Source organism: Cloeon dipterum, chromosome 1 (assembly GCF_949628265.1).
Source record: "Cloeon dipterum chromosome 1, ieCloDipt1.1, whole genome shotgun sequence".
Taxonomy (NCBI): Eukaryota; Metazoa; Arthropoda; class Insecta; order Ephemeroptera; family Baetidae; genus Cloeon; species Cloeon dipterum.
In genome coordinates this window covers 7,196,017-7,425,423 of record NC_088786.1, presented here as the reverse complement: position 1 = coordinate 7,425,423, position 229,407 = coordinate 7,196,017, and the positions used below count along the sequence as shown (strand labels likewise).

The window sequence follows — 229,407 nt, the reverse complement described above, 5'->3', positions numbered from 1 at the left end:
ACAGGCTGCGCTTAATTCCCGCAAATTAACAACGAGACTTGCTGCTCTCGCCGCCGCCGCCGCCGCCGCCGAAACGTCTAAATTGGCAATTAAAAGTGCGCGGCGGCGGCGGCTGAACGAGAAGCTCTTCGGATGTTACAAGGCAGACATTCCGCCGGTCACATATGTCGCGCGGGTTGCCTACTCCACCGCCGCCGTGATGCCGGAGAGGATAATTACTCACGCCGCCGGAAATTTCATTTCGGGGCCGGCAAGAAATTAATTAAGGTGCTGACTGCCGGCTTGGAGGCTTGAAGGCTTGAAGGCTTGAAAGAACCAACTGGTTTGAATTCTGCCTGTGAAATTTGACACCTGCTTTCTCACAGCATATATGTAGGACGGCGAAAAATGCTTGAGTGCGTGGAGAGAGTGAGAGTGGAGAACCAGAGCAGCACAGATGCGACGGAGAATCTGAAGAGTGGACGGCAAAAGGATTTTTGAGGCGGATATAAAAATAACGCTGTGGGATATTTTTACAGAAATTTTGTTAATTAATAATTTAGAATAAAGTCTTGTTTGTTTCAATACCTTAATTTATTTCATAAATACCTTAACTCATAAAAATCTACAATGAAAATTTTTATATTTTGATACTAAATATACGAGTAAAATATTTAAAATCTTTAAATTCAATTTAAGAAACGTTTTTGTAATTTTGGTGTATTGCTTGTTGGCAGTTGCAAAATTACCTAAAATAAAAGAGGCATTTTATAAAGCTGAAAATATATTTAAAAACAACATAAGAGCATTAGTTTAGTGTCACATTTAAAAGAAACAAATTTTTACTAGTCGATAGATGTAATTTTAATTAATACTGTTTAGGATTGAAATGCAAAATTAAAGTGAAAACTAAATCACTTTCCAAATTTAATTATGGCAATGAAATATAGAGAGTCAAAAGTTTCTTGCTAAAAATCTTCTAATAATTTTAAAACATAATGATAAACAGTCCAAACTACAATAATAAAAATCATCTTCAACTGTCTAAACCTTTCTCTACAATCAAAAATAATCATGAATGAAAAATGACATTTATATAAAGGAAAATATTATAATTGTTTAGGTAGAATACACCTAAAATGATTTGTAAGCAGATCCAGACGAGAATTAATGCAAATTTTAGACAATGGGCCATTTTTCCAAGCTTCCAACCATCAGTGGACCTTTAAACGATTCAAATTACCCTTTATTTTTTAATTTTCTTCCGAAAAATTAATCTGCACCAAATTTTGGAGAGTTGGTTGTTCAACACTAAAAATTAATAATATACCCTAAGGCATGACATGTGTGTCAGAAAAATGCTTGAAATTTCGGAAAAAAAACCCTTGGTGTTTGCAATACTCTGTTTATGTATTTAAAAAATGTTTTTTGTGAACCTTATTTTGATTATGAAGCTAAAAGTTCGACTAAAAATTTTCTGCTTTTGACTTCAAAATGAATATAAATGATCATCACCACCAGAAAATGCCTCTAATGCACTATTTTTTGCCTGTTAATGAATGCCCACGACTCCAGGACAGATTCCGAGTCTCTTCTGGTCCGTTGGGATTATCAATATCACGCTGTGCAGCAGCCAATCTCTTCTTATCTGACGCGTGCCGCCGAAACAAAAAGCACAGGGGCTGCTGCTGCTGTGCTGTGGATCTTTTGAGCTCGGTATCAGGCGATATATGTTTGTCAGGCGGTGCATTATTAAAACGCCGACTATGATGGACGAGCGGAGCCAGGATGGATTCGGTCTGGTCTAACTCTCGCTCCCTTCTGTCTCGTGCTCGCTGGGGAATTGCCCAGTCTGACCGTGCGGCGGCTCGCTGACGCTGCCAGAGTCAGAGAGAGAGAAAGCGAAAGTTACACTTGGCACTTCGTAATTTGGCAGGAAATACGATTTGGGAAGCGGCAATCGCGCTGCTCTATTTTGGGTTTTGGAAATCTTTCTTTACGCGTGACGCAAGCAATCCCGAGAGGAGCAACCCGTGCCTGTTTGATTTGGGTGGGCCTTTCGAAGATTAATTTTGTAATGAGTTTCTATTTTTGCTCTGGACGAGAACGTAATCGGATTTTCAGTCGTCGTCCCCTGTTATAACAGCGTCGGTAAATTTATACGAATGACGCGATCGTTTAAAAAAAGAATAACTCTGGGAAAATTATAGTTGTTATCGTTGCCTTTGAGGATTGGATTAATTGGTAGATCTCTAAATTTGGCACAATAAATAACATTTTGCATTTTAGGCTCTGAATGTGGTCCATTGTGTCAGTTTTTTTAGTAGAATTTGGCAGTTTTTTTCTAACATTTTACTCTGATTTTACTTCAGATTTTTTGCTAGAGTTAATTATAATTGATGTAATTATATCTTAAAAAGTTTTGAATCTCTCTAAAACCTACTCAATGAACGACTATGTTTGTTTAATAAACTGATATTAAGTCGTTTTTGCTCAAAAATATTATTCCACAAACATTTTAAATAATTTTAAACATTTAAATGTGTTCTGAAGGAAGGCTCCTCATGGGAATTAAGAGATTTAGGTGGTTAAAGGCAGCACTCAAAGTGTCTTAAAAGCATGTTATTCGTAGAAATATCCAAAGAATATTGGACGAAGAAAGCAAAACTTTTCCATTTCCATGTTTACTGATATATTTTTTCTGACATGTTTTTGCAAAAAACAACCTTTATTTTATGCTACGCATCTTCCATTACCGCGGAAAATATGGGATTTGAGTTTTCCGCTCGTCAAAGTGATCCATTTTACTCTCTGAACTGCCAAGTTTGGAATGCGATTATTTATTCCAAGTGGTGCGGTGGCTGAATAAACCGGCTGGAATGCAATTTAATGCCGTTCCGTCGGCGCACAAATCAGCAAGAAAAGTTGCCAGATTTAATGAAGACGTCAACTAGGCAGCGGAGGAGGCAACAAAATAAGCACAACTTATTTTTCTCGCCCTCTTTTCGGCGGCGCAAGGGTGCATCGATCTCGAGGCCGCTATTTCCTCGCCTATTTATCAGCAGCACCGAGGGCTCTGATTTCCTCGGGGAGCTTTCGCTTTGTGCTCCAGAGCAGGCTTCGTTTCCTTTCGTTCGCCTGTTCGCCCGCCCGCTGGCTGGCTGGCTGGCTGGCTCGGCCCCATGTAAATAGGCCTCCAGACATAATCCGCGCGCGCAACGAACGCTAAGTGCCTGCCGCGCGATTATTCGCCGCGTCTCGCAGCTTTTTTCGGCGCGAAAGCAACAAGTAAGTCCTGATTTGATTTGATGTGCCGGCTCGATAAAAAGACACATCTGCGCGCACGCGGCGGCGGCGGCACCACTGCCAGCGCCGTTTGTTTATTATTCACGACGCATCCATGCGCCTCTCGTCATTTTCATAAACGCCGATATTGGATTCCGATCTTACATTTTCATCACCGCGCACGAGATGAGAAAACTTCTCGGCGCGGCCGCGATTCGCAATTTGCCCCGATTAGAAAATCGAGCCGACGATTGCGTGCGTCAATTTCGGCGCTAAACTGTTGCGCGTTTCGCTTTTGAAACTTTCATGAGGCGAGAATCGCTGCTTCTGCTGCTGCAAAGCGTTAATGATCAACAAGGGTAATCGCGGTATTTGAAGCGCAGTCTTGTTTCTGCTCGACGAGGTGCGAAAATTAACCGCACAATGGAAAACACCGCATGCATGCAGCGGATCAAAAATAAATCCTTGCTGGTATTACATGTATATGTGAAAAAGATATTTTAATCTCCTCTTCCGCAAAAAAGAGAAAATTTTCATACGTTGAGATTAACAAACGGATACAGCAGGGCAACAGTGAAAATGTTCTGAATTGTGGCTGCAAAAAGCAGTAAGCCCAAATAATTAAAAGTTGCAAAATTAAAAAACACCCTATGTTTTAAACAAGAAATCCGGTATACTGTATTGTAATTCCATACTTTTAAAGCTTTCCGGAAAGAAATAATACCACAATAATACCAAAATTTCCTTAGCAGATATTTCAAAAATTTCAGATAATTTTACACAAAATTTAATCAAGAAGTATAGTTAGGGTATTGTCCGTGAGATTAACTAGAATTATTGCATTCAGTCCGTCAGAAATCACGGGAATGGCCGTCTTCGAAGTCAAAAAATTGAAAAAATGCCACAACCTGGTTACTAAATTATTTATGATTTCTTTTTAAATATCATTATCAGAACAATTCCAAGCAATACTAATTTTCCAAAAAAAATGCCAGGATAATAGTATTTTCTGGCGGTTAAGTTCCATAAACAATAAATTCCATATATGATCGAAAGCTAGTCTGGATATACACTCCCATGCCCCCTGCTAAAGCAAAAATGTATTTTCCTCAATCATTTTCAACGCTAATCATTTTTACGAAATTGTTGGATTCCTCTTGACAAGATTAATTTTAGATTAATTATTTTTACCTATAATTTCCTGAGGTAAGATAACCAGAAGATGGCACCATTATCACGTCAAGTGTTTTTCGAAGAGTACAGGGAAAGCTAGAAATAATATCGGTCGTCTCGGTTGTTTTCTAAGTAATACTGGTTGGTTTGAAGCAGCATCGAGTGGTGGTTTCAATTCGAGTTTCCCCAAAGTGGAGGGGTACCGCATTTAAAACAACGTCTCGATAAATTCAATTATTCCTCGAGTGTCTCTGATTAAAGCGGAGCCGGAGGGGCGGAAATCATCAGCAGCCCTGCGAAACACAAGGCGGTTGATTATTCGATTATCGCGCTAAATTAATTCGCATGTATCGCTTTCCCCTTGCCTCTAACGACACAAAATGCAATAATTTTTGGTTGAGAAAAATTGCCGGGTGGAAAAACTGTGCAATTTGCAGCAATTTTATTTCCAGACATTGGACTCCATCGATGACGAGAGGCAGCAAAGCGTGAAATGCACCGACGTGGCAACAAAAAGAAAAGGCGTTAAAACGAGCGGTGAAAAAGCAGATGATATTTTCTCTGGTGCGAAGTTCTCATCACGCCTAATGGAAACGAAGGTCGGCGCAGTGGCGGCGGCGGCGGCAGCAATTAAATCCGAAATTGCTTCCTGCGAGCAGCCGGAACGCGTCCCTTTAACTCTAGCACACGACACGAGTCGGCCCCATTTTAAATTAAGGCAGCGGCAATTTCGGAAGGCGCTGGTTAACCCTGTGTTATTATTTCGCCTGTTGCCTGTTCTCGCGCGGAGGCCGTAAGTCGCAGTTTACCAATAGCAGCAGTGCCGTGCCGCGAGATAAGCAGCTCGTCTTCCAGCTTCCAGGCAGCAGCACCGCGGTTGCCTAGCGACGGTGATTCAAAAATCCAAAATATGTATGTTTCAGACAAACTGCGAGAGGAAGGAGCAAACACGAATTCTGCACCTCTCCCAAATCAAGTGCAAATATGTATTTTCTCGATTGAAGGCGTGTGTGTATAAAATAGAAATATATTGGAATCGAATTAGACTCAGTTCATTTGGTTTGTGTTGCAGAGCGTTCATGCAAATACAGTGAATTCCCAAAAATGTTGTTTCCTTGTTACATTTTCAGAAGATTTTAAATTCTTCTCATGACGTCAAAGTGCATAAAAAACGGAGTAATAGATACTTCATAAATATTAAGTTTGAAACAAATTAAAGTAAACATAAAAATGTTTCGTTTTTTATCAAGGAATATTGAGGCGCGGAATTTTTCTCAAATATTTGTATTTTTCTCTAAAACTGAAATTTAAACTTTGGAGCTGGAGTAAGACGCTTCAATTAAAAGTGAATTTTGGTGTTTCAGTGAAAATTAAATAAAGGCTGCATTGGCTGTACGTTTATTTATTGGTCTGCCGAGCATTTCAGGTTATTGAATCAATTAAGAATAAAATATAAATTAATCTAATAAAAAGGAATGCGCAGCTAAAAAAATTAGGTAAAAATCGAGAAAATTACGATATGTTTGTAGAAAAGCTGTGTAGAAAATTTATGAATTAATATTTAATTCTATGAAAATTGTGCAAAATCAAGCGATTTTCCAGGCTGCCCTTTAATGTAATGCTTAAAAGATTTTTTTCAATATGCCTTTTTACTTTTAATTGAAATACTATCTAAAAATGAGGAAAATATGCTAACAAATTCAAAGGTTGTCGTTTAAATTTTTGTGAAAATCGACTACAAAATTTGCATTGTCTAGCTGTGAGCAATTACAAATCACCGTTGGATATATCGGACGAGAGTGATCGAAATTAAGCGAAAAAGTCATCAATGGAACGTGTTTATAACATTTCGGGAAATTCGTTGAAACTCTGCCCTAATTTCAAAATCGCACAATGTAGTGATAAATAGTTCATTAATTCCTCAAAAATATTAAAGTTGAATGAATTGTTGGCCATTGTAAGAAGTTGATAAAATTTTTAGTTTTTTACTGTTTGCAGATAAAATGCTTATTTTTGCCAAAATTTAACAAAAAGAAAGATAATATTTCTGGAAATTTGCATCCCACGTTTAACCCCCCATTTTTATAGAAAATATAAATATGTAAATATCCCCTGAATAATAGAATGGATGAACGCTGTGACGATAAATCCTCTTGTTTTATCTTTTTTTGAGGAAGAGTCTTTTGCAAGAACCGCAACAAGGTTTTGCCTATATTCTTCTCAAGCGAAGCTGAGAGAGTATGGTACATAATTTCACTTGTTCAAGAACCACACCGGCGTGCAGCAGGCGTGGGCGTGCTTAGGTAAAATTTAAAATTCCCTTTTCCTCTGCGTCGCGAATTTCCTTTCTCGTTGCGTGGGCGGCGCACGGCAGAGCCACATCAAAGACGCGCACGCCGTGTTCCTGCGCGTCTCCCCTTTTTCTCCAACGGGTTACACCTCGTCAAACAATATTTCAAGCTGGATGCTGCTGCAGCTCAACACGCACATCCACACACACGTACACGCTGCCAGAGCTTGGGTGAAGTCGTAAAGGGCCGCAAAACTTGAGCTGAAAAGGTGCACAGTTGGAAGCCCCTGCGGGCCCGAGGGTGACGCAACCCTCGCAGCGTTGTGTGTGTTGTGTATACGCACCCGGACGCGAACGGAGAGGCTGCAGCGGCAGTGCCAGTGCAGGCAAACGAGAGTCACGACGAGAGCCTTATTCTCTCTCTTTCTCTCTGTGAAGAAGCTGCGCTGCCCCTGTTGCTAGGCAACCCGTCTTTTCTCTCTCTCGGCTGTCAGGCCTACCAGCGCGCTCATTATACTCGAACACGGCCGCTAGTGTGTGCATTTAATTGAAAAAGTCCTCCGTTTTCTCTGTTTCTACACTTTTTATCGGCTGCTCACCAGGATGCCTGTCAAAGGGAACGCTCTTGAGTGAGAGGAGCTGTGCCAGTGCCGACTAATGAGACAGCAGAGAAAACTCATAAATTGCGGTAGGTTAAATAAAACAGATTATAAGACGTGAGAAAATAAATATCACAGCTCTCATTCATTTTCCACAAAGCATTGCAGGAATAAATTCAAATTTTTAAGCATTTAAATAAAGATTTATGCTTTAAATCTTGATATTAATACTCATCTTGCTCATAAAAGGTTGAATTTTTCAAAGCTGGAAAAAATAGTTAAAATTAAAAAGAAAAATATGATTTATCTCATAAGGATTAAATCAAGCTTTACTCTGTTTGCATCATCATTTAAAATTAAAAAAAAGATAATGAATAAGTTTGAGCTGAAAAATACTCCACTTAAAATTTTATGTTACGATGATTATGTAAGCCAAAAATTCGCACTGTTTGACGAATTTTTATTAATCAAAATTCAATTTGCACTGTTTTAAAACAGTTTTGCAAAAATGGAACAGTTAGCAGTTGTAAAAATCTAGCAAGATTTAGCAAGTGGAAGAGAAACGTATTTCAATAGCTGACACCCGCAGATGGAAAGTCGACTGTGCCGGCGTCGGAAACAAACAGCGGGAGTGAAAATGAAATTTCGTGGCTCTCTGCCGGGCGGAAATATATATTTTAATAAGTAGGGGCAAGCGGCGGCAGTCGAAATTAACAAAAGAATGAGAGAGAAAAGCGGGGATATGAAATGTAAATCCACCGGGCAAAGAAATCCAATTAAAAGAACCGGCGGCGAGCCCGAATATAAAGGCAGAGAGCGAGTACAAGCAGTGCGGCTGCATATAATTTTTATTCCATATCGAAAGTGCGCTTGGCGAGAGAGAAAGAAACCGCCCTTTTCGCGTTTAATTTGCAGAGTACGAGCTTGCAGAGATTTGCATAACAAAGCTCAAGACGGAGATAAAGTGAACGAAGAGCCGTCGGCTGAAAATAACAATAAACTCGTCGTGCAGAATTCTCCATCGAGATGCTGGATAAAAGAATGCATTGTTGCCTGGGCGATAATGAGCTTTCGATTGCTTAATTCACGGACGAGCAGCTGCTCTTTCTTTCTTTCTTCGGGGGAAAAATTAGGAAGGAAAACCACATGCGCACCGCTTTTAAGAAAAGCCGAGCCGAGAATAATGAATGAAGCCGGCCGGGTTTCATGGCCCTGCACTCGAGCAGAGGATGAGAAGAACGAGCCCGAGAATAAAAGCCCTCTTGTACACCGCAGCAGGCGGGTTAATAGCAACTTTAATAATTAATACAAACTCTTAAATAATCCAGCTCATCTCAGGTGTGCGCACAATAGGAAAAAGGCCAAAACACGCACACTCTAAATTATACGCACAGCAAAACAAGCCAGCGAGTAGATTTATTATTAAAAAAATTACTTTTATTCCGGTAGCTATAAACGCTGCTTGTCGTGTTTAACTTACAAAAGAGACGGAATAAATTTTTTTAACGAAAACTGCAGAAAAAAGTTATGTTCAATTTCTTGTTTCGGAATAAATATTAAATTAACTTTAGCTTGATTGAATACTTTTTCAAGACCTGTGTACGTGTGATTAAAGTTGATTTTTTATTTTTCAATCGTCAAGGGACCATCAAAAGAGCACAAATCAGGTAATTTTAAACCAGTTGATCCTTACCAAGAATAAAACCATCTAAAATTGTTAAGAAAATCTAAATCCGTCTAAATGTGCCAAGTATCCAAGCAATATCGTGCTCATTTTCGGCTCAGGTGAGCATAATTTTAGTGAATGTTTGAACGGATTTTCAAAATGGCAAAAATATGAAGATAGTCTGAATAAAAGTGCTGTTTTAACAAAAATTTACCAAAAAACCGCCTGAAATTCACAGCTCTTTCAACAACTGGCAACATTCCTTCATAAATTCTGATTTAGAACACTTAGAATCGGATTCAGTTACAAATAAATTAGATTTGCTTAAATAAAAATTACAAGATGAGCTGGAATATTTTCAAAGATCTGTCAAACATAATCTCTTTACACAAAAATCAACCATGAAATAAAAAAAAATAGTTCTTTTCTGGATTAAAATTATAATTAAAAAACACTAATAATTGGTCTGTAGTTGAATTGATCTTTAATTGAAATTGCTTTTATGCAGAAATCAATCAGCTTGGGCTGAAAGGGTCTAAACAAACACACATTCCTTCAAATTAAGTTCTTATATAGTTAACAAAAATGCATGCATAATAAATGGTGACACTCATAACATTTGAGAAAGACTGTGTTGCAATAAATAATAAAACATCTCAGTCTGTGTTTGATACAAAATTTTATTTAAAACATGATAGTCATAATTTGGAATATAAACCTTGTCCTTCGATCTAATTATAAATTCAGCAATACTGGCTTTGGTCGTAAATATTAATATAGCACACACGATATATCTTAGTAAAAAAAACAAAGGGAAATAAAAGTTTTATTTTTGGCGCAAGATGCGGCGAGCTGGAATCGACGCTAGGGGAGTGTTTGTTCTCACGCGCGCAGGTTGGCCATTTCTGCAGGATAACACATATATAAACTCTGCGTCTTCTATATAATATATGTACGTTTGTATGTATGGAAACAGCACGTTGCGATAAAACAAGCGAATTTACATGAGAAAATGACGCCCGAAATTGCTCAAAAAATATATGATGAGGAGGAAGAAAGGGTGCGGCAGTAAATTTCATCCCCCTTTTCGTCGGACGAAATGGTTCACGCGCGGCGAACACACAGCGTCTACTCCTTGTAGCCGGTAAGCTCGTCTCTCTCTCGGTTGATCGCCTTCACCAGGATGATGGTCATCACGAAATTTACTGCCTGAAACAAGACAAGTGAAATTGAATTATATACTCGCGGCTCAATTTAATTGCCTGTTTCGATCGGCTCTAATGGAAAAGGGAAAGTCGAATTGAAAGATTGGATATTGCGTCTAAAAAGGGGTGGGAAATTTATTTACTTAGAAAATCCAATTTTGCTTAAATCTCATTTGCCTGAGGTATGGTGGGTTTTTTGACACCAGGTAATTTTTTTAGTAGACCGACAGAGTAAAAATGTTGCGTGATAATAAAGTTTTTCAGGATAAATTTCCTCATTACGCCATAATACCGGAAAAACGAAGCAAAAAAATCTGACTTTAAAGAAGATTATGGATGTAAAATGTGATAGAGCAATTTTTAACCAAAAATGCTGCTGGCATCACTTCCTCTACTGGCTTCAATGCTCTTTAAAGAGCTAAAACGTATCCCAAATATGTCCAGGAAAGAATAATATGGTATGTACAGACAATTTTTTTTGTCAAGCTGGGTCGGTCGATATCAGTAATGTTTAATATTGGATTTTAAACTGTCGATAAAATCTAGAACTTTATTTTTATTTATGAAAACTCCTGTATGGCGAGCTATAACTAAGCAAAATTCACACCATGTTGTCCAGTTTTTAAAAATTACCTACGATCCCTATCCCACTTCTTTTAAATGTTAAGGCTGTTAAAGGCTAAGATAATGTCCAGCATACATTTTAGAAAAAACGCTTAATACTTGAGAAATCTGGGTAAAAGTAGCTAAGGGCATTATTTAGGAATGAGCATGAAAGTATGTTTGTACAGAGTTCAATTTAGCCATGTCACTGAAAGATAGATCCAAAACTTTGAAGCTATAAACATGTGGCACCACTACCTGATACGTCTGCACCTTTTTGTTTAATGTTTCATAATATGCTCCCAAGCCCAAAATAGGGCTAAATACGAGTGTTCTTTAATTCGTTTTAACAGGAAAAGAGACATAATATCATGGGTTGGTGGTGGTTTAAATTGTTTTCAAAAAAACCTATGATCCGAAACTAAAAAAAATCATTTTTGTAAATAAATATTTTCAGCACCAAATCTTTTTGGTACTGACTATTAGACTCGTTTTGACCTCCCCTGACCGACTAAAGGTTTTACGAGGGTGCTCACGTGTCTTTTAATTTTTTTAACAGCTACGTTCTGAATAGATTTTAGCTCTCAGCATGTAACAATGATAATCATTACTCGTCTAGAATGCAGAGATTGATTTAAAATAAATATAGTGGATCCATGACTTGTGCCAAACCATCATTTGATTTCTCTTTTAAACCGATGAGACAAAAAATATTTAAATCGGGGAATCCACTTACTCAGTCAGTAGAGGTTGCAACATTTTTTCTGTCGTTCGAGTTAACAAAAGATACATATAAGATACGTTCGTTTTCTTTCCATAACCTAGATTCCTTTCCCTCTATTCATGTATTGGTTGTTATGCATTTGAAAAATTAAATATGCAAGGTTGTTTTCCGCGGGCGTGTTTGCTCGGCGTCAAAAAGGCCGCATTCGCAGCCGGTGGCAGCGCGCAGCAGCCTTTCTGAATATTTAATGCGTTCATTTCCATCCGCGTGATTATTCTTCATGAGTGTTTTCCAGGCTAGCTGAGCGTCGAGCTGAGAGCTGCTGCTTTCCTTTCTTTTCCACTTTTTTATCCAGCGGCAAGTTTCCTTTCTCTCTTTCTTTTTCTTCGTCAGCCCTTCACTCACGCGGCGGTGGCAGCGGCACGCGTGAGTTCCCTTGCCTCCTCGCGCGCGCGGCCTGTTTACGCTAGATTCTTCCTTCTGCCCGCCGTGTATGTATATTGTTTGCTCGCTTGCTCGGCACTCATCTCGCGGCGCTCTTTTTTATATATATGAAAAATAACACAAACGAAAATTGAGCCCAAAAGGCGCTTAAATCCTTTTCACTCTCTTTCTCTCGTATTTTCGCGCACGACAAATGAAATTTCGCCAGCCAGCCAGCAGCCTCGCGGCGCGTACTCTTTTACTTTCTCATTCAATAGCGTGAACTTTTATTCTCTCTTCCCTCTCTCAATCGCTTTTATGAAATAAAGGCTTGCCTTGCGTGTCCCCCAACTCGCCCTCGCAGCTCAAACTTTTCAAACTCCAACTTTAGGCGCATGCGAATTAATTCACCATTCTTTGCACGATATTCCGGACTCTGTATTGACAGAAAAAACACAAACGCTCTGCTTCATTTCGTTTTGTTTGGAGTTGGAAGTCCAATCATTTTTTGAGCGGCTTCAAGTTTGAAAGTCAGAAATTAAATTAAAAAAATATTTAGTTTGTAGGATGAATTTTGAAGCATCAGAAGTGTTTGCCACACACATACTTCAATAAAAGTTTAGTTCTTAAATTTGAATAAATATACTATAAATTTTAATTATATTAAGGTCTTTATTTTTTTTTACTATTTACAGGTTTCACAATAAGCAATAAAAACTGTTAAAAAATAGAAACAATAGTTTACTTATATTTAAATATTCGTCATTGGTTATAGTAATATGCGGGTTAAAATTAATAATTGGTGTTTTTTTGCGTTTGCATGGATTCTCTCTTTTAAATCCATGAGATGATCTCTTGTACCTTGTCTTGCACAGATGCAAATAATGAATATACTTGGGCAATAATTGGTACTATTGATGTAAACTTAACACTATTATTTTGTAAAAAAAACCATAGCTTTTGCAATACTCTCAACGTTGAAATTTTAGGATTCCTGTTTGTGTTGACGTTTTACTGACGAAAAATAAAACAGAAAAATGGACCATGACTAAAAAATTGACAGTTGTAAAATAAACTATATAAGCATGGATATTTATTAAATAATACTGAATATAACCAGATACTTTTTTATGTACAATAATTTGTGTTTTAGGCAATTGAAATTAGGGTTAACCCCACTATTCTGCAATATCGGAAACTCATATGTCCCACAAATATTTGTGCATTTTAATTAAAATGTCTTTCTTCCTATGAAAATTCATACATTTTCGAGATGCCCCCTTTTTACTTTTTAACGATACCTAGACTGTTTTGATGTTCAATGGGTTGCATAATTTAAATAAATATTTAAATTACTATTTTTGCAATTCTAGTTTACGAAATGTTTCTTTTAGTTTTTCATGAATATTTTTTGTTCTTTATCCCTGTCCCAGGACCGGGAAGGACTCGCAAATATTCGGTCAAAGAAAGGGAAAATAAAAACAAATTCACACTCCACTTAAAAAATAATCATTTTGAGTTGAAATTTTGTACATAAAACTAGTAACATCATGAAAAAACAGGCATTTCTTTGGAGAGTCGTTCGTGCCAACCCTTTTTCAAAGCCCTATCAAAAGTTGTTGCGTAAATGAGCGGAGTTTCTTAAAATTATCGGAGAAAATCTAATCCCACTAAAGCGCTTTCAAGAAACTTACGATCTGAAATTCCACTTGCAGCAAATGGGCAAAAAATCTTTCATCGACAGATTCTTCCCTCGAGCAAACAAACGTGGAAGGCGGATAAAGCCAAGGGAAAGTTTGCAGCAGGTGAAAAGCGCGCGCCAAGTCGGGCTTTAGAGTCGAATGTAAAATCGCATTAATTCAAGCCCAACTTACTTACTTTGCAGTCGGCTGGGAGCCAATAAATTCTTCGATCAGCGCTGGGGAAATAATCGCTTTTTGTTTTTACCCTCCCGCAATAAATTATGGCACTTTGAAATTTAAATCTCCCCTGTGAGCGAAGGCTGACGCTCTTTATTCTGCCGTTTCCGCGAATCAAAGTAAGAAGATTTGCATTCGGAGAGCATAAATTTTAATGAGCCCCTCCCACGCAAATAACACCTCTGTGCACGTTTATTCACATAAAAGATGCGAATCGAAGCGCGCACGTGAATTCGCATCTTGATAATAAAGGCGGCAGCAGCAGCGGCGTTACCGCGAGACAAGCAAAGTGTAATCAAAGCAACGAGCTCTCTCTCTCTCTCTCGCTTTATAGAACGAACGAGTATCTTCACGGCCAAATTAATGAATTTGCACGAGCGCAGAGAGAATTCCTCCTTAATAAAAACATCAACTCGAGAGATAACAAAAGCTGTTTGCATTTTAATTGAGCAAACAGCCGGCGGAGCTCTATTATTTATTCGCCGAGCAATAATCCGCCGAGCGAGCGAGCACACGCACGCCCCCAAACACACAACACACACATATATTCAGACGCAAACCAGGCCCCCGCTATCTCTTGTGTATGTATGGAAAAGCAATAATAATTCGCCAGCCGCCGCACCGCCGTTTTAATTTGGACGCGAAGAAATTCCTCGCCGCCTGTTTTGTGCTGACGCCTTTTGTCTGCCACCGTCTTTTGCTCTTTTTGTGCGTGCCGAGCCGTGTGCGGCGCCCATTTCAATATTTCAGCGCGTCCTCGGCTTGATTTCGCAGCCCAGCACCCAAATGTTGACTTGAATACCAAACCTCGAAAGACGCACAAGCAACGGCAAGAAATTGCCGGCGCGTATCTTGCCTTCACGAGGAGAACTCTTTTCCTTTGACTGCGGTGCAAATGTGTTCGGATGGTATTATTTGCAAAGCTTCATGGTGACTTTCCCCATTTTTATCTCTCAATTCAAAGGTTCTTCGTAAAGTTGGTTAAATTGGACAGTATATGTTCTTCAAAACCCAGCCGCTTACCTATCTCTATCTACCAATGTGTAAAAATCACTAAAAATGCGAATTTCGGCGCCAAATCAGGCCAGTCGACGATTTTTGGTGCCAAATAAAGCGTTATGAAGTCAAAATCGCCCTCCGGCCCATAGATGAATTAAAAAAAAAATCAGAAGAAAAAGGGGCTTTTCACGTTGAGGGGCGCTGCCGGATCTATTCGACGCAGAATTGTACCAAAAGTACAACTAACATTGAATTTTGGCTGTACGAACCCATAGGAACCGAGTTATTAATTTTCAAAGGCCGAAAATAGTGTTGTGTGACATAGCAAAATTGTGGTTTTCAGGGCTCAGTGCGGGCTCTATGGGCCCGAGGGCGAAGATTTTGGCACTAGTTAATGCCCCTTGGTAGGGCACGTCCCCCAAATTACTACGACTTTTCAAAAGTCCGATTTTTTACAAACTAAAAAACCATTTTCCCAGATATGATGCCTATCCACCATGGCTAGGTATTGATTTGAAGAACGTTTTGTGGGATTTAAAAAAATATTATGACTTTTTTTAAAATGTGAAATTATGCGTTTTTTTCGACACATTTTGACTTCCACGAGCAATATCTCCGGTCCAGCACAAAAATTAAAAAGTCAACAACACTGGCCATCTGAAACATTTCACTACGCGTTTTTTGACAACAAATTCGTCCATTTATCTCGAAAATTCAAGAGTAGATTAAATAATAGCAGTTAAATTCAGATTTTGTCAAATATCTCGAAAATAAAAAATTATAAACGAATTGAGAACGATTTTTACGCTTGAATTCGCTGCTAGATTAGCATGAAACCTTTGAGCCGATTTACTTTCAATTTCAAACCGGCAACCTGGGAAAATTTGAGCTCGTTCCCAATTTTCACAGCAAATTTATTAAAAAAATCATTAATTTAGAGTAGTCAGTAATGAAACCCACTTCAACTTTTACCAGGAAAACTTCTAGCAGCGGCTAACATAATATAGTTGCTGTGCCCATTAGAAAAAGGACGACTTTTCTGGATGGAAAAGTCGTCGTGTCATCCCGGCGAAGGGTGAAAGCGACTTTCGCTGTTCAATCGCGCGACCGACCGCGGGTCTGGCTCAATCGCCGCTTGTTGGTTGGCTTTTGCGTCAGTCAGCGTATGTCCTTCTAATTCAGCTCGAGTCTCCATCAATCTTGATATCAAAAGCTGGAATTCCAGCAGCGCGCACTTCCAATACACCCGCTGGCAGCTTTTATTGAGCGGCCCATATATTTTCATAATCTCTGCCGTGGCTGGCTTTCTGAAATTTAATATGTTATATCCACTGGTCCCACTGCGCGTTCTCTCTCTCTCGCTCGCTCGCTCGCTCGCTCGCTGCCGGGATTAAAAAGCAAAAAAGCCCAGATGATTGGCGAAAAGGGGAAATGTCTGCGGACGACCGGCAAAAAAACGGACACGCTGCGAAACGGAGGTTACTTTGGCATCCAACGACGATCACGATCGGTGCGTTTAACTCAGACAGCCCGGATGGTTTCGCCTTGCCCTCCAATATCTCCTCTGCACTTTTTTACGAGCCTTCTTTTTTACTTTTTCATCGGCCTCTCTTGTTCGGAGCCAGAGGGTGAGCCCAGCTTTTGCCAACATGATATAAAAACAAGCAATAATAAATAGGAGGAAAAAATAAGAAGCTCTTTCTAAATGGTTGGGCTACTTTAAAGATGAGAAACCTATTTTTTTGCAAATATGTTAATAATTTAACGATCAAGACCTTCAATCAAGTCTGTAAGACTTTCAATTTAATGTCCAAAAGAGCTTAACCCGAAATTGCTGATCGGCTTGGGGGCACGAATGGGCTGCCAATGCACAGGGCGCACCGGGCGTGGGCAAAATGCTGTTTCAGAGGTTTTAAAAAATAAAAAAGTTCATGATTTGTGTTTTTAATGATGAAAAAGCTGGTAGGGGAAACGGAAATACAATGCTTATCCTTAAAACAGGATTCTTGATTGGATGAATTTATTACTTAAATCTCATTATGTGAAAATTCTTGAAGAAAAGTATCAATGGCAAGTCATATTTTCTTTAGCAAAATAGTATTAAAAAATTTCTTCAGAAAAAAGATTCATCCTATTTTCAAATGAGGTCGAGGCAGTGAGGGTATTGCAACGATGCGGCTGTTTTTTTCCTGTTAGTTGGCTCGACGCGGCCGCCGCCCCGTTGACTCCGTCTCTCGAGCTCGATTTTTTTCCAATAAGAAAGGATTCAATTACGCAGGCAGGGCCGAGAGCATGGTAATATAAGATGCCCGGACGGGAAGGAAGGCAGGCAGGCAGCAAGGCAGAAGGAGAAAAAGCGTGGCTCTGGCTGGATATTGCGCTTGGCCGGTGTATGGAAAAGCCATTATACATACACGGCAAAGCGAAAAGGCAACAGCCGATCCGCAATCTTGGCCGCCAGCTTTTACGACTCGCCCCGTGCACGTGAGCGGGGATTCGAAATTTCATTTGCCCTCTCGCAAGCAGAGAGAAAATTGACAATTTCGGGCCAAACCTAATTCGGCGCCGTTACCTGCTGTTTGCTTGCTGGCTGCGAAAACACCTTCTGCCACTCCGCCTCCACAATTATTCCGCTCCCTCTCTATATGTGCCATTCGACGCGAGCCGGCAGAAAAACGACTTCAATTAGCAGACGTACAAACTCATTTGACCACAGCGAATTACTGCTTTTGCATCGGAGGCTGGGCATGCTTATTAAGCTAATTGGAATAAGGCCTCTTTGCTGAATGGAACACATTATGGAACATGCGTCACAGGCGCAAAATGAATTTGGAACTTGTCCTATAATAGTCATTTTCAGAAATCACAAATAACAGTTCAAAACGCGTGATCGTCCGTAAAATTACCTGAAATAGAAATTACGCAATTAATTATTTTTTTTGTCCATCTTGTATTGATATATTCCCAATCCTTACATTTCTGACACTTCTGGCAAATATAAAAATAAATGAATTCAATGATTTCGCCCAAAACTAAAACATTGACTCCTTGGATAAGTTTCTTTATCGTCAGTGTAAAAACAAAATATATAAATTTTTTAGACTGGTTTTCATTAATATCAAACGATTCAAACGAAATTGAACAAGCTGATTTTTTTCTTACTTGAACACAAAACAACGAAACAGACTTTCTTTACGTTGATCATCCATGCCTAAATTTTAATAACGACGACAATAAAGGCAGGAAAATTGCCTCTCGTGGACCACTTTAAACTTGCATCATTTTAGATTTTTAATTTCGTTCAATACAGAACACGAGAAAAATCGTTCTGGGCCAATTACCTATCCCGCGCTTATAATTTCACTTTAAGTGATTTCTCCTGGTTCCAAATAAATTGCCTGCGATTATTGGAATCGCGCAATTTCCAGTCGAGCCAATCTGACGGGATGATTTAAATACCCGCCACTCATGTCGAGTCCTCGGAACAAAGGACCTAATTTCGACTAAACCCACCCCTTGCTGATAAACTGCACGTACGCATGCCGGCGGAAATGCTCATTAATGGATCACCGCTGCGCGCGATGTCAAATTCGCCGCTTTAGGCAATGATGATGGAAGAGCCTTTGGTAATTGAAATTTAAACTTGAAAACTGAAGTACCTGAAATTGGATAGCTTTTTCAATTTCGGAGGAAGGAAAATATACATACCGGATTTTAGTCTCTGATGGCCAAAAACCTAAAATTCTACACCAAAACACACAATGTTTTGAATTCGGTTAAATTTGCCCCTAATTTCTTATTCCTTAGAAATGTCTTAAATATTTTTGTTTGATCACAATGATCACAATAAGATCAAATTTGGTAGAACTTTTGAGGGAAAATTACTCGCATTGCATGTCACCCTGAATCAAAATTTAGTCAGGGGTGAAAATGTCATGTTTTCTTTCCTTTGCATTGCACGCAAATATCTTGAAAAAAGAAAAGAACAACACCACTTTTATGTAATGATGTTGACAGTAAAATAAGAATCATTTTTTTCTGTTTAAAAATTTTGTACCCTTCAATGGGAATTTTTATGTAATTTGGACCTGATTTTTGTGACCTAACCTCTAATCTACAAAGTTGGTTTTTACGCATGAAATTTACAATAATTTTTACACCAAGCTAATCATTTTCATCGATCAGAACAGCTGCTCATCTAAAATTAGGGAAATTCCAACCGGAAATTTTTAGGTGGGCCATAAGCGGGCTACTAATGCAACAGACCCATCAAGTTTCATGAAAAATATGTATATGCTGAAAGGGGCTCAAAATTTTAGAGCCTACAATTAGGTCATGCTGAATGCTCTCTGCTAATTTTTGTTACCTTGAACAAGGAGAGGAACATGGCGAGTCCGGCGAGCCATGCGGCCTTCTCCTCGATGAAAAAGGTGAACTCCTCGACGCAGCCGTAGTAGTAGGCGTTGCCGGTGACCGTGTCGCGGCACTCGGACGGCAGCGGCTTCTTCAGCGCGATGTAGTCCTGCGCTCCGTCGGCGCCGCAGCATCCAATCTGCAACATACGCAATATTTCATCTGATTTGGATCGTAAATTCGGACAAGAAGTTTTTGATTTCCGCCGTCAGCGGCAGAGCACGGAGCACGGCGGCCGGTCGTATTTTTGTTGTGCGCGCGTCTCGACAGCAATGGAAATGAACGGCCGGCCAGACTTATATCGAATGCAGCAATCTTTCCTGATTTATTTCCTTTTGTGAAACTTTCGTCATAAACCAAAATATTGCTCAAAGATTCGAGATTTCCCTCTGATGCTCTTTGCCTATTTTATTGTTACTTGAGATCTTTCGAACTACTTTTTATGTCTCTCCTTTTGCAGCAATTTCAGCCAAAGTTTATACTTCCACAAACATCATAAAAATTGCTAAAACGGCCTTTCCTCCGAACTTTTTGAGTTTTAGTTGTTTCCACGAGACTAGGGATTCGTATATTATGGTCTGCAATTTTTTTTTTAATTTTTGCTGTAGGTTAGTAGGGTTCTACAAAGGCTTTGTAATAACTAAGTTTGCGGAATGTTTTCGGTAAATCTGGATATTCTGCAAAAACGGGCTATTTGAAGTTCACAAAAATACTTTAATGATGCTAGAACATTAAACTTTGCACCAAAAGACGCCCATCTAGACAGCCTCCAACAAAATTCAACCATAACTGTCCATATTTGATTATTTTTTAATTCATTCATCACTTTGAATGGCGGCTAAATTATTTTTTTACATTATTCCAAGTAAAAGGGATAAATTTTTCCCTAAGAGTGTTTAACATGCCCGGAAAATTTCAAGATGGTGTACCTCTTATCTTTCGAGATACAGAGAGGCTAAAAGGTTGAAAAACAGGAATTTATGAATTCAGAAAATAAAAAAAATGCGTAATCGGGTGATTTTTACTCTTGGATGCTGGGAGTCACTCAAATAAGACAATCGGAACAGGTAAGAAATCGAACCCTGGCGTAGCCCTCGAGCCATCAATTTTATTAAATCCCCTGTGTAGCCACTTATACGATGCCTGACGAGCTCTTTATTGGTTCGATTGCACTCTGTTACTCTATTGGAACGGCAAAGCTTTCAGAATATATTCCACTCAACCCTTTGGAAGCCTTCAGGACGCTGAGGAACGAGAATATGGGCATATATACCAGGGCATTACATGTCAAACGACACACTCTAAAACCGACTATTTAGCTAAAAGAGAGTCTAAATTTCACAGCCCTAATATTTTAATGTTTCGGAACATTTTTTTAGTTGCTGGAGTTTTCTGTCTGACTCGATTTTAATTACTGTTGACACTTCTTAAAATATTCTCATTTCATCTACCTTTCTTTTTAAGAATTTCAAGCACTATATACTGTACGTCCCACTAAAATACTCGGCATTTTTAAAAATTATTTTTCCAGTACAAAACAAAAAGTTTCATAAACGCCCGAGGAAACAAAAAGTCATACAATTTAACCTTCTTTTAATTGCAAAACTTTTAAGAGTGTTTTTGCCCTATTGAGGTATTTCCTCGAATTTTTTCAAGCGGAGAAGGCGTTCGTTCTTTCTGCTTTCACTTGAGTTTATTTTTATTTTTAGGAAGGCGTAAAAAGTGCCATGGGACGACTTGAAACTCATTAAGACTCTCGTCACTTTTTTCTTTTCCTTCTTCCTCCGCCTCGAAACTGCCGCTTGGTGGTGGTGTTTGCGCAAATTTATATGCTAATGCTCTTCACCGTCAACGGATAAACATTTTCGCTCCCAGAATCTGCAGAGTTAAATTCTCCTCTTAATATGGCAATTTGTGAGGTCTGGAACTGCGCGATCACCGTTAAGAATTTAATGTTTGCAGCGTATTTATTGCAAAAGCGGAGGTAAAAGTAATTAACAGGCGCAAATAAGCGTGCAACTTAATAATAATCAATTGGCAGGCGCGTATACTAGACCGCGCGCGCCTGTATAAGGGGAGTTCACGCAAACGGTTATTAACGGGGCGCACTTTGGCGGCTCGGAGAATATTAAAAGGCATTAATTTGATATTATCGTGCTCGCAGCTCTAGGAAGCAATAAACGCTGCGAGCCAGATATAAACTGTTCGCTCTCGAAAGAAGAAAGTCAAATAACTCCGGGAGCTAGCGAGCAGTCGTAAAGCAACGGCAGGGACGAGATATATTAAATTTTATTTACGGCAACAACTTATAGAGGCTCTAGAGCAGAATCGTAAATTTTAATTAAGACGCAGCCGCGCGCATCGCACTCGCAAAGCCGACGCTTTCAACGACGCCGACCTGCTCTCCAGCACCGGCGAAAAAGAAAAAGTATTAATTTCCTGAGCAGCAGCAGCAGCTGCTGCTGCTTGTGCTGCGGGGAAAAAAGAAGAAACATGCACCCCCGGCGCACCTTTCACATGCTCGCAAGTGAATTTATTTAAATTAATTCGGAAAATCTCGCCGGGGGAGAGCGGCAGGAAATTAGATTTCGCGGGTCTAAATTCTATTTGATTTTCAATGACTGCAGCCGCGATGTGAATAGTAATTTTGTTTCGTTTTATTTCCGTGCCATGGCAATAAAATTTGAATGAGTTCTCGAGGAAATCGTCTCGATATGGCGAGTTAACATGTCAAATTCGATCGACGTGACTTAAATATTCATATTAATGTCACGACGCTTGAGGAAAATCCTTTGATTCAGCTTGAGATGAAAAGATGAATACGTAATTTCGACTCGAATAAGCAGCACGAATCTTCAAATCACTTGAAAAGGATTATGGAGATAAGGAATGTGTTTGAACTATATTCGGACCGTTTTTAGAGAATCTAGGGGAAACTTTACACTTTCTTGAATAATAAGTCTCAAAGAATCGTTCCCAGCAGGAGTGTCAGATTAGATTTTTAGAGAAATTCAGAAGCTTTTTGGTATCCTGAGGAAGGGAATCTCGTAACAGCAGCTCTCTCTCTCTCATGAGCCATATACCAAAGGTTAGAATTGTTATCAATTTCGACAGCTTGTTCGGAGAATAGACCAAATATGAAAATTTATTTCCTGCCACGCCAGAAAGTTCAATTTAACGTACGGCCCTGATTGGCAGAAAAGATTTCCTAACGTTTTGCAGTATCAATCCTCTTTAATGTAGATCTTCGTTAGGTTTAAATTTTTATACCGTCCAGCATGAATGTTGATAAAATTATACCAATAAATTGTTATGATAGCCGCAGAAAAAAATTGCAAGCAGAGAAAAAAACAGCAAACATGTGAATCATCATCGTTTGCATCAAGCATAAACAAGCGTGACCATTGCGGAGAGACAAATGATAATAAACTCGCGTTAGTCAGAGTGCATGCACCGCAACGACGACAATAATCGGAATGGAGTGCAACGGTAATAAATTTGCGTCGGCAGGCAAAAGCAGTGCGTGTAGCACTCGCAATAACGAGCAGGCTGTGCAACACGGGGCAACAAAACACAGAAGCTTTTTGCGGCCGGGTGCTTGGCTCCACGACGTATAAGGAGAGAGGAGCACGAGTTCTGGTTTTGTTGTGTAGGACACGCCGTAAACGCGTAAACAAGAGGGAACACGGCGGCAGAAACAAAAGGCAGCAGTCGGGCGATTGGACGCGCGTCACTCGGCGGCCGCGTCACACGGGCTAATTTGAATTGGAAAAAGAGGCACAAACAAAACAAATAATGGCGACGGAGCAGAAGGAGCAAAGAAGTCCTTTTCATCCCTTCTGCAATTGATTTCTTTCTGCTTGGTCGCCTTCTTTCAGCCCGACAGAAAGGAATGAGACACACAAAAGGAGGTGCAGCGTCTGCAAATGCGATATGCAAATATGCTGCAGGCACAGAAGCAATAAGATTTAGACTGGCTTGCTTGAATTCCGTTCGGCTGGATGAGATAGAAGCGAGAGAATAAGAGAGACGTCTTCCAACAACTTTCAACCTGCGGGGGTGTGCGAAAAAGGCTTCTCCAACTGTATAATATACTTTTAGGCGTTCGATTTTTTCTCATTGTCCGCTCCTAACCATTTCGGGACCATCAAATGAGCTAGATTCTTCCAATTTAAAGCCATTTTTTGAAAAATGTTCTCACAATTTCTAGTTCCCTTTATTTCAGGTAAAAATAGAAATTACTTGAAACGTCTAAAAAGCGTTCCAAATTCGTTTAAATCGATGCATAATGTTTTTTTAAGATAATTCAAAAAATTATGACAGATTTTTCGTCCAAAAATGTCGAGTTTAAAATTATTTAGTACTTCCAAAAACATCTCAATCCGTTTAAAAGTAGTGTCAACTGGCTGAAATTTTGTACAAGGATGTATGTTTTTCTCATTAAAGAAAAATTTCTAATGTTTTAAATAATAAGTGAAATAAGTAAGTCCAGAAATATTTTTTGATTTATTTTCCAGTCTAGTTTGATTTTTTTTAAATTTAATCTAATATAGGAGGTAGTTTTTTATTTGGACAGAAAAAAAGGAAATATTACAACAGTACTGGGTTTAATTAGTTATTTTTTCGATTCAAAAGACATGTAAAAATTTTCAATATCAAATTTAATGTTTAATCCGTTCCAATATTGATAGCGTAAGAAAGTACTGAGTTTTTTGAGAGCTTTTCCGGCATTATTTACTAAACTTTGTTATTTATATGAATCTAAATCCCTCCGAATGCCGATCTTCATACTAGTTTCGTATTTAATAAACTCATACGGCGTACAGCTCTATATAATATAACATATAAACAGAAAACCCCCTACAAAAAAATAAATAAATAAAATATATTTTAAATTTACATTAAAATAAACATAATATTATAGATTTAAAAATAATGTTTTGCATTAAAGTTTTTGTTACAATGAGGCACTATAAACCTTTTTTACCAACTAAAAATGGTTTGAAATCGATTTTTTCCAACCTTTCCCACCAAAAAGAAATCAGTCTTAAGTTCATGTATGTTTGTCTAACGATCTAATTCTCTCCAAAAATTTTGAGGCAATTGCATCAACTTTAAGAATGTAAGAAAAATAGGCATTTTGCATATATCTCAAAATTTAAAAGTGCGGTTAGATGCCACCATTGTTTGAGTCCTTTTGATCTAAAATTTCGTAATTCAAAGAAGCAGATTTTATCCTGAAGCTTTCTTAAGAAAACATGGTGCCATATATATTGGCAAACATTTTTTAACATTTTAAACGGTAATATTAAAATATTTATTTTGCAGCCGGAAAGAAATATACAATATGCAAAACCACTCTTTTTCACGCCCCCGCTTGCATTACAGACACAGAGACAGTCCTGCAGCCCGAGAAACGAAAGGGTGGAACGATCCAGTGATGCGGTAATGACGTGCGAATGGGAGCGGATTCACAGTGATCCCGGATTAGCATTTGCAAAGAGAGCGAGCGAGCGTGCGATTCTCCGATTTCTTTTTTCGCCGAAAGCCAAAGCAGCAGCAGCAGGTATGGTATAGGTAGCGAGCGTTTTTCAAAAAAGCAGGGTGACTGTAAGCTGCTCACGCGCGCGCGAATCGGCTCAGGAAAAGGGTCTTATTGGCCCGGCGCTATTGTTGTGCTCAGCGTCACGCTGGATGGCCTGCCATTCTTCAACTTTATTCACTCTCGTGTGGATTTGTCAACGGCCAAATAGGCCTATAGAGACGTGCTCTATCTCTTTGCTAAGAACGTTTTAGTCATTTTTGTACAACTCTAACGCGTAGTTTACTTTAAATGTGAGTGCTTTGAGAGCATTGGAAAAAAACTGATTACAAAGTGGAGCTATATTTGCTCTCTGTCCGAGTGTCATGAGTGTTTTTTCCGATCTGAGGCTGCCTTAAATAATTTATGCATAACAAATTATAGGTTCTACTATGTTAATTGTTATGGAACAGCAACTATTTCCAATAACATCATTATATCAAGTACTATATTCCTGAAAACTTGCTTCTTTAGCACATGTTCAGTTACCCGCCATTTCAAAGAACCGTCTAAAGAATTCTTAATTTCCCACATTTCCCATCTTTTGTCTCAGAAACCGTTAAAAAACATTTCAACCCTAAATTTCACTAGATTTTGTCATACTGAACCCTCTTAAAACGCATGTTAAGCTTATGCTAAAATTTATAAAAATCAATCCAGATTTAACGGCGCTGACTAAAAGTTGTCCAAGCACTTAAATTTCCTCCATGAATAAAAATATCCAAAGTATGTTTATTTATTTCAATTCCTAGATGAAAGTGATGGAAAAATAGTACATGAGGGTGTTGGGAGGCCACCGTTGAACAAAAGCTGCGGCGCAAATAACAATTATTATAGCCAGCAACGATAGCATTGCAGCGTTTCCGCGATTGCTTTTAATTCAGCGACGGGTTGCATCAGTCAGTCAGTCAGACTCGACATTGTGCAGCATTATTATCACCGGGCAGCGAAGCGGCGACAACAAAGCAGCAGCACGTATATCTGCGAACGGTGTGTGTGTGTGTGTGTGTGTGTACTGTGTATAAATCCAAATGAAAACGTCACGCGCAAACTAGGAATTATTATTTGAAACACGGCAGGCCGCAAAAGAGAAGAGCGACTGCAGCATTGTAAATTCAAATTTGCGAGAGAGTGAAACACGCGGATTATTCGTCAGTGTGCGCGGAATAAATGGCTGTGCGCGTGCTGCTGTTCGTTCCTAGCAAGCAAGGTAATTGGATGCACGCTCGCTCTCTCTCAGGCTTGCGCGGCGAAACAACGAATGCACATTCAGCCACTCGCTCGCTCTCGGGCGAAAGATGCAAAAACACAGATAAAAAGGCAAGTGGCGCGAAAGCAGGGGATTGTCTTATTTTCCCAAGGCTGCTCCCGACCGGCGAATAAAAATAATTCCGTCTCTGCATTTCTTTTATCTATATGCTGGCTTGTCAGTTTGCATTGCATCGCTCTCCACCATGCAGCCAGCCAGCCAGCGAGCGGCTCATCTGGATAAGGAAACCTAATTTCTTTCCGAGAGATGCACAAATGGAGCAGCAGAAATTGCTTTTGCAAAAGTAAAATTAATCGCGGCTATCGCTCGGCATGGAAATTGATGTTTTTATTCCGAAGATCCTGCTTGGACACGCCGAGAGGAAATTGCTGCACAGAAGCGAAGCAAAACAACAAGCTAATAATTGTGCATTGTATTCAAACGAGTTTTTCTCTGCGTTTATGGAAAATGAAATAGGTCAAGCATGCAAGTAACAAACTAACAAGCAGCTTTCCTGTTGTAATGTGCTGTTTCCCCCAGCATTTTTATTGCGAGATAGGGAAAGTAAGAGCACGATTTTCTTTATGAACAACAAAATTACATGAGATAAATGAGCTTTTAAGACTTTTAAACAACCGCAATCGTTTTAAAACAAAAGCATGTTTGTCCTGCAATGACCTTAAACCTAAATTTAGTGTCCATTCCATTGGGCTTCATCAGAAGAATCCAATACTAAATACAATTTTTTAATGCGTGAAGTAATTTATTTTTAATGTTTTATTTCTCTCTAAGACGGCCAGGCATTTGTTGTTTTTTAATTTAAAAAGATAGAGTTTGCCACTGAAAAAATGAAAATTTAGTGTGGCTGCTTCAGAATGCAATATTGGCATTATTGGAATTGTATTTAGAATACATAATTGAAATTATTCGTAATTTGTGTTTTAAGTATTTCATAAATTAAAACTAATTTATCTCACACCAACTGGCTGCATATATGAAATTTGGATTATGGATTTTAATTTTCTAAACCATTTTTTTCTTTATAAGATATTAAATATGAAACCACCAAGGAAGAGTATAGTTTCACTTTTGGCTTGGAAAAAGTTCCATCCTCCACTTTGGAGGGGTGCTGAGAGTTTCTAGTCGTCTCATAATGAAAAATAAGGCGGGGAGATTTTAATTAAGCGGAAGTGGCGGCAGGTGAGGAAATTTCTCGTGCAAGGCGTTATGCACGGAGGGCGCGGAAAATTTAAGATATTGCGCGTGAGCTTAGGGTAATCTCATTTCCTGCCTCTCCTCGTGCTAACGGCGCTAGAGAGACGGCGGAATGAAAAATAATTGGCGGTGAATTATGGCCGCGTTGAAGCGCCAATTGCCGAATTCACTTTCAGTAAAAGCGAAAACAGCGCCGCCTCTGCGCTGCTCCGCCAACACCGAGAGTAAACGATAGACCGCAATTCAACGAAAACGCCAGATTAGCTCGCTTTATTTACACTCAGCTCCTCGCTTATTTTAACCTCTCATCGTGCTAAAGCAAACAAAAGGCAAAATTGGCAAGCTGATTCAATTAATTTATTAAATACCGAATCCGGCGATTATTTCCACGATTCAAATTCGTGAATCTAATCGACAGAACACCTAGTTTTTTGAAATGGTTTATTTAACTGCCAACAAAACAATCAATACTGCTGAAATTATTTTTAAAAATATATGCATAATTACCATAATAGTAGTCTAAGTAAACCTTATTTCTTAAACACTAAAAATGTCATTACAACTGAAAAAAGAAGCTTAAACATATTAAACTCTGATAATGAGCCTCATAATGGGGTTGAAAAATACAATTAGGTTCTTCAAACATAATTCAAATTATGGTGTCTCTTCATTAAATCCTAAAAATGACGTCCAGTTCTTCAGCAGGCAAGAATGACATGAATCACTCTAATTAACTGTCATATTCAATTTTTGTGTTATCCGTCAAGCTTAAATGGCGTGATGTTAATCGTTTAGGTACAGGAAGTAAGAGTTAATAAGCTTCATGAGGAAATCTTCCTCAAACGTTTATTCAATTATTTAGTATTAATTAAATAGTTAGTAAATAGTTTTTCTTGAAAAGGTATATTTGTGTACTTAAAACTATGTAAATGAACTTAAGAGATGGAATAAAAAAGTTTTTTCTACTTAACTGCATGTTTAACGTTTAATTTAAAACTAACAGGAAATAAAGAAAAGGAGGGATTGCACCCGCGTTGCTAGATTTGGCTGAGGAATAACGATCGATCTTGCTTTAATGGACACCTCACTTTCCGCGGAGTGATTTGCGCGCGTCTCTATATTTTCGCAATTCCTTGGGTGGAGGCGGTGGCAGCGTTCGTTGTCTCAGCAGACATGTCGAATTTCCGCAAAGTTGTCTCGTGAATTTTATTTCCGACCAGCCAGCCTGTCATCCAGACGTCCCTGGTCGTTATTCGTCTCTCAATTCGCGGGATATTTTTCTGCTTCAAAGCAGTTTTGGTGTTCTCTTTTGCTGCCATTCTAGACTGACAGTCAGCAGAGAGGAATTCCTGCGATCGCACGTGTCGCTTTCCCACGCACATGTCTCCTCTTTGTCGTCACGCCGCTGAATCGATGCCGCGCCGATTATTATTACATTCACGTGACGTGTTTATACGTCGTGCGTAGACAAGACACTTCTTTGTGTGCAAAGGGTTGGTTGGTTAGTATCGTCCCCGACATGTGACCGCCGTCCCACGATAATTTTGGAATATTAAAGCTTTACGAACACAACTCGCGGCTTAGCCCATTGTGCTAAAGCCAGTTTTGTTTACTAACACCACTCGAGACTTCCTGCTGAGTCTATTTTTGAGCTTTTGTTGTAGCGTGATCGATACCAAACATTCAAAGTGGGTTCTAAGCCTAAATTGTGAATTTCCCTGGCTTATTTCTTACATCATGTCTATTGTAAACGAGTAAAAGGACGGTAATTGGTTATTTTTAATGGCTATGAATTTTATATGAATGTTAAATATTTTTCTGGGCTTCCAACTGTCACGGGAGTTTCAAACGAGCATATTTTTTAGCCATCTTAAAGTGAATTAACTGTTTAAATTCGTGTAAGGTTTTAATATTTAGTCTATATAATATTTTAATTTTATTTACTCGAAATTTTCCAGACAAAAATAAGTTAGTTTGCTTTTCAATTTACATTTATTTTTGTGTTTGCGTGAAAAGTCAGTTTCATTGCAAAAGTTTTAGCCATTTTCATGCTCTATTGGAGAAAGGAAAAAATGTTGCGCATTAAAATCGAGAAAAACATATAATTGGAGGTGGAAAAATATAGATGTGTAATGTCCTATGAAAATATTCCTGATATTGTTTCAAGAGCTTAAAAAATATTGTGTTCATTGTCAGTTGGGAAGTCCCAAAAGAAGTTAAAAAAAATTCACACAAATAGACAACCATGTCGTTCTCAGATAAACAAAATTTAAACATGAATCAATTTTAACTTAAACTGATCTCATTTTGACTTGTCTAGTTAAGATTCCCAGATTTTGTTTTAGATTTTGGCCACCCGCATAATACTGGTCTCTACTACTCTCACTCGTCTCGTCCAAACTTGTCTGGGCGTTAATGAAATGCTGCTATTTTGAGATTCACACGGTCCTTGAGGAGCCAAATTCGAAACTATTTAATAAACGAGCGTGGCCAAGGTCCCTAGGTCATCACGCGTGTGCTGGAGGCAGGTCTAAAATTTTCAGAGGGTCGGCCCGTGCGCTGGCGAAGTTGTTTATTCCCTCCATAATTCACGCCTATCCTTTTAACTAACAGGAGCAACTCTTAAAGTGCTTGTTCCGCTCGACGCGAGCGCTCGTTTTGATTGATCGCCCGCATATTTCACATTAAAAACGGCAGACTAAACGCCACCATTGCCGCAGATGGAATGCTTGGCCTAAATTCCCAGGCATTTTTCCGGCTGTGAAAGAGATCAAAGGCCCTCGTACAATAACATACAAACAATAATTCATAAACTTTTCACTGCTTTTGATCTCGCCCTGCTTTTCGAATCAACTATTCACGGAGACAAAAGCTGAAATGAATTATAGGCGGAGAGCAGTTTATTACTGCGGCGTTTTACGAGTTGGGATCGAGCAGCAGCAACAACAAGCAGCAGCAAGCGTCCTTGTTGCACGCCTGCTAGGGGTTGTTGAGCAAGAAGCGGCGGCCTTTTAATATCACTCGGGCGCGCGCTGCGTGTGCATATTTCCGAGGGGAGCAATATTCCCACTCGTTTCGGACGCAACAGCCGCGCTCTTCGCTTAATCCGAGTTTTATAAGCAGCAGGCGTGCGCCGCGCGGCATTTGAAGAAGCGCGTCGCCGTCGTTACATGCGGCTCGCCAGATTAACCCCCCGCCCCGGACCACCCCCGCCCAGCCGCCCGCCCGCCCTTCCGCAGGCTCGACTTGACGCCCCATTAATTTTTCGCAGCGCCTGTTAACCGTTTGCGACTCAGTTTCCTGTCGACTCAACCCTTTGCCGCGTCGCGTTCGCTTGATCGTCGTCGTCGCTCAGCGTGCCACAAACTTTCCGTCCCGAAATTTACAGAGGGGCGCAATTGACGACCAGAATGGCAGGGCTTAAAAGTTGCGTGGCTTTTGAGCAGATGCCTCTCTGTGGCTTGGATTACTATGCGGCGGGAAAGAAGATGGATCCAGTGAATCCTCACTGCTGCCGAGTCAAATCAGACCCTCTCAGCCTCAAAACGAAACCAAATACTTCAAACTTTTTGCATTTGAAAGCTAATTTTTAACAACCTCTAGAAAACCGACTAAATAAAACATATATATCCGACTAAATTTAGTAGGTTAAGTGGATTTTTCGCCATTACTTAATTTACCGACTGAAATAATCGATTTCTAAGTGATTTTTTTCAGCTAACATGGTCGTTGTAAGAGATGAAAAAGGGAGTATTGATTATTTTTGGGGAATAGAACAAAAGTGTGAACAGGAAATTATGAAAAACTGTTATGTTAGAGGCTGTTGGGCTTTGCTCCAAATTGTAGCTGGATTTGTTTGATGAATTTAACTATATTAAACACGAGAATTTGTGAGGATTGTTTTTAAGGGTGGGTTTCAAGATTTCTGAGGCTGAAAGTGGCCAAAATAGTCCATAAGAGTAATGTAAAAATTTAAACTAAAAAAACTACAATTTTTATGGAAGTTAATTCATTATAACTTTTTGAGGATCTCCAACCGTTTGTTAAATATAAAAATTAATGGTGGGTTAGAAAAACTTTTATTTTGTAGGTTTAAATTTTAAAGAGTGGGAAAATATTGAGGATTACAGAGACCATTTTCAACTCAAAAGGAAATTATTTTTATATTAGTGATAATCCACAAAGCTTTTGTTTCTATTTTAATTAACTTGCAATTAATTTATTCAATATGTAACAAAATTTGAAATGTATATTCTAAAATATCAAAAGCACTGAATAAATAACATAATTCCTATTTAATTGCCATGTTTTTGAGTCTAATCCTCAAACCAGTGGTCTATTTTCCTCATCAAAAATTCAATTTAACTCGTTTTCGGCCCCAAACTAAATCCGGCAATCAATCGACTTTAAACCGGATCGAATCAATTAATACTGGAGACACACCATCGAAAAACGTATCATTTCCGCACTAAATAATAAATAGGCGTAAAGCGATTACCGCAAGTTGGTGATCGATTTCAAACCCGGGAGCAGTGTCAGTTTCGCCCCGGCTGGAAATAACGATTCACACGCAAATTACAGGCTTTGTTGTACTTTGGGACGAGGCAGCCAAAAGTCGGGCGCGCACACCAGAGTGGGTGGCTTGCGGAGGAGAGGGTGTCGGCCCTCATCAATCACCCCTTACATGAAACTAATTGATTTTCTGGTCGCGCGCGCCGCACTCGTACCGAACAACTCGAGGGAAAAAGCTGAGAGCATATGTGCGTGCATTATACATATGACGCGTGTGTGTGCACTTGTCGTAGGCCGAAAGCGACAGCAGGAAGTTTAAAACGGGAAAACTGCATTTAATTTCACAAATAATCATGAATTGTAGATTGCATTGTTCCCTTAATTGCTTAGTTTTAATATTTTACATATTTTTACTTAACTTTACATGTGAATATTTCAGCAACTTTTCTTTTAAAGACCCTCAGACCGCATCAATTGATTCTTGAGGGTTGAATTTAGGTAAAGTTGCTATTTTTTCCGACCAAAATGTCCAGCGCGACGTGCGTACCACAAGTATAACTTTTTTACAGCCAAAACAATATGAACGTATATGCGAGAAGTGCGCATGCGTTAGAGCTGGCTGGATCTGACAAAGCCATTCGTACAGGCGGTGTCTCTGCAGGTGCTCAAACCAGCCCTGACGCATGCGCAGTTCTCAAATATACGTTCATATTTTTTATGAAGTATAGATTTATTTTGTTTTTGCGGTAAAAAAAAGTTCTCACGTCACGCTAGACTTTTACCTAATTCGACCCTCAAGAGTCGATTTGTGTGCTCAGAAACTTCGTCAAAGACGATCTTTTTAAGAAATCCTCCTTAAAAAAATAAATATAACAAAATATCTCCAACCTTAGTATGTAAAATATATGTAATCATATTTACCAAGTAAATCTATATTTTATATTTGTAGCAAAGCAAAGCATAAAAGACTTTTCACATTTAACAGTTTTTACGTTTCCTGTCCCCGCTTTAAATGATTGATGAATCGAGAGACCTCTAACTCGGGCAAAATGGCGCTTGTGAAGCGTAACGCTTGCATAATACGTGAAATGGTCACCTATGCACACTTGTAATGCGCGCGCAAATATTTTAATGATCAGCCTGTGCACGGACGCGTGCAGCCAACGCTGCTGCTGCGGTTTATCATCATTTACGTTTGACATGGACACGCCGCCGAGAGCATAAAAGCACCACGCTGGGACAGTTTGGGCGCGAATTGAAACTGCTCTCGCCACACACACGCGAAACAGTCGGCCAGCATTTACATAAATACATACATGGACGTACACACGCGAATATGTACACGTTCGCTTCACATGTGCGGTCGCGGATGTGTTTTTTGTTTCGCTCTTCGGAGTGGAGTTTCGTGTACAGCGGCACCGCTTCAAATTTTTGATAGGCTGCTTCAACGGTGCAGCAGTGAAATGTGCCGACCGGGTGGGAAAAAACGGAGCTTTCTCGATGGAGAGCTTTTTAGATTGGAGAGCTTTTAATGTTAATTACTCTCCTGACTATTCGAGCGAAAGAGCTTTGCTCCAGCGTTCGGTGTGGCCCTCTAGATAAAATGCCGGCGGAAAAGGAGCATCGAGCTCATAATTGTGATGAGAATCGATTGCAAATCTCGGGAAAAGAGCAGAGCCTGAGATTGATTAATAACCAGATGTTAAAAATTTTACAAAAAATGTCTATATTCCGGTAAAAACTAATACGATTCATCTAGAGGACTGGTGATTTTTTATTTAAAATTTATTTGGGCTGTGAATTTTAAATTATTGACTTATTTTTCTGAGTTACCAATGGTTACGGAGCCATCAATTGAGCACGAACCATATAATTAATCCATTTGTAAAAAGAAATTGACAGTAAATTTTATCGAAAGAGGTTGACAAAATTTATTGAAAATATTAAATTTCACATGTCTATAAATTAATTTACTAAGAAACTGATACACACTTCCAATTTAATTGTTAATTTTTTTATTCTTGTAACAAACTGTGTACCAAGAAAACAATTGTATTGCCTTTCCAGAAATACATTAGATCTTTTGTATCTCAATAAAAATCAATTGCTTAGGGGAAAGAGAAAATTGAAATCACGTCCAATTACACTGCTTGTACAAAATCAAGGAAACTGCATTTTATTGCAGCTCAGGGACCTCGCGTGATTGGGCAAAAAATTGAAACTGCTTGTCTCAAGGGTGCTGATCTGCGAGAATATTGCTCGACGCTCATTCCTTTCAAGCTGCACGACGCCGGAGAATCGAATTAACCTAAATGCCTTATGCAACCCGCTTGTCCGTTGTGCTCAGCGCGTTGCATAGCATTGGATTTCATTCCGACTCGCTGCTATCTGATTTCTTTCTTTGGCGATGTGTTTTGTCCTATCGCTATAACGATGAGGAATACCAATTCTTTTAAATATCGCTTTTATCTTTGGAAAAATAGGAACTTTAGCTTCTGTTGATACAAACTTACTCGACTAAACAGGATAAAAAACGTAATTGTTAAATAAAATAATTTTGTTTTTTGGTCAAATAATTTTGATCAAAATTATGAAATGAACAGTTTGACAATTTTTTTGCTCATAAATTAATTTTAAAATTCTAAAAAATTAAAATATGTAAAACTTTCAATGAAACAGGCCAATGTAAGTTGATTTAATTGGGTTACTAGAAAAAATAGTGAAAAAACTGAGCGCGCAGCCCTACTGATTGCTAATTATCAATTTCTAGCGCTTAGTACTGAACATCCCGGTATGATATTTCATAATTAATATTAACTAGATCATTCCCTTTTTCTGATTGGCTCTGTTATGAACTCTGACTCTTTTTCCCGCAATTTTCCTTTTTCTCATCAAACGCAAGTCTTTGCCCCTTCTTTCTAATTTGCCGAGGCGGCTCGACTTTTTTCTCTGCTCTTAATTAAGCCGTCCGCGCGCCCAGCAGAGCAGCTAGAGAGGATTTGTTTTGCACGCTCGGGTTGTTCGTTTGGTAATCAGATATTGCGAGAGAGCAGAATCGAATGCTTTGAACGCTCGCTGCTGTTTGTTTGGCGTCGGGTTTCATTTGTATATATTTTACTGATGGCGTACATGCACGGACGCACGAGGATATAATTCGCCCCGTCCGCACAAATTACACGTAGGCTGTATATTAAAGCAGGCGGTGCTTTTATTTTTCCATTCTCTCTTTCAAAGTTTGAAAATGAATGAGGTTCGATTTTTTTGATGCACAGCACTCATCTCCCCAGAGCTGATTGAAAAGTTGGTCGGAATTTCCAATCACGGCCGCTGCCGCCGCATCCCTCATGCGACTCAACTACCAAGCAACCACTCGTGTCGGCGGAAGCAAAAAACAAAATGGGTCGCGTAATGAGAGTTGCTAACTCGCTATGTGCTTGTTATTTCACACAATGCACACGCGCTCCCTCGACTTTTATTATTGCAACAATGCGCAGCGGCTCCCGGCCCCGACCGACCTACTTTTTACCCAATCGCGCCCCGCCGCAGACGCCCGCCCGTCTTCTCTTTAATTAACACGCTCTCTCTCTCTCTCTCTCTCTCTCTCTCTCTCTCTCTCTCTCTCTCTCTCTCTCTCTCTCTCTCTGCCGCGCGGTGGCCTCGACGGGTTCGTTGGAACACTGCTGCACTCACGCGCCTTTTTGTATTCACCGTCCCAGCTGCTGTTCCAGAGGGAATTTTCGCTGCTGCTGCGAGAGAAGAACCGCTTCACCATTTGCAATCATCAGTGGAGTGGAGGATTTACGAAAAATAAAAAAAACGCTTCCATCTTGTAAATTGTGCCTAGCATTTTACCCCAGGCACTTTTCAGAAGAAAAGAAAAATCAATCTGCTTGTATTCATGTACACACGCTTAAAAACAGAAAATACAATTTTTTTGAGCACAGGCTGTTTTTCAAGAGAGGAAATAGAAACAGAAATTAGAAATTCCTGCTTTCTCCTTTAATTCCAACAGAATATGATTTACTTAGGAACAGGAGAGGCAGGAAAGATTTTCTAATCTTAAAATTTTTTTTATTTAAGCACTTAAATTAGATTTAAGAGGTTTTTGTACGAAAAATATACTTTCATATTTTTTTGGTGAAATATAACTGCCCATCTAGACGGATTCTGACCAGATTTAGACGGTTGTTTGTATTTAATTTTAAGCCAATCTAATAGTTTTAAACAGTGTAAATGGATTTCTCCAGAAATAAATTACGTTTTTGTTTATGTTTATTTAGGAAAAAACGCACCTAATGTACGAACTTATCGTCTAAATTTCACAGCCTCAGTTATTGCATTAATTACATCTAAAAATATACCTTGTTAAGCAATAATTAGAATTAAACAGAAAATTCAGCTGTCTGAAGAGGACAGGAACACAAAATTCATTCTTTGACTATGCTCTAAGTAAAACTTCAAGTTTAATTTAAAATTAAATACGATTATTTGATTTGCATAAAATCATAACTCAAGTCGCAATAAATTCAGCCACCGCCGAAATCAAGCTTTCCCCCGCGGCAACGTGCAAGCAGACGATAAGGCCTTGTATAATCCTCTCAAATTTCACTCATCGCCTTCGGTGCAGCGGCAAAATCAAAAGAGCTCTCCGCATTCATAACGAAACCACGCATTTTATCAGCCATTACGCAGGACTCGCGGAATAAATCGGGCGCGTTCATTTCGAATGTACACGAGAGTGGATTTGATCGGCTGTCTGTGACGAATCGATGCCTCTCGTCTGATTATGCAGCGTCGTTGCTTTTAATTGGGGCTCGATGTCAGCCGGGCTTCCCTTTAATTTGCCATCCACTCGGGGGCGGAGAGCGGCGGGCCGGTCGGCCGTTCACAAAGCGAAAGTGTGTGCAGCTGCATATAAACGCGGCAAATGGCCTTGTTAAAAGTTTTGAAAGCCGCGCGGCGGCTCGATACATATGCATATGCATGTACGAGCAGAACACGAGTCTCTTTCTATTTCCTGGCGGCGACGGAAAGCGGGCGGAGAAGGGCATGAATTGAACCGAATGGCACACTGCAATTCTCGACTAAATTGCCGCCTAAGTGCACACCAACTTTATATTCAATGTGCGCCGCGCTGACAGACTATTTTCGTCGTTAATGAGCGGCTGTAAATATAAAATAGCGCTCGCGGATAATTGGAATGGCTTTAAATCTGCATTGTTGGCGCGCTATTTGCAACGAACTAAAATGAGGAAAACACGAATAGAGGAGCTATACAATCTTTTCTGCCGGCAAGAAGGATTACACCATGAATGAAACCTGAAGAAGCAATTAGACTAATCATTCCTCGAAAGGAATAAGAGGAAAATATTTCATTCCTTGGAAACTTTTTTAGAGCAGCTTTTTATAGATACCTGCTGTTTAGCTGATACTAGGAAAAATTGATTATTTGATGTTGTGCCAGAAAGTCGGGATGAGAAATATAAATTTGGTTAGATTTTGTCTTTCATTTCTCGATCTTGACTTTCACAGATCTTGAAGATGTTCACATAAAGAATATTCAGTAAAAATTTCAAGCACTTTCCCATATTTTTGCTACACTTTGATCAACAATCCTTGAAAGTAAAGGAAATTTTCAAGAGTGCAGCAAAGCTGACTGAATATTGTTTCCAAAATATAAAATTTGTAAATTTGGCTTCTATGAAACATTTGAGCTTGAAAATAAGTGCGAAAATATAAGCCAATATTAAAGGTAATTTTAAATCTTTTTACTATTTAAAGTTTAGAATGGGGCTAGAAATAAAACTTTCACCTTGGCGATATTGTCTCTAAGAAAAAATTGGAAAGTCTCCAGATCCAGAAATTTTGCTCGTTGAAATAAAAAAAACTTGCAAAGCTCAACCAAAACTTTACCATAAATGTAACTTTTGCTCAAACATTTTAGTTGTAAATAAAAAGACCAATGTAATATAGTTTTATAAAGAAAAGCACTCTCCAGCCAACGATTGTGGGACAAGAATTACTGATTTCACAGCGTTGCTCGTTTACTAATTACCCGTAGCGCTTCAAACAGAGCTTGAAACCAGTGAGCGGAATCGGCGAATAATGCGCCTCGAGTCGCGAAACTAACTGGCAAGGCAAATAACGTGCACGCGAGGCGTTGTTAATGAGAATTAAGGAGGCGCTCTCGCTATAAAATTCACGTGCGGTACAAAGGCCAGCCAGCGTTAATTTTCAGGCCAAAAAGGTGTGTATGGTTTTGAGAGAGACCAAAATTATACCGCCAAGCATCTTTTGCGATGTACGGTATACGCTCGGCTCTTCCCGCGGGGCGAAAATCTGGCTCGCTAGCCAGGACACGCAGTGATTTTCAGACCGGCCGCAAATCCAATTTTTCCGGCAGGGCAAAAAGGGTTCTGCGCAACGAACCGGGATCAATCGAGGCCGATGAAGGCCTTCCTGATAAAATTAATGGGTTGAAAGCGGCATCGTGACAAAAAATACGGACATTTTTTTACTTTTTTGTAATGGGGAAATTATGCGAAAACTTCCTGATTAAACCTTCAGCCTAATAACAACAGTCGCTATATAGGGATGTTTTTTTTCTAAATATTAAAAGTAGACGCTCAAATGAAATACGCTCTATAGTGAGTACAATATTTACGAATTTGGCAGAGCTAAATTGTTATAATTATGCTATTAATCATTTTAATTTATAATAGAAGCCCAATTTTTTTAACTATCGGTCCAAAGTTACGAGTGTGTAAAGTGATTTCATTATAGCTCTGTTATAGTACAAATAAAGTAAAAATTTGGGTTTAAATTGAGAAATCTATTTTTGTTAGTGCTGAACAAAAAGGGTGAAGTTTATTAATCAATAAAGCAATAGATTGAACTTTAAACTTCTCTAAATTTTACCCAAGCCATTTTGTTTGCTCTTGTTTACTGTTTGCAGCCATCATGGGAAATTATCCCATTTATCAAACTTTCATAGTCTTCACAGAAATTTCATCGCACGAGTTTTCTAATTAATTTAGACGTAAACTTACCGATTCCTGGATCATCCTGAGCTTCTCGACGGAGTTGGGGTTGAACGATTCCATGATGAGGCGGCGCATGGTGTTTCTCATCAGGGGCTGCAGGTCGGAACCTTTGGCCCCGAAGGCCAGCAACACTGCTGCACCAATCACGGCCATGATAAAGCACAGAACCTGCAGGCCCGCGAACTGCAACAAAACATGGAAAAATACTTCAATGATGATTTTAAGGAGGAATGATTTTGATTATGTAATTATTAAGAAAATCAATTCAATAGACCAATAACTGCACACATATAAGCCAACATTACAAATTATTTTCAATGGTTGGCCTGTTTCTATCCACTTTAAAGAGTGGCACTTTTCGCCTTTAATAATTCAGGGCGGCGAGAAATCAAGGATTGCGGCGCTGCGAAATTGGCCAATTTGCGGCGGCGTCTGCAGCTAGATGAATTATTTTCAGGCAAAAGGAGACAATGTCGAGCCGTGTGCATAAGTAGCCGCGTTTAAAATTCATAAGAGGCGTTTGGAAAATCGGCTGGCAGGCGGCCAGCTGAGAGGCGCGGGCGAAATGGGAAAGGAAGTGGTTTTGCCGACTCGATTGTTATTCACTCAGCGGCCCATTGTTTCGCGCCAGAAGGGCCCGTGGAAATTAATTCAGAATTACCTGAGTGCGTCTCGGCAAAAGGAGGGCTAATTTGCATGCGGCCCGCGTCGCCAGCTCCTTATTTCCGAGAGGGAAAATGCAGCCGCTCGGAAAGTACGCGCGTTCTTTCGGCCCGAAGAGAGTAATTTGCCTCCGAGCTTTCTCTCATTTTCCTCGCCGGCCGTGCTCTTAGGTATTTTTTTGCGACGCCGAAATTGTCTTGTCATCTCGCCGGGCTGAAATATTGTCACGGCCGCAGCACCTGCGATCGCAGCACTTTGTCTTGATAAATTTACGGCCGCAACCTTCGCTGCTACTTTTTCGCCGCGCGAGCGCGCCTAATCCCCCCGCCGGCCCGGGAATCATTAACGGGGGGCAGGTGCGGCGCCGCCTGCCGAAAGCCAACCCCCATTAACGGCCAAATTACTTTCGGCCGTGCCGCTAATCCTCTTAAAAACATGAGAATTATGATTCCGTGCCCGCAAACAGCACCGCCGCCGCCCGGTCGAGAGAATGACCGCGATCGTGGCTGCAGCTCGCTTTGCGCTGGATTTCCCGCATCACAGCGAAACGGAAAGTGCCAACCAAACTGGCGGTGGGACTCCATTGTTTAGCCGCCGCTATGAAAATAACTTGTCAAAAGCAACGAGTTTGGAAAATAAATCAGAATGAGCCACAAAAGCGGTTGAATAAATCACGAATTAAATTGATATAATTTTATTTTAAAATGGAATGGTTTTTGGAGGGTTTTTGTGTATTGATTAATTATACTGGCCAAGTTAAAAACGACGTTAAATTTACAGTTTTATTCTCAGGGTTGGAAAATTTATACGGCTTTATATTTAAAGAAATGCAGTTTTTTTAACTAATGTGTAAATGATTTAATTGAAAAATTACAAACAGTTATATTAAATTGGCATTTTCATTTTGCGACTCAAAAAGAAGAAAATAACTTATTTGGTCTAAAATAAATAAAAAAATAGAGGAAAATGATAATCTAGATGCTGTATTTGAATAAGGCAAAATGCACAAGCAAACAAGTCAAAATACTAAAAATGTGATCCATTTTTTGACTATCTAAGTTTCTTCCAGTCAATTTTGATCACAGCACCATTTTAGAAGACTTTAAATGTGGCTTCAATGAACAATAATATTACGTGATTTGTGCTCTTTTACTGTCTAAAAGTAAATCAAACTCTATTAAAAAAGTCTTTCGTCTTATATTCATAAGCAGCAAGTTACCAGGCAGGAAAATTTGAAACAAAATCTAGTTCATCACGAAGAGTTAGTTGATGAATATGAAAAAAACTCCCCTCCTAGATTAAATATTCACGATCGGGTAAATGATCAGCGGAACATGTTTCTCGGCAATTCTAGCGCTGCTTGAATTAGATTGCCATTGGATATAAAGCAAGTTGGTATATCAGAGGATCAGACAGAGAAAAGAGGCCTCTTGTGTATCACGAATCGTAATTTCGGTGCGCGTGTTGCGTGCTCAGCGGAATCTGGCGCAATCGCCGCCGCGACTCGCAGGTGAGCCGACGCTGCACTTACTTACGAGAACACACGCGGCTGCGGCGGCTCCATTTGCGCTCGCGGCTCGAAATTGTTATTACCCCTTTTTAGTATCACGAGCAGTGCATCGCATCAAGGGTTTTTGCCACCGCTTTTCCCATCAGCCGGCCTTACCTAGTATATATATCTCGCGTGTAAACACGAAAAGCGGCTCTTTGTGTGTGTGTGTTTTCATTTCGCTGCGGTGTAAAATTGATGTATTTACTCACGAAACACGTCTTAAGTTATAGAGACAATGGAATTGTGTGCAAGTATATAAAACATCAACTTTCCTTCTTGCCAAATGAAACTTGAGATGCTTTTCCCAAGCTTCTGCGATCGGGATTTACACTCTCTTGGTGGAGTGGAACAAGATCCCTTGTCAGCCTGTACGTACGTACACTTTTCTTGAAAAATGACGGCTTGTATGTTATAGTTTCAAGGAAATCTGATAGCGCGCTAAAAAGCGATTTGTCATGAGTAAAATACGAAATATTCGTGCTCTCGTGTAATACACGTTGTTTGTTCAAAGATAATCGGGGCTTACGTCAATTCGGACGTTTTACAATTGCTACAGCCTAAGCAAGATCCTATCGAAGTTTATAAAAATAGAAATAATGGAGTGTAATAGTAGATTGTATCAACTTCTTAATTTTTACTAAAAAGAAACTTTAAATTCTGCAGAGTCATCGGGAACAACGTAAGTTAAAATTGTTAGAAATCTCACAATTTTGCAGTGGAAAAATGCTCTATACTCTTGAGGTTTTTGTGTAGATGTATTGAAATAAAATACATACATAATAATGTATATATAATCAAAATCATTGATAGATGGCGATGGCTCAACTCATACATTGTTGGATTGGAACTATTTATCATTTTGAAGCAATTAAATAATAATTCAAACGAAATTCAAGCTATTTAATTGCATCTTTTTTTGCAACATCACCTCCTGTACTTTGTGTATATCTTTATAATGAATTTCAAATTATAAATAAATTGGAAAATAAAATAGTATTTTATTTAGAGCGATAATAATGTTGACAGAGATTGAGAGAAAAATTACGATTCACAAAAAATGTTGATTTTTTGATCATATTTCTGCGGGTTAGTTTATTTTGTTTTGGTCCGCTTATATCAATTTAGTTTATATTTAACGACAATTTTAATACGCTCATATTGAACAATTCAATTTTTTATCGAGTTTCGGGACCTTCACTCCTCACTTCTCGGATTTCAAGCAATATAAAATGAAAAACGCTTTATTTACTTTTTTATGGTAATTTTCCTCACAGAATGAGATAAAGACAATATCTGTTTGTTTTAGCTATATGAGAAGGGAAAGACCTAATTGCGTCCATTAACTTTGCAAACGAGTAATGAGAGACTGCTGCACAGGATGCAATACAAGCGACGAGCTAAGTCCTGTTACGAACAATCATCGACTTCGACTGCCCAACACTATTAGGGTATCATTTGATTGAAACTCGAGATATTTGCCAATTGAAGCCATTCAATTGATAGGCGCAAATCAGCAGGACAAGTAGCGAAGTAAAAATGCTTTCACACGTAAACCATATATATATATATATATATATATATATATATATATATATATATATATATATATATATATATATATTCATATATTAACGAACTTTCAATGAGAACGAGCATGATATGGATAGAAATTAAATATTAGTAAAGCATGCTCATCACCAGGACCGAGCCTAAAATTACAGTTCTCAAACTTGAAAGTTATTCGATGTTGGTGTTACGTGCCGGTGGCATCAAATGCCCCTACATGCAACTTAACGTGGAATTTTTTTAAATTAGACGCTGCGTTAGTTATTAATCGCTGGAAAAAGAGAGCTTCTATAACTGTGTGACGTCATCACAGCTACAGATTATGATGCGTTAATTTTTAAAGAAATTATTGGGCTGCTCATTGGATTTTTCTTTGATGCCCATGCAATTTAAACCAAACAAATGGCAAAAGGAACAACAATCAGGGTAGTAGAGGTTGATGTTGCTTGTCCTGAGCATCATATAAATCTAAACACTGATGACGTCAACATAGGTATGTGGTATCTTTTTACCATATGTGGCGCCTGTGCGGTAGCTGATTTTACAAATTTCAATTTGATTTCCAGATTTTTTAGCTGCAACTTTAAAAATCATGTTTCGTTATTTTTTTTTACATTCCATGTCCTTCGATACACAACTCTGGCCAATTTTAACCTCCACAGAACATTTCTATTTGCTTTGAGTGTTGATTATCGGAGGAACAATCACAAACTCATCATTTTCCATTACAAACATTGCAGTCATTTCCCGCTTAGGGAGCGATTTTCGTTTTCTAAAGGCGAAACAACGATTGCAAAAGCGATTGCACGCAATAGCGGGGGTGGGGGTGGAGAGTAATTGTTTTCGCGCACCAGCGCCAACCAGATTTATCAGCAGGAAATTAAAAGACAGACAAAAACGCCGGTTGCTTTTTGCTTTTTGCGGCTGATGTACAAACAGACAGAGAGCGCGCGCGGGAGTAATCTCGTTCGGGTTCATCTGCTTTACAATTTTTTGCCTCTGGCGCCGACTTTCGGTCGCTCTCGTCCGACGCGAATCAATCTTTTTAATGGATTCTGCTTCGCAGAATAAACAGCATTTCCATTGCCCGGCCCGAGCCGACGCGTCCCGGCCCGACGGCGCACAGACAAATACACCTCCGTTGAAATTCGGCCAGATTATGCGCATGAGAAATCCGCTCACGCGAGGGCACGCGAACTGAGAATTAGCCGCTTTATTCGATAATGACGGTATCGCGCGGCGGCTAATTTTTTAAGCTCTCCCTCTCTCGTTTTCGTACCTCCCTCCCCTGCCGCGGTAATTAATTGCGTCTCGTGCCAGCAAACTGCGATTTGTCACTTGTTGTTCACCGACTACGCGACACACGCCGCATATCGACTGCACATAGACTTTAAAACGAGGTCGCTCGCCACCGCCGCGCGATTTCTATCAGACCTCTAAAAGTTAGTGCGAGATGGCTATCGCTGCGCCTCTATTTATTCTTGCAACTTGCATCGATCGCACGTGTGTGTGAGGGCAAAAAATCGTCCCGGTGAAATTCCCATGAGTCTTCGTCAGCCTGCATTTTGCCTCAAATGGATGCGAGTGTTTTGTTTGCATCGGTTTTGGTCTGACCTAAATTCAGATCATGTGGCTTGAGGAAAAAATTGAAAAATTTGTTGTTCCCATTTTTGTACAGATTTGAATACAAATTGCAAAATGTACTTCAACAATTTGTCTCAGCTGTTTTTTAATTATTTCATTTCGAAAATTTTATTTATTTAACTATCTTTAATCTGCAGTAAAAATTGACACTTTGACACTGCATTTTAAGGAATTTTTACCATAAATAAATCAACCCAGTTCAAATTTCAAAATACCAACTGTCAAAAAAGAGCTAGAAAATATTTGTACAGAATTTCCTAGCACTATAGTTGAGATGAGATATTGATCAGCTGTAAAATTAATTCAGGAATCAGACTAATTTTTGCTTTCCAATTTCAACTTGGTGAACTTTTGTCGGCACTTAAATGTTTTAAAAAGCATAATTTTGGTAAGTGCCAATAATTTAGTTTTTTACTTTTAAATGGCGGTGGCGTGGATATGGCGAATAATAACTGGATGAATTATTCATTTGGCATAATATAGTCATCTCTTCTATCAAAAACTATTTAAATGGTAGCGAAAAAAAATCTAATTTGATGAAAAAATAGTCTCCTTGTAAGGCAATTTAAAAAGAACACGGATTTCGGAAAAAGAGATGTTTAAACTAAACGGAGCTTTTAAAGTAAAAGGAACATAGATATAATGATTGCTCGACAAACCAAAGCGTTTCTCTACTATAGAGCGGCGTAACGTTTGAATTGCGGGCGAGGCGTGCTTTCGATGCTGTTCGCATTGGTTTGCATGTTGAGGTGCGTGACTTATTAGGGGTGCACAGCACACAGAGCGGCTGGCAAAGAGAGACTCTTTGAGGGCTGCGATGATCAGCAGGCACGATTCGTTCGTCGGCCGGAGCAAACCACGTTTGAAACGCGAACCGGTCGGTGCGGTCGGTGCTCGGTTTCCAATCCACTCGCTGTTTTTAATCTGCGGCCCACTATGCTCTCGCTGGCCGGCCGGAAATCGATGAAGCAAAATCTTTCTCTTTAATGACTGCTCCGCCCGGCCGCCCTCCTGCCCGCCCGGCCGCCCGTCGAGGGAAAGCAATGCAATTTTTTAGAGAGCCATTCCGTTCTGGCTCCCCTCTGCATGTGTACATCCGTCCCAAAGACATTCTCGTTTCATTATTGCATCGAAGGGAGAGACAATGGCATCGCTCCTTTCCAATTGAATCCGGTCCATTTCTGCCTGGTTTACGAAGGGGGTTGCAAGACGACAGGCACGTCAAAGACAAAAGTTGATCGAATCACACACAACTTTATTGAAATGGAGTGTAGGCGGCCGAGACGGAGAGTGTGCTAATTCTTTTGTCTCTCTCCCCGGCCGCATTTGCCTTTTCAACTCTCGTCTCGCGACTTCCTCTCTATTCTCCCCGGAGAGATGAGGTGCATCTATTGCATCTCTAGCTCAAAGCACTGCACGTATACATATAATCTGCTCTCGAGATGGAATTGCGCAGATTGCGAAAGGCGCAGCGCCACCCTCGAGTTTGCATAATATTTTTTATCGCGTTTATCCAGTTATAATAATGTGCCATGATCAAAGCATCTCGCGCGCAACTGTTTATTCCCTTTTTGTTTTGTTTTGCGTCACCGTCTCTTCTCGTCGTGCACGCCGAGTGGATTTTTCAAATGATTGCATACAGATTGAGAGATCATAGAGAGAAATTCACTGTCGACGTAGGTAGAGTTGCGACTTTGAATATTTTTTTTTTGAATAAAATGAGCATGAATCACGCAGCTCTGGAATTCTTATCCGGAATTTGCCAAAATATCTCAAGCGTCATTCATGGAATGAAATAACGCTGGTCTCTGGTGAGCTGATTAAAAAACATTGCTTCGAGGAAAATATCTAGAATTTTCTAATTCAACATGATTTTTTTCTTTCAATGCTGTTTTATTTTTGCTTGTAAGATAAAATATAACTTTTTTAAACTATAATATCATCATTCTGGATATACGAAAGCTTCTCCAGAGGTAAAGAAATAATTTTCTTTTGAGCAGGAAACGCTGACAGCTGGAGAGGGCACTTGTGTGTATGTATGTGGCCATTATATGCGTCGAGTTGGCAAGAAAATCTGCACATAATGCGAATTAGAAGCAAGTCGACACCGCCCTCTACTGCTGCTGCTTCTGTTATTGAGAAGTCGCGGGCAAATGAACCCTCCAGAGGAAGAAATCTCTCTTCGGAGTGCTCATTGAATAAAATCCCTGCCTTGCTCTCCTTTATTCCGCTCTTCTCTGCGTTCATTGTGAAAACCGCACCAATGCCTTCCTGGCTCCTCTGGCTGGCTGCGGAAGTTTTTTTCTTTTTTATTTTTTAGTTTTTGCCCCGTCTGCTCAACGCACTCATTCTTTTCTTCTCTGTTACGGCTCAAGAGCAGCGCAGCCAGCGAACCAAAATGAGCCCCAGTGAGCAACACACACACACTCTCTCTCTCTCTCTCTCTCTCTCTCTCTCTCTCTCTCTCTCTCTCTCTCTCTCTCTCTCTCTCTCTCTCTCTCTCGCTCTCTACGCGCGGCCTGTGCGAGACACGATGTGCGGATGATTGAGCACGCCAAGCACTGCTAAGACTGCTTATTTTTGCTGCTGCGTACTATGTTTTCTCACAACCAAAATCCATCAATCAAAATTCCGGGAGAATTTTTAACTGTGCAATTAGCGCGTAAACTGATGTTCTAACTGAATTGCTGCTTTAAGGGGGAGGGGCGGTAAATTCTTAATATCTTAGTAATTTGAAATTTTACATAGCTATTTATAATCAGACTTAGGATTAAATTCGCTTAAATAAATAAAACCAACCTTGGCTTATTTGGCTAAATACCTTAATCATTTTTCACAGTACCAATCCTTCGCTTGAGTCAAATTTAAATGTTCAATCAACTCTTGGGAAAAGAAAATCCGATTTCTCCAGCTGGAAACACGTAGAGGAAATTTGGTTTGCTGGCACCGCCATGGAGTCGCACGTCGGGTTTGTGTTTGTTTGCCAGCAAACAGCACCGAATTCTGATCCGAAATTCCAATTAACAGGACCAACAATCAGCAGGCAGGCGCTGATTGTGACGTCGGCCTGCGAGTGCTGCAAGGGCAAACACGCGCGCACTGTACGTCGCCGCCGCGTGTGCCCGTCGGGAGAGCGAAACACGCAGGGGACACAATTGACCCGCCTCTCAGCGCAGCTCCACTTGATGAAATTTACATTCGCGTCTAATCAAATTAGCCCACAAGTCCCTAGCCGAAAAATGTGCCGTGTTTTTCTCCCGTTTGACCAAATGCAAACAGTCGAATTTTGCGTGTGGCCATTTTCACTGGCTGGATGGACCTCACTTTTGTTTACCTTTCGGTGAAAAAGGCAAAGCTTTTCAGCAGTCGAGAGTGAAACGCAGCGCAGTCGAATTAAATTTCGATGATGCGCTTCGGTGCCGGACTTATGAATAAAAAAGGGCCTGTCGGCAAACAAAAACATGCCTTCATGGCGCAATTAACGCGTCCGCGGCCCCCTTCACTGCTAGCAGCACGTACGCACCGACCGACGGCGAATTGCTAACACGGGATGACACTTCCAATTCATGTAGCCGGAATTATTTGCCAAATTTGCTGACGGCCAGGGACAGGGAGCTCACAAACGAACGTCGCTCTCGTTACCGACGCCAAAATGACAATCGAATTTCTGGCCTGCCTGCCTGCCTGCTAGAGGCCTTTTGTCTACTGGTGCTTTTAATTGGTCTATTCAATATCGGAGGAAAAACGGACCTTGAGATAAAACTGACTGATTTTGCAACTGTACCCAAAAGAGCTCATAATAATCAAGTTTAATTATTTTTAAATCATTAAGAAATTCTTGTTTTGTGCTCATTTGATGAATGATGGTTTGTTCATCATTTCAATAAAATTTCCATTTTAATAATTTAAAAAACGTTTTCATTTTAAAAATGATTTGGTTCAAAAATTTCAATGCCATGGCCTTTTCATGGTTGCAGAAAGTGAAAAGTTTTGTATAATAAATGTTCCGAGGAATACTAAAAGCATCTGCAGTTAACCTGCGTTGTATTGTTAATTCCCAAATGACATTATGTGTCTTTTAGCTGACGAAGACGTCGATTATCAATCAGCTAAACAAGCTAAGCACGAGCAAAAACTTTTGACGTCACATAATACGCCTAGTGATGATTCAATTAGTATGGCTGGCCGCAAAACAGAGCAAAAAAGGCCTCTGGAACGAAGCTTAAGACATTATTGTCGGCGTCCAGAATAAGCTTCCAGCCGGCCGTCGGCATGTTCGAGGTTAAGCGTGCGTAAAAAAGAGAGCACAGAGTTAAAATTCGGTGCACAACTTGCGCTAGACGGTGTGCGAGCAGTTTTTTATTTATGCCGCCGGATGAAAATTTAATCCGGCGGCAGGCAGCGGGTGTGCCTGACCGGCAAGAAACATCATCCGCACTCGACGTTTCCACCGTGGTATTTGTTCCTGTTCAGGCGGAATTGTAGCACATTCTTTCCCAGATAAAAGAGATGCAAAATGCGGACACACAGGCTAAGTTTGATTAACATTTTAATGTGTATGTAAGCCTGACTCGCATTTTTTTAATTTTTTATTCTTAATATATTCAAGTCAGAGAAAACAATAATTTCTTTCAATTTTAAGTAGACAAATAGCGATATAAAAATATTTAATTGACAGTGGTAACAACTAATTCAAATGACCTCAAGAATTTCACTAATAAATTTTTTATTAGTATATGAATAGATTAATTCAATATTAGTATAGAAAAATAAAATAATCTCATATCCTGCGACGCATGCAAGAGCTCGTGTTTGGGCTGGGGAGTCAGAATGCTGCGCCAGGAAATTACACTTAATCAACGGAAATGAAAATTGTTCAAATTTGCGAGAGGAAAAAAGGCCTGCGGCCAAATTGGAATGCGTAAAATTTCTTGTCTTATGGAAGAGTGGGCCGGGCGCGGCGGAGAACGAGGAGGCTAGCAAAGTTATTTCTGCTCGGCATGGCGCAAGAAAAGATCAAAGGCTGCTACTCACGAATTTGAGTTTTCCCTTCTGCTCCATGAGCGCGCCGAGGCAGCCCAAAATGCAGACGAGCATCACGACGATCCCGCATATCAAGAGCACGTAGATTCCGGCGTAGAACTGCGGGATATCGAGCATGAAAATCCAGCCCTGGAAGTCCTGGTCCACCAACATCCACATCGACAGCGCCACCATCGCGATGCCGATCGCCTGGAAATTGTCACAACAATTAGGCAACAAATTAATGAGAGAAGCAAAATAATTTAGGATAAATTAGTAATCATGGGTCAAATTATGTCATGGGCGCATTGGAGAGTTTACAATGTATTTTACTTTCTTTAATAGCAACGAATTTGCAACTGTTCTGAACTGTTAACAAACAGTTTGGCCAGTGTTACATTTCAAATTATTGCTATTTTGTGCAGATAAAATTATCATCAGGATTAAATAGGATCTAAAAATAAACATTCTGTAAAATCATTTTTAAATTTACCTAAAATAAGGAAAAGTTTTAAATTTGTCCAATGTGAACTATTCCCGGATGCATGTTTTGTGTGCTATTCAAGTTGAAAACTACGATTTGCTACCCCAAAAGGTAAATTTAATTCAAAATTAAACACCGATGGATAGATCGTAAAACAGAAATCAAAATCAAGTGCAAAACGTTTATTTTTTGCATTTTTTGTAACAATGAAGCATGGTCTGAAATTAAATGTTACTTAGACCAGAATTGATTATTAAACTTGGTAGAAACGAAATTTTGCTGCATTCCCAAAGCAATACATTTAATGGACCACTTACAAGAGCTAAAAATGCAAAATATTGTTTATTGCTGACCTGTTATGACCTATGCTGATAACATAAATCCTGTGATCAATATAGCCAAGCAACAATTGGGAAACAAATAATAGATTATATTAGCCTTAGAGTCCAATTCCATTTTATAAATAACTTTACACCAAATAGCAAAAATAAAATTAGGCATTCTCTTTAGATATTACGTGTGAATCATAAAATTTGAATATATAAAATTCAAATTGAAACTGCCTCTTAAGGAATTTATCGTTCTAAATTAGGTTAGACAAAATTGTAATTTGTTTTAAAATTCCAATAAAAAAGAATTTTTAAATCCGGAAATATTATTAATCAAATATTTTGTTCACACAAATGCCTAAATATTAATTTTGTAGCTAAATCTGCATTTTTAATAGTTGGTTAACGAGACTAAACGATGCAGATGTTGAAACTTGGGGCTGAAAATATTACGATTTTTCAGATTGTCATTGTAAATATTTTTTAGTGTTCAATTTTTGTAAAATTTACTGGTTCGGTGTTGAAATTTATTTTTTGCAATTGGAAAATTTTCTAAAATGTCTATTGTTCTTCAAATTCCGTGTAGTTAAATTCATTTAAGGTTATGAAAATATTCCAACCGGGTGAGTTTCCCAGAATTACTCATGAGCCAACAAAATGTCAGTGTCATTTTCATTTTATTTCTACATCATTCAAAACACACATTTCGCAAGGTAGAAAAGTCATTGAGGGCGAATGCGTCATTTCGGCTGATTTCATCAGAGTAATGTTGCAGGAAAAGTACAATGGGCGGCCGAATAAAAGAGCAAACGCGATGTTTTGATGAGAAAGAGAGGCAAAAAGGTAGCCGATTTTCAGCGGCGGGAATTTTCCAGTAAATTTAGTCCTTATCTCTTTCGGACACAACAATAGCTTGACCCACGCAGTGAGAGTCGCGTCAGCCATAAAGAGCAGCCGCACAGAATGAAAGAAATAAACAATATTTCGGGGCGAAAGGTCGAGATAAAGTCTCGCGGGGGCGGCCCCCGCGTGCCTCCACAAATCTCGGCGCCGCGCACGTCGTAAAATCACATTTTTGCCCCGGTGGTGGTGGTGGAGCGGTGGCGGCCGTAAAACAAAAAAGAACCGCGCCGGCAATTACCATTACATTCGAGCCGACGAGGGATTCGCCCCGCAAAGTATGAATTACGGCCGACTTTAATTGCCACCTGCGCTAGCCAGCTTTGTTGCGCCGCGTGCACGCCGAGGAATCCGTATTAATTATCGCGCAATTACGAATATCATTCTCATTAGCAGCCTTCCCGATTTATATATTTGCATGCCCTCGCTGTGCGCGCGTGTTACGTGTATTCGAAAACACGCGCCGCTGTAAATTCGCCAAGTTTATTGCCGAGCTGGCTGCTTTTATTATCCAGCTGGCGAGCAAAGTACAATGCAAATACAAACGCTCTGTTTTTGCATTTAAGCGCCGAGCGGGAGGAAAAAAACAAACCACTCTTCGGCCTTTACTCTGTTTCAAATAATGCCTTTTAAACTCACACTGCAAGCACACGATCAAATTGAGATTAGGCCTCGTGAGCACTGCAAAGGACTGTTCACTGGTTGTGTTCAAATTTAATAGCAGCAGAGTAAGTTTAGCACAACAAAAACAGCTGTAAACGTATATATGCCTGCTTATTTTTTATCCATTTATGTTTATCTGCATTTTAAAATTATAATTTAAAATAGCATTTTTGCAAGGCTGTAGAAAAATTTCTATTTTTAGAGTGCTTTAATTCGTAAGAAATATACAGCTGTAGATTCTTTTTGATAAATTATTTATTAATCCAGTTAGCACGGAGTTTCAGTATTAAAATAATATTAAATATTAATTTCTTATGTTTTTGTCTAAGAGTTGGTCTTTCGATTTATCATCGCATAATACATAAAGTTAAATTAAAATTATTTAATTTCAAATGAAAACACGCTAATCGGAGAAAGCAAATTGTCATTAATATATTATTACATAGATATTACTTGTGTAATGAGGAAAAATTAGGAAAAACGTTAACAATAATTTTTCTGTCGAAGGAAAAAACTTGCAAAATTGCCCAATGATATGTTGCTGTAAGAGCTTCGAATTAATGTTAAAACCATCCAAAAATAGCGTGCGAAGAGGATCAAAATTAGAACAAAAAATCTTCTCTCAAAATGTTTGGCTTTTGTTTCCAAGTGTATCGTCGAGATTTTTTCAACAGATGGCGGAAACTACTGTTGGACATAAAATATTGCTATATAGAGACAGTGTATATTTGCTTGTTTCTCTTTTGTGCTTGAGTGAATCAGAAGATTTAAGGTATGCGTTTCATAAAATTTAATTCAAACTTTTTTAAAATTATAACTTTGTGTTGTATTGTTCTGAACTCATTCACCCCTTTTGTGCTAGATTCTGATGCGTCATTTTGCATTTTATCCATTCGCGGTTATATCGAAATAGCAGCAAGTTAGCGCAAAAGCGGTTGGAATCCATTCAGCATCCGCATGTGAGGAGGTTTAATTAGTTGATTAGTTATGCAGCCGGCTCCAGGGGAGACATTCGTTGCATAACCAATACACGCGACTGCGAACAGAGCAGCTGCGGTGGGTTTGAAGCGGTTTCGCGAGCCTGCGGAAACCGGCAACGGCACTGGCAGCTTGAGGAACCGACTTTTCACTCTGCTGCGCTTTGTGTGTGTGTGTGCGCGCCGACGTTGTAATCAAGCGGCACACACACGTCGTCGTCGCTGCTGCCGCCAAGTAATTAATTTAATAAAGCGGAATAGATGGCTGGCGTGACTTTGGTTATTAGCACGTGGGCGTCAGCGTAATAAGCGCGCGTCACGAGACAAATAAGCCAGATTAGTAAACTATGGAACAATGGACAATTTTTCACACCAGATAATAGTAGACTTTTCAGACCGTCACCGCGAGCTTACAGGAAAATATTGAAAAGATGTATATTGAAGTGAGAAAATGCCATTCTTTTTTGCTGATCGTATTTTTGAATTATGAATCTAATATAAAAATTTAAAGACCTTTAAGGCATTGCAAATTAACCTGCTCGTGAATTTTAATTAGACTGGGCAACAATTGAATTGAATTGTTGGCTGCAATTAGCAGATGATCATATCGGGGTAGTTTTAGTTATTATTTCAACAATGTGCAGAGCATAAAATTTCCCTGATTTTGAAATCTATCTATTTTCTGAGACAAGCAAATTCATTCTTCTTCATTTTTTTTAGTTCTATGCCAAATAATGTCATCAGTTGAGCGGTTAATTCCCAATTTAACTGATTGGCCAGCCTTCGCATGATCTGCTGCAATTTGCAGAGGCCGCTAGGAGGAGAATGAGGAGTGCAGCGTCCCGATTTATTTATTTGTTTTTCCAGTGGGCGGCGGGGCGCGTGACTCGACTTGGGAAAATGACTTGTTTCTCCGTAATTGGGCGCATCCGTCGAGAAAAACACACAAACGCGCGCGCCACAACCCTTGTCCAACAAGTGCGCCAATCTGACACAGCTCGGTGCTTATTTTGCGCCACTAGCGGAATGAGATGAGTGAATTTCGCTGCCCTTTGTGCACGGAATGCTAAAATATCGCGCAGCCTGGCCCCAAGTCAAGTCCGGCGCTGGACGAGGGAGACGAATTCTCAAGGTCACCGCAGCTATAGGGATGAATCAACCTCGCTTCCACATTTTTGTGGTAAGTTGGATAATAGGGTTGCAATGTTCGCAATGTGTTGCAAGTTAGGCGAGTGAAAATGAAACGTTAATTGAGGGACTAGACGATTTTTCGTTAATTTTTAAGAATTCGTTTGTTCCTTGAGGTGAGTTCAATAATTGGAACAAAATCGATTTCAAATTAAGGCTGTATGCCAAATTAAAAACCAAAACTATCATTTTTCAGCCATTTGATAATTTATTAAATATTAAATATATTATTATATATGATAACTGAATTAATCCTCTCAAATTAGGCGTCTGTGCAAAATTTTCATCATCCTGATATACGATCCTAGTTAACATACGCTATTATATATATTTTAATTGGGCTCCAAGATTATTTTCCAATAACTGCACGAAAGAAAAATGAAAAATAGCTAAATTTTTAGGTTTGTCAATCTGTGGCATTTTTTAAGTACACGAGTAAAAATGCAAGAAATTTTCACTATCCAAAAAATACATTCACAGTATTTTTTCTTGATTGGTTCACCTCTTTCGAGATGGGCGATAGCAAAAAACTCGCGAAAACTTGCTGTTTTCATAAAAATCTAACAGTGACAAAAACGAACAAACAAAACTACTGGAAACTATCAATCATGATGCTGACAAAACATTTCCCACAAATTGACAATTCCGTGAAAATTATTCCCACCTGCCGCTTTTGAGATGAGTTTCAGATTTCCAAACACTATCAAAGTCTAGACATCGTGACCTCGAGTTAAAATTCAATTCGCGATTATTTTTTTGCTGTGCCGCTGCGGTGAGCATTTGCAGTGGCACTTTATTCAAACTTCTGTTGATCCGTGTGTTTACACTCGAATTGCATTATATCTCGCGGCAGCTGAAAACTTTTGCCTCTCTGCTCGCCGTCGTCGTCCTAGTCGTGTGTCTCTCACTGTCTTTCTCTGCGTCTCATCGCCGCGGGCGAACGGGGCCATAAATTATTCCGCTCAGCCAAGAGACAGCTTCAAAGATTCCGGCGTCATTAATTAACGGGGGCAGCCGCAGGAATGCGTTTTTCGAAAGTGCACCCGGGGAATCCGTCAATTAAAAGTTGCCGCACGAGATGTAATGCGAAAGAAGGCGAGCCACGGTTTGCATGCTAATGATCTCGCGCACCTACACACATTCACATCCGCGCGCCTTTAATCTCGTTTCGACGCTGCTGAAAAAAAAGAAAGAATCACCCCTAATGCCGGCCGCGAGCTGCTCATTTCTCCCACTGAAAAGAGCGTCAGCGCTTTTCTCTCTTCTGATAAGTATGCCATTCGCAGAAGAGTCGGATCATTAAAAAGAAGAGTACCTTTCAAAGGGATTTCTATTTCCCCCTAGTGACGAACTATGCCTCGACAGCTCAGCGGTATTAGCAAATCAGCAATTTTCCTATATGCAACGGCTGGATAGTTGTTTGCAACTCTAGCTGTTGACGCAGCATGGACGAAACAGTGGAATTGCTATAACTTACTAAGTGAGATGTTTTCTCAAAGCCGCGGGTTATATAGCACATCAGCAGTAGTGCTACATGGTTGATTTGAAACATAAAATGGATCAATGGTTATAGTTTTGAATAAACGCGCACGCTAAGATTGTTCATGCAAAATATTTTTTAAATTTATAGGTTTGTTTTTATCACCGGGGGCCGGGTTGCGATTTATATTGGTTTTTGCCGGTCAGAAGTCAATATGGCGTCGAAATAGACCAATCAGGAGACAGTCTAGCGGCCAATCAGAAGTCTAAAAAAAGAGGCGTGCCGAACTAATAATTTCATTCATGCGTATGTTGTTGCTTTACCAATAGCCTGATCTAATGGTCGATTAGCCAATTACCGGGGTTATCAGCTGTTAGTAAAGAAGTAACAACAAAAATATTCATCGTGCTGAAGGTATTTTCATGATTAATTTTCCAAGCCAATTTAATTTTACGTGTTTGTAACATTCCCGCCGCACTCTACCAGACGCCATATATGCGCGTTGCGTGAATCCTATACTAAATCAAATTGCTTCAGATAGTTTTAAATTCAGATTGGTTTGAAAATCTTGCAGAGGAGGAGCAGTAAAGGTCGATCATCCCCCCTTTGGAACAGAGCGCAGTTTTGCTATTAGGCTAGAAAGTTTTACCACTCTGTTGACGCAGCAGGGATGAAACAGTAAATTCGGGCATCACACAGGCCCGAAATTACCGCCCGAAACCAATCTCGCTTGTTTCTTTCGCAGCAACTTAGTTTCGCAACTTGTTCTTGGCTCACGTGAGAGCGAGGGCGGCAGAGAATTCCGAGCACGCGCCACGTTTTCCCCTTTCCCATATCAACCGCGTGTGCAATATGTTTCCGCTTGACACTGGAAATTTATTTCCAAACTGCCCGTCCCGGCTCCGTTGGCCCGCGAAGAGCAGATACGCGCAGCACAGCAACCGCGCGACTTCAAAGGCTTCTCTCTCTAATTATTGCGTTATTAATCTGAAAATGAGTATATGTGCCGGCTGCGCGTGTGTGCGCGGCAAAGGCAAAACAGCAGGGCAAGCCCCAACACGGCCACAATTTCCATTCAGCGCACTGTCGAGAGAAGGAGCCGGTCTCGCAGGGACGGCTGCTCTGTGTTTCCTTGCCGCCAGCCACCTCTTCAAACCCGGACTGGTCTAAAATAACCACCCTCTCAATTTGTAGCAGCACCGTGAGCAGTTTGCATTGCAAAGAAAACTTGCGGAATATTTTATTGAACGCGTTGGTGGGATAGATAGTTAACTATATATAATTGTGAACGTTGAAATCTGAAAATTTATGTTTTTAAGCCTTGTACGTATGTCATTTTCAATCCTTGTCATAAACTAATAACAAATTTAGACAAATATTTTTGTATAAAATATTTCAACACAATTAAACTAGAACGAGCAAACACACATACAAACAGCAGATTTATATCGTTCGTTTTCAATAAAATGATCGTTTTTTTAGTTCGGTGATTAATCTCGCATTTTATTTTGCTTTCTTTGCGGCAGTAAAAAAATTTGAGCTGTAGATACAATATTTATTTTGAGCTGAGTGATTATTCTCGAAAAAGAATCCTGGACCAAGTGGGTGTATTATTTTATCTATTTACTTGAAGATTTGAAATCGCTAAATGAAGAGAAATTGTACTAAATTTAATATCATTCTGTTAACAGGGAAGGCATCCCTTTAAATATATTTTAAATGGCTGGTTTGATAATCATATTTCTTAGTTTAGTTTTTTAATAAAATAAAAATTCACCTATAAATTAAGTTAATCACAAAAGTGGGCAAATAATAATATAAAACAAATCAAATTTGAATTAAAAACATAATTTATTAGAATACTTTTATTAAATTTAAATATTTAAACAAAATAAATGTTAAATTTTAAAAAAACAAAAAATAATTGTACCTTTAATTCTTGCTATTTGACACAATTTATTTATGGTTGTTTTATTTTCTCTTGCTTGCAGGCTTAGTTGGGAGTGGGTAAAAACACTCGTTTTTTCTGTGCAATGGGCATGTGTTTCGACGATTGCAGCCTCGTCAGCAGCACACTGTCATGCAAACAAAAATCGCTTTGCCGGGCTGTCGGGAACTACTTCAAAAGAGAATGAAATTGCTCTAACAATTGACCGTTTGCTCTTCATAAGAATTTCTCTGCACCACCCTTACTTGAATGTGCAGCAATTTAAAGTTCTTTGCATTGTGTGCAGAAATTTCATGGTGTTTTCAGTTGCTTTAAAAATAGTATTTTTTATTTATAATTACTTTTGGAATCAAGCAACAATGAATCCCTACTTTAAGCGTAAAAAATTAATCTTCTTGTGGCTGCTGTTTTCATTTCCTCTTATGTGTATTCAGCTGTGTTTGATTTTTACGGACTTTCTCTAATTTGGTGAAAAAAATCACTATTTTTTGTAGGCAAAAAGAGAAAGAGAGAGCTTAAGCCTTTTGGAACAAACTAAATATCCTTTGTGGCCAATTATACCTTCTGATATTTACGTAACTGACCAGGTAAAATTATGGCGTCGAAAAAATAGGAGATAAAGTGAAATGATATGGATTATTTTGGTTATTGAAGTGAGTTTTCTCTCTTACTGATAGCAATTTTGTTTTTAATTACTTAAAAATACATTTTGCCGATTAACAGTGAAACATTTTTTGCAGTTGAATTTGAATGAAATTTAAAAAAGCAATTTGCTTAAAAATGCATGCCATTTTATATTTGAAATTCTTATGTTTAGTTTCTAATATGCAACGTTGATTTTTTATGTCACTAACACTTTAGCAAAATATTAATTGTAATACTTGGCTGGTTACGTTCGGAACTTTAGAAAATAATTATATTGTAAGGGTGTGATTCTCTGAAATTTTAACTGCAATATTTTTCATACGTCCTGCCTTGTACGGCAAATAATATTATAATTTCGGGTTCAAATAAAAATAAAAAACGTCAAAATTTTCAGAATAACTTGAAGTTACCGTGTTTCGTCTGAATTTGCGCAAAACCTATCGACATAACAAGATTTCAGCATTTCTTTTTCAAGAAATTGCAGCAGATGTTTGCAAACTCGAGCGCATTTTCACCCCACTTCAAATGCAGCAATTCAAGCCAAAGAAAAACACAAGGAACGGTGTCCGACGGCACAGTCCGTGCTTAACGCGCGAAGACAAACACACACACATTTTGCCAAATGCTCATCTGGCGGCGGTGCGTGTGCAGTGCAGTCGGTGCTCTGCTCTAGCTGCTTGGGCTGGCTGGCTCGGGGGTGGTTTTCTCGCGCGCGCCCCCACTTTGCGCGCACAGCACACGCATCGATCTCTCGGCTGCTGCCTGCCTGCCGAGCAACGAGGGAAAGAGAACGACGACGAGTGCAACATCCTCGAACGCGGGATCGATACCTTCGCGCGCCTGCCGCCGCCTCCGCCGCCGCCACCGCCGCATGCACGTTGCTGCTGCCGCTGCTTCACCTCCACTTACGCCTGCCTGCTTGCACGGCTCTGCGAAAGACGCCTATCGGATATCAATTATGCACCGCGCGGGCCAAATGCGGCCACTTAACGGCCGCCGCACCGCTCGCTCTGCCTGCGCCCGACGAATTCCGCCAATTGCGCCCGCCGCGTTCGTTAACACCAAATTGAGAATCCCAACGCAAGCAAAACAACCGCCTGCTGCAACGTTCTACGTTTCATTCTTCAAGTGAAATAAAGGGTTGTTAAGGTTACCTTCCTCTCTGATACACAATAAATTATAATTTTTAATCTAAAATTAGCATCTTTTGGGACTGAGTTTGATTTTAAGATCTTTTTTAGCTTAGATTCGGTATCTCTATCATGGCCGGTTTTTATTTCGTTAAAAAGCACACAAATAACTAATTTTTTAGACAATAGGATTTTTTTTGTAAAATGTTGTGTACCAAAATCTATTTTACCTATTTAACAAATTACCAGGAAAATAATAGGCCAACAGCTCACTTGGGAAAAATCTTTCAAAATTGACTACACTGTTATTTTTTATTTTTAGGTATTAAAATGTCTCATTCAAAGCATTGAAAAATTTATGATGGCTGCATTTTGTAGCGAGACTTAATAAAAGTAAATAAATTTCCATAAAAATGCTGTTTTTCATCGTTAAATAGATTTAATTAGTAAAAATCTGTGCAAATTCAAGACAAACAGCAGCTCGTTCTGGAACAGATTGCTGCCAATGCTGCTGCTTATCAAGTTTTTGTGATAATTGTTTTACAGAACACAGGACGATAAAATTAAATTTGAAGGGCTCAGTTTCCTTTAAATAATTCCAGTAAATTTTAATATATCACTTGCAAAAGATATTCTATCAGCAATGCCATTTTCTGTTTAAATATTTATTTAGCTTATTTCTCACAGCAGTATATTATTTAAAATAAAATTGTATTTTTCATCAGCCTGATCTAAATTTTTTTGAAGTATGTTGTTAATTTTTTAACTAATTTTTATATTTTAACCTTTTGCACATCATATAAATATTAGAAAAATAAAAATATAAAAAAAAAATTAAAAAATAAATATGAAGAAAAGCAACTATTGATTAAAAATCTAAAGAACATTTGTAGAGTATTAGATTATTTTATTCTCTGATCATCATTTTCACCATTTTTTAATTATCTTATAATACATTCGGATATGCTGTAATAATTTTTTTCCAGTTTCTTATCTTTTATAGTGGATCATATAATTCATTTGCTTTCATCAGTGTACAATGATGGCTCATTTTCATTTAAAAACTTTCCGTAGAGTCAAGAAAATATATAATTGCTCATTACGTACGAAAAATGTTTGTTTTTAACATTTGACTGGCTGTTGTGTCAGTTCTAGGTAAATGGTATTGAAAAAACTAATTACGTCTCTCGTTGACAAACAACATGCTGCTAGCGAAGAAGCAAAAAACAAATTTTCCGCAACAACAGACTCTAATAAGACAGCTCTTTACTTCAAGAGCTCTTTTTGCATGCGCAAAACTTTTATTCCGCGCACTGGTAAAGATTTGACTGGTTCCAATTAATTCCGCGGAGAAAAGGAAACTGCTTATTACAATAGCGCCCGTTAAAAATGTGCTGATTCAAGCGGAAGAAACTGCTCTTTCCTGCTCTAGTGCGGCAGCGGCAACAATGGACTCGGTGCAACAAATCATAAGACGCGCGCCGCTCGGGGGCGCGCAACCCCTCTGCTCTCGTATTTATTTGGGTGCTCGGCTGGCTGGCGTGTTGCTCTCACGGATAAGTTTGGTCATAAATTAAAAGTTTTTCCTCCGACTCACTCTCGGAGGCCGCCGCCGCCGCCTCTCTCGCTGCCAGTTCGATAGTTTCATCTTCTCCCAAGAGCTCGAGCCATTATTATAGCCGGCAGCCCGCCGACTAATTCAATATTCCGCGGGCGCAGCGTTTTATTTGCATGCCTCCTTTTTCGCCAGCCATGCACTCTCTTGTTATACATTCACTTCTGCAGCGCTGCAAACTCGCTCTGCACTCGGCGAAGTCAAATTGAATTTTCTGAATTCGAATAGTTGCCCCATTAGTTTTTACTTCAGCCCCAATTGAGAGTTCACTGGCGGCTAGTTCGCTTCGGGAGGGGGGAAACTTTTGATTTCTATTTCAAATGAGGGGCTTTTTGTTTTATCTTAATTAAAAAAAATTTTATAATATAAATAATTATAATATTTACAAACAATTTTTTTTAATTTTTTAATCATTAAATTTGTTTTTAAAATTTTGAATATCTATTGTTTTTATAAAGTTTAGTTATATTTTATTTACATTAATAAATGTTTATTTTTTATTAATTTATTATCAAAGATCGCCGCATCGCTTTCTGATTTCCATATAAATAACTTAGAGCTTACATACATTATTTAATTATATTTAAATAAACATAATGTTCAACTCTATATTGAGAGTTCCCATACGATTTAAAACAAATTCTTCTTACAAATTGGCTTGTGTAACAATTTCATCACTACTTTGAGCAGATATTTAGATTTTTTAGTGGTTGCGCAAAAATTTAATAAATGCAACTGAACTCTATGAATTAAATGCGAATGCTAAATAATTTCAACTCAAAGTACTAAAATTTCAACTTAGTTCATTACATACGAAGGACTACACTAGAACTAGTTTATTTGTAGATCAAATAGTCAGTTTTTCTGGTTAGAACAGTCGTCCTAAGAAACAAATAGGGCAATTTATTTGTTCTTAAGGGCAATGTTATTGTTTTAGGATGAAATTTTGCGTGTACACGATTTAGGAGCTCCAGATTTCAAGCACAATTGAAGATTTTTGTCCAAAATTCGGAAATATTGTCAGTTCAGGACCAAGTAGTGAATCGTAGATTTAATTAAGTTTTTTAATCAAAGTTAATTAATTCCAAACTAAGACACCACGTTTCAAATAGAATTCTATATTTTTTTAAAGATGTAATACCGACTACTATGAAAAAAATCATAGAATACAAATTTGGCGACCAATTTTTAGAGTTAAAATTATAAATTAAGTAGCCTTAAAGAAGTAAAAAATGAACGATGGCTCCATCTTTCGGTATCTTCAATTACTCCTCCAGAGAGGAACCAATTGCAACCATTTTCCTTCCGAATGGTGGGGCCGTTCCTGATGGGATTGCAGATATTTATCGAATGGCACATTAGGAAAACCTTCCCACGAAGCACTATCGCATGCAAAAAACGGCCATTCGGCTCATCCTGCACTTTTCCCACCGCGCTGCCCGACCCATTTTCCGCTGCTGCGCATTATTTAGCCGGCTCTGAGGTGGCAATGATCTCATTTGATGGGTCTGCGGTTGCGGAAGCAGCTCTTTGTGCGCGCGCGTGTGGCATGTGCTGCGGATTTAATATTTATTTGTCACGCATTCCACGCGCCCTAGCAGCAGCCAGTATTCCCATTAAATTCTCTCTCTTCTCTGCGGATGATTCACGTGGCGCAAATCTAGCCGCCCCGCGCCTCGCCTGATAAGGCCAGATTACACCGATGACGTGCCGTGTGTGTATTCGGTAGAGAGCGCTGCTATCCTCTCTCTCTCTCGCGAGAGATAGAGAGAGGAGAGCAGGAACGGGAATCCAAACAGCAGCCGCCGCCTCCTCCGCAGCCGCGATGATTTATCCCGTTAATTAATCCAGCCGACTTTCTCTACGTGCTGAATTGTGCGGAGCGGGCATGACATGTTTGATCTGACGCGGCTTTGCATTCAATTAGTTGCAAATACAAAGCACTTTTGAAGCTGATCGCAAATGAAAAATGGCATGTGTCACTTAAATAATCATTTGTTAAAAGGAAATATTTAGAAACGACGCTTGATTGGGAAGTTAGCAACCAAATGATCACTTTTAAAGTCAAAACTGTTAGAAAATTCTTGGTGTTGTGAAAAAAAGGAATTATTTAGCATCTAATAAATAAAAAGGATTGAATGAATTTATTATTAAACGCATATATGCGTGCGACACTAATCCTATACAATCAATTCTTACAAGTCTTTGCTGCTGTTCTTAAACTAATTCTTTTTACTACACATTTCAAAATATGATATTTTTCACACTGTTCTCCACAAAATCTACATTTACAAATCTCCCGAGGTTCATAATGGTACATCTGAGTTGCACAGAACAAATAGTGATATCCATGGCATGCAAATCGAGTAAATACACGTCTATCTTCAAAATTCGGCACCCTCCAATTCCCATTCATCATTGTTTGAGTTTCATAAAATGCATCACAAATCAAGCGTCTATTTATAATCTTTATGTTAACAAACTTCTTATAATTATCAGTTTCAGGGAGATCATATTTCATTTTAATAAAAGGATTGAGGTTTTATTTTTAAAATATTTTTTAATGTTGTGTAGTTTCAATCTTTTAATGATTTTTGTAGGCACTTATAGAAATATGTCATAGTTTTTCAAACAAAAGTTTATGCGATATAAATTTTAATATTTTATAATCCTTCTGAAAGCTCTGAATTAGTTATAGCATTAAGTGTTAAAAAATCCCTGAATCTAATAAAATAGTTTTTTTTGGCGCCAACTTGACACATATTTGACATTGTACTTTCACCCGTGACAGGTGAGAAAATTTAAAATTCACATCCTCTTCCTCAAGCGTCTGAGCACTTTGTTCAATTCCAGTTTGCACTTTGAGAAGCACTCAAACAATAAAAAAGGAGGATTTCAGCACAGGTGCTTTTAGCCAGAAGTCGCGCTCGCTGTGTGACGCTTGACTTTTCTCTTTCTCTGTCCAAGTAATATTTATCAGGATTGGTATTGACACGCGAGAATTCGAACCACTTTGCGCATCTTATTTTCGCAGAGGTGCGAAACCCGCCGGAGGAGATAAACGACGCAGGAAAATGGTCCTCTCGACAAAGGTAGGCAATTTGCCTGTCACGAGGCGCGCGCGGGGCTCGCGTGGGACCCCCGCCACATCCGCGCCCCCCGCAGCCGAGGCGGCATGCAGGAAAAGCTGCTTTTTATCACACAGGCACCTGCACACGCATTTTTTTCGCGCCCTTCCCCTTCGTAATAATCTGCCGTTTATCAATATCCGTGTGGCAGTCGAGCGAGTGGCTCAATCTCTCTGCGGGGAAACATTACCGACGAGCAGCAGGCAGGCCGCTCGTTATTTCCCTCTTGAAAGCAATCCGGCCTCGAAGTATTTTCAATTTTGTTTACGCCGCAAATAAATGCTAAGCTGCCGCACTGCTGAATGGGGTTGAAAATTTTATTCTATTTTGGCTTGTGCGTACAAGATCACCTGGTCGAGAAAGACAATGGTATAAATTTGGGTCTTTGTTGAAAGATGGTTTGCCCAGTTTTAATTCAATGTTTGTTGAAGCAGAGGAAACAGGGTGGAGAAAAAATAGTTTTCACAATGGAAATTAATTTCAAAGTTTAAATTGGAAAAATAAGTATTTAGTTGGAATTAATGTTCTTTTTTTACCCTCACATCTAGCATAAAAACCACTGGAGGCAGGATTCACGCGACGCGCAGATATGGCGACTGGTAGAGTACGGCGGGAAAGTTACGAAACGTAAAAGGAAATTGGCTTGGAAAACTTATCATGAAAATACCTTCAGCACAATGAATATTTTTGTTACATTCCTTTACTAACAGCTGATTAGCCCGGTAATTGGCGAATCGACCGTTAGATGGCACATCAGGCTAATGGTAATGTAGCAAGATGCGCGAGAATGAAATTATAAGGTCAGCACGCCTCTTTTTGACGCTTCTGATTAGCCACTGGACTGTCTCCTGATTGGCCTCCATTATTTCGACGCCATATATTGACTTCTGACCGGCAAGAACCAACACAGATCGCACCCGGCCTCCGGTGATAAAAGCCTTCAAAAATCATAAACTAAAATTGATAATTTTTACAGCAACAATAAATCACTCCCCCTACAATGGCTTTGGGATAGTAAATTTTATTCAGAGAAAAAATCACAGCGATTCGTGTACGTGGAGCTAGAGTTGTCGACCCTAACATACCTTGGATGCTGATAGGTGTTTCCACAAAGAGACCATCAATTTTGCATTATGTGACGCGCGAGGATCAAAATTCTTGAAAAATGCGCATCTATCTATCATTGTTGGCGGGCGCGGTGGATCGTTTGCTGCGAGCGAACGACCCGCCGCGATCCGATACCCACACAATACACATAGCAGCAGTATGTGAGTTGGTCTTTTTGCTCCGCAGACCGCGCGCGCATTCAATTGCCTCTCGCGCGCGGCCTGAAAGATTGATTGCCTTTAAGAATGAGTAATGGGTGCTCAGGAGAACAGAAAATTTGCACCCATCGATTCTCCAGCTTATTTCTGTACAGCTTGGCTGTTTGTGTTTGCCTATGTGAATGTTCCTAATTGGAAATTAACTACTAGCTGCTCTTGGAATAAAAGGAAATGGGTAGGATATGTAAACGTAAGAAACAGTTCAAACTGTCTGATTCAGACAGCCAAGAAGGCGAGCGGAAAGTTTATCAAAGTTTTAATTTGAACCTGGTTAACAGAAAATTTCAATGAAAACGGTGGTTTTGCGATTAATTAAATTAGTTTTAAAATTTATCCTTCCTCAAAATATACACATTATCACAATTTGATGAAACTATTCAGTAAATAAAAATTAAAATGATGAAAAAGGCCAACCCTGGGCTCTTAATTTCTGCGTTCAATATGGAGCTTTCATGGAAAAATCGAAGAAAAACTCAGAGCATTGCCAACACTAAATTGTTCCCGCACCTTCCTCTGCAAAAATGTGTTTGATTATCGAGTTGAAAGATAATGTATGCAACCCGCACAGACGGACTGTTCGGCGGCACAGTTTCCCTCTCTATGCATAAGGTACGTGATAAAACGATTTTGAAGTGAGATCGTTTTGAAGTCCTTGCATTTCTTTTTTACCAGTTTGGAGTTCACTTTGGCTTTTATCCTTCTGGAAAGGGTTTTGGTCATGTTTAACGAAAGGGCCGGCCTCTCTCCAAGGATTAATCGTGATCTGTGATGCTCTGATATATTTAAACAAATTGTAAAAATATAAAAGATCTCATATTTGTAAAAAAAAACACATAACTTGGGAATTGTAACCAGTTGCCAGACGAAATGGGTCGTTAGAAGAGACGAAATGGATGAAGTTTATGTTTTTTTTTGGCAGTTAAATAATCTTTGGAACGAAAGCGGAGCCGATAAATGAGAATTTGCTCCTAAAATTTCTTTTTGGAATGTGCTCGAATTCACTTTAATTGAGTTTTTAAGTTTCTCAAACAGATCTGGGGGGCGCAAGTAAAATTTACGCTCGTTTCGAATTTATATTTGAACTAAATTTTAAAAAATAGTATTTAACTTGTTAAACCTTACTTTTGTTTAAGGATTTACAATTATATTATATGTATAATAGTTATGCTAAATTGTTTGCCATAAGATTTTTGGGGGGTATAGGAGGTGGAAATTAAACCTTGCGGGATTTTCAACGAATTCTTCTCTTTTATAAACGTCAGTCACTTGGCGACTTAGTCTAACAGATTACAAGGACCTTTAAACAAAATTGATAAACGACTTAGAATTGACAATTTTAAGAGATTTGTCTTGAAGAACAATTTAAAATTAGAAAAGAATTTACCCGATTGAGCCGGGTCCTTCACAATTAAACGCTCGGAACTTTTAAGATGCGACTTGTTGGCTCGTGTGTCCGGCGAAAACTAATTTAAATTAAAAATCTCTCTCTCTGTTGCATTAACGAATTTCTAACAATCATGAATAACAATACCCTAGACTAAAAATGAAAAAGGAGTGGGAGCTCGGCTCCGCAACCACTACAGATTAAAAAAAATTGCTGCAATGAATTGAACTAAGGCTGTATAATAGCCTTTTGGAGAGAGCTAATTTAAGATCAATTGTTGCTACTACATGCATATATTTTGGAACATGTAATCAAGATAATTCATCTGTATTGACTGGAGTTGTAATCGTTTAAAAATAAATGCAATAATTTAATAAAGAAATTATTGCTTTGCAGTTCAGAATCATGGATATTTTACCATAAAATTCGCTCATATTTCACGGATCTGGCCGATTGGCAATCGGTTTTGCAAATCAATCGAAAATCCGGCTCGCAATTTCCAGCTGAAACAACATTTCTTTCCAATTAATTCTGATGCGAGCGCGCATTTACATTGTATTATCGTTGCTAAACTTGCGTGTTCGCAAAGCAAACAGGCGCAAATTGTTTACAATAATTAGTGAAATGGATTTTAGCATTAAGCTGCTTGTGTGTCCTGGGCGAATAATCAATTTGCACACACAGGTTAACAACGTCGGCGATGGCGGCGTTCGCGGCAAAAAGTGGCGTAGAGAGAATCCTTATCGAGGCGTGCGAGTGTGTGTGTGTGCTGTGTGCCGAGCCAAAATCGAACAGAGTAGTCTTAACCTCCATCCAGGGATTAAACAAACGCAGCCAGGCTTTTTGTGAGAGCATTACGAAGCCTTGCTGGTTACTTACTGTAGCTGTTCCACTGCCGCACCTCCCCCGAGCAGCCCGCAGGCCAAAAACAACCGATATTAATGCCAGGCGCAGGTCGCCGCTTTTTGCTCACCCGCCCGCCCGCCCATCCGCCGACGCCTAATTTGCTCGCTAATTGATTACCTGTCAAGAATTCGGCGCGCTTCTTGCCTCCCACGCCCCGAAACACGTATAATTATTAATTAATAATATCTATACTCGCACGCGGTCGGTCGCTTCTTCCCATCGATTGTCAGCGGCAGAATCGCGGCCAAGCGGAAGTAAGCCACCTCGCGCTGCCGATCTGCTTTCCGCGGAATTTACTTGTGCAGCCCGTGGAAATGGAGTTGGTTCGCTCTTTGCACACTGAACTTTTGCAATCTACTCTGACTCGGGGAAATGAATGGGGTAAGTAATTGAAATGCTTTTCGCAAATTGGAAAAAATGGCTGCCTGCCGGAGTTGTTTTAAGGCAGCCACACGCCACGGATGAACCGTGTCGTGCCCCGCTTCTCGATTCAGGAAATTATTTCTTATTGGATTGTAATAAATACAGAATCAGACAGAGAGCGAGCAAAAAATACAGCCTTTTTTATCTGGATGACAGTTTTTCCTTAGACTTTTCAGGTGATAAAAAATAAAGAAATGCGGCTTCAAAGTTATTTAAATTCCAACTCACAACCAATTCTATCAAAATACCAGGGAACATTGTAAAATGCAGGAATTTGATTAATATCTTTAAAAATATTTTTGAAGACATATTGTAATGTTCAGTTAAATTAGAGCTTTAATTGACAACAATTAGTACATTTTTTCGCCTTGTTTGGCTATACATCTAACGTTTGTGGAAGTCAGCAACAACAGTATTTTTTTATGATTTTGATTTGCAGTATGTAAGGAAATCAGCGCCAAGCAACAGTTTCTGATTTTGCTTAATAATAAAAAAATACAACGGTTTGAAAATGATTTTCTCTTGATCTTGATCTTATCCAATGGCTTGCAAATTATATATGAGTTGCATTTCATTTCTCTATGGCCACCAGCCCGTTGGCTCACATTTTTACGCTTACGTATTCTAAAAATTTAACATTTAAAAAAATGTATAGTGAGCAATGTTTTTTGCAAAAGGTGACGGACACATCCTAAAATGTTAAACGCTTTTAACTTTCATTGAAGCTCTCTGTTTCTTCAAAAATAAATTTTGCCACCTATCTAAATGTTTAATTTAATGGTCTCTAAAAAGTTAATCTCATAAATGCTTTTCAGGGCCTCGAGTTAGCCATGAAGTTGTATTTACCACATCTACTAGATCTTAATTAGTTATACTATTGGCTTTATCTTTTGTGTTTTTTTCTAATTTTGTAGCAATTTGCAATAGTCCAAACAGAATCAAGAAACAATTTTAATGATTTTTCCGTTTATCTCCTATTTTCTTGAAAATTAACCGAGATTGATCAATTTATTCGAGTTTTGAATTTCAATCCATCTTGTGAGACCGATCCAATTTAAGTATGCAGCTTATAAGAAAATTCTCCTCTAATCAGGAGATTGAGTGGGCGTACAACGCCCATCGCATGTAAAGCATGCAAACTTTGAAGCCGATTTTCCCGGAAATTTACACTGCAAACTTTGGCAAATTTTATCTTTGACCCAATTTGGAGGGAACGTGTTGTATATTTTAAGGCTAAATTTATTTTCCTGGATTGAATGAATTGGAAAGGAAAAAGGAGGTTTCCAAAAATCACTTTAGGGTGTGTGTGTCTTTTAAATATTTTTCTATTTTTCAACCAACTAGGAAAAGCAGTTCCTAAATTTATGCTGTAGATGTTTGTGAAAATTAAATTTGAGTCGGTGAAGGAAATCTGATTACATATAGATGTGTTTTTCTGCGCTGGAAAACTGATTCGCTGAGATCCAGGTCTGAGCGCACTTAAGCCGCTTCTCAAGCACTATACATGCATTTCCCTGCTCTTGCTGCTCGTGCTGCTGCGGCAGACGGTTTCTCCATACTTGCAGAAGAGATGCTAGAGCCCATCAGCAATAAAAGCATCGAAATTCGTTTTGTCGGCGCCACAAAGAGCGGGGCAAACAGAACGGCGGCGGCTGCTGCTCCTGCAGATACTCATCAGAAAAACAAACAGCTCTCGCAGTGAGTAAGAGCGAGCTCACGTACGGTGTGCAGACAAAGTTTCGCACCTGCACGGCGGCGGCAAATTAATTCGACGCGTCTCTGCCGATTATTTTATCAAATTTTGACACTCTCTCTCTCTCCCGCTATCCCTCTCGCACCGGGGCATACGCTCGTGAGACGCGCCGAAATAAACACATTGTGCGTTCGTTCGCCTCTCGCGGGAGCAGCGGCGGCAGCGAGTCGTTGAGTAATTGTGTCACGCAATGGGCCTCTTCTCTTATCTCTCGCGTTTGCTTTGCAAGATGGCTGTCTGACGGTGACTCTTCTGTCTCCCTCTCGCTCGCGATGACGTATTATCATCGCTGCCTTATTTGGCGTGGCGAAACACGCTGTAAACTATTATAGAGAGAAACAAGCATCTTGTAAAAAAAATACACAAAAAACTAATTAAAAAAATTGTAGTGATTTTAAAACAAATACTATTTATTTAATTTAAAAACGACCAGATTTGTTTTTCAATTGAAAATGTGTAAATCTAAAATCGCATTAATGTACACGATAAAAGCTCTATAGATTTTAACATTTTAAATAAATTTGTGCCATAATTCCTCTACGAGAGCGTATACGGAGAGAAAATACTTTACCTCTAGGATTTAAAACTTACTTGAAATTTGAAAGTACACCCAACATTTTTGATGCGCAACATTTTGCCAAAATTAAGTATATTTTAATCATATATCTTAACAGAGTGTGGCACTTGAAATTGCTGTCCCGAATTATTTTTTTAATAAGTAACCAATAAAAAAGTGTTTGGAAAGTAAAAATATCTTATAGTAGCAAATTTGTGCAAAAAACCTGAACTGTTTTACAGAATTAGTGTGGCACGTTTTATATTTTCCATTCAATCCACGTGAATTGAAAGAGAATGACTATTTAAATTAAGTCAAATTGCAGGAACTACTCTGCACTGTCAAATTGCGTCAAAGCAAATAAATTTACGTCAAATTCAGAGAAAGTCTGTTCGCACACAGAGAGACGAGGCAGTTCCTTAACATGTTAACTAAAAAGACAGGTCCTCGAGTAATATTTCTCTTTTTCAATCACGTAGTCGTCGAGGTAAGTGGCCTGGAAAATTGCTCACAAAGAAAATTGCGCTTCGTTTCGGCGAGCGGCGGGCGGCGCGTCTGCAACTGCTCGGTGGATGGATACGTACATAACAGTGGAGAGTCGAGAGAGCAGGAACAGCGCTCGCTCTCTCGCTTTTTGATCTGCATCTACGTGGCTACGATTGGCATAAAAGGGATGAGCTGCTGATAGAATTTGACTTTGCGTCCGCATCGAAAAGTTGGCCGTCGCGCAGCACTTGATTTGCTACACGACACGCGCGCTGCTTTTCCTGCTCTCCAGCATGAGCGCCGCGCCGAAACTTTATCTATTAGACGTTATGAGGCGGCGGAGGCGGAGGCGGACGAGGGCGAAAGAAAAGCAGCACAACTTTTTAAAAAGCATCGCCGCTGCGGCCCTTGCGAAATGAGACGAGCGAGCGCGGGCATAAAAGAAGCAGCAATGTCGCACTAGGTGCCGCGGCGGCCAGATTGCGAAAAATTCTGCTTGAAAAACGTATACGTGTTTGCCCGCGCAAATTTCTCCAATATGTATTCCGAGGAGGAAAGTTTGTGCAGACGAGTTTGCTTCAAATTTAGTACTTGCTCTTTGCATTTAATTAATTTTGTTCAAAACCACTTGAAAGTGAGTTACCTAGAACTATGAAAAATGTTTGTTTCGTGAGTTACGAAAGAATTTCTTTTGCAAAAAATTCACGTTTAAGACAAGGTTGGTGGAAAAATTCAACCCAAGTTGGTTGTTTTTCTTTTGACTTGTGCAATCATTTTTTTAATAAAAATAACAATTCTTTGTGGTAACAATGAAATCCAAATTCTAGTGTTGCAAAAATCGCCCCAATTGGACACAATTTGATTCATTGCAAAAATGAACTGTTGCAAAATCCACATGTTATGGAATCAATGAACCACTTGCTCTAGCCAACAGTGGCCAATATATTTAATTCTTTTCCTATAAAGATCCACTTTAAAATAAAAACATCCATCCTGATGTGTATATATTTCCGTTTTTCTCATCACATATTTCTCAATTTGCCAGGACGGGGTGCTAGACGCGCTGACGTTTTGAAACATAGAAAGGTTCATACGTTGAAAGCAAAGCGACGGGAGACACGTGTCTAAATTTGAATAGACAAACGCCAACAGTTTTGCAGACGTTCTGTACTTTTGCAGACGGTCGGGAAAAGGAGCACTCGGCTTTGCGCTGGAAGACAAAGGGAAAAAACCGAAGAAGTTTGATTTCGAGACTTGGCTGACTGATGACGAACGCAAACTTGGGGGAATATTGACTGGCGGCGGCGGCGGCGGAGGCGGCGGCGGAAAGAGGCATCTGCAAATTCACTGCTACACACTTCTTTTATTATTATTACCGCCTCGGATATTGTTTCCAGAGCGCAGACGGGACGAGTTCTTTATTCATAGGGCGTGGTTTTTCTCCTCTTTCGGGACATTGCGCGAGTCGTGCTTCATCTGCTCCTTTCCTCTCTTTTTTGAGGGTTCATTTAATACATTTGGGTGGTATCAAAGGGTGCGGTGCGCGTCAGCAGGCTTCTCTGCCTGCTCTCGTCTCGTGTGTTATTGATAAAATGGAGAGGCGAAGAAGCCGCAGCCGGGCCGAAATCAAATTACCTCCTCCTTCCTTTTGCCTAATGCAGCCGCGCGTCTTTTCATGCGGAATTCCTCACGCAGCGCACCCGCTAATTTGATTATTAATAAGTTGCGAGCCTGTTTTAATTCGATTATTTCTTTCCACTCTGCGCGTGCCGAGAGAGGCGGCTCCAACCCCTTTGGGGGTCACGCTGAAAGATTGACGTTCGAATTATTTGAAACATCCGCCGCAAGAGTGATTGATGCCAATTTATCGATGCGCCTGAGCGAAGAGTTCGCCGAGTGCGCGAGAGACTTATGACGTCTTCTACCGAGTTAAGCCAATTACTAGCAAAATAGGCCCAGATCGAGCTGACGCCTGAGCCAAAAATAGAAATTGAAGCTTGCTGACATTTAATGCGTTTATCCACACAAAAAAAAACAAACAACAAACAGTTTTTGTTAATTTGTTAGATTTGCTGAGCACAGGGTTGGGAATTTGAGACAATTTAACTGTGTCTGTTTTACATTTTAACGCCAAACAAACATACATAACGCAATTTGAGCATGACTTACAAACCATCTATAATCTAAATGGACAAAACAAAGATTTTTCCGCAAAAACTATGTTGTAAATTTATTTATATTGAAAATTCTAGAGCGATGTATTTACAAAATTGGGCTTTAAGCTACGTTTTTTCTCTTTGTAAAACAACAGTTGTTTAAAAGCCGAGTTTGGCCAGAAATTTTATTTCTTAAAGGAAATTTGTTCCTTTCTAAGCTAAGCAGTGACTTTTAAATGGTTTAGGAAAATGATCCTGGTCCTAGAACACTTCCCAGCAGTGTTGCATCTTAGTAAAAAACAATTGATATTTGCTAGTAAAATCAAAATGCTCTTATTAATAAAAGGTAAATCAACGTAAATGAATAGCAATAACCCCTTAAAAAACATAATTTCTTTAGAACAATTCATTAACTAAAAAAATGGATTGAAATGTCAGTGCAAGATTTGTTTATTGTTAGTTTCAACTGTATGTAATTTTTAAAATAAATAAATTCCTTTTTTATATTGTTTAGCATTTGTTTTATAATTATAATCAAGTAGTATTTTTCACTATCTGATATTACAACGAAAATGATTAAAAAAATAAAGTCAGATTAAAAACATATTTCTAGTCTTACTATTTATGTTCTATAAAATCAAACAATTAATTTTTATTGTAGTGCTATTGCTTTCATTTAAATAAGTAAAAAAAAACATCGAAGACTGAGAAAAATTTCTATGAACAAGTGGCTTTATTAAAGAAAATGAAGCAGAGAGCAGGTGGTTCATGATTTCAATGGAAAAATAGGCTACCCTAAACAGAGCCAGGTTTATAATTATTTAAACTTGACAAGTAACTCGTTAAACTCCCAAATAATTTGTGAAGCAGCGGACGCATCTTTTCAAATTTATTTGGCCTCAGGGCAGCAAAGTTTGGCGTTGCAATCAAAGTCCTTGCGAGGGCTTCAAAGGGCCCTTAAATTGCAAGGTATATCCTCTCAAAGCGGCTTAAGAAAATTTGCTACGCGCAGGCATTTGCCCTTTCGGTTAAACACAACCGCCATAAATGATGGAAAATGTAAATTTAGGGTTTCCTTACACGCTCGTCTAATCCAAACTTCTGCAAGGAAGCAGGAATAAATTATGTAATGCTTTTTAGATTAGCCTTTAAAATGGGCCAGGACACTCTCAAATTCGTAAATATTGAAACTGTTTTCCTGTTCCGGAGCAAAACCATTCACCAATTTACAATGTGTGCTTGGCGGATGAGCTCTTTTAGTTAGCCGGAATTGGTAGTTGCTCACAATTGCGTCGATGATCGCAGCAGGAAACAAACGCGTGCGTGAGTAACGATCAAAGTAAACATATATATATATATATCAGATTGCACCACATGACGTGCGATAAGTCACCTGCGACTCGGCTGGAGATAAAATCTTTTTTAATGCTACGACACGCCAAAGGCAAGCGTCACCGTCATAAAATTGATACCATCCCATATATTCTAATATTTTATAATTTATATGCCAATAACACCAAAATTCCACTTAATTCTATTTTAATGAATGATTTCCAAATCGAACGTAAGCATGTTATTTATAATTATTTTATCAAAACAAATAAAAATTATTAAAAATAGGTTAAACATATCCAAAATACTTTAATAAATATTAAACATTTAAAAAATTTTCAAACTAAATAAAAAGTATTATACTTATTAAATATATGTAATTATTAATAATATTAAAATATAATTTGTTTTAAATCTGTTTAAATTTACAACAAAAATACAAAAAGTATTTTTCAAAAACAACTATTTAATGAAATAATAGAATTCAACACTACTTACAAAAGTGATGATCATGAAGCAGAAGAGGGTGTACTTGATGCCACTGATGACCTTCTCGTATCCGGCCCCGCGGCCCTTGCCTTTGCCCGCCATTTGAGAGATTGTTGGCGAAAATCCGTTTTCCGTTGGGCACGCACAATATGTCACTCGCACACTGACTGACCGAGATGAGCAGCGAGCGAGGTGCGCCCGGTGTCGCTGTCTAATCTGTCTCGGTGGCTGATAAGGCGCGTCACAACCGCAGCTCTCCTTATCTCGCTCTCTCGCTTGAGACACCGAGCCTGCGGATTTGGAGTTAATGATGAGGTAAACACATCGACACAAGTGTGCTTGTGGGCGGTGGCACCTATGGATCATCTTCACAGGTGCAAAAACTATTTACTTGCAACTCTTATTATAAGATATTTTAGCGGACCGGACAATAAATAAACATTTTTAATATTTATTTTCATTCAATTGTATGTATACTTCCAAAAACAATTTATATTCATCATAAAACCCCTGTTTCAACCGTCAAGTGAAACTTATTTATCCCTCTAATTCAATATTGGCACTACAAATTTATCGAATTTAATTTTGTTACATTTTTAGAAAAAAAATTATTAAAATGTGTAATTTTTAATTTTCCGGAAAAAACTCCATGCATTGACAATTTTTTTGCGTTTTTTCTGCAATTTTGCACATTTTTTCGAAACACGTCTTTATTGTCATCTTGGATGACCATGTAGGTTACGATCGATGAGCCCATAATGGAAAAACGTCTTTGACTTCAATCGTGTCTTTTTGAATTCATATCTAAGTTTAGTAGTGGTACAGGACTATAATACAAATAATTCGCACAATGACAAATATTGCGCATGAAATAAATTGATTGTTTACAACAAAAAATTATTTATCACAATTAATAGCTTACCCCGATCGATCGCGGGTCAGTTACAATAATCTCGTTGCTGCTTCAAAATATTTCCTCGCACGGAATTTCCTATTTGGAGTGAGCGGTTGACATGGCCATCGTCGTGCGAGGTGGAAGGGTCGGTGCAGGTAACGCGCTTATCGCACAGTTACACTGCCCTCCGCCGATTCGCGAGAATACTTGCGCCAGTAAGTGGCGGGGACTGCCACAACAAAAAATAGGAATTTTTACAAAATAAGTATTAAAGCCACTGGTTTCACCAAGAGACCAAAAATTTTAACACTTTGCGTAATTTTCCTAAATTTTTGAATTTTTCGGCGTGAAATATGAATTATTAGGGGTTATATTCTGAAAAATGTGGAAAACTCAACACTGGTGGTTTTTACCCAGCCGAGTTTTTGTTCATACAACCAGTGGTGCATTTTTGTGCATTTCAAAATTGGCAAACCCTGTCTGTAAGTGAAAAAAGTTAGGTTGAGTAATTTTTTATTTTTCCCCTCTAGGATAGGCCAAATTTCCTTACAAAACACACATAAAAATGGAACAAAATGACATAATAAGTCAAGGAAATTTCAAAAGATATCATATAAAAAATTAGATTTCACTCATCTCATGGGTATATCAACCCTCTCGCTTTCACGAGTTAATCCATCTTCGTTTGCGTTGAAACCTAATTGCTGGAGTCGCTGTGGCCAGCGCCAGCATTATTGAATAACTATGTAACCGATCCATTATTAATGGAAGCATAACAAAAAGCCAAATGAAAATTGACAGTGCGCGTTGGGCCTGGTGCGTAATAATCTGCCAAACGCACCGCACTCACACGTCCGTCGTCATTTGCAAAATAATTTGACGCGCAATATAAACGCCAAAAAGGCCGATCAAGCCAAACCCTTCCTCCGCGATAATTAGCCAGAAAAACGCCCTGTCTATTTCTGAGGGATGATTTATGCGCATTTTTTTGTTCTCTATGTCCGAAAGTGACATAACGAATCGCCGAGGGAGATAAGAACAATTGAAAGGACGATTTTTCTCCTGTACCAATACGTTATTGGCCGCGATGACGGACAAAATTTTGCAGCTATACGTATGTCTCTGTGCTTTATTACACGCCACTGACGGCGCCAATCGGTGAAAGATCGCCTTGTTTTCCGCCCCCTTTTTGATTTATTTTGGGCCGCTTCCTCTCCTGTGACTGTTCATTTTCTTATTTATTGCCTGCACGCAAAACAACTTTTACCCTTTGCAAAAAATAACATCATTTTATAACACTGAAAATATTGCAATTCTAAAACTTTAATTAAGTATATCAAGACATATTAATTAAAATGATTTAATTTTAATTTTGGAGAATTGATAGAGCAACCAATGTTAACAAAAAATAAAATAATTATCTGACTTGTTAAAGCTAAAATGAAATGAAATTAGCTTTGAAATTTCTTTTCTAAAATTTTATATTTACGCATGAAATATGACTCTCCTGTGAAACCAAAACTAGCCTGAATAAAGGATTAAAAGAGAAAGTTATTAAAGCGTACTTTTTAATTATAATATGGGATAACCACCCCAGAACAAAAAGGAAAAAAAATGAAATGCTTTGTTTTTGTTCGTTTAATTTGGCAGGTCTAAAATGAACAATATCTATCCGAAATTTGTAAGAAAATCTTGTTCGAAATTATTACACGGAAAATTCAATCTCGCTCAATACAAATGTTATGATTACATAATTCGATCATGATGGAGAATACGATTGAACTGCAAATTTTGAAAAATCATTTGTTTTTTCTACTTCCAGAAAGTGATTGAATGTTTGCAAAAAATTTGCAGTGAAAGTATGGGCGAGGTAAGAAAAAAATAAAAAGCTGCTGTTGCTTTTGCTTTATTTGGCAAAAGCAGAAAAGCGGAGGTTCCATTTGCCATTTTTATTCGCAGTTATCGTCAATACCTTTTGTTTTTCGATTGGGAGCAGCGGAGAACGAAAGAGCGAGCGGTGGCGGCGGCGGCGGCACGAGGAGAAGAGGCACATAAAACATTTTACTTTTGCGCCCGAGGCAGATCAATACTCTCTCAAGTCTGCTTGCTACGTGCGACGTGCGAGTGTGTGTGTATTGTATTTTACGATTCACCGCTACTGGCTGCTGCAAGGTATGCGCCCGCTCACGTCCATTGCGCTCCAATATAGAGAGGCGTGCTGATATTTTGTCGGTGATTGCATTATCCAGCAGCGGCGGTGGCGGAGGCGGCTGCGGAGGCAGCGGGGGCAGCGGAGGGGTGTCGTATATAAGCGGCTTATCTCCCTTATAAATATAGATAAGAATATGGTGGCTCCGCTCGGTGCTCTCTCTAGTATTATCATAAAGATTGTCCTTTGGTGTGGCTCTCTCTCTCTCTCTCTCTCTCTCTCTCTCTCTCTCTCTCTCTCTCTCTCTCTCTCTCTCTCTCTCTCTCTCTCTCTCTCTCTCTCTCTCTCTCTCTCTCTCTCTCTCTCTCTCTCTCTCTCTCTCTCTCTCTCTCTCTCTCGTGCCGCAAAAGCGACAGAGGCAGCTTGCTTGAGAGAAAGAGAGAGAGAGTCTGTAAAGATACCTAGCAAACACACGTCGGTGTTAAGTTGTCACCGAGCAGCCTTTTAATGTGCTGCTCCTCTGTAACGTGTTTCTTTCTTCCTCTCTCCCTCCCGAAACCCGACGTCAGCTCACAGCCATGAAAATATGATTTGTCAAGCGGCCTGCTCGCAAATAATAAAGCCGTACTGGTTGATGGATCATATTTCCCCAACAGTTTGGGATTTCATTTTTCGAATCTCTCCGAGACACGATATATGAAGCTATAAATTGAAACCAATCGTATAATATTTCCTTAGATCTGCAGATCGCAAATCACATCATACCCATATTCTTTTCAAAATTCTTGATTCCAAAATAACTAAATCAAAATTGAAAAATGTGATTGTTTCTGAAATTTCAATTTTTTAAATGAGCATGCTGATTAAACTATGGAAATTTAAAAAAATATTAATTTTTCATTCTTTGTTTTCTCAATGTTAAAATGTTTTTTATTTATTTAATAATAACATAATTGTAAATAATTATTTTCAGATACTTCCTGATAATTTTGCTTTCGTCCTTATCTGAACTGGGCTTCTTCTTCACCGAGGTTCTTGAAACTGTACAATTTGTATTATGTTAACTATGTTACTAGCTCGAAAATCCTCACAGACGAGATTAAGATACCAATTTGATCGAGAAAAAATAATCAGATTTATGAACCATACTTTATTCTCTGAAAAATATCTAACTGAAAATCTTAATTATGCTATACTTTTATGCTATTAAGTATATTTTCACAATTTTCTGAATCTCCCCTAGACATCTATATTTCCCTTTTCTCAACATTTTTATTACTTCATTTTACCTGTGCCCCACTTTCGTTTTATCGCAGTAAGTGCCAAAAATCGGCGAAAGAAAAATTTTAGGCTGCACGTCGTGTATAAAATGTTAAAGGTCGCTTATCACGCAATCCAGATTTACAGCGGAGTACTCTTAACTTTTTTTAGAGTAATAGCCGCGTGTTTCCATAAAGGCTCACTTTCTTCGCCGGCAAGTTTATTAGAAACGAACTCCATAAATTACGCACCATTACACGTTCTCCTGCTCCTCTCGTGTCGGCCTTGATGGTTCGTAGTGAGTGTGTGTTTTCCTTTTGCACAAGTTCGCCAGCGGGTCTTTCTCTTTCTAGCCAAGCGCTGCCGAGTTTAGAAACCATTAAAGAAAACACATTTCCTCCTTGCCGCAATAACGGAAGCAGAAAAAGCGCGCCGTGCGAGCGAAACGCGAAAATAATATCTGCTGCCACCGCTGCTGCTGCTGGCTCGAGAGCGCTGAGACGTTTTTTTACGATTACTTGTGCATTACCGGGGATGAAATATAAACAGACACACACACAGAGCTTTTTCAGATTAATAATCGAGTTTTTATTTATTTTACAACTTTTTACAAATCACTCGGCGAGTCATTTTCGTTTTCTTACAAAAGTTATGCGATAAAATATATAATATTCAACACCATCATTTGTACGAGAACAGTTTCTTTCTTTCTTTCATCATCTATCTCTTTATTTTCTCCAGCTATATAAATGCATGCATCTTCACAAAATACAGAACAGAAGAGAGGAGGATGCGAGGCCAGAGCATTCTCGGGGGAGTCACTTTTCTTTTTCGCTCCATTTGTATTTTTTTGCGCCGTAATTTCTCTGTCCCAAATCTCTTGATACAGCCTTCATCATCATATAATTCGTAACTTTCTCCCTCCCGCTCTGCACCTCGTTTGCCGGAATTGCAGACCAAAGAGCAGAGGAAAGAAATTTAATTTTTTTTCTTCGGCGAGAATTGGTCTCAAAGTGGCTCAAAAGAGAGAGAGGAAAAGCCTGAGCTTGTGCTCTCTTTCTGAAATTTTAGTTCTTAGACCGGCATTTTTTAGAGACGAGAAGACTTATTATTTATCGGCCCACCCCGTATTTTAACTGTAGGTACAATTTTAAGAATAACATAAACATCACAATTTAAAAATTAAAATTCCTTTGAGCAGGAGGCCAGCGAGAGATTGCATCCTCGTTTATAAAAATCGGCAAGCATAGTTTCCTTAAAACATAAATACGCGGGTGGAGGGAGGAATATATTTACATAAATAAGGGGAGGGGATGCGACGGAGCGGTCTACCCAACGAAGGGGAAGCCGGGGAAGGCGCCTGGGAAGAAGTTGGGGAAGGGGGCGGCCGTGGGCTGGACGGGAATCTGGGTGGTCAGGTAGGTGGTCAGCACGGTGGGCACGACGGTCGACTCGTAAAGGGTCGTGAACACCGTCTTGGCGCCGAAGTTGAGTTTGATCACCTTGGAATTGATCTGCGTGACCATGGTCTGCGTCACCACGGGCTGGCTGGTGACTGTGAACTGCGGCTGCAGCAGACCGGTGGGCGCGATCGTGGTCACCTCGTACTCGGTCTTGGCCACGGTGCTCACGGGCCGCGAGATGGTCGTGTACACGGTGCTCAGTCCGTTGAACAGAGGAATCACGTGGCTCTCGAAGATGGTCTCCTTCTTCACCACCGGCTTGGAGGTCGTGATGGCCGGCACCGGCGCCAGGGGGTTCAGGTAGCGCAGGAGGGCCAGTTGCTGCAGCTGCTCAGGGGAGTATTGGGGAGAGGCGGGGGTGGTGGGGGGCTCAGGAGTGCTTGAGGGCAGAGACGGTGTCTGAGCACGCTGTGGCAGCTTGTCCAGGTCCAGGTCACCGCCGATCTGAGCAAGGTCGAGGTCGGGAGGCAGGATCAGACGCCTCTGCTCGTCTTCACCTGGAAAATAAATTCGAAATGATTTTCAAGAACCAAATAACTATGTCAGGATAGTTTTTAGATAATAAAGAATACAATAATCCATGTTTTTTAACTTACCATCCTGGTCATTCTCAGAAAGCTCGAGTTCGTGCAGTTCCGATCCAGCCTCGTCCAGTCTCGTATTAAACTCATTCAGGGCTCGGCTGGGCAGGAACTGGAAGGCGTCGGACGGTGGCAGCGTCTTGATGGCGGTCACGAATCGGGTGATATGGTACGATTGGACGAGAGTGTACAATTTGGTGTCTGTACCGCCCTGCTGGATGACGGGCAGAACGTGCGTCTTCAGCATCAGCTGCGTCGTGTTGAAGGTCTCGGTCACCGTCTCCAAGGGTGGAGTTTCAACGTTGGTAGCCAGCACGATCGGCGGCAGGGTGGCAATACTCGCGTCCACCGGTAGTTGGTTCACATTCTGCAGATGTATTTTCATTCATTATTTTGTTACCAAAGCTAATGGCAGATTAATAATTTTAATGATCCATGCATGATGGAAAGCAATTGAATATTATTTTCATTGCTTAAATTAAAGCTACTACATTATAGGACACAAATTATTTTATAATTAAATAATTAATTGATAAAAACATTAATTAGTTACATTAACAAAATTAAATTATTTTAAAATAAATTTACTAATAAAAATTGAAGAAAAATATCAACAATAAAATTAATAAAATAAAAAAGTTTAAAAAATATAATAAATTATTTAAAAGTATACAATTTTTATCTAAAGGCTATAAGACTTTTATAATGAATTTACAATATTAACTAATTGCATAAATGACAGAAAAATATTAAACTACCTCAAATCCTTGGGTTGACGTGGCGAGGATGTTTTCGGTCAACGGCTCTGTGGGCAGTATTTCAGGGCTCTCAGTGGGCGTGACAAGGTTCTTTTCAAATGTTGACGTGACTGTGATGTAGCGGGTGTTCTTGACGGAGCCAACCTGCGAACAAACAGCGTGCCGGTTACACGTTTAAGCCATTCTGAGAAATGCATTGATGAGCTTTTAATACGACAAAGAGCTGGTTAAGGAAGAATCGATCGGGTTTCTGAAAAAGCAGCCACCAGAGACACCGTCAAAGTTTTAATTAGCTCTGAAGAAGCGGATTTTTAAAAGGGAAATTAATTAGCCAATGGGCCGGGATGCAATTACCAAAGTTCAGCCGGTTTATTAAAAACATGTGCCGCGTAAGCAGGCGGTGATAATCACCGAGCTTTCAAACTAATCAAAGAAAGCTGCAAATCAATCAGCCCGCGGCGCTTTTAAAAGCCTTTCAGAGAGAGGCAGGGATGGTTGCACTACTCTAAAAGAGACTAATAAGCACTTAGCTGAATAAACACGCCCGCTGGTTTTCCGGCTCGATTTATATCCTTAATACGTTCTCAGCGGGTGAATATAAAAGCGCGACAAATTTTAATTAGAAAACACCGTCGGCGCGGTGGATTTATAATGACAGAGAGGGCCGGAAACTCGCGCGGCTTTAGATTTCGCGTCGGACGGAAATTTGATGTGTCACCGCGCACAAAGAGCAGGCAAACGCACAGCAGCGTGTGGGTATGTGTGTATTGCCAGCTGGAACGAACGCGTTCACAAAAGCAGCAGCACCGGACGCTCGCACCTTTGAGCAAGACATTCATTAATTTAATTGTCCTCTCTTTCGCTTCAATCCTACGCCTGGCTGTCCACGGGAAAACCTAAAAGAAAGCTGCTCTTACCGGCTCATATTGAGGGGATTAGTCGGAATATAAAAGAGACGAAAATTCCGAGCGTTCTCAAAATTGTATGAATGCGTTTGGGCACTAAAGTCCTCTTAAATTTCAATTTTTAAGTTTGGAAAATTTCTAGAAATCAAATGTTTTTGGATATTATTTTAACTGAAAAAATATAAATCGAATTGAAGCAACTTGAAAACTACTGTCAAATCGGTAAAATCTACTATTAGTTCAATTTCAGCCTATTTTCCAATCAAAGACTGCTAAAAAGATCTGAGCATTGGGAATAAATTGATTTAAAATTTTTGCTAATGAATTTAAAAAGATAATATTTTATTTATCTACAGATAAATAATTAAAATTCCAATCTAATTGAATTCTAATGACTTACAGACCTCAGCAAGCAATATATTATACGTTCCTAAGAAATATTCACCATGAATAGATATTCCATCAAGAAGAGCTAAATACATATACTACCGCATATATTTCAGGTTTCCCATGACTGGTGCAAAAATAGCACAAGGATAAAATTTCGAAGTATATGTACACTGGAAATTCAACCCGCAGCCGCCTACCATCAGCACGAATTTGGCGGGCCATAATAATTGCACAATTATTGTTGGCGAAATTTCATCCGGCCGCATATCAGTTACAAATGCGTCTCATCAGCAGCAGCGGCGTTGAAATCAAAAGCAACGGAAATTGCGAAAATCTGTCGCATGCAAAAAGCAGCAGGTACGCATTATAATTTCATTCAAAACGGCCCGTTTTGTTGCGCGCACAATCAATCGGGCAATTTTGTCCGTCCGAAGGCAGGCGATTTGCATGTGGAATTATTCAACTGGCTCTGCCGCAGCTGCGGGTGTATTGTAATTGGAAGAGCGAATCGAATTTGCAAACAAGTGATGTCGCTGCACAGTGAATTAAAAGTCACTGATAGAAATTTGCATGTTGCTTTTTAATTAAAGCTATATGCACAAACCTGCGGAGATTGGTGCGGAAAATCAATTATTACTGCAACTCCACGGACATGTTATTGATTTCAAATGCCGTTTTGTCTACTTCTGAAAATTCTTACAAAACGGACCATTTGTTTTAATTTAAATTATTGGATGGTTTAGCTTTGCAGATTTTTTGTTAACTTTCTCTTTTAGAAGTGTTTTGAGGAATTTTTGGCGTAGAGTAGATACTCAAAATTAAAATAAGAACGTAGACTAATTTTCTAATAAAACTCAATTTTATATTTTTCAATATAATATGCGTTGGCTCGCATTGTTAAGGCACTCTCAGGAGTGTCAAAGCAATGAGAGGTATTTGAGCAGTTGGGAGATCTAATACTGGCTACCCAATGTCAGAAATGGCAAAAAGTGGTTAGTTTAGTGACTCGAATTGCTCAAATTGCTCAACGGGCTGGGAGGCGCACTGGCGCCGACTCGCTACTTGCTGGTTTGCACCTTTCCAGCATGCGTGATTTGGCTTCACGGGACGAATGTCTAGCGTTTCAAAGCAGTCCTCGGTGCGGAGGCAAGTGGCCCTTGAGTGGGCGGGGTCCCTGTGCGGCCTGGTGCGCCCATGTTATCCGTTCGCGGTGTTATTGGGACCCGGGTTTCAGCATTCGTGCTAGTGCAGTGCGCGCTCTTCCCGGTCCGAGATGACAGGGATAAAAAGAGCAAAAAAAAAAAAAAAAATAAATAAAAAACAAATTATAATTAAAAGCTGTTAAAAATAGTTTTTTCTGTGCAAAATATAAAAAGGAAGGAGAGTGCAAACATTTATCATTTCAGTTTGATCTTCATTGGATTATTTTTTAAACTCTTTAATTTAAAAGACCGAATAAGATTGATTCTTGATTTTAAAATCATTCCGTATATTGGGGGAGAATGTGAGATGATTTAACTGAAAAAAACGACGAAAGGAGTTAATTTACAAACTAAATGAATATTGATTTTGCAAAAAATCATCTTATAGGCGACAAAGTGCACTGTTGTAAAAATATTTTCCTAATTTAAATCCAAACTGATTATTTAAATTGTTGAAATGGTTAAAAATGCATAATTTTGTGCTCAATTATTGATCCTAGGACGATTTGGTGCTCAGAACAAAATTGGCGATGGTCCGTTGTTGGTCTAAATTTCACAGCCCTTATAATTACACTTCTGAAAATACCAAGGCTGCTGGAGGGCAATCGGTGTATTGACACGTCAGGGGGAAACTCGATCGTTTGGCTTTTTCCGACCGCACTCGCCGGTTTATCAAGAGAAAGAGAGAGAGAGAACTGCCGCGGCGCGCGCGGAGTGCTTGAATTTCCAATAAACCGCGCGTGCGAGGGGAGCGCCGGCATTTTTCTCTACTTTTGGCACACTCGGTTGGCAGCAGGAAAAGGAAAGCGAGAGAAGGCTCAAATTTCAAGTTAATAACATTTATTGATGCGAGTCGGCGAGCGAGCGAATTCCACCCGCACATAAATCAACCTCCACTTTTTGAGAAGCACACAAATTTCGCTGCCGAAATTGACTGCCAGAAAAAGAAAGTCGGAGGTATAACTTAAGGGGAAAGTATGGGTGCAGCGGCAATAATTCGATCGCTGCTTTTTTTTCAAACCGCACCCACGACCAAAAGAGAATAAAAGTCTGCACGCACCTGGAACGTGTACGGAGACTTGATGGTGGCGATTTCGTAGTAGACGTCGCTGAAATCGGCCGGCGTCGAGATTTCCACCCTGATGGTCTCCTGCGCCGGGGCCGGCTCGTGCACGTGATGCTCCTCGGCGCCCTCGGCCTGCAGCTCGGGTGACGCCTCCGTGGCTCCGCTGTCTTCACCGTGGCTGGCGGCGACGCCGTTTCCAGGGGTCGGCGATGTCAGCGCGGCGTGAGATGCGCCAAGACCGTTAACGTTGTCTGATTCTTCGAAGCTCTAAAAACATTGGCAAAATTTTGGATCGGTTTAATGTTCGTTGCTAACAGATATGCCTGCAAAAGCAATTAAAAATGATTTGTATCAATAAGTTTTCTATTAATTTTGTTCAGGGTTGCAATGTGGTGTTCAACTTAAAACTTTTAATTCCACTTTTGCACGGTGGTTCTTTGCAAGTTAGTTGCTAAAAGACATTTTCTTGATATTTGAATTTGTTTATATTTTGAAAAAAGGAAGGAAAATAAGATTACCACGTGATTGTGTGAAAATATATGAGATTCAAATTTTTAAATAAATGATTACGGATTTTATACTAACGTTAATCCCAAAATATTTTTTAAAAAACCACAACATCATTTCTGCTCACAATCAATTAGTTAAAAGCTATTTTGCTTAAATTTGAGATTCAATAATCGCATGATTTTGTACATGACCACCGCGAAAAGTATTTATTTGATGCGTTGAAAACCAAAATTGAAATTCTCAGTGTTGGTTGAATTGAAAACAAAAAATATTAATTTTAAATAGAGGCGATGATTGATCTTTTTAAAAAATTTCCTTACGAGTAGAGTTGGAAATTGTTTCCTAGAATTCACAACATTCTTTTTTATGAGAGGTCACATTGCTGCAATTCCTTTCCATAAAATTTCAATAATTCTAGACCTCCTCCTTGATATTTATTGGAGAAATCATCCCAATTATTTTCCTTCTACATTGTACTAAGCGGTAAAATTCATTTCGAGTCGAAGGTTTGGCCAGGCAGGCATCATTTGAATGCGGCTGGAAATCGCTCAAAATGCGCGTCAATATTTCTTTAATTTATTTCCTAATCTTAGTTGCAGCTTCCCACGGAAGAGGTAATTATAATTCTTTTTTTTTAATTAAAAAATCGTTACATGAATTTTTAGGAATAGGAACTTTTAATAATCGTCCTTTGGTAAAAGACCGCCACGGATTCTTCAACATCAGCGTCCAGGCCAATGACAGACTCGCCCAAACACTTTGGGTCGACATGGACGGTATGGAATCCAAGAGTTTGGATCATAGCTACGAAGTATATGCAAAATTTTTAGACTTAGCAAATGGAGTTTAATTTTTATTTTCGTAGAGAGTGAATTTGCCCTTTACTTTTCCGCTCTTCGATCGCACAATCAGGAGCTTGGCTGTGAACTCGAATGGCTATCTCTCATTTGGAAATGATTTTGACGCTGAGTTTCCAGCTCGTTACATAGCTCCTTTGATGATAGTTGGTAGGAAACATGGCAGTCGAGAAGCCTCCATTAAATACCGACAAAATTGTAAATTTTAATCAGAATCAACATTTTCGTAACCTATAAAAATGAATTATCTCTTCCAGGCAAGTCTTTCACCGTCCAATGGGGAAATCTGAAGACGCATCGCTACGGAAAGCACGACCGCTTCACTTTTCAGGCCACCTTGCACGAGAATGGCAACATTGAATTCGTTTACAAACGCATTCCATTCGAAATCACCGATCTTATAGATCACGAGCACTTGGTCAAAATTGGCATGGAGGACCTGTTTTATCTGCCTGGTAAAACATACCTTAAATCGATGAATTCCGCACTCATGTCATAAACATTCCAGACATGGAACTGATGTATTACTACGTCGACTTGATCGGCGAGCCCATCCAGAACTCGACCATCGTTTCTTTCAAAGCCCTTCCAACCTGCCGCTCACTAAAGAACTGCAGCAGCTGTGTCTCAGCCAATCTTAGTTCTAAGGTATAGTTTCATAAGATAATGCGGTTGAATTGAATATAACAATTATTTTTCAAGTGTGTCTGGTGTCCCGCACTAAAAAGATGCTCGGTTTCCTTTGACCCTTCATCCAAAGACTGGTTTAAAAACAAGTGCCAAGACTTTGAGAATGCAACTTGTACATTGACCAAAAATCAGGCGAATTCCATATCAGAAGGTATTATAGATTTTTTACACAGATTTTACAAATAAATTCATATACTAAATTTTGCTCATTTATTCTTTTAGCAGAGAGAATTGCCTTGACCAAAATAGTCATATTGGCGTTCATCGGCTTCGCGCTGGCTCTTTTCGCATTCGTCTCCTGCGTGATGGCATGGATAGGAAACGAGCATTCATTCCATGCCGAAAATGACAAAGAGTCTGAAAGCAAAGAACGAGGCATATCCCTCATTGACGTGGAATTTAACGAAAAAACGTTGTCGATTTTTAATACTGCATTTATATACTAGCATATTTAGTTTTAGATATCTTTCAAGATTAGTCATGTACATACAGCAAATATATTGTGGATATTCGATTTTAAAAAATTGACATCTTAATTTATATCTTTTTAACTATATCTGTGTGCATACGCTTCTTCATTTTAAAGGAAAGCATATCGAATAAAAATGACTTTCACATGAACAAAAATGCGTAATATTCTTCAAGGTAAAAATAAATTATGTGAAATTAAAAATCAAAAGAACATGCACCGAAGTCACAAATTGTTATGCATGATTCAGTTACAAAATCTTATAAATGAAGTGCAGCCGGAATTATTGGAATGAGCCATTGTATTTCTGAATAAAGAAATAAAGTGGCTATACTAGATTCTGATGAAAAATCTCTGTCAAATAATTGACACATTCTTCCTTCACTTTGCCACCCTGAGCTGTGAGATGACGTCACAATATACAGGCCGCTCTTTTTGTCCAGCGCTGATGCAGAGGCAGATTCCAAGCAATCCAACGGCACTCAGATATTTAGGATATACAAATTCAAATACAATAAAATCGTATTTTCATCATCCAGGTCCTGGAAATCCCTACTGAGATTCGGATTTGTATTTATCTAATGGAATGAATTTATTTTAATTTTTCCATTCCTTAAATTGAATGAGTCTCGACCATTGGTTAACTGTAAACTATATTACAAAAGTTATTTTACGGTTGAAATAATAATCTATAGATGATGAAGTCGATTTTTGGCTTGTGGATTTGTTCCCTCATTGCTCTGGACCTGGACGCATTATTAGCTAATCCGCAAGGCAATCAGTTTTTCCGCCGTTGTTAATAAAGAGGTGGAAGACACCCACCCGTCCTCCGAGAAGTGGCTGCTTTGAACTGGAGGGGGTGGGGAATTGGGAATTCTTACTTAAAATGAGCCTAATGAAGAGAAAAGCCTGCTTTGAGCGGCGAATTAAACTTTGATTGGATTTGCTCATCCATTGCGCGCGCTCCGGCGAGATTAATGAAGTGTCTCGTCCTTTTATTTCGAGCCGCAGCACAAGCTCTAATGGAATTATATCTCGAGGAACAGCAGCGTATTCCGGCCCCGAGGGGCCCGAGCGGTAAAAATATGGCCGAATAATAGCAGCGGAACGCACGCCGAGTCTTTAGGACGCACGAAGCAGCAGCAGCAGCAGAAGAGAAAAAGTTGCCAATAAAATATTGCAAGAAGAGGGTAAACTTTTCGAATATTGATAACAAAGTTTTGGCCGGGCAAAAATAAAAGCCGGGATAAGCCAGGGGAGTTTTTTTGCCTCTCCATCCAGCCGGCTGCTGCTGTGCTCCTGTGTTTACAATAATGAAAAGTTATGCTAATGGCATTACGGGCACGCAGCAAGTGAACGAGATGAGTGCCGAAAAGGCAGTTTCCGTGCTGATACTTAATGCAGTAATGGCTGGGCGCCGCGCGAGAGGTGCCCTTTTCAATTTTCCGCGACGAAATCAGCATTTTTTGGGCCCGACACGCACGCTATGTATGCAAGCTGGTGGAACGTGGTGACGCATCAAGACTACGGATTATTTTTGCTGGGCCCCGCAGTAGGGGAGTAAACACTATTAGGGCTGCAAAATTAGGTTTCACTCAGGAAAAAAGGTCGTTTACGAAGAGTTTAGGAACAAAAACTGTATAAAACGGGATTGGTAGAATAATTTTGAGCAAATTTTCATGAATGTACTTTGTAAATTTGTTCAAATATTTATATTTAAAAATTATCGAGCCTTTTAAGTATTAAATTTTGTTGATCATTGATAGAAAAAAATGTATGAACACCTAAACCGAAATATATTTTGGCTTAAGGCAGTCAAATTTTTAAATTTCTGGAAAGCAGGTTTTAAAACTATATTATAATATTATATTGCTTTGAAATTTTTAATCTCAAAGTCGGACTGAAAACATGTTGCACTTCTTTAATTTAATTTAAACACTTCCTTTAGCTGATAAAAACCACGAGGGTTTGCTGATTATCCTTCTGAAAAATCAATAAAAATAAGTAGTGAGAAATTCTTGAAGGCTAAATATCTGATTGAAAAATACTACAAATAATGGATTTGTTCAAATAATATTTTGTTACTCTTCCAATGGAAAATCGCGATGAACTAACAATAAAAATTAAAAAGGTATAAATGAAGAGAACAATAAAACCAAATAAATATGTAAGATAAAAAAATCAGGCCAGTGTGTCATTAAGGTAATTTGTTTATTTCAACCCCTCATTTTTACAAACTTTCCTACAAATGTTTTGTTCATACAATTGTCCCAAAATGTGCATAATGATTCCACTATTAAAACTGCGTTTAGCCCTCTGTATTGGAGGATTAAATTTTTCTCAGGCCAGCAAGTAGAGGTAAATGAATTTAATGCACCATGTAGAACGCGAGCGGGGTGTATGTTTTTAATTTATGGACGCCCCCGAAACACACAATGCAAATTAAATCGCCGTTGGAAAATTATTTCTCGCTCTCTCCCTGGCGCAATAATAGTCGCGCGCGCTCGCGGCTTGATTTATGCAAACGTGTTTTATGGAGGGAGCGCGCGAAAATTAAAATCGTGACTCGGGCGCGTTGGCTTGGCGAATTATGCGCGGCAAATGGGGTAAATTAGATAGTTTATGCGCACTAGCGAGCAGCCATACAACTAAAAAGTTTATTTTGTTTTCAATTGCAGATGAACGTGAATGAGGGTGAGCATGAGATATTGCATTTGTTCATTAAAATGTAAATTGCGAACGGCGCACTCGGAATCGCTAAAGCATGAATGCTTGTTTACTCTCAGACTTGCTTGCTCTCTCTGTGTATAAAGGGCATCCATGAATATGAAACTTTGCGCGTCTGCCGCTGAAATATATTTAGAAAGAAGCCGCCCACGCACCCGCCTTGCCTCTGTGCGAAATAGCACTTGACATTTTCCCCAGAACTTTTGTGAAAAAACGCTTTGGGACTTTGGAAAGAAAACGCGGCTTGATTACACTCGAGAATTGCCCAACAGAAAAAAGTAATTTTTTAAATGTTCTGGATGGCCCATGTTTCAGTTGATTTTTTGGCCAAAAATAGCTTTCACTTTGAAGATTCTTTTTAGATCTATTCAAAGGGAAATAAAAAGCGAAAAAAAATCTTTTTGATGAATTTGGAGCTATAGCTAATTATAATTAAGACGGTTAACCTTTTTTGGATTAAAATGGTCGAAATATTTACATCTCAACACTAATTAACTCCTTTCTAACTGTATATAAAAAGCTAAAGGTTTTAATGATTAGCCTTTTAAATTAATAAAAAAAATCCCTCGATAAAAAGACATTCAGAAAAGAACTCCACCAATAACACACAAATTTATGTTTTGTTTGAGGTTTCTAGAGTTTTTGGCAGTTTGATATAGTTTCAGTCACCAAAAGACGGTTTAAAACAACATTCCAGTGGCTGTTAATTTTTAAAATTGCATGATTCCCTCTCAATTGGTTATTAAAGCAAATCAAACGTACGAAACAAATTGTGGATCTTAAATTCCCAATCTTAATAATAGCATTTAAAATTATCAGGCATTTTATGATTTCTCCAAGCGGCGAAATCGTAATGTTTGCTGGATATCTTCAGACAAACGACCATTTACTGAAAACTATGAACAGTCAACGGTTGTACTTAAGATAGGAGGTAAACACGTCTCTGTTTCTATCCAATTAACTAAGTTTCATATTGCATGCTGCATCAAAACAATGCCTTTTGTTTTTCTCGTCGTATGCACTTCAACTGCAACAATAGGCATGAAAACTAATGATTTAATTAATGCGTGCAAGGTTCATGAGGAAAATGTAATTGACAGCAACACGATTCTCGTTAGCTAGTTGACAACTGATGCAAATGAACTGTAAAATATGGTAATTGTGCAGCAAACATATTTTAATGAAACAAAACACTCAACTGTTGGTTTTATTGTGCAATAGAATCGAACAATTGATGCTAGAACAAAGGTTGATTTTTTAGTTCAATAGGGAGGCAGATAACATCCTAATGTATTTTTTAAGGATTAAAGGCGGATTGATACTGCAATAATTAAAAGAGGACTCAATGCCTCTTTAAACAAAACTCAAATATTACCACTTTTCTCCGAACTTTGCCGTTCTCACCAAATTTTTTCCTTGCCAGATCTGGAGATTGCTCTCCTCGAAATCTACCCAATGTTATATGACAGATTTGGAATTGCGAAAAAAAATATGATTTCAAGTAAAGTTCTCGTCATTCAAAAAGTATGGAAACTTTGTAAGACACTTTTTAAAAAATTTGCAGCGAACTAGCTCAATTTTGGCTTTAACTTAATCTTAGTTTATGCATTGGCAACTAGGACTTTTCGTTTTTTCTGCAGCAGCTCTTTGAACAAAAATTTGCGTTTGTTAGCAATGGGATATGTATTAGCTTTGTTACTACCAGGCAAGATGGCTGCTCTTATATATAGTGCACTCAAATGGAACTCGTCAGAGTGATTTAGATGAATTATTGCTCCACATTTACTAATTAACTTGAAGTGATCAGAATTGCGGTTAGTGTTATTTCATGGATTGACCCATTTCCCTGCCCATGGCAGAAATAAGCGAAAAAGGCTTGAAATTTTGCCGCGAGAGACAAATTTATCTGGCAATAATAAATTTCCCGGAATGAGCCGAGTCCAAAAGTGCAGATCGGCAATAATCGCAGGCGCTCGATAAAATTTCGCAATCAAACACGGCCATTTGGCCCCGTCGTTAGGCTCGCAGCGCACGCCAGGGACAGTGTAATTAATTGGCGGCAGCAGCGGTGCAATAATACGTGTGTAATATGAAATTCGCAGCGATGGAAATCACGTCGGCGGAATTAGCGGCGGCAAAAGTGCATCGGGTGACGCGAATCGCCATAAAATTGTATTACAACACGCGCCGCCATTAATTTCGCTGAGTGTTTTCGCTAGTTTTCGGTCGGCTGCCTGAGCGGACAAGAGTTTGTTTTATTCGAACTGGTGCCGAGCGCGCCCATTGTTGTTTTAGCCGATGAAAATGGCCGTTAACTCGTTCGCAGCTCCGCCGCTTTAATGCCTCGCATTTAATTTTTACCCAGGCTCGCTCTCGCCGCGGGTTGGCCGATTAAAAAAGGAATTACCATCTCATCTAGGGCAAATATAACGGTATAACGAGCAACCAGCATAAAAATTATTTGATCTCGTTCATTTCGCTCGAATGACCTACCAAAGCAGCGATTGCCATTCATACGAAAGCAGATTTTTTGTGCTAGCGGCTACTGAATGAGAATTAAGTATATTAGGATTAGGGCAGCAAAAATTTAATGATATATTAGTAAAAATGGTGATAAACAAAAAAAATAAATTAATTTTACAAGACATTTAAAATGCATGCAAGAATTAAAAAATATATACTTTAAAAGATTGCGAAGGTAGAGCCCTGTGCGGTGTCAATTTTCATTACCATGGTAACCGCATCTTTTTAAATCAAAAACCGCAACCGCACCACAACCACATCAGTCTTGACCAAAACCGCAGTTGCGGTAACCGCAAAATTACCGCAAAACCGCAATTTATTTAATGTATTAGAAATTAGAACAAAATAGTTTTGTTTTAGCAAGGCTTCAAATTTCATTATTTTTGCGTGCAACTCCAAATCTCGGGTTTTAACCCCATCATGATTGCAAAAACTTTTCACCATTAGACTCGTCTTGACCTCCCCTGAGCAGCTGAAGGGTTTAGGTTTCTTAACCTCCACCCCTATACTTCAAACCCCTCGAAAATGAATAACATTTTATAGCTCTGGATAATTTTATTAATTCACTTTTTATTTAAAAAAAAAAAACAGTTTTGGTTGAATGAACGGGGTGGTAATTCAGTAGGAATATAGGATGATTTTAAATGTTTTGAAGCCAAGTCGATGAAAATGGAAGCATGCTAATTTTTTTATTAAAATTGTAGCAATGGGGTTGAAAGGGGATGAGGGTAAGCTCCCCCTAAACACTTTGACTGTTTAGCGGAGGTCAAGGCGAGTCTATCGGTGGGAAATTTTTGCAATTTTGATGGTCAGAACCTGAGATTTGGAGGTTCAAAGAACCCAAAAAGTGGAAAAATGTCATCAGTTCATTTCTATTAATTTATGAAATAATTATCAACATATCCTAAAAATAACGCCATTCTGAAAAATTTAGCCTGGTTTTTTATTGCGGGCACACATTTAAGTGGCTCTTGATCCGATCAACTCTTCCACTAAAAGAAGCCCATATATGTTGCATTTATGATGCATCAATAACGTTGTAGTAGTTGATTGGCTTGATATTAGCTTGAACTCGTAATTTATCCACAGAAAGGAGTTTTTTTTTTAATTTGTGTATTATTATTAAAAGCCTATTCCCAGATATTACAACAGCGTTAAACATTGTTCTATCTTCCTTTGAAGACATTTGGACGATCTTTTGCAGCGTTCCCTTGAAAATGTATATTGTTTTTTAAGGATTTAAATTCTAATTTTCTAATTTACTTGCTGGAAAATGCAAAAAAATCGCGGTGTGTTATCCAACTTGATAAAAAATGTTGCATTTTTGCGCATTGCAAACTTGGCGAACCCTATCTTAATACTAATACAAAAAAAACAGTCGCATATTAAAAATGGTAATTTTTTTTTCTCAAGATTTGCGGTTTTTGTGGTTCCACCGCAACCGCAAAAACGAAACCGCAACCGCACCGCAACCGCAAAATTATAACCGCATCTGCGGTTGTGGTGTGCGGTTTGCGGTTTTTTAGTACCAAAACCGCAACCGCACAGTGCTCTATTGCGAAGTTAGTAAAACAATTTTATATTTCATTTCTTTGTTTGAAAACCTATTTTGACAAAGAATATTGAATTCTTTTACGGTTGAATACTTTTTTCTTAGCTCCTAGTGGTCTGAGTACCATCAAGTGACCTATTAGAGAATTATCCCCTAATTTTAAGCGTTTTTAATTAAATTTAATACCATCTCAACCGACCGAAAACCAATATAAAAAGAAAAAATTTAGTCTCATATATGGAAATATTTTTAAAATTAAAATTTCAAGAAGATTTTTACGCCCAAATAGTTTTTATCTGTTTTCAAGCCTGAAAACGTTTAGCTTTCATGAAATAATTAGGTTTTGTTACTCTTTAAAGATATTTTTCATCATTTTTTCTTTGAACAGAAAAATAAATTTTTAAATTGGTTTCTTTTTTCTTTCCTAATTAAATAATCTACGACCTGTTTTTGCTGTTATTGCCACAATAATTAATTTTCATAACTAAATATTAAAACAATCTTTAAAGAGGAGTTTAAATATAACTGAAAATTATACAATAAAATCGTTTAATCCACTGTTTAGTCTGGAAACAATATCAACCCAATTTAAAACTAAAACTCGGACAGCGACGTGTCCAGCTTAGCAACAAGAAGCCCCCGGGCGGGTCTGGATGGCATTTTGAAACTCATAAATTTTGCAATTACGGCCGCTGGCAGTCGGAGTAAGCGCGTTTTCGCTCTCTTTCCGGTCCCAGGTGGCGGCAAGGCAGGCAACTCGAAAGCGGAGTGACCAAATTTTCATCACAGTGGACGCGCACGCATGAATGTATTTATTCCGGTGCTAATTACGCCCCCGGACACGCACGCGTGCTAATTTATTAATGGATTCATGCTGCGAATTTCACGCCCGCGTGCATTCCGCACACATTGGGCGAGGCGGCCGGTGCATCGCGCGCGCCAACACAAACACGCCTAACGAGCAATAACTAGCCCGCAACTGAGAGGGTCGCCGACCGTAAACACACTAAGCCGGTCATTCCGGCACGGGCCGAGCTCGTTTATGTACTTTTGTGCGGTATGTGTATGCAGTCGGCAGAATATTTGTCTTTCACGAGCGCGTCCGCCGTCCACCTTGGTTTTAATACTCGCTCCAAGACATAAACACACACAGTAAATTAGTACTGCTGTTATTAGTTTGTATTTTATTACAACGAGTTGTATTAAAAAATTATAGTTTTATTTGTCATATAAATTTAGCCCATAAAATTTTGCGAAACAAACAATAATGTTCAGTGTATTAAATTACTAACTATAAGAATGAGGATATATTCGAATTTCTTATGCATTGATAAAGAAACATTGGCAGAATCAGCAATATTTAAAATAATATCGATGCATTTTCCCCCATATCATCATCTTGATTTTCACATTATGTTGGTGACGTTGAGCGTTGACCCAAAAATATACAGTAAAATTGTTCGGGCTTTTAATAAAAATAAAATTAATGCAAAATTATAAAAAAATCGTTTGCTTGTACTTTCATTGGCGTCCATCAACAATTGATAGAAGACTTTCTAAAAATTTTCCATGTGTTTTATTTATTAGTAATTTAGATTTTCGAAGGAATGAAACACGTCAAAATTCAATTTACTGTGAAATAAGAAATAAATAGAACAAGTAGTGAATTTGGCTTAGCACAATACTCTATTTTTATTCACGTCATACACAAGTTGGCGCATTTAAACCCAGCTGAGAACGAAATGATTATGCAAATTGGCCTTTTTCCGCGCGGACCGAGCTGCGATAATCGGGTGTCCAATGGAAATTTAATTCAATTAAATGAAGCGCGGATAATTGACGGTGAGCCGACTTCCGACTGGATTGCACGCGGCCCCCGCCGGGTATGCGCGACCGCAGAACAGCGTTGTCGGGCGCGTTGCATAACTCAGTCGTCCGGAAGCGGCGAGGAGACCGATTTTAATAACAGCAGCAGCGAAAGAGCAGCGAAAGAGCAGCGAGCCGAGCAGACGGTCAGCTGGAGCGAGTAATTAAGCGCGTTATTTTCTCCGGGCGGCGGCGGCAGCGGAATTTACGACGGAGAAAGGACTTCAATTTGCGACGGCTTGCTAGCTGGTGCACCTCTAAATTAGAAGCGATTACTGAGCCTCGAGTCTAATTGCGCGTGACACCTCGGTGGAGCGTCAAACTCTCGCCCGGCCGGCGCTTTTACGAGCCGATTTATGCAGCTTCCCTCCCACCCACCCGGCAATAACAATAAAAGCGATCCATTCGCCCCTGAACAAAGTTTTATTGCGATCGCGCACTAAATAATTACGACGCACTCCTTTCGCCCTGCTATACCGGGGGACGCACACGCGACTTGTCGAATTATCCTCATGTCTGCGTCGTCGGGTTGATGGTGAAAGTTTGCTCGGCAAACATCAAAACTTGATGGCCAAAGCATCTGAGCTTCTCCATTGACACAGGTGTCTATTCAAGTTAAAGACTATTTTAATTGTTTAAAACATTTTAATTAGTAGGCAAAATCTAAATTATTTATTTGTTTTAGACAATATTATTACTTTAAAATATTTTTGTAAATACATATTTATTTGATCAATTTTGTTAAAATTAAATTTATAATCCGACGAAAGCAGTTCCTTCGTATTTTTTTTTTAATTTTTAAGTGTGCGTAAATAAAAATATTTTAAAATTTCAAGACTAAAAGATGTTATAAATAAATAAATAAATTCGTCTTTTACGATGTCATTTTTTAATCTTGAAGTATGTAATATTTTATAAAAATGCAAGTGGTCTAGTAAGTAATGTGTATGATATTGCCAAGAAACCCGAAAAACGCAATTTTAAAAATAACATGAGGGGTTTTGCGAACCAATAAAAAACAGGACAGTTTTCGTGCAAGGTTTTTCTCAAACCCTGATGTTTCTGCTTGGTGTAATGCATAGTATGTTTTATAGATTTAATTAAATTTTTCACTCATTCAATTTATTTATTTTGCAGATCAAAAGCCGTGTATAGATCACGCCCCCGAACAAAGTTTTAGTGCAATAGCATTATAAATAATTACGACGCACTCCTTTGGGTTTGTTATTACCGAGGGACGTACACGCGACTTGTCGAATTATCCTCGTGTGCGTGCGTCTGTCTGCGTCGTCGGAGTTGATGGCGAAAGTTTGCTCGGCAAACATCAAAAGCTGATGGCCGAAGCACCCTGCGAGCTGGCGTAATGACGCAGCCGTCTGTTGAAATCTGCCGAACAGGTTCAAGCGGCAAGGCCGGCAGCCAACGTGCCGCAGCGCCCGCGGCCCGATTAAAATTTGACGATCGGCGGCGCACAGACGCAGAAATCTAATTTGCGCCGAGGAGACGCACGCCGCCTTAATTGAATGCGCTCGCCCACCCGGCCTCCTCCTCTTTTGTTGTTGATCGCGCGCGCGAATCTCGTTTGTATTAATGTGTTCCTGCAAATTGAGGCTGCGCGCCCTCAAAGCAGTTTGTCCGTGTTTGTTTGCATTTGTATCGATTCATTATGCTGCGCTGTGCCCTTTCGCTCAACAAAGGGACGCACCGACGTCAAGTCTATTCAATTGTGCGTTTGCATGCTAGGGAAAATAATTCAACACGCGCCTCTCTTCTCTCGCTAGGCCCAAATTAATGGGCTTTCTGCATGCTAAATTGGGTGTTTGCGTTTAATTTACATGGAAAACTATGCTGTTTATTCCGGAATATTCAGATACACGATTGCAAAACTGCCTGAGGGGAGGTGAAGTCTATAAAAGCCTAAAAAGAATAAATTCTTAAAGAAAAGTAAGTTTGTTTTGTATAAAGCGACAGGAGATATTTTTTAATTATTTCAAACAAATTATAAAAAGATATTATTTATTTTTCTTTTCTAAATTAAAATTTAGGTGTTAGGATAAAACAAATATGTTTTCGTTGGCCCGCGAATCACTGATGATGGTACCACAGCGGAAGAAAACACAACTAAAAAGCTCCACTAACCTGCTCAGCATTGTGCTCAGCGCTGGTCTTGACAGGGGAGGCAACCTGCGGTCTGATGGGCACCCTGGGCTTGGCGGTGGTCTTGTATTGCCAGCGTCCGGCCGGCCTGTTCAGCTTGAACTTGTTGAGAGGTCCGTTGGAGGTGGTCTGGCTGAAGGGACGCTCCTCCTGGCTGCTGACCACGCTGGACGTGCGCGCCTTGTAGCCTCTGCGCTGGTAGCTGGGGGTTTCATTAATGGTGTTAGGACGCTGCGTGGTGGCGGCTGTGGGGCGGTTTCGGTGCGGCTTGAAGCGGTTCGGTCCGCCGACGCTGGCCGTCGAGTACGCACGCGGCTCGCCGCCGAAGACAGACACCGTGGCAAGCTCAGACGTGCTGGAGGTGCGGAATCGCGCGTTTTGGAAACGGGCGCTGCACATGCACAGGGGGTGCAACAGGAGAGAGAGTGAATGTTAGGGCTGGTGCGTGATTTTAGTCCCCAAACTCAGGGTTTCAGGGTTCATGGGGGGGGGGACGGGGAATTTGTACATATGTAGCTGGCAATATAGGTTGAATTTTGTTTGGTACATTTGGACATTGAACTGAAATAAATACATCAAGAAATTTCTGAATGAGTTAATTCTTAAAAAAAGTCCGATATTTTCTGTGTAAATTCCTAGAATATTACCACACCTAAACAAATGACCAACAGGGCAACAGGACCAGAATTGCCAGCTGCATTTCAGGAAAATTTACAAGGGATCCTGTACATTCAGGTAATCTCACCATCCAAAATTCTTGTATGATTTTAAACAACCACAATCAAATTTGGGAATTTTGCAAATTAATGTGCAAGGGAGTTAATTAACCAGTGTCAATAATGATCTCACCTTGAAGTGGGTCTCACGGCCAAGGAAGCAGTTCTTGCCTTCGCAGGCCTCTTGGAGCTGGCAAACTTGGAAGGTGGCTCCTGTTCGTATTCCTCATCATCGTCTCCGTAGGTGATGCTGCGGGTGCGTTGTTGCAGCCTGCTCAGGAAGTCACTCCTTCCAGGAACAACCGCGGACCTTCTCAGAGGCTTCGTGTTCAGCTCTTGTTCTTCATCAGGACTGTAGGCGGTTTCTTCGACAAAGGCAGCTCCAGCGGGTGAAGGTTCCAGGTGCTCCTGAAGGACAAAAGCATTTAATTTAATATTTTCATAAAATTCCTGTTTTTCTCTGAAACATAAAATTGCTTATATATACATCATTTTCTGAGACGTAAGTTGGTGCTTGGGTTTTATGGATCGGTGTCTGTGTGGCCGTAGGGATGATGATGTGTTGCTTTCGGTCAGCCTTGACGGATGATGTGCTTTTCAGGACGGTACTGTATTTTCCGTTGATCATGGTTCCTATAGTTCTGGTCTCGTGGACAGTGGTCAGGTCATCTAACACCACTGTGTCCACCTGGCTGCCCACAATGCCCAGCTTGAACGTCTGCTTGATCGTCTACGATAAAAACATTATGAAATTTAAAGTTAGTATTATTCGCCTCCCATCAAACTGATTTTTTCTGTCCGTAATATTCACTAGGCTGTGAAGAGCAAAATGGCGATGAAGATAAAATCTAGTAAAGTTTCTTTCAGTCTTGCCAGAGTTTTCACTCACTTTGGATGTTGGTTCAGGGACGATGAGAGGGTTGACCTGGAGGAAGTCGTAAGACTCGGGTGGAGAGAGCAGGTTGTCAGAGCTGTCACCGCCACTGGACCGAACCTGTACAACGCTAGACACAATTTGCGACTGCAGAGGGACGGCGTTGACCACAACCTGGCTGCTCTCGCGGACTTCGACCCTGCTGGAGACCTGCTCCTTGATTTCCACCCTGCTGGAGATTGCGGGTGGCGGTGTGACGACGGCAGACGATACCCTGACCTCGACGACGCTCGAGAGAACCTGCTTCTTGCGCTCGGCCACGCTCGACTTCTTCTCCACCTGCTTCTTCTCGCTGGGGGGAGCGACCGTTTTGCTGGGATTTATGGCGCTCGCCGGCGACGTCGTGGGCTTCGTCTCAATCACCTTCAGCGGCGTCGTGCTTGGCTTTTTTGTCGGCTCTGTAAACAAATAAGAGTAGGAGATTACACGTACTCTCTCTTTCCCTCTGCTTGGCATTCGCGGCGTGTACCAAGAGCGAGCGCAGAGTGAAAGAACTACTAAATTTCGCCCGGCCCGCCACCGCCGCAGTAAAAAGTTAATTTATTGCGCTATTTTTGCCCCGCGGACAAATTGTTTCTCGGCTGCCGTGCTGGTGTATTTATCATTCCGAGGTGGTTGTCGGAGATTTTTCAATCCCTTTCGACTCAAAAGAGGAGGGGCGTCGGGATGAACGAAGACGTTTTTGTTACCGCTGTTTTTGCACGACCTGAACATCATGTGTTTTGAAACACCTCAGGGCAGAATTAGTTCGCGGAGATATGTTTTCCAGATTGCGCAAGACATTTGATTCGCCTTTGTTGTGGAAATGAGTAATGAGACTGAGCTCCTCGCAAACACAATCTCCTCTTTTTAAAGAGCGCCGCTCGCTGTGGATTTATGCGAGACAGCGCTCATGCAAACAAGCAATGCCGAGTTTTGTTATTACCACACGATACGAGCGGGCAACAAAAACAGCCCCGACTATTTTCCTCATCCCGACATTTTTCTGTACCACTGCAGACGACTCTATTTGTAACAGCCTTTTCGCTTCGCATGCATTTTCAATATCGGTTACATGAACTTGTTATTTCGCCACCGGGAACGGCTATAAAAATATTACATGAATATTTCAGCTCACGGGCAGAGCAGAGAAAGGGTGTACTTTGCGCCGCTCGTTCGGTCCAGGGTCATTACGCGAATATTACATACGGTCCAGCAGTTGTTTGAATTTTTATCACACACACACACACACACACACACACACACACACACACACACACACACACACACACACACACACACACTCGCTCGCTGCCTGTCGGTCGGTCGGCGCGAGAAATCGATAGCAGGCTCGTCGGCGAAAAAAGCGGGCGTGTGGTGGATTTTTGCTAGAGAGAAGCATTGTTATGCAGCAGCCTCGCTCTCGTCGGCGCGTTACCAATTTGATATAACAATTTCCATAACTCAACAGGTTCAGCGGCTTCGTATTTCCAGGCGCTGCATGCTGCGCCGTAATGACTCTCTCTTTCCAAGACGAGCCTGCCAGGGGGAGTCAGCAGGCAGAAAGGGCCCCAAATTGTCACGCCTGGGGGTGTGTTAAACAGTCTACCTCGAATCGTGGCGAATTTTTAACTTTTTACTGAGCATCAAATCGTCATGGAAACGTATAAGTGGCAAGATCTTGTATCGATAATTTGGAATGAATGAATGAATTATTTTGCAAGGACGAATTCATTGCTGCCGAAAAAGGGTTCTCTGCGTATCCTTTGCGGGAGATTGTTTTTAAAGAAATCAATTGGTGTAAAAATGAGGATCGGATATTTATTTTCCTGAGGTTTGTCCTCAAGATATAACTTGAAATGGAAACGTTTCTTGTCTTGAGTCAAATGAGATGCTGTTTCAATTTTCAACATCCTAATCGTATCATGTTTGCAGTAGTAATCCATACCTTCAAGGAGAGAACACGATTTATATAATAGCATTCATTAAGCAATATTTCCAAATTTAAATTTAAAACTGCATTAGCAATTTCAAACGACATCATATAAAGAGAAAATAGAATAATTTTTTCTGAGAGACCTATAATTTCATTTTACTTCTTTGGGAAAGATCAAAATGGAGAGATATCTGTCAGACGCAGCGAATTATTTACCGAATTGCGAGCGGATTTTATAACCAATATATTTTTTATCGTTTCCCTGCTCCCATGCTCTTTGGTGTCCAAGGTGGGGACCATTTTTCACATCCCTCTCGCACGAGGGCATAAAAGTCTTTGTTTCTATTTGGTCGAGGGGGTTGAAAGGTGTGCAGGCGGTACTTTACGCCGTCAGGGTGTCTGCGTTACGAGGGCCATTAAAAATCAATAGCCACTATAAAGGAGTGATATAGGAAAAGTAGCCGGGCCGAAAAGCGGCGGCGTGCGAAATTTATTTCAGCCGGCGGCGACAAATTTACAAGTTATAAAAGTGTCTCGTTCGCTCCACGCGAACACGCTCTTGCCTTTTATGGAAGCTTTCAATTTTCTCGCGAGCGCACACACTCACTTACCGAAGACAATATAAATTTTCCGGCCCAATCTGCCAATCTGCACGCGTTGACAAATAAAATATTTCTATTTTACGGCCGGCCGTAACTCTCTCACGAGTAAAGCGCAGATTCCCGAGACTAGCCCGACCGGCGAAAACTTGATAATGATCGACAAAAAGCCTGCTGTTTTCACATTCTTGATTTGCGTTTGATTTTTCCGCCCTTTTACTGCCCCCGCAATAAACAATGTACTCTCCGGGTGCGCGTGTGGCGAGAACGAGCGAGAGGGAACAATTTTATACACACACAGCAGCAGCAGCAGCACCGAGAGAGTGTAATATGGCTTTATGATTGCGCGCGAGTATTATTTTCGGATTATGGCGAGGTTGTAAAAAACTAGCCCGCCACCCGTACTTTTCACATGCACAACCGAAAATATTATTACACACACACAAACTCGTAGGCAATGAGTTTCGCCTTGTTCTCAGCTTGAATGGCGCTGCGCCGCGCCCCACGCGTCGTTCCACCACTTTAATGGGCAATCGTGAAAAGCAGTGATAATATGCCCAAACCACGCGGATATCGTTAAGGAGCCGGCTTAATGTGTTTATTCTAAACGGTGATATGGTAAATCTGGAGGAACATGTCTGGTGCTGATTAAAAATTCATCAAAGCTTAAAAGAAAATGTTTCACAGTAGTTGTTGTTTTTATTTTATTCCACTGAGTAGAAGAAGGAAAAGTTACCATTTTAACAAAAACTTTAATTATTGAAAGAATCAAACCCTCGGGGAATTTTATGAAAAACTGGTATACAGATAAAGCAATGAAATATATGAATAATTAATTAATATTACGCTGGCTAATTCGGCGTTTAAAGCCTTTCCTTTTAATTCAAAATCACAAGGTAAGTCTATTCCATGCCGAAAAGTGCTTAATTTAATAATAAATGAACCTCTTTTAGCACTTGTACTTCTCTTATTGATCCTTTTGATCCCTTACCAACGTTTTTTTTAAGCTCTATATGTGTTATATTTAAAGAACAAAAGCGCTCTGTGTATAAAGGTGTAGAAGGAGCCTGTCACGCCGGGCGCTAAAGAATTTGCTGCGCCACGACGCTTTCATTTCGCTCTGGCGACGAAATAATTTCTGTGCACGCACCAATCCAGCACATATTTTCCTTCTCTTCTCGTCGCCTTTTCTGATTAGAAAAATCTGTAGTAGTCGTCGAGTGGCGGAGTTTATTGTGTTATTGTGTCGCCGCAGCAGCAGCAGCGGCGCAATGTGTACATTCGCCGTCGACGGCGGCGGCCAAGATGAATGGGAAAGAAATAATGTGCGGAATAATAATGAGCGCGGCAGGCGGCGTTACTGCTGCTGCTGCTGCTGGTTGGAAAAGTAATTCGCTCGGCAGAAGCAGCGATAAAATAATTTCGCCCATTGTGCAACTCGGGCCGGCCGCTTGGCTGGCTGAATAGCCTTTAGAGTTTTTCTTGCATGGCTGCGTAGCCTGAATGGAATTTCTTCCTTTAATAATAAAAGTCCGACTGCTTCCTCTCGCTTTTCGCCATTGTTCATCTGCGCTGCAACTAAATGACGTTTCGTGCAATAAAAAGAACGGTGGTCTGGGCACGTGCTGATAATGGAATAAAATATCGCAGATTATTCCGCGCCTCGGCACGGATTCCTCGCGCGCGCCCCCTTTATTATTCAGCCTTCATCGCGCGAAAACTTACTTTTCGCAGATGGAAAATTGCAAATTTATCTCAGCCTTTTACTGCTTCTATTAAATGGGCGCCTCTCTTTATCGGGTGGGTGTATAATTAAATACCTGGAGCTGCTGGAGCACTCTGCGGCGAGAATACCATCACCGTGTTACCGATCGTGGTCGTGAAGTCGAGGAAGCCGTAAACTGTCTGCGTCACCAGGTCGCCTGCCGTGGATGACGAAGAACTCGACTGGACGGCGTCCGGGTTGACGTACACCTGGGCATTGGCACCAAAGATGGCCACTGTGAACACAAAAGGGAAAAATCTTTTAGAAATGAATAGCACACAAATTAGAAAAAAGTAAAGATATTTGAGATTTACATTTTTTATATACAATTCAGTTAATTGCGTAGCAGAAGGGTAACTTTACCCCATTTATTCCTATACTTAAAGAAATAACAATTGGATACAGAGGACCAAAGCCAGCCAGTTTGGTAGTTTTAGAGAATATATTTTGTTTGAAATACAAATAATAGGGGTTAAAAATTTATATTTTTTGCCAAAAAAATTTCCTTGCATATTTATTTAATTTTTATTACGAAAATAGAGTAACAACTGATTTTTAATTTTTAAAATTTCAAAATTAAAAATAGTCATCTGTAGTAGAGCATTTTGCCACGCCGCGGCTACGATAAACGGAAAAAAACATCAGCCTGATGTGAGTGCCATAACAATGAAAAAGAGATCAAGTCAGTGGCACGTATTCATTGAATTTTGTCTATCGCCCTCCCTCTTCTCACCCTGAAATTGTGTAATTTCAACTATTTCCAGCCTTGGAATGTTGGCATGGTTTCATAATATGTATATTCCCGCTATTTGCGACTATAACACTACTCTTAAAAGCGAACCGGTTCAAAAAGTGCAGGGTGCAATGCGGTGAGCGCAGTTTGCGTCCGGGTAGTTAACCAACTGAGTTAGCAGAATTTCCCAGCCAGCCGGTTCTAAATGTAATTCCAATTTGCCGTGCGAGCAAACGTCCCGCGTTTAATTAGTTTAATAAACAAGTTGCCCTGCGTGTAATTTCTTTCTCGTGCCAAATAAAAGCACATGATGTGCATCTCCAAAGGGGCGCTTTGAATGGGATTACACGTGACACGACAGGAGCTAATTATGTTGCGGCCAGACGCCACTTTTAAATATATGCGCTTGTGTGCATAAACATGTGTGCTGTTCAACGTGTGGCGGCTAAACAAACACACCCGTGCGCGCGTGTGAGAATTCCAGCCGGAGAGGTGTGTGTGTTGCTGCTGCCGGTATGGTGTTGCGCCCTCGAGAGGATCCGCGTGATGCAAGTTTGCATAATTGACAATGAGTTTCCGGGGAGCAGAATATATATACAGCCTCAACCAACGTCTAGAGAAGAGTTATTCGGCTGAATTTGATTCACCTATCTCTGATAAATCTTAGGATTTTGACTCCCAAACTTAAATGAAATTACTGGAAAGATGAACACTTTGAAGATGGATATATTTTGAAAACGTGAACTATTTTTAAGCCTTTTTAAGATTTATTAGCACTTGAATTTCATTTTTGACAGTGTCAGTCGATTTCTGAGGGTAAAATTGGGTAAAACAGCTGAGTCACTCAGTTGACAACTAGAAAAGACGTGTTTAAAATTGACAAACCGTAAAAAATAGAATTTTAGCGAGTTTTTGCCTGGAACATGACAAACGGTGACAAAAGAACGCTGGTGACCAATAAGAGAAGGGAGCGGTTCTCTGATTGGCCATCTGCGTTCTTCTTGTAGCACTTTTTGCTAGGCTCAGACCAAAAACCGTTAAAATAACGAGAAAGGCGAAAAAGAAAGGAATCCACAAGCAGGTTAAAATCATTTAATTTAAATAAACTGGAATAGCTATACTGGAAAAGAGCAATATAATTTTCCTTGTCAAATTCATGTGCTAGAAAAAGCAGAATTTGTTTCTCTTTGAAATTTTAGCTTTTTACAATTGATGGCATTTTTGAGCTTTGATTTTTTTTTGTGACGGAAATACACTGATTTAGAATTCTCTGCAGCTAATGCTGTGGTTAGGACCCTTTTTGAGGTAAAACTGCTTATTAGACCTGCGTGGTCGAAACAGCCATTGTACAGAACAAGTGCGCGTTATTTTATTTTACCCTGATAAATTTTTACAATCAACCAACCAACTTGATTTAATTTTAGCGCAGATTAGAACCATTTTTGTTTCAATTTAATGCTTAATTGCCGGATTTTACAATTCCACCGATTTTCTGCACGTCATGCCGACCAAGTGATTTATCTTGGTATCAAATAAATGGTTTCATTTAATGTGCTGAAAACTAAAATCGCCAAACGCGGTAGAAACTTATTTAAAATAAATATCCGGACAATTTTTCAAATATTTTTTTATCTCTCAATATTTCCCTGAGTTGTGCTGTACAGGTATCCGCCATGACATAAGATTTCTCCAATCAATCAACCTGCTGAGGCAAACAACGTACGCAACGCATCTCACATGACCAGTGCAGGATCATATTGCTCTTTAATCATTCAGGTGCACCCACGCACACAATGTACGCACTATCTGCTTTCGTCTTTCCGATTGCGCGGCTGGACCGATATCTCGCTTTAGCCAATCAATTACGCAGCATAATTGAGCGGTCGGCGCCGCGACCGCCGTAAATCGCTTTTTCCAGCCAGCCAGCGTAAGAGGCCCTCTCGCCGGCCTAATTGAGGCTGATTTATTTGGCGCTCGTACTCGCCTCCACCCAGCCCGGCCCAGCATCGGCAGCCACCGCACACTCGATGCAAAATAAATAGAGCGTCATTATTTGTTGTCGGACGGGATTTGCCGAGCCGCTCGAATCCATCAGCCTTGATTTTGATGAACAACAATCGGGATGCAGAGTAAACACCGCGCACGAGAGCCTCCAAAAGATGCTTCCGTTTGTTTGCTCAGTTGGGCAAACTCCGGATTCCGATTGGAAAATGATATCTTAAATGTTTGCGCTTGGTTTTCTGAATATCCTTTGTAGTCTCAAAAATTACTTTTGAAATTTAAAATGAAATGCAACTAGCCTTAAGAACAGGATTTTAAATAAGCAATAGCGCATGTCTGCATACTAAAGTAAAATTAAAACTGCTAAAATATTTTCAATTTTCGAAAACATATTTTTGTATTCCTGTGATGTTGAAACTTTTAATCTGTTAATCTGCTGTATTGGGTAATAGAATATTTAAAAGAATTGCTCCAAGAAGACAAAGTTATTTTGAGAGGACTCGTTCATATTCTTCCGAGGAGACAGAGATGGTAAAAAGAGCAAGCGATTTACAAGAATATTCTTCTTTTCAAACCGAATGAAGTGCAAGTCTAAAAGACATAAAACACCAAGCATTTTACGATGTTTTCAAATAACTTTGGTCGTTTGAGAAAGTTTTTAGTTGACCTCAACAGTCGTAAAATGGTGCGATTTGTGTTCATTTCAAGTCGCTCGCGGAACAAGTGCTCGCCGTAAAAATGAAAGTGAAGGCTGGGAGTCGTGCAAATAATGACGAGGGTTGTAATTGATCTTGCCCGGTCAGCATATTTCCAACTAAAATAACTGGGCAGCTGGGGAAATCAATAGGGGTGGAAAGGTCTAGGCTATAGGGTGCGTCAGGGACGCCCACGCGGTGAAACTTAATATTTTAGCTAGGCCGTCGGCGGCCGATGATGTTTAGAGAATAAAGTGCAGGGGATTCGATCACGTTTGCTGCCCCGCCGACACATCAACAAACACGGTGGCAGCATCCGCATGCTGCCGCCGCACAAATAACAATGGATTCACTGGATAGCTGGGCTGGCTCGCTTGCGGTCGGCCGACGCGCTATAAACCGATATCCCCGGGGACGGTCATCGCAAAGCAGATTAATAATTCATAACATGGGGCCGGTGTGATCCAAATATTTAACCGGATCACTGCCGCGAGCACGGACCGAGCGAACGAAAGCGCCGCCGAGCTGCAATCAACTCAAATTGCGCACCCATTTCCTTGCCATAAATATTTATGTGCGCCGGTAATTTTTCATTCCGAGCCGCTGGCCAGCGCGTATCGACACTGAATCCAAATGCTATGCCCCCGCGTGCGCACCGACTCTGTGCAAGCGGCCGATGCCGATGATGCTATCAGCCTGAAATTGGAAACGGAATGCTCCGAATCAAATCTTTCGTTCCGCTCCGTTACTGATACTGTTATAGAAAGGGGAAATTTATACGATTTTTTCTCCGTAAATCATCATTTATTTGTGATTAAGAGGGTACTAGTCCGCATTTAAAATAGGAATTATAGACTTGTTGAATATCCGTATCAGGATTTTAAAAATAAAAATTCATTGGAGAACAGTGTTTATGGTGCAGAATTAGAGAATGAATCAAAAGACTCCCTTCGCTATGTTAAATATTACACTTTTGTGGAATTTAGCCAGAATTTTTATTGCAAATCATTAAATAACATTTTATTTTATTTGGATGGCAACGTATATGTCAAAGAATCAAATTTTATCAGCTGATTTCAAAAAAATAACTTATTTAAAAATCGGAAAATATCATATATTGCATAATATCAGTACAATTTACGCTGTTTTTAAACATTTAAAAAAATAGGGAACTCCCCACCAAAATATACACTTTTTCGGAAATATTTTGCACAAAAACTAAATAGTTTTGCATATTTGTGCATTACATAATCATGGAGTGAAACATGTGTTTAGAAATAATCATAAAACGAGTTTTTGGAGATAAAATACTTCCCAAAAATTATTTAATGACCGAAAGTTTGTGTATAATAACTTTTCAATCTATAAAATGAATGATGACACCGATTTTACATTATTCTAAATAAATTCTCCTCTATGCTTTTAATTTTAAAAAATACATATAATCGACCAAAAGCTATTTATTTACTATAGCCATGCATGTTTAATCTAGAACATTCAAAATATGTATTTAAAATGCTTAATAAATATCATTTTTTTTTTTCAAGAAGCATTCCCGATTTTGACAACTTTCAGATTGCTCATTTGATGCTCTCAACCGAGAAGAACTTAATGAAAAATATGATTTCTATAAGATGAGCAATTTCTATAGCTCATTCGCAGCTTGTATAACAAAACAACCACTAATAGCGCTTCTTTGATGATTTGTCAACTCACCCTTACCAATTAAAAGGTAGAATTTTATCAGTGTTCGACCAATTACCTCGGAGTGGTAAAAAAAAACATTAAAAAAATGAAAAAATTTCCTGCAACACGAATCAACAAATATAAAGAATATTTCATTGAGACCCGTTTCGAATTAAAATGTCCGCAAAAGCTTTTGAAAAATTGAATTTACTCCAGCTCTTTTACACGCTGAATGAGGGCATTCATCTATTGACAGAAGTTAGCTTGAAAAATTAATGATGGCGGCAGCTCCACTAACCTTTGATTTGCAGGAAGTGGTTTGAACTTGAATGCCATTTAACATAGAGAGGCCAAGAGGTGAATTGCATTAATTTGCTCAATTCATAACTTTGCATTAGTTTCCTTTGATGTCTCAGCAGCTTTAGACTTTTCATAATGATTTTTACAGCATCCCTTCAGTCTATAGCTGCATTAAAATTCCTCTTGAGCTAGCAACCATTTTCAATTTGATGAATAGCATGGTCCAATCAATTTAATGATTTTAATTATCGGATTGTACTAGTTGCAATTTCGACGCCGGGGTAATATATATCGATGACAGCCTGCAAACACAATTCAATGCTAGAGAGCAACCAATCAAAGCGCGACTCACGTATGGCATTATATCTGCAAACAAATCGAGTATGACACATGGGCCCACGACAGCAGCGGTGCATGCAGCGAACACCGAGCGAACGGGAAAGCCCATTGCGATTGCAATGCACCGCCACTGAGATCAATCTGCGCGCGGGTAATGAAGTCATATTCTCGTTGCTTTCGAGAGCAACCGAGCTTTGCAGGTCAACAGAAGAGCATGTGCTTTTCTGATTGAATTTGCCTGGCGTAAACACGCGAGATGTGCATTCGAATGTGAGGCCGCCACCACGTCTGAGGGGAAATTCACACAAATGGAGGCCTGACCCTAGGAATATATTAGTTGGGATGGCTAAAAAAGTTGACGTTTTAGCAGGAAAATGGTTGGTTTTTAGTTGGAGGGTTTAGCAGACCGGAAAATTCGTTTACAGCATGGTAAAGTCACTTGATGGAGTTTTATTTTTTACCTGGTTTTATCTCAAAGGGTTGAAATTCGGGCTTTTTCTTTACCGTGCAATCAAAATGAAAGTCCTTAAAATCCTTCACGGAAAATGCATAAATTAGGGCTATATAAATTTTGTTCATGAGATAGTTTAAAAATATTAGTCCCGATAAACCCTCTTCAAAGCGAATTGTCCATTGTGAGTAGTCAGCAAGTCATGCGCTGTAAAAATGCGATCTATTTTCGCGCGGCGGAGGACCACTGACGTACTGATTGGTCGGCGGCAGTATACGTCATTGTAAAAACCAATCATCAGAACGTCCTTGGTCCTACACCGCGAGAAAATAGATCGCTTTTTAACTGCAAGAACCAAAAAAACTAGCTGAACACACACAACGGCGAATTCGCTCGCCTTGAAAGAAAGGAAAACGCTACGAAATTTATTTCAAAAAAAATTATTATGCAAAAATTTCTTGTAAAAATTATTCAATCAGCGAAAAAATTCGTACATTATTAAGATTTTCCACCAGTTTTCAGGTTAAAATAAATAATCTGCTCGACAAAAGTGTAATTATGTTAATATAAAGAGGACAGCATATTTCCGCGCGGAAACTCAAACCGGCAAACTAATTAACGAGGACGGCGAGCTAATCGAGTTGCCTGGATGCTATTCTGCGCTGTGACGGTGATTGGCAGGCGGCGAAAAAGCGCGGATTTTTGCGTCAGAAAATGCAATAAACGGGCGAGTGCTCGCGCGTCAGAGGGATTTTGTGATTTATTCGGCGTTATTTCTAGCGGGGCATAAACAAAATGTTTTATATTCGCGAGAGCAGCGCGTCACCTCGCCGCTACTTTCCCGCCACCCCGCCAACGCAATAAATATCGACCTTGCCTGCTTTCTCTGGTAAAAATGCACCTTGAACGGAGGTATGCATTTCAGTTTACAAAGTAGACATTTAAACATGAAATGTTGTGGACAAATATAAACAATGCTGATTCAATGTCAACACATTAATTTTCTTAGCTTGTAACTAGACTTTGACTGCGCACAAATTTTATACATGAGTTTATCTTCAAAGATGTAATAATCTTTTGTATCTATTAATAACTTGCAACAGACATGCGACCCAGCAAAGTTAAGAATGGAAATGATATTTTTACTATCATTCGATAATCACTAAAATTATAGTAGCAGACAATTTGTTAAATTTTTTATTTTCCCGTTAAAAAATAAAAAAATCTCAAAATATTTGTTAGTTTAATTAGGGAAAAAATTATTCAAATTTAAGTTTTAAATTAAACTTGTATTATAAAAATTTCTTGAAATGCGCCTCTCCGTATTAGGTTAGCGAACCCTCACAAGTCTTATTTTCCTTTCTGTGGCGGGGAAAATGCGGGGAAAGCATGATAGATGTGAGCCAAGATCGGTTTTTGTTTGCCAATGAAAAATTACCAGATCCATCAAAGTGCACGCCCACGTATAACAAGGTGGGAATAAATTATTGCTCCGTGAGGGAAAGAAACGCCGCCGCACTTTGGTTTGGGGTCGCTGCGGGCCTGCCGAGAAAAGCGCCAGCCAATCGTGGATAATAAATTCGCGGGCGCGCGCGATCGAGAGCACAAAAAATGAGCGGCAAGTGCGCGCCGAGTAAAAAGGAGCAAAAAGGAACAAGCGAACGCCTAGCTGCCAGGCCAGATTTGCTTGTTTTCCACGCGATCGAATCCCAACAGCCGCGGCTTTTTCCAAGCCGCAAATGATTTAAGAGCCCTCAGACTCGTGTCTGTACCTTGTTTGTTGCTTTTTTATTATTTTAGTTTTCTGCTTTTGGCCAGGCAAGAAGGGGATAGTGCTTCCTAAGCTGAATTTGTATATTATTTTACATTTTCTAACAGTCCCTTACTTAGATTAAGTATTTATGACAATATTCTTGATATAAATATGATATCAATTTTTTAAACGAATGCTATTCATAATAAATATATAATTGTATTTTAGCCATTTTTGGTGTTGGGGAAAGTATTGTTCACCAAGCGAAGCTTAAACCAACACTAGATGTTCAACTAACAAGTACATAAGAATATCAAAAAGGTTCCAAATAATAAAAAATATCTTTTGGCCTTTAGAAGGAATTTGTCTTTTTGAAGCGCTTTGAGAAACGAAGAGAGCTATTTTTATCTCTGCCTTGGCTTCAGAACTGATCATCAGGCTGATTTTCGTCTCTTGTTTCATAGAATATGCGTTTGTTTGAAAAGGCAGAAAGTTTTTTTTATCAAAAATATCCCGATTTATGGGCCATTACTGATTCCCAGAATTTATACTCATTTAAATATGCGAAATAATGCTGCCAGGCTGGGGAAAAAAGCAATTCAGACCAAAAAGCAAATAAAAACGCACAAACACACGGAGCGTCGCTCGAGGGCGGAAAAAATCGGCGCGTTTAATCGTGCTCGATTTGAGAAGTAACGGCGGCCGAGATTGAAAAAGAAATGCGGCACAAAGGGCCGTAAAAGCTGCAGATTGCTGTCGGGGCCGCTGCGGCAGGCTCATTTGGCCGAGAATCGGAGGCCGGCTGGCCTCTTAATTTGTGCAATCTCGAGAGTGGATCTGCGGAAAGGACCGACGGAGGCGGGGAATTCGTGCCGCCGCCGCCGCTGCTGCCACCACCGCTGCTGCTGCTGATATTTAGGGCTGGTTTTGAAGCAGCAGTAATCTTGGAGACGCGCGCGGAATGACAGGCCGGCGTCGCAAAAGCAGGCAAGAGCGGAATGTCTAAAGTGGCCCCTCGGGGTCAGCGCGCGGCATATGAACTGCCTGCCTCGAGAGCAACGACTTTTCCGCCGCCGGCGACACTTCTCTCTTTTTGTGTTTGTCCACCTCCACCGTCTCCGCCTCCAACCCACCGAAAAGGAGAATTGATAAGCGGAAAAACTTCATCTGCGTTATCGAGAGATAGCTGACCGTTTCCTTGGGTACCCTTGTTTTGTCCGAAAAGATTTTTTCTGAAATTTGTCTCTGAAGAACTTAACTGCCCACTAATGCACTTTGCTAATATCAAAAATATATAATTTAAAATTAAATTAAAAACTCTATGGAATTTTGTTCATCATTATTTGTGCTAGCTTGTTAGTGTTGATAGCCGTCAGATGGCTCTACCTGTTTCTTGAGATTTTCAAGCACTTTCGGTATCATTCCATACCCAATCCTGCAGCTAAATGTATTATATATTTGAAATCATTTACTTTAATGTGCTAAAAATAGTGATTCCTGCGCCAAGCACCGTAGAAACTTGAGCAATTGAGGTCTTTTGTTATTCCACCTCAATTGAATGAGCCGATTTTTTGCTTTAAATACATCAAAAGAAGTCATTTTTATTGTAAGAACACTCAACAACTGAAAAGCCACAAACACAACAACAGAAGATCCTTAAAATCGAAATAGTACGGTCGCTCCATAATGTTGGTGGCATATTTGAACAAGTTAAATATCGCGTGAATATTAAAATTTTTGCATGATTTCCTTTTCAAGCTAAAAATTACAATGAGTTCCTTCTTTGTTTTGGACCAATTCTTTTCAGACAAAGTATTTAACCCCATTTATTTCGCTCCCTAACTGAAGGAAAAATTGCGTCTCGCGCCGCGCGTCTTATTTTCTGATAAATCTGCGCGTCAAGCGGCCGAGCGAGCGACGTGACGCAGATAATAAAGAGCGTCTGCCGGCTCTGGTAATTGAGATTTTTCCAGATGCGAACACGCACAACAACAAACATTAAACACTCGCGCAGGGCCAAAGGGTTTCGCCATGATTTATATTCACTTTCGGCCAGATAGCGCCGAGTACACTGCATCAACTTATTTCCTCTCTTTTGCGCGGCGCAAAACGCTCCATTTCCTTGCCACTTTCGGGGGGCCGGGCCGCAAATAAACTGCTGCGCCCGGCGCGGCCATTTATTGAAAATTTGATTTATTCCCGCGGCTAATGGATTTTGCGCGCTGGAAAAAATATTCAGCCCCGGAATCCATTAAAATTCATTTTGTGCCTCCGATCGGAATTAAAGCAGTGCGAGAAAAAACAGGAATACGATTCTGCTGGGATTTATTGCGTGTACCAAATCGAGGAGACCAATTCCGCAGAGTGGTTTTCGCTCTCTGACAACGGAGGCGTTGCTTTTGGCCCAAAACCAAAGGTGGCTCGGGCCCCTTCATCACCGTCCCCTCAATGATGCAACCGACGTCCCCCCTAATTCAGATTTATCGGAACTTAAAAATGCGGGAGTCAAAACTTTCTTTTTTTAGCAGAGAGACATTTTCAAAGTTAAGATGTACACGTATCGACTACTGAACTCTGCAGCACATTCAAACAACCAAATTTTTCCAGGGTTTTATTTTCATTTAACCCGGTTGTTCTTCCATTGGTTTTTATCGTTTGTTTTTACCAGTTGTTTACACAAGAATTGGAAGGAATGATTCTTACGATTTTTTTAAATATCTGACTAGTTGCAGGAATTTTTGTTTACTTTTATTTAGCAAATTTATGCCTGATTTTACTTTGCAATAATTATAAAAAAATATTCATTATTATTTTTTGACTAAAAATCTAGAACATGTAAAATTTTAAATAAGATATTTACAAATTTTCTGTTAAACTGCTAAAAATTTTACTTTCTACTAATTACAGGGATTTTATTCTTAGGACAAAACTTTGCCTCTTGCAAATTGCTCGTAGAAAACTGCACATGTTTAGCTTGTCTCGCTGAATGGCTGGCGTTTCGGGAAACAAACGAGCCGCCTGAAGCGCTTTTCATTTCCCGCAGCAGGCGTGGGAATTCGGGTCAAGCGAGCCTTGCTGCTTTTTCGCATCCGGCTGCTCTCATTATGCTGCACGGTGGAAAACAAAAGGGAGCGAGTTTTCTCCATTTCGCAGCGTCGGCGGGCCTGCATTGTCTGCGAGTGCGTGAGTCGGGCGGCCGAGCACGGATTCTCGGGAAAGACAAAACTATCCGCCGAGATAGAAATATGAATATTTCATGCGGGGGGTGCGCGCCGCATAAGGTGGAGTGAGTGACTTGTGCTGGGCAAACAAGCAGCGCGGGCCATTCATTCAAAGAGCGGAGGTTGGGACGGCCGGCCAGCCCTGGGCCTCCTCCTCTTTGCTCCAATCCATATTTTATCATCACCGAGACGTGTTTGAATAGCCGCCCGCTCACGAAATATAAATGTGTTTGTGGAAAGCAGCCCATCAGGATTGCCTCGCCCGCTTGTCTGGGCACAAAGGAGCGGAAAGAAACGAAACGAGAGCGAAATGCGCCATGAAAAATTAAAGTCCGCGGCGCTCAATTTCAGGGCACGCAGGTGGATTCACGCCTATCAAACGCAAGTTAGGCACGTTCCAGCACGGGTGATTAATTATGGCCGCGAATCAATCAATCTATCTCGCGATGCGGGCGCTCTGGAAAAAGTTTCAGACACCATCAATAATGTACTAACACGATTGGCGAAACGAGGCCAAGTTTGGTGAATAACTACCGGATTTTGCCGATTAATTATATAGAGCAAAAATTTACTTTAGTTACTTTCCATATATTGTGTCTTAATTATTGTTCTATTGTTTTTTTTATCAATTTTGTTAATAAGGTGTTTCAATGATATTTGAGCCTTTCCCGTAAGATTAAACTTCAGTATATCATCACGACAAATTTAAAAATAATATATTCCTTTGCGTATACATTTGCGGTGTACACGGATTTGTAAAACCATGGCCAAGAGCTGATGAAACCGCTGACGAAGGGACGGGAGCAGCTCTTTGATTTCGAATTTCTGGGAACGCTCATTTTCCGCATTCGCTGATTAATAATGCGCGGAGAGGGCATATATACACGCGCAATACGCATATACGATCGCCGGCGGAGATGGAAATTCCGCCTGCGGCTAAAAATTGTCACCGGAGCCAACCCGGGGAACGCGCGGCATTGATGTTTTTCGGCTTTGACGCGCGCACATTTCCTGTCGGCTAATTAAAAATTGATTGCAGCAGCAGGCAGCCGCGGAGCACGTCGATACAGAGACGAAGCAGTAGCGCCGGCAAATTGGGCGCCGTTGATGAGAAAAATGGCGCAATCTCGTTTTTGCGGCTCAATTTGCGCGCTGATGGCTTTTCGGTTCGCCGCTCCGGTCGGTGCGCGGCGGAAAAATTAAACAGTCAATCGGCGAAAAGCAGCCGAAATATGTATCGAATGTGCTCGAAGCTACGGCAGTTGGATCGAAATTGCGAGAGGAAATGTGCGAAAATTGGCGTTTTTTTTTTTAATTGCTTCTGACCACACGGATTTTCCCCTCTTTGACACCACAGCTAAAAAGCGGAAGTTGTTTTTGCGTGAGATGGACAGGCATGAGAAAATTGGTTGGGGAAATAGATTGGGGAAAAACTAATTTATCGGAAAAAATTGGCTGTCAATTTTTTGATCAAATAATCGCCTTCATTACGACGTCACCTGTTTGTTACTTAAGCCTTTCATCCATATAGTTTTTAAATTTAGATATATATATATATATATATATATATATATATATATATATAGCCCTAAAATTGTTAAATAATAACTAACAAACCAAATTATAGCCCATTTCTGCCTGGAATAAAAAGTTGATCTAATTATTATTTTGTAATTTTGATTTTTTTAACTTTTCATTTGATTAATTTATTGAATTTTTGTAACAAAAAAAGACGTAATAAAACTTTAAGATCAACAATTCATAAATCAGCTGTATAGATTTAGGTTTAAAGAATAAAAAATATAGCGTTAAAAACGCTACAATTAGAAGCTTAAACTCATTTTTAATTTCAATTGATTGTCCATCAATGCCCCAAGGGCGTGGAAGTCGATTTTTGTCCTCACTTGAAAATAGATACAAAAAATATAAATGATGAACGATAGGCAATAATTGGTGGATGCCAATTAAGGCATTGACGCACGCAATGCTGTCTGCCCCCACCCCAAATTTAATTGGATCAACCCAGAATGCGCAGACGGAAACGAATCTAATGCTTAAGTGCTCTCGGCTTGATATTTAACAATGAATCTTGAATCCATACATATTTAAAATCACAGTTCAAACCATTGTAAATTCTTTGGAAAAAAACAAGTTTATATAAGTAAATTTGATAAAAGACTAATCCTATTTTTTTAGCGGATTTTGAGAAATCTATCCAACGATATTTTTTCTTTGGTTTTCAAAAGACTAACAGCAGCGTTTAACGTTTGATAAACACGTACTTTTCTGGTCGATTTACTCGAAAATTCAAACTGCTGCCTCTGTTAATCTTGCAGGAAAAAATTCTGATACACCTAAAAATACAGCAGAACGATTCACCATTTTTGGTCAAACAGAGATTGGACTCAAGCCACTATTCAAACACGATATAGCGTATTCGCTAAATAAACATTTTGAATTTCAGTGGAAATAAAGGGAAATACACAAAGTAAACCGTCTCATGACTTTTTATCTAAATCGTGCTTGTTGCCGGCCTTGTTTTCCTTCATTCGTCATAGCCTTAACAATCTGCGAAGTTTTTGCTCGTCAGATAAGTCGGCCAACACACGCCGTCATTAGCATAAATCGGCTTAACGTGCACGCTAAGGACGGCAACAAAAGTCACTGGCTGAGAATTAGCGTCGTTGGCTGCTGCAAGAGAAAAGTGCATGTGGGAGAGACAGAACGGCAACTTGTTGGAAGCGCTTTTAATTAAAGTCGCTCATCCCGCTGCTTATGGGTCGGTGTGTGTGTGTGTGTGTGTGTATGTGTACGTGTGTACGGGAACAGAGAGCGAGAGATGAAGAAAGTGGGGCGCATAATGCAGTCGGGGCAGCGGGAAAAAGTGCGCCGCTGCCTGTTAACTCGTGCCGCCGGGAAGTAATAACACGGCGCTGAGTGGCACCAGACTTTGCCTTTCCTTCTTTTGCAGAGAACAGAAAACGTATCGATCCGCGCCCCGCACAATATGAGAAGCCTTTTATGTTTTGAAAAGCGGACCCTCGGGTCTCCAGCCACTTTTAAGAGGCCGCTCTCATCTTTACGACCACGCGAATAAAACTAATCTAATCGCCTTCGTGTATTTGTCACACGGACTATCTGGAAAATTCGTAAATTTTCGTTAGCCTCTGAAAACAGGAAGAGGTCGCATATTTTTGTATTGGATAAGGACTTTCCCTGAAGCTCCTACGCAACGGCTTTTTCGGGCAGCTTGTTGTTTGCAGATGCCTCCTCTGACAATGAGTAGGAAGAAAGCTCAAAATATTATTCTTTTCCTGGTGAATTTCGAATCTTTCTTTGTTTGTAGATAGACGCACGTTCCCAAATCACACTGATGAAATTTTTCCAATATTTGCGTTTTAGGTTTATCGGCACACAAAGCTGCGCAGAACAATCAGATCTTCAAAATTGTAGTTCTTATTGCTTCTTGGAAAAGAGGTTCAACTCTTCTTTTGTACCAGGATGTAGATTCTTTTGAATTTAAAACCATATTAATTCTTAAAGCATCACTCAACAGCTGCGTTTGAGGGGCTTTTTCAAACTTTTAAGAGCTTTTAATTCAATAGAAAACAAGGTGGATGGGTTTTTCGTCAAAAAAGAAGGTTAAAAATGGTGGAAAGCACAAGTTCCATGAAATAAACCAGATCAAATGAAGTTCAAATCGTTTGTTCACATCGATATTATTTGTAAAAAAAAATAGGCTCTCACATGTTCCCTAACTAGAAAACCTACGGCAAGTTTCAAATTTAAGTTATTGTTAGACAAATTATAACATTTTAAATTAAAAGTAAATAAATAAAATTAAACAGAGTTATTTATCAACGTTTATTTGCATACAAGACCAACTACGGAGTAAAATGTGAGATTTGTTTACATTTAATTTGTCCACGGCTAAAATTTTCTTTTCTGTAACTCAAGCTTTGAGTTTTCCAGCTAGCAAATGACGTGTTTAATGTGAAGTGCAAATCAATAATGACGCGGAAATTTATTGCAGGCGATTAGAGACTTGACGGCATCAAAATTCTCGCGCACGAGTTGAACACAAAGCAGGAGAAAGTCTTTCAGACTTTTACGACGTAAAAACGTAACGCGCAGAAATATGAGCGCTGGAATTCGCGCCGGCAAAGTGGTGCTTCAAGTCGCAGAATAGATGATTAAAGCGTTTGTAATTTTCATACATAGGAAAGGCTGGCGCTTCGTCGTCGTTTTTAGTGCCGCGCGCTGAAAAATTCATAAAAGCCAGCAGCTTGGTCGTCTTTCGCTCATTCCTCTGGAGGGCGCACGCAGCTGCTATTATTATATCGGGGGCTGCTAGCATTTAATAAGAGCACGTGGATAAAAAGGTCGTAACCTTTGCGGACCTAGCGACCTTTCGCGTCGGGCTGGCGCACAATAAAAAAGCATTCCTGCCGAGCAATAAAAGCGCGCGTGGCACTCCGTATGCAATTTTCATTACACCCTGCTGCTCCGTCGCGATGAATATATTTAATCAGAATAAGGTCGGCCGCAAAAAGCGGCATGTTTAAAAGTGTAATTATTTTTAATGCGAGCGCTTAAAGGGGCTGAGCTGAAGACGGCGGCGGCGGTGGCGGTGGTGGCTGCGGGAGGGCTCTCGAAACGCGAGATTACACCGGCGTAATGAGCAAAAACTACCTCTGCACCCAGATTTCCTGCCTCGAGCTTTAAAATTCCCGACCGAAAGGGAAAGAAAGAAAGAGGAACGCAGCACGCAGCAGTGCAGTAAAAATAAAATTCAGAAAAAGCACCGGCGATAAAATTCCTCTTTAGCGGTCCTCATTACGCAGGGGGAATTGCCCATCTTTCTCCGCCTCCAATTCGACTTTTAATCACCGGGAAGTTCACTCCAGCCGTAAAATCCCAGATTAAAACGTCAATTTGTTGCGTAAAAAGGTCCCTGGAGGACTTCTGCACTTAAATTGAAAACACTTGTTTCTCATTCTGAGCAGAGACTTAGATTAAAACCTAAATTATCTCCGTGGGTGAATGTTTTATAAATACTATAGAAAGAAATCTTCCTGAAAGCTTTCTTGAACAAAACGCAATATTTTAATTAAAGGAATCCATGATAGTCCAATGAAACGAAGTATATTTCACACTCAAATATTATTTTAAAATATTGATTTGAAATAAAATCATAAAAAATCATCTTGGCCACTAGAGGAGTATTTTTTATTCAGAAATGTGTGAAAATTATTACTACCGAGTAAAGAGCAATTAACAAGCTCATTTTGAGGAAAATTTGTATATTTTAGCAAATTTATTCACCGCTTATTACCGGTTCCTAATTTTAAGAGTGGACAAAAAACTGAAGAAAATTAAACTCCTCTTTAACTCTCTTCGAAGAATTAGGGATTGCAGGGGTGTTCCCTTATCCAACCCAAAATTAATGCATTGTATAAATTTCTCTTTGATTCAAAAAGTTCGGTGGACTATAGAATTATTGTTTTTTTCAACCAATTTAAATTTTTCAGTTAATAGACAAAAAATAAAAGATGACTATTTTGGTTAATTTTAATACATTTAAAAAAATTTCTTGGTATGTTTTCAGCAGAAGGTTGAAATTTATCATTTTGACGTCCCTTCTATTTTTTCCCGGTAACAATTCAAAGCTCATTAATTCTAAAGAAGCGGATGCGCAGTAGTTCTTCCCTGTCACAGCGGAGCAAATGTTTGCTAATATTCCGTTTACAAGGTCGTTCCGCATCAAAGGGTGTAACGGAACGGCGATATAACTTCCGACGCTGCTGGCAGCTGTGCATTTGCTCTCGTTCTCGCGCGCGAGGAATCGCAATTTAAGCACCTGAGCTGCTTCTTTGGAATATGAATAAAGGAGCAAACGCTTTCTCGCCACCATTTTCCGAGATGGACCCGAGCGCGCTGCAATAAAATTAGAGCATAAAATTGCCAGCGCACTTTACGGTGTTGTTTCAGCTCTTCAGCCGGCGATAAAACTGCGAGTGTCGTTCATGGCTCGTGAAAAATGATAAATTCTGTATTTTATATGAATATGATTAACTTTGCTGCAGTGAGGAATTTAATTTTCAGTCTCGAATATTGCTGCTTTTACTGCCTCATTCGCTCAATTTACGTTTCTTTTTGTTCTAATCCTCTTATTTAAAGGAATATTACAAGGGCTGAGAGATATATTTTTAGAGGAATTTATGAGAAATACATGAAAAATCCAAGTTGCCATTTCATTATTTTGTTCTTCATTAGGAATGAGTTTAAGCCAAAATATTGATGCATTTTTTAGATTGGCTTAGAAAATGGGGAGGACTGTCTCCCTACTTAAAATATGATTTTACTTCTCGACAGAGAGTTTCCCTAATTTGTGGAATAGGTTTTGTTGAGAGGAATTGAAATGTGCTACATATATTGGGTCAAGCACTTTAAATTATGGAGATTATTTGGCAAAATTTAAATTTTAACTGCGGTGCAGTCCTCTTTCGACTATTGCACATCGTAGATCAAATCCTTAACACTATAAATGAGATCAACTGCAACAATGATAATAATATAAAATGTTGCCTTGGATCAATTCGCGTACATTAGCTATGGGATCAAAATAATTGCAATAAATTTAAACACATAAAAATAACAGTTTTTTATGATTAGAAATGTCAATCAAAAATTTTTCCTCATAAACGGTCCAGTTTTTCCTCATTTGTAGCGTTTTTTAGTTGTTCATATTTTGCAATATCAGAAAAAGTTTCCCCGTTGGTTGACATGCCTAAAATTTTCGCCTGAAAGCAGCAGTAAAAATTGTATGGCTTTTCCCTTTGGTCGAAAGTTCATCATGAGCAGCACGCCGAGTTTAGAGTTTGTGCGGCGCCTTAATTAAAAATTTCTGCGTTTTTATTCTTTCACGCACAATCTGCCCGCGCATCTCCGCTTGATGAGAATCGCGGGCACAAGTTAATGAATAAAAAAATTCAGCGCGTGCGGCTCCCTGGCGATGCTGGTGCTGCTTTTTGTATGTTTCTCTACTCTTTCTCGCTCGCTACTTCTTTGTTAAAATTAAACAAGTTTGCCACTTAAACAAAAGAAGAAGCGCCTGCAGAGACAGCGAGCACGGAGAGCAAGAGAAAGGAAAAGATGACACACACAGCACAAAAAGTAGCAGTGACAGAAAAAATAAACTTTTGCACCGAGAGCTGCTGGTTTTCTCGGCCGACGACTCCCTTAGGGGACATTTAATGAAATAATTGAATCCGGTTATGTAAGAAACGATAAACGTGGAGAGCAAACAATCGCGCGCCGCAGATAACAAGATCGAGATGGACGCGGACCAACTTTTTCGCCGGCTGGTAATTGAAGTAATTGCGTTAGGCCAGCGAGCGAGCGGGATTAAATTTATGCTCCATTTCTCTTTCTCTCTGCCGTTCCATGTCCCTCACTCGCCCGCCGCGCCCCGACAATTGCTTTCCAACTTTTTGTTGTTGCTGCCTGCGAGTAGAGGGCGAATTAGGCCCCGCAGTAAAATGATTAAGACTCGGCTGGCTTGGGAAAACTACGCTTTTTGCACGGCACGTGACCGGCTGGAATTGCTGCAACCGAAAACTTGGCCAAATTGGCAGGAAAACTTTGGAAACAAGTAGCGCCGACCATTGGAAACTGCTTTAACCGTGCAAAAAGTCGGCAGTATCAACTTAGGGCTTAATGATTAAAATGTTCTCCTCTAAACGCGTTAATGAGCTCAGGGGATTGAACACGAGCCGCTGTTTAGCATGGGCGAGGCTGTTAAATTTATACGATCGAGGTTTTGTTCATTGTGGTGCGCGTTTTCAAGGAAGTAAGCAATTTGGAGCCTTTATCGTATATACTGAAGAACCTCTTAAAATAAATCATGTTGACAAAAAAATCCAGGATGATTCTAAATTAAAAAATTATTTGGCAGCCTCTAAACACAAGCCTAATATCAAACCAAGTAAAAGTTCAACTTCTGGATTATTTTGGAATATTTTGAACAATGCTGAAAATTTCAAGTAAGGAGACTTAATCTAGAAAGTTAACTACGAATACACCAGTTGTATAAGTCATTAGTGTTCGAATCAGCCAACAGATGACACCACCGTATGTTTTGTAATAATTTTAATTTTAAGGCACTTCCGCTGCGATTTCAGACTCAATCTAGCTACTGTGCACTCTTCACATAATTTTCTTTCTTTTGAGGTGCTGATAACCAAAATCGGTTAAGCCAAACGCCATAGAATCAAGAAAAACGATGAAATATAAAATCTTTTCCAACGTTTCAACGACGAATGGCTGGACAGATTTTGGTTTTCAGCGCGCCAAAAGAAAGCGTATAATGAGTGAAGAATGCACAGTAGCAGGATTGAATCTGAATTCGCATCGGAAGAGCCTTTAAATTAAATTTATAATGAAAGTATACGGTGGCGTTATCTGTGGGGGGCTTTGAACAATAAGGGCTTATGTGAGATTTTTTCCTGTCTGTTAATTGATCGAATTGAGAAATACCAATTTGGGGTTGCCAACGAACTCCACACTCGCTTTCAAGAGCCATATTATTTTATTTATAATTGCAGTTTTGTGCGGTTGCCGGAAAATATATGCTTCCTGAAAAATTATCTTTCGATCATTCTTGTGAAGGAGAGTCAAAACATACCAAATTTCATCATGATCAGATGAAATAGCCCACTTACAAAATATGAGGGGACTTTACATACATTTCTCAATTCATGACTCATGACGATCATGAAAACTGCCCGGTTCTAGACGGTATTATTTGCTGCTCTCTTCCTCTTCCTAGAACCCTTGCGAGTTGAAATTTCGAGCTGGAGCAGCAATTGTACGTGCCGTTATGGCACGGGTAGGAAACACTAGTGGCACTTGTTCTTGGCTACAACTCCCCATTTAGGTCTGGAGCGCAGATAACTCACCCCAGCAGCCCCTGCATGTTATGTACTCGGGTCCGAGTGACATACATATACACATCCTGACGGGCTGGCGGGTGGGCTCGTCTAATCCTTGGGGGAAATGAAGCGCTCTAGCTGGATTTCAGGCCGCGCGTTTAATTTCGCGCCGCGACTTTTGCGCCGCCGAGAATTAATAAGCGTCAGAGACGGACGGCTTGCCTACCTGCCCGGTGGCTTTAAATTTCATCAAACGAAATTTGTTTCCGACGCACGGCGGTGCGTACGCTTGCTGGCTCGCTGGCAGAGATGTTTAATTGCACGCAAAAGCGAATGGAAAAGCTTCTGGCGGCGGTGGGATTAGTGTTGTGCCGGGCTGCACCGAGGCGAAGCAGGGAATTTCCTGTGACAAGGATTAGAGCGGCTCCGGGGGCAAATCTTCTTGCTCGCCGGCCACAGGATTAGCTTTTGCGCTCCGCGTTCATTATTTCAAAATTACGTACGCAAGCCCGGCCCTGATTTTCAACTGCGAGTGCCGCGAATCAGGTGTGCCGCCAGAAAAGCCGTTTTGCCCGAATTAGGTGCGAGAGAGCAGAGAGTTTCAACGGTGAAAGAGCTCTTTTGGTCGGGATTGTAGTGCCCGGGAAATGGGGCAGACTGGAATTGAGGCAAAGCCCCAATTACACGAAGAGCAGTTTTTGTAGTTATTCTTTTTATTATCAAATTTTTACGGTGAACACTTTGATCAAACTCAGTTACTATATACGCTTCAAAAAATGTGACGATAAAACGAGTTCGTTTTTATCTTTTTAAATCGGTAAAAAATTGTCTAATGGAAGAGTTGGTGAAAGAAATTCCTTCTACAAACTTTAATTTGGGGAAAAATGTCACTTTTGTGTGAATTTCTGCTGATTTAGAAGGTTCTATCAGTTTCAGGCGGTCCAAAATAAGGTTTTAAAAAAATGCTTCAAATTGAATGAGTTGACAGTCCCGTGACGATTAAAAAGATCAGAAAAAGTTAATTTTCTAAAATTCAAAGCCCTAAAACGATGAAATACATTTTCAAGGTCGAGTGGCTTCAAGCTCATAGTAAAAAACGTAAAAAATATATCTACCTAACTTTGTGCACAAATTTAACTTTTAAATTAACGTGTAAAAATTATTTATGAAGTTATATTGTAGTTAAAATCCAGAGGAGGCTGTACTGTCCCTAAAACATTAAAAATCTTTTTTAAACATGATCCCAAAACTCGCAAGTATTAAAAAATGAATCCTTCGAAAAAGACCACATGTTTAGCATCTTTAATTTTATTATTTATTATTGGTGTTTATTCTCACAAATTGTCAAATACATTCATGTTATAGCAAGTCATTAAAAATATATATTAGCATGTGAGAAAAGGCAGCACTCCTGGCAAACAACTTACGAATACCCTGTCCAGGAGGACAGAGCCGGAGCGGGCCCGGATAAAGAACCTACCAAAGAAATTTGAAACGTTCAGTAAATTATTTTTGGAGCTATTTAAATAATTGTTTTTCACTTAAAAAATCCAAAAATCATCTGACAATTTAATGAGAAAAAAATTCACTTCTAGATAAGTTAGAATCTCAAGTCTCTTGAAAAGAATTGAGATTGCTTCCCTGCTGAGATGAAACTGGCGATAAGATCGATTTTTTACTTTCCGTCTTATATATTGTGCTGGTTTGATGATGATTAAATTAATCTGCCAGCTCAAGATGATGCCGCACAGCTTGCGTATGGCCGTCGCTCTCTTGAGAGAGAGAAATGTTGTGTGGCTTATCTTCTTTTCAATCAGGCGGTGCCCTAGAAAATCAGCAGCAGCATCGCACCTCTCACATTTTACGCGCGGCGCCTGGGATGGGTTTTCCGTCGGACGACGGGGGTAATTCGCCGCGTCCCGACCTGCTCAACGCGCCAGACAAATGAATGAGGCCGAGAGAGCAACAGCAATTTGCGTCGTGCCCGCCGCCCGCCATCTTGGAAATTTCACAGACGAGCGCTTCGAATTTTTCTGCTCATCAGTTTTGACGAGATGCAGAAAAGGAGACGGCGGAAAATTGAATATCCCGGCCTCGAGTGGCGAAACAAGCGAAAAATGTGCGCTAGTTTTGCTGCTCGTGATGAGAAAATCATTCGCAGTTTCAAAAGCGTACGCACACACATGCTGCTTTTTATTAATTTTCTCTGATGGCACCCTCTGGGAAATTACTTTCCTCGGCTGGCCAGCTTTGATGTGCACCACCAGCGCCTCCAGATTTTGTCATCGCCTCCAGCTTCGTAAAAATATGTATTTTTTTCCTATATCTGTGAAAAGGGATTTCCAAATGAACAAGTCCTAGGTGAATGCAATGAATTTCAGATAGTTTTTACTGAAAATACTTTTCACACATTCTGAAGGCTCAATTTTTTTAATATTGCACGCCACGTATCTACAATTTTATCTTTTAATTGAAATAATTATTACCCTTAAATTTATTTTCACAATAGAAAGAAAATGGTAAATGAGTTCTGGATTGAAATAAATTATCTCAATTATTTTCAAACTGCTTACGATGAACGATGAAAGTAGAAGAATCCGTTTCTGTCTCTTTCATATTATTTTAATTTTTTAATTCATATTTTATCTCTGCACGAGTAAAAGTTATGGTGTATTTATGCTAAAACACTAATTGCTATTTTGTATGTGATCATTAAATTACGTTGTTATAAATCGTAGAAAATTGGTTTTGTTATTTAAACATCAGCCTTAATAAAAGTACTTTTAACTATTTCTTCACACCTGAAATAGAAGCGAAATATTTTTAATTCAAATTTTTAGTTTAATTGAAAACACCTGCTACGCTATTTTTCCTCAAGAATAAAATTTTAACGAGTTTCAAATTTTATACATTTAAAATAAATGAAAAGATTATGAATATTAATAAATAATTCTTCAATGAATATAAATCAAGAGTTTTCAGTGAAAATCTGACATTTCTATGATCTGGTTACATATAATGTTGTTTGACCTGTGAATTCTATTTGCAGCACTAGCCTTTGGCATCTCCAGGTAAAATGCAAATAAGCAGATGAAAGTTTGCCAGATACGATCGAATCAGGCAGACGGATATCGAGATTGAAGGCGAGATTGCTTTTTGTGTATCCGACCTGCCCGTGAATAATATTTTCCTCTGGGCCGGAGCGGCACCCAGATCGACTTATTGCTCGAAATTGCAGATCGAGAGAGCATCATTTTCCGCTTGTATTAAATAAAATATTGCGTGCTCCTCCGTCGACGACGACTGGAGATGTCAATAAAGAGAGTTGCTGCTTTTGATTCAGAGAGTGTATATTGGGAGTCGTGAGCAAACACTGAACAGCAGTTTGCCATAACATGCAGATTGGCTGGCTGGCTGGGCCGAGAGCAGAGCAGAGCACAGGAAGCTCGATTCTTCACGCTCACCAGTTTTCTGTTTGGCGTATCAAGATTTCTTCCGCTCTGATTTTCCCGAATGCATATTGCCCCGTGCTTTCGCCCCGCGCCGCGCGCACTTTTTCATCTCTGGCGTGCTGTGTAATTATTCAAAGTCCAGCGGAGCGAGATATTGCGCGGCTTAACATTATTTTTCGGCGCCGACAGGAAAATGCAGCTCCACACACAAAAACGAGCCGCCGCATGAAAGGGGGCTTCTTTGCAGAAAGACGCCGGATCGAAATAAGCCGCTCTTTGCCCGGCGTCAAAAGAGGTTTCTTTCGCTGAAATTTGCTAACAAAGGTTCAGCCGAGTGAAATCCCCGGTTCTTTCGCTTGATTGGAACAAGCTCCACTGCACCTCAAAAGCCCTTTTGAATTTCCCTATGCTTTACCAAGGTACTCGTGTAAAACGTATGTGACTTCTGTCAGCTCTTTTATCAATTTCAACAATTTGTTTTTAAAAATAATTAAAATTCAATGACTTTTTACCGAATGGAACAAAATAAATTAAATTTTTTCCTAAGTTAAAGTGAGAAATAAAATTAAATAAATTCCGTGCTTTCATTTCCTTTTGCTGTTACCAAGGCACAAATTAGCAAGATTTATTATTTTAATTCATACTTTTGTTGAATTTTTCTGTACTTCGTAAAGGCACAAACCTCAATCCTTGAGTGAGACATTCCAAATTTACAGAATATTTAGATTGACAAGTGAATAGTCATGTTTATAGCTTTAAATTTATTTTTAATTCGATTATTCAAGCCATATGTGATATCTCACGAGAACTGATTGGGTCCGACTCAACTTTGGCGGATCAGGTGCTCCAAATTTGAAGCAAGGCGCACAAGGCCTTCGATTTAACAAGCATGTCAACTGCAAATCACAAACACAACCGCGCAACCGAGGCTCTCTCTCTCTCTCTCTCTCTCTCTCTCTCTCTCTCTCGCTGTCAAAGGGCTCGCTGCTTGCTCGTTCGTTAAATCGCGTCAAAATAGAGCAGGGCGAAGCGCGCGAGCGGAGCATCATTAGCGCACACAGCCTTCTTCAGCACCTTCGGCGGCAGCGTCATTAAAGCCGTCGAGGTGCACACACATGTATCTCTGTTGTGTGAAGTAGCAGAAAACACTCGAGCACTCGCAATTCCACGCTTCGTTTCGCCACCTGTGCCGCTTCTCGTGAATTAAAAACTGCCAACTTGGCTCTGTAATCTTCGAAGACGCGGCCCTCGTTATGTTTGAGTTGAGAGAAGCTGAGCTTGCATAAACTTCTCGTCTCATTTCGAGTGCACACCACACTATGACTCTAGAAGAACGGTCTTTGAAACCTCAGAGAGTGTTTCTAGTAAAATATAACTCGGGTTTCGCTCCGAAGAAATATTTCTATGTGTACACTTTCGTGATTTTACAGTATAAAATAACGAGATTAAACGTGAAAAATGAACTCTTAAAATTACTGCATTGAATTTTACTTCGATTTTCGAAAGAATAGGCCTGCAAAAATTTAATATGATTTTTTTTTTAACACATCCACCATCTCAAAATATTATAATCATTGATTTTTACGGATAATTTCGCACATCAACCTTTACCTAAAATCAAACACTTCCTGTTAGCATTGATAAAGGCAAATCCCTGTATAAATCCTCATATTCCTGTCGGCCAGCTCCATTAGAAATTTTAGATGTCAATTATGATTAGTCTAAAATGCGTGGAACCGGTGGTTAGTGCTGAGAGCAACTTTTCATGCATGCTTGCATGCGAGCGAACATAAACAATGCACGAGATCTGTGTGTGTACGTGCGGAGTAGTTAGTTAGTTAGTGCTGGTTTGTTTGTTCGTTATAGTTAGTTGTGCTGGCGCAGTTTTATTTTTCATCCGCCACGCGGCTAATGGATAATTTTAATAAAGCCGGAGCTCCGAACAAGTGTACGGAACACGGAGATAAGCAGATTAGCTTCGAGTAAAGCAGCGGCAGCAGCAGCAGAGTAGTGTGGAAAAATGCTGCGGCTGCCGGCAAATGGAAAATCAAAATAAATTACATCTCGGCGCCACTTTCGGCTTATCAGCACTTTATTTCTGGCGAGAGCGAACACGCTTTTAATGCGCGCCGTTCGTTTCGAGAGGACACAACTCTTTCGGCCGCCAGCAACATTGCCTTGTTAAATTATAATCCAGTGCCGAGACCGTAATTTGTGGGCAGAGGAAATCGTAAAATCTTGTCATTTGAAAGAAAATCCAGAGCCGCAGAGAGAATTTTGTGAATTAGTGTCTCTCATTAATCTATATAGCTAGTAAAACTGTTTGGGTATGTTGAATGCCAAAAAGAAAAATTAAAAAAAAAATGATTCTAAATAATAAAGAAAGATACAAGAAATTTAAATCAGAGGTTCTACTCGAGGCTACATTTATTAAATTATAGGGTATCGATACTAACAACACAAACATTGTAAAAAATGATTTACTGTAGATCGCAGTGTTTTTCTTAATGCAAATTTTACTTGTCTTCTGTCTTGATCGATTTAAGATGATTTTACAGGTTCCAAATTGTTGATATTTGCTTACTTGAAGCCATCGTCATCACAACAAACGTATAAAACGGAAATTCTATCCACCATCTTTTTCCACCCGATCAACAGATGACGCGAAAAAATTACTCGTTTTTCACACAATCATCACGACGTGAATTCCGCAGCTGCAAACAGCCATTTTTCAACCCCGCTTCCTGCTGGATGCGTATCCAGAGATGTCGCAGCGGCCCCAAAGGTGCTGTTGGACAAAAGCGGGCGCAGACTATTGTGTGGCGATGCAGGAATAAAAGGATAATCCAGCAGCAGGTCTCTGGGCGGATGCAAATGCGCCTAGAGGTATTACGCACATGAAAAAGGAACGGCGGGAGGGCGGACGGGCGGGCGGGCGGGTGGCCCCCGCGTAGAATTAATGCGAGGAATCAGTGCAGCAGCGGCGGCGGCGGCACAAATAATACCACCAGCAGCTTCTGCTTTCAAAGTCAGGCTATGCGAGAGAGATTCGAAGTATTAATAAAAGCTCATGGTCCTTTCATGAAAAAAGCTTTCCGCCGATTACATTTTATCCTTTAATTTATTAAACGCGCGTGCGCTTGAACCCGATAATGAGATTAACGCGCGTTCTTTTTTGCTCTTTTCAGGCATGACAATGATAATACACTCACTATAGAATTCAATAGGGGAGAGGGCTAAATACAAGTTCATTCTTTTCAGTAGGAGGGATGAATAGAGATGGAAATTTTGGACAGTTTTTTGTTCTCTTTCTAAAGACTTCTTTAGGTAGACGGTTTTGGGACTCCCTTTAGATTATTTTCCGCCCCCATATTTAACCATTTCCATACAAAAATTATAACTACTGCCAGATTTGCAGATATTTTACTCTCGAAATCTTTTTTCCGCTAAATTGACAGATCAACTCAGCTTAACCATCCATCCATTTCAGATTAGAAATATATATGGATGCTGGCTGTCGTGCAACCTTACTTAATTTCTTTCATTGACCATTCGATGAGTCACTGCCATCGCTTGGTAAAAGATCGTACCAGTCAGAATATCTTCTCTGATTGGTTTCGTGGAACCAAATTTGATAGGTTTCTGTCGTAAAACCACTAAATTAACGGGTTATTTACGTAACCTCCGATTTGCGACACGTTTTTATCGCATTTTCGATCAATTGAAACCCTCAGAAATTGACTGACACTCAAAAATAAAATTAAGGCTATGTATGAAATTTAACTGGTTTTAGATTGCCTTTGGAAGTCGGAATGATGTTCAGTTTCTCTGAAAATCTTAAAATTGTTAGTTTTGTGCTTGTCTAATGTTTGAAAATAAATCAAAAGGCACAGACAAAATTTAGTCACTCGCTTAAACTCATCCCAACCCTGAATAAACATGAAGCAGGTAATCTAATTTAGAAATTTAAACTCCACGAGGAAATTATGCTACCACTTTGGACCCTTTTAAATGGAAAAGTATACCTGCTCTCTGCAAGCGTAATTACGAAAAGGGGAACAAACCTTTTGCAGTTAGTTTATTCCTGCGTTAAATAATTAATATTTCTAATTATATTTCTCTGCGTTCCTTGTGTGTTTATGCGAGAGTATATGCAAATATGAAAAAATAAAAACCACGCGCTGCAGTTGCTGCTGTTTTTGCGGGCAGCGTCGGTTTTGTTTGTTTGCGCTTTGAATAAAGCACTTTTCCAGCAGCTCTCTGCTGCTGCTGCTGGTGCCGGGTCTCGTGCTTGTACTTTTAATATATTTCCATATTAAATGTGTCTGTAAATACACTCGCGCGCGCACATACTCCGACTCGTTCATATAATATCCTTTCGTTTTAATAGCGGCGCGAAATGCAGCTACCCTGGGTAATTAATTTTAATTTAAACATAAAACTTTAGCTCACCGCCACTAGCTGACCGTTTCATGAATGTAAACATTTTCATTGTCAGCTTTTATCTTTTTTGCGCGTGCTGCTGACCGCTTCGATTAATTATAATAACCGCACGTACGCATCTTTCCAGCGTTCTCTGTACACAACGATCCAGAGGATACTTGTTTGTTTTGCTGTAAATAAATAAAGCAAAAGAGACACTCATAAATTGAACGCAAACAAAAATAATTACCAATGCATGATTGTCAATTTCGGAGGACGGACTTGCGCGAATTTCTGCCCAGCGACATGACTGTTCTGAGTAAAAAAAATATCTGCGCAGCAAAATATGATTTCATAATTAGTTTTGCCAGGCAATCAACAGAGGAAATTAAAAAAATGACGCACACATGAAATTTATATTTAGTTTGCAGTTTCTAATTTTTTTGAGTTTCTCTCAAAGCATTTGAATTACAATCAAACTATGAGGAGAGCTGAAGGCGTAGTAATGTTTAGTAGAGTTCATATTCAGAAGTAAATTGGATAATGAGGCAGTGGAATTATTTATCAAACGTGTGGAGAATTTGTCATCACCATAACTGTGACGGCAACTGTAGTTAAACTTAGTTTTCCGCAAGTTGTTGAGAATAATTATTGCATTTGAGCAAAATTTAATAGTACTTAGCAACTGTGGAAAATTAAATTTTTAAAAGTATAAACATGAGTTTCAGCGCTGGAAAAGCTGAAACCAAATAGAACAATTTTTAGAGTTGTGAAATTGGATATTTCGTTTTTGCAGAATACAAAGGAGTTTTTCATGTCCCCTTTTTAGACTCTTCTGAAAGTGGATTCTGAAGATAAATTTTGCTACTTGAAACTTAGAAGAGAACAAAAATTGCAAAGCTACGAGTGCTGTTTTAATTTATAAGAAAATTTTATCCAAACTTAGCATGCTAATTTTATTATATGATTATTTGGTAGGCAATGACTGGATATTAAAAACCCTGATTTATTTCGCAAACAAGTGAAATTTAGTAATTACTTCACAGATAATTGAAGAGATCACAACGAGATGAATCGAAAAAAAAAAGAAAAACAGTGAAAATCTGTTTTTATTTTACGAGAAAATGTTTCTCGGTTCCGATTTCTTTTTTGCACACTGAAAAAATAAATTGATGATAAATTCCATGAATGACAGATCGAATGGAACACCCACCCTCTTGCAAGGGCTACCAAATTTTATATGATATAAGATTGCCATTTTTAAGATTTTAATCAGATTTTTTCTTCAATCATAACAAATTTTGGATCTAATTTTTTGTACTCACCACGAAGCTCATGTTTATAAGACTTTCATTAGAATATCACCCAGTTCTAGTATAAATTCTTTTTGATAAAAATTATCCATAAAGTTGAGATAAAATCATTATAAAATCAGCTAGAAATGAAACCTAAAATTATTTTTAAAATATTTAATTTATGGTAGAAAATTTAATATTACTGTTTTTCTTATTTTCTTTATAAAATTTGACAATTGATAAGATAATTTTATGCAATTACGTTGGATTTAAAATAACTTTTAAAAGAAATTGGTCATTTCAAGAAAATATATAAAGGAAAAAAATGCTGTCTAAACGGCTCAAGATATCATTAATCACTCAAAGTATTTCATAACAATGTTCTATCTATATAAACACAAATTTCAGAGCTTTGTACATAATATTAATTAAAAAAATATCCAATTCTTTCGTATCCAATTTGCAGAAATTACAAACTCCACTGTCATTTTTGCTTGGGAGTGGCTCTGAGCTCCTGTAATTTAGGCTAAACACACGGGCGTCGGGCGCGTTGCATACTCGAGAGTGGCACAAAGCAGACAGAGAGAACGACGCATTTTTCACTGAGGCAAAGCCGAAAAACAGGCGAGCGCGTGTTCTTTTGCGGAAAAACCTCCCTTTGACTGAGCAGGTGTCTTTCGGCCCGTGGCTGCTGTTGGCTCTCTCTCTCTCTCTCTCTCTCTCTCTCTCTCTCTCTCTCTCTCTCTCTCTCTCTCTCTCTCGCAGTGTGCGGCGGCAGCAGCAGCCGTGTCATTCACACACGCTGCGCCTGGCTCGAGTGTTCTAATTGATACAGCGTGAGCGAGCGAGAGCGCTGGCTCCTGGCTGGCTTTTATTTCACATCGGGGCGCGCGAGGCGACGGCGGAACATTTGTAATTGATGGCGGCAGCTCGGCTGACTGGGCTGACACACGGGCCAGATAAGTTTACTGCCGGCTCTCGCGAGTCTTTGAGGTCTAATTGGCAGCCAACTGCTTTTTATTCGCCGGCCCTTTTCACTCAGCAAATTCAAAACAAGAGTCCTGCGCGCCAGACCGCGGCCAGACCGATCAATTGCGATGCTGACTGCTGAATTTATGGCGCACAAACGGAACTGAGACGCCCCTCTGGATCGGCTGTCGGCGCCTATTACCATACCATGTATACACCCCACCCGTCCGTCCGTTCACGGAAATGGATGCGTTCTGTGTGTGGTACTCACCGACGGAGAAGAGCACCACTGACGCGAACATGGCGGGAGAAACAGCAGATCCGCGATGTCTCATGCCTTGCACATTGCACGCAGCCTTCCTGAAACAGAAAATCAACATTTTTTTATTAAATTCGCAATACGTTTTTCACTCATAAAGTAAGCAGGCTCTTTTAAAATGTCCAATCAGGCTACTACACAAAAAATTTACATTTATTACTATAAAAAGCACTATGATAATTCTGGAAAAGTATTTATTTCTTTGCGCATTAATTACCAAATTATATGGAACGCTTAAATTTGTTGGTATTTTTTTTTTTTTTTGAAAAATGGTTTTATGAACAAGCTTACGTGAATATCTACAAAACCTATTTGATGCGGATCAACGTTCCTGAGAATTATTTAATTTGATATTCTACATGTAAATTTGATCTTGCGGCAAACGTAAAGGAATGTAAAAGGATCTTTCAATGTTATGGATGCCTAATAGTCCATGGATGAATGTTAGTTTTGGCCACATTAATTTATTTAATTTTCTTATTTATTATTTTGCACTCCATTCAGACAAAAGACTAACGCCTATTTTATTGTGTTTTTTCTTATCATTTTTAATGAGATATTCTTATCACCCCCATCAAAATGACGCGAATCAGAATCAATTTACTTTACACGCTGACTCATTTGTTTTTATTCAAATTTGAGATTTAGCAGTTCAAGCATATTCTTGATCAGATCTGGCAGTGAAACACTTGTAATTGGCAGTATTTTAATTAAAAGCGAAGCCAATAAATTAATGAGCAGTTGGAGAACACACTGAGCGCACTTTCCGTACGCAGACAAGTAATGAGAATCGCGGAATGCAATTACTTTTGCCCTGATTGAGGCTGGTCTCGCAATTGGCAAGCAGCATGGCGCTCTCGTTCATTCGCTTGCTCTCTCGCTCGGCGTAATTAATATCGAGAGCTAGTTTTCAGCAGTGTTCGTACATCACGTGCACAAACAGGTGGATGTGACTCCCTCTCTGCATTATAGCTGCCAATGGAAACAAAGAGAATTTTCCATTACCCGGTGACAGTGTGTATTTACCATATCGAGAGCGCAAACAATTCGGCAGACGCGGATAATTAGCGGCGTGGCGATCGATGCAGCCAAGATTCGCCGCGTCCGTGCGGGCTCATTGTTGCCGCTAATGAATGTCGTCGGAGTCGCGAGGAAAAAAAATGAGGGGATGCGTCATTAACAAGCGACGCTCTGGCATCATTATCGGGGGCTGAGCCTTTGACGAGACTCACTCGCTGCGATTTCAACACACCTTGAATGGAGCGAGGCGCGCGCGGGCTGTCAAATCCGAATGTTGGCACATTATTTGAGTATTTTTTGTAAGGCAAAAAGTGGAAATATTTGAGCTCTTTTAATAAATGTCCTTGAGATGAACAAAAAATTGTAATTAAAGTATTGCATTTTAATAATTTGATATATAGGCACTTGTATTTTGATTGTATTATTTATAACTGAAATCCATTATACATTTAAATAAAACATTTATTTAAATTTTATTAAATATGTTTTATATAATTCTAGTATGTATATTTTGAAAGCATTTATTCAAAGATTGAGATTTATTTTATTAAACCTATTCATATAAATAAATAAAAATCGTACAAAGTTTATCATTATCACCTCTTTCTAAGAACTATCATTCGATTAAATGTGCCCTTTGACTACGTAGAGTCTGTAAATTCTTCCATTTTCATAAAAGCTCAATAAATATAGAATTAAAACAATAATAATTAAAATCAAATTCAGCTTACTCCGTGCAGAGTGAGCTTTGTGCCAAAAATTGTACATATATATGAAGCATGCAGCCAACTTCTATCATGTTTGGAGATATAAATTTGGAATTTATTTAAATTTGAGTAATTTTTCAAAATATTATTACAATTTGACATTCTTAAAAACGGCTATATTAATTATTTACTTTGTAAATATAGCATGAAATGTTGCTTCAAATATTATGTAACTAATTAATGTTTATTATAAATTTTCAGGGTGTGAAAATTTTATTTTTCGAAATTTTGGGGTCAAAGGTAAAAATGGGAATTTTTAATTGAGTTTAAGAGAGAGGAAATGAAAAATGAGGTCAGAACAGGCGCGAAATCGAATCCTGGCGTCAGAATAGCCCTCAAATTATCAAAATTATTAATTCCTTGGGTATATGTAGCGACTTAAACGTCGCTTAATGGGCTCTATATTGGTTCGATTTGCAAGATCTGCGAACTATTGGTACGAACAAGTCGAGAGCTTCTATATAAAATGTGCAATATGACCCCTTGAAAGATAAAACCCAGGAACGAGATAATGGGCACATCAAGGTGTTTCCTGTGCGACCAGGTCGAATTGCACATATTCTGCGAGCTCTCAACGTACACTCTAGGCTTTTTATAATTTTAGATAGCTGAAATTGGGATTATTGATTGTTCTGATTTTTTCCGAAGTATTATACAGCTAAAAATAGCTTTGGTCGACAAATCCGTCATTTACCCCTTTCAATTTTGAAGCAGACTCGAATTTACACCAATTATGCCGAGGAAACACGAAGCACGAGGGCAACTAATTGCAATTTGAAACAACTCCCTTCATTTGAAAGAGAAGCCGTCCGTTCAGATCTGCTTTCCACGTAGAAAGTCGAGCTTTTAATTCCGCCAGCGAATCCAAGGCTTTTGCTATTCCTCTATTCTCCCGCTCTCGGCGGTAATAATCAGTGTGCGAGTAATTCAGGGCCTCAGGATCAAGTACGTGCGCCGGCAACAATAATTGAGTCACATGCACCCCTGCAGCTTACAGAGAAATCCGTTCGTCGGGTGCACAGCACACATACGTTCGGCGATTATGCATTCCGCTGCTGATTTCGCCTCGTGTCGAATAATGCGGGCCACCCAGTGTATTAGATTTATGCGGCCTAATTAGCACGCTTGTCGACACGGACCAATTAGGCCGCTGATTGGACGCGCCGGAATGCAATCCGTCTCGCACCTGCCTCATGCAAATTCCGCAGCTGACAGGAATTTCCGTTATGGGAGCAGTCGGAATGCGCCGGGATCTCCTGGCCGCTATGCAAATGCAATTCCTCCCCCTACACACACAGAAAGAGAATGGAGGGTAATAATAAAATGCATTTCACCGCAATCCATTTCACTCTGTGTTTATAAAGCAGGGTCTTTTTTCGCAGAAGAAATGCAACCGGAATTTCATTAATCTGAGTGCCTTCGTGAGTCAAAGCAAGAGAACGCGTTTAGTTAAAGCATCAAACAGTAGTGAGACTTGATATAAGGTGGTTGGATGACTGAATTTAATAAATAACAAAGAGGCAGAATCCCTGTGCAAAGCAATATCGAATAAATATAATTATTTGGAATTGGATCGCAGCTAGTTGTTCTTCAAGAAAAGTAATTTTGAACGGGTTTAAGTCATCAATTGTTCAATGAATCAAGGATTTTCAACATGGGGTGGAAAATTGATAAAAGACTAAAAAATGGATATTTCTAAACAAAAATTAGCTGGACAAATTTATCGATGTTTTTGAAAAAAAAAATAATAATAGCGGGTGGAACATTTGGAAAATACTTTTTATTTGCTGCAATCTAATTTTTGTTTATTTTGGTGACATCTAAATAAGACGATAAATAACCAACCCTAAGGATCAATTATGAAATTTAAATCGCCAAATAGATCATCATATCAAATCAAAATTAATTTCTAATATAACGTTGCATAAAAATTGGTAGTTGCTTTTTCAACTTTTATAGTTCTTCTGTCTATAATTTTCTCAGGTCTAATTTTTTATTGGTATCTTAAATTATTTGAAGTTAAATTTAAACTCAAACTATCTTAGAATCAACAAAAAAAATTTTTACGTATGTCTCCAATTGCTTTCAGCTTATTTAAAAATTAAGGCATAATCAAATGAAAAACAAATGAATGAAAAATTTAAAAAAATGAATTTTTTCCTATTTTTCCGCATTTATTAAATTACAATTAAATATAAAATTACAGTTTTTTTAATTTATATTATTTTTTATAAGACTTTAATTTTTATTGATAGAAATATTTATTCTTAAAATTAAAAACAAACTTTTAGCAAAACTTTGAATTAAATATACTTGGGAACTATGATTGAGATATTTTATTTCTTTTTTCGTTCTATAATGGACTTCACATTTGTTAGTTTCTTGCATTCTTCTCAGCACATATAATTAAAGAGAGGCTAGAAAGACTGTGATTTTTATGATTTAAAAAAAAATTCCAAAGCTATAACATTCTAAATTCGTGTTCCCATTTTGGTGATTATCTTGTTTAAATTATAAATGTTCGATTTTAATACAAATAAAAACAGAGTAGATTCGATCCTCTGTGCAATGTACGACATCGTTCAAATTCGGTGTTTACGAAATCTTGATGTTTGTTGTATCAGAAAACACTATCTTTGACGACGGCAAAATCTGAGGAAAGTTTACGGAAAATTCGCATCAACACTGACTCGCTTCGTCGGAGAGTCAAAGGATCAAGTTTAACGACGCAGTATTTTTTCATCTCTCGCAAACGGCCAACTTCTTGTCCCCGGCAGCAAACGACCAGCAGATTTTACAGCCCGCGCGCACGACGCTAAAGCAGAGGCTGCGTGTGGTGCGCAAAATCACTCATTCCACTAGTGCTGCAGCAGCAACAGCGGGCATAAAACAAGCGTTTACATGCGAGATTAGTTTAAAAGGCGCGACTGCGAGGCCATTCATTTGAAAGGACCATTCGGCCGAGCCCTTTCCTCCATCACGGCGTCATTTTTCAAAGCCGTAAAAAGTTATACACTTTGGAGGCTCTCGGGACAAGACGCAAAAAAGCAGCCAGCCCGCAAAAAGACACTCTCGCGTTGCCCGCAAAACCGTCGAAACTGCCGCCGCATTTTTTCCCTCTGTTAGTCGTTTAGTCGCCGCCCGGAACCCGCCGCCGCGCGTGGGCCGGCAAATGCACGCACCACCACGCTCCTGGAGTGTGAGGATTGCCTAATGCCACCGGTTCGCGCATAACGAGCCCTCGCAGAGAACAAGGCGAGAGCACTCGTGAGTGCCGACCGGAAGCAGAGATGTGAGGCCTTGAATGAGAATGTTCCATTTTATTTTCTCCCTTTTTTAAATAAAAAATAGGAAAACATTAGTAAGGAAGATCAAAAAAGGATTTAGAGGATCCAAATAAAATCGTCCTCATTCTAGAATGAATTAAAATTTTGAAATAGCTATAATTAATAATTATTCCTATGATATGTGCAATTGAACGTGGTTTTTATTCGTTATGGAGGGCTGCAATAACTAGTGTTTTCAACAATTTGAATGGAGAATCCACCGGGGCCAGATTCACGCGACGCGCAGATATGACGTCTGGCAGAGTTCGGCGGGAAAGTAACAAATGCGTAAAATTACATCACGGTCTATTGTGAAAATACCTTCAGCAAAATTAATATTTTGTTGTTATTTCTTGAGTACTAGCTGATTACCCCGGTAATTGGTGAATCGACAATTAGATGGCACATCAGGCTGATGGAAATTTAACAAAATACGCGGAACGCTTCTATTTTGACGCTTCTGATTGGCCGCATGACTGTCTCCTGATTGGCCTCCATTATTTCAACGCCATTGACTTCTGACCGGCGGGAACCAACACAGATCGCAACCTGGCCCCCGGTGTGAGAATCTAAACATGATTTGGATCAAGAAAAATATCTCTATCGTCCCCATTTATGATTGCATTAAATTTAAAAATTCAAAAAATTTGATTAAGCAACTTGTGTGATAAATAAAAAAACTGATTTCAATTTTTCTGGTTTACCAATTTTTGTTTAAATTTTCCCAAAATCTTAGGGTGCGATATGAGACTTCTAATGAAACCCTTCCAGCCAATTCTTCTAAATTTGAGGAGCCATGTATGCCAACAAAATATTTATTTATTAATTTCAAAACCTATTTTTTGGTAAGCAGGAGATGATATTATCTTGTTAAACATCTTCTTTCCAGCTCAGAAATTTCCAACTGAACCAATTTACTCGTACTTGAGCGCAATTTCTTGAATTGAGTCAGACGCGTATCTCCATTGAAAGGTGTGCGAGCTGCAAGAACAATGGCAGCCTGCGTGCTGAGCAATAATATATTGTATCTGCACGCGTTCACTCTATTTTGTTTTGCTCTGTGTGTATGTGAATGCCGCGCCTTCTCTTTGCTGATTCACTCTATATCGCGAATTCGTCGCTCACTCGCTCTCGCTATTGTGCTGCTAAATGGGAGCGTCTCTATTCACGCAGCGGCAGCACTATGGCGAGTGTCCCTGCTGCTGCCAAAGGTCGACTCCGATTGCAACTCCTCAGGGGGTGTTACGCAACAATGAGAGCGTCGAGCACAAAGGCTGGAAGTGATTTAACGCCGACACAGCGACGATTGCACAAAGCAGGCTAATCGCAATCCGATTCTTTCACCGCGGATCGACTGATTTCGTAAATAATGTGAAAGGAACGGGACTTGATTTCATTTCCATTAGTCGGGTGATTATTGGCTTAAATATAAACTAGGAAACGCAATTATCTTAGTATATTTGTTGAAAATGCTTAAACTAGGGGAGGTGTAACGATTTATATTTCTTAAAGAAAATAAATATTTTTATTATTTTCCATGAAATTTTTTCCGTTTGTTGAGGAGGATAAGATTTGTCTGCTATATAGTTAAATTTGTTTAAAATAAAGATTTGTAAGGAAAAATTATACGGAAGGCATGTCTGGTGAAAATTTAACAATCCTTGCAATATGACTTCATAAAATTATTGCATGACATTGCAGGAGTGCTATGAAAATTTTGTTCAATAACACTTTTTTCATAATTCATAGCGTTGATAAATTCATCTTGAGAAAGAGGCAGAGAATTACTAATTTTTTAAATCATTTATGAAAAAATCAGTCTATACTAATTTATAAACCAATCTAGATTCACTAACAAAAATAAAATAGTAAACGAGATTTCGTACATTCCAAATTATAAATATCATTAAACGAAAGACAAGACCTATTGCTTCAATATCTTAAGTTGTAATAGGACAAAAGGCTAAATTCAACATAGCTGTTTGAGTAGAGGATTTCATGGACAAATTATAAATTTCTAAGGAGGCAAACATTGAGGCCTTAGCCCTTTTTGTCAAATGATGATGAACTAAATCAAACTTTGGAATGTAGCACCCAAATAATATTTAACAGAGCTGTAAAAATTCTTGATAGTACCGTTCCCCATTCATTTTCTATATTACTTCACCTCCCAAGCCATTATTATTTCTAAATTTTACTATTTCAAATTTGTTACAAATTTATTGCAAAGATTTTTCAGCTGGATACGATTTTTCTTTCACTGTATGTTAATTATTCGAAATTAATTTAATAAAGGGTAAAAATGGAAACATAGAACTCTTCAAGAAAATTAAAAATTTGAATCGGTTTGAAGCCATTATAATGCAGCAGTGGAGAGTGACGTTAAGACGTTGAGAGTGGGCCAATCACAGTCAAGAATATCGCTGACGTCACTTAAGAACATAACACACAGCTGAAAACTCTAGAGTTACTTTACTGTGAAATTTAAATCAACGTTGCTGTCATTACCAGGGCTGTCCTAAAATTAAATTTAAACTGCTCTTATTACAAACCAACACAAAGTAAATAATTAATCAATTTGCCACCACCAATATTGGCATGAATTAAATGAAAATTGATGTGATCAAAACGGACATGTTGTTAAAGCGACGAAAGGGACGGTTTGGAAATGCTCTGGCTCGTTAAATTTCACGGCCGGTGACGGGACTTGGCACCATACATGCCTGCTGCAGGCGCCAAAAGACGACAACATTGTGTGTGCGCGTACCTTGGCTGCTGGAATATGGGCGGCGGCGGCGGCACAATAACTCATGCGTGCTCGCGTAATCATGCTTTCATTGCGCCGATTTGGGCCTGCCAGCATCCGCGGCACAGGCGAATTATAAGCGTGCGGCGAAAGGGATAAGGCCCGGTGCGGTCGCTGCTAATATCATTTCGGTTTTAGCGGCTGCCCGCCCTCCCGCCAGCCCGTACGAGTTATGCGCCCGAAAGCAGCGCGCAAAAGAGCCGGCAAAAATTCGGCGAATCGCACCCGAGGGGCGAATTGGCCGGAATGACCACGGCCCAGGCCTCTTCCCACTTTACGACTGCCCGCGAATGCGAAAATTTTGAATTTTATCTGCAACGGCACGCACGCGGCCTGCTTAAATTTGCATCATGCAAACATTTCCTCCACCCAGCTGTATTGCGAAATTATCCTCGCGTGAATTGAAACAAGGGGCGTTTTTTTTGTAGCACCAACTTTTGAAGAAATCACGATGGAAAAGTTTAAATTTTAGTATAAGTGTTCTTTAAAAAAATTTATGTTTATAATTCCAGAGAAAAATGATTGGCTTTTTTTGTACCTCCTAAGATCTAGATAATGATTTCAACTGATAGTATCACAGCTATTTAGAAATTTAGGCCAATTTAAACCATTTGATTTGATTTGAATGAAGCAAATTAAAAATAAATTATATTACGATTGAGCTACAGTTTTATCATACATTTTTAGATACCCTGAAGATCATTTATTTTAAGCGAAAATAAGTGTCCTAAATTTGTAACTCAAAAGATGATTTAATATTGGCTTGAAACTGTGTCAGCGTGTATTAAGTCAAAAGGAATAAAGAGCAGTATTTTACATTATTAAACAAACTCAACAGGCATTGCCAATTTTGAAGTGTGCAATGCAAAGCTGTTTCAAAAATTTACTGCCATATGACTGAATAAAACAGGTGCGTGTTTTATTCATCAAAGCCGGCTCGTTTCAGGTCATGTTTGCCCGCTTGAAATTGAGGTACGCACACACAGTGCGCTTAGTTGGCTGATGAATAAATAACTAATCTGAAAATGCACGTGTTTGTGTTGTTCCTCGACGAGTTCCGCCGGCTGCGAGACACGTAAGTGGTAAGTTTGTTTGCAAATAAAAGCAGCCAAATCACGTCTTGCGTGTTTTCGCGCCATCCAATTAACATAGGAATCTCATTAATCAGCTTTAATTAGCGAGTTTGCCGACGCACACGCACAGGCCTCGAGGGAGGAGCGACACGAGACAAAAGAAACGCGCACGTCGAGTGCGTGCTGTTTGTCAAGCAGCGGCTCGTCAAGATAATTCGCACTGGCAAATTCGCGCTGGCTGACTCTTCAAAATAAGACACTCCGCCGTAATTGGATATGTAAATTGGAATTCGAGTCGCAAGAGTTGTGTGTCTGCTGTCGCGGAGAAGGGCAAAAGGGAAAAAGAGAAGTGGATCTTCATTATCGAACACATGACGGCTTTGTGAAAAACAATGTTGTGTACATGCGACATTTGCATGCATCAAGTACGTTTCATATCAAATAAAGTATAAGAGCTCATCAAAACTCTATATATTTTTATCTCTGAGGGGAAGACAAGGCAGTTTCACAATCTTTGTACTTGAGAAATGCCACTGCTCTAACATATGAGCACAAACCATGAGTTTGTGGTGGCTCTGACTCTCTCTGACTCTCTCCCCCACTTTGTGCTAGTGCGCCCTGTGCTCTTGTGACTTCTCACCCCCACTTAAGATGGTGCTGAAAACCTCCATAAGTTTCCCCCATCTCAAAACGTACTTAAATTAACAACATTAATTAGCTGACTAATTGTGTCCTCAATTCATCGATATTACAATTTACAATAAACTCTGACAATAAAGGCAAACCCAATTTCACCCTTATTAGTAATGCTCAGCAATAAGTATGATTCAAATAAAACTCTACTTCGCGACGCACTTTACGGCCAGCCGTTTTGGCCAGCCTCTGTTCACTCAGTCTAATAAAGCAAGTAAGAAGTAAAGTTAAAAATCAGTAGTTGGGTGTTTTACTTCATACGACTACCGCTCCTACAAGTTTTTAAGCATTCTGACACATTATTAAAATCGATTTAACTGCAAAACTAGTATATCGTTATTTTAATCATGATTTATCCAATAAACTCAGTCAAAATATAAAATGATGAATATCTTGAGAGAAAAATAGCTGACGCATTGTTTTTTCTGTAGAGCCAGCTGTTCGGGCCCGTAGGCCTCGGATCAGGAGTACTTTGGTCTCAAAACAAAAGTCATGCCACAGGGCTATATATAGCTACCCAAAAATTCTGATGTACAACTTTATCTGCCGATCGATATACACAGCCCAAGAGAATCTATCCGATTCAGTTAATTGTGGAAAATCCCTTTGGCCCACTCTATCTTTATCTTTAACGATTTCACGGAGAGAGGACAGCCGCCAGCAGCAGACATGTCAGGCTGCTAATACAGTCCCTGTGTCGTCGTCACATAGTTGGAGCGAGAGTGGATTCGGCGCCAATAACAGCGAATAATCTCACGGGAGGAAGATCAAAAGCGTTGTCGTCTTTGCCCAGTGCAAAGCGGAGACAAAGGGTCCCGGAGCGGCGGCGGCAGCAGAACGAATCACTCTGCTGGGCGACGGGACTCTTCCAATCTGGACGCAAATTAGTCGAGCGCGCAGCACACGTCACTGCTAATTACTCGAAAAGCCAAACAAAGCAGTCGTCGCGAGGGAAAGCGAGTCCATTCAATCAGCGGCGGGCCGTCCGAGAATCGGCCCCGCAGCTTTCGTCACATTGCCAGGCCGAGCACGTTTTCGATTGTCTGCCGCGCCGCCTCCACCTCCGCCACCGCCTCCGCGCGCAATTCTTCTCTCAACGCACACCCTTTAATTCTGACGAGGCCGCTGGTCGAGTGATCCAGAAAGAGAGAGAGAGAGAGAGAGAGAGAGAGAGAGAGAGAGAGAGAGAGAGAGAGAGAGAGAGACGCAATTACAACAAAACACGCTCGCCGAAATAAAAGCCGCTGTTTTACGTGCAAATGGACTTGTTCTCAACTAATTTCACTGTCACGTGGGCTGGGATGGTATCAGGAAGGGAGCCTTTTCTGATAGACCACTAAATTGGGTTTTTTGTACGCAAGCAACCATACAAAACCATTTTATAACTTGCAATGGATTGCTTTATGAAAGAAAATATTTTTCTCGTGAATTTCTTTCCTTTTTTTATCACATAAATATTTTGAAATTGGAGAATATTTCATGAATAGATCAAAAAAGATAGCCTTAAAATTACCTTTATCTGTATTTGTGTGAATTATGCCGCTAACTGATGGCACTACCGTTTCATTCACAACTTTTGAGCTCTAATATAAGCCACAGCGATTTCGGAATGAATCCTGCCCATGTACGTTTTTTGACGTTTGATGTGCTAAAAACCAAAATTGGTTCAACCAATTGGAGTAGACAGCAAATATTTCCAGTCTTGTGTTTTTTCTTCCTCGATTGACTGAACTGATTATGATTTTCAGCTCGTCAAATGTAAGCTTTTGACGCAAAGAACGCACAGTACAGTAGAAGGATTAAATCTAAAATTGCAACTAATATACCCGCATTTTAAAATTAACAATAGCACCATCTGTTGTTGGTTTAAAACACTAAGTAATTCGCAATTGTTGATTTTTATGTTTGAAGTTTTATTTATGTTACAGCAAAATCCATTGAAAATATTTTACACAAACTTTGCTTTTTTTATTTTGCAAAAATCGCACGTCCCAAATAATGCCTAATATTATTTTTAAACTCACGAGGAAATTTATCTATCGCTCAACCCATGTTCTCTCAACAAAAGTTGAAGATATTTTAAGATATTATGTTCTATTCATCGCGCTGGACCCTTTCTGCATATCTTCCTCCACTTATTTCACGCGAGGAAAACCTCAAGCCAAATCGAGCCAGTCTCCACCCCGAGCGGAGCTTGGGCGTTAATTGAAGACGACGCCTAATTAATTGCCTTGTGTGGGTACTAGCAGACGCATGTGGCTGGATTACTTAATCACAGAATTAATTGTCGTCCTAGCTCTGGCACGCGTGTGAACAAAACAAAATAATGCTTTGTTTGTTCTCTGCGGAGACAACCTTGGCCGGCGCGAAATCCTGGAGGAACGAGGACGCACACATATATTCATCAGCAGGCGCCGCCAAGGTCTTGTCTGGATGCGGATGCAAATTATGCGCCAGCCGAGCGGGAGAGGGGCTAGCGTGTCGCCAAAAATGCGGAATCGATCTCCATAAATTAATGAGGCGTGCCTCTGTCTGCTCGTGTCGGCATTATTACGTCTTGATGCGTTACAGCAACTATGAATATTTTCATGACATCCGCATTTTCAAGGTGAATTTCAAAAGATTCACAGCATTAAAAAGAGCCGTTAAAATTTCATGCCAATCTAGTAATTCTAATATTAATTAATAAATAATTTCTATTTTCGTAAAGTCTATAGGATTCACTTAAATTAGATCATGGTGACGCATGTCAAGTTTATTCTATCAAAATGAGGATGATTTCATTAATTTATTTTACTTAAAATAATCGTATTGTTGGGCTGTTAAGCAATTTTTGTTGAATTGTATGAATAAATAATATTTTTTAATTTCAATTTTTAATTAAAACAACCATAGTTGATGTTAACAACATAAGATGTAAACAATTTTTATAAATTATAATATCTAAGTTTTGCACATAAATTACATAATTATAGTGGCGATGAGCGATGAGAAATGAGCAGGTGCCACTATTAGATTAGGTTGGTTGTTTCAGCGAGGCGCCGGCATATATTATCAGTCTGGCTCGTCTCTTGTTCATCCTGGGTCCTGGGCCTGGAGCAAAGGCGCGGGAACGATTCGGATCGGATCAGGGCCGCAAAGCACAACTAATTGAGGCGCCCAGGGACTTTGTTTGCTTTAGCGCATTGATTTTGCATGCGCCGCTCGATAGGCGTGAGTTGCAATAATTCGCGGAATCACGTTAGACGAGACGGCGGCTCTAATGCTTAATTGAATTGGATCCATAATTGCGTCGTGTCGCAACGGCTAACGAGCCACTCACCCTGTAATGATATAAATTAGCAACTTGTAATCGGCCGTAATTAATTTCTCCGCAGCATCTGGAGCGGAGAAATGCATTCCGAGTTGCTGCGTTGCGTTCTGTTTAATGAAATCGGATGCTGTCTCGCGAGCTTAGTCGATTTGAATGAGATTTTCCTCAATTATATAACTCGTGTAAATTAAGGTCGAAATGCAACGAAGCAGAATTTTATGTTGAAATATGGAGCTTTTTCCTTGAATGAAGACTACAGTTGTTAAGAAATAGGGAAATTAATTTCTAAATTTGAAATATTGAACTTTTCCGGATTTATGTAAATTTAAATTCTTAAAACCTAGTGCTGGATAAGTTTTTGATATTTTTCTTTTGCTCAAATACAATAGTGACCGTAAAACCATGTAAAATAATCTAATTCCATATCTAGAGTTCTATTTTCCACACATTCTAAGAAAATTAAATTTTCTTTCACTAAAAGCGTTCGCGGTGCACGTTTAATTCAAAGAGACGAGTCGGAGTTTATTTTAACAAACCACAACAAGCTTGGCTTTTTATTAATTCACGCGTTTAGAATTACAAAAGTGCAAAAAAGAGGAGCTCAAGTCTTTTTGCCGTGTGCATAAAAGAGAGTATTTCCTATTCCGAGTAGGCAGAGCAAAAAGTTGTGCTCGACGCGCGGAATCCAAGCCATGAAAGCACTTTTCGAATCGCGCGTGGTTTAGCAGCACTCAGCACAAAAGGCGCTAGACGCAAAAAAGCCTCGGCCGCGCACAACAAGCCAGCGAATTTTTTCCCTCCTTGGAGCAGAGATGCAAATGGCGCGGCCCGGCTAGCTGGAAATGAGGTGTTTTTTGGCCGCCCCTCGCGCGCAATAATAGGGCTGGTTTTGTTCTTGCCGCCTCTGACACCGTGTATTATGTTTCCTGGCGAGTGGAGAGAGAAGAGAGCAGAGAGCGGTAGCCGTCACGCGCCCTCTCGCAGGAAAGAAAAACCTTCCAGCCGAGAATTCACTGCTGGCATCTGTCCAAAAGATGTCGGTCCATTTTTCTATATAAACGCCCTCGTACTTTTCCTGAGCAGAAACTGTTCGCCAGTGGCGTGTCCTTCACTCCCTAACAGCCAAAATTCTTACAAAACTGCCAGCTATATACAATACATAGGATTAAAAGTAGTTAAAGTGCTTATTTTTCTCGATCCTCTAAATAAATGCCGCAGCTGCAAGTTTTAGATTTTTTTGGAGCGTCACCGAAGAAAATTGTTGAATGTTTACCCTATTTACCCAAACAAATTAAATTTAAATTGCAGTTGAATTTGTTTTTTAAATATTTTAAAATGTATCAACTAATCCTTCAAGTAAATTTCTTAGCAGTCGTGACTCCAATTTATAAGAGGAAACATCAACAAAGTTAAAATTTCGAAAGAGAAAATAATATCTTACAACACATACAAATAGTTAAAATCCTTAGATTAAATTCGCTCTGCATTTTTAAATTAACTGACTCAATCGGATTTTCCTGCGAGTTACAATCAAGACTTTAATTGCAATTTAAGTAAACAAAACAGTGAGAGGTGTTTGCAATATCCGGTCTTGTCACGCCCCTGGCATGTTTGCTGGAAACAAGCGGTCTTTCTTACATCTTCCAGCCTCAGAGCTAGCTGCTTTCGATTCCAATAAAAGGCGGCGTCCAAATAAAACAAGCCCGGCGTAATTTATCGGTTGCGGTCTTAAAAGCTGCCACGCGGCCGTAAAGTTCGGATACACACGACGAAATGATGGATCCCATTATTGCGAGGCATTTTTTATTGTTGCTGGCCGCGCGTGCACCTTGATGTGCCGCCGTAAAAACAAAATCGCAATAATACATGTTGCGGCTGATGAGGCGAGCTTTCTTTCTTTCTTCTTTTCCGACAACAACATTTCCGTGTGCGGGCTCGATTTGCAGTAAAATGCTCTCGGCTTTCGCTTATCCGCCTGCGCACCCATTAGTTTTTACGCGTATGCAGTTTATGATTCTGCTGCGAGGAGAGATTGAAAATGGCGGCTCAAAGTGTTTCGTACTTTTAGGCCTGGAGCGAGAGTAAAAAAGCCCCAGAGAGGACACACACACATGCGATTAGCATACAAGCAGAACGTGTTCGACAGAGAAGAGGGGAGTTGTCCCCTGGGAGCGGAATAATCGCGTTGGGAATCCGATAAATATTCAATGCACAACACTTCCGCATTCAAAGTTTTGCAGTTTACTTGATTTCGCGTGCGACGCCAATAAAACGCTTGGCTGCACAATTCTTCCCTGCGGTGGCCTCCAACAGAGAGAAGATGAAGAAAGGAAAACTTTGGGTATTGCTTCGGCATCTGAATTCTCTAGTGATACCGCTTAAAAGGATTTTCAGAATTGCAATGGGGTCCAGTTTATTGTTTTGAGCAAATATGACCACTGCAAGGGTAGTGAGTATTAGAAATACAGTTCTAATAATTTTACAATCATCTTGTATATTTTTTACATTTCAATACACCATGCAGTTGCATCAACCCTTAGTGTTGGAAGCCACCAACAGATGGCGCCACTGTATAATGTTGAAATAAATTTAATTTTAAGGCACTTCCGCTGCGATTTTAGACTCAATCCTGCTGTTGTGCGTTCTTCACTTAATATGCTTTCTTTTGACGTGATGAAAACCAAAATCGGTTCAGCCAATCGCCGTACAACCGTGAAAAACTATTATTTGAAATAAAAATATTTTCCAACGTTCCTACGGTGAATGGCTTAACTGATTTTGGTTTTCAGCCCGTCAAAAGAAAGCATAAGAAGTGAAGAACCCACAGTGGCAGGATTGGGTCTGAAATCACAGCGGAAGTGCCTTAAAATTAAATTTATTAATAAAGTATACTGTGGCGCCATCTGTTGGTGGCTTCGAACGCTAAGCGCTTATACAACTGGTGTATTAGTTATCATAAAAAAAATAAAAAAGTGTTTCAACATTCAGCATAATTATTTTCGGATGTTTAATTACATGAAAATGGCGTGTCAAAGGATGCACTGGAAACTATCTTATTTTTACTTAATTAGGTTAATTACGTTAATTATGAAACTGTCGGGAACCTTATCAAAACGACTTTAAATTAGCACCCTTAATACAAAATATTTTAATTTAAATTAGAATAATGGCATTAAATTTGGCATATTTGTGGGTACACAAGTTGATTAGCTTCACGGGTGAAGGCGTGAAAGATGTTAAGGGATCGGATTTTCGCCTCTGCCCTCTGGCCGGTGAAAGCAAACAAAATCCAGGGTGAGCGAAAGAAATCCCAACGCGCCGCAAATACACGATATTCATTGTGTCCGAGTTTACGAGAGCCCGAATAAATAAGAACTCGTGCAAATAGAGAGTCGAGTGCGGTCACTTTCAACATCAAAGGGCGAAAGCACACGCGGGGGGGCTCGCATGTCAAAAGGGCTGGTCGAATGGGGCGGCTGGCCTTTCATCCAATTCATTTGCAGCAACGCTCTAGCTGCAGCTACACTCGTTTTGTTTGTCAGCCTGGCCGGGTCGGGTGAAAAGCCCTTTTGCACCCGAAAGCTTTTTTGTTTTTTCTTCTGACGAAAATTCACCTCATTCCGCGCGTTGCATGAATGGGAACAGCGGCGGCAGCACTTTTCACTCGCTATTCATGCAGCAGCAGCAGTAGCACACGTCTGTCAGTCTGCATGTCCCCAGTGCGCGCGTTTTGACACAAAAGGAACAACGACCCCGCTTTTGCCAGTCAGCAGCGTGCATTTGCATTATGCCAAAAATGGAATCCTCTTTTAATTAAACATCTGCGCCTAATGGATGCTGCATGCACACGCTGTTTTTCCGAATTTCCAAAGCTTCGGAAATTAATTAAATTCGCCCGCTTCAAAGGGCCCGGCAGTGACCGTCAAAGGGTTCGCCCTCTGTGTGTTTTTTATGTAATGGGCTCGGCGAATTAATCATATTAAGGGCGGCAAACTTCAAAGAAAGGCTTCATCAGAAGGCGGGAGTGCTGAAAAGATTTTTGCTCATTACATTTTTTATAAATTTCAGCAGCTAAGGGCGATGAAGAAGCACTGTTGATGAAGATTGATGTTTGAAGTGTCTTTGATCAGTTCCTGCCAGAATATTTAATGGAAAGGTTTTTGACATGGTTCTAGAGAATATTAACTGGTTGGCATGGTTGGTAATTATTGTTTCATGTTAAAATAGCAAATTTTGCTTTTGTTCACCAAAATATTCTCGTTTTTACCCCATGTTTCGTCATATCTGTTTTATTTTATTTTTTTGAACCATCACAATTTGAGGAAAATAGAATAGTCTGAAATTAAATGGGATAATTTGGCAAAATATTACATAAGTTCAATATTTTTAAGCATGAAAGTTTGTTTTCAAATTAGATAGACAACCTTTTCTATAAAACAAAAAATAATATAATTGGCTTCATCGGAGTTTCAAGATTCTTGGAATTATTTAAATTTTACTACAATGATGTGTCCTTAAAGATTATCAAAATTCTCTATAAAATCTCCTGAAAGTAAAAAAAAATCAAGAATGGGACTTAAAAAATCGTGATATTGACGGCCAAACCTGCTTAATTTACTTTTATATTTCTAAAACATTCGAGTAACCATTTCCAAGTTCATTTTCATTGCAAAAAACCTTTTTATAAAAAGGAAAATAAGCTGAAATACGCCTTAAACTAAATATATCTGCGACAGATTATTATTGCTCCAATTTTACGGCCTAGTTATTATTTCCGCATGGTTTTCCACAATCTAACGCAATCCAAGAAGCAATTACATTAAAAGCAATCTTGCCATTCCAGAAACCAATATATCGCCACGGTTTTCTGCCTGAGAAAGACTGTAAAAGTATATCTCGTCAGAGTCGCATTCATAAAGCCGTATTTTACACAATATCTGTCAACCTAGATAGCGACACGCCGTTTCCCGCAATCGCAGAAGAAGCGAAGACAAAGGTCCGGTCGTCGTGCCGACAGAGATTGTCTTTGATCGAGTCTGCCTGCTGCTACTGCTGCTGCATAAGAAGCCATAAAATAAAATGAAACGGCGCAAATCGAGTTGCATTCCTACTGATGCTGTTTGTTGCCGCCGCAAATCGAATTGCCACTCGTCAATTTTTAAAAGCGAGAAGAGAAATGTTCTCCATCCGAGGGGGATGGGGAGGACGGTCTCTCTCTCTCTCTCTCTCTCTCTCTCTCTCTCTCTCTCTCTCTCGTGACCGGCGTAAGTTTTGCTGCTCTCTGCCTCGAAGGGAAATAGAATGCAAGCACGTCATTTTATTTTACGGCTCGCAGGCTCGCAGGGCTGAGCACATAACTATAACTATTTAAGAAGATGGACTGTCGCCGTTTCGCCCGTCGGCATAACAGTCACGCTCTCTCTCACTCGCTCGCTCGCTCGCTGCGAGTAGGAATAAAGTCGCCGTGTTTATTTGCCAGGGCCGCCGGGCGCAATTCACTCGTTTTTCACCCCGAGAGCGAGCAAATCCGTTCTGCGGCCAGACGCACGCCAGCTAGCTAGCTTTGCTGATTTCTTTTCCCCGAGAGAAAACGACAGCACACACTCCCACATTTACAAACTGCTGGATGCCAGCTTGTTTGTGTTGCGCCGACGAGTGTTAGCAAATAAATGAAATTAGCACTTTCTCAAGGACAGCCTTCCCTCGGATTTGAGACGATCTGGCTGCCTCTCTAAACTAGGTCTCTCTCAATCGTATTTTATTTCACAACAAAGATTTTCTCTGAAAAGATGAGAGGAATCGATATCGGACAAGAAAATATGGCCAAATGCTGAAAGTTTTGGACAAAATTTTAATTCCCACTGTTCCATAAGATCCTTCTTTTTTTAATATTGCCCATTTTAGAGTGTTAACTGATCAAAAATTCAAATTGATCATTTATTTGCTGTTGTCACAACAATTTATTTTTGAACTGATCCCATGGATCGATCAAATTGATATTTTTTCGTAAATAATATTTTCCCAAGCCGAATAATTTAAAGACACGCCGGAAAATGAATTTTGAACTCTTATATTTTAATTAATTTAGTTTCCAATCTATCAGATAGAAATAAAAATTTAAATTACATTTGTTAACAAACCGGCGAGACTAATTGTGAGTTGGAAAGGGACAGTCACGTTTTACAGTCGTTTCAGCGACACGCGTGACATTCTCTCTGGCACGTCGTTTTGCGTATTCAAACGGTAGCTGCTATAACACGAGTAAGCTTTTTAAGCCTCTCAGTGCCTGCGAGAGCATTTTCAAGAGGCGTCTGTGTCGTGCGCACATATACTATGTACACACACGCAGGCAGAGCTGAGCAGCGACGACACTTTTCGCGCATATTTCGCTCTCATAGCCTTGGTTATTGTTGCGCCCGGCGTACCAGAGTGCGCAATAACCGCCGGAAATGTCGCCCGGAGACAACATCAAAGGTGTCTTTGCGCCTTTTTCGACCTTCTGCATAAACTCTCGCGCTACATATGGAATAAAAAATGTGCGAGGCCGAGCAAATGAGACGCTCAAAATGCTCGAGCGCGTTAAATTTTTAATCCCACGCCGAAATCGCTGTAACCAGGTGCTGGGAATCGGCCTTGACTTTTTTTACTAGCGAGAGAATATCTCAGATGCGATATGCCAGAAACGTCTACGAGACGGAGGAGGAAATATTGCAATTTATGAATGAATGCATTCATCGCTGACAGCCAGCATGGCGTGAAGGGAACGCTTATGCAACCGTCTGGACCAATATGCGCGGCGGGATGCCTAACTCGGCTGCCGCACATTTTCTCGGAATGGACGTGATATGAGAGAGAAACGTCGCAAATTGGACAGCGATTTTGTTTGCGATAAGCAGGGAAAGAGGCAATTTGTGGTGTGATGTGCCCTTTGAACGGCTCGAAACTAACCATATATAAACGTGGCTGTCAGGAAAAGAGTTTTTCACAAATTGTCAGCAGTGCATCTTTTCCCAGCATAAATGAACTACGTTATTTAACATGGTTATTAATGTAAAAAAAAACTTAAATTGAAATGAATTTTGGAAAATTATCTAGATAAATTTAAATTAACTTGCCCTAACACAGGAATGTATTCTTGTGCAACACAAACGAGAGAGAAAAACTAATAAATTAAATTTTCTGAGCGAATTCAGAAATTCAAGCAGTACTAGTGGCTCAAAAAATTTCTGAATATTCGTCAGCAATTTTAAATATTTTTAAATTCTCATAGTTATTTGAATTATTTGAAAATTCCTGCGAGTAAATTGAAATTTATTTTGCTCTCTTCACAGTTCAATGTTGATAACAACAAAGGTTATTAATAATTTTAGTTAATCACTCTCTAGAAAATCATTAATGTTCAGCGGAATTTATCATATATTGAAAAAAACATTTATAAACTTAATAAAGTATCGGCCCAGATTCATTACTTTCACATAAAATATGCAAAGTATAAAGACCTGGAGAAAATTATTTGTTACATCTCGCAGCTGACAATTCTTTCCATCCAGCTAGAAACATTTCTGCTATACGGAAGAAGACGTAGCAGGCACGCAAAGAATTTAATTTCACTCTATTCCGCAAGTACTGCTCCCCGTTGTTTACGCGTTCCAATTAGCACGGAATGCTAATCATCAAAGCACGCGCACACATCACGTCGGGGCCCATAGCCTTTTGCCTGTCGAGTACGTATTCGTTTTCCCAGTGGGGGCCGAATTCACACTCACACACACACACACACACACACACACACACACACACACACACACACACACACACACACACACACACACACACACACACACACACACTCGAGCCATCAAGCATCTCGTTAAACCGAGCCGTGTCGTAATCCGCGCCGGGGAATCTTAAAACTTCCCGACGGCGCTCGCTCGCTCGCACAACGCGTCCATATTTTCCGCTCGCATACGTGCCGACATTATTTTCGTGCGATAAAATCCGCACCTGAGGCGAATGCTCCTGCGTCTCCTCCGCTTTTGCCGCCACACGTCTCAATCTGCCGGCGAAAACATCTGCCTGCCGCGTAACCTCGCGATTTTTCATCCGCCGCCACCTCAGACGCGCTTGTTTCTCTTCCTTCGCACGAGGCGAACGCAATTTTTCGGCCTGTCAGATTAGGATTTCGCTGCGGCTCACGAGAAACTGAGAACTGATTCTGCACCACGTTTGAAATGAATGAAACAGGCTGCTCTCATGATACCGCTTTTATATTACACCGGCAAAAGTTTGGTAGAAATATATAGATTTGAATTTTTTCAGGTTCCAATTCGAGGCAGAAATTTTTCGGTTACCTTTTTACAAAAAAATCTTGGAATGTGCAAAACAAATTATCGATTGATTTTTTCTGCGGCTAATGACGTTGAGACCGTTAAAGTGGATTAATAGAGGTCAAAAACTTAACAATTTTGATTGTTCACTAAAAACAAAATCAAATCAGGACAAAAATACATGCAGCAATATTTCTAAATTTCAATGCTTGTCGTTGCGATCTCTCTAACGATGTACGAGCTATGATCAATCTTTTTTTAAATCCAGATTTTCAAGAAGGCGACAATGCTCACCTCTCGATTAATATGCAAACTTTGTAGCTGATATTTTCGTACATTTAAACGGCAGCCTGGGTAAATTTGAGCACTTCCTTATTTTCAGAGAATATTTAAGGTAAAAAATCAAATCAAATTATTTTTTCATGATTTTTCAGTATATACTGTTCCACTTTAAATGCGCATAGTTCCAATTAATTATATTTATATCGAATTAGAGGCTACATTTTCGATAATACATCTAAATGTGAAACAAAATTACTGCAGTATCAGAACAACAACCCATATATGGGATTTACGTCTCTCAAAATGTCTTAATCTTTGGATTAGTTGAATTCAGCCGCAATAAAAGTAACGTTAGAACACTCACAAACTTATTTAGTCAATCCAGTGAATAATTACAAATCAAACTACCTTCATTTATCGAATAACTGTTAATTTTCGACAGCATGAAAATCTATGAAATTTATAAAGTAATTTAGTTTACTTTAAAAAAAATCCCCTAAAAGAAAATACTTTTGTGCATACATTGTACGAATATAAATGTATTGCTGTAATTTGTGTACGCAAAAAATCTTTTTTCTCAGTTTGTAAAGAAACGAACATCGTGGATTAGCAGCTTTTTTTAGCTTCTGGAGATAGCTGTGGAAGAAAGGGATAATCCAAAGCATCGGAAATCTCAGGAAAGCGCCGACTGGAAATTCCGCCAGAAACCTTTATCGCGATTTGCTCCTTTTCCGTCGTGCTGCAGCTTCCGATTCCGTGGCCGCTTCTTTTGCTCTCGCACTTTTTGCCCCGCTCGCGTGATCCGTATTGATTGCGATCGGGCCTGTGCGCCACCCCGAAGGGCATAAATTAGAGACAGGCCAAAGCAAACAAAATCGAGCCAGACCAGACGTCTGCTTTTTGAAAAAAAGACAGTCGGGAAGACAACATTAGTCAGGCCGGATTAGGGCCAGCCCCACCCCCTCGCCGCACAAACAATAAATATCACACACGCCGCGTGGCTGCGAACATTAACTGACGAATCCATCAGGATTAGAACACTGTGTAGTGCTGTGCCACGCGTGGCAAAATTACTTTTCGTTCCTTCCAGCAGCCGCGCAGCTCTGCCTTTTCTCTCTTCTCTTTACGGCCTTTTTTATGGATTTTAATCTGTTGGCCCAACGACTGAGGATGCTCGTCTCGCAAAGTTGACACGCAGCTTAAGCACCGCACGGCAAAAATAGTAGTTTCGGCACGTTGTAAACGAAAATATGTTGGGCGCCGCAAGAAGAAAGGCTATTGACAAAGTTGCCGCCCTCGAAACGAGCCTGCTTTGTAATTTTTCATAAAGGCTCTCTCTTCCCTCGTGTGTGTGTGTGTGTGTGTGTTTGGAGCAAGAAAGAAGTTGAGCAAGCACGATTTCTCTGTGCTATGAACAAAAAGTTGGCCGGGAATATAAATGAAAATGATAAACAACGCGGTTCTGCCATACACGCGGCCATGTTTCACTTTCCGATGACGTGCAACGCCTTTTAAAGAGTGCAAACAGTAATGTAGCGATGGAGTTGAATCTCATCCCCGAGGGGCAAAGTAACAGCGACTTACAACAAAATGTAAATCTTGAGAGTCTTCCACACTGGATAAAATACATTACTTAGTCGAAAATTTCTGTTTTCATGCTGTTTTTGCAATGGTAAAAATGTAAGTTTAAAAGACAAATTTTAGGCCTTACCTTGTGAATGAAGAGTACTCTCCGGTGGATTTAGATCTGAAAACATAAACAATTTAATATTAATCTCTTTTTTGATGTGAATGAAACTTATGCTCTTAATTAAAAAAAATAACATTAAAAATAATCTTAGTTAAGGTGCTAATATAACTCGAGGTTGGTTGTTCCATTTTATGAAAGGATTGGACTTTGGCGTCATAGTAGCGCCCTATTTCACGATATAAATCGAAATACAAATATAAAATAAAAATCCTAGAGCATTTTAAAAACAGTAAAAATCCCGAATTAAATGCCTACTTCATTTTACTACAGGAACCCCACGAACCCCCTTCCACTCTTGTTTTCATCCCAAAAAATAATCTAAGAACGACTTTAATTCTTGAATGCAAGCATTTCCCGCGTAGTATTTGTTTTCTTTCAAAAATTCACATTTTTTGTTTTGTTTTATCATTTTTGCTGAAGGGAGCTTCCCCAATTGTTCCATGCTTTAGTTAGATTTGTACAAATTGTTCCTTATTGATGAAGTTTGATTTAAGATGGATGTCTTAAAAATAGCATTTTATTAAAGAAAATATTCCGTTAAAAATATCCGAATAGATAAGCCAAAGTGACAGAACAACCGCTGGCAGGTGTTACCGGGGCATCAGTCTCAGCCCCCAAATAAAAGGGGTCGCAAAAAGTGGCGAATAAATTACGGCACGCACCCTCGCTCCTTATTACGGGCAGGGCTGAAAGAAAGCAGGCGAGCTTTTTCGCAGCGCAGCAGCGCGCGCGCGCTTTATTTATCACCTGGCGAGGCAGGTATGCACGCACGTACATTCGTATAATGTGACAGCCACCGCGAAAAATGGCGCCGCGACACATATTCTTTATTTAAACAGATGAAGAATTGCAAACATTTCCGACACGAGCCGCTGGAATAAAAATGTCACTTATGTTTCGCGGCGGCAATCTTTCATGCGCGCGCTGCACCACCGCACCAGCAGCAGCAGCACCAGCCAGCAGTGCAATGAATGAGATTTATTCGTTGCGAATTATTCATCACCACGCCTAAAATTAGAGCACAAAGTTTTACTCTGAAACTGAAAAGATATATATGAGCGGAAGAAGAGTGCTCACTGATTATAGTTTTTCACTTCTGCATTTCAGCTAAATGCCGTGAATGATATAAATACGGCAAAATAACAAGTATTTGCATTGTTTGCTTGAGAAATCTGGTCGTTTGGGGGTGAGTTTTTCATTAAATAATTATCAGAGAAAAGCGCCAAAAAAGTATGAAATTTTTCAGTGCATTGGCATTTTTTTTCTTTGAAATTTATGATGCAACTTTGGATAAATTATGATTAATAAGTTTAATTCAATAGTTCTATATTCAGTTTGTATTAATCTTTGAGCTATTCATGATACTGAAATTGTAAATTATACTGTATCCATATTAACGGCACAGTTAAGATTTTATTTCAATATTTTCATTTGTTCTCAGGTTTTCCAAATAGATCCGATTTATTTGCGATTGTTATCAACAAAAGGTTGCTATAATATATTTTGTTCCTGTTTGTTTGCAGAACTTCACGTCCAACACTGTTATCTCTGACTCAGCATGAGCTTCTTGGAAGACGTTTTTCCGAGAGCCAAAATAGTTGGGTGCCAGATCTATTATTGTCAAATAGTCAAGAAAGAGGAAACTGGCAGCTCACACGAGGAAAACAACTACTTCAGCGGCAAACAAAGAAACACGTTAGAAAAACCTGCTCCTGGATGTCTGACTTCATATCTTTTTCGACGACGACGGGACGTCACAACTACTAGAGTTACAGATTTATACTTCTGCTTCATTTTGACACACGAAAAAATTCTACATTATATAGTTAGTTTGAATGCGGAAATTGCTGCACGAAATTCAATTTAATTTTACAATTCGTAAATTTCTGTTTGGATCTACTCAGACAGCAAAATCCCAGGGCCCAAATTGATATTGCATTAAGGCAGAGCTGCTCTGGTGCAGGAGCAGCAGGTAAAATCACGTTATTCGTTCGTTCGTTCGCTGGCTCGGCTGGAGCAGCTGCTATCAAAAGGAAAGACGCTAATCTAATTCCAGCCCCCTGACGGGCAGCTTTCCGACGCCCCTAAATCTCGGCCCCGACAATGTCGGCCGAGCTAGATTTATATTTCATAATGATAACCCCGACCACGAGTTCTGCATTTTCGAATTTTCGACGGCGCGTAAGATCAAAGGCCGGAATATCAAAAGCGTGAACGGCGAGTGCGTGTGATTCGATTTCGCCCCGCGCGCGCATAATTCCATCAGGCCGGAATTCGTGATTGCATTGCTTAGTTCAACTTTTTGATAGTGATATTCAATTGAATTTTCCGCTTTTCTGGCCATGTACACAATGCTTCCCATTTCAAAGCTGAAAAATATTTATTTTCTGTGAGAGCTGCTAATGAAAATTCCCGGCAAGTTTTTGGTTTCGAGATGCATGAAATATTTTGCTGCCATATTTTTATTGTTTAACAAACCGAAGAGTCATGACAAGGAATTTTAATTTGGTATATAAAGGCATTTAAAAAATATATATAACAACTACTATTTTTACAACACGTTTTTAAATATTTGTCGCTTTTTTAATTAAACCTTGAGTTTGTATTTTAAATTGAGATCTGATATTTTTCATACAAAATTGTACAAGAAATTCTTGGAAATACGCTCCATTGTATAATATAAATTACAACACAGCAGTCAACACAATTGTTAGTGTTAAATTTGAAAATTAATGCATTTGGGAATTTCTAGCAAGTTGCCATATACAGATAAGCACCAATTTTGCAGTCGAGAGGATGAAATAATTTTAAATGTACATAATGTGATTTTTGGGAAATTTTCAAACGGACTTCCTTGCAAATTTTTGCTTTTTCTTAAGTCATTGAGTATTTTGATTAAAACCAAAATGTTTATTTTTTCTTTTTGCAAAATAATCCCCTGTACGCCGATTTATTGTATTATTTAAATCAATAATTAAATTGAAAAATGCTCTAAACTTTTAATAACTTGCTCTCAACAATCATTCATGTTTTCGATGTTTATGACTTTTACTTTCGGTAAATTATTTCATTTCCTTTGCACATTTCGCTTTTATTTGACTTTTATTTCAATTCCTTTGTTAGGGTTTGCCCAAATAAGTGTGTAAATTATGAAGGTTATGTTTCTTTTGACAGGATAATTCACAAAACAGGATCTTTGGTGTTAAGTAAATCAATGGCAACTTTAAAAATTAGTTTAAAAAATTACAACTTGTGATAATTTGTTTTGACTTATTTCAAAACATATATTTATTTCAAGAGACCCAATCAAGGATTATTGCTTTGTTGGCTTTTGAGATTTATTGATTGAATGTCTCTGGAAAAAACGTGAGAAGCAAAAACGTGGTAACTATATATTTATGCAACTGGCTAAACTCTGCCGCGAGGCAACGTTGCGTCCTTGGCGAGGAAGGGGCTGGTCTTTTACTCCCCGAAGGATTTTTCTTCTGATGACACTCGCCAGAATGAAACGCACGAAACCCTCGTGGGAGAAGTGGCCCATTACTTTTTGATGAGCATTGATTTATTTTTATTTTACAAGCTAGCTGGCCTAGAAATGCAAAATGAATATATCAAGAGTCGCGGGGCCAAAAATAAAAGACACGAACGGCCTGGCAGCAATATTGGGGTAGAGCACGCTAGGCCAGGCCACGCGGTCAATTCGGCCGCCGCCGATTATATCAACACGCGCGGAACAATAAAATTTGAGTTTTACGAGACCCACTTTGTTTACAGGTGCACGGGCTTTTTTGTAGATATTTGCATTTTATCTGCCATTATGCAAATGAGGACGACCGCTTCGCGATTGTTGCGGATAATTTCGGTCCAAATTAAATCACTAAACAGCCCAAATTTCCATTCTAATTAAATTTTGTCTGCTTAACAAATTTATTCAGGAAAAATAAAAGAATTTTCTGTTTTGAAATTTTAGGAACTATTATATGTTTAAATAAAAATGCATTATTGGCTGTAGAACGTGGTCCATTGAATTGTTTTATAATAAACTATTGTTCACTAAATTTAGCACTAATTTATGCATAAAAGGAAATTCAGATTTCGCTCTATATCTAAAAAATCGATTGTCCAAATTTTACCTCTTGATTTTGATTCATCTTGTTATAATCTATCCAACGGTGAGTGTGAATTTTTAGGTAAATTTTCCTTTTAATAAAGTATTTTGTGATTTTCAATAGGGAGAAAATGCCCACGGCTTTTGATTCTTGAGTAGCCTGCAAACTTTGAAGCCATTTTTTGGGGATTTTTTTTAATTACAATGCTGATAATTTTTAACGTTTATTTTAGAGTATTTTTGTAGGATTTCAAATGAATTTTCAGTCTTTCACAAAGAAATTAACCTAAATGATATCGTTTTAATTGAAAAAGTACATATAATCCAAATATTGGAACCAGAAACTATCAAAACTCGAATTTTTCCCAATATTTCCGGAATATTGCATGTCTTATTGATCATGATTTACTGGCTGATTTCAACCCCTCTCATTGAGATGTGTTATAAAATGTGTGGCTTTCAAGGAAAATTATACTCTAAGCGGAATAAATCAAAACTTTCAGAAGGCATCTTGAGGACCACCCAAACTTTGAAAAGATTTTAAGAAAAAATTCACAACTCGCATAATTTTGCTCTGAAATCACCCAAATTAACTTATTCAGCTAACAGTTGTAAGGGATTCTCCGAATTGGTGTTTTTGTCCTGTATAATGGAGGAGAAGGACTGGCAAATTAGCTGTTCTTTTTTATTTAAACTGGTCTGCATATCCATTTCACCGCCGAAAAGCGATTATCTTCTCTTGTTCAATTTTCTGAGCGTCTGCCAAAAAGTGGTCGTCTGCGGCTGCGGGGTGGCAACCTGTGGCGAAGGCGAGAATCAAGGGGATAATGCCATTCCGGCCGCTGATTTTCCGCTTCCGCCGCTGCCTCAAATGAGCCGCTTCTCGAGCGAAACAAAAGTCTCGTCGGCGACAACTGAGGGAGGATAACACAGCAGGCCACACACCAAATTCGCTTATATAGCACACACACGCGTTTCTGTTACATTTCACGCTCGGAGAGAGAGAAAGAAAGCCTGTTGGTGTCTACTGCTCGTCGTGTTAGCCGAAGCAAAAATGTCCGCTGTCACATAAATTGTGCGTCGGCGGGGCGAAAAAATGCGACCCTTTTCCTCTCTCGCTCATTCGCTCGCCAAACAGCTCTCGGTGGCGGCTGGCGGACGTCGTCTCTCTTTTTCACCGAGTACCTGCTCTCTTTTAATGAGGCGTATCCCCGCGCAACTTTCACAAATTAAAATCAAGAGCAGTCAACTTTCAGCTGCTTGTTGATCAGAAAAGTTTGCCCGCCCGATTGCCTGACGCAGCGAACGAACAAAAATGGCCGGTCAAATATTGACCATGCTCTTAAAAAGGTAAGCGCCGACTAAACAAATTCGCAAACACCGCCTTTCGATTTTCAAGAGACTCAACTCGACCGACCCCTGGCATTTCCGATGGACTTTCAATCAGACGTGTTTCGTGAGTGCTGATGCTCCTTTTATGGGGTGCAAAAAGTTTTAGGGTTTGATTTTAATCTTGAAAGTCCAAATCAACTTTCCTCTTAACCATTACTCTTGAGAAAAAGACACAAGTTCTGATTAAACATGTGTAAGATTTCTTGATCAAGTAATATCAAAGTATAAGTTGAGTTTGCGCATGTTTGATATTCAAGATGGAGGCTGCTAGGAACTTCTATTAACTGATCCTTTGAGAGTGCCCCAAAGGCGTTTATAACAGTTTCTTCGTTTCCCTTAACATTTTCTCCAAATTAAACAGTTTTAATTCCTGAAACGAAGTTTTGATGTCAATTTGTACAATAGCCTTCATTTTAAACGCCTTAATATTTGTGTAAACCAAGAAAAAAAGGTCCAAGACAATCTTTTCTGTCGTTTCAACACTGACTGACTGGACTGATTTTGGCTCTTCAGTGCGCTAAATAAAATCTTTTTGTGCCCAAGAATTAATTTTAGAATGATATGGGATCTGAAATTGTAAAGCAATCCGAACATTGCAAATGTATCTTGTTGGTGCCATGCAATGCCATCTATATTGGCAGCTTCGAAGACTTAAGTATTTTTCCTAATTGGCGGGTTGATCGAGCTTATCGTTGTGATTTTTGAGCTGGTTTAGTAATTCTGAAATTATTTTTTTTTTAAAGAGCGGCAAAAATGCATTAGATCTCTAAGAAATCTCGAGATTGTTTGGACAATATAAATACAGAAAACCAAGAAAGAAGAGCATTTCTTTACGTGATTTATTTCCTTAAATTTTAATTATAGTTAGTAACATTATAGTTACTTTACTTATGGATTTTGAGTCACATTTCGTGGTGCTTCAAGGATATTCTGTTTAATTGGCAATCAGCACGAATATAACCAACTCAAAGTCATTGACTTGGGACTGAAATAGATCTTATTTGCTAAGATATCCGATTTCTTGCGTCAACAATCGGAATTCAAAATAAGCAAGCGTATATGTGCTCAGCCTCAGCACCCACCACCACCACCAACAAATGAACGCGAGAGCTGCTAAGTAAATTAATACCCGGTTTCAGTCATCTAAAGGAGAACAGAATCTGATGTGTGAGAAGAGCAGCTTCCTTTGATCTTTGCACAAGACTGGCACGAGAGAAGCTGAGATTCTATTTCACTTTCCCGGAAAATGAATTAATCGGTGTCTCATGCAAAAAACACTCTAATTTTCCTTGTTTGCAAACTAAATCATTCGCCCGTGGCCTGCCTGGAGACGATACGCGAAAACAGTTCATTTAGGAAAGTGTGTAGAGAGCTAGTATAGCTCGCACGTTTTCTTTCTGTTTCCAGCTCCCGGCGGCGGTTGCGAAGGATGTGAGTAATTAATTTCGAGCCCAGAAGCACGGAGAACAGGTCGAGCAAATGTTTGCACAAATACAACAAAAAGTCGACGGCTTTTGTATTCTATTTGCCCTGCAGAACATGCGTACGTAAAGAATTCTCGCAGAATTTGCTGTCTTGTATCTAAGAGCTAAAATATAAGAGATGGAAAGCAAAACAGCGTGTTTTACTTGCACGTAATTGGTGCATATATTACACAGGAAAAGCTTTATGTAATTTATATCTTTGCTGCTAATTTAATTGGAGCTGCGAATTCTAATTTCGTCTAAACTAATCTGCTTTTAGATATAGAGAGCACTAACTTTTGCATGAAATCTCCAAGTGAGAGATCAGAAGATTCCTTTCCCTTTCATATAGACTGATTTTTAGCTGGAAACGCACCATTTAACTTTAAATGTTAATTTGCAACCAGATGATAGTTCAATATACAATTGTTCACCACCCTCCAAGTTTAATTTCCTGTTTTCAGTGGTTAGCGAGTTATGTGGAGTTAAAGAAGATCTATTTTCGACAGCTACTCGCTGACCACACTTAACAATTTAAGAAATTCTTCCTGGATCGGGGAAGGAAACTTATGTGTTTAAACTAAATAGAAAGCTGGTTAAAAAAACGAATTTTGGAATTGACTGGCGTGTTAGCCATCAAACACTGGATAAATAAGGTATAGAAACAGTACATCATGACGTCATCAGATTTTCTGGTCACGCTCTTCTTGTTGCGCTGATTACTTTTTATGACAATTGCTTGGTTTAAAAGCATTGAAAACAAAGGTAAATTCAACAAGCACTCGTCTATGCAACAATCGCTGAGGAAATTGATCCGTAATTTTTCTTCAGCCACTCTGAGCAGTGATGATGTCACAAAATTCCAACGGCATTCTGACTTTAGGACTAGCTTCACATGAATTTTCAATTAAATATATTGTTGCTGGTTGTAATACTGCAAATAATTTGATAAAGCACGAGTTTTGTTACTCCTTTAATATTCCCGATCGATTTCATTTCATCACATTTAATGAATTATTTTTTCTAAAGCCAGAGGGAGATGTTACCACAACAAAATAAAACCACAAATCGGTTTCCATTGCTAATTATCCTGTGGCGTTTCATTTGTCCGATTGGTCACGTGCCTGAATTGCATCATCATCAATCGTACAGCAGCGAGAGAAAGACTCGGCTGTAAAAAGACTGGTGTCATTGCAGCCGACGCAACCTATATATAAAATAAAAGACGGTCCGGCAGCAGCGCTGAGAAAGAGACTAGGGGAAAAGGAAAAAGAGCGTATACTTGGAGTTAATTTGGCTTTTAAGACGGAACGGCAGTTTCAAATGGACGCACGGACGGACGCAGGCAGCTGAGCATGAAAGAGAAGAAGACAGTGTACATCGGGACGCCGTAAAAAGAGAGAGACTCGTCATTTGATCGCTACCTTCGGATTGGAAAATGGCTCCCTGGAGAGTGCGGCGGCCGGTATAAAGCGGCCGATAGACGCGCGCGCAAAGATAAGTGCGGCGCTCGAGTGACATTTAAAAATTTCCCTCACTGCGCGCGACGGAACGGACGGAAACGCACACTTCCCTTTTAGGACCTGGGAATTAAATCTCCCGCCGGCAGGTTTACGGCCGGAATTCGCTGAATCTTTAATGTCATTTCATATACGCAGGGCAAATAGAAAAAAGTGCTTACCTTGCCAGAGACGGGGGACGAGAGCACGGACGGATTATACTCTGCTGGCTGAATCTGGAAAAAGACGTGGACAGGCCCGGTTAGTTCTTGCTACACTCCATTGCCAAGTGTGTTGTGCGGAGGGCTTTGAAATGGATCGCGCAACGAGCAACTTTTTTTCTCAAAAGAGCCAGACGACGCACTTTATTGAGAAGTGGAGCAGGAGAGACATTTCCTTTGTCATCAAATACAGTAAAACTCGAGGAGTAAAATCGATTCTAGCGCAATTTTTTCTTTTCGTTTTGGTGTGGATCGATGAAGAATTTGTACAGATAAAAATGATTTAAATGTTTGGAAAACACAAATTTTAATCATGAAATTTTCAAGCGCTCTTAAAACAAGTACAAGGTTTTTGTTAAAACTGGATAAAACAACCATGACATGGAGATTCGCGTTTTTAAGTAACCTGAAGATTATATACACATAGATAATATGGAGAAAACTAAGGATCTTATTAAACAATAAATCTAATTATTTATTCAAGTTGAATGTTTTTTTTAATAAATATCACAATTTTATTATAAAACTTAAAATAAAAATATGTAATTTACAAAATTAAACATAGTAATTATTTTTTGTATATTCGGGAATTTTATAAACACTTGAAATTAAATAATTAATAATCAGCATAAAATGAAATATAAACTGATGACTAGATGTGTCCGATAAGTTTAATTTCAAATTAGGTGAGTAGTTCAGTGGGAATCTAATATAATGTAAACACAAACTTAAACACAGTACCAGCAACACTGCTTGGTAAAATCTTCTAACAATAGATTGACAAGCTTCACTGTCTGAGCAAATATTTATTAAATATAGAAAAGATGTACGCGCAACTCCATTAATTACAGGCGTTCGTTGCAGCCGTGACGTGCGGCATAATTAAATCTACTTAACACGCGGATTAAACGCATCGTCATTCATTCGAGCAGAAGAAGAAATTTGCCGCCACCACGACTTTACTTCTTGGCTGTGTGTGTGTGTGTGTTCCCTTATTAAAACGGTGCAGAATTTAATTAAAACAAGCCGCACTGCTCCATAGCTCTCCAGTCTGCTATCTTCAGCCCGGATTAAATGCATCTTATTAGGTGCTGTACTTTCTTTATTCGCTGCTCCCGAGGAGAATGAGGAGGATGAGTAAAAAACTAATTAAAAAGAATGAGCAGCCTCGTGAATTAGATTGCAATAAAGTTTGCTGCAGTGTAGGGAAGAGTGGATTTTGTAACTGCTCCAACTTGTTGCAAGGTAGAAAACATCTCAATTTTTAGGCAGGGGTGTTTTATTTTCAAAATATATTTTTTTAACAAAATTCATTTTAATTTTATAAATTAAGGATGTTATAAAGATTTTGTGGGGAGTGAAATAATTTTAAAATTGGGTTTTCAGGCATTTTTTGGCCTAAAATCTAAATTTTGGCATAAAAATGATCATTTTTAGAACTATTACAGATTTATTGTGTTTTTAACATTCCTTAAAGACAGATAACAGAGCGAAAACCAGAGTTTAATTTTATTTTTGCGCTTTGAAAGAGAGTTTCTTAATTCGTCTCAGGGAAAAGAAATGAAATGGAGCGTTAGAAAAAATTTAGATTAAAATTATATTAAACCGAAATATATTATTCTTTTCAAACTGTTTCTATTCTATAGAAGAAACAATGAAAATATAAATTGTGCTCATCACTGAGGGAAGATTTCGGACCATTCCAGTCGTGATTAATGCTTATTTCCGCGTTTTAATGAATGAGAGATGATGCAAAAAATTGGCGATCGTCTCAAATTTCCAATCCATTGGTGATGGTTAAATTTCAGTGTTGTTCCTCTCGCTGATTACACGAAGATAATCCTGGCAAAGCTTACAATGGTGCAAACAGCCTGCAATAATTATAGCCAAAAACAAAGCCTCCTCTATTTCCATTATGCAACTCTCGCTTCTGCCAGCAAGACGAGACGAGACGAGAGATTCTCCCACAGAATTGTCTTGAGTTGGCGGATTAATTGTAGTTCGAGCGCCGTTTTCCCCCCGCTCATCCCATTGTTCAGCTTGCCACACTTTCTCGTTATTCCACCTTGAACTACTAATTCGTGATTACGAACGTGGGCAATTATTGTTACGTGTGCATATGCAGCTCGTTTCAAATTTAATCGATCGAATGAGCTGTGTCTGTCGCGCAGCATCTGCCTCCGACTGACTGAAAGTTGGGAAACTGCTTCGCTCTGATATTAGAGCGTGGGTGAGAGCGCGCGGAGAAAAAAATAATAATATTATCATCGCATTTTATCATCAAGGCTCCGCGCTGACGCGAGACTAGAGTGAATGGAAGTGGCGTGTTGTAAAATTTAATGCTGCGCGCTTGCTCTTATCTAAATATTGGCCAATTTTCTCACTAACGCTGCGTCGCGGAATATGAGATGCACTCAAATTTTATAATATAATCTCAAGGCGAGGCACCCAAGCCTGCGCTGCTCTCAAATAATGAATAATAATTTTGCCACTTTTCACGGCCAACTCATCCACTTTGCAGGCGAAATATGCACTTGAAAATCTCTCATGCTGCTTTGCAGCCAGCCAAAATTTCAACTATGTTAAAAGTCGTCAAGATTTAGTTTCAAAGTCAGATATGTTGTCGTTTTAAATATATAATTCAAGTTTAAACAAGGGGTGCAAAAATGCAGTTTGTTCAACACCAAATGAAAGTTTTTTTTAATATTTTTTCACTGCTAGAAAATGGGAAGTGAAAAGATTATGATGAATGCTTACTGAACTATAATAGGGTACAACTTAACGAGATTAATATACTAAAGTTGTCTTCGTTCTCTCCTCGTTTTTGCGTTGGTGGCATGAGATAGGTTGAAATTATTCTTATGCAAGTCAAGGAAATGATAGAAGTTTAGAGGTTTCTGTATAAAATGATAAATAAGATTTAGGTTTAGGGCATCGATATCTTACTTTTTTCAAAATTATCAAATAAGAAGAGGCTATGTGGAATATTTGCAAATAGAATATATATAAATTTATCATAAATTTATGATAATAAATCAGTCTCGGGAGTGCGAATTAAACGAAATACGTATCACAGGTTGTTTGGCGGAGACATATAATGCTGTCTATGCTTTCCTCCATTTTAAGTAATGCAATAGGACACAATTCATTAATATTATCAAAAGAATCAAAGATGAAGTTGAGATGGTAGTAGGGAAAGGATTTATGATCAATAAATATTCAGCTATCTTCCAGAATGCAAAAATATTTATTAAAAAATTAAAATTAAATAATCAAACAAAATAAAATATAAAGTTAAAAAAAAGAAATATAAAAAATTATATGTTTAATTATTGTTATTATTTAATGTTTATTATTTTAAAAATTTAAATAAACTATTTTATTATTAAAATTACTTATTTTCCATTAATTGCATTTTATAAATTAATTACTGATTATTAAAAAGCCAAGAAATGTAAGTTTTTTTTATTTCCAATTCTCGCCTTTGCCTCATCAAAATTTAAAACACTTCAAGCTCCTAATTTTGTAATTTAAGAGTATTTTTTGTAACGAAGAATCATAATTACATACTGATTCTCTCGCATCCATAGAAGATGATGAAATTACAGCAAACGTATTGTTAGCGAGATGTTCGTGAACAATACAAAATATTATGCTAAACTAATCGTAAATCATGGGATTTGTTCAATTTATTGAAACAATTTTACATGTATAATGACTTTTCTTGATAAAATAAACCTATTGAACGTTTGAGAATTATAATTTACAACTATTTTTTTATCAGAAATAATTTTCATTTTGCCTTTCTTACTTCTTGATCTTGAATTGATTTATTTAAGCCCTAATTTACTTGAGTCTATAGTATTTAAAGTGTTGTTTGTACATTGAATTTTTACGCCTTGAGTAAAACAGAATTTGAAACGCCAAAATAATTTTCTCCGTTTAAAAAGTCGTGGAGGATTAGTTGGCGTGACTTGACAGATTTGCATCACGCAGCACTTAGCGCAGAGCAAATCGCAAACAAGTCTCTGCTCACCTCGAATCCATCGCAAACTTTTCCCGGCTTGCAGGTTCTTTTTTATATACTATATATACACGCGCTGGTGGCGGCGGTGCGCGCAAGAACCGCAATCGCCCGAAACCACCAACTCTCGGAACTAAGTTGTTCTCAATTATTCAGACAATCGCAAATCTCGTTAAATTCGCGCTCGCAGCGAGCTGCATGCCTCTGGTTGTTACGTGCGCGTCCGCGAAAATATGTTTTGCGGCTTCGGCGCCAAGTTTGCCTTCTGCTAAACGATTTTTCCGGCCAACGTTGCGAGCGAGCGAACGAGTGAGTAATAATAATAACTCGAAAACTCGGCGTGGTGATGCTGATGCCGGTGGTTTATGTTGCAAACTCGGCGCCGGGGCTGCTCTTAATCTGTCCCTCGAGGAGTTGCCTGTGCGCGCGTAAAATTTTATTAACTTTCGCCCGACGCCCGCCCGCCGACGAATTCTGATCAAACGCGTGGCTTTTTCGGCTCCTGCTACGCTTCTACTGCAACCGTCATCGGGTGAATAGGGCCGACACGTGGCCCAGGGCAGTATCAGTTTTCCTCCAGAAAACTTGATCCGAGTTTGCGGAATGAGAGGCTCCACTGCGATTAATAAATCAAGACCAACGAAGACTCGCGTTTTCAAGACTGTCTTATGTGTTCTTTCTTGGATGCTGATCAACTCAACTTAATTTATTTTTCTCCAGTTTAGTTGGTATTTTGGATTTATTGTTGTTGAGCTCTTTAAAACAATATAAACAAGAATCTCAGGATTCTTAGCTCCAAAATATTATTTGAATTTGACATGGATCAATTTTAAAGCCGGTTTTTGTTCACGTCAGTTTTTAATGGAAGATATTTATTGCGAGAAGGGATTGATCAATGTGCCAATATGCTGATGGAAATTTCTACAAAATTGGTTGTTAAATGCCATAAAAATATTTCACGAAATACCTGTCAAATTCAGGTTAGTAATTTTTATAAAAATATTTAAATAAATCACCGGGAGCCGGATTCACGCGACGCGCAGATGTGACGTCAGATATAATACGGCGGGAAAATTCCAATCGTAAAATGAAATTGGCTTGAAATGTTTATAAAGAAAATACCTTCAGCACAATAAATGTTGTTATTGTTATTTCTTTACTAACAGCTGATTACGCCGGTAATTTGTGAATCGACCATTAGATGGAAAATCAGGCTCATGGAAATGTAACAAAATACGCGAAAAAGAAATTATTAGGTCAGCACGCCTCTTTTTTGACGCTTCTGATTGGCCGCTGGACTGTCTCCTGATTAGAGCCTCCATTATTTCGACGCCATATTGACTTCTGACCGGCATGAACGATCACAGATCGCAACCTGGCCCCCATGAAATAAATTATGAATTAACTTTGCCTTCGATATTTTTAATAAATTATTTACCCAGGAATATTTATATTTCTCTCACGAATTTAAAATATTTTTGCAATCTTGAAGTGGAATCGGATGTGAGAAAATCGAAGTGTTAGTAAAGGATTTGTTGGCAGGAAGATACGTAGAACGAATTAAAATTATTGGAGAGGACGTAAAATCACTCTTGCCAACTTTCTTGCCTCGTAATACCTGGCAACCATAACGCGCTCATCTTTTTATAGCGCGACTTTATTAAAAAGTTTGCTCATATAAAGTACCGTTGCAGTCGGTGCAGAAAGCCGTCGGTCCTGCCGGCCGGGCGATTTGTGCTCGTGAAGTATGATTCATTAGGTTTTATTGCATAAATACGCACGCGCTGCTATCGGTCGTAAAAAGTGGAACGCGAATCTTCTCTCGTGTGGAACATAAATTGGAGCGTACAATTTGCGGATAAACCGTCGTCTCAGCTGAAATTATGCACGTCGCTTAATCTTTTAATGCCCGCGCGCCGTAAAGTTTTAAAAGCAGTTGCATGCATCAAGTGGAGCAGAGAACTCAATTCGGTCGTTAATTCGCACTCGACTGCCGTGCCGCGGACACACACCCTATAAATCCGAACTTTTTAATTGCTGCATGCGTGTGTATGACGACATTCGAGATTACATTTCGAAATTAGAATGGAATATTTAAGCCCTGGGAGGTTCCGCTGTTGTTATTATATATTTAAAATGAAGATTATACGCCGCGTGACTTTCTACTATAATCTTCTTTTTGCGTTCGGCGAAAGTTGTCGATACTTGCGGTTGATAAAAATTGCACGCCGCAAAGCACGGTTGCACAAATCCAGCGCCTTGTTTGTTTTTTCCCTTTTGTGCTATGCTCCCGGGGAAATGTCACGCGGAGCGGAGCGAGAGCAATGATGTTGCAAAATATCGACGCCATGCGACATTTTTGCATGCGATGGCTTCTATTAAAAAAGTGGGTTATTGAGTTGGTTCGCGTCGAGTGCCATTTCTTGAAGAGCACGCCGCGCGATCAAGCCTCTGGAGAGCGGAAATGTCACAAAAAAATCGTGATATAATGCACCACAAGACTGGAACTGACGCGCGAACGTGGCATTTGTGCTCCATGCGAGAACGGTTTGCGCAAAACGAATATGCAACACGGGATTGATTTAGAGCGAGTATAAAACCTGAATGATATTATCTATTGGTTTAAAGAAAAATGTTGCAGTGAAACAGTCAAAAACACGTTTAGTCATTTTAATTATGAATTTTTAAGCTTTTTTTAAAGAGGAAATATAAAAATTATTTTTGTTTTTGATTTATTTATATTTAAGAAATTTGTTTCCTATACAAATCATTTAGCTATAGTTTCTAGAACAGGTAAAATAGCTTAGACAATAAAAACCTAATTTGGTAACAGTCATAAAACATTATATCTAGAAATAAATATAATTAGTAATAAAATAAAGTCATTGTCTTAATAGAAATTTTTGGAGATTAAAAATTAGTGTTGAATTTCTAGCGGCAAATTTAGTTGAATTTGTTAGGAATAAAGTTATAGTTTAAAAGTTATTGTGATAACTTAAACAACAATTTTAACCAAGCTCACAAAAGAAGGGCGTGCTCCCCCTGATCAGAAGAAATTATCTGTGGAGCAAGTGTCCAATTAAGTAGGTGCTCCGCGGGCGCACACAAGTGGGAATAAATTCGTGGGACAAACCAAACGGGGAAGTGCCGCATACAGTTGGGAATAAAGCGGCGGCGGAGATGGTTATGGATGGGGCAAAAGTTGGTATTACACACGCACACAGCAAGCGGCGGAAAGAGAGCGAACGTAATTCCGCACATAAGCCGGCCGAGCTCGGATGCTGTGTGGATCTGCGGCTCGTCGGAAAAAGCCGGCTGCCGCATAAATCCGCATGAACACGTGCCGCGTCCGACTTGGCAATCAAATTGAGCTGCACTTCTTGGACTCGCACAAGGGGAAGAGTTTACCCGTGCTATTTTGGCCGCCGATCAATTTTATCGCGCCGAGTCTCCGAGGAGCTGCAATGGCTCCGCGAGCTGCAATTTGCCTCCTGCTGCGCTGTTACTTGTGAGCAATTGCACTTTGCGGCCAACTTGCCGCAAAGTCCCGTGCGACGAAATCAGCCTCCTTTTCTGCTCCAATGCCAGATTTAATAAATGGACTGGATGGTGATCTTTGATTTAAAGTTGATGAAATCTGAGCCTTTTAAAACATATGCTTTTTAGAGCACATTTTTTGAGCTGTTTTTGCCTTTTTTTGATAAAAAAGCTATTAATCCAGCAGTGAATTTTAGAGTTATATTTTTGGAAAAATTCAACTCTTTACAGACTGATTTTGGGATGAATTTTTTTGTAAGCTTGAAAATATTTTTTTTTTAAATAAAAGAGGTGGCCGATAAAAAATAATGGGTTGATATACTTTTAAAATTTAGAAATGTTCTCTCATGGAAGCAAAACAAACTCTTTCTTTAAATTACTGTTAAAGTCTACATAAATAAATAAAAGCAAAATATCATTGAAAATCATCAACATTTGAATAATTAAATTTCAGAGCAAACACTGCATCGGAACTTTACCTCCAAGAACCAAGAACGTCATTTCTAAAATAATGTTTCCAGTGCTTCTTTTGTGTTTTTCCAGTGAGCTGATGTTTTATTCAATGGAATCCATTGCCGTTCGAGTTGCTTCCGTGAGATTTTGCATTTGATGTGGGGAACGAGTGCATCATCAGACTGATGAAACGAGAAGAAGCAGCCTTTCTTTCCCGGGGCGGAGGCGAATGAAAAGGAAATCCACCGCTATTGATGGGCCCGGCAAGATATGAAAGGAATTCCTCCGAGTAATAATGAAACAAAGCTGTGTGCTCTTCCGAGGATGGCGCAAGAACGAACGAGGGTTGCAAAAGGAAGGAAGCCGTGTATTGACGAGCGATGAGTGATTATAATGAGATGAAAAAGCGGGCATGGAAGGGAAACGCAACAAATTGTGCCTGGAAAAGAAAGATGGATTCGTCCGCAATTTCCAATTGACTTTTCGGCTAGTCAACAAAAGCCAAAGAGATAATTCCGGGCCTTTGTAGGCAAATTGGGTCTCAAAGGCACAATTGGCCGACGACTATTTTCCTGCAAATCGTCGGCAATCGCGGCGTCAGCAGAACGGACGTCGTTTTTCCGGCAGTGCCGCGCATTGTCAGTTGCGACAATGGAGCGCATTTTTCAGCACGACCGACGGCCCCTGCTGCGGCAATTTTGATCGGTGCGTTTATGATAGAGTGGCGGGCCGTGAGGCGTAAAATTGGCCGCATTGTGTGTCTGTCGGCCCCCAAACAGATTTCACCCAATTTTCAAGCCGTGCACATCGGCTCTATGGAAATAAAAAATAAACGAGCTCAACGTCCACACGCCTCAGTCAGCATCTCAAACTGGCCGCCAAATTGAAGCACAATTGTGCTGAGGATGCGTATGTACTTGTCGCAAATCCGTTTCCTTCTCCCTTATTTCTTACTTATCAGTTCTTTGGATTTGATGGAAATTTATAAACTGGGCATTTGTACATTTAATATTATTATAAATTATAAATAAACAAAAAAGTTAAATATTAAACGGGGTTATATACAAAAATCAAATTTGGTGTTCATATTTCAGTGTTGTGAGGTTTGATGTTTAAATTAATATTGCCCTGCACGCCGATTGTGAAGCAAAATATATTAATTTATAAGATCTTTGTAAATATTGAATTTTAAGAACCAAAATGAAAAATATATAAAAGTGTAAAATTGTTTATAATAAATTAAAATTAAAAAAAATATGCTGAATATGTTTTCTCTCACTTTTCTGATTTTTTGCTTAGCCGATCATTAGCTTCTTTTGCTTTGTCAATGAGCTAACACTTATATTATTAAATCAGCGATGTCTTTTTCCCAATGGCAGCTCCACGCATAAATGGTCAAAATTAAATTGTTCAGAACCAATTTTTTTCTCGCTGAAAATTGCGTATTGATATTTTTTCTCAAACGGCTCGTTTGAATTAAATCCATTTCCTACAAATTAACTTCTAAAACAAAAGTTTATTTTTATACTGTTTTTCCTATATTCTGTTCAAAATCTGAAGGAAAAATACCAACCCGTTATTGATAACTATTTTCATCAAAATTTATGTCTGCTTTTGGATTTGAATGTTCTTTCCATAGCATGGATGGCTTCTTGTTTTTCTAGATTGTCTTTGCAATACGTAAAAAATCATCTAAAATTATTATTTCCCTTTCCTTTTAGGGTGCTTTTTTAACGGTTTGAAATTTCATTTTACTTCTCATTTTGACTTTCCTCTCAAATTAATTCCTGAAACAATAAGTGCCGGGTTTCGCAGCACTTAAAATAGAACGAAAGTAGCACTCATGAAAAGTTTGCAAGACAAATTAAGTTGGGCTCTTGACAGAAAATTTCAGGAAGAGGAACAATACTGGAGCCTCCTCTAAAATATTCCGTTTCTCTGCTTCTGCTGCTGCTGCTTTTGACGCAATTACTCACAGTGTCAGAAGTCTGGGAGAGCCAGCTTTCAGTCTAGTGCGTGGGCGTCGGCGTGCTATGTTCGAATCGCAATAATTGTTTTAATTAAGCTGTTGTCGGGCGCGCTGCGAAAGATCACTTTGGCACACGCACGCCTGCTCCTCTGACAAGTTAAGCAGAGAGGCGTCTGCGAATTAAGATTCAGGGCCGAATGCAAGTTTAGCGTGCGGCGCAAATCCAGCGGAGAAACAGAGAGCCGAACCCCTGTCGGCATCGAGCGCTCCATCATGTTCTTAAAAGTTGCGAGTGTCAGTCCCTTTTCATCATGCCGCACCACCTTCCCTCTGTGGCCTGCATACTTAATGCACTCGCTGAATATTTCACGAAAGAAAGGCTGTCAAAACACGCGCTTTTTGTCATTACTTTCGCCGCCACTGTGCGCAGGAGAAACCAAACTTTTTGTTCCTACGCTATTTTCATTTTTCTTCCTCCGCCGGCTTGGAATTCTATTATTTCTCCATTATCGTGTCGGCAGTGAAGCGGACAAATAATCCGTAGCAACGTGATCACGAAATCTAGCTAAATTGGGACGATAGTTTCCCGCCATTAATATCACCTGTCAGAAGTTTTCGATGAGGAAAACACACGCTCCGACAATAAGGACTGCGAAATTAAGACGATCGATTGGTTTTTTTCCAGGGTTTCCAACCGTTGAGAAACATTAAATGCGTGCTAAATTTTGAGCATCCTGGTACAAGGTTCTATGACAAAAGGTATATATATATAAACGAAAAGCAAACATAAAAATCGACTTAATTCGTCACTGATCTGCCAAATCTGGCACATTAACTGTCTTTCTATGATTCTATGACTCTCCATTAATTTGCTGTCTTCGTCAATTGGGGGTTTCCGTTGAAAATCCGGATTATTGTGGACCCTGATAGCAATTGAACCAAATGAAAAAATCAGTTTGTGGTTTATAAATAATTTCTGAGAACATTCCCAACAATTGATGATTTGTTTCCTTCAAGAGAGTGTGTAGATTTTTGTTTTCATATTGCCACAATTCAGACTTAAAACAGATTGCGTTCGAAGCGTGTTGTAGGCATTCTGATTTTCCCATCTTCCGGCGCAAAATGAGTTATGAATCAGGCTCGATCGCGAGTGTAGGAAAGCCAAAAATTGATGGATCGCTGTTTGCCTTTTCGCCTCGTGCAAACTTTTCCGCGCGCAGCAATTCGGACAAGGTAAATATTGACCCGATCACGTCCACAGCTAGGCTGTGCGTGTAAATGCAAGTTCCTAACAGCAGAAGAATTTATTTGCGAATCTCGGCCACAAATCACGACGGCCCGAACGCGAAAACGACGCCGCAGGGGCAATAAATTTTACGGGCAAAGACTGAAAAAATGCATCAATTTTGAATGCCAGATGCGCGAATATTCCACTTTTATGTCTCCGGCTCGCACATTCTTCCGCCGCCCCTTGTAGCAGAGCTGCAGGCAAAGTATTAAAAGATTCTAAACTTTTCCACCGTAACTTCTTTGTCGCCGAAGATAAATAAAGATTCAGCAGCCCCTCCACCTTTGCTCGCATAAAAATTGTCTCTCGCCTCGTGCACACGCTCTCGCTCATGCCTTTTTGCCTTCTTTCTTTTGCGTATTATGAAATCAGGGCCTTGACGAAAATTGAAGGAAAGCGTAGTAAAAAAATTTACTGCCTCCCCGCAAAACTAAATTGGATTTTGGCTCAAGGCACGCGTTGGCAGTTTTTCATTTTTTATTACATCCAGTTTTTCCTCGGAATATTAATTCATAATGCTTCTATAGGTCTCCTGAATTTATTACAGTTTTTGTAAACAACACGAAATACATCATAACTGTGAAATGGAATTTTTTGGTTTAAAATGAGCACATTTTTTGGTCTTACCTTTGAATTAAAGGGCCCTTGCAGTGATTGGCAGTTGAACCTGAGAACAGAAAACATAACAATATAAAATACTGCTTCTTCCTCAATCTTAAATTTCGCAGAAAGAACAATATTTTTCTCTCGGCTAATGCGACGTAATATTTCCAAGTCACATTTTTTTCTGGAGAAAAATTATAAACACTCGTCTCTCGACAGCTTTTGAAATCTCTCCTTGACAGTGTCTCTTATTTCTTTTTCTTTCTCTCCTTCTCTCGATATAGAGAGCAGGGAAAAGTGACACGCGATGCATCCTTTAGCGGAGCTGGAAGCCTATTTTCATTTCCTTCGGCCATAAATTCGCCTCAGTTCGAAAGGAAGCGAGCGAGAGAATGACGGAGAAAAGGAAAGAAAGAAGGAAAGACATATAGAGCGAAAAAGTGGTGCATATACGGTTTCAATTTTATTCCGGCAGCATTGACTGAAGGCTTAACTTTTGATTTTGTACGCGCGCGTGTCAAGAGAATGAATACTTTATGCGCACGTGCCGCGAGAGAAAAGTTTTGTTGTCGCTGCTCGGAGAATTTTGCGTCTCTGCATCCGAATCAAAAATAATCTGTCACGTCGCTCGCCAAAAGAAAGAAAGAAAGTTTTTCGCTCAAAAATCATTTTCCAAGCGGCACAATAAAAAAGTTTGCAGTGCTCGTAAAATAGTCTCGGACCGAATTTATTTCTCTTGCCATCTTATTAATAATTTCAGAGAGCAGAGAAAGTTGCAGAGTTCGTGCGTGGAATTGTATATTTCTCAGTTGTTTAAATGCACACGGTGGTCCAGCCCGAATAACGAATGATGTAAAAATTAATCCGAGACCCGCCGCCGCGCAGATTTAACGCTGCTGGTAATTAACGGCTCCATTTTCCGCTAATTAAGAGACGGCGGGCCACTTTTTTTTTTTTTTTTTTTGCGCCGCCAGCCGTTGCCGCTGCCGCCACCGCCAACATTTACCAAAGCAGCGTCCGCAAAATTAACACGAAGAGCTAGCTGCTGCTGCTGCATGGCGAAAAATGCGCGCCAATTTGCATGGCACTCCGGGTCGCCGCATAAATCTCCTGACACTTAACAAAACGATTTGAAACGTCTGCCGCTCCCCTCAATTATCTTGCCTCGACACCAATTTCGAATTTCATGGTTAGACTTTGGCATAGCTTTGAACTAAATTAACTCATTTTTTGTTCTGCGCACTTACAGATCAATTAAATTATAAGAGTGACACATCTGTTTTTTTAATATATATGTTTGGTCCATATAATTTATAAAAATAGCCAAATAAGACACCTAATAAATTGGATCAATGCATGGCGACAATTTAAATAATTTGAATTGTTGAATGCAATAAGCAGTTGATATCGATAAACAATATGTTCTACAAATTTTAAAAATAAAAATGGAACTTGCTACAGTAAAATTCAAATTTTTCCAATTTTCTCCTAAATTTACATGGCTTTACCACATTTTTTTAAAAGATATCGATTCCTCTTGTCAAGATCTATCCAACGGCGCATGGAACGTTTTGGGGAAACTCTTTGTTGTGAAACAAAATAGAATTTCAAATAAGGAGGCAGTCCTCACCATTTAAAATCATGCTAACCTTACAGACACTTTCAAAAAAAAAATCTACTTATTGTGATTTCTAAGGGATGAGTTCTTGCACTGGCAACAAGGATTATCCAGGATTTTGCAGGATCAATAATCCTCTTTAATTTTCAAACAAACGCATTAAATGTAATAATTGATCCTATAAAATTTTAATATCTAAAATCATAAATTTCGATTATTTTTGTTCTAATTTTCTCATATATTATATAATGCTAAACTTAAATAATATTTTAGTTTCAAAATAAATCTTCTAACTAATATATTGAAGTTTTATAAGTTTTATAATTGTAAGACCCATGATGAAACACATATCTCGGAATTAATTTTTTTTAATTTTTACATAGTATAATCTGTATTAAATAAATTTATCTTTTTTAATTTTAGTTTAATCTTTTGATACAAAATATACTGACCAAAACGTGATGAACAATGATTATTTTTGTGCTACTAATATTGGGCTAAAAATCAGTCAAAAATTCACCGAAATGCTACAAGGAGTGACAAGGAAACCCCACGATACCTTTAGTTTCGGTCCGTATGCGGAGTTTCCTTGTGAGTCAACTCAATGCGTGTGTACTAATATTCTTCGATTTTTAAATTACAAGTCTACTCTCTGGCAATCAATTGTTCACCTGGGAACAACAACAGCTTGAGTACACCCAATTCATGCATCGGAAGAGACCATTTTCGTTTCAAGTATTTTCTTTGCCGAGCGTTTTTCGTCGTTTTTATATTCATGTTTCTGTATTGAAGGATGGGCATGTGTATGTGAAACGGTGAATAAAAATATATTCAGCGCATTTTATGGTCTTTCGGGGCGGCTCGCTTTCCGCGTCCGTCCGCCCCCGTTTTCCCAGCTGAGCAGGCTCAACAACTTTTTATTCATACACGCTGGCGGGAGCTCTTTTTCTGTTTCTATACGCTTTATTTTCCGCACGGCGCGAGGGAGAGCTTCATCAGGCAGAGTGCGGGAGCGAAATGCAAAGCCTACCTTTTTATTTTTGGCAATATCCGCACAAGTCTCGCGCGCGCATTTTTGCACTTTTCCATCGCACAGGCAAATAAATAAATAATGCCGAGCGCTTTTGCCAAGGATCAGTACCGGAATTTTTAATTTTGAGCGCGAAAAACCGCCTGAAAGGATGAAGGAAAAATGCTCTTGAGGATTTTGATTCCCAAAATATTCACGATATAATCACCTAAGGAGAAATTCCTTCAAAATCAGTAGATTTATTTATTTAAAAGCCATGTTGGAATGAAAGTCACCCATCATAATTTTTCGTTTTGAATTTTAGTTATAAAATTATAAATTAAAATAGTCTCACACGGACCTATAAATTAAAAGCCTGTTCACGTAGGATGTGTTTCTCATCCAAGTAGGGTATTTGAGATATTTAGTTTATGAGAAAGATCGATAGATAAAAGAAAGTCTTTAATATTTTTCATTCATCTCTAAGGATTTGGTAAGTTTCATATATTTGACAAAAATTTGAATCAAGTAAATTTGACTTAAAAGTCTATTTAAAACACAATTTTGAATTCATAACTTTTTCATTTGTTAACTGAGCCGAGACGAATATTTCCAAGTCTTCTTCCCAGCTATTTAAGATTTAAAACATGACAAAAAATGCTATTACGCCCTTCAAATATTTACCAGCACAAAAAATTAAGCTAAAAATATCCCTACCAGCATGTTTACTTTTTTAATATTTTCATCGCAGACTGCGGATTTTCTTCCGTCAGCAGCACGAAATGATAAATTCACGAATGTCTCTTGTGCCGCGTCTCGTCTGCGTTCAAAAGCACTCTCGAAAGGTCCCATGGGTCGTTTGAGTAGTGAGAAATTTGACTAGAGAAGAAGCATCCTCTCTCCTGCCGAGCATGAAACGCCAAGTGCCGAGTCGAATATTTGCAAAGTTTCAGCCACCCCTTTCTCAGGGGTGCGTGTGTCTCACTCAGGGTGCGCGTTAACAAGCCCGCCGAGTGAGTTTTCTTGTTCTCTCTCTCTCTCTCTCTCTCTCTCTCTCTCTCTCTCTCTCTCTCATCGCGCGCGCGATGCTTTTATTGATTCGGCCGGCGGCGTGACGCTCGCGCGAGCGATATTATTTGCTTTCATCCTCGGCTGATGTGCTCCACTTCGCAATTCGCACCCCGGCACAATCAACGCCGACCTCTCACCCTCTGCCAATGCGCTACACAGACACAGCGAGCGAACGGAAATCGAGAGCAAAACGCCGCAGGTGCTCGGCTGCACGCGAATCTGCTGCCTGAGTGCGCTCGGCACGGAACACAAAACCATTGTTCGCCGACGAAATGTGCAAGCCCGCCGGTGCTCTTTCGCAGCTTTAGTCAAAATGCGGATCAACCCTTTTTTAAATCACAGAATGGCGAAGAATTGATAAAAAGTAAAATATTGAGACTAACAATATGTAAAAAATGAATTAGACAATTATTGAAGATTATTGCATCTTTCAAGCTATTTAATTGTTTTAATATTTATAGGAATTTTCAGGAGTGTCAAGACCATGAGAGGTATTTTAGCATTCGGGGATCTAATTCTATAGCTGCCTAATGTCAGCGATGGCAAAAGGTAGTTCATTTAGTTTCTCAAAAAGCCGAACTTCCTGATTTTCACAATTTTCCTGTGGCTTTAGGAACAAAAGTCTGGCGTTTTAACAAAAGACCTTGGTGCAGAGAGGCGAAAAAATGGCCACGATTGGGCAAGCAAGTATAAACAAGAATAAAAAGAAATTAAAAAAATGCACAGGAAAAATATTCATTTAAAGGATATATGTTTATGCAAAATAAAAGGTTTCATGTGCCTGACAAAAGAAATCCCTCTCATATTTTCCTCCGTTTTTACCAGCGGTGGGAGCGAACGCAATAATTTAGTTAAAAGGCAATTTGAGCGTAAAAAGAACTATTTTTTGTGCCACCGAGCAATGTTGTTTCGTGAAAAAGAGGACGACGAAAGAAAGAAAGGAAGGATAATGGCACAGAGACGGCACTTTTGGCGAATCACACGCCGCGTGCTGGCGAGCGGCAAAAGCACCGTTAGCCTAGTTTACTGCCACGGACGAGCGTGTGTGTTGCGCTGGTCAGGGATGCGCCGCGCCGACGAGAGAAGAAATCGCGCGCGCGGCCAGACAGACCGGTTCCCCGGCACGCTGGACCACTTTTAATTGAATCATCGGCAAAATCTCTCGATGGGCGGACAAAAATTGTGTCGCTTTGAGCTCGGGCGTAGATTTGAAAGTGAGATTAATGTGCCTCTGGCACCGGGGGGAAATTAGGCAGCTATGCGCTCCCTGATTGACAGCTCCGATTTTGCTGAAGGGGATGCTGATGGGAAAGCAGGCCAGAAATTCCAACATTTGTTAAAAAATTCCTTTCAGCAATTATCCAGCCGGCTCTTCAATTTGTAACAGATGCTTTTACGGTTGAAAAAATAATTTAATTTGAAACAGTGCTCCAGAAATGTCAATTAAAACGAGTTCACCCATAAACATTTAATTAGATTAAGAATGTTAAAAATGAGCTAAACTGTATTGCAAAAAAATTTTATGCTTTGGGCTGCAAAATCAAAGCTGATTAGCAATTTTTACTGAGCTTCCAACTTTCGCGATATAGTAAAAAGCACGAATTATACAAGTTTAGGCCACTAAAGTGCTCATTTTAACCGTCAAAGAACTACCAAAATTCTCTCTAATAATCGATAACCGCAAAAATTGGACAAAATATCTGGAAATTTTTGCTTTGCTATAAATCTAGATTAATTTTGGCTTTAACTGCAACCTTAGGGATTAGCTTTAGCATTTTACCATCAAAAGGATTGTCGGGACGTTGCAGTACAAATCCTGTTTAAAACAAACAAAATTTAATTAAATAAATTCCTTTGTATCAGTTCTATTTTGATGATTTTGATAAAGCAAAAGGTTTTATTTAAATTAACAAGTTTTTTAATTAAATAGCCAGTTTCTGCCTTTACGTAAAATTCAATACATATTCCTGATTTTCAATTCTATTTAATTTCATCATTTGTTTGAAAGTAAACAAACTGGTTTCTAACTTTCTGTTTCTCGTCGATGCGTTAGCAATTGTTGTCGATAATGAATAGACAGTTGACAAATAATCCAGCTGACTGGTTCACTCTCAATCAGTCGCAGTGATGCAGCCAGTATCAAGTTACGACTTTCGCGCCAGTGTCGTGCTGCTTGCTCATCGGACGACAAAAATAACAAGTGATCACGAGAGAAGTGTCGCCGTCCTCAAGCGCCCCGCGGAGACCATTGTCTCGCTCGCTTCTCTTTTTTTTTCAGCGGCAGACTAATCGAAAACACGAGAGGAAAGTGCAACGCTGGACTGCGAAAACAATGTTTGTAATCCGGAGAGAGTTGTGTAACTCGACCATTCGACACAAGTGAAAAAAGCAGCAGTTTTATTGCTGGAAATATTTTGCCACCATATAAATGCTCGTGCGCATTGAACATTCGTTCCGGCCTGGAAATCGCCAACCGACGTGTGCGCAGAGAAATTAACTTTTTATCCACGAGCCATTGCATCTTCTTTGAAAAGCCCGAGCGCGAGTCACGCCAACTGCACGGAGCGAGAGCGTGCGGATTATCAGTTCCTAGTTCGTTTATTCGCCCGGCGGCAAGATGATTAAACTGATAGCAAGCGGTCGTAAAAGATTTGACACAATTTCATCTCAGTACAACGTCTGTATGTAGATCAGTTGGGTTGAGAATTTTAAACGGCGTTTGGACGAATTTGTTCAAATTCAGATGGTTCAATTCTTTAGGGAATATTTTAATCAAAGTAAATCACAACGGGGAGTTTTTAAGGGGCAAATATTTACATTGAAGAAATAAAAATTGTTTTAAAATTTCCACCGAAATCAAATGATTAATTTTAGTAATCTTTTTCTGGTTAAAAAATGCAATGGTTCTAAAACAAGAAAAATTTTTTGATTCCAAGCCAGATTTTCGGGAATATCGATTTGAAAAATATATATTATGGTAAAAATGTGAAATTTGAATTTAAAAATAATGTTTTTCCCACTTGTAAGAAATTAATTCCAAAGAACAAAATTTAAAGCGACTTAGAAATATATTGGAAAAAAATTAAACAAGGCTTCGTCCTTGTTGCAAAATTGTCAACCTCGAGTGGTCGCCTATTTTAAAAATTAAAAATGTATAAGACAAATTACAAATTTGTACAATTTAAACAAATTTGCTCCTTTTTAGGTGCATAATTAGATTCACAAAGCAATTTACAAGGTTTAATTTGGCTACAAGTATAGCTCAAAATAATTTAGATTGTTAGATTCGTGCTCATATTTGTTCTTTAGAAGCACTCTGACTTGCAGAAAAAAGTATACCGTCTAAAATTCCCAACTCTATAATATCAGCCCCTCAATGTATTAATTTTCTATTTTCAAAGCGCACGAGACATCGGCTTGGCGTATCGATCGCACCCATAATAGGCCATTTCCCTCAATTTCCATCAGCGTGACAGCTTTTAAAGCGGCGGCCACGCGACGCACAACACCGGAGTTGTTGACGAGCGTATTTTCGCACTGCATTCAGAGAGAGTTAAACATTCGGGCCACTCGAGGGGCATTTCGGCGGCTGATCGATTTGATTCCTTCCTTCCATACCTGTCCTGCTGCGTAAATATTAGGATGACGTTTAGGGTGGAGTCTGTGTACTTTACTAATGCATAATTTAACCCTTGTATGCCGGCCTGAATAATTTGGCGATCGTGCCACGGCAATAACACACGTTATAGTTCCGGCAATTTTGCTTAAAATAGATTCCAGTGACGCAGAAGCAAAGAAAATGTGTTTCGGAATGAAAAATAATATTCATAAATCAACCTAAAATGAAACAGTTCCGAGAAAAAAAGAGAGTGAATTTAAAATTTATTCCAAATCGATATTACTCGTTATTTATACCGAGGAAAAACAAAAATAAATGGTTGTAAAATTTAGTGAGACATATTTTTATCTTAGCCCACGCTCCTTTTCCCCTCCAAACGTCATATATAATGCATTTAATTTCGCTGCTTGATATATATCATACGATAATCAAGAGGAGAAAAAGTGGTAGAGTAAAAAAGGTTTTATTTTACTTTATAAAATCTTATAAATATGTGATTTTCCGATAAAAAATATCAAAAAACAGTCAACGATTTAATCTTTTCATTCAAAGGTTCTATGCTTCAGGAAAAATTAAAACTAAGACTGTAAAAGGTTCATAGAGTTAAATGAATTATCTTCACGTGCAGATTCAGTTTGAAACCGATTTTTAAATATTAAAGAGATAGATTTCAATTAATTCTAGAAAATCCTAAAATAGAATAAAAATAATTTTACTTGAATAGAAATACTGTTTAATCAGGTCACCAAAAATGAAAACATAATTTTGTATATAAAATTCCAAAATTTAATTACGCAATTAAAATTAAAACACATTAAAAAATCTAAATCTTCTTGACAGGCATGAAAAATCCGTTCGAAGCTAGAAAAGAGACACCTATTTCCCGTTGAAGCATCCAAAATCTCTTACACAAAATCCCCCCAGTGCATCTATTTTCGCCAAGCACCGCCTGTAACGGGATCCTGCCTTTTGCTCTCTAAACAAATCTTTCTCTAGTTTCAATGAGAGTCTGTCTGGCTGGCTGCTGCTGCTGTTTTTCAGCTCAAAACACAACCGTTTGCGCGAGTCTGTTTTTCATCCCGTGACAATGTAATCACAGGCGCGGCGGCAACGTGCACGCCGGTTAGTTAAAATGCAAATGTGCTGCCGACAGGATCATCTTTCTCCGGCAGCAGCGATTTTTATCAGCAATTTTCCACTTCTCCGGCTTCCATTAGCGCGCAAGGCGCAGCAATTACCGCTGAACACACATACTCACCGTGCATATATAGCTCTCGTGTCAATTGAGAACGAGTGAGTGACCAATATGCATGTAAAGCAGCAAACATTATTTAAAGATCAGCTCGAGCGTGAAGCAGCTGCTCTGCTACCGAAGCCAGGGAAAACAATGCGCTCCAGAGGCTCTAAACACACATTTAGAGAGAGACTTTGTTTCTCACGCCGACCACGACCACGCGGCGAATGCAAAAGAGAAATTCCTGCACTCGCATGCAAATTCATCCGAGAGAAATTCGCTGATGAGGAGCGGGATAATTGGCTAGAGAGAGATTTATTATTTGTTTCTGCGCTGTGCATTCACTCAATGTAGCGTATGAACTCATGTGTATATCCTCCACAGTTCTATTTCTTAAATTCTCAGATCAAATCGGGTTCATTTGAAGGAACTGAATGTTTAAAATTAATAAGCTGTATCTTTTGACTTGAGCAATTGTTAAATTTACGTTTCTTCCGCAATTGGCCAAACTAATTTGGAGTTTCAGCGAATCAAATGAAATCTTTACTTTTGGAAAGCAGATAGTAATTATTGCAGACTTGAATCTGAAATCAAAATGCAGGTGTCTGGATACTGTAAATAAATGGTGGCATCATCTGTTAATTGCTCCAAACACTAGGGACACTCCCAAATTAGCCAATATATTGATTAAATCCTTCATTTAGTAAAAAATGTTCAGGTCAGAATTTACCGGATTATCAAAAGAATAAATTATGTCGCTTGACAATGTAATTATTGAAATTTCCATTGAGCCCGCCCCCTGCAATGCCTCTTTTAACATTGGGCTCTTCTCACTTTCCCCATTTTGTTAATTTCCCACTGTTATGCCCCCTCTTCTAACGTTTTTCTAAATTTAATGAATTTTAGGGGTTTTGGTGTTTGAGCTTTGATGACCAAAACAACTACAAATCCTTCCCGAGCCTGAAAATGTGACGGATTCCGGTAAAAAATCGATTTGAATAATTTAATATTCTCAGCTAAAATTCCTACAAATATGCAGACTCATTCGACAGCGCAGCTTTTTTGTTGCTAATGGGAGAGGCGAATTGAATGACTCTTCAAAATAATGTTTCCCCAGCGCTCTGGTGTTTATTAAAAAGCTTGCAAGTTTTTAACAAATTGAAAAGGAAACAGTTTTTTCCACTCGGCTGGCATGCAATTTTTCTCTTCAAAAAGCATTTTTTGCTGCTTTTCATTTTCAATCCCGCTCGTCGTCGTCGTCATTAATGGCACTTTTTCGTAATTTCATGCGCCAGCGTCAGCGCTTTTTGTATTTTCCATAGAATATAATTTAATCTGCTGGAAGAACTTTCTGAAACGAGAGCCTTTTTTCATTCGATTTTCCCCCCGACCGATTCGCAGCCGCTTTTCATCCCGGGCGTAAATTTAATTTCCTTCATTAGCGGTGAAAGGCATAGGCAGAAGGAGCTTCTCTCGTTAATTCAGACAGCTTCTGAAAGAAATTTGTGTTCAGTCCGACTGCTGTTTTTCGACTGCCAGTGCGCATTCATCTTCTCTAATTGCCCCGCTAATGCGCCCACGGAAATTTATGGCAAAAATTTCGTTTGTCGCGTGGCAGCGCGCGGCGGCGGCTGCGGCGAAGCGCGTCGGATATTTATGTGCGGCCGACGCAAATTAAGATGTATCGCAGCGTCAAAGCGGCGCTCGAATTGCGCCAGTCTAATTCGGCCAGATGGATCATCCAGCCGCGCCCGGCCGCCGCACGCAGATCATTCTCTAATCGTTTATTCGGTTATGAAGCACTTTGTCAAATGGATTACATTTCCGAAATGGCTTTCCCGCTTATCCACTCTGGTTTCAGAGGGATTTTATTGCTAAAGTAGCTCATTTAGCCAAATTGGGTTATTTTAAATTGAATATTGCAACGTATCGTTGTTTAATTTATATCATTATAAATACGGATTTTCAGATAGGGAAGCATCAAACGTTGAATTTATTGTTATATGAAAAGTTTTAATATTAAAATTTCATTGCATAAATTCATGAAAACTTAAATTAGATATTTAGTATACTCGCTCATGATATCGACTAGGATATTTAATTTAAACAAATTATGCTGTTCTTTTAGCGACAATACAGATTAGAGAATTCAAACGTTTTAATGTTTTAGAGAATCTTTGATTGTCTCAAACTTAAGGTAAATTAAAAATTAATGATAGCAAGGAAATTCGAATTATTTCAAAACTGTAAAAAGTGTAAAAATGCAAAAATAGAATAGTTTCAACAATAATTTTTTTTGTTACAAAAGTTTACTGCAGCAACAATAAATAAAATTTTACTCTACTCAAATCACAGTCAGCGCTGATTGGGAGTGGCTTATCGTAATACTTGATTTGTGGTAAAAAGTTGGAAAATATTTAAAATTAAGCGTTATATTATTATTCTTGTTTATTTTTTAAATAGCATATGTTATTTGAAACACAAATTAAAGTTTAATGTAACGGAAATGAAGGTTAGATGAAAATTGTGAAGAGGGACAAATTAATCCATGAGTAATATCGGGCAAAATTTGTATTCCACTTTGATTAAATAATAAACTAAGGAACTACAAATTTATGTTTTTACTGGCAATAATAACGAAGTAAATAAACGTGATTGTTTAAATGGAGTTAATAATAAATGCATGACTGCCACAGAAATTTGGTTTTGGAGTATGTATAAAATTAAAAATCTATAATGAAGGAAATTGAAATAAAAATTTTTAATTTATTCCATCTTTTTCGGATTACCATTTTTAATGGCAACGCACCAGGAAAACCAGATTTTGTGAACCCCCAATAAAAAAATAGGACGCAAACAACACTATTTTAGGTACATCTGAATAAAATCGTGCGTATCACCGAAAACACGACGTTTCACCAACAGTTTCCTGGTTCCAAGCCCTCCGACCGAAACATTCTCTCGCCGAAAATGCAAATATGTTTTATGCAATACAGCACGTCGGTCGTAACGAAAATAACTGCGACGCACTGAAGAGTGAACGCAGCACGAAATTACACGTGCATTTTGCAAGCGCCTTGGTGAAAGAAAGAAAGAGCAGCGAGTGTATTATGCTCAGTCGGTTGGCGCGGCCGCCGAATTTCTAATTCTTCCTGCTGGGAAGCAGATTATGTCACGCTCGATATGAGAACCGAGAGCATTTCTACGCCGATTTGTTTGCTCGTTATCCAAAATAGATGAGGCAATCTGCGCGAATCTCCGCGCCCGTCTGTCACTAGTCAAGGAGGAGGACGTGCCGGATTTGAAATGAACCGGGTTGCCAAATATAGGCAACGATTTGTGCAAAAGTTTCATTTAAATATTGCAATTGAAAGCGTTTTACCAGAGACTCCAGTTTTTATTATTTAAAATCTAAAAAACAGATTACATAAAAAATTAAAAATTTTGGCTAATTTGTATACGTAACTTGCAACATCCATATTTCCTCTACTTATTCAGTGAATAATTTTCAACTTAAGATTAAATTATATAATACCGACAAATCAAAGCGAAAACTCATGATATTTTTATGCTTGTAAAACCATATTTTTTTTAAGAATTTACACAATTTACATTTTAATTTGGATTAAAATTCGTTGCCCTGGAAATTTCTCTCATTGGATGATCTAGGGAAAATGATAGTTACGTAATTACAGAGGCGAAGAAGACTTCACATTGGCGAGAGAGCAATGAATCAAACGGGCGGAGCGGAATAAATTTTTAATAAATCGCGGCCGAGATGGAGGTGGAAGCGATCATCATTTCACTGCGTCAGCTGCACGAGCCTGTTTCGCTACTTTCTCCTAACCTTGACTCTGCCTACTCGAAAGAGATGCGACCTAAAATACTTCCTTTCCTGCAGCAGACACAAAACCGACCCACATTCATTACCGTGCGCTTGATTTTCTTCTGTACCGCGCACACGTGCATTCATATTCCATTCTTTTGCACAACCGCGATTTATCGGATTTTTTCGCCACTCGAGCGTGAGATAATTCCATATGTTGAAATTAGAATTCGATTACGGTTGTGTAAAACGAACCGCTTATTTAATATTAATAATAGTGGCAGTCAATTTCGATCGGTATCGGAAATCGTATAAATAATTTGTCCCATTAAGAAATTGTCTCGAGGAATTTGGAGCAGATTGTAACACGATCTGGCGGCTGGGCGTACGTACAGCTTACTATAAGGAAATTCGAAAGGCGTTGCAAAATTTTCAGGCCGTGACTTTGAACTTGAATGGAAGAGCCGCCGCGCGAGTAAAACCAGTTGGTCAGCACAGTTTTTCTGCGTGGACTAGCACCAAAAGATGTGCATTCCTTTTTATATTAAATTTAGAAGCAAAACGCTTTCGTTACTAATAATTTAATTTTATGTCTATACACATTGTAATGGATTTTAATCCTGTCGGTATTGTATTCTTATTTATTTTTTAATATTTGGCAGCGTCACTTGATATTATGCTATTTTACAAATTTATATAATGAAAAAAGGTTGAGGATATAAAATATTTGTTCTAAAATATATTTATGAGATTCTGCTACATTGTTTTAAAAAAAATAGGAATTTAAATTTGAATTATTGAAAACTGTTTAAAATTAGATATAAAAAGCCAAATTATGTAAAAAGCATAATAATAATTTAACTTATATATGGTTTTATTAAATAAAAATAAAAATATTTTTATGTTTTTTAAGTTTTTTATCGCTCTTTTGCGCTTAATCATTCCAATATAATTTAATTAAAACTTTAAATATATACACCATTTGTTATCTATTAATAAATGATTCATTACTAAATTATGATTTCAAAAATAAAAACAGTCATTTTAAACCAAAATTAGAGCTTTAGCATTTATGAATAATGACCAAATGTAAAAAATTAATCGGCTATCTGCAGCAGAGTTAAATCGTTAAAAATTTAATATTTTATTTTTTTAAAAAGGTGAAAGAGATTTTGCGAGCAGGATTACGTCAATCAGTCTTTTGATTTCCACCACTGGTACGTAATTCGCAGGGATTAATTAATTAATTATTTAAAAAATAAAATCAATGAGGCAACCAACCTCAATTGGATTAGTGACGTGATCCGTTCAAACCATTCATTTGTCGGCAATAATCCGGCAATACGACAGAAAGTTCCCCCTCGCGATCAAACACACTTAATGGAACTCAAACAAACAGCAAAAGTTCCTTTGTTTCAGCAAATAAAACGAGCCGCGCATAATAAATTAGCATCGGATTAGTCGAACGAATGCATTTTAATCCGCTTGCTGGGCGCGCTGATTACATATTGACTCTGGCAGTCGCTTTAATAAGTAATAATTGATTTTATTAGCGTAGCAACGATGGGAATAGATATTATTACCTCTGTGCGTCTATGAATTGATTCCGGACATTAATTAGCGTTTCGATAATGCATGTTATTTCAATCGCTAATTTAAATTGCATATGATAATAATCATGCAGACCGAATCTGCTTTTCATGGAATTTTAAATGAACGCGGAATTATCTTCTTGAGCGATGGAGTTTGTAATTGTATTTGACAATTGCAGCAGAGGGAGTTTTATGCAAAAATTCACCTTGTAATTTGAATATGCTAACAAAGCAAATTACTTTTTACGGCTTTTAAGTAAATCCACAAGGTTCGCACCTTTTGCGCAGTATTTAATTACATTTTTATGAATTTCCCAGCGCATAGCCGTGCCGTGTAATTAGTTTCCTCCAATTAACCCCATTTCAGCGCCATATAAAAAAGTGATAAAACTCGGGAGCTTGCTACTTTGAATTTACACACTCGCGAGTGTCCGAGGGATGCATGGTAAAGCTCAAGTAATTGCCTAGTTAATTAAGATAAACATCTCCATACCGACAGGCGATACACCCAGATGGACGAGAAAGGAAAACGTCTGATTAATTGGCCGGGGAATTAAAGTGACAGCTCGTATCTTCGTGATTAAAACGTGCTAATTGCAAAACATTATTTTCACACCTGCGAGATATGCTATAATTCCTTTCCACTTTCATGCATTTCAAACGAGCAATGCGGTTGTTTATTTCTTATAACAATACGCCTATCAGCAGACGAGCTAGCAAATTCACTTGCGATTTTATTTACGGCCGCGCACTGAGCTGGAATTTGGGTCAGTGAAAAATAATTGCAGAGGCCTGGAGGAGACGCACGGCATGCATCGTCGATTTGACCAGTTTTATCGTTAAATAAAACTTTTACCTCTCTTGGCTTAGATGTTATTGACCCCTGTGATGCATTCTTCGGAGTAACAGCAATTTCAAAAAGATAATTTACCAACACTGATTGAATTAAATTCGGGATTGTTGCTCGTTGATTTTCATTACGATGCACAAAATAAGCAAATCGTGAGCTTTTTAAATTGAGAATTTGATTTTTTACGTAAGAAGTAAAAGTTCAAGCGGAGAAAATTACGTTACATAATTTATTTTAAAGGCTCTACTTCATTTTCCTTCTTTTTTAGTTACCAGGATGTCTTGAGTTTTACTTTTCAATAAATTTATGTTTGAAAAGGATTCATTCTAGTTAAATGGTGAACAAATTATGCCATATTATAAGAAGATTTTTTGTTCTGGTCAAATATCAATTACACGCTGTTAAGATAAGTCATCACTTTACCGAGCTTCAAATTAAATCAGCAGATAAGAATAACAAAAATTGGTCCGATATTTTCTTTTCTAAAACTATGCTGCGGGAAATGTAATGCAAAAAATGGTCTGAATGGTGGTAAATCTGTTTTATACAGAACAAACATCCATATTTGAAAGCCAAATATTGCCTTTAAAAGCACATTATATGCTAAAGATATTAATAACTTTGCTTAAGACAAGTTACATCAGTTTTATTTTTGCTTTTTCAAAATTTAATCTTGTTACATAACATATCCTATTTCTTTTTATACGATCTTGCTCTTCAGAAACTTTCAGTCAACTGAATCTACATATCATTGAAAAAACGTAGCAAAGTCCTGGATAATCAATTATCGGTTCTCCAAACTTCCTTATGTTAGCTATAATTTCCGCTATTTTGACGCTGAACAAATTTTCTAATCTAATCAGTATAAGCGGTAACTTGATTAAGAAAAGCACTAATTTTCTTCGCAAAGTAACTATCAAGTCTTACACTTGATCGCTCCAAAGCCTCTTACACGTCTTGCGTAATTGAAATTTCACTAGGAAGGGCGTAGATCCTCTCCAAGGCGTAATAATTCTCTCGCTCAACAAAACACACACTGGTGCATCCCGCTATTAGAAATTACGCCCGGCATCTGTGGCGGGTAATAATTTTTCGATCGCGAGAGCTAAGTGCACCTGTGCGGCCGATAAAATGCAAATGCGGCGGAAATTTCCCATCCAAGAAGAGGAATTTTATTCTCATTGTCAGCTGGTGCAAGTAGTGGCATTCTTCCAAAGCTTTCTATACCAGAGACGCGTCCCACTTAAGTTAAAATACAGATTTTGCTTGAAACACACAACACTCAGCGATTAAAAGCCCCGTCGGGCTGCGTGGCGCGAGAAACTGTTTTGAACTCGTCACACAATAATTGTTTCGGAGGCAATAAAGAGTGAAACTAAGGAAGCTCGTCCGTCGAGAGTGAAAGATAGATCTGCATGCTTTGTAAAATAATATATTTATAGCATATTATTTTTCACGCCGAGAGAGTTTTCCGCGTGGATACACACAATTTGAACTGCTTTGACCCCTGGGCGCGACGCTGGCTAATAAATACTCTGACGGGAGATAGTTCGATTGCATTCCGCCACCGCGGCGATTTATTGCTCGCGCGCGAATCTCCAATCTGTACTCTCTGCGCTCTGTGTGTAATGCAATAAGCGGCCGTAAATTGTTTTTGTGCGATACGGGGCTTTTTGCTCGATCGCATTGCCGCTGCCGCCGCCGCCGAGCGATCGCCATTGTTTTGTAACGAATATTTCTCGCTACACTGCACGGAACGGAAAGAAAGGAAATGCAATACTATGTGCGACTCTGTGATTTTTTCAGGATTTGTGTTGCCAAAATACCTTTTTGTCATTTTATTTTTTATAGACTATTCTAGAGAGGATCAATAAAATGGCAAGTTTTTTCGTAAAAACCGTAAATTTAATTTTTATAGTTAGTTTCGAGGATAAAAATAGATGTAAATCAAGAATGGTTCTAATTCAAAATTAAAATCTAGGAACATTTCACCTGGATCTTCGATATGCAGCAATAATTAAAAAGAATACTTAAAAGGCAAGAATACTGAATATAATGTGTTTATCTTACAATTATCTGCCATAAAAAGTCAATTATTTTTTTCAAGAATTTAGCAACAGTGCTTCTCTACAGTAAGCAATTATTATAAAATCAAGATAAAAACCCAGTTCAATCTCAGTGTAGCCGAATTTCTCAAAAATTCATAGTCAAATAATTTTTTGTTTGATATCATTTCCTTTTATCGCGATCTCTCTTTCTCGTGCAAATTATCAATTAAATTCCCCTATTCATGAAATAAATCTTGATCTTGATGTTTAATTAGGAGGCAGTGCTCACCGCTCGATTATCACGCTAAATTTGTATAATATTTTAACGATTTTTTTTATAAAAGTAAAAAACTATATTCGGAATTGCCCAGCACAGACATTACCTAAAAAATAATTTTCTAGAAAAATTACACCAAAATTTATCAAATTTCGTTGTTCAATTTAAATTAAAAAAAGGCCACTTGATAATAAATTTGTGTAGATTGAACGGGAAAATTATTCTTACAGTCGGTTCAAATAAAAAAATCTACTCAATCTAATAAGGCAACTTACACAGCAATCAGAGTGAGAATAACTTTGTTTTAAATTGTTCTTGTAATTTTATTATTTACTAAAAAACGAAAGACGAATAATTAAATTGCATTGACAATAAATTTAATTCTGATGCGAACAATAGGATCCTAGCAATAGGGGTTTGAAAACTGGTAAGTATTTTTTCGTTTTTAAAATAATTTTGTTTGATTTCTAATTAAGAGAGTTATATTTAATTTCTTATATAATCTGAACATTGCTAATATAAAAATAACCATTATTAATTTAAATTCCACTACTTTCGTGAGTAAATGAGCTGCCTTAAACACTTCTCAATAAAAGCTCTATTGTACGTGTATGCGTCTGTGAGGTGCCTCTTTAAATGTCATGTCTCAACCTCTGTCTGGGGCATTTCCCTGCCAGTTTGTACTGCATTCATTAGGCGCGATTGTTACTCGATTGCAGCCAAAAAATATTTCCCAACCTTGCGTTGATGCCCAAGTTTCACAAGACAAAACTTCTTGGCAAAGTAATTTTATTATATATTTTTTTGCAGTCAGAGATCAGAGCGTTTTGCAAGGAGTTTTGGTGAAGGGCCAACGCGAATGAATTGAATGAATAATAAAAGCTCAGTGCGGGGGGATCGCACGTGAAATAGTAATGAGTAGGAAGCGCATCTCTCACGCCTCCTGCCTCGGAGACGAGCTGCCCCGGGTGACCCCTGGCTCCACTTTCCCCTTAATAAGAGAGGAGAGTTCATTCACTTACCTCAGATACAGGGTGTCGTCTCGGCCTTTCTTTCTTCTCTCTGCAGGCACGGCACGCGAGCTGGTATCCTTTTGGAGGTGAGTGGAAGGCAGAGCGGCCGGGACAAGACTGTCGAGCCGCTTCGAGGATGTGAGTGAGAGCGCTCCCTTCTACTACCTACACTCTTTCAAAAACGAGAACCTTCCACCTTCGGCTGCCTCCTTCTTCTAGCCAGCCGTGGCCGCTCATTTCCATTTCGTCCGCGGACGCCACTCCTGCAGCAACGTTGACCGCATTGAGTCGCTGCTTGGTGCTCTTAATAAAAAAAAACAGCGGTGCAACGCAACGTGCGCTAGCGGGAATGCGGAAAAGGTGGAATTGTTCTGCTTTTGATGCAGATTAATCATTTCAGCGCAGATATATTCTGCAAACTATGGAATTTCAGCGAGGCACGCAATAGTGTTGATATGAAAGTCAAAAGTATTATTATGATTACTGTTTAGGAATTTTTGCACTGGCGTGTGCGTAATGAAGACGGATTTTGATTCGTGGAATCTACAACACTTTGGGTTGAAATAAATTCAGTTACTGCATTTCTTTTTATTGCCAAAAGCATTAGGTTCACTTTCCAACTTTTTTCAGGTTAACTTCTGAACAATTCAAATTATTTTCAGTTCTTGCCCTGTACCAATGCATTAAATTAAATTTTATTCCGAACAAGCCATGAAATTCCAAATCTTATAAGCTCTAAAATTTCGTAGCTCCTTGCATGACCTTTGTTTATTTATTTATGCTGCGCGCTTTTATACCAAACTACCTGCACTTTTTGTTTACTCCTGTTTCACTGGAAGGCCTTTAAAAATAGCAGCAATTACGGCCGAAAAGTGCAATGTAAACAAAATTACTCATTGAAAGGTCAAAACCGAATGAGAATAGAATTGACCGCGATTGAGCCGCTCTGGCATTTAAGTCAGAAGCCTGTGCTCGTTGGGCGAATCGGGCCGCAACAATAGCCACGCTGATGAAAACACCGAGTCAGTAGTACACCATAATACATCTTCGCTCGTGCAAATCAAAAGGCCATCGTTCGAAAGTGAATGCGCACACATAGGAGACCTATAATGACTGCTAATGCGCGAGCGGGAATCATTGTTGTACGTAGAGAACGCGGGTCTAGCACAAACGCTCCTTCGTCCCTCCGTTCGTTGCCCAAGAAATGAAACGGGCGACGTGACGTGCAAGCGAAAAGCCCGCAAGGCCGCGCCGCTGATTCATCTCTGCGATCGGATTTGGGAGACAGACAGAAAGGGCGCCGCTTTTCCTCCTCTTTCCACCACTTGGTGACGATTATTGCGCGATTAAGCCTTTGAAACTGTTCCAATAGGATAAGCGTTGCGTTATATCAACTTTCATTTGACACTTGATTGTTAAAGAGCACTGCGTTTTAATAGAAACAAAATGCTTTCGTTTTTTTGACGCCATATCCATTGATAAGTTCATTTTCGCTTAATAAAAAACACCTTGGCATGTGAAGTTAATTAATTTGGATTACTAAGTTACAAACTTCATCGTGTGCTTAAAAATTTATAAATTTATTGTATATATAAATATACAAGCTTACCAATTTATTAAAATATCTTAAATCTTTATTTAAATTAATATTTATATTAAAAACTATTTGAAAATATTTAAACTTCCTTCATCTGAAAATTATTACTGTCAAAAAAGGTTATATTTATAACTTTTATTATTTGAGTTATTGCAAAGTTTTTCAAATAAAGATCCTAAACAATTTTTTTAATAATTTGTTTGATTGCAACTCTTTCTTATACTGCATATTATTATTTTTCTTTTAAAAGTGGTAAGTCCTTGCTGATAGCGACACTCCTGAAAACTCGGTGTCCAAATAACAACGCGAGTAAATAACACGTGCTCACGAGCCTCATTTTTCCAGTAAAGAAATGGATCACAAATTAAAATTAGAACGTGAATTAATGAAAATAATTTCTTCAAATTTCTCATTTCTATTCACCAATTAATAAATTCAACGTACATGCAGTTCTAAAAAATTGCCTGGATGTAGCTCTAACACCATATATTTATTTCTTGTAGTATTTTTTTTCCATTCGAGTCTCTCTTGGGAGGAGAAATTTCTTCCACTCGAGTATAACACGGCTCAACTATCATTTGAGAGGCAGCTAATGCCACTTAGACAGCTCATTAACAATTGAAGCGTCGCAGTCGCGCGGGTGTTTGAAAAAAGAAAGCCATGACCATCAGCAGCAGCTAGTCTACACGTTCGTGTTTTTAAATCCCGCCGAGAGGGCATGTAGACAGCCGGACGAATTGAGAGTGGATTCTCTTCTTTCTTAAAAGGCATTTTCCCAGGAAACGCACGAGTGGGACCATTAATAGAAGATGCATCGGGCGCGCCATAAATAATGCCTCTGGAGTGCCTGCAGGTAAGTTGCAAGCCATGACCAGCAATGCGGCTCCGTATAGGTGCACTTAAGATCATCTCCACTCGTTGGGCAGCGTAAAATTGGTTTTATTCGAAATTTATATCAATGGGGTTCTATATGGCGTCTTGATTGCTGTGCTTTTCTGGGCAGATATGCAAGATGGCAGCTGCTAGGGTTCAACAGCTGATCTGGCCAGCGTGTTTGAGATTGTTTTAATGTTTCTCTGAATGAAGTTGTATATTGTGAATTAAGAGATGAATAATTTACTTTTCTCTTATATTATATCGATTTTACCATATGGCTGAAGATTCAATGAATTAATTAGGAGAAATAATGAAGTATTATTTGAATCATTCACTTTTATATTTAATTTTTTAAAGCCAGTTCAAAAAAAGATAAAATCAACAGTCAATTTAAAAATCTATAACTAAATTTATAAAATTTTCAATTTATGTTAGTTAAAAATTAGAATTTGTATACATAATGACTTAAAATTAACTAAAAAATTTAATCTACTCAATTGTATATATTTATTTTGTTCATATTGTTGAGTTTTTATTTTTAAAAGAAGTGGTTGCTTTTCACTTCCCTGTGTTGGTGCAGCAGCGTTCGGAAAGTGCAGCTGCAAAGTTGTTCGCGAGCCTAGCTGCACACAGGGCTCTCTCGAGTGCATTAACCAGCAGCAGCAGGCCGGTTGTAAACAGCACGTCTTGTAACCTCTTGACCTGGGTCAACTGCCCGACCGATTGTGTTTCCCTGCTGCACTTTTCTCTCCAGCAATCAACCTCTCTCTCTTGGGGCGTTTGCAAAGAGCACGAGAGGCGAATTAATGCATCTCGACAATTCAAATGCATTTCCAAACACACGTAAACACAGACGCAGAGATGAATAAGATGCGCATTCTCCTGAGATGCGTCATTCCGATGCTGGTGCACGTACAAAAGCCTTTCATCTCAGCTACTAGCAGCCTTTTTCTGCTGTCGAGTGAGTTGTCGCAAAAACACAAAGTTGTGTACATTTACTACGAACAAGGAAAATGTTTTGAAACTTTTGTGAGCATATGAATTTGAATTAGCATTGAAACAAGTGTACGGCTGCTAATATAGATTTATATGCCTTGAAAAAAGTGGTTCACAAAACGATTTATCTCTCGCAGCGCTCGAAGAATAAATGATGCGTGAAAAACGTGAGGTTCACACAAGAACAGATGCATATATAGGCACTCTCGTAATGGATTTTGTATTGATAAAACGTGTTTGCTGATTTATTACCCGATGCATTAAGGTCTAAAACTAGCCAGAGCACTTTTAGACAGAGTCGCATGATAATAATTTATTTATTCAGTGTATTATCTTTTCTGAGCATGATTCTCACAACTAGAACTGAACATGATCATTGAAACAAAGTCTAATTTATTGAGGAAATATGATGAAAGGTTAAAGCACAGCTTAATAAGCAGCTTTCCTTCATCATCGTTTTGTGGAAAGTAGTCTCGTCCTCAGCATATTGAATTTGTATTTAATTAAAAGATGAAATAAAATTGGAATTAAGATCGGATCAGCCTGTAAATTAATTATAGTGTTTGATAAAAATAAAACTTCCATCGCTAAGAAAACTAATATATTTATATTAAAAAGTTTCCGTACATTTCAATTTTAAGATTTGTACGGTTTTTAAATGGGCATAGCATTTTAAGCCGTACACGTATTTTATTTTACCCCTCAAGTCCTCTACTAATATCGATCTGCTGTTAGTATTTTTGCAAGAGAATTTATGGAAATTCAAGGTGACGAGTGCAGCAAAGCATGCACAGAAATAGTGTATTGGTTTTTCTTGAGATGTCCATAGTCCGAGTGCAGTGCAGTTTCGCGTGAAACATCATCCCCAGCTGGCTGCAAAGTGGTGTGCATTTCACTTCTTGCTCTCAGCAAGCATAGCCAGGGAGGCGACGAGGCGGACGAGCAGCAGCACTTTTCTCTCATCAAGCGTGCGGTAAAAGCAGCCAGAGAAAAAGAGAGACGCGAACCCGAGTAAAAGCTTCATGAGAAATCGGCATGTGCAGGACGTGCAGTGTCTTAAGGGGAGACCGCAGACGAATCAATAGACAGACAACACACCCTCTCCAGAAAGAAGTCCATAATGGGTAGAGATTGCTGAGAAGCCTCTTGAGGTCCGTTGTTCATTTTTCCTTGCAAGCGGGCTAATAAAGAATAGGTCTATACTTGGATTATATCGTTATTTAAGAAGTTTAAGGAGCCATTTATAACGGAAACCATTTTGATCTTCTCTTATTAACAGGAATCTTTTCAGAGGGCAAATTAGAGTTGGTCGTTTCATATATTTTGTCCAACTCTAACAATAAAAGCATTTTAAGGGTGGCGAATTTCAGAATTTTTTCATTTTATTAGACTCTTTTGGTGCCAAATCCATTTTTCTAAATTGATTTTGATTGGGTTTTAGACATATATCGTTCAAGCCAAATTTTTGGATTTTCTCAATTGAAATGGCTTTACGAAAAATTCTAACGTTTTTTTTTTTCGAAAATCTAATAAATATGTCATGTGTAAAACTGTTTTGATATTTTTGTTTCAGATCACTAGCAATATAATCAAATCTATCCGACGGCTCAAGATTGTTGAAATTCTAGAATAAAACTAAAACACTATAAATAATCTTATTTTGTGTCATTGAACACATACTGATGCTTTTCAAGAACTTGACTATTTTTTCATCGCATTAAATTGTATTATATAAAAGCTGATTTGCACAGCTGGCCAAGAAGTACAAGCCAATAATTTTTCGGAATTGGCTGGACTTTTGTTAAATCATTGTTATTGCTTTTTCAAGGCTATAATAAGGTGACCGATTTATTGAAAATACTGGTTGGCATTCAACTGTCAGTAATACCTGATAAATTTACTCCGACAAGTAGATTTTACTCAAAATCATTTCCCAAAAATATGTTTTAATTAGAATTCGGCTAAAAAAGTTCACCATTGGGGTCTTAAAGGGCATTGATACTACAAAATCCTGGAAAATCCTTGTTGCTAATGCATGAACTCATCCCTTAGGATTCATTTGAAGCCGAAATTGACTTAAGTAGCAGTGTAAAGTTTTGAGAAAAGTGGCTGCAAAGTTATATAGCATGCTTTTCAAATGGTGATGACGGTCTCATTACGCGAGATATTATTTTATTTAAAAAAATAAATAGTCTTCCTGAAAGATTTCATACGCTGTTGGTCAGATCTCGACGAGAGGAATCGAAATCTGCCCAGAAAATGTGGCGCTGTAAATCTTGGAGAAAATTTGAAAAATAATATAAATTTTGTAATGTAGCAAGGTCCTGTTTGGATTAATGCAAGTTGTATAACAAATTGTTTATCGATCAACTGCTTATTGCATCCAACAATTCAAGTAATTTTCAATTTTCACGCTGTATCGATCCACTTAACAAATCATAAATCCATCTATAGACTCCCAATTTGTCATATTTTCAAAAGCATCCACGGATCGAACAATTGTTTGAAGTTTCTCTTGAACATATATACTGTATTTTAAAATACACCTTTAGTCAGGTTATTAACGACTTCAAAGGGTGGCAAATTGAGAAGCCCCTAGTCGGGGTTGTTGGTTCGCTCATTTCGCAAGCGAGGAACAAACCGGCCGTTATGCAACCCGCCATTTATTACGCACTGATTGTGTGTTTGTGCTTCACATTTATGTATCGCGGGGCGAGCGGTGAATGCGCGACTCCGCGGGAATAAATTGTTTGCATGCACCGCCATAAATTATTTCTCGCGGGAGCTGCTGCTGTTTGTTGCGCAATTCGTTCGCGCGCTTGATAATGCATGCACACCGCCGAGGCAATTCGCATAATATGTGTGTGTGTTTGCAGGGCCTTTGTCGCGGCCGCCGCGCGCGCTCAACGGATTTCCTTTGGTGCGCGCGCGTGGCAAAAGCCGAACGGAAACTAGGGATGCACGCTTGGCTTGAGGATAAATAAGATGTGAGCTGCTCCCGTTATTTCATTCACCACACTTGTCATTCCACTGTAAAATGGCTCGGGTTAAATTGTCAATGTGGTAAAGGGAGGAGGAAACTGCATGGGGATGTCGGTGTTGTATTGCTATCAAAAAGCAGACATGGGATTTTTCTCAATCTAATTGTACGTTCCTAGTTATTTTTTTATCGATTCACCTCTATTGAGATGGGCTACCCTCTGATCAGGGCTCGCAAAAAACCCACATTTTTCCGGAAAAACCCACTGCTGTGCAAAAACTGTTTAATTTGCGTATTTTTTTCCAGTTTCGCGCACTTTACCGAAAAGCATCCATTTTTATTGAAGGTTAAAATTGTCACGATGAATGACCAAAAATATATATTTTTACAAAATCACTCAGGTTTCACCAAAAACTTATCGTGATTTTCAAAAATTGCTGCCTTTTTGGCATGAAATGTAACCATTTTGAGGTTTGTTTCGGAAAAATGCGAAAAACAAAAAAAAATCTGATCGGTTTTTCTCGTTGTTTTTTGTGCAAAAAACCAGTGGTACATTTTTGCGCATTGCAAAATTGGCGAGCCTGCCTCTGAAAGCGAACAACTCGAGAAAACTCTGCGTCCCAATATCCTATAATAATTGGCTCACTGAAAAGAAGCCCAGTCCAGAAAAGGACCAGCTCATGTTACCGCCCCCGTATTGGAGTTTTTATTGAAACGCTATATATACACATTCGTCATATGAAAGCTGGGAAGGTGGATACCAGCAAGTAGCGCGTCGAAAAGGTTTCGCAATCCTCCCAAATTTGAATAAAATCGTCATTGCAATGCAAAAAAATCAAATGGAGACGCAAATCAGGCCGCAATCGACCCCGCAAATCGCTCGGATTCTTACATAGCAAGTGCACGCAGAGCATAACGCTCAATAATGCGAGCCAGAACGGCTTGTTTTTTAGATGGAATGTGTGAACATATCTTTACAAATAGTGAAAATCTGATTTAACAAATTTATATATTGTTTCTAAATCAAATAGTTACCAAAACAATAAGACAAAACTTGATTATTTTAACTAGTTTTTTTTTAAGTATTCACTGAGGTAAATATTTAGACCCTAAAAAGCAAAGTTTGTGTGGCCATCTATTTCATTTTTGTTCTTAGCAAGGTTTGAGAAACTAAGAAAAACTCATAATTTCCATGGAAGAGCAACTGCTTAAGTAATGTTTGAGCTCAATTTTCTTCCAAAAGATTTTTAATTAATTTAATTAATTTTAATTTTGTTTCTTATTGCCTCATTTCTTCGGACTTTTCAATTAAATAACCTCTCTTAATTTAAATTTAATTAATAAAATAGTTTGCTCTTCCTGCCCCAGCAGAGATATCCATGAAGCTAACGTAATATTTTTCCACTGTTCTTCTATAATTCCAATGGATGTAAAAATATCTTAAGAAGCAGGTCAGACGGTTAAAATTGTCAAGTTCGTGATTAAATTAACTAATTAAAACATCACGGAAACAGCAGCCCATAAAATTATTTAAATTATTCATTTCTCCTGCCGCCTCTCTTCCAAGCATGAACAGTTTTAGAAAGGAACGAGAAATTGACATCTGCACAGACGAAGAGACAAGCGTCGTAAATCAGCTTTTAATAAATATCTAATCCGCGCGCTTGTTGCATAAAGATATATATTACAAGAAACGAGTTTGCTGGTCAGCTCAGCTCGGAAAGAAGCGCGCGTCTCTGGAAACAAGGGCAATGCATTAAACATTAATCAGCTCGGCGCGGGAGTTGTTGTTGTTGTCGTGTCGGTGTATGCAGCTTCCAACAAGTGATGGCAGGTGCAACGAGCTGCGATGCAGTTGGCAATCAATTGGCTCGGCCGAAAGTCGCTGCGATTAATTTGTCAGTGCAGCCTGCGCTGCTAACAAACGGCTGGCAATCCATCGCGACCCTTCTCCGCGCTTATCAATTGCGATTATTATTAATTAATTATGCCGTTCCGAATGCGCTCTGCGTCGCTCGCCCGCGCGCACGTTCGTGTGCCGCCCGGAATGATAATTTATGGCGTTCGTTTCAGTAGCAATAGACCTCTCCGCTCAATCAGCCCGCGATATATTACAAATGCTCGCTCTCTGTCTCAATATTCTCGATAGCATGGTGTCACCAGGAGCATACAACTGCAAACATGCACTCCGTTCACTATCAGCCGGGAAGTGTACCAATTTTTAATAAAATATATGTTCATATGAAACAAATTAATTTTTGCAGGTTTCGCGAAATTTGCAATGCGCAAAAATGCATCACTGTTTTTTTCGCAAATAAACCTGTAGTTTAGGTTATTCTATGCGTATTATAGCCCCAAAATTAATATAACCCCCATTCCGCGCCAAAAGAATCTAAAATTTGGGAAAATTTTGATGAGTGTTAAAATTTTCAGTCTCTTGGTGAAACAAGTGACATTTTTTATAATGATTTTTTTGTAAGAATCCTATTTTTGGTAATCCATCATGATGTTTTTCGGAAAAATATGCAAAATTGCAGGATGAACCGCAAAAAAACAGTATTTTTCAATGCAGTGGGTTTTTCCGGAAATAATGCGGGGTTTTGCGAACCCTGATTTTTTGTTCCTTTTTACGAATGTCTTTTAAAAGCAGAAAAATATTGTAAGAAATGTATATGCGTTTTTACTTAGACTATAAGAACTTAAGAAATGCCTTTTGCTACTTTATTGGCACATATGAATTATTCAGAACACTCGTAATTATTTTAAAGCTAACATATTGGCGTGAATTTTGTTTTGAAGTTTACGTTCTGCTAATTTGTTTCCTGTGGGTGCTGAAAAGCTAGCTCCACAGAAATCTCCAAGTAGTTTATTATTTAAGAAAATAGATGATGAGAAAAAAATTTTAGGGAACCATTAAGTCAGCATAATACAAATTGGAACAATGCATATATAAAATTAATTTCAAGGAATATCAGTAAATAAATCAATGATTTAATTATTTAAATGTAAAATCCACTGTTCAAATTTTTAATTTGGTGACTAAAGTTTCCTACGAATTTATTTTCCATCTTCTATTTTTGTTTGCAAGTAAAAAACAATTTATTTGTATTAATTCCTGAAATTTGTTGAAAAAAAGGATCAATCGTGAAATTGGCGTGTCTCCATTCTCTCTAAATCATAAATTCAAAATCATTGGACTCTGTTAGCCAATTTTGACATTGACAAACTGAACGAACGCATTGTGAAACATCAAGATATTCACGGGCTCGCGCTGCTTTTGGTTCACTGCCCCTGTCCAGCGGCGCTCGCTCCACTCTTGCGTGCACCCAGCACACAAACATATTGTTATTTATCGCGGGCGGCCGTCGTCCCATGAGCACCGCTCGTTCTCTCGTATTTACATTCCGAGCCAGGACGAATGGTGCAATATGCCGGCTGTCAGGCCGAAAGAGAATTCGCGCCGATGAAATGAGCTGAGCTGGTGCTCCATAAGTCGGTCGGCCGACCTCTCGACCCGCCGTCAATAACACAATATTTTATCTCTCTCGCACTCTCTGCGCTTTATTTGCTGCAAACACACATACCCACCGATCCGAGCTTTTGTTATTCACACCTCGCGGAGAGTGTGAAAGTCTAGCGTTGCCTTAATCGGCGGACAGCGGATCTCTCGTTGTTCAGACCAAAATTGAAATTCACGCACCGCTCCATTATCATTCAGCAAGCGTGAAAATCATTCGAAAGTGTGCTTGCAAACATTTTCGGCGGCTGAAAATGATGAGTTGGTGAAATTGAAATTACTTTTCTCGCCACTATGATGATGATGATGATGGATAGATGGACGGACGCGTTGCTTAATTAACGAATTTGCAGCTTTGCAGGTTCAGTTGGAATGAGTTTATGCATCAGCAAAATATAACTCATTTGAGTATATTAAGGCAGACGTTAGTATCAATCAAATCTAGGTCTAAACAATTCAGCAGTATTTCGAGAGGCAACTATCTTCACATCAAATTTACACCTTTACCGTTAACGCAATGTATCAGCTTTCCAAATTTTATATTTATTTTATTGTTTTTTGATAAATATTTTTTTTAAATGAACAGAAAAATGGGGTTAGTAAGCCCTAAAATAACTGACTAAAAATTAAAAACAATAAAAAAAAATATTAATAATAATTTTTACAAAGCTTAAAAATAACAAAAAATCTTTGTTATATAAACTTTTTATATTATTAACAATTTTGGTTTTTAAACACATATTTATTTAAATCAAATTTAAACTTTACTAACATAAAGTAGGCTGTTCCATGAGGAAGGAAGTCAATTTCTTTCATAATATGAATAATATTCATATTATGAAAGAAGTTGACTTCCTCTTTGCTTGTTTATTTTATCATGCATTAGGAAGTTATACTATGACGCTGAAACTTGCGGAATGGTTAATGAACTGATGAAGTTTTTAAGCAACGAGGACTCGGTCCGTTCCTTTTATAACAAGGGATTAAATTTAAGGGTTTTTGATTCATTTCAAGGAAGAGTAGGGCAGTACAAGTGACGTAGTTATATAGGTTTAATCCCGCTCAGAAATGAGTGCAGTAGTTGAATGTTTTAAATGCCATTTATGTTGAGAGCTGCAGGTTCAAAACAGCCACAGTAGAGTACGAAAGCTTAAAAAACTTCAAACTTTAATTAATATAAATATAACAGCTCATTCGGCATAATCCAGTACAGCTAATATTTAAAAAAAAACTTTAATTTCAACCATCACGGGATCATCAAATGAGCATTTGAATCCTTTAAAAAACAGTAAAATTAGAAGAATTTTTAACTGCCTAAATGATTATAAACACTACACAATCATACATTTTAAAAGTTTCAAATATCGAGTGGAAATATCGAGCAACCAGCCCGTTGGCTCGCATTGTTAAGGCACTCTCAGGAGTGTCAAAGCAATGTGAGGTATTTGAGCAGTTCGGAGATCTAATACTGGCTACCCAATGTCAGAGATGGCAAAAAGTGGTTAGTTTAGTGACTCGAATTGCTCAAATTGCTCGACGGGCTGGTAGGCGCACCGGCGCCGACTCGCTACTTGCTGGTTTGCACCTTTCCAGCATGCGTGATTTGGCTTCACGGGACAAATGTCTAGCGTTTCAATGCAGTCCTCGGTGCAGAGGCAAGTGGCCCTTCAGTGGGCTGGGTCCCTGTGCGGCCTGGTGCGCCCATGTTATCCGTTCGCGGTGTTATTGGGACCCGGGTTTCAGCATTCGTGCTAGTGCAGTGCGCGCCCTTCCCGGTCCTCGGACGGACAAGGATAAAAAGAGCAAAAAAAAAAAAAAAAAAAAAAAAGAATTGTTCTCATACGGTTAATTCATATGATATAAAAATATTCCATTATATCACGCCTCGAAGTCGTTTAGATAGTGTTCCAACCGCTAATTCATCAACAACTATCGAAATCAACCAAGAAACAGATATCTAAAACCAACTATGTGCTCTAGAAATCATAATAATATCCACCGTGTTACCTAAACCTTATTAGAGCTCATTTAGCAATGGTAAAGAGACATTTCGTAATTTCTTTGCTTTTTATACACTTCCTAAATTTATGGATGAAATAGTATTTTATTTATTCCTCTAACATCAAATTATACATCACAAAATTTTAGGAGACACATTTTACGATATAACTTGCCTTGCTTTAATTTCTGTCTGTTAGCTTGTTTAAAATTTCGTACTTAGCTCTCTTTCGCTTTGGATTCGCTTCGTTTCACAAAAATAAGCTGGTTTATCCTTTTCTGGTGCGTGACTCCATTTTTCCCCGCGTCGTTTGGAGCGTCTTCTGTTTGCAAATTCATGTCGGCGACCAGGAGACGGAAGAAGACACAGCCCAGAGAATTTTTCATCATTTATGAATAAAAGTGCTGGGCGAACGGGCGGGTGGGCGCGCAGCCCTTTTCTTTCGTGCACCTCATTAAATTTGCATCTCAGCTTGAGAAAAGGGAAAAAAGGAGTGTCATGCTCCTACTAAAATGTTTTCCTCCTTGGAAACAAGCAGTATTCTCTCTTGGACTGAAATCAACACGTTGGATCCTCTCCAGTGAAAAACCAACCACAAAAATGAGGAAAAGTGTTGGGCTGCGCGCCGCCGGCGATGTCAGAAAGTGACTAGACGCGGTGGAATTCACAGTTCATGTAAATCCATTCACGCTTTTTGTTGTATGTGTTCCGAAAAGCTGGCTTGCTTCTTCCACGACACGCTCTAGCTATGCATGGATTTGGAGCGGGTTAACTTTTGAAAACAAGCACCATGACTGTGTTTGGAAGCCTCCAAATCCCACTGAAATGAAAAAGCTCAGAATAAATTTATAGTACAGAGTTGTTGCAGATTTTATTTAAACATATTTTTAGTCATGAACAGTTTTTCTTACGTTTAATTTAATGATTTTGAACTTTCATTTCACGAGAAAAATGTTAACAAAAAATTGCAAAGAAGGCCGTTGCTAGTTAAAAAATAAATAATAAAAGCATTTCGAAAAGCCCATGACATCCTACCTGCTCAAAATGCCAATTAAATTTCTTAACAAAGAGATTCTCCACCACAAATATTTTCTCAATTAAAAGTATACAGGTTCACCAAAATTAATTTCGTCTCAAATTTAATCATCTAGGAAGAGTTTGTGCATTTGCAAAAAGGATTACCCATTTCCAAGGATTATTCCATGCGCCATGGAATCAATTTTAATTACTAAAATAATTAATTTAATTATTAACTTTTGATTACTAAAATATCTGTTTGGATATTAAATGTAAAGTATGGTCTTTCAGTTTGTTTAAACGTGATTTCTGCAAACTGGAAAAATTAATTAAATAACATAAGTTAAAATCAAATCCCTTCCAAATGATGCTGCAATAAAAATTAATTTGTTTTAATGATTGCTCTGAAATTCAACGAGCTTGGTTTCGAGGAAAACGTGTTTGATCTCGTTTGGATGGGATTTGCACGCCCGATTTATTTTCAATATCACAGTCGGCATGAGAGAGTGAGTGACGAAATGAAAAATTCCTATGCGAGCACCACTCGCGCGTTCATTAGATTTTTGTGCCGATCCACAATCAAAAGCTCCAACAAGAGAGAGCGAGGGCGAGTGCAGGAAATTGCGAAAACATTTTCAATTCAAAAAGCGGATTACAAATTGAGCGCCGACTGATGAATTGGAACAATTGGTCGGAGCTGAATTGTGGACGCGCGCCCGGCTAATGAGTCCAGCGCGTGATTGGCCCTTGATTGCAGCGTCCAAAACACGAGATCGCTCGCTGCTGAGTCGAGAATATATACCATTTGCACTGACAAAGCCCTAGCGGTAAGTGTATCCCAGCCCGAATTCTGTCCGTCTGTTTCGTGCTTCAATGGACGGAATTAGGGACGAGATGAACCATATATTGTCCGTGCTAAACAGCAACTTTTGCTTTCCAGCTGCGGCCCAATCCGCTTTAGTTAATTATGGAAGGCCTAATAAAGGTGTCTGGAAATGAAGTTGCCGCATGGGCTCACATCGTGTAAATCTCTTTGATGGAAAATATAAGCTTGACTTGAACCAACGGTTAGTTCTAGGAAATTTCATTTCCAACTCGCATTATATGGCTACCGTGTTTCACCTGGACTCTGATAATTCGAATCGTAACGATCATTTCCTCTGGGATATTTAGTAATTTTTATAGTTGACTACTACCATTTTCTAGTTTTTATCCATCACAAGCTACTTTTCCATTTACGAAAGGAAATTATTTATTTGACACTATGTTGTCTCTCAGTAATAGGGCGAGATAATGAAACTGAGAGGACATAATTATTTAAAAACATAATTTATTTTTAAATAAAGTGTCGCTAAACAACTGGTTATAATACGTAATATTAGATTTCTGTCATTATTAGTTTTAAATTTAAAAAAAAATACTTTTTATTGTTTTTTCTTCCTCTACAATTCATACAATCATATTATATAAAAATCACATTTTCTACAATAAATTACATAGAGAAGAATGGGCTGAGAGACACTAGCATTTAATGCAGAAACGATCAATACAGATAATACCTCACGCCGCGCTGAGCGCTACAATCACTTAATTGTTCATCACACATTGTTGCCATAAGTGCTCTCTATGCAAAGTGCAGAAAAGTCTTTCACGCAGCAGTCCTTGAGTGTTGGTATGAGGTCATTCCATGGTTTAAGCACTCGAAAGAAAGAGGATTTCATTCCGAAAACACTCCTCACTGGGGTCCTCTTTCTTTAAATTCATTTACTACTGAGTTCAAGTTACTTTTTTTCATCTACAGTAGAGTCAGAATTTATAACTGTAAAATTATGATATTTTCCCCATAAAACAGCCTAGTGATTCAATGTTATTTTCTATTTAAAAATGAAAACATTTTATTTTTATAAGAGCATACTTATTTACTGTAGAGCAGGGTCTAAAATAAAGTCCCGTTTTTTTCTAATAACAATATAAAACACTTCAAAAGCGATATTTAGATAAAATTTTGAATTTTACCGTTTTACTGAAATTTATAAAATAAGCATTATATAACTGAACAAATAAATTAAGATTTTCATAAAATGATTAATTTATATAGAAATTAAATATATAAGCATATTTTCCGGTTTTCCTCCCACGTTGCAACAGCCACGAAGACAAAATAATGCATTTTATGATCCTAAATTACAGTTTTAAAAATAGTACATATTCTGTTTTCTTTAATTTTTAGCGAAAACGGAATAGTTGAATAACTGAAATCCTGATTTTGACCACATGTAGCATTGATCTTAAGCTGCTACAAAATATTTTCAGTCTCTATTATTCGTCTGGAGGAATCCTGCGAGAAAAACAGCTTTAACGGCTGAAAAATATGCCTGAAAAGCATCAGCAGGAGCAGCTAAGTTACGCGCATTTCGATAATGCGCTGGCTGCGCGGAAAAAAGCGAGCGAAAAAGTGCGCGACTGAAGTGGGAGTGGGTATAATAGCAGGCGGAAAAATGTGTGTGTGCGTGTGTGTGTCTATGCAACCGGCCGACGCCGGCAACTTTGCATGAGAGAGCAAGCACAAGTATAATATTTGCAAAGCTCTTCCCGAGGAATAAATGCCGCCCGCCGACGCCGCCGACGCCGGGCATGTTGCTCAACTTTTCTCGCATATTTATATTCATGAGACGCGCACTCAAAAGAATCTTTCTTGCCGCTCTTGACTTACAAAATCCCTCTAAATACACACACGCAGCATCAGCACGCCAGAAAGCAATACGAAAGCACCCGCTCCGCTTTGCTCTCTCACACCGCTCCAGCGAAATGGAATTATTCCTGTACCGCGCGCTGCCTCCCCGCTTCCCGGATAATGTGTTCGCGCCCTGTTGACGTGAACAGCATGCGCCGGTTTTTTTTAGTCTGGCAGACAGGAAAAATTTAAAACGCACACGCAACTTTTGCCTATGACGCAAAATGCGCGGCGGCAGCCGTTTCAATGGCAAAGTTTTGTTTATATTTTATTCCGCTGCTGAATATTTTTGCAGTACGCAGAACTACGGCAATCAGAATAATTTTTAATGAAATGAAATGAGGTTGTGACGCATGGAATTCATTAATATGCATCAGGTAAACAGACGGAACGCAAATGAAATTATTTTAGAGCTACTGCTAGTGCTAAATTTATAAAATACGTGTAACATAAACAAACATTTAAATTCCAAATATGTACGTACTATCTATTTCGTAAATGATTATAACAATTTCTGGCCAGCTGAAACAGTTCATTAAACTTTAGTCTTCAACCCTCCAATTGAACATCAGAAAGAGATAATAGTATTACAATTTTAGAATCTTATAATCTATGTAATCAGTGCATAAATATATTTTTAAAAATATAAACCTTTTACTAGACATAATATATATATACTTAAATTTTTATGTAAAATTTAAAAAATTTATAATTTTTTGAAATAAAGTTGTAAAACTCAAATAAAATAATTTATTTATATAACTCTAATTTTTATTAATTGTGTTTATTTGTAACTGTGTTGACTTTTTATTAATTTTTCTATTGTAACAAACTTATTATTTATAACTCAGCTCTTTGAATTAATTTGGTTTCAGGGAAAAATTTCTACCGACTGTATTTTCTTCACTCACTTTATGTAAAGTGAAAGAGTAATTTATAGACTTCAACAATTGCCGCATTAAGAGACTAACAAAGTAAAAAGGTAAATATACACACATGACATCAATCGGTGCTAAAAGAGAAAGACAGTCTCGTTGGTGTAATAAACAAATTCCATCGAATGTGGGAGGTTGGGAGGAACATAAATGGAATCCAAACACACACGAAATCTAAGCATATGGATCAAAATTACTGCTATAATTGATTCGTGGGTGTGTTTTGTTTCTAAAAGTAGGTCAGCGCGGATTTATCAATTTCGATTTGTTCCCGGCGGCTGAATCGATCACGACAGTCATAACATAAGGTCCGTATCCTGTGTGCAGGACGAATTACGTCTCACAATCACTCTGCGCACACATAAAACCGGACTGAAATGTGAGTTTGCGGTTGCGGCACGGCAGAAACAACCCGTGTTCACGTTGTTCGTGTAATAAACTGCTAGCCGGCTGCGTCAACATTATGCTCTCTGTGTGTTAGCATAGTTAGTATTGGTTTCGCGTTTGCGGCGCGATAAAATATTACGTTTACACGTCCAAGAGTGCGTGTGAAAGGTTTAGTCGGTCCGGCAAAAAGCATTCAAAGAATATGACAAGCTGCTTTGCCTTGTGTTTTAGGTTCGACTGCTATTAATCACAGCTGGAAGGCAGGGGAACAGAAACACTGCTCAATGTGACATAACCAAAAAACAATTTTTTTTTGCACAGAGCTGTGAGTTTTATACTGTTGCATGCTTTTCTTTCTTAGCTTGTAATCGCCAGGGAATCAATAATTGAGCAAAAACCATGCGGTTACAAACAAGAAGAAACTGCCTAAAAATCATAATTTCCTGAACTATTGCTTTTTTGGCTCATTTCTACTAAATTTAAGAACAAGCTTTTCATAAAATAATATTTTTATTTGTTGTTTAGTTCAAAAATTTGTTTCGTGTTTGATTAAAATTTAATAAATTCGCGATTTAATTAATATTTGGAAATCTAAGTGGAAATTTATAAAACGACTCTTGCTTGTAACTGTTCAATGAAATATTTTTCATTAAACTCCTCGCCTCTTAAATGTTAACAGTTGACTAAATGACCAAAATAGTCGTAATACAACCTTTATTATTTTTGAAGCTATAAAAAACACGAAAGCGCTACCATCGTTGCTCTAAAATTGAATTTTTTTAATGAAAAATCTTTTTCCTTGAAAGGTTTTACAATTTTGAGATATATCAAATTAATTTTTAGTGGGAATCAATAAGACTGAATTGCATAACATAGTTTTGAAAACGTTAACGACGCGATAAAAATAAAACGTTTACACCTTTAAGAGTGCGTGTGAAAGGTTACTTGAGCCCGGCAATGGCATTCACAAATAATTCTTCTCGTATCGGTTTCAACCTATGTTATTAATCAAAGCCAAAAGTGGAACACACACACACCGTGTGCGCAGCAGCAGCAGCACCACGGCAATGTTCTAGATATAAAAAAATAATAATAATGAGTGTGCGGGAAATTGCATTCGACGCCGGCACAAAAGCGATTAAAATTCCTGCGCGCTGTAAATCATCCTTCGCAAAACAGAATGCGAATCTACTACGCTTGCTTTTTTCCATTCCAATTTCCAGCGCGGGAGGATATTGCACTTTTTGTTTGCAAAAAGACGGATGAGCACGTGACGAGCGAAACTCATTATTTTGTGCAGCCCGATATTGATCTCAACTGCTACTGTTGCTACTGGAATCCGTTCAAATGCATTCTGCGTCTCGTGCCGGGAAATTTTAATTATTTAATTTGATTGATTACAGGAACTGTTCTGACGTCTGCTATTGCAGAAATAAATGAAAGACGAGTGTTTATAATTGCATCGCAGATTGCGTTAAAATGCAAAGCATATTTATCATTAAATTGCATGAGTTATTTATGACTTTCTAGGAAATATGCAAGGATGGGAAGTTGCTAGAGGCTGAGTTAACAAAAATTAACCTAATTAGAAGAGAGTTAGCATGCTTTTCAAATGGTGAGTAACTCTGTCTTCTTATTTGAAATCCTATTTTATTTCCCAAAATATTTTTTCCCTAAACTGTTTCATATTTATACTGTTGAATGTATCGCGACGAGAAGATTCGAAAACTTCCACGAACATGCAGTCAAGCGTTGGAAATTCAGGAGAAATTTAAAAAAATTTCAATTTATACTGAGGTCCTTTTTTACTGTTGCAATTTGTAGAACAAATTGTTTATCAATCAACTGCTTATTGCATCCAACAATTCTAATAATTTTCAAATGTCACCCTTTAAGTTAATATAATCTGCACATGGCAAAAATTAATATTTCACGCAGTTTATTTTTGAAAACTTTGTTTCATCAACAAATTGCTGTGACTGCGTGCATTTAGCAGTCAATAAATCAAGTTCATAAATCAATTTTCGCGTTAATATTCTGTAGCATTCTCAAATCACTCGAAAATTTGGCAGCGGTCCTGCCGACGCTCGTCGCATAGCCTGAGTGCAAGAGCGTTGACCGTGCGCGAACAATTGAAGAGCAACAACCTCCACGGTCGAATCAATCGCCGTCAGATTTCCCTGAATGCGGCCAAATCGCAGAGTCACTTTTCACAAATAAAGCGGTGGCGGGCGGGAAGGACGCTTTTTGCGTCTTAATTAACTTGAAATGTGGCACTTGCGACATCATTTTGCGGCTTCTCCAGCAGCACACATTACTCTCGGGCTCTTTAAGCCTCGCAGCAAGTTGTTTCCAGAGCAGAGCGAAAGCAATTTGCAATTTGCAGCGCAGCGCGTGTTCTTCACCCGACCAGCCCTTGTGTGCGTGCGTGTGTGTGTGTGTGTGTGTGTGTGTTTATAATCTGGGAGGTTTAATTGAATTGCTTATTCATGTTGTGTTGATGTACGAACACACACACAAACACACAGCTGCATAGCGTGCTTTTCCTTTCCGACGAAATGAGCCTCCGCCGACGCCGCTTTGCTCCTGTCAGGCCGTTCAACTGCTCGGCGCGCGCAAAACGCGGATGAATAAGCCCGCTTTTCAAAATGAGAAATCACTCTGTCTGCGCTTTGTGCGGCGCGGCGAATGCGAAAACCAAGAACACGCCACACTCATATGCACGATGCGAGGAACAAAACGAGCCGCATGAAAATGATTTCAATGCGCAGCTTTCAAATGAGACCAGTTTTGATATTTTGTATATCTCCTCCTGCGAGTGAAACATTTGCGAATCTGCTCGTCGTGTGTGACACTCGTCAACGCAAACAAACGCACGCACCACGGCTTTGACGGGACGTTTTTTTAATTTCCTTTTGAATGAAACAACAGAATACAGATTTCTCACTCAAATAGCGTGATTATTTTGTTAATCATATTACAGCCAGAATACAAAATGAGAAATGATAAAATTTTTGGCTTGTTTTTCACGGTTAGAACTTGCAGAACAGAGATATTAAAAATATAAAAGTTATATTTGTGAAATAAAGTATATCATAAATAGTGTATCCTACAAGATAAAATATGATTCTTGGGAATAATTTTGCACTTCTTTTGCTGACTCAATGTTGCTGGAGAAAATGCTACCAAATTAGAAAGTAAACTTATGCGATTTTGTAAAACCAAACTTTAAAATTAAGTTAAAGTCACAATACATATTTGGTGAATTTATAACATTTTAAACAAATCAATGTTTTAAAATATCTGACAATTTCCCATCAAATCTATGTTAAAAATATTTTTAATTTCGCTGAACGGAGCAGATTAGTAAGTTTTACAAGCTCTCTACACTAATAATCTAAGAGGTTGGATTAATATAACTGCTCTTTATCTAAATAATTTAAATATCAGAAGTGTTAATTGAGTTCAAAAATTATGCCAGAAATGCAATTTTTATAACGCTGAAAATTTTGAAGTAAAATCGCGGCATTTATTTGGCCACAAATAATTTTAATGTTGGTGGTACGCGCAACAATGTCATAAAATAAAATTATTTGTATGTATAAATTATATTCTAGTGCACATTTTTTAAGTTAAATTTATTTAAACAAAGTAGCTTTATTTACATTTTTTACAATTGCTATATATATTTCATAACGCAATGTTTTTAATCATATTTTATTTTTACTATCATTATAATGTAATATTATTATTAATTTTAATTTAGGTCTGCATCTAATATATTTTTTTAAATTTATAATTTAAATAAAATATATTTAATCATGTCGTCAAAGTCCCTTTAAAATAAAAACAAGTTTTACTAAAATTGTGATTTTTTGTTTGAAATCTAGATTGTATGTATGGATTGTATAAACATATTTGATGACACACTAATTATAATAAAATCACCAAAAATAGAGTGAAGGTAAGTGAAGCCAATTTATTATTTCGTAGATTTCTAATTTCGTCGCTTCTTTGAGCGGAATGTATACTAAGCCCCCAAATGATCAAACTTAAACTGTTATCCTCTGCTTCATAAAGATTAAAATAATTTATCACTATTCAAAATTCAGAGCATTCAAACATTCCATTGGTAATACAAATTTGCATGGGTGGTAAGAATTTTTATTTTTCAATATTCATGAAACATGCGTAAATTAATATTTTAATAGTGAGTAGTGGGACGACCAACCAGTCGACTTAGTAGATGTGTATTTGTAAAAAAAGCTAATTTCCAGTTCTGGTCTGACCAATCCTCTTCAAATGAGTGTTATATGTTATTGGGATCAATCTGAGACACTTCAATTTTTTGCTAAACTATTTTCCCATATTAAAATATCAAAACAAATGAAAATCAGCCTGAGTAGTAAACAACACTATCATCGTGTCATATAGTTTGCAGTTTTTTTCTGTTTTTGCCAAAAGGAGGTTTCCCTTGAGAGCAAACTTTGAAAAAAAATAGTGTAGAAAGTTCAATTTTTTCATTAAAAATTTGTCTTAAAATGCATGAAATAGCGTAAATTTAAAGATTAAGATTATCAAGCAGTTGTAAAGGTAAAAATATAAGTTTGAAATAAAAGTTTGATCACTGAAGATAAAAAAATCAAAACTAGAAATTTTGAGAAAAAATATTATAGTGTTTGAAAATGCTGTCGAAAATTACTATAGATAAGAAGAATATTAACCAGAATTATTGTTTGTTCTTATTTCGCATGAGTGGGGGAAAACCCAATTATTGCTAAATATATTTTAGTAAGTAAGAACTGTGAAGTTGAAGAGTTGCAGCAATTTGTTACAACGCTTTCAAGAAATACAGAACGTTGAAAGGGGAGATTGCTGCTTTTTAATAATTCCAACATTGTCATTGTAAAGTTTAAATATATCTTGGAAGAAAGCATGATTGTCTTTCTATTTCAGTCAAATTTCCAACTTTTTTTCAAAGCCACTCAGTCATAAAGAATAATCGCCCGGTGCCTGTGAAGTGCATCGCTCTTTTTATTATCACGTGCTTGCTCAACCGGGTGTGCTGTGCATTCGCAGAGATTTACTCGAGGCGTCCGTCTGCAGCCGCGTTAGAATGCATGTTGATTGCAGTTTAATGAAGTCATTCTTTTGCTGCTGTTGTGTGCAATCGCGCATTGTTTTGATCCGGCAGCCAGCGCAATCTGCATACACGTTCTCTCTGCTCTTGCCCGCGCCCGTTTGTTTACTTTATTTATTTTGCTCCCTGCTGCTGCTGCAGCTGGCATTGGCCTTTCCATTATGTAACGCGCTCGCGACTAGGTGAGTGCGCTCCAAGCTATAGTTCTGCGCGCGCGGTGCTCATTCCACGCCTGCTGGAATGCGGTTACATTAAATAAATAAGTCCACGACACACGCGCTCACTCGCGAGAGCTCTTTGTTCTTGATCGCTTGCACATTGCATGAATGAATTGAATGGGAGGTGAATTTTAGTCACCGGAGCAACTATTAATCTTGTTGCATAGCCATCATGTCGTCATATTATATGGACTGAGTTTCCTACTTATTCATTTTATACTATCGTGGCTGGTACGTGAGATTACAAATTTATCTTTAATGCTCTACTCGGTGATCTACAAAAATAGGTATTAAAAAAAATTATCGATTCTTTAAAAAGTAGTAATAATAAATATTAGTGTTTTCTCCTCATCCATTGAATTTTTTTCGGGTAAAAAGATTTGAAAAATTGGAAAAGTCTTAATTTAATAAAAATTCCGGTGAAGACCAGAAAATGAATGAAGAAAATTGGGTAAATTGTCTGCTTGAAGTTTTGTTCAAATTAATCTTGAAGTGCCGAAAATATCAACTTCTTATTTTGAGAATTGTTAAATACAACAATAAGAAACACGTCATTGACGGTTCAAATAATTTTTAAAACTATCAAATGGACAAGATTTATGAATTTCTTAGAATTCTAATTTAACAATAAAACCTTTTTTACAGGAGAATTTCTAATTAACAAACAAACAAACAATTTACCTAGCCTGGTTAAACAGCTAATGATTAATCAGCGGCTATCTAGATTTCAAATTCAAATTAAAAAATTCCAATTTTTCAGATGTAACACCATTCCGGACTCAATTATAAAAATTTCAACGAGGTTACACCTTCTTTCAATGATCCCTATGAAGGAATAAGCATGGCTGGACGTGTCTTTTGCAAGGTTTGAAACAAATTTAACGGTTATTTTAAAAATAAAATTCCTTAAAACCTGTAAAAATGTACCCTGGCGCTAAAATGTAAAATTACATAATATAATTTTATATTAGTCACGCAGTTTAACAATAAAAATTTAGCACAAATAAAAATCAATATTTATTTTTGATTCTCCCATGAGATAAAAATAACACCAAAATTTTAGCTAAAACTAATATGCCATTTATTTGAAATATTAAAAAATAATCATTCGTGAAATTAGGATTTTTCATCTTCTAACTAAGTCTTACTCAACATCGAAGCCAAAAAGTGATCAGCAATTGATTTCAGAGGCAAATATATGCTCATCAACTTTCGGTATTGACAATATTCGTTATCATTCAATCCGAAGCATTGATTTGATATTGCAATTTTTCAATTTTAACTTTTTCTGCCTAAACGCACAAGTAAGTGGCAAAAAGACCGTATCCCAATTAAGAAAACACAGCAGTCGATCCCTTTAAGCCAGACATATATATAAACACAAAATCACATGATTAAATTTTCTAAAATCACTAACGCCTTACTGAGGGATGGAAACTGTGCCGCCAAACAAGCTTTCTGTGCAGGTTGCATATCATTCCCCTATTGCAAAACAGGAAAATCACAGGAAACTAAAGAGAAGCGAGAGAAGTTGGAGAAAAGGGATGTGAAAGCTATTTCCAAGATATTGTGATAGTTTTTCAAAGCCGATGATATTTTCAAGCTCGTGCAAGACAGTTATTTTTATTACCATTTAATTCTGGAGCTCATCTGGCATGTTGGGGAGAGTTTAAAGTAGGCAACTCTCTGCTTTTAACATCTTTGTTCTCTCGCTGTAGGGAGTGGATAAATAAATTCGAGTGGTTATAATTAAATTACATAATTAGTATTGCACAATTAGAACGTGTACGCGGTGCGCTCCAAGTAGCAACTCGAGGAGGAAGGGGGTCAGTGCCCCCTCACCGGCGGCTGCTGCTGCTGCTGGGATGCTGGCAGGATAATTCCCTTTCGTGTGCTTGCATTTTATCCGCAGCCGCGAGAGAACAGGCTTTTGTGCATACATGCACTAGAGCAGCGGCGGCGGCGGCGGCGGAGAAGTGCAAGTATTACAATCCAAGTGCCGGGTAAAGTGCCCAAGTACGCTCCAATTGCCTTCGTGAATAACTACATCTCACGCTTGGTGCATGCTAAAGTAATTCGCCCTGCTCAACGGCAACCAGCACGCTGGGCCGGGATGTGTGTGCCGACGAGGTAATAAGCTGAAATAAGTCAGGTGTAAATTATCAGGGCTGCATGGTATCTTGTTTATATAATACTTGCTGGCTTGCACAGAGCAATAAGCAATTTTTATTTATTTTAAAGTATTTGTTTTGACTGTGGGACAATTTTCTTCTTTTCTAGACATCTGCCTTTTATTTCCCACTCCACCTCTTAACCACAGAACCTTTTAAATCGAAAGCTACTTTTAATTTCCGCCGGCGACAAACAAGCACAACAAACATTTGAATAAAGTGAGTTTGTTTGAGGTGCAGCAGCATCAATTTAAATGGCACTATCACTCACTCTGTTCTCGTTATTCAAGAGCAGTATATTTGCTCGCGTACTCGGTGAATATATCGCAGCTGGAGCAGCATCAACAGCAGCAGTAGAGCGTCTCCAATTTCGCCAAATGCACGCACTCTGCTTGCACAGGCTGTGCCAAGCGGCATCGTCGACGACCGACCGAGCGAGCGAGCGACGACGATGACTCTCCTTGAGCCGCGGCGAGTGCATCGCTCTGCTGCTCCTCGTCACTCATTCACTCAAGTTGATTGTGTTTGCGCAGGGAGTCGCAGTCTGCCGTGGCTAGAAAAGCAGCAAAAATCGACCGCCGCAACGAGACCCTTGACGGGCAATTTCCCAGATGAATCATCTCCATGTGTGTGCCCTCTGTGTGCAGATGACGGTCGCTCTCTCCTCTCAATGCATGTTTATTTAAATGGAATGAAAATGACTTGGGTATTGCCTGCTGCTAGCATGTTCGTAAATGCTGTTTTAACTCTTTTTAACAATAAATAATTTTTATCGATGATTATCTGCTGTGCGTGAAGTAAACAGAAGTTTTAAACATTTAAAGAGGATCTGCGCAATCCTAAATTAGGATTCAGTTGAAGCCAAAATGGACCTTACTAGTATTGTAAATTTTTTAGAAAAGTGGCTGTCAAATGATATGATGGACTGTCTCATTTCTTGAAATCTTATTTAATTTCACAACAAAGAGTTTGTCTCAAAGGTTTGATACGCTGTTGGACACACCTCGACGAGAGGAATCGAAATCTGCCAAGAAAATGTGGACAAGCACTGTAAATTTGGGATAAAATTTGAATTTTTACTGTGCCAATGTCCTTTTGTTTATCGATCAACTGCTTATTGCATTCAACAATTTTCAATTTTCACCCTGCATCAATCCTTTTTAAAAAGCCAAATTATTGTTTGTGATGTTAAAAGTATTTCTTCGCCATTAGGAAAGAGCTCAAATAAGAAAGGATCTAATTTTGGCTTATTTTTAGTTGAATTGTTGTAAAATTTAGTTTTGATCACAGTGAGATACGAGTAGTATGTTAAAGCTATATAGGAAATTTGTGGAAAACTCGTAAATGATAGCCTCCAGTATTTGAAGTTATTAGAGCAGGACTTTCTGTAGAAATTTGGAAAAATAAACAGCTCACTACACACCGAGGAAGATATAATTATGCAATTAATTCTTCTGACGATTACAACAGCCTCGCTTGTTTCTGCCTCCAGTGGCATCTATCAACAGATTAAATAGAATTTCAATCAGAATTCCAGAGACCCTTTCACCAAAAAAGAGAAGAGCAAACATTTTTTAATTAGTCACCCGGCGCAAGCACTTTTTTGCAATTCAGAGCGTGCGAAAACCTGGGCGAGCGCTCGGCATTTTCAATTACGCGTGCAAAGCTGACCTGGCCTAGCTGTTGCCGATCTAATTAATTTCAGGCTCTCATACTCACTAACTCGCTCGGCAAATCCAGCGTACGTGCGAGATAACCCTTTCACCCCGGCAAAAATGCATGCATGTTAAAAAAATAGGGCACGCACGCGTCCAAAAGTTGCGCGACTCGGCGGCGGGGGCGACCCACGGGTCAGCCTTTGTTTACTCGCACTCTAATTAAAAACTAATCTGTCCGACGTGATCAGCGCAATCTGCTGTGCAAGAGATGATTGAAACGAGAGCCGACCAGATTCGGAGCCAGGCGCGGCAGCTGTGCCCGAACGTCGGCCGGACACGGCTCGCTTCATTTCCTTTTCAAACTTCTGACAGGAGTAGGAGACGTCGAGATGTTTATTGGCACTTGGGCAATCATCAGTGCTAGTAATTAAGTTTAGTTGCGCAATCTGGAATCAGTCGATAAGAATGCGGCAGCTGAAGGTGACGCGTAGAGAAATTTGTAATTTTGTGAAAATAAAAGTGATCATCGAAACATTTTTAAACGAACTTGAAAAGAGGGCTGTAATGCATAAATTTAAAAAATAAAAACGTATGACATAGTCATACAAAATGAAAATGGAGTTATCTATAGTAATCTAGCCATGTTTTTTTTATATAAAACGATTTAGATTTTTTTTACACCATACCTCTGAACATTATTATGACCCCTTTTAATAATTCTTGCATAACCACAAAAACAAATAATGTATTAATAATTATGATTTGAAATTGTTTAAAATGAAGTTTTAGTTTTAAAAATGTGCATTTGTCCGAAACTTAAAAAGGACAGCTGTGGTAGTATTTCATTAAGTAAAAAAACTGCAACAAAAACTCTACTTTCGTATGTAAAAATCTGACTGTCAAAAGAATCTAATTTAAAGGAAAAATTTAAAATAAAATCAGTTAGTTAACTTAAAGGGAATAAAAACACCAATGTTTCCTTTTCTTTCAAACTGAGCTTTAACTAATTGACTGGGGATTTTTTAAAAGTGTCAGGCATTCAAGGGAGGGTGCGTTTCGCAAAATTAGAAACGCGATCCATCCAAGCAAGCCAGCTCCAACCACACGGCGCTACTTTTTCCTCCTTGGGCTCTTTCGCACCACTTATTCTGCTCAATAAGTACGCGCGAGAGGAGTCGTGGCGTTTATAAAATAATTTGGCCGCTTTGCAGCTCATCATTTACCTTTTCTTTCGCACGCCACGATGCTGAGGCTGACGGAAAATCGATGCCGCCTTCGCCTCTCGCCGGGGCAAAAAAGAAAAGAAAAGAAAAGAAAAGAAAGAAAAAAGTGGAGCAAGCGCTCATCAATTTACATTTTTCCCGAGTCATCTTGCTGCCGTGCTGCAAGTGCGGAAGTCGATCTGTGTGCACTTAATTTAGTGCCGCGCGTGCACGATCTGCTCGCTCGATTGATTAACGCGTAATTGCGATCGGCAGTAGCGGCTGCTGCACAATGGAGCAAGAAAAGAGCAGTGTGTCCGAGAATCAGCGAAAGAATGTGCTTATATGGCCTGCTTATTGTGCGTGCATTATTAGCACACATACACTGCTCATACTAGATAATGCACGCGACACCGTAAATTTTAATTCCCTCTCGTTTGTACTTTCACTCGCGTGTGTATATTTACGACGCGGGCTGATTGATTGCCGCCTGTTATTTGAGCTTGAGTGATCGCTAGCTCGCTACTGTATTGAGATTTTTTGCCGCCAGCAAGCAAGCGCGGGTGAATTGATCTCTTTCTGTCTATCGCTCGCTCACAGCGTGTCAAAATCGGCCCAAATAATGGAAGCAAGGCACCGCAGAAACGGAGATATGCATGCGCAATCGGATTTGTGAAATAGTGCTGCTTTCAAAGCTTCGGAGTTATGTGACAGCAAAAACTTATTTTTCTAAAATTTTCTTTGGGATTTTTGCATACACACAAGCAAAGTTTAAAAATATTTATTAATTTGCACAATTTTAAAGAGCAAAATACTTTATGTTTTTACATTCTAAATTTAAAAAAAATGAATTTTTTAAATTTATTTGAAATATTATATTGTTTTACTCATAATTATTTTAAGATAAATAATAGCCATTTATGTAAATGATGTATCACAGTCAATAAACGCAAACAGCATTGTTGATTATATATTATATTTATTATAAATGTTATAGTGTACAATAATGTAACACACCTGACTGATTAGAAAAATCTTTTTTCTTTTGCCTTTTGGATTGTCTAATTATTACGAAGTTCCCCCCTCCATGTGAAAAAAATCATCATTCGTTTAACTAACATTGATGATGCATAATTCATAAATTGACTGTGGAAAAATTACCAATGACATTAAATTAGATACGGTACAAACCAGAAGAAGTTAGTTTATCCATTCTAGAATATAAAACATGTTTTTATTACATATATCCTTTGAAAAATCATATTGTCTGAAGTATGTAGAGCCAAAAAGTGAACGAGACTTAATTTTTGTCTGCCTTGATCTCCATGAAATTAGTTTACAAAAAGTCTGAATTACAAAACGCATTTTTACGGTCTTAATGTAAAATTCACATAAAAAGTTAATGGCGCAGACACTTGCTTTGACTGGAAAATCCTAGAAGGAGATTGAGAATAAAGAAATCAGTCGTAACAATTTGAATTATTAATAAATATGTATTTTAATATTCCGATTTTAGTTCTGTCAGCCTGAACTTTAAAATTAAAATCAAAATCAGCAAATTTACATCAGCACCGCTTATATATTGATCATTTAATTCTGCAGAAATGTCTAAATTATTTTCAGAAAAACAGCCACTCATGGCATTTTCGGATATTTTCTTCAGCCGGCCATTTATTATTTCTCTACTTTGCGTCGCGTGGCGGCCTTGGAGGAAGAGGATCGTAGATTTTGCAATACAAGAGAACGGCCTCATTACTGCTCACTCTCTCGGGACACTGGACCCGTGAGTTATGGGCTCTTTGCCCGCGCAATATCTAGTGTTGTTGCGTGCTTTTAGCAGCCCCATTCGTCCTTTTTGACGACCTTGTCAATGGCATTGTTGCTGCCTCGTTATTTATTTTTATTTCAGTCCAAAGGCATAAGGGCTTAAATCTCGGCCGGCTTTTAGTATCTAATCTGCTGTGTGTGTGCGATATCATTTCTTTCCTTGCAGCCTGCTATTGGGGGATACATTTTTCTTTTATTTGATGGACCAGCATGTCATCATCACGAAGAAAATAAGTAAAAGATTTTATTGGTCATTAATTTTTAATGCATTGGCAATGACGGCAATGCTTAGTTTTATTATAGCACACAAATTAGAAAATTTATTTATTTCACAATATTTTTTTAGAACAAACATAATTATGAGATAACATTTTGGTTTATTTAGAAATAACGTTTAATTACAATTCAATGATTTATGAAACGCGATATGCGTGCAACACATAAATAATACTAAAATATTTTTTTTAATGTGGCATTTTTCAGAGAAATTATATAATAAATATTGTAAATATTCTTAAGCCTACAAATTTTTGATGGATTGAAATTTAGTTAAATCACTCCATGTATATGTTCATGGCTTCTTTTATTTGCCGTGATTAATTATGTCTTACAAAGAGATACAAAAGCAAATTTGTAGTATTAAGGTTTCTCGTGGTTAAAAAATTAGTTTTTATTGGTGGTATGTTTCCTGTAAAATTAATTAAATATGCTTCTGGGCCTAATTTTTGTAAAACAAAATAAAATTACGATAAAATTAAACCTATAGCCAAGTTTGTAGTTATTTTTTAAATTTTTATAGAGTTCAAAACCATATTTAATGCTAGAAAATGAAATTCCGTGATAGTCCACGATTTGCCAAGAGCCATAATAAGGAACAATGAGTATAAAAACACGTCATTTTGTTACAGAAAAATTGCATTCAAAGTCTGATTAAGCGGCGAATCCGCTGTCAGGACAGCAACTCTGTGGGCTAATCTTGTGTGCTTTTATTTTAATCAAGACTCAGCTTTTCAGCTGCGAAGCCCGACGGCTTGGCAGAGCAGAGTCGTGTGAGCACAATGTGTTTTTCTGATTGTGTGGTGCCGCCGGAAAGTTTTGCGGCAGTTAATAACAAAACTCACTCACTCCATAGACTGCCAAGTGGAAAACGCCGTGGATTTTGATTTGTCTGCCGGCGGTGCTTGCTTGCCGCCAGAAAAGAGGAGAACCATGCGCATTCATCGCACACTGCTGGCTGGCTGTACACTGGACTTTTCTCTTCTAATTAAGTTGAGCTAGTCCTCCGCTCGCTCGCAACCAACTTCTCGCCGCTTTTGTGCTCTTGTGGAGACTTCTCGGTGCACACATTTCCTTCCGCCCCCTCCTGCTGCATTGTTTTTCCTTTGTGCCAAGCAAAACGTGACGTTTTATTTTATACATGGTACATTTTATAATAGAACATAAATTGTAAGCTAAATATGAGTTGAAAAATTAAAAATACAAAATCTCCTGAAAACAAAATTACTACAATTTTCGATAACAACTCAAAAAATACTTCATTAATTTAATAAGATATATGTTTAAACAAATTTTGTTCAGTTTTTAATTAAGGGGTATAGCCTTAAATTTATTTTTGTGTTACAAAATTTATAATAGAAATTAAATCATTGATATTTTGTTACTTACAGTATAACACAATTAAAATACCTATATCAATGACTTTTGAAATAAAACACTTATTTAATGAGTTTTAATTTGAGTATGAAAGCATTGAGAAAAATTAAATTTATCCCAGTTAAAAAAAAGGATACTTTAAAGTGAAGTTCAAAATGTTTTTTATCTGATATAATTATTATCTTTTTTCTGGATTAGAAATCTGCAATTCTTCTGGTAGATTCAATACCTTGTTTCCATGTTTCTCGATAACATCCACCCTCAACCTAAAATTTTGAACCTTTACTTTAGATCAAAATTTTGTGCACGAAACCCCGGACGTGGAGTTGCATCTTGTCAGCGGCTTTGCAGCGCAAACAAAATCGTCAGGAAGCTTTTAATTAGTCAGGAGCGTCGCCGGGCAAGCTTCCAAAAGCCTGCTCCACCCCCGCAATATTCGGATAGGTCTGGCACGTAATCTGATGATTCATCGAAAAAATAAGCACCCGTTCGTTTGGCTCCGATGCATTAGCGCCAAACTTTTGCCACTGGGCTTCTGCAATAAAAATAGTCGTCGCCGATAAGTTGCGCGTGCCCATCAGCAAAGTTTTCTCATAGCAAGCGGGTTTAGGCGAATGCAAATTTAATGACACGCACATAAGCGTTATCCAGGGATCAGATTTTTAGGTGTATAATTTAGTGCTTATTTGACATATTGGATCGCTGCGGTTATTCAGGATTTTAAAGGACGGGAAACTTGAGATGGTTTATTTTGATATCAATTATAATTTCTCAAAACCGGAGAGCCATATTATTATAAAATGTTTTGGAAGCAGCCACCAAGTTTGCTGTCAAGCGCTGGCCCCTTCAATGTGACAAAGCCTGAATGGTAAAACTAAGTAATATATCTAACTGAATATTATTACTAAACATTTAAATTACATAATATATTTAATTTAAATTGTGTCAAAAGTCACTATATAGTTTAGGGGTTTAGGGATAAAATCAATTTCTAACTCTTTTATGGAATGTGCTATTATCACGTTACTAGTTTTATCTGGCTTTCTCTGCTCCAACTTTAGGAAGAAAAATAGGCGAGCCCTGAATTAAATCTTACTCGGAGTAGACCTATGCCATCATGCGCAAGCTAAACTTTCACGAGGTCATGTTTGATTTGCGCCGAGTTTTTGCGAGAGCAAGCATTGCGGGCAAAAACAGGCGTAGGGGAAGAGCTGAATCGGCTGAAAATCTGATCCCTTCGGTGCTTGGAAGCCCGCTCGTTTGTCTCTCGGCGTTTTTATTGCGATATT

General features: G+C 38.9%; 3 protein-coding genes across 5 annotated transcripts; 1 reads left to right on the top strand and 2 right to left on the bottom strand.

The window, feature by feature from the left end:
* Nucleotides 1-9,652: 9,652 nt before the first annotated feature.
* Tsp2A (tetraspanin 2A) lies at nt 9,653-74,799 on the bottom strand. Its single transcript, XM_065497478.1, has 5 exons — nt 74,632-74,799; nt 49,338-49,535; nt 38,885-39,061; nt 19,232-19,417; nt 9,653-10,201 (listed from the first exon to the last, which is right to left on the bottom strand). Exons 1-5 carry the CDS (start codon nt 74,722-74,724, stop codon nt 10,121-10,123), a joined length of 735 nt encoding a protein of 244 aa, XP_065353550.1. The 5' UTR covers nt 74,725-74,799; the 3' UTR covers nt 9,653-10,120.
* A 4,691-nt stretch (nt 74,800-79,490) lies between these two features.
* LOC135936579 (uncharacterized) lies at nt 79,491-197,362 on the bottom strand. Of its 3 annotated transcripts, none has more exons than XM_065479443.1 (14): nt 197,221-197,362; nt 179,079-179,118; nt 167,142-167,195; nt 158,459-158,494; nt 135,093-135,181; nt 104,627-104,806; nt 100,248-100,690; nt 99,846-100,088; nt 99,492-99,766; nt 98,625-99,033; nt 85,286-85,558; nt 81,729-81,872; nt 80,986-81,337; nt 79,491-80,886 (listed from the first exon to the last, which is right to left on the bottom strand). In XM_065479443.1, exons 5-14 carry the CDS (start codon nt 135,154-135,156, stop codon nt 80,255-80,257), a joined length of 3,015 nt encoding a protein of 1,004 aa, XP_065335515.1. In that variant the 5' UTR covers nt 135,157-135,181; nt 158,459-158,494; nt 167,142-167,195; nt 179,079-179,118; nt 197,221-197,362; the 3' UTR covers nt 79,491-80,254. The 3 variants fall into 3 exon arrangements, with proteins under 3 accessions (XP_065335515.1, XP_065335533.1, XP_065335525.1); XM_065479461.1 differs by having other exon boundaries at nt 98,625-98,844; XM_065479453.1 differs by lacking the exon at nt 167,142-167,195.
* On the top strand, nt 86,270-87,975 carry LOC135936596 (plexin domain-containing protein 1-like). Its single transcript, XM_065479474.1, has 6 exons — nt 86,270-86,612; nt 86,667-86,856; nt 86,916-87,113; nt 87,167-87,306; nt 87,361-87,499; nt 87,571-87,975. The coding sequence occupies exons 1-6, from the start codon at nt 86,355-86,357 to the stop codon at nt 87,792-87,794; spliced, it is 1,149 nt and encodes a 382-aa protein (XP_065335546.1). The 5' UTR covers nt 86,270-86,354; the 3' UTR covers nt 87,795-87,975.
* Nucleotides 197,363-229,407: the final 32,045 nt, after the last annotated feature.

Excerpts from the sequence above, each read along its gene's own strand:
- Tsp2A (XM_065497478.1), bottom strand. The coding sequence starts at position 74,724 with ATGGCGGGCAAAGGCAAGGGCCGCGGGGCCGGATACGAGAAGGTCATC. Across the intron at positions 39,062-49,337 it reads AGAAGGGAAAACTCAAATTC|TTCGCGGGCCTGCAGGTTCT; the intron begins GTGAGTAGCAGC and ends GTTTTGTTGCAG. Across the intron at positions 19,418-38,884 it reads TCAGGATGATCCAGGAATCG|ATTGGATGCTGCGGCGCCGA; the intron begins GTAAGTTTACGT and ends CGTATGTTGCAG.
- LOC135936596 (XM_065479474.1), top strand. The coding sequence starts at position 86,355 with ATGCGCGTCAATATTTCTTTAATTTATTTCCTAATCTTAGTTGCAGCT. Across the intron at positions 87,114-87,166 it reads GGACCTGTTTTATCTGCCTG|ACATGGAACTGATGTATTAC; the intron begins GTAAAACATACC and ends TAAACATTCCAG. Across the intron at positions 87,307-87,360 it reads CAGCCAATCTTAGTTCTAAG|TGTGTCTGGTGTCCCGCACT; the intron begins GTATAGTTTCAT and ends TTATTTTTCAAG.
- LOC135936579 (XM_065479443.1), bottom strand. The coding sequence starts at position 135,156 with ATGAGACATCGCGGATCTGCTGTTTCTCCCGCCATGTTCGCGTCAGTG. Across the intron at positions 104,807-135,092 it reads AGTGGTGCTCTTCTCCGTCG|TGGCCATCTTTGGTGCCAAT; the intron begins GTGAGTACCACA and ends TTGTGTTCACAG. Across the intron at positions 85,559-98,624 it reads CTGAGCACAATGCTGAGCAG|AGCTTCGAAGAATCAGACAA; the intron begins GTTAGTGGAGCT and ends CAATGTTTTTAG.